A 276,587-nucleotide genomic window follows, 5' to 3' on the forward strand; every position below is an offset into this window, starting at 1 on the left:
ATCAAAAACAAGCTACTCAGAGACAAGCAATATGGTTTTTGTCCTGTGAGATCTACAACTAATACACTGATGGTAATTTCACACAGGATTAGTGAATTTATCGATGGAGGTTTCCACTCAAGAGCAATAGTTCTTGACATATGAGGCAATTGAACGGGTTTGGCAAAAAGGTCTACTTCACAAGATTTCAAGCTATGGAATATCTGGAAATGTCATTTCAACTATCAATTCTTTTCTCTCCGATAGTATTTGTCAATGTGTAGAAGTCTGAAACTCAAAGTATCAATGCTGATATGCCTCAAGGATCCATCGTAGGCCCAACTCCCTTCTTTATCTTCATTAATGATCTTCCAAATCACATTTGAAGTTCATTCATCGACATATATAGCCACACTTCAAAGGTTAACAATGACCAAGATTTCTCCCCTTAGACCTTGAGCAAATAGTGCAATGGAGCAAAAGGTGGCTGGTTAATTTTAACACATCAAAAACTAAGCTTCTATCTTTTCACTATAAACGCTCTGATCCTCACTTTGCGTCAATTGATATGAATGGCTCTCACCTCAAGAAGCTCCTTCAAATCTGTTGTCACGGTCCCTGGAAAATTGGTTGTATTATTTTACAATTCCAGAAGGTTTCTCACTCCTGATACAATCCTCAATCTGTATAAGAGCCAGATACGTCCTAAAATGGAGTACTGTTGCCACCAAACACCCTATCCTGCCTGGACAAAGTTCAAAACCGCCTTTTCCCCTGCAACCTCTTTCTCGCAGAAGAGACGTTGTAACCGTGTCTCTGCTCTATTGTTATCATAGCAAGTGCTTGTTTGAACTTTAATCTCACCCAACTTTCACAAAAAAAACACTCATCTAGCTACAACCACTAACAACAATTTCCCCCACTTTCTATCTGTGCCGAAATTAAAATGCAAATTCCATGAAAAAGGCTTCTTTCTTAGAACTGCCTGCCTGTGGAACTCTGTCCCACTGACCTGCTTTCCAGCTGACTACAATATGGTCATCTTCAAGTCCAATGTAAACAAGTTCTTGTTGAGACGTACCCTTAAATAATCAAATTATGCCTGATTTTCCCCACTAACGATTACTACAGATTAATGTTATCATAACTAGCGTGCTGTTTTGCCTGGAAATTTATAATGGTCAGAAAATGGGTGATCATTTTATGTTATATGTAGGAAAGTGATCCCACACTACAAAATATAAAATATTGGCTAAGATTATACTAAAAAAGGAATTCCTGAGAAACATGCACAGTTAATGGTTACACAGAAGAAGAAAAAATTGGTCAAATTGGTGATAGTTAGAAAACATGATCAATTTATGTCAAATTTATATAGGTAAGCGATACTCCACTATGAAATCTTAAATATGTGATAAACAGTAAAAACAACAGAACTCTAACGACTTAATCAGTAATTTGTACACAGTAAAACAAAAACAATCGTAGAAAATGCTACAAAAATACACTAATTAACAACCTCATCTAACCTTACCATAAAACAATTACGATTGAAAAACTCGGAAAGAAAAACGCAAACTAACAACAACAAAAATATTTTAGAATTTGACTGAGGAATCAATTTCGCATAGAAATTTAATGACAAATAATCCCCCATTTTTCGAGGTATTCTAAAGTTTTAAGGCATTTTTTTTCTTTTCTTTTATATTGAAGGTAAATCATGCGCGTTTTTTTCGGGGGGGGGGGCTTACCAGTAGGACTTAGGGTTAATAGTACAGACATTTCCCAGCTCAACTCCTAGACACGATCAGGAATAGTAGGCCCTTACGTTCTAGGCGGCAATATACCGTGTTTGGGATGAAAATGAGTGAAAAAAAACAAAAGAAAAAAAAAAAAAGAAAAGAAAATAGAAAAAATTTTGAAGTTTAAAAAAATTAGTGAACTATCCTGAAAAGTTAAAATGGCTCAAAAATGCGTGATGATTTTGTTTAATTTATATACAAAACTGACTCCACCTTAAATTCTATAGTAATTGTATTTTTTCTTCTTTTCTTTTTCTCTAAGTTTTTTTTTTTTAAAAGTAGAATCTCATGGATGGGGAAAATTAATCTACAAATTTATTGAATCTACTTTTCACCGGATTGTAGCTACTGCTGAGAGAGAGAGAGAGAGAGAGAGAGAGAGAGAGAGAGAGTCTGGTCTTTCTGACTCGCGTTCCATTTTGTGAATATCACGATTAAAATTTGTCCAAATTAAAAAATAAAAAAAAATGGAGTGAGCAGAAAGATATAGGGTTTTCCCCCACCCCCCTCATTTGACAACAAAAATCAATTCCACCCCGGAATTTTTCATTGCACGATTTAGAGAGGTGTAAACTAAAATAAAAATTTTCACCTAATAGGTCAACGACGCCCACATTTTTCTTCTTTTCTCTCTAAAAAAAAAAAAAAAAATTATCCAAGCAGTTTTCATGTTTAATAATATAATTGAATCCATCTGTTGAATTGTTATTCTTTTCAAGTCCGTGGCTGCAAATACTGATTCGCTCGATGCAATCCGGAAACAAACAACAAAAAGGGGCGATACAAAATGAAAAGCAGATTCCCGAAACGGAAAACGAAAAAGCAAAATGGAAAGAAAGGTTTTGGTTTATTTAGTGTTTTATTGAATTTTTATTGTGTAAATCGTTTTCTATTTTTTGTTTTATTTTATTTATAATTACCGCAGTTTTTGCTTTTTCTTTTTATTTTCAGTCACGTGAACATTTTATTTTTTTTGTAAATTGTTGCATTTTATTTATTTTTGTAATTACTAGTTATTAAATTTGCAATTATTTTCGAATGTTACTTTTTAGTTGTTTGTTTTGACGTTATTTTTATCATTATTATTATTATTATTATTATTATTATTGTGGCCTTCGTGTCTTGTTCTACGAAATTCGAACTATTTTGACGAGATCAATTTCGTTTCGTTTATTCTCCGTTTTTCTTAACAATGTTCAGTCAATTTTATTTGGTGATTTAGTCACAGTTGCTTGACTCTTTGAATTTTTGTAGCGACACAATCATAAAGACAGCATTTTCGATCAAATTTGAAGTGATATAGTTTATATTTCATCTTTATAATTTATTTTACCAAACATTCGTTAACATCTATGCAGAAAATTTGCTGCTATTTTCAACGACTGTTATCCCGCAGGTCATAGTTACCAAGGTAAGGTACTAAAAAAATACAACAATAAAAACAAGAAAGAAGCAAGAAACGACCGTCTAGAAGATAAAATAATTTATTGAGGAAAAAAAGGGTAAAAAAAAAATGATTTAAATAATAAGAAAATGTAAAATGTTCACTTGCGTCTGCAACTGCTAAATTTGTCGCTTTAGCAAGGTCCAACACACCTTAAGTAACTATGTAAAAAAAAAAAAAAAGGCAGTAGAGAGAGTGAGGAAAAAAAGAGAGAGAGAGATAAATAGAAAGAAGTCACTTTTACAATGGAAGATTATAGTATCTTTTTACGTGTGGACGAAAATAAGTCAACATAAATTACTTCCCCTTAATCGTCACAATATCTCTTTTCAACTTTGGGTAAATCAATCCACGTTGTTCTTTGTAGATGACGAAAATAAAACCACGACTGTTCAAAGTTTATTTGGTAATTCACGTAATTTTGCCCCTTCGGTAGCTGAGTTTCCACCACCTCGCTCGGCGGAATTTCCTTTCTTATCATGCACATCAAAGTCGACTTTCCATTTGTAATCCGCCTAAACTTAGCCTCGCAGCATTTCAATCTCGTGTATGCCATTAAACAACTTCTTCATTCGTAGAAGAAGTGTTCTGTCTTTTACCCTCCAATTCACGAAGGTTACTGATTTTTATGTCTTTACTGACATATCTTCTTCGACTTTTTATAGTCTAGTGTCGGAATTTTATTTTTTATTGACGTCGCCAGCAGCAGTGCAAAGGGAAGGGGGGGATCAGCATTTTTGGTTAGCCTGTAGCATTCATGTTACCCTCTTCCCAGCAGTCATACATACAGAGAGGCCTTTTCAGCTGGCGAATATGTGTACGTGCGTGCGTCACTCTCTCTCTCTTTGTCCATTTAAGTCCTCGCGGACATTTCTTTCACTCTTTGATTAGTGTCTTACCTTTTTCTTAGTATCATCATCATTGCTTGATGATGATTGGCTGCTATGAAAACAATCCCAGAAATCTCTTTTTCTTGTGCCTTTTTCAAATCAGTTCTGGATAAGACTTTGTGAGAGCAAGTCTCGTTTCTGGGATTCCGTCGAGTGGAAACATAAATTCACTCAGTTACTTCACTAAGGGTGAGATCCTTTATTGAGTGGTTGAAAAATACACCATTTATTGAAAAAATAAAGTGTGGCAGAGGCTGTCACTATTTTATTTATTCTTGCCCAAAGTGTTGAACGAGAGACTTGTCACCAGTGATTTATTTTCTTTGTCCCCTTTCGAACGGATGAAGAAATAGCAAGACAACCCTTTTCAGAGAAAAGGAATATTATTTCAGAAGAAAAAGAAAAAGACAATCTTTTTCAGAGAAAAGGATTTCCATTCGGACACTCCATACCATGAAGAGAGAGAGAGAGAGCCAAACTTTTAAAAGAATCCTTTTGAAGGTTTCATTTATTTTGAAAAAATAAAAAGACGGGGGGAAAACTTAGAAAGAACCTTGCAACTCAGCCTTGCATGTTTTCTTTCCTGGAAAGACTGAATTTAAAGACTTGAAAGAACTATTTTCTATTTTGTGCATGTGCTTTTCATTTCAGCCTTTCTTTACAGTAAGAATTGTTTTCTTGTTTTGTTTTTTTTTTATTTCATGTTACCTTAAAGGTTTTTTTAAAAATGTTAACTTTGGAAAATAAAAGCAATCATAACATTTTATTTTCTTTTAAATAAATTCGGATCATTTTAATCTCATTTCAGGTCTGTATTTCATTTGATCATTTCTCTAGTTTCCCATTCCCAGAAAATTTGCTTTACTTGATTTTTCCTTTTTTTTCTCTCTCTCTCTTTTAATTTGTTACCCTAAAAAACGAATTTTGGTGACGACCCCAAAATTCCGTCACTAGTCACAACATCTGGATAAACATAACCTTCACTTGGTTAGCTTATTTCCAAACTTTCTTGATTTCCAACTGTTTTAAAGTTCAGTTAAGACTATTTGTAATTTTTATGTCTTTTTTGACAGAGAAAAAGTTCACTAGTGAACGCCAAATCCTCAACTGGCAAAATAATGCAAATCTTCAAAAAACAAGTGAGAACTTTCGAACCAATCAGTGAGTACAATTAAGTCACATGATACAACAATCATCATCATCACATCAGAAATAGATAAAAGAATAAGAAAGAAGAAAAGGAAAAAGAGAAAAAAGATTAAACAGGAATAAAATTCCAACACTAACCTAACTCTAATCCAACTGGCAGCCATTCAGACTTAGGATTTGTGACAAAAAATGCTGGAAACTGCCTAAAAATGTTAGAATGGCCCAGAAAAGATGGAGGATTATTTTTTACATTGGATTTATATACGAGACTGATCCCCTACTCTAAATTCTAAAATAGATGGCTTTATTGTAAGTTTTCTTCTTTCATTTTTTTTCATTATTGTATAAAAGAAGAGAACATTTTATTTTGTGCATGTGTGTGATACAGAATGGCAACGACCAATAGACTGACAAAAACCAAATTACTGTTTTTTATTTTATTTAACTATTTAAAATATTTTAAAATCTATTATTTCTGAACAACATTTGTTTTTTTTTCCAGAAAGATAAAACCCTGAATTTTATTATTAAAAGGGGAATAATATACTTTTTCTATCATTTTTAATAGGATTTGAAATTTTTCCAAAAAAATCGATACCAATCCAATTTTTGTAATTTTCACTGAAGACAAAAATAAAATTTAAATATTTTTTAAAAAACCTTTTGAATCAATTAAATTAATGTTTTTTCACGTCTAAATAAGATTTAGGATAATTTGCTATAAGAACATGCAAAAATATTAGAATATAAGTGCCTGAATGTCAAATAATTCCATTTTTTTTTTTTTGTGAGTAGGAAATTTTGTAAATCCATGGACGACAGCATCATGACAGATTTAAAATATCTATTTTAAAGTATGGAAGCATAAACGTGTCTAAATGTTTATTTAAGCATTTTCATGAATTTAAAAATTTTAATGCAACCAAACAAGCAAATATTTTTTTTTAAATAATTGAATAAAATTATAATTCCAAACGCCATTTATGGAAAAATACCTTTAATATTATGTTATTTTCAGCTTAAAATATTTTTGTTTGTAACCATTGTTGGCCACCATACATGATAACCTAAGTAATAGATAAAATGCAGAAATAATTATTGTAATTTTTAAACGTCCACAGTGGTATGTATCTATTCTTCAAAGTATTCTCTATTTAATAGTATATTGGCAAAACTGGGTTTCTAAAAGAAAATTTGAAATTTATCTTTAAAGATTTAAAAGTAGTGTTTTTCATAAAAATAATGAAAAAAAATTTTTTATGCTAATCTGAACAATAATAATTATTAATAACATAGTCAAAAAATTTCACACTTCAAAATGTAAAAGATGAAAAATTAAACACATTCAAAATTCGGATTTTCAATCTCAGAATTTGAAGAGCAGCTATTTTTTTTTTTTTTTTTGCAGTTAAATGGGCTGGTAAACAGAAAAAAAAAAAATAAATAAAATAAACAAAAGTTCAGCTAGAATTCGTCAATGTTAACTTTCTCTCTCACTTTTCAGCACGCGTTCTCCCCTCACTTTTGTCAACAGGTATTTTATTAAAAAAACTGACTCCATTCCATTTGTATATGAGTGGAGTGGGCGATGAGAGCTCATGCGATTCCACAAGACTACGCCTTATAAATCCACGGCCGCCATCTTTAATCCCTCTCTCTCTCAGATCTTACCTGAAGGTAAGTCATATAGCCACATAATGCACACACACGTGGGTGCTTAGCTTATTACATTCAACTCTATACTCCCCCATGGTCTCCAGATCACATATGTGGCATTGTAGACATGGTCGTTTGTTGTGGGCACTCCTATGAAGGGGAATTGGCTGGACTACTCCATCTTCATCGGAGATTTCAGAAGAGGCATCAGCGTTAGGGTTTGCAGTCGTACCATCAGGTGGGACTTTATTTTCATCAGAGTTCTCAGAAGGGTTACTGGAACTATCGGCATCAGTGTTGAGGTTCGCAGTCATACCATCACGGGAAATAGATTGGATCCACAGGTCATCGTTGGCTGATTCACCACTACCGCTACTCGCTAACTGGTTCATATTTAGGGCAGGTCGGATATCCTTCACATGATGTGGGGTACTGTTGACTAGCACGGCCTGCTCACTGATGATGCCAGTGATTCGTCCTCTTTGAAAGCTGGTGGTACATTGGTTATTAGAAGGCTTCACCCACACAGTGTTCCCTAACTCATACGGTCCTCAGGTTCCCTATCGATCAGACAGACGGGCATCAATGTCCTTGATGCACATTCGATAGCAATGGATCACATTGGTGGGTGCGCTTGCAACAGTCACAGCATCCTTTGGTGTTGCATTATATCTATAGACCGCCTCTGCGATCCTGCATTGTTTTCTTGCCGTGATCCTCTTCATGTTTGCCACTTGGCACATACACACATCAGTGTCTGAGCTGGGTTCACCACTCATCTACGAAACGCCTGAACTCTCCACTGCAGAAGGCCGTGTCGTTGTCTGTGAGGATCTCTTCAGGTGGCCCTCTATCATGAAATATGGATTCACGGATGACACTGGAGGAATCTTGTCTTATTAATGGGCGCCAGATCACAAACATTGTTAGTCCACAATTGATCAGAGTGAGGAAGTGCTGGCTACCGTAGTGGGTTATGTCCATACCTAGTCGGCTCCAAGTTGTGTTTACTCCCAGCCGACCTTTCTGCCATCTGGCCGGGACGGGGTCAATTGACTGGCATGTTTGGCATTCCTTGACTACTGCTTTCACTGAACTTTTGGACACCGACGAATTGGACAACTGCACAAAATAATATGTCTGTTCCACTCCAGGGTACCCACTGAGGTTATGTATCTTCCTGATTTCGGTCCGCCACTTCAATAGAGGCGGCACATATACCAGCCATCCTTGATCCAATCACAGAGTTTCCTTCATTTGATCGGGCACATGGTACTCTGTTACCTCATTCCACAGTTTGGCTGGTTCCTATTTTTCTGATCACTTCCATGAGGCTGTCCAAGCCTACTGCTGCTGGTCAGATTCGACAATAAAATCTGGCAGGTCAATCTTCAGTGCAGCGCACACTGGAACCTTCTCCTAAAATTGTACTGCCCCCATCTGCGATATGTGAGCACCACCTATGGCTCTGATGGCATCATAGCAGTGTTTTCATGTTAATCAAATTTCCAGTTCATGTGCGAATGTTCACAGCGCCCACCCCACAGCATGTCCACGTCTCTCCACTGAGGGTGGTCACCCTGATATTCTTCTTCTTCCAAGTGCGGCAGTAGTCCGCGCTCACTATGGCGAAGCATGCTGGATACATGTAGATCAAAGCCTGTGTTATGACAAGCTGATTGCGATATATATAAACTAGCGTTTTTTGCTAGTGAGAGAGTTTTTGATCGGCATGCTGTCGGGAAGGAGTCATAATCAGTGTGCCGCTGAGGCAGTCCTTGGCGATATGGCACATTGGGAGAATATTTTTTTGTAAAGGAAAAGCATCCAACTAAGCCGAGTTGTAACGTCACGGTGGAGCAAAGTTTACTGATGTAACAAGTAAAAGAAAGAGTCTTGATCGGCGTGTCGGTTAGGGCTACCTCAATAGGACGGCACATCGGAAAATATCTATATATATAAAAGCAAAAATGTATGTATGTATGTATGTATGCTTTTCCTTGATGTCCACAAAAGGCTTCTTTCAGAGAAGCGCTCGCTCGGTTCACAACTTCTTAAAACTTTTTATATCATCTATAAATTGTAATATCTCACACTTAACCACGGAGCTCACCTGTCTATTTAATTTTATTGACTTTCAAACGTTAATTATTCCACATTTCCCGCATCGGCGCGCGTTACATTCGGTTTTCGGTATAAACACAAAGCGAAACTCGACTCTAATAACAGGCCCAGAGCTAGTGAACGTTTGGTCAATGTCGACTTCGTCATATCAGACGGGGGGAGCGGGTTTTTAAAAACAAACAAACTGATTTATTGACCTCATTAAAAACTGTCCCGCATAAAATGCTGACTGCTGAATACCTATCGCCGTCTCGTCAATCAAAAACGCGCACCTGTTTTTTTTTTTTTTCACACTTTACTATTTTCCAACTGCGCATCGTCAAGGCTTTGTTTTTTTTTTCACAGGCACCTGTTTTTTTTCACACACACCTGCAAACACCCAGGCAACGCCGGGTACCCCTCGCTAGTATCTTTATAAAGGAGAAGTGTCCAACAAAGCCAAGTTGTAAAGTTGCAGTAGAGAAAGGCGACTGATGTAACCAAAGAAAGAACGAAAGATAATTTCTTTGTGAAGTCACGATGGTGAAAGGCAACTAATGTAACCAGTGAAGGAAAGAGTAGATTCTTTCAGAGAGCGAGTAAAGACTGGTCGACTACCAATCGGATAGGCAGTGCACAACTCCTGCCCCACCATGACCACGGACCTAGAAATCCAGACGCCCGCAGTGTTCATCACTCATGGTTCCACATCGATGTAACAAGTAATTGGTGTTTTATTTTTTGTTGTAATATACTCAGACTTATTATTTATAACAAGTCGTCTGTTTTTTTTCTTTGTCTTTCTCTCTCATCTTGTGACGTCATAAGAAAACATCATAGAAAGGCTCTAATGCAAGCAGAGCATCGGTGATAAAGAACAGCATTCTTTTTAACCTAACCCTTATGATGCTTCTTTTCAGCCAAAGATGGCAAGCTAAGCCTTAATTATATTAATGCTAGCACTATCTCCCTCCTTCACTGCCCGATCTAATCTAGACTCTAGTGTTGCTTTAACGACCCTAGATTCTAGATTGAGTTGCCTGCTAAAACTAGCAGAAAAGGACCTAATGGCTTCCTTAATTTTGACCCACCACTTATTCCCAATTACAGCCCCCATCAATTCCCGCTGTAGGGTTACTAATAACCCATCACGATAACCCTCCACGTTGAACTTCCGATAACCGGCTAATCTAGACTTAGGTCTATCTAAGTTTACAAGTCAATAATCCGAGTAAATTATGTTGTAAAAACTTGGACAATTCAATACTCCTAGGTCGACTTGCCTTACTAAGAACCGGTCGATATAACTCGAAAGTTGTACCGCACAGGAGCCGTGCCTACTTATCCAAGTTCACACTAAGTCACGGGGCTGTTCATTTTGTAATTTGTCGATAAGATCAAACTTATCTACAAACTCATGAAATAAAATAGCATCCTGATCTCTGTTAGTATTCCTAGAAGGTAGCCCAAATCAATCTAAATAGGGATCCAGGACCGCGTTCTAGTCTTCTGCTAAGATAACTGTTTAAAAAGTACTCATGAACTGCTTGATTCGCTGGAAAAAAAAAAAAAAAAAAAAAAGCAACATGCTCAATGTGACTATTAGGCGCATAAATTTCAATGAAACAAAACGCCCTACTTTTTATGGTAACATCCAAAATGCACAGTCTCCCCTTATGATCCATGTAGCACGGGTCACACAACGCATCTAAAGATCTTTTAACTAGCCAAGAAACACCATTCAAATGAGAATTAAAGTATGCTGAGAAAGTGCAATATATCTTAGGCAGAGCATCCAAATGGTCACCTGAAATAAGATGGGTTTCTTTCAAAAAACAAATAACCACTCAGAGGTGCTGTAGGTTCAGGTTCAAGTGAAATTTTCACAAGTCAACCCTTAGCCCCCAGAGCTTCAAAGTAGCCAGCTTGAGATCCATGATAGTGCCTTAGGGTTGGGAACCAGAAACAAACATTGTGGTCATTAGCATGCCAATGGCTCTTGTGATAGAATAGGTACCAATTGTCAATGAGCCCATCACGAGAAATACTGCCAACATGCAAGGGATATGTTAATTTAGCTATCCTATACAGGATAGGGTGCATTTTTACCGAGACCCACCCAACAGAACATTTTCATAAATTACAGATATCTTTAAATATGGCTAGAGGTATAACAAGATCGAAGGCTTTGTTAGCCTCTTCCAACATAAACCATGTCCTTGCTTCTTTTTTTCGAATCAGTATTCTTTTAGTGTTTGAGAAATTGTTGGGATCGTTGACTAGTTTTCTAGCCACCTCTCTGAATTCTATTAGTTTTGTTAGGTCAACCCCTTTGAAATAGACAGAATTGTTCATTTAGGTATTGCTAATGCAACAGATTTCCTTGCCGAAGAGGTAGAGTTTTTTCTTCTTATCCAGGGAGAGGCTTCCCTTTTAAGGGTTGCTGAGTTTTCAGCGTCCATAGGGGTGTGTGGTGAAGGTAGGACTTTTGCAGGGGATGCAGGAGGAGTATTATGGGGGGGGGCAGAAGTAGAAAGAACAGGGAAAGCGTGAGATTTAAACTTTTTGACTAGACTGAGGAGAATCAATTTAGGTTGTTTCTGGGGGACAGGGGATGTGAATGGAGGAGGCATAACTTTAGCTGGTGAACGTGGTTTTGTCTTTGATCAGGTTCAGTGCTTTATGTAGTTTGGGGCTTTGTTTAGGAGAAGGGGGTCGAGGTTTGCTGGGTGATCTGGGAGTGGTTGTTTTTTGAGCGTCTAATTTATTTTTGAGATTCACTGTCTACATATTTGGTTTTGCCAGGGTCATTCTTTAATTGTGGCCTCCTCCCTTATTTCACCAAGACTCAAGCGGCCAGAGGTTTTTTTTTTCCAATAGCAATTGAAGTTTTCTTCTGGATTGTCGTCCTTAGCCATCTCTTGGGGGAGGGGGAGGGGATCCCTTACTGACAGCTGAATCTCCAGATGTTGCCCTACTTTTGATTTTGGATTTGTTGGGGGGGGGGGGGCGGTTCTAGAAGCAATCTGATGTGAAGTGGCCAATTTCGACACAATTCCAGCAGGTTGGCTGCTAAAATGATTTGGAGCTTTTCATCCCCCACTTCTAGCAAGAATGGGATATTTGTAAAGTTTTCCTTGTTAAGTAAGATGTCAAAAGACCAAATTTTATGGAATTCATTAAATTGAATTGAGACGATTTCTTTAAATTTTAGGAAGAAAGCACCAATATGCTGTCACTCAATGTGGTGCAGAATGTGAAACACCAAGACAGTGGATCTTCTTCTATCCATGTATCCAGTTCTTAAGATGTAGCCAGGCAGTCTTCTATAGTGCTGAACAACACACGCTCCAAGTGCTGTACGCCTTGCACTTTATGACACATTCAGGTCTAAATCCTGCTGTTGTCAGTAAATTGATTATTATATCTGTAATTGCTCTTATCACTTATCGCTTTTATATTTACGATGAATAGTACTAAGCATGTCTTGAATTTCTTCGAATTTAGGAATGTTCACAATTAATCCTGTTTCAGTAACAAAATTAAGGTATTGTTTCGCCCTCTCTACGAATTTCGTAACATTGATTTCCACTTTTGAAGGTTTGATCCAGTTGTTGCTTGGCACAGAAGATGTAGCGTCTTCTGACCCCTTTTCCATTGTGCATATCTTGATAGGCGTTTGGCCAGTGGAAGCAGCCATAGTCAAACCGTTAAAAAACGGTCGTTATATATAAAAAAAAAAGTTCAGCAAAACTGTTATACAAAATAACAGTAAGAAAAAAAAAAAAAAAAAGACAGTAAAAAAAAACAAAAAAGGCACAGTAAAAAAAAAAAAATCTGGCATAAAAAAAATGGCAATAAAAATAACAATAACGATAATAACAACAAAGAGCGCAATAGTAATCAAGAATAACCAACTGGGAAATAATGACGGTATGCTCTCTCAAAGTTGGGAGGTTCTATTTATAAACGATGTTGATAAGAACTGACAAATCAAATTAATTCATGTTCTGTTATCAACCAAGCAGAAATCAGAATTGCTCCATAAAAATTAAATCTTTTTAGCATTCCAGTACATAATTTTTTCATGTCAACACGAGAAGGATCTTTTGCTCTTTTGCTGCAAAATTATAAAGTCCAGAACCTGTACAGAACAGCTGCCCACTAAGAATTCTTCATCTCCAGGACTTCTATAGAATAGCTACCCATCGGAAATTTCTCAGAAATTAAACATAGCTTCCAATTCAAGAGTGTACACTTTTGAATTGGAAGCTATGTTTAATTTCTGAGAAATTTCCGATGGGTAGCTATTCTATAGAAGTCCTGGAGATGAAGAATTCTTAGTGGGCAGCTGTTCTGTACAGGTTTTGGACTTTATAATTTTCAACTGTCTTTCTAGTATATGTCCCGAGGATTTGCTACTGCATTTGATATTCGACTTTTTACAGATTTAGTGAAGATATTTACACACTCCATTGTGTCGGGTCATATAGTAACAATTCCCAGCAGAACCTTACAATTGGACGTCAGGTTGGTCACATTCTACTTCTGTATTGCAGAACCTACACTATCTGTCATTGCTGAGATCACTCATTTTCTCCTGATCATAGTGGAGCAATCCTATTTTCAGCCAGTATATGGAGTCTTCTTTATCTATATAGTCCTGAGTGAATTCATCCAGAAAATACTTGGCATGCTGTTGGTTGGCACATTCTTTCAATTTTTTGTAATGGAAGTTCTTTGTGTATTTTTGGCAAAAACAAATTTAGTTAAAAATTATATATTTATATCATTAATTGCTAAATAATAAATGTACATTTTGCAGCACTTTAAAAAAATTAAATTTCATTTTTTTAAGTGCTATAAAATCTACATAACATAAAATAAATTCATGGTAATTTTTAGATACAATTTAAATTAAATTTGTATGCCTTACTTTGTAACATTTATAAAAGTACATTTTGAAAATTGATAAATTTCAAATTACATCTTGTATCTTAATTTTTAAAGATTATCAAAAAACATTTTGTTTAACCATATTCAGAACCACTGGTGTGAAATTCATATACTCCAATTTTGGTAGCTTATTTACCTTTTGTTGCTTTCTGTCTCTGAATTCAGACCATATATATATATATATATATATATGGTGGAACGATAAATTTGTCCCCCCTAAAGAAAAAAATACTTCAGCTTTATTTAAAAAATTTTATAAAAAAAAATCAATTCAGGTAATGTAGTAGAGCTGACATCTATTCAATGTAGCCACCTTCAGTCTCAGTCACTGTGTGGAACTGGGAGCATGTCTTTTCCACAGGCGCTGGCGGGAGCTCGGCAAATGGTGGAAATCAGGCTGGCTTTGGTGTTGTGTGAGGTCATGTTGGTGTTCTTGACATATGACCAAACGATATAGTCCAGCGGGTTCAGGTCAGGGGAGGAGGGGCCGGTGAGAGAAGGGTATAAAGTCGTAGCACTCCTCCTGAATCTAAGCCTGAGTCTTTTTAAACTTGTGGGCCAGCAATGAGTTCTGCTGCCACACCCAGAATCTACCAGAAGACACCTGATTGTACCAGGGCATCACCACACTCTTCAGCACATCCAGGTACACTTTGGTGTTGACTTTTAAGTCAACTTTGGTGGCATGGTGGCCCTCACTTGAAACCACCCCAAAGGCCATAACTGTGGCGGGAAACTTTGTTTTCATCACCCTGCGCAGGTCTCTGTTATCCGGATTTGTATTTTGAGAGTTCTGGCAATGGTCCTGTTGTCATCACTTGGATCGGTAGAGAGAGCGAGTGTATAATAACGCATCTCCGATCTTGCTCATTGAACATTGTGTCACTTTCAGACATGATAAAAGGCTCTTATCGCTCTTGGGATTTGTACATAACTGGCCAACTAGTGAACAGTCTGTAACAAAAAAAGAAAACTTGTTTTCATCAAATGGAAATGGAATCATGTCGTCTTTTCTAGGGCAACAAATTTATCATTCCACCCTGTAGTAATAAGTAGTAACACTATACATCTATACATTCTTATTCAATATGGTGTCTTGTTCATTTGATCAACACATCGCTACATGCATTTGGACAACTTCCATTTTGTTCATTTGATCAACATTGTTATTTGTTGCGCAAGGGAAAAAACAAAAGAAGATTTTTGATACTGGGTTTCTCAAAATTATTACACATGCAATATTCTTAGCTTGATTTTAGGATCGTGTAGTTTTCAAATTCTTTTTACAACAAACAAAAAACTTGAGTTTCTAAATGCAGCAGAGACATCTTTTTACTGATAAATTAGCCACAAAATAAAAATAGAGACAAATATTTATGTGTGCCATTAGTATAATATAGTTGGCCCCTTATTTGTAATTGACTTAACATACAGAAAACATTTAAAAAACTATGCTAACAAAATAACCTCAGGTAATTTGACAGTAAACTAGGGTTCTTAACTCACATTTTACCCAACTCTAGCATTTTGTTAAATAATAATTTTTTGTCTAACGTCAAACTAGGTGTCAAAGTCAAAGTAATAACAAATAAGAAAGTAGTTTAGGAGATGAGGAGGAAGAGAAAGAAGATAAGGGAGTAAAATGAAGGGGAAGAAGAGAAAGAAAAGGAGGGTGTAAATGAAGATGAGGGAGTAAAATGAAGAGGAAGAAGAGAAAGAAGAGGAGGAAGTAAAATGAAGGGGGGAGTAAAAAGAGTAAGAAAGAATGCAGTGAAGAGGAGAGACAGATGATCAAGAGGACTTTCCATGGCTGAATCGTTGATCGTCAATTAGTATAACACGGAGACATTTATACCAAAAATATATTGTATTTATTATATCCAATGATAAATCGTCATCTCTGTGCTGGGAAGAGAGAAGTAGACAAATCAGTTTTCTGTTTATTGTCACCAAACTTTATGTAAAGTTTTGTGAACCAATTCTGAGAAAAATCAGGAAGCTAACAGAATAACTGCCAGTGACACACCATAAGTTCTTTTCAATTAACAGCTGAGATAAAAAAATAGACATATCCAAAGAAAATGAGAAAAGCAAAGTTCCTTTTTAATTCAATCACATATTGCAACTTTGCAAACACAGACATAAATAAATAAAAACAAAATTCTAGAAAAATAAAAATCTTTAATTATTTTTTATACTTTTTGTTTTTCATTTGAAAAGTCCTTTTTGATTTCTTCATAAAATCTGTGTGAAATGCAAATAAAAAAAATCAGTCGCCTCCCTCCAGTCCTTTTGACCAAATTCAAATCTTAAAAAACGAGCCGCTTTGCAAGAGAACCTTCTGAAAAAAAAAAAAAAAGTTTGTTATTGTAAAAGAAATGAAAAAATAAAAAGGCACAATTTCCAAAAGAAATTCTGTGCATATATAATTAGAGGATGCATAAAAATATGAAACATTGATTTTATTGATTTTTGACATTTATAAAACATAACTGGAAATAGAGATAAAAAATTTGAGAAAGGATTACAACTAAACAAAATGACAAATCTAAATAAAACAGACTATATCAAATCGTAATCTTTTTATTCAATATTTTAGGCCATATTTGGTCAAATTCCTACTACTAAGATCTTTCTAAATAAGCAAAACATACAAGTAGAATTCACAAAAAGCAAACTACCTAAAAGATTAACATTTATGCTGATTATAGCCCAACTCTCTATTTTAATGTTTTTTGCCCATCTCCCTGATGTCAGTTACAATATGTAGCTGATCTAAAAGGTGATCTGGGTTCAGTTTTGGATTTTATTTAATCCAATTAAAACTCAGCTTGTATCTTTTAATCTAAGATGTGTCCCTTTTCTTCCTGAGATTCTCATGGCTGGCTCTGCTCTTCAGGAGAAATCACCTCTGAAACTTCTTGGTCTTTATTTCTCAACTTGTTGGAGCTTATACATTAGATTCTTTCTGTTTCTTGTAAAGTTGAGTCTATTGTATATCATATTTCAAAGCTCACGTAAATTGATGAAATAGTTTTATTTTTAAATAAAAAAATCAAATTTTATGAGTATCCAAGAATTGACCCATCATTTTGATTATTCAACAGTAATTCATACTTACTACATTTATGTTGTAATGCCTAGAAATGCACATTTATCGCTTAAAAATTTTCTCTATAAGAATAGAAATACTGGATCAATTTACATAACTTTTGGAATATGATATTTTCGTTTTATCATGGGTACATACATTGTATAGATATTCTCGATGACATATAGAATAAAGACCTCAGAAACCAAGAGACTTAAATGGGACACATTCCAATTGACATTGGTTGACTTCCAACATATGTATCATTTGCAAAAAACATACACAACCTGAGTTGTTTGTTCTATTTGTTGATTTTTAATATAAAGGAAAGATTTATTTAAACAAAAATGGAGAGAATATATTTTTTTTAATGTTGGATGATATTTTTTTCTTGTGGGGGTGGGGGTTCTTTTTTTTTAGACAAAACATTTTAATAAACGAACATGAAGATCATGATTTTTTTTAAATGGAAATTTTCAATGCTCACCTTTCCTGTCTTTGGTGAATGAAGGAGAAATCCTTCTAGACCTAGGCAATTTTTATGCATCAAATATTAAAGTTTAATTTACTAAACTTTTAAAAACAAACCAAACATTGCAGAGCACAGTTTAGAAACTTTTGCATTTTTTTTTTATAAGCAACAAGTATAAACAAACAAAATAAGATTTAACAAACACACAAATCTATTTATGAATCATTTTATGACATTTATTTAAAAAATATTCTATTTACTTGTCTAAAAAGTATTTTCTGAGTGTCTTTTATGCCACAAAAATTCTTTTAGATAGGAATTTAAGTGAGATCTCCTACGACCGAGCATTCACTTAATAAACCGTTTATGATGATTCCAATAACTTTCTAATGTCTGCATATGGACTTGATTTATACGATTCACAAACTAACATGAATAGTTTACAGTACAGTGGGAAAATCACAAATCATTCGCTATGATTTTCCACTCATCACATATATCATGAGATTAAATCAAAATTTAATATTTTAAAAAATTATTAAAACTATTTTTTGTCGTTAAAATTAATGTTTTTAAAAATACTTAAATACAGATTGATGTAATTTAAATTTTTGCATCAATCTAGAGAGCCTCTTTGCTGGGAGGCCAAAGGTTTTATATATTTTTTAAAATTTAAATGTATTATTTTATAAATTTAAATTAAATATAAATTACATTACTCATACAGAATGAAGTCATTAAAAAAACAATAATTTATTTTTTTTATTCAAAATATTCAAATTTACACCCCAAACAAGGCATGCTGCCACTTTGAAGTAGGGGGCTACTATCAGGAACATAAGTTGCAGGGGTATTATGAAGGGAGATGAGTAGCAAGATGTCTGTTCACATTACACTTGAACTTCAGCATGTCAGTAGAGTTGGGAAAGCAGAATCCCGGAAGCGAATTCCAAAGTCTAGCAGTTCTGGGGAAACATACAATATCTGTGTTTGTTTATTAATAAGTTTTGTAAAACAAAAAATAAAAATGCAGCCGACATTAAAAAATAAATATTTAATATTTTTTCTGAAATGCCTAATGCTACAAGAAAAAGGGAACCTTATCTTGTAAGTAAGAAAAACATTAGACCGAGATTCGAACTTTGTAAGCAAGGTTTAGAAATAGATTCAGAAATGGAATGTGGAATTTCACATTATTCAGTTTCACATAAAATAGTTTAGAGATGTTGTTGCAAAAGGAATTTTGATGGTTCAATTCTTTTTATGAAAACTGAATTAAAATAAGGTCAGCTAGAAAATAAATAACAATGCAAATTAAATATGTTGAAAAATAGGTTAGGAAAAAAATAGGAGTGAGAATTCTTTGTCTGCAGAAATGGTTTGGAAACGTGTACAAACCATGCATGTTCAGGCCACGTGGGTTGATCATGTTTTTGGACACACGTGTGACGTCATGGCAGAAATGAATTCTCAATATAGGAGCTAGAGTCGAAGATGAGTTAGACAGAGTTGGAGACGAAGATAGGAGACAGAGCTGACATGGTCAGAGGAGGGTCTCTTTGGAAGCGAGAGAGAGTTTTAAACATGTAGAAACAACTTTGAATTCCTGGATGTGATCATCATTTCGACCGGTCAAATGGAATAATATTTTTGTAACTGCCGTCTTCGTGTCGTCTTTCTACAACAAAGGTGATGTGAAATCATCTTTAATCAACTTTATACAACCTATCTTCTCTCCATCATAAGTAATGATTGTCCTCCCCTCTTGTGGTAAAAGAACTGATCACCCCCTCCCTCCTCTCTAATATATGTGTTAAGAAGAAACATCACAGAACTGTATAAATGTCTCCATCTTCTCCCCCTCATCAATATGAATGTCTCCATCTTCTCCCCCTCAACAATATGTCTCCATCTTCTCCCCCTCATCAATATGTCTCCATCTTCTCCCCCTCATCAATATGAATGTTTCCATCTTCTCCCCCTCATCAATATGAATGTCTCCATCTTCTCCCCCTCATCAATATGAATGTTTCCATCTTCTCCCCCTCATCAATATGAATGTTTCCATCTTCTCCCCCTCATCAATATGAATGTCTCCATCTTCTCCCCCTCATCAATATGAATGTTTCCATCTTCTCCCCCTCATCAATATGAATGTCTCCATCTTCTCCCCCTCATCAATATGAATGCCTCCATCTTCTCCCCCTCATCAATATGAATGTCTCCATCTTCTCCCCCTCATCAATATGAATGTCTCCATCTTCTCCCCCTCATCAATATGAATGTCTCCATCTTCTCCCCCTCATCAATATGAATGTCTCCATCTTCTCCCCCTCATCAATATGAATGTCTCCATCTTCTCCCCCTCATCAATATGAATGTCTCCATCTTCTCCCCCTCATCAATATGAATGTCTCCATCTTCTCCCCCTCATCAATATGAATGTCTCCATCTTCTCCCCCTCATCAATATGAATGTCTCCATCTTCTCCCCTTCATCAATATGAATGTCTCCCTCTTCTCCCCCTCATCAATATGAATGTCTCCATCTTCTCCCCCTCATCAATATGAATGTCTCCATCTTCTCCCCCTCATCAATATGAATGTCTCCATCTTCTCCCCCTCATCAATATGAATGTCTCCATCTTCTCCCCCTCATCAATATAAATTTCTCCATCTTCTCCCCTCATCAATATGAATGTTTCCATCTTCTCCCCCTCATCAATATGAATGTTTCCATCTTCTCCCCCTCATCAATATGAATGTCTCCATCTTCTCCCCCTCATCAATATGAATGTTTCCATCTTCTCCCCCTCATCAATATGAATGTCTCCATCTTCTCCCCCTCATCAATATGAATGTCTCCATCTTCTCCCCCTCATCAATATGAATGTTTCCATCTTCTCCCCCTCATCAATATGAATGTCTCCATCTTCTCCCCCTCATCAATATGAATGTCTCCATCTTCTCCCCCTCATCAATATGAATGTCTCCATCTTCTCCCCCTCATCAATATGAATGTCTCCATCTTCTCCCCCTCATCAATATGAATGTCTCCATCTTCTCCCCCTCATCAATATGAATGTCTCCATCTTCTCCCCCTCATCAATATGAATGTCTCCATCTTCTCCCCCTCATCAATATGAATGTCTCCATCTTCTCCCCCTCATCAATATGAATGTCTCCATCTTCTCCCCCTCATCAATATGAATGTCTCCATCTTCTCCCCCTCATCAATATGAATGTTTCCATCTCCTCCCCCTCATCAATATGAATGTCTCCATCTTCTCCCCCTCATCAATATGAATGTCTCCATCTTCTCCCCCTATTAACATGAATGTTTCCATCTTCTCCCCCTCATCAATATGAATGTCTCCATCTTCTCCCCCTCATCAATATGAATGTCTCCATCTTCTCCCCCTCATCAATATGAATGTCTCCATCTTCTCCCCCTCATCAATATGAATGTCTCCATCTTCTCCCCCTCATCAATATGAATGTCTCCATCTTCTCCCCCTCATCAATATGAATGTCTCCATCTTCTCCCCCTCATCAATATGAATGTCTCCATCTTCTCCCCCTCATCAATATGAATGTCTCCATCTTCTCCCCCTCATCAATATGAATGTTTCCATCTCCTCCCCCTCATCAATATGAATGTCTCCATCTTCTCCCCCTCATCAATATGAATGTTTCCATCTTCTCCCCCTCATCAATATGAATGTCTCCATCTTCTCCCCCTCATCAATATGAATGTCTCCATCTTCTCCCCCTCATCAATATGAATGTTTCCATCTTCTCCCCCTCATCAATATGAATGTCTCCATCTTCTCCCCCTCATCAATATGAATGTCTCCATCTTCTCCCCCTCATCAATATGAATGTCTCCATCTTCTCCCCCTCATCAATATGAATGTCTCCATCTTCTCCCCCTCATCAATATGAATGTCTCCATCTTCTCCCCCTCATCAATATGAATGTCTCCATCTTCTCCCCCTCATCAATATGAATGTCTCCATCTTCTCCCCCTCATCAATATGAATGTCTCCATCTTCTCCCCCTCATCAATATGAATGTCTCCATCTTCTCCCCCTCATCAATATGAATGTCTCCATCTTCTCCCCCTCATCAATATGAATGTCTCCATCTTCTCCCCCTCATCAATATGAATGTCTCCATCTTCTCCCCCTCATCAATATGAATGTCTCCATCTTCTCCCCCTCATCAATATGAATGTCTCCATCTTCTCCCCCTCATCAATATGAATGTTTCCATCTCCTCCCCCTCATCAATATGAATGTCTCCATCTTCTCCCCCTCATCAATATGAATGTCTCCATCTTCTCCCCCTATTAACATGAATGTTTCCATCTTCTCCCCCTCATCAATATGAATGTCTCCATCTTCTCCCCCTCATCAATATGAATGTCTCCATCTTCTCCCCCTCATCAATATGAATGTCTCCATCTTCTCCCCCTCATCAATATGAATGTCTCCATCTTCTCCCCCTCATCAATATGAATGTCTCCATCTTCTCCCCCTCATCAATATGAATGTTTCCATCTTCTCCCCCTCATCAATATGAATGTCTCCATCTTCTCCCCCTCATCAATATGAATGTCTCCATCTTCTCCCCCTCATCAATATGAATGTCTCCATCTTCTCCCCCTCATCAATATGAATGTCTCCATCTTCTCCCCCTCATCAATATGAATGTCTCCATCTTCTCCCCCTCATCAATATGAATGTCTCCATCTTCTCCCCCTCATCAATATGAATGTCTCCATCTTCTCCCCCTCATCAATATGAATGTTTCCATCTCCTCCCCCTCATCAATATGAATGTCTCCATCTTCTCCCCCTCATCAATATGAATGTCTTCATCTTCTCCCCCTATTAACATGAATGTTTCCATCTTCTCCCCCTCATCAATATGAATGTCTCCATCTTCTCCCCCTCATCAATATGAATGTCTCCATCTTCTCCCCCTCATCAATATGAATGTCTCCATCTTCTCCCCCTCATCAATATGAATGTCTCCATCTTCTCCCCCTCATCAATATAAATTTCTCCATCTTCTCCCCTCATCAATATGAATGTCTCCATCTTCTCCCCCTCATCAATATAAATTTCTCCATCTTCTCCCCTCATCAATATGAATGTCTCCATCTTCTCCCCCTCATCAATATGAATGTCTCCATCTTCTCCCCCTCATCAATATGAATGTCTCCATCTTCTCCCCCTCATCAATATGAATGTTTCCATCTTCTCCCCCTCATCAATATGAATGTTTCCATCTTCTCCCCCTCATCCATATGAACGTTTCCATCTTCTCCCCCTCATCAATATGAATGTCTCCATCTTCTCCCCCTCATCAATATGAATGTTTCCATCTTCTCCCCCTCATCAATATGAATGTTTCCATCTTCTCCCCCTCATCAATATAAATTTCTCCATCTTCTCCCCTCATCAATATGAATGTCTCCATCTTCTCCCCCTCATCAATATGAATGTCTCCATCTTCTCCCCCTCATCAATATGAATGTTTCCATCTTCTCCCCCTCATCAATATGAATGTTTCCATCTTCTCCCCCTCATCAATATAAATTTCTCCATCTTCTCCCCTCATCAATATGAATGTCTCCATCTTCTCCCCCTCATCAATATGAATGTCTCCATCTTCTCCCCCTCATCAATATGAATGTTTCCATCTTCTCCCCCTCATCAATATGAATGTTTCCATCTTCTCCCCCTCATCCATATGAACGTTTCCATCTTCTCCCCTCATCAATATGAATGTCTCCATCTTCTCCCCCTCATCAATATGAATGTTTCCATCTTCTCCCCCTCATCCATATGAATGTTTCCATCTTCTCCCCCTCATCAATATGAATGTTTCCATCTTCTCCCCCTCATCAATATGAATGTCTCCATCTTCTCCCCCTCATCCATATGAACGTTTCCATCTTCTCCCCTCATCAATATGAATGTCTCCATCTTCTCCCCCTCATCAATATGAATGTTTCCATCTTCTCCCCCTCATCAATATGAATGTTTCCATCTTCTCCCCTCATCAATATGAATGTCTCCATCTTCTCCCCCTCATCAATATGAATGTCTCCATCTTCTCCCCCTCATCAATATGAATGTTTCCATCTTCTCCCCCTCATCAATATGAATGTTTCCATCTTCTCCCCTCATCAATATGAATGTTTCCATCTTCTCCCCTCATCAATATGAATGTTTCCATCTTCTCCCCCTCATCAATATGAATGTCTCCATCTTCTCCCCCTCATCAATATGAATGTCTCCATCTTCTCCCCCTCATCAATATGAATGTCTCCATCTTCTCCCCCTCATCAATATGAATGTTTCCATCTTCTCCCCCTCATCAATATGAATGTTTCCATCTTCTCCCCCTCATCAATATGAATGTTTCCATCTTCTCCCCTCATCAATATGAATGTTTCCATCTTCTCCCCCTCATCAATATGAATGTTTCCATCTTCTCCCCCTCATCAATATGAATGTTTCCATCTTCTCCCCTCATCAATATGAATGTTTCCATCTTCTCCCCCTCATCAATATGAATGTCTCCATCTTCTCCCCCTCATCAATATGAATGTTTCCATCTTCTCCCCTCATCAATATGAATGTTTCCATCTTCTCCCCTCATCAATATGAATGTCTCCATCTTCTCCCCCTCATCAATATGAATGTCTCCATCTTCTCCCCCTCATCAATATGAATGTCTCCATCTTCTCCCCCTCATCAATATGAATGTTTCCATCTTCTCCCCCTCATCAATATGAATGTTTCCATCTTCTCCCCTCATCAATATGAATGTTTCCATCTTCTCCCCCTCATCAATATGAATGTTTCCATCTTCTCCCCCTCATCAATATGAATGTCTCCATCTTCTCCCCCTCATCCATATGAACGTTTCCATCTTCTCCCCCTCATCAATATGAATGTCTCCATCTTCTCCCCCTCATCAATATGAATGTCTCCATCTTCTCCCCCTCATCAATATGAATGTCTCCATCTTCTCCCCCTCATCCATATGAACGTTTCCATCTTCTCCCCCTCATCAATATGAATGTCTCCATCTTCTCCCCCTCATCAATATGAATGTTTCCATCTTCTCCCCCTCATCAATATGAATGTTTCCATCTTCTCCCCCTCATCCATATGAACGTTTCCATCTTCTCCCCTCATCAATATGAATGTCTCCATCTTCTCCCCCTCATCAATATGAATGTTTCCATCTTCTCCCCCTCATCCATATGAATGTTTCCATCTTCTCCCCCTCATCAATATGAATGTTTCCATCTTCTCCCCCTCATCAATATGAATGTCTCCATCTTCTCCCCCTCATCCATATGAACGTTTCCATCTTCTCCCCTCATCAATATGAATGTCTCCATCTTCTCCCCCTCATCAATATGAATGTTTCCATCTTCTCCCCCTCATCCATATGAATGTTTCCATCTTCTCCCCTCATCAATATGAATGTCTCCATCTTCTCCCCCTCATCAATATGAATGTCTCCATCTTCTCCCCCTCATCAATATGAATGTTTCCATCTTCTCCCCCTCATCAATATGAATGTCTCCATCTTCTCCCCTCATCAATATGAATGTTTCCATCTTCTCCCCTCATCAATATGAATGTTTCCATCTTCTCCCCCTCATCAATATGAATGTTTCCATCTTCTCCCCTCATCAATATGAATGTTTCCATCTTCTCCCCCTCATCAATATGAATGTCTCCATCTTCTCCCCCTCATCAATATGAATGTTTCCATCTTCTCCCCTCATCAATATGAATGTTTCCATCTTCTCCCCCTCATCAATATGAATGTTTCCATCTTCTCCCCCTCATCAATATGAATGTTTCCATCTTCTCCCCCTCATCAATATGAATGTCTCCATCTTCTCCCCTCATCAATATGAATGTTTCCATCTTCTCCCCCTCATCAATATGAATGTTTTCATCTTCTCCCCTCATCAATATGAATGTTTCCATCTTCTCCCCTCATCAATATGAATGTTTCCATCTTCTCCCCCTCATCAATATGAATGTCTCCATCTTCTCCCCCTCATCAATATGAATGTTTCCATCTTCTCCCCTCATCAATATGAATGTTTCCATCTTCTCCCCTCATCAATATGAATGTCTCCATCTTCTCCCCCTCATCAATATGAATGTCTCCATCTTCTCCCCCTCATCAATATGAATGTCTCCATCTTCTCCCCCTCATCAATATGAATGTTTCCATCTTCTCCCCCTCATCAATATGAATGTTTCCATCTTCTCCCCTCATCAATATGAATGTTTCCATCTTCTCCCCCTCATCAATATGAATGTTTCCATCTTCTCCCCCTCATCAATATGAATGTCTCCATCTTCTCCCCCTCATCCATATGAACGTTTCCATCTTCTCCCCCTCATCAATATGAATGTTTCCATCTTCTCCCCCTCATCAATATGAATGTCTCCATCTTCTCCCCCTCATCAATATGAATGTTTCCATCTTCTCCCCCTCATCAATATGAATGTTTCCATCTTCTCCCCCTCATCAATATGAATGTCTCCATCTTCTCCCCCTCATCCATATGAACGTTTCCATCTTCTCCCCCTCATCAATATGAATGTCTCCATCTTCTCCCCCTCATCAATATGAATGTCTCCATCTTCTCCCCCTCATCAATATGAATGTTTCCATCATCTCCTCCTCATCAATATGAATGTTTCCATCTTCTCCCCCTCATCAATATGAATGTCTCCATCTTCTCCCCCTCATCCATATGAACGTTTCCATCTTCTCCCCCTCATCAATATGAATGTCTCCATCTTCTCCCCCTCATCAATATGAATGTTTCCATCTTCTCCCCCTCATCAATATGAATGTCTCCATCTTCTCCCCCTCATCAATATGAATGTTTCCATCTTCTCCCCCTCATCAATATGAATGTTTCCATCTTCTCCCCCTCATCAATATGAATGTCTCCATCTTCTCCCCCTCATCAATATGAATGTTTCCATCTTCTCCCCCTCATCAATATGAATGTCTCCATCTTCTCCCCCTCATCAATATGAATGTCTCCATCTTCTCCCCCTCATCAATATGAATGTCTCCATCTTCTCCCCCTCATCAATATGAATGTCTCCATCTTCTCCCCCTCATCAATATGAATGTCTCCATCTTCTCCCCCTCATCAATATGAATGTTTCCATCTTCTCCCCCTCATCCATATGAATGTTTCCATCTTCTCCCCCTCATCAATATGAATGTCTCCATCTTCTCCCCCTCATCAATATGAATGTTTCCATCTTCTCCCCCTCATCAATATGAATGTTTCCATCTTCTCCCCCTCATCCATATGAACGTTTCCATCTTCTCCCCTCATCAATATGAATGTCTCCATCTTCTCCCCCTCATCAATATGAATGTTTCCATCTTCTCCCCCTCATCCATATGAATGTTTCCATCTTCTCCCCCTCATCAATATGAATGTTTCCATCTTCTCCCCCTCATCAATATGAATGTCTCCATCTTCTCCCCCTCATCCATATGAACGTTTCCATCTTCTCCCCTCATCAATATGAATGTCTCCATCTTCTCCCCCTCATCAATATGAATGTTTCCATCTTCTCCCCCTCATCAATATGAATGTCTCCATCTTCTCCCCCTCATCAATATGAATGTCTCCATCTTCTCCCCCTCATCCATATGAACGTTTCCATCTTCTCCCCTCATCAATATGAATGTCTCCATCTTCTCCCCCTCATCAATATGAATGTTTCCATCTTCTCCCCCTCATCCATATGAATGTTTCCATCTTCTCCCCTCATCAATATGAATGTCTCCATCTTCTCCCCCTCATCAATATGAATGTCTCCATCTTCTCCCCCTCATCAATATGAATGTTTCCATCTTCTCCCCCTCATCAATATGAATGTCTCCATCTTCTCCCCTCATCAATATGAATGTTTCCATCTTCTCCCCTCATCAATATGAATGTTTCCATCTTCTCCCCCTCATCAATATGAATGTTTCCATCTTCTCCCCTCATCAATATGAATGTTTCCATCTTCTCCCCCTCATCAATATGAATGTCTCCATCTTCTCCCCCTCATCAATATGAATGTTTCCATCTTCTCCCCTCATCAATATGAATGTTTCCATCTTCTCCCCCTCATCAATATGAATGTTTCCATCTTCTCCCCCTCATCAATATGAATGTTTCCATCTTCTCCCCCTCATCAATATGAATGTCTCCATCTTCTCCCCTCATCAATATGAATGTTTCCATCTTCTCCCCCTCATCAATATGAATGTTTTCATCTTCTCCCCCTCATCAATATGAATGTTTCCATCTTCTCCCCTCATCAATATGAATGTTTCCATCTTCTCCCCCTCATCAATATGAATGTCTCCATCTTCTCCCCCTCATCAATATGAATGTTTCCATCTTCTCCCCTCATCAATATGAATGTTTCCATCTTCTCCCCTCATCAATATGAATGTCTCCATCTTCTCCCCCTCATCAATATGAATGTCTCCATCTTCTCCCCCTCATCAATATGAATGTCTCCATCTTCTCCCCCTCATCAATATGAATGTTTCCATCTTCTCCCCCTCATCAATATGAATGTTTCCATCTTCTCCCCTCATCAATATGAATGTCTCCATCTTCTCCCCCTCATCAATATGAATGTTTCCATCTTCTCCCCCTCATCAATATGAATGTTTCCATCTTCTCCCCCTCATCAATATGAATGTTTCCATCTTCTCCCCCTCATCAATATGAATGTTTCCATCTTCTCCCCCTCATCAATATGAATGTTTCCATCTTCTCCCCCTCATCAATATGAATGTTTCCATCTTCTCCCCTCATCAATATGAATGTTTCCATCTTCTCCCCCTCATCAATATGAATGTCTCCATCTTCTCCCCCTCATCAATATGAATGTTTCCATCTTCTCCCCTCATCAATATGAATGTTTCCATCTTCTCCCCTCATCAATATGAATGTCTCCATCTTCTCCCCCTCATCAATATGAATGTCTCCATCTTCTCCCCCTCATCAATATGAATGTCTCCATCTTCTCCCCCTCATCAATATGAATGTTTCCATCTTCTCCCCCTCATCAATATGAATGTTTCCATCTTCTCCCCTCATCAATATGAATGTTTCCATCTTCTCCCCCTCATCAATATGAATGTTTCCATCTTCTCCCCCTCATCAATATGAATGTCTCCATCTTCTCCCCCTCATCCATATGAACGTTTCCATCTTCTCCCCCTCATCAATATGAATGTCTCCATCTTCTCCCCCTCATCAATATGAATGTCTCCATCTTCTCCCCCTCATCAATATGAATGTTTCCATCTTCTCCCCCTCATCCATATGAACGTTTCCATCTTCTCCCCCTCATCAATATGAATGTCTCCATCTTCTCCCCCTCATCAATATGAATGTTTCCATCTTCTCCCCCTCATCAATATGAATGTTTCCATCTTCTCCCCCTCATCCATATGAACGTTTCCATCTTCTCCCCTCATCCATATGAACGTTTCCATCTTCTCCCCTCATCAATATGAATGTCTCCATCTTCTCCCCCTCATCAATATGAATGTTTCCATCTTCTCCCCCTCATCCATATGAATGTTTCCATCTTCTCCCCCTCATCAATATGAATGTTTCCATCTTCTCCCCCTCATCAATATGAATGTCTCCATCTTCTCCCCCTCATCCATATGAACGTTTCCATCTTCTCCCCTCATCAATATGAATGTCTCCATCTTCTCCCCCTCATCAATATGAATGTTTCCATCTTCTCCCCCTCATCCATATGAATGTTTCCATCTTCTCCCCTCATCAATATGAATGTCTCCATCTTCTCCCCCTCATCAATATGAATGTCTCCATCTTCTCCCCCTCATCAATATGAATGTTTCCATCTTCTCCCCCTCATCAATATGAATGTCTCCATCTTCTCCCCTCATCAATATGAATGTTTCCATCTTCTCCCCTCATCAATATGAATGTTTCCATCTTCTCCCCCTCATCAATATGAATGTTTCCATCTTCTCCCCTCATCAATATGAATGTTTCCATCTTCTCCCCCTCATCAATATGAATGTCTCCATCTTCTCCCCCTCATCAATATGAATGTTTCCATCTTCTCCCCTCATCAATATGAATGTTTCCATCTTCTCCCCCTCATCAATATGAATGTTTCCATCTTCTCCCCCTCATCAATATGAATGTTTCCATCTTCTCCCCCTCATCAATATGAATGTCTCCATCTTCTCCCCTCATCAATATGAATGTTTCCATCTTCTCCCCCTCATCAATATGAATGTTTCCATCTTCTCCCCCTCATCAATATGAATGTCTCCATCTTCTCCCCCTCATCCATATGAACGTTTCCATCTTCTCCCCCTCATCAATATGAATGTTTCCATCTTCTCCCCCTCATCAATATGAATGTCTCCATCTTCTCCCCCTCATCAATATGAATGTTTCCATCTTCTCCCCCTCATCAATATGAATGTTTCCATCTTCTCCCCCTCATCAATATGAATGTCTCCATCTTCTCCCCCTCATCCATATGAACGTTTCCATCTTCTCCCCCTCATCAATATGAATGTCTCCATCTTCTCCCCCTCATCAATATGAATGTCTCCATCTTCTCCCCCTCATCAATATGAATGTTTCCATCTTCTCCTCCTCATCAATATGAATGTTTCCATCTTCTCCCCCTCATCAATATGAATGTCTCCATCTTCTCCCCCTCATCCATATGAACGTTTCCATCTTCTCCCCCTCATCAATATGAATCTCTCCATCTTCTCCCCCTCATCAATATGAATGTTTCCATCTTCTCCCCCTCATCAATATGAATGTCTCCATCTTCTCCCCCTCATCAATATGAATGTTTCCATCTTCTCCCCCTCATCAATATGAATGTTTCCATCTTCTCCCCCTCATCAATATGAATGTCTCCATCTTCTCCCCCTCATCAATATGAATGTTTCCATCTTCTCCCCCTCATCAATATGAATGTCTCCATCTTCTCCCCCTCATCAATATGAATGTCTCCATCTTCTCCCCCTCATCAATATGAATGTCTCCATCTTCTCCCCCTCATCAATATGAATGTCTCCATCTTCTCCCCCTCATCAATATGAATGTCTCCATCTTCTCCCCCTCATCAATATGAATGTTTCCATCTTCTCCCCCTCATCAATATGAATGTCTCCATCTTCTCCCCCTCATCAATATGAATGTCTCCATCTTCTCCCCCTCATCAATATGAATGTTTCCATCTTCTCCCCCTCATCAATATGAATGTCTCCATCTTCTCCCCCTCATCCATATGAACGTTTCCATCTTCTCCCCTTCATCAATATGAATGTCTCCATCTTCTCCCCCTCATCAATATGAATGTCTCCATCTTCTCCCCCTCATCAATATGAATGTCTCCATCTTCTCCCCCTCATCAATATGAATGTCTCCATCTTCTCCCCCTCATCAATATGAATGTCTCCATCTTCTCCCCCTCATCAATATAAATTTCTCCATCTTCTCCCCTCATCAATATGAATGTCTCCATCTTCTCCCGCTCATCAATATGAATGTTTCCATCTTCTCCCCCTCATCAATATGAATGTCTCCATCTTCTCCCCCTCATCCATATGAACGTTTCCATCTTCTCCCCCTCATCAATATGAATCTCTCCATCTTCTCCCCCTCATCAATATGAATGTTTCCATCTTCTCCTCCTCATCAATATGAATGTCTCCATCTTCTCCCCCTCATCAATATGAATGTTTCCATCTTCTCCCCCTCATCAATATGAATGTTTCCATCTTCTCCCCCTCATCAATATGAATGTCTCCATCTTCTCCCCCTCATCAATATGAATGTTTCCATCTTCTCCCCCTCATCAATATGAATGTCTCCATCTTCTCCCCCTCATCAATATGAATGTCTCCATCTTCTCCCCCTCATCAATATGAATGTCTCCATCTTCTCCCCCTCATCAATATGAATGTCTCCATCTTCTCCCCCTCATCAATATGAATGTCTCCATCTTCTCCCCCTCATCAATATGAATGTTTCCATCTTCTCCCCCTCATCAATATGAATGTCTCCATCTTCTCCCCCTCATCAATATGAATGTCTCCATCTTCTCCCCCTCATCAATATGAATGTTTCCATCTTCTCCCCCTCATCAATATGAATGTCTCCATCTTCTCCCCCTCATCCATATGAACGTTTCCATCTTCTCCCCTTCATCAATATGAATGTCTCCATCTTCTCCCCCTCATCAATATGAATGTCTCCATCTTCTCCCCCTCATCAATATGAATGTCTCCATCTTCTCCCCCTCATCAATATGAATGTCTCCATCTTCTCCCCCTCATCAATATGAATGTCTCCATCTTCTCCCCCTCATCAATATAAATTTCTCCATCTTCTCCCCTCATCAATATGAATGTCTCCATCTTCTCCCGCTCATCAATATGAATGTTTCCATCTTCTCCCCCTCATCAATATGTCTCCATCTTCTCCTCCTCATCAATATGTCTCCATCTTCTCCCCGTCATCAATATGAATGTCTCCATCTTCTCCCCCTCAACAATATGTCTCCATCTTCTCCCCCTCATCAATATGTCTCCATCTTCTCCCCCTCATCAATATGTCTCCATCTTCTCCCCCTCATCAATATGTCTCCATCTTCTCCCCCTCATCAATATGTCTCCATCTTCTCCCCCTCATCAATATGTCTCCATCTTCTCCCCCTCATCAATATGTCTCCATCTTCTCCCCCTCATCAATATGTCTCCATCTTCTCCCCCTCATCAATATGAATGTCTCCATCTTCTCCCCCTCATCAATATGAATGTCTCCATCTTCTCCCCCTCATCAATATGAATGTCTCCATCTTCTCCCTCTCATCAATATGTCTCCATCTTCTCCCCCTCATCAATATGAATGTCTCCATCTTCTCCCCCTCATCAATATAAATGTCTCCATCTTCTCCACCTTATCAATATGAATGTCTCCATCTTCTCCCCCTCATCAATATGTCACCATCTTCTCCCCCTCATCAATATGAATGTCTCCATCTTCTCCCCCTCATCAATATGTCTCCATCTTCTCCCCCTCATCAATATAAATGTCTCCATCTTCTCCCCCTCATCAATATGTCACCATCTTCTCCCCCTCATCAATATGAATGTCTCCATCTTCTCCCCCTCATCAATATGTCACCATCTTCTCCCCCTCATCAATATAAATGTCTCCATCTTCTCCCCCTCATCAATATGTCTCCATCTTCTCCCCCTCATCAATATAAATGTCTCCATCTTCTCCCCCTCATCAATATGTCTCCATCTTCTCCCCCTCATCAATATGAATGTCTCCATCTTCTCCCCCTCATCAATATGTCTCCATCTTCTCCCCCTCATCAATATGTCTCCATCTTCTCCCCCTCATCAATATAAATGTCTCCATCTTCTCCCCCTCATCAATATGAATGTCTCAATCTTCTCCCCCTCATCAATATAAATGTCTCCATCTTCTCCCCCTCATCAATATGAATGTCTCCATCTTCTCCCCCTCATCAATATAAATGTCTCCATCTTCTCCCCCTCATCAATATGAATGTCTCCATCTTCTCCCCCTCATCAATATGAATGTCTCCATCTTCTCCCCCTCATCAATATGAATGTCTCCATCTTCTCCCCTTCATCAATATAAATGTCTCCATCTTCTCCCCCTCATCAATATGTCTCCATCTTCTCCCCCTCATCAATATGAATGTCTCCATCTTCTCCCCCTTATCGATATAAATGTCTCCATCTTCTCCCCCTCATCAATATGAATGTCTCCATCTTCTCCCCCTCATCAATATGAATGTCTCCATCTTCTCCCCTTCATCAATATAAATGTCTCCATCTTCTCCCCCTCATCAATATGTCTCCATCTTCTCCCCCTCATCAATATGAATGTCTCCATCTTCTCCCCCTCATCAATATGAATGTCTCCATCTTCTCCCCCTCATCAATATAAATGTCTCCATCTTCTCCCCCTCATCAATATGTCTCCATCTTCTCCCCCTAATCAATATGAATATCTCCATCTTCTCCCCCTCATCAATATAAATGTCTCCATCTTCTTCCCCTCATCAATATGTCTCAATCTTCTCCCCCTCATCAATATAAATGTCTCCATCTTCTCCCCCTCATTAATATAAATGTCTCCATCTTCTCCCCCTCATCAATATGTCTCCATCTTCTCCCCCTCATCAATATGAATGTCTCCATCTTCTCCCCCTCATCAATATAAATGTCTCCATCTTCTCCCCCTCATCAATATGTCTCCATCTTCTCCCCCTCATCAATATGAATGTCTCCATTTTCTCCCCCTCATCAATATGAATGTCTCCATCTTCTCCCCCTCATCAATATAAATGTCTCCATCTTCTCCCCCTCATCAATATGTCTCCATCTTCTCCCCCTCATCAATATGTCTCCATCTTCTCCCCCTCATCAATATGAATGTCTCCATCTTCTCCCCCTCATCAATATAAATGTCTCCATCTTCTCCCCCTCATCAATATGTCTCCATCTTCTCCCCCTCATCAATATGAATGTCTCCATCTTCTCCCCCTTATCGATATAAATGTCTCCATCTTCTCCCCCTCATCAATATGTCTCCATCTTCTCCCCCTCATCAATATGAATGTCTCCATCTTCTCCCCCTCATCAATATGAATGTCTCCATCTTCTCCCTCTCATCAATATGTCTCCATCTTCTCCCCCTCATCAATATAAATGTCTCCATCTTCTCCACCTTATCAATATAAATGTCTCCATCTTCTCCCCCTCATCAATATGAATGTGTCCATCTTCTCCCCCTCATCAATATGAATGTCTCCATCTTCTCCCCCTCATCAATATGAATGTCTCCATCTTCTCCCCCTCATCAATATAAATGTCTCCATCTTCTCCCCCTCATCAATATGTCTCCATCTTCTCCCCCTCATCAATATGAATGTCTCCATCTTCTCCCCTTCATCAATATAAATGTCTCCATCTTTTCCCCCTCATCAATATGTCTCCATCTTCTCCCCCTCATCAATATGAATGTCTCCATCTTCTCCCCCTCATCAATATGAATGTCTCCATCTTCTCCCCTTCATCAATATAAATGTCTCCATCTTCTCCCCCTCATCAATATGTCTCCATCTTCTCCCCCTCATCAATATGAATGTCTCCATCTTCTCCCCCTCATCAATATGAATGTCTCCATCTTCTCCCTCTCATCAATATGTCTCCATCTTCTCCCCCTCATCAATATGAATGTCTCCATCTTCTCCCCTTCATCAATATAAATGTCTCCATCTTCTCCCCCTCATCAATATGTCTCCATCTTCTCCCCCTCATCAATATGAATGTCTCCATCTTCTCCCCCTCATCAATATGAATGTCTCCATCTTCTCCCCTTCATCAATATAAATGTCTCCATCTTCTCCCCCTCATCAATATGTCTCCATCTTCTCCCCCTCATCAATATGAATGTCTCCATCTTCTCCCCCTCATCAATATGAATGTCTCCATCTTCTCCCTCTCATCAATATGTCTCCATCTTCTCCCCCTCATCAATATAAATGTCTCCATCTTCTCCACCTTATCAATATAAATATCTCCATCTTCTCCCCCTCATCAATATGAATGTCTCCATCTTCTCCCCCTCATCAATATGAATGTCTCCATCTTCTCCCCCTCATCAATATGAATGTCTCCATCTTCTCCCCCTCATCAATATAAATGTCTCCATCTTCTCCCCCTCATCAATATGTCTCCATCTTCTCCCCCTCATCAATATGAATGTCTCCATCTTCTCCCCTTCATCAATATAAATGTCTCCATCTTCTCCCCCTCATCAATATGTCTCCATCTTCTCCCCCTCATCAATATGAATGTCTCCATCTTCTCCCCCTCATCAATATGAATGTCTCCATCTTCTCCCCTTCATCAATATAAATGTCTCCATCTTCTCCCCCTCATCAATATGTCTCCATCTTCTCCCCCTCATCAATATGAATGTCTCCATCTTCTCCCCCTCATCAATATGAATGTCTCCATCTTCTCCCCCTCATCAATATAAATGTCTCCATCTTCTCCCCCTCATCAATATGTCTCCATCTTCTCCCCCTAATCAATATGAATATCTCCATCTTCTCCCCCTCATCAATATAAATGTCTCCATCTTCTTCCCCTCATCAATATGTCTCCATCTTCTCCCCCTCATCAATATAAATGTCTCCATCTTCTCCCCCTCATTAATATAAATGTCTCCATCTTCTCCCCCTCATCAATATGTCTCCATCTTCTCCCCCTCATCAATATGAATGTCTCCATCTTCTCCCCCTCATCAATATAAATGTCTCCATCTTCTCCCCCTCATCAATATGTCTCCATCTTCTCCCCCTCATCAATATGAATGTCTCCATTTTCTCCCCCTCATCAATATGAATGTCTCCATCTTCTCCCCCTCATCAATATAAATGTCTCCATCTTCTCCCCCTCATCAATATGTCTCCATCTTCTCCCCCTCATCAATATGTCTCCATCTTCTCCCCCTCATCAATATGAATGTCTCCATCTTCTCCCCCTCATCAATATAAATGTCTCCATCTTCTCCCCCTCATCAATATGTCTCCATCTTCTCCCCCTCATCAATATGAATGTCTCCATCTTCTCCCCCTTATCGATATAAATGTCTCCATCTTCTCCCCCTCATCAATATGTCTCCATCTTCTCCCCCTCATCAATATGAATGTCTCCATCTTCTCCCCCTCATCAATATGAATGTCTCCATCTTCTCCCTCTCATCAATATGTCTCCATCTTCTCCCCCTCATCAATATAAATGTCTCCATCTTCTCCACCTTATCAATATAAATGTCTCCATCTTCTCCCCCTCATCAATATGAATGTCTCCATCTTCTCCCCCTCATCAATATGAATGTCTCCATCTTCTCCCCCTCATCAATATGAATGTCTCCATCTTCTCCCCCTCATCAATATAAATGTCTCCATCTTCTCCCCCTCATCAATATGTCTCCATCTTCTCCCCCTCATCAATATGAATGTCTCCATCTTCTCCCCCTCATCAATATAAATGTCTCCATCTTCTCCCCCTCATCAATATGTCTCCATCTTCTCCCCCTCATCAATATGAATGTCTCCATCTTTTCCCCCTCATCAATATGAATGTCTCCATCTTCTCCCTCTCATCAATATGAATGTCACCATCTTCTCCCCCTCATTAATATAAATGTTTCCTATGCAACACTAAAAGAAAAAAATAAATTGAAGAATAATCTCATTTTAAAATCAGAAATTACTCGATAGACACCATCCCTGTGTTTTTTTATTAAAAAGTTTTATTTTAAACGGAATAACTCCCCCGTCCTAGGAAAAACACACGCTACATAAAAATATATTCCCTCCATTTTTCTTCCTGCTCCTGCCCAGATGTGGCAACAGTACTCCCTTTTAGGGCATACTTGGCTCTTATACAGATAGAGGATTGCATCATTAGTGAGATACCTACTGGAACGGTAGAATAATTCAATCATTTTTCCAGTGATCTAGCCAACAGATTTGATGTATGTGTTTACATCAGATCAGAAGTGATGGTCAGTTTCAGAAGCTTGTCAAGACACGGTTCTTCCCCATGACACGAGACATTCATTTCAATTGAGACTTGATGAGTCTTTCTTCTGATGGGTATCTTCCTTTATATTAAAAATCAACAAATATTAAACAACTCAGGTTGTGTATGTTTAAAAATGACACATGCATTGATGTCGATGTAAAATTGTCCCGTTTGAGTCTCTCGGCTTCCAGGGTCCATATTACATACGTCATCCATTTTTCTTTATTTTTGTTTTTTAATATAGGGGAAATTTTAGACAAGACCTCAAATCTGTATAACATGCAACTCAAATCTCATTTACATGTTTTAGCAGCAATGACCAGTTCAAGAAAAACTATCTATTAAAAAGAAATTAAAAAAAAAAACACTTTATTTTTAATCTGTAGAAAAAAAAAATTTCATTTAAAAGCAAAAAGAAACCAGAGAAACTTACTTGCGCTGTCACTAAGTTTTCTTTTCATTGACATTTTCATAACAGGATCATCCTTATCCAATTTGTTACTTGGCACGGGCAACTGTGAACCTAAACTGGGGGCAGGTTTGTTACTGAAATATGGCATTTTAAGGGCCTACAATAAAACAAGAAAAAAAAAAAAAAGATACTCAGTAAGAATAAATGATTTGAATTATTCAAACTATTATTCTCAGCTTGATTCTTATATTCACAATGTTTTGAACTGAACCATTTATTGGTCTCATTCTGTTGGCTATGACCAAGTGTGAATTTATGTTATTCTTAGTTATTTTCACCTGTAATAATGGTTTGAACCTCCAACCTCTAAAAGACAGTCACTTAGAAATGATTGCTAATTAATGTTTTTAGCCACTTCATCATGGGAATCTTAAACCTAATTCATATTATTAGATTGGTGCAAAAATAATGTTTTTTGACGTTCAACTCCATGTCAAAAACGATATCATTTTTGAACCAACCTGATATTACAATTATTATGACTACTATTCTCATCTAGAGTGTTATTTTCACAATGTTTCTGTCAGTGTAACCTCTGACCGTCTTCAAGTGTATCTTGTTAAACTCAGGGTTCTTTCTGTTGAACTTGGGAATCTGCATGGAATTTCAAATAGATCCCTTTATTTAATCCATAAGAGTAGCATGCTCTTGTTTCGTCAGCCATGACTAGGTAGAAGTCCTGAATAATTTGCAATTGTATTTTGAGTGCCGCAGTGGCTAAAGTACTTGGTAAAATTCAGTTGTAAGTTGCACTCTTCTTGAGTTGATGGTTCAATCCTCAGTGTGGGCAACACGCAAAATACAATTGTGAATTACTTAAGACTTTTACTCTGTCATAGCTGACAGAATGAGAGAATGCTATCCCTATGGATTAAATAAAATGTTCCATTCAAAATTCTGTGCAAATTCCGAGTTTGACAGATAAATCTGAAGAAGGTTGGTGGGTACATTAATTGAAATGTGAAAATAACACTTAAGAACAATAGTTCGAAGAATGTAAATAATATGAACTCATGCTTCACGTGTTCAATTCATAAAATGTGCTTACGTCTTCAGTTGTGCATCTTTTTAAAGGATCCATACAAAGAAGGGAAGCCATTACATCCAATAAATCATCTGCTGCAGCAGTAAAAATGCAACTCAAAGGATTTGGTGGGAAGACTTTAAATTGAATATAGTCTGGAAGGTCTTGCATTCCCTGAAAAAAAAAAAAAAATCATCTTTTTTTCTCATATTTTCTGAAGATCTGAATTTTAAGAAAATATAAATTGGACAATTTCAGTTTTTAATATAGAAATTAAATTTTATTTATAGTCATTAGCAGATCTGATATCCAGCATTGCTGAGCATTAAATCTGTTGAACACAGCTAATAATATTTGAAAAAATACAATCCTCCCACACCATTTATGATTCATTTATTTATGTACTTGGCATTGCCTGGATGGAGACATTGCTAGGTGGAGGGCTTAAAAAAATTATTCAAAATACTGTCATGTTCAGTTTTTTTAAAATAAGATTTTTTTTATTTGTCTTAATTTTATTATATTTTTGATTTGAATAAATACTCAGTTAATAGTAAATTAAAACAAGAATTCAATATGTAAATATATCAAAGTTACATATAGACGAGAAACACACACAGATATACAATCGTGTCTGATAGTTTTACAGCGGTTATGTTTCCTTTGGCATTTCTTATTTTAGTCAATAATATAATGTCAACTTAAAAAAAGATATCTCACATAATATATATGAATAAATAGGGTACGTGTTCAGAATTCCTCCTCATTCATGAAAAAATAAAGATAAAGAAAAATCTTTTTGATGTACATACCTATGATGGGAAAAATTTTTTTTCTGCATAACAAAATAAGTGTAACCATTTTTGCCTCTTGTAGAATAGTTCATTTTTGCCATGAAATGCTTCATGGAAATATTCTAGCTTGCATTTGTATTGTAGAAGACAGACCACTGTATATTCATTTTCTATGCATATTTGTGGGAGAAGTATTAAGATTCTTTATTTTTTGCTTTACAGCACATCATCCTTATAAGTCATTTTGTATATTCTATAGAGTGTATTTATAGAGTAGTCATTTAATAAATTCTTTGCGCTTAGTAATCCTGATTTGGATTGATATTATAAAAATAAAGTGGGATCTTGAAAAAACTTTTACTTGATGGTAGTGGGTGCTATATAACTGTATCTTTGGTTTTTCCAATGGGAGTTGGAAATAATTTAGTTTAGAGGAGAGAGAGTGCATGGCTTAATTATTAACAGTTAAATAAGAAAGAGAGAATCAATTATGGTTTCAGTGTATGACAATTATTCTCATGTTACCAGACCGTTTTGAGTATGTCTTGCTGATTCAAGCTCCCACACCAAGACTATCTAGCTATGCCTACAATCTTTCAGTCATCATGTCTGACTTATCTGGCCAAATATTATCTTCCTTTCTAAAGATTTTAGGCTATTTCAGGAAAGGAACCTCATGACCATTTTGTGATACTATTGTCATTTTTAAAAAAGTTTCTCCTACCTCCACTCTTGCTTTCCAGCTAATTCTAGTTAGACTAAATTGAAAAAAAAAAAAAAATGAAAGAAAGAACAAAACAACTTGCAGGCCATGTATCTTCTGTTGGTGTGCCTAATGCTTGAAATATACGGGTTAGCTGATCAAGGTCAGATTCACCAGGAAAAAATGGCACCTGAAAATAAAGTAAAAATAAAATAAAATTGAATGAATGAAAATAAAATGAGTGGTGAAAAAAAACAAAAAAAAAAAACAAACATGAGTAAGTTGCTAGAATCTGTGATAAATATAAGTGCTCAACCAATTCATCGAAAATAACCTATTCAATGACATGCAATATGGTTTCCGTTATGCTAGATCTCGTACTAGAGCTGGTATGTTAACTGTAATATCATACAGGATGTGAATTTCTCCATGAAGGCTTCGCTTCAGAAGCAATAACTCTTGACATATCAAAGGTATGGCATAAAGGTTTACTTCACAAAATAGCCAGCTACAGAATAGCTGGAAATATCCTTTCAATTATTAAATCCTTTCTCCCCAATAGGCTCATAAGAGTAGTCGTTGCTGGATCGAAATCAGAAGCTCATAGTATCAATACTGGCATCCCTTAGGATTCTATCCTGGGCCCAACTCTCTTCCTGATCTTCATCGATGATCTCTCAAAATCACATTCTTAGATCATTTGTAGACATTTATGCAGATGACACCACAATCTATGGCAACATTTCAAAGGCCAGCAATAATCAAGATCTTTTTGATTCTCTCTCTTCTGATCTTGAGCACATGGTGCAATGAAGAAAAAGGTAACTGGTTAATTTGAATGTATCTAAAACCAAGCTTCTCTCTTTTCATCATAATCACTCTGACCTCCATCAGGCCTCAATTGAAATGAATGCCTCTTGTCTTGGGGAAGCACTATGTCTTGACAAGTTTCTGGGACTGACTGTCACTCGTGATCTGAAATGGGGCACATACATCAAATCGGTTGCCAAGATCGCTGAAAAAATGGTTGGATTATTCTACCGCTTTAGTAGGTATCCTACTACCAATACAATCCTCTACCTGTATAAAAGCCAAGTACGTCCTAAAATGGAGTAGAGTTGCCACATCTGGGCATCTCTATCCTACCTTAATAGAATTCAAAATTGGATTTGAAACCTAGTAGGTAATGCCCTTTTCTCTTCCTTACAACCTGTTTCCCCACAGAAGAGATGTTGTCAGCCTATCTCTGCTCTATTACTATTTTTATGGCAAGCACTTATCTGAGCTCCAATCTACAGTCTCTCCTAGCTGGACTTTCACAAAAGAAAACTTGACTATCAACAATTTCCCACACTCTCTTTAGGCCTTGATAAGTGGTGATTCTCTTGTTACAGAAAAAGAAAAAAAGAAACAAGAATGAATTCATATTTGTTTTTATAAAACTAATCCTCAGAGCACAGTAATTTATAATTGTTATGAGTTAGCAGATTGAGTTACAAATAGCAAAACCAATGCATATTATTATATTAGAAATGATTTCACTATAAGATATATTGATTTATCTCTCTTAGCTCAACACAACAAAATAACTATTTCTACATATATATATTGAAACAAACATAATGTGTATTATTTTATTAGAGATATTTTTAAAATAGAATTTAGTACAAATCAACCCATAAAAAGAAAAAATATGTATCTGGCACAATCACACCTTGGTTTTTGTTAAATTACCAAAGTTAAGTGAGATTGAGCCTGAACAATACCAGATGAGTGACCATTTGGGAATATCAGGTATTCTATGTGAAAGGTGACACCTCTCTTGGAAAAATGACAAAAACTAATGTCAAAACATCTTGCCCAAACAGGATGCACATACGGCTGAGGACTACAAGAAATGTTATCCTTTGGAGTAAGCTGGCCGAACTTGCCTAGAGTGTGTGTGTCACACCATGATAGGACAGGATTAAACAGATATGAAAAATGACATATTCTCAATTACTTACTCTGAGCAATAATTCTGCAAGAATACAACCTACAGCCCATGTATCAACACCCGTGCTATAATTTTTGGCACCAAATAACAACTCCGGACAACGGTACCATCTAAAAGAAAAACAATGAAAATTTAAAGAGTTCTACTATTAACCGACTATTTATTGAAATAAAAAATGTAATGGTATAAAATTTAAAAAATAAAAATTGGTTCTTAACCAGAATTCCTCCCATAAAAAATATAAAAATTAATGAAACATCTGTATAATGTACATACTTATGATGAAACAAACATTATATTCCAAAAATAATGTAAATCAAGTAGTTTTATTTTTATATAAGGAAATCCAATTTTATGAGCATACGAGAAGTGTCTGTCTTGGCTATCATATTAAAAAATAACTCAACAAACAAAGGTAGATAACAATAGTCCATACTTACTAGATTTATGTTGTAATGCCTATGAATTCCCATTACTCTCTAGAAAATGATTTTCATTATAAAAAATAAAACTACTTAATCAATTTATGTAACTTTTGGAATGAGATACTTTTGTTTTGTCACAGGTACATCATACAGATTTTTTTTTTGATTTTTGTGCTATAATATAGGGGGAATTACAAATAAGAAACAAACTTTTAAATCTTATTTAATGAAAAAATAATTAAATCAAGTCTATCAGAAATGCAGTTTGGTTTATTTGTAAACAAGTCAGTCATTTTAGTCTTTTGTTAATAATTGAAAAATAAAATAAAATTATTTTGAAATTTGACAGGAATTTAAAAGCGTTTTAACTATACAATGGAAAGTCATTTAAACTGGTTTTAAAATTGTGTATTAAAAGACTGAAAGTTTGGAAGCTATTTACATCCGTTAATTTTATTAATAGAAATTAAATTAATGAATAAATGATATTGTCTATTTATATATCTATAAAAGTGAAAATGTGTGTGGGTGAGGACACTTCTCAACCTATATACTCAATGAATTTTTAATCTACAGACTTGAAATTTGGTATATAGGGTATTCAAACATGTGAAAAACTTCGTAATCAGTTTTCATAAGGAAAAAAGGACTGCTAAGGAGTCAAAATGGAAAAATTGGTACCTGGGGGTCATCAGATTTTTATCTGTCAACTCATGACTGCACATGTGCAAATCATTCACATGACAGCTTCCTAATGTTAAGAATAAATAAGTTTGAAACACTTTTTAAAGATTGTGGTAAGCTGGCCTAATGGTTATCGTACTTAACTCACTGTCTTTAGGTTTTGGTTTCGATTTCAGCTTGAGTATTTTTTTTTAATTACGAGAAGTGAACTATTTAGAAATACTTGCATGCATATGTCTCAGTTTCTTTCTGTTTTTTTTTTTTCAAGAAATTTAAACTTACATTTAATACCGGGCAATGCCAGGTACATCTGCTAGTAATTAATAAATTTAACTTTCCAAATCCTATTTTTAAAAAATTGTAATAAAAACATAATAGTTAAAAACAAAAAGAGTGTAAATTAATCTAAGATGGCATAAATTGAAATGAGGATTTGTCTAGAGATGAAGAGTCAAAATCTGAGTAAAAAATTAATGGTGATGTGTCAGGTTTGCTTAAGAGAAGTTCACTTTGACTTACCGCGTAACAACCTGATGAGTATAAATTCTGTTCGGAGAGCCATAAAATTTAGCCAAACCAAAATCTCCCAACTTGAGTATACCTTTCTCATTGATTAACAAATTATTAGGTTTCAAATCCTAGAAGGAAAACAAGAAAATGATTTCAATATTTAAGTAAAATACAAGTTTTAAAGAAAAGAAAAGATTTCGTCAAAGAGTAATGAAAAGAAATTTAAATTTCTATATAAAAAGTAGGTATGTGTTTATATATTTGTATGTACTGGATTCACTTCTAAACTAATTAATCATTATGAATTTTAGAACACAATTGCTAGCCATAAGGTGCCATAATGTGGACTATATTTTGTTTAATTTACTTTTATGCAAAAGGAGATAGAAGCCCTACGTGAAAATACCCCTGAATTTTGTGAAATTTTTAACAATAGATATTAAACATCAATTCATAAACAGTTCTCAAATTTCAGTTTCTTTGGAGTATTTTAAAGGAGGTATAATATGGGAAAGCCTCCCATTTGAAATTCAAATGTATCAAATTTGATCCATAGTTTAAATTTTAATTTTTTAAAAATAGCTTAAATTTTAGATATTTTCTAGAATCCAAATCTTGTAATGGATTTTCATCAAAACTGGAATAAGAATATTCGACATAAGATTTAACATCTCTTTTTTATTTTAATCTCTATAAGGTGACATAATAGTGGTACAAAACTGTTCTGTTCATGGAAAATAATTTTACCTGTCCTGAGATTTGTATTCTAGTTTTTTTGTTTTTACTAATTGCTCATCAAGGCCCAAAAACCACACAAGAATAATGGTTAAAGAGATTGTCTGTTGATGAGCAACATCTTGCGAGGATTGGAAACAATAACTGAAATGGTCACGATTTGATTATTTTAGGCAGATGACCTGACAAGAGTATGTTAATATTGGACTTGAAAGTTACCATGTTGTAGTCAGCAGGGAAGTAGCCCCCATGGTATTGTATTCCACAGATATGGAGTTCTTAGAAAGAAACTTTGTTTATGGAAATTCTGTTTAGTTTTAGGGACCAGCGGGAATTTCAGTTGCTTTTCACATTAAAATTGGATTTTTTTAAAAAGTCCAAATGCAACGTGTTGCCTACAGATGAAAATAAAATTTTGGAATCATATAGAACAAAGTATGGAAAAAGCCATTTCACTTGTACCACTAACCCTGTGAAGTATCCAGTGTTTGTGCAGGTAGTGCAGTCCCTGCAATGTCTGTAAAATATATGATTTTATATGAGGTGGTGTCAGCACAATGCTGCTATCTTTAATGATGATCTGTAAAGAAAAAAAAGAAAAGAATTACATATGAAAAAAGAAAAGGAGAAAAATTGAGAGGAAGAAAGTGTGTGAATGTGTGCACAAGGGAGAGCAGGAGTTCTCGTTCAGTATAAAAGAAAGAAAGACAAAGAAAGTTGACTAGTTGTTTGAAAAATCTACCAACAAAAAAGAAAGGAATTTCTTTAATGCACTAATTTGGTCCATTGTGACTCAATGGAAATGAATATTACAGTAGTTTATCATAAAACAATCAGAATTACACAAAATCTGATGATGTAAGGTTTGTATGTGTATCTCAGGTAGTGTCTGACTTTTTACTATAAGCGAACACACACAAATTTACAACTTTCCTTTATATAATAAATGAATAAAATAATGAGAAAAGATTGATCATAAAAAGATGGTGAAATATTTTGTGCAACTACATGCCAATACCTTAAAAATGTCAGAAATTTTTTTAATTAAAATATTTTAGACTTAAGAGCATTCTCTGGGTGCCTCACGCAGTAAACAATGAACTTACTTCAACCGAAAGAGGAGAGGCAACACGCTTTGCATAAATCCATCAAGAAAACCATTCTCCATATAAAGATATTGAATAAATGAATTGGACATTAAATGTTAGCCCTTTAGTTTGAAAAACTCAAGTATTTCCGACTGGATGTGTGAAAATGCTTTAGTATCAGGTTTAGAAAGAGCTTAGGGTGATGTGACTTGAGAAGTGGAGAATAGAAAAGGTGATGACTAAAGTCCTAGAGCGAGAAGACGGAATTGGCTAAGGGTTCTCCTGGGGCAACCAGCATGAATTAAGAAATTAGCAAAGCTGGATATAAGCATAAGACAACAAAATCTATAGAGGGGATCATATTTTATACATTAGATTACAATTTATGATGATAAAGAAAATATAACAAACATGTTTTATTTTTTCTTTATCACCATAAAATGATCATGGGTCCATAAAGAAAGGGAGACTAAACTTACCTCAAGATCTGTTTCCATAAAGTCAAATACAAGACTTACATTTGATTTGTGTCCAAAAACATTTAAAAGCTGGGGAAAAAAAGGAAAAGATAAAAAGAAAATAAATCACTCAGGATTTCACAGACATGGCTAATTTAGGGAAACGTAAAATAAAAAAAACAGAATTCTATCTTTTTTTAAGTTGATATAAGATTATTGATTAAAATAGCAATACACACAGATGATAAAAAGCTTTGGATAATCACAGAAAACCAAAGCATTTTAAGTCTTCAAAATACAACTGTTTTGTTCGGAAATGAATATTCTTACAAATGAATTAATAAATAATAATGTGCATTATATATTTTAAGAGTTTTAAGCAAATAAAATGATAAAAATGTTAACATCATAAAACAGCATTATCGGTAAAGTTTTTTAAAGACCCTCCACGCCACCCCGGATTTGTAAATGCTCATACTGCGTTTGTATTAAGTATTTTGTCATGAAATTTAAACATTAACCAGAAGTGATGTCATTTTTAATAGTTTAGGGTGTCTGAAATACCTTTGACCACTCGTTTTGTGTTTAAAAAAAAAAAAAGACTTCAACATGAAAAATTTTCCTCAGACACCCACTGTTAAATAAAGCAATCTTTTTACTGTTTTTGTCCATTAAAAGTATAATTTTATGTTGTTTTCTCTTGTGGTAGCTAGCAATTTAAAATCACGATATCTGGAAAAAAATCGTTTTAATTTGAGCTTGAGTGTAAGACTGTCTTGTAGTATTAACAGCAGCAGCGATAGTATGGCTGTAAACAACAGATGTTTTTTTGTTGTTGATATTCCAGAATGAATTTTTTTTTAAATTGAAAATATGAATATAAAAAAAATGTTCTGACATGTTTAGTTAGAGCTATTTTATTATCAACCATATAAATATTTAAAAAATTTAATCAATGCTCAAATTTTAAAAATATTTATATGATTAAAAAGACAAGAAAATAAGCTTTCAAATTTATAACTTATGTGCATTAGTAGCAGTGTCAGAAATTTCGTGAAAATAGTGAATAATTCCACCCCATCTTTCCAAGCTTATAACTCCTCGAAAAATGTAATTCAAGCCCTAATTTTTTTTTTCAATTAAAGGAGCAAGGACCAAGGTTTTATTAAAAAAAAAAACAAAAAAAAACAATGTGTTTTTTTTTTTTTTAAAAAGGTTTTAAACTTCGGACTTTACGGGTAAATTTCTAAAAAAGCGATTTTTTTTTTTTTTGTTTTAAATTTGAATATATTATTTATTGACCTTTTCTCTTCAATTTGTGATATATAAAACTCCCCGACATAAATTAATTATTTACTTTTTAATAGACATTTCAAAATGAGAGGCGTGAATTATTCGACCCCCTGTCTTTCCAAGCTTATAACTCCTCGAAAAATGTAATTCAAGCCCTAATTTTTTTTTCAATTAAAGGAGCAAGGACCGAGGTTTCATTAAAAAAAAAAAAAAAGACAAAAAAAAACAATGTGTTCTTATAAAATAAGGTTTTAAACTTCGGACTTTACAGGTAAATTTCTAAAAAAGGGATTTTTTTTTTTGTTTTAAATTTGAATATATTATTTATTGATCTGTTCTCTTCAATTTGTGATATATAAAACTCCACGACATAAATTAATTATTTACTTTTTAAGAGAAAGTTGAAAATGGGTGACACTTGGGGCGGGGCGTGAATTTAAAAAAACGTTTGTCTAAAATATTATATTCGGTTTATTGGAAAGAACATAAAATTTCACATTGACCCTGAAAATATCATAAAAATAGAATCAATAGAAAAATTTTGATAGATTTTTAAAGTTTAAAAATTGAAAAATATTGAGTTCGGAAAATTCATTAGTTTAAAAAAAAAAAAAAAAAAATATTTCTATTACTTTTAAAACAACTGTAATAGTTTATTTTGGAAGTATAATCCATAAAGAAAATAAATAACCCACTTTTAACAGAGAAATTACGAGATTTTTATATTGTATTCGCAGTTTCGTGTTAGGGGTGTCAAAAATTCCTACAAAAATTCTGATACTGCTAGTGCATTAGTTTTTAACAGCAAATTAAACAGTGTTTTGCTTTGAACAACAAAGAATGTGAAATATGACTTTTTTGGTTCACGTGGATGAGCAGTACACCCCTCTATGTTATTTTTATTTTGGTCTTTTGTACAATGTTTTCAGTGAATTATTATCGAATGAAAACTAATACACCCAATTATAAAAAAAAAAAAAATGCAAAATCGATATTTAAATATTTTTAGGAAGTGCTCAGTTTCTAGTGAACAGGAAAGTTTATAAACGAAATAATGTGTTACACAGTAGAAAAAAAGACATGAAATGTAATTGAAAATAAAAATCAAAATAATTCAAAATTTGTGAACAATTTTCAGCTTTAGCAAAAAGTTTTTTTTATATTTAAATAGGTGGGCAAAAAATACTTGATACTTTTCTAAATGTCACGTTTTCTGTTATTGATGTCACTTGTTTTATATAAAATTTATTTTTGTCTGTCATAATTCTTGTAAAGTTTCACACTTCTCATTTATGTAAGTTTGCATATTTAAAAGTAATTTGATGTTCAAAATCTGAGCCATAACATTTTCAAAAAGCCAATATTTATGAACCACTAACTGTAAATATGAGTGTCAAACATCCTCATAACAAAAAAAATAAAAAATAAACTCCCTTAATCCTACCTTTAACCCTAGGTATGAGCGCCAAGCCTTCTCCTAAAAACTTCTTTAGCCCTAAAAATAATGCTGTCTGAGTGGCAAGCTCCCCACTAAACAAGCAGTAGTTGAACAAAATTGCTGTTTGATAGCCAAACAAATAGCAAACATTCTCAAGATTTCCATGGAAAATGAAAAAACAAACTTTTTAACAAATTCAATATGGGATAACTTCTTTTGTTTATTTCTTACCTATAAGTGATTTATAGATTTAAAAAAAAATTGTGTACTATTAAGCAATTTATTAAAATCGAAAATGCAATTGCATAAAATAAATCAATTTTTTTTTTTAAATCATAAAAAATTTTAGCAGGAAATTAAATCTGCCATAATATTTATTGTGTAAATAAGTCAGCCATTTTAATCTTTTGATAATAGTTAAAAACAAAAATGAATAGGTTACTTTGTTACGCTTTGAAACTTGAAAAGGATTTGGAAACAAACTATCAAATAGAAAGTTATTTCTGGCTTTAAAATTCTGAGAAAATCCTTCTGTTGATTGAAAATTTTGCATACTATTTACATCCAATAATTTTATAGAGATTAAAATAACATTACCTTAATAAAATTAGTTATATTTTTGCAACAATTTAGTTCCATTAATAATTGAATGGCCAAAATTTATTGTAATAATTGAATTAAACTTTTAAAATATTATAAATAAATTGGACTGGCAAAAAAAAAAAAAAAAAAGACAACCAAAAATAAAACAATATAGTTTAAAAAAATTTATAAACAAGTAAAAAAAGAAAACAAAAAGTAAAAAATCTCCTGGGCAACACCAGATAGGTATAATTAGCAAATAAATAAGGTAAATCAGTATATAAGTAAACTTACCCCAATGATATTAGGATGACTAATTTCTTGTAATAATTTTATTTCTCGCAAGGCAGTTCGGTTAATTCCATCAGCCGCTTCAGCTCGTGTACCAATTTTGATCTGTTGGAATATCAAAATTATATTACAACAAATGATCAAATTAAATGAATTCAGAAATAATGGTATAAAAAAGGGGAAAAGAAAGAGGTCATTTAAATACTTGACAGAATTTGATCCCTATACAGATATTGCATTAATTACTTTTGATTTTCATGCCTCTACAAAGTGGTGTGGTCATTTTTTTATATATAACTAGCAGGACCCGTTAACCGGTGTTGCCCGGTAGAAGTGGTAGCAGTCCTGGTTATTTCCATTTATTGTTCAAGTCTTCCTCTTCTTTTCAACTCTTCCACCAATAGTATTAAATTAAATTCCAGTTTGATGCCATCTTATATTAATGTGTAAAAACAATTACAGTTTTTTTCACTTTACTTCTTTGAGTATTGTCATGTTAAGAACAGCTTTCAGAATAGACATCCCAAATTCTCCATAGTAAAAACAGTTTTCGGAATAGATACCTTCAACATCCCCATGTTTAGAACAGTTGTAAGAGTAGACAACCACCTTTTCTTTAGGGGGGGGTGCAGTGTTGGTAATAGAGAAGTAGAATTGTTTATTGCGTGTGCGCACAAACCTGGCAGCAAGAATTCTCTAAAAGTACTTGTCTCCACAAAATTACAATGGGATTTTCTTAATTAGCATAGTTGAAAACCTACAAAAGTTGTCATTCTCCAGAAAACTGTGGAAGTAGACCTAATGTAAAAATTACCCCCCTCCCCACTTATAAAAAAAAGAAAAAAGTTTTTTCTCAATGCAGTGTGCTAAAATGGACCTTGTGTCTATGTCTGTCCTCTGCTATAAAGTAACTATTCTTTTTATTATTATTATTATTGATTTTTGGTAATATTTAACTATTTGAATTATACAAAATCATGTTTCATTTTGGCAAAACCTCCAAAATAGATTCTCAAGTTTTTTTAAACTTGAAGGAAAAATAATTACACACACACACACACACAAAACACTGTCGAATAAAGAAAAAAAATATCCTAATTTAAAAAAGAAAGTAAAATGAGTGCATCAAAAATAACTAAAAGTAGCAAATAACCGTTTTAGCAAGTGTCAAAGGCTAGATACTTTACTCTTCTACCTACTTGGATTTGTTGTTCATTGCAATTTATTTAAATGCTTTTATTAGTTTCAAAAAAGAAATCTTGTCTCATTTACTAAGAGAATAGTTAACATTAGTTTTAAAAAAAAAAAAATGCATGGCGATAATTGTGTGTCTAGCTAAATGTTAGGGTATAACTACATGAATTTATGATCATGAGCATGGTAGAATGTTGTATTTGGTTTAACATGCATATAAGTATTGATTTCTGTAGAGTAAGCGGCCATATTATTTAAGAATATAGAATTTTATATTCTCAGCCAATGAGAATAGCCGGAATGTTATGAGGAGAAATCATTATTTTCAAGAGAAGTGTAATATTAGTTGTATGTGTATGAGTGTTTGTCAGGGCAATATAGTTATAATGTTTATATATTTATCCGGTGTCGACTGGGAGCGGTGGCAGGACTTGATTTAGAGGAGAAAATATGAACTACTTCGTATAAATAAGTTTGTGATCATGATGATGAAACTCGTAGGAAGTGATGTAGGATTTTGACATACCAAATTAATGTGTATGTAACATGGTCAAAAGTTACATAAGATGGTGATTAATAGTTTAGATATAATAAATTTGTATGTGATTTGGTTTAGAGAGGAATTTCTGCAACCAAGATATTCTATACAGGATAATGAAAAAAGAATGCCCAACGCAAGGGTTATGTTGTAGCTCTGGACATTAGAAAGTGATTTTTAAGCTGTTAAATTAGAAAATAGAAATAAGTCAAGTATCATGATTCATGTGTGTTCTTAATCCAAAGAAAAACAATAGTTCCTGAAAGAAAAATAGTATTTTAGAAAAGAACCCCCCCAAAAAAGTGAAAGAAACAAAGATATATATATAAGGTGGTTTCGTGGCCAAGTTAAAATCTCCCGACAGCAGGAATTGTTACCCTACGCTGATCATTGTGTAAGCATGAAACACTAGTGTCTCTAGGTATAAAAGAATAATTGTTATTTAATTATAATTGGGTGTGTGTGTGTGTGTGTGTGTGTATATATATATATATATATATATATATATATATATATATAAATATATACACATACATACATAGATACAATAGTGTCCAAAACTAAGGGACAAAAATTTTAAAACCTAATATTTGTTAGAAATAACAACTGTGAAAAGCTAAAATTTTGACAACTGGTAGTCATTATCATCCATAATAACATACTAAAATTTGAATTATTTGTAAAGGATAGAAAAAGAATTATAATTATTTATTTTCAAAATAAGATATTTTTTGGACGCTACTGTATATATATATATATATGAGAGAGAAAGAGAGAGAGAGAGCTTATTTTCCTTGATTTTTGAAGATAACTAATTTTTCTCCAATTTTATTATGATGCAAATGTTTTTCGGAATGTTTTTTAATGGATAAAATTAGAAGATAGTTTTTAAAAAAAAACAACACAAAACAAACAATAATAATATAGTGTTTGATAGAATGTTTATACAAATAATAGATTTAAACTTGAGAGTAATTTTTTTCAAATCTGTTCATTATTAATTTTGGAATGGCCAATTTCTCAAGTAGACTGTCTGAACTAATGTTTGGTTTTACATTGCATATCCACCTAATCATTATCTTGTCATTTCTCTGAAGTCGGGCAAGTGAAACCAAGGTCAGGGCCCAACACTCACTGCCATACAACATTGTGCTACTTATGTAGCTATCATAGACATTACCCTTGGTATTAATTAGGATGGCTCAGGATGTTAGGATTGGGAGAAGTTCTCTAAACTTTCCCCAAGCTATCTTGATTGGTGGTCAAACTTGATTTGCAACTACCTCCAGCACTCAGCATGTCTTGTAAATAGCAATAAGAGTTTACTACCCCTAGAGTATTGTTGTCTATTTCAACTTGAGCGTGCTAGTCCTTCACATCTCCTACATCTAAAGTATGAATCTGGTGTAAGCCTTCCATGCATTTTACTGCACTTTTTGTGAACCTGTTGCTGCACTGTATGGCATTGCTTCTACCCTCCTGTCTATACATACTGCCAGAATCCTTCAAAGACTGCAGGTCTGAGTCACTATCAACTTTATCTTTATAATATTGATCCTCAGACCTTTTGCTTCCATACTTTCGATCCTTATTTTATCTTGTGCATAACTTCTGCTATTATGACCAGGTCATCAGTATACAGTAGTTTCCATGTGCACCTTGTTCTGAACTCATTAGAGAGAACAACAAGGAACTGAAGACTGATACTTATTTATACTGAACTTATCAAACAAAATATTAATATTTTGATTAAATTCTATCTCACTAAGACTACACTATAAAAAAAAACAAAATAAAACAGACTAAAAAGGGTAACATCTTTATATTAAAACTTCTATCTCTCTACCTCTCTTTATCTTTCTCTCTCTTCCCTGTTTTTCCACACACCCCTACCTCATACTTTTCACCTCTGCAAAGCCCATTGTTCTCCATTAAAAATATAATAATGTAAGTCATTCACCTCTCCTTTATATAATAACATTGATAATGCTCCCCCACTACCTAACAAAACCTGGCCCAGTTGACTTCTATAGATTATTCATCTAGGGTAACACTGATCAAGAATATACAAACTTAGTGGGTGTTTGTTTTATAGTTTTGACTTCTAGCTGGACACACACACACACAAGTGCATTTTATATAATAGATAACATATTCAAATGCTGATGCGTATATCATCACTATATTCAGTTCAAAGTCTGTTTTACATCCTGGCATGTGTCGAATAGCTTTTAGAAACTGACTTCTAAACTAACTTTACTCAGTTCAGGTTTTTATTTATCCTTCTTTCAAATCCATTTTTATCATTTTTTCTCACATTTTCCTTGACCTGCCTCTGTGAACTGTTCTACATCTACTAACCCAAGAACTCTCATTCTTTCAATGTGGCCATACCATCAAAGTCTCCTCTTCTGTACACATCTTCCTATACTGTTGAGATTTAATCTTCCTTTGAGGTGATCACATTACACAACCATCATATCATTTTATTATTTCTCTCCATACGACACATGTCCTCAACCATCACTGGTTAGGTTTCACCTCCATAAATTATCATACTATGTATGCATGCTTGATAAACAAATGACAACAAATTATATGCACATGGGGAGAGGCATCTGATAAGGAAGCAGGAGCATCTTATGAAAAGAAAATATAATAGTTCATTTACTTATACAGTGATACTCTAACCTTTTGAAATATAGAACTTCTTTTTTTTTTAGATTCTTTTAAAAAAATTACTTTATAGTTTACAGAGAGGGAGGGGGTTATTTTTCAGTTCATACTTTGTTTCTGAATCGTCTTAAAAACGTACCTTTTTAACAGCAACAATTTTATCATATTTCAAATCTCTGGCTTTATAAACAGTAGCAAACTGTGAAAAAGAAAAAAAAATGTAATATCAAAAATATTTTCAATATTACAAGAAAATAAAAGATTTTCTTTCAAAACAATATCAACACTTTTGGGAAAAATAATTCAATGAAGGAATATATGTATTATTTCGATTATTCCAATTATTGTTCTAGAATGTTTTTCTCATAATGTTCCGGTTGATGTAACTTTTAACCTTCTTCAAGTGCATCTTGTTGAACTCAGAAATCTTTCTTTTGAACTCTGAAATCTGCATGGAATTTCAAATTGAACCCTTTATTCAATCAGCCAGTAGAAGTTTTAAGTAATTTGTAATTGTACTCTTAGTATTGCCCACATTGAGAATTGAACTTTTAGTCTCCAGAAGACTGTGACTTAGAACTGATTATTACTCAATGCATATATCCATTACGCTACAGGTCTGCAATCCTCATCTAAAAAATTTAAAAGCATAATGTTATTTAAATAAATTACTTTAGCAATAAAATTGGTCGCACATCTTCCATTAATACATTTTTTTTTATTTTTAACTATTTCTTTTTTTACTAAAAACATTTTTTTTAAATATTAATAGAATTTGGAAAATTAAATTTAATTATTATACCATTGTTCATTAATTTGTTAATTGAACCAAATGAATATAAAAGTATAACTAAATTTGAGAAAAGATGAGCTTTCTTGCCTTTAACAGTCTGGAATGTTTACAATATCAGATAGCAGGCCTTAAAAAGGGAGTTAAGAGTTATATGACAACTGCAGAAAGAAGAAAACCGGCAAGATTTTTGGCATATTGAGAGGGTATGACCATATAGGTTTGGACAATTACATTTATAGACATGGGTGATAATAACAGACCAATTAGATGCTAGAATCACTTCATAAAATATACTGGATCTTCTTGAATTCTTCAATTATAGCTTTCCATCTTGACATGAGAAGACTAATATGCTCTGCTGATCATGACTGGATTAATTCTTTACCTGGAAAAGCTTCTGACAGAATTGATGATAGCATTTTTTTGGACAACTACATTTTCTATTACAAGAATGGCTCTACACTCAAGCATTCAGTCTGGTGTGTATGAGCATTTTTTTTGTTTTAATCAAATAAATAAAATGCCAAAATGGATTCTGAAGGGTTTAACTTTGTAATTAAGTCAATTTTTTAATAGGATTTAAAAAGTTTCATTTTATTTTATGTGATTGCATTTTTTATTTAAATAAAAGTAATAATTCAGTGTGTAATTATCAAAGTTACTTTAACACAAGAAATGCACACGCGTTTTAAAGTGTCTCAGAAATATAGAGATGAAGCATACAATGTCTCTTTTGAAAAGTTTCTTAAAAGAAATCATGAGGTTTTAAGTTTACAATTAAAAGGTACAAGCTAAAATTTATATGATTTGCAAATGCTCACTCTGGTTACATTTTTTTGCTAAGCTTATATAATTGTTTTTTTTTTTTTTGCTAGGATTATATAATTTTTTTGCTAGTATTATATAATTTTTTTGCTAGGATTATATAATTTTTTTGCTAGGATTATATAATTGTGAAAGAACCACATACAATATGTAGCTAAAACAGAATAGAGTAACTTGCCCAGCTTGCAACCAGCCCTCAGTGCAACCACTTTGTGTAACTCTGTCACCAGTGAAGTTTGAAAAGAATAAGTTCGTTGGTGGCTTCCCTTGATTTAACTCTAACATCATTTTTCACTTCCGGTTCACCATTGGTGCATATGCTTGGCACAAGTTGATCTGAAGTTCTGGTTGCACAAAAAACATCACTCAGCGAAATTTCGGTGAGTTTTTGACAGTATCATTTTTGCACATGCTTATATTGCTTTCTGCCTGTACATCAACTCATCCTGTTAATGGAATGTTAGGAGTGTTATTTATTCATGTGAATTATATTCATGGTAGTAAATAGCCACAGAGAGGAAGTGGTTGCACTTAGGGCATGACTGGAATCAATATTGCCCACTGGCAACCAATGTGGTTGCAGGAAGTGCAGAAGAAAATATTGCATGTCCTTTGTGCAACCAAAAGCCAGTTCGTAGTCGTTTCGTAAACTCTAGTAAGTTGTTCCTGTCCCAAGAGCTCAGAAACATTATAATCTAGATCTAGATCTACCTGTATGGCAGAATTCAAATCTGCACAAGACCGGCCACCTCTGACTCATTGAGGAAGAGAGAGCGTGGTGTGTGTGCATATATGGTGAGTGTGTGGGTGGATGTGTGTGTGTGGGTCCCTGTGTGTGTCTGTTTGTCTCTGTGTGTATGTAGATCTATCTCTGTGTGTGTGTCTGTGTGTGTTTGTTTCTGTGTTTGTGTGTGTGTGTACAAAAAAGATTTGACAAGGTCTTTTTATTTTTTTCTCTCCTCTGTTTGTTTAGGTCTACAATGAAGACCAAGTGGACCCAAGAAAACTTGCAGAATGCCCTTCAAGCAGTGAGCAATGGCATGTCAAAGAGGGAGGCAGCGTCCACTTTCAACATTCCATGGGGAATATTTGCCTGTAAAATAACTGGCAGAAGAAAGATGGACACCACAGCACCCCAGACTTATCTCACACCCCAAGAAGAGGGAGAAATCATCAAGTTCATCAAAGACTCATCACATAGAAACTTTGGGCAAACAAAACAGGAGCTAATGTTGACAGTCCAAAGCATGCTGAACGCAAGGGGGCGAACAACAAAATGGCCAGCCAACATGCCATCTGAAAAGTGGTACTGTTTGTTCAAGAAAAAGCATCCGGAAGTAGTTCTGCGTACTCCTCAAAAACTTGGAAAGCAAAGAGCTCTTGTCAGAAAATCATCCATAATGAAGTGGTTTGCTGATTTCCAAGCCACCGTCACTGACATTGATGCTAGTATTTTGCTAGATCCATCAAGGATCTACAACTGTGATGAGTCTGGCTTCAGTTTAGACGCTTCCTCTGGGAAAGTTCTGTCTTTTGTGGGGACAAAATTTGTTTATCAAGTTGGCAGTGAACAAAAGACAATGATTACCGTTCTTGTATGCTGCAGTGCGAGTGGACACTTTGTGCACCCAATAATGATCTATCCTGGCACACAGTTAAGGGGATTCAGACCATAGGAAGTGTTTGACAATTCATTCATCACAAAGTCCAAAAATGGATGGACAAATCATCTTCCTGGAATTGTTGCAACAGGTCTTCCACCCCCAAATAGCCCATGTGAAGCGGCCCATCCTCCTTCTGGTCGATGGACATATCAGTCACCAGTCTATTGAAGCGACTTTTTGCAAGGACAATGGCATCATCCTGTATGCCCTACCTCCACATGCATCCCACCTTATGCAGCCATTGGATGTTGGGGTTTTCAAGACAATGAAAGCGGAATGGCAGAAATCTGTCAAAAAACAAAATGAACTGGAAATTGTCATCAAGCGCACATTTGCACTTGTTTTCAAAGAGGCATATGAAACTACCATCAAGCGAGATCTGGCCCCACAAGCTTTCAGGAACAGTGGCATATATCCACTGGATCCAAACAACATTGAGTGGCAGAAGATATTGCCAGACATCACAGCAGAGGATCAAACCAGTGCTTCAGTTCCACAATTTCCTGCTGTCATCTTCATCATCATTGCCAGCGCCAGCATCGTCTTCACCATCTTCCCTACCAATGCCAACACCTGCACCAGTAGCAGCATCTTCATCATCAGCGCCTGCATCGTCTTCATCATCAATGGCAGCACCTGTATTGCCAGCTCCTGCATCATCTTCATCATCTTCCTTGCCGATGCCAACAAGAACATCATCTTCATTGTCAGTTCCAGCACCCAACCCCACAGCAAGCACAAGTGCATGTTCTGATGAAAGATCAAATTTGTCTTCAATTGTGAGGAAATACTCAATGATCTGTGCCCAGATTGGCGAAACAACATTGAACTTGTATTTCAAAAGACTTGAAGAAGGCTATGATTGCCCAGACAGCCTCTTTTCCTTGTGGAAGCAATACCATTCGGTCATTGTGAGCCACTCTGTTCATGTGACCCACATGGAATCTTCAGAGTAAACAAGCCTACTGAAGACCCGCTTACTGTGTCAACCATCAAAAAAGGCACTGTGAAGTGGAAAGTACAACAGCTGCCTTCATCGATGAGTGGAAACAAGTTCATTGAACACTTGAAGACCAAAGACAGGATGGAAAAAGAGGAAAGGGAAAGAAAGGGAAAAAGAAAACTGGATATGGAGGGGAAGAGACAGGAAAAAGCAAAAGAAAATGAAGAAAAGAAAAAGAAAAGAGAAGAACTTGCTAAACTGAGACTTGAGCGAAAGAAAGAGAAAGAAGTGGAAAGACGAAAGGAAAGCAGGAAGAGACAGATGGAGGCAAAAAGAGCTCAAGAACGAAATGTGAATCGAACCAAGAAAAGAAAAGTCATGAGAAAGAAGGTCATTAAAGAGAATGAGACTAGTGCAGATGAATCTGAAATGGCTTTCGATGACAATTCAGACTTCGACTTTGTTGATGAAGGTTTTGACAACCTTTTGGAAGATGACACTTTCGAAATAGAGAAAGCAATCACAGAGGCAGAATTCACGGACATTGTCGTTGACGAATCAACAACCACTGCAAACAAGAAAATAACTTGTGACAGATCACTTTGGGAAGCATTCTCTCTACAAACTGGAACTGGAAGCGAACATGTCTAGACCCTAAATTTGATGCATACAATACAATCCTGTTCCTTTTTGTCTTCAGCCCGGTTACATTCTGAACGATAGGTCTAGCCTCAGCAGCTGGCTAATTTGTATTTGGGGATTTAAATTCAAAATATACAATTTTGTTGAACACAACAGCTATATTTCAATATATTTCAAGCTTGTATCCAGATGTCTTGTATATTTTTGGGGTCATTGGCCCACGTGGTTGCACTGTAGGCACACACGTGGCTGCAGGGAGGGTTGCTAAGTGGTTGCTGTCAGGACCAGTGGTTGCAAAGGGGGCATCTTTATGACAAGTCATTTTGCTTCTTAAATCCTTACTAATGTTGTGTGGGTCTCTGCTGGCCTCAGCATGCCCTCAGTGAAACCATTTTGCCCAGGTGCAACCACTTGGAAATATTTTATTGGACAACACGGAGATACAATTTAGACTTTTTTGCTCCTGGTTGCCAGTGGGCGTGTTACTCTAAATTGTTTTTAACAATTAAAATAATTTCCAATCTTATTGATAACATTTACTCATTTATTTATTTTTTATTACAACTTATAACATAAATCATAAATCTATGACGCGATGCCAAAGATATAATTATTTGGTTATGGTAATGTTTTAAGCTCTATTTATTAGAAAGTCCAAATAAGTCAGTTAGTAGAACCTTAAACTGAAGAGCTTAAGATTTTGGTTTCTAATCATGGCATCTGCTTTATTTGTTGGGAATTTATTAATTACAATTAATGCAATAATAATAATGAAACACCTTCCACAATTTATTTAGGTTTAAAAAAAAATGTGATCAATGGATAGACAAAATCAAGATATAAGATATTTAGGCGCTTATACAGAATATATGAAAATTGCATTCCAAGTAAAAATTCCTCAGTATGATGCAAAAATAAGTATCCCCACCAAAAATTAGGAAAAATTATTGTTGAGTAAAATTTTAATTAAAAATAAAAATCAGTTTTTGCATTTTGCCATTTATTATTACTTGGTTAAATGACAGACTGACTTATCTCCCCTTATTTTAGTGGTATTTCTGCTCTTATCAATGGTAGATTGACCAAATACGAAAATTGATTTTTATTATTAATTGAAATTCTCAATAATTTTTTCTTAATTTTTGGTAAGGATACTTAATTTTGCCTGATACATAAGTATATTGAAGGACACACAACCAACACTGACAAAATTGGTATAGTTTGAAAGCTTAGTCTCTTAGCCGAGAAATATCTAAAAATTAGCAAAAAACATTAATTCTTTAACCGTCAACTTGGTCGTCTCCTACAAGGAGGGGGGGTCACTTTTTTCGTCAACATTTTTGCAAAGTCATTCACGCCCTGCGATATTGATGTACGCATAAAACATTATTTCGAACGCCCGTGAAGTCACAAGTCGCGTGGGTGAGACGACTAAATGGTTTCCTTTTTTTTCACCTCCTTTTCCTCTTAGCATTAAAGGTTTGAGCCTGGCTACTGCGGCTAATTTTAATTTTTTTTGTATTTGCATTTGCCCGAGTACTCACTATTTTCATTTCTTTTTTTTTAGGAGGTTGGTTAATTTTTTTTTTTTTTTATGTTGCTATTTTTTTTTAGGGCTGGGTTGCTCAATATTCTTACTAGAAAACTTCTCCACACCCCGGCTAATTTTTTTTTTTTTTGCACTCGCACAGGTACTCACGGGTATTTATTTTTTATAAGGACTTTGGTTGCTCAATACACATGCTATTTTTTTTTTTTTGCTTACAAAATTTTGCTTTCAGTTTCCCTTCTGGTTGATGGCACCGAAATGACGCCCCCTCCTCACCCCTGTTGTCACATTTTTTTTTTTATCAAAAGCAGATTTTACGATCAGGCAACCTACTCCCCTTCCTTCAGTAGTCTATATATATAAAAGGCAAAATGTGTGTTAGTGTGTGCACATTTTGTGTATGTCCGGCAAAGGCTGGGGTGATCGGGGAGGGGGCACTATTTCTTAGAACTTTTTATATGCTACTTAGATTATAATATCTACGATTCATGAAACGAGGTGTATATCTTTAGTTTGGGCGAATTTTACACGCTATTTTCGCAATTTTTAAAAATCTCTGCGTGTTTGTTTCGCTTTTCCGCATATAAGCGAAACTGAATCCAGAGCAAATGAAGCTCCCTGGCACTCATGCCGGGAGGTCCAGAAAAGCAATCAGCCTTGATCAATGCGGGGGAAACCCCTTATATCAGACAATTGCTATTCATTTGGACACTCCCCTTTTTATGGGGAGCCGGTTTTCCCCAACATCTTGAGAAAACTGGCTTGCAGCCAAAGTTAAATCGCGTGAAGTTTGACCTCATTAAATTCACGCACCTGTTACTTAACTTTTTAATCATTAAATTAAAACGCTTTTCAGTTCCTGTCCTGTCGTGGCCGAGCAGTAAAGAGTCGGGTTTTTTCCCCTTTCTTCTCCGCCTTCACGTCGAGGCTTCAAGTTCAAGCCTACCTCCCTACTAAAACATTTTTTTTCTTTTACACCGACAAACACCCAGGCAACACCGGGAACCCATGCTAGTCTATTATATAAATCTCAACTGTCTGTCTGTGTGCGTGTGCTTGTGCGTATTTTTGCCAAAAACTTTTGACACACGTGTCGGACTGGGTTGAGACCAGTACCATCTGAAAGAGCGATGTCTCAGTCAAATAATATGTGAAAATTAGAAAACACAGTCAATTATTTTGTATAGAAATAAACGTTTAAACCAAGGAAAGGTCTGAAAAATTATACCTTTCTAAATGACTTCGAAAACTGCGCATGTGCAGTCAAGCATTATTTTTTGAATTCGTTTAAACAGAAGTTCCAACATTGTTTAATTCTTAGCATCATGGGCCAGTGGATTAGGAGTTTGCATTGTGTTTTCATATTCGAGTACATGTAACGGTGGTCTTATGTTTTTTAAAAACAGGGTTGTTTTTTAATTTTAAATAACAATTTCCTTATTTTGATTTTTTTATCACAAGTTTTAACATTTTATCAGGGTTAAAGATTTTTCTTATTTCGAGGGTTACATAATGTGATATTTTTTTACTTTTAACTAATCATTTTTATAAGGGTTATTTTGATTAAAACAAATTCTTTTTTTTTTAAACAGGGTTGTTTTGTAATTTTAAAAACAATTTCCTTATGTCAATTTTTTTAATCAGAAAAGGAAGTTTTAACATTTGGGTTACACAATATGATTTAAAAAATTTTATTTTTCATTTTTTTAACGGTTATTTCGCTTAAACATTTTTTTAAAACTAAATTATTTTCACTTTGTTTTAGACTGCTTCTTTTTCTGCCTGATTACATTTTCCTATTTTTATCTGTTCTTTTATTTTTGAGTCAGCAGCTGTGTCCAAACAAAACTTCATCACCACCCGCTGAACAAATTTTTTAATTGAAAAATAGTTACAAATAATTTTATCTTCTAGATTTCTAGAATACTTCTTCATTCACATGTAAATTGTTCACGAACCCACCCATGTGCCCGACAATGATGGCCAGTATGTAAGTCTCCTAGACCTTTTTCTCACAACTTGCCCTGAACTATGTTCAGTTTCTGTTCTGTCTCCTCTTGGATATTCCGACCACTCAGTTGTATCAATTAAGATAAAAATGAAATGTAATAAGTCCTCAGAATACCTCTCCATCGATACATTATGGCTGACTGGGATAGTTTCCGCACATTTATATCGGATCTACCTCTGCGTTCCATGTTTAAAAAGGATGTGTCCTCTATAGTATCAGACCTGACACAATGGTTAATTGTAGGTATAGACCGTTTCATACCCTCAAAAAAGTTCCAGCAAAAACCTAACAGCCAGCCATGGTTCTCTCCAGAACGTGCTGCTGCCATTGTGCACAGAAATCACTTTTTCCACTGCTTCCAACATAATAGATGTATGGAAACAAAAGCCGCTTTCAGGACTGCCAGCAACAATTGTAAGAAAGTAATAAAGAATGCAAGAGATTTGTATGCTCAGTCCGTCAAGTCCAAAGTAGCTGAGCAGTGGCTTGATTATCACCAGTTTTGGCAAATAGCAAACAGAATCCTCAACAGAAGCGTGTGCTCTATCCCAACTATCATCAATGGACCTGAGGTAATCTTGTCAGTATCAGACAAAGCCAAACTCTTTGCCAAGAACTTTGCAGCTAATTCTACCCTTTGCGACCAAGGCTGCCAACCTCCAATATTTCCTCCTGTATCAGAAAACACGCTATGTGATATACAAATATCTGTTTGTGATGTTGCCAAGCTAATCAAAAACCTTGATTCCAGTAAAGCAACCGGCTCTGACGGTATTCCAATTATAGTACTAAAAAAACTTCAACCAGAACTAGTGCCCATACTTACGAAACTGTTTAAATGTTGTCTTAAGGGGAATTGCTTCCCATCACCCTGGAAAATCTCATCAGTATGCCCTGTATTTAAGAATTCAGGTGATCGTTCATCCCCCTCTCAGTACAGGCCAATGTCTCCTGTGCGTCATGAGTAAGTTGCTGGAATCTGTGTTAAATAGAGAAGTAATCAACCATCTTAGCAAAAATCTTCTTAGTGACACACAATATGGTTTCCATTCTGCTAGATCTACAGCAGATGTGCTTACAGTTATATCTCATAGGATTTGCAAATCTCTCGACAGAAGCAACCTTTGACATATCAAAGGCCTTTGATCGAGTATGACATAAAGGTTTACTTCACAAGATCTCCAACTATGGTATACCTGGAAATGTCTTCTCAATTATTAAATCATTTCTCTCTGATAGGTTCATAAGAGTAGTAGTTAATAGGCAAAAATCAGAAGCTCACAGTATTAATGCTGGAGTCTCTCAGGGGTCCATCGTCTTGGCGAATCCTCAGGTTTTGACAAGCTTCTGGGCTTGACTTTATTCCTGACCTTAAATGGAATACATACATCAAATCTGTTGCCAAGGCCGCTGGAAAAATGGTCGGATCCTTCTATCGATCCAGTAGATATCTCACAGTTGATGCAATTTTCTATCTATATAAGAGCCAGGTACGTCCAAGGATGGAATACTGTTGCCACATCTGGGCAGGAGCTGCTAGAAAGGACCTGTCCTGCCTTGATAGCATTCAAAATAGACTTCGTAGCCTCGTGGGAGATGTCCTTTTCTCTTCGCTGCAACCTCTATCTCAAAGAGGTGTTGCAAGTTTGTCTCTGCTTTATCGTTATTTTTATGGAAAGTGTTCGACTGAGCTTCAATCTATAGTCCCCCCTCGCCAAACTTTCACAAGAAACACTCATCTAGCTGAAAACACTATCAATAATTTCCCTCACTCTTTATCTGTGCCTTTGTCTTCCGTTTTCCCGTTTTCCAGCTGTCTATATGGTTGTCTTCAAGTCCAACGTAAACAAGTTTCTGATGAGCCGTTCCACTTAAGTTAACAAATTTACCGAACTTCCATTACTATCAATTACTATATTACCCTTTTGACTACTGTCCACTCTTTAACCCTTATCCTTGAGTGGCCTCTCGGCCTTGATAAGTCGTGACGACTATGTAAAAAAAATAAATAAAACACACTATTTTATTCAAATAGCAATTACATCAGATTTATTTGATATAGCTTTTCAAGCTTCTCTCTTTTCACTATCAACTATAATACTATAAAATGCACTTGAAAAATGTCGGAGATCACATCGGCCGAAATGTTGTGAATATAAGACTTAAATTAAAAAAGTACTCTGAATAATCCAAATGATCAATCATTATCAAGATTTTTCAAGATATCATATTCAGTTTAACTTGTCCCTAGCAAGGTCTTTAATTATCCCTCTTTCTCTCAAGTCCAACCTTATCACTTCTGCCCATATTTTCATTGATTTTCCCCTGTGAACTGATCTTGTTGACTTAACTGTTCTACATCTACTAACTCCAGAACTCTCGTCTATTCTTTCAACATGGTCATACCACTGAATTCTCATTATACTGTCCAGATTTAATCTTCCCCTGAGGTCATCATATCTAACATTACACATGCATTGTATCATTCTTATACGATTTTCCTCTCCAACCCTCATTCGTCAAAATTCACACTGCTTGCACATAAGAATAAATATCATATGAAAAGGACTGGCTTACAGATGTGTTCTGTTTTGAAATCAAATGAGCAATCTTAACCAAATAGGGTTATCATTTTCACTTTAAAATGGGGGTGATGGTGAATGCTACATGAGGCGAGGTATTTTCATCCAACAATTTTATCGCATCCACAATTTAATTGGGATGTATCACTAAGCATGTGGATATTAAAATAAATAATTTCTCTTGTAGATAGATTTATTTTTACTGCAGTTGCAGTGGAGAGTTCTGTAGTTATTGACCCTCATTTAATAGCCTTACATGATTGTGAAACACAACAAAGGCCAAGTTTTGTTTTGTTAAAAGTAAGGAAAATAATTTCTCGTCAGAATAAAGTTGCTTCCCTTGGTATAAAATAAGAGGTTTTTGTTTGATAATAAAATGTATGCTTTTTTATTTCTTAGTTAAATTAATTTACAAATTAAGTTGTGGCTGCATTACATCAACTAAGTCAATCTGTCTATCAAACTCTTTTCTCTTTTGGTACAAACAGTGAATTTTTTAAATAATCTTTGTTTATATCCAATGTCAGCTTGGAAATCTTTTCCAAAACTTAATCTATATATATATAAAAGGAAAAATGTGTGTGATCATTTTATGTATGTCTCGCAAAGGCTTTTTTCGACACGATTCTCGGGGGGGGGGGGGGGTTACTATCACTTAGAAGTGTTTATATACCCCCTAGATAATAAATATCTAGGATTTGGGAACGTGTGTCGGGTCTAGATTTATTTACATCGACTTTTATAAAAATCGCGCTATTTCGCTGTGTCGTCTGTTTGTCCTGCATTTTAGTATAAATAAAGTGAAACTAAATTCAAACGGTGTGTTCTCAGCTTTCACATCGGAATGTCAAGAAAGCAATCAGCTTTTGATCAATGCGGTGGAAACCTTATATCAGACAATTGCTTTCATATGGACACCCCTATTTTTTATGAGGACCAACATGTTGGGGAACTAAACCAAAACAAATTTGACTGCGGGATTGATATTTGACCTAATTCACTTTTTAATTAATTCATACCGTTTTTTTTGTTTTTTTCGCCTCAAGTATTTGAATTCGAACCTCCCCTCTCTCAAACTTTTTTTGGTTTTTCAAACACCCGGGCACCGCTGTTTTTTTGTTTTTTTTAATTTTTTTTTTAGAAGTTTTAACATTGTTTTTATAATATTTGGTAAATTTTTAGATTAGGTCCACCTCCACAATTTTTTTGTAAATTATGACTATGAAAATGTGTGTATGTATGTTCGCTTTTTGTGTATGACCAAGAAAGCTTTTTTCCGAGAAGCGGTCGGTCAGCTCACAACTTAAAACTTTTTATATCATATATAAATCATAATATATCCGAGTTAACAACGGAGGTCGCCTGTCTATTAATTTGCTCGACTTGGAAAGGATAAATATTCAACATTTTTCGCTCGCTGCATGTGGATTAGGCTTTTTAGTATAATAAAAGCGGCACTAATTCTGGCGGTATTTTTCCGGTCGCAATCGCCGGAAATGTCCGAAAGCAATCAGATTTGATCAATGTGGAAATATTTTCCTTATATCAGACAATTGCTATTCAATTTGGACAATCCCCTTTTTATGGGGAGCTGCCCCCCCCCCAAACATCTTGGGAAAATAAAAATAAAAAAAGCGTTCCAGCAGTAAATGAAATACTACCCCACAGTCAAAGTCGACCTCATTAAGTCATTAAAACGTGCACCTGCCAATTCTAAATAGTTAAATAAATTCAAATATGTTTCCATTAGTATTTCGCGGTGGCCCAATGGTTAACGTTGCACGTTTTTTTTTCACACTTTAATTTCCAACTTTGCCTCAAGGGTTTGGGTTCGATCCTCATACTCACCTACAAAACTTTTTTTTTTATTTTACCCCCCCCCCCGGTTTAGATTTACCCAAAACCACACACACCTCCAAACACCCAGGTAACGCCGGGTACGCCCCGCTAATACTTTCATAAATCAGAGTCCATTTTCTGTAGGCTGTTTTTGAACCCAGTCAACGACGGGTACTTCTGCTAGTCTTACATAGAAACTTAAATTGAAATATAATTTTTCTATACAATAACGATTCTGCATAAAGTTCAAATAGCATTCTTGATGCCCCTTCTGCTATTTTAAAACATGTTTTACTTCTGCCTACTTAGTATCAAGTGCACTTATGCTGCTTATTTTATGATCAAGAAAATGGCTTATATTTTCTCTACAGCAAAAGACATGCATGACATTTTTTCCACAAAATCATTTTTTAATAAATTTGCATGATAAAATAACACTACAAGCTAACATACTATTAACATTAAATTGTATTAAATTTGAATTAAGAATCAATTATTAGTGTTGATATCTAGTGAGACTAATGCTGTCAAATGCCCCAAAAGTTTTCTGCCAGGGTTTCAGATTTCTGTCATGTCCGACTGTAATCCGCTTTCTATTCAGTTATTGATAAATTCAAACAATTACGCCGTGTAACTCATGCTGATTGAAATACATTCTGGATGAAAGTGGTGGAAGACATAAAATGTGTTTCAATTATTGAAGACTCTTGTGAAATTTACAGCCTTCACTGTTAGAGCACAAAGACAGGCTGGGATGGTAACCAAACTATCTTGAACCAGAATTGTGAGCCAATCACCAATTTCAATGAACACCTTATCCACTCGAGAGATCACTTTGATAATCTGTTAAATCATAACCAACAGCTCATATCGACTGCTCCCATAAATAAGGTTGATCCAACTTCTTATGACTCCTTGAAGAGGTTGAGAGTTTCATATATATTCGAACCATCATCATAGTCACGAGTCTGTAGTGCTGACATCAAAGCCAGAACTGAACTTTGCATGTCATGTCTTCTATCAACTTAATTCTGGGTCATGCTCAAGATGTGAAATAAGACACACTATCAAAGTAAGGATCTACCAATTGCTTATGTAGTTGACCCTCCTTTATGGCAACAAATCTTGGCAAATGAAAATGGAAGACATAAGGTGATTGAAAACCTTCAATCAGCACAACCTGTGTCACATCACTCATGTCAAATAGTAGCACTTGCTCTCAAACAACACAGAATGTTTTCATTACAAAATTAACTCTCTTCGACAAGTCATTTTGATAAGACACCTATGCTGACTAGGTTATGCCCTTTGCCATCAACCAAGAGAATTCATGTACAAACTTCTCTTGCTGGAAAAAGTGATGCGGCAGACAAAGAAAACCTGGCTGATGACAGTTAAAGCTGACCTGGAGCCAAACATGGGTCCCTGAATCTACAGAGTTCACTGTTAGAACTGCAAATCACTAGAAATCACCCAATTGTTGATTTCAAATTGTCTGACAGTTTTTGTGAGCGATGTAATGGCAAGGATGTATTGAGTTGGCTTAACCCACTATGGGGTGAATGTCGTTTCAACTATAAAGTGGTATTATATTCGTAAAGTTGAACAGCAGTCTACATAATGTGATAAACCTGGCCATTTACAGCAAGATGAATACAAACTACTTAATGTGTATAAACTGCTGTTTTCAATATTACTGGCATTTTAGCTTTTCTAGGATATTTCACTGTGATGTTTTCCTATTGCTCCAACCTCTGAGGACATCTTCCTGACAAGTTCTGCCCAGCTGCTGATTCAACCTCTCTGAAGTCTTCTTTATCAGAACTGCTGATTCAAACTGCTTCTTCCTGATTTTCCGGTCCTTCTGAGAAGACCTGTCTGGCTGCAATTGCAGACTTTGGTGACATACTCTTTAGCTAACCTGAAAAGCCGCTAATCCAACCACTGGTGATGCCTACATCAATCAAGCCTACCTGAGGTACTAATTTAACTTGAGGTACATCCATGTTGTTCAGCCAAACATAAAACATCTCTTCAATCACAGAGACAACCATCCATAGTAACAAGACCTACCTGAAGTCTTGCCAGCCTTTGAGACGTCCATGTTCCCCAGAATCGTCTCTCTACTAACAGACACCCCCCACTTCAACCAAGCCTACTAAGCAGACCTTTCTCATCAGAGACATGGCTTCATGAAATTTGGGAGTATTTTTTTTTTTTTTTTGTAATTTATTTTGGGTCGTTAACGAATATTTTGTAGATTTTAGGGGCGGAGGCTTGCAACCCAGTCTTTGGATTATTAAAAACCCACAAAATCACCCCAAAAATACCCAATTGAAGACAGGAGTGATTTTATAAAATTACCTATTATGGTGGAACACAACGCATTTCTCGGGTTTGTATTACTGTACACATAGATTGGAAAAAGTTGTGAAAAAACAAATATATAACAAATAAATGTTATCAAAGGCAAGATAAGTTACTTTTCTACCTAACTGGATATATTTTTTGTGTTTTTATTCAATGTAACATGTTTATTCAGCTCGAAAACAATACAGTGTTTACCGATGTATTCGAAAATTCAAGATGGCGTCTGACTCTCTCTTTAACACGGTAAGTTTGGGAAAAGGTGTTATAAATAAAAAAACTGGATAAAATACTGTTAAATCTCGCTCAATATACGTTACTGTGACATAGGTTGACATATATTCGGCGGGTTTTTAATAGTATTTTGTATAGTTTATTATTTATAACACGTTTTCCCAAACTTACCGTGTTAAATAGGGAGTGAAACGCCATCTTGAATTTTCGAATACATCGGTAAACACTGTATGTTTTTCGAGTTGAATAAACATGTTACATTGAATAAAAACACGAAAAATATATCCAGTTAGGTAGAAAAGTAACTTATCTTTCCTTTGATAACATTTATTTGTTATATATTTGTTTTTTCACAACTTTTTCGAATCTATGTGTACAGTAATACAAACCCCATTTCTCTTGCATAGTTATCGTGTTTGCCACTGCTTTATTTTGTCTTGTGTCCAAACAAATAAATCCAGCATCAGACTCTCCAACAATATTTGGAAGTGTAGTTAAAAAATGTTAACCATTTTCGGAATCTTTTTAAAAAAATAAGAATTTGAAAATCTTAAATAAAATCAGAATCGTATTTACTAGTATGGTTTTACTTAAAATGCTTATTTTGAAATTTTGTGGAGAGCATATTCCTATTAACTTGCATTCCCATGAGAGCAGAATTCAACACAAGGTAATTTTTTAATGTGGTGAAAATCCAGTTAAATTGCCTCAGTTTAGAAGAATTCTTCTCCATTCTAAGTGTAGATGAAATGTAGCATTGCACCATTGCACATGTTGTTTAGTTGATATAAAAACAAAAGATTAATTATCTTTGAAATGCGATTGCTCTTTTGCTTCATAAAATAACAAGTAATGAAAAAAAAATCTCCAGATTTTGTTAAATGTCCTGCCGCAATAATAAACAAATTTTTACCTGGCCTTCACCCAAGAATTCAATTTTTTCATAACGACGTTGTCGATCGTCCATATTGGATTGAAAGTAAAACAACACTCATAACCGGAAATGACAGTCTCACAGTAAATAAAATCACCGGCTATCCCGCATTGTACTTACTTTAGTTAGATAGATAATTTTTAAATTAATACATGCAAAAATATTAATATAATATATTATCAAAAAAGAAAAAAAAGAAAAAGAAAACAAAACAAAAGACACATAAAAAAAAATCAACTAAAATGTTGACAAAAGAAATCACTTCATTGCGACTTTCTCTTTTTAAATCTCCATGTGCTTTCAATTTCTTTGATTTAATTTTTTTTTAATGTTTTATAGAAATAACTTTCCCATGCTTTTTAAGAATTACAATGATTTATAGATTTTGTACAAGAAAAATCATTTCAAGAATAAAAACGAATCTTATCTCTTGCCATTCATCTTTGTATCGATATAAGAACGGCGACGCCGCGAAAACATTTCTACCAGAAAAGATGAGTGGTAATTCATACAACGAAAGGATAATTTGGGTCGATTTAGAGGTAATTTTTTTTCTATTTAAAAGATCGGGTTTGTATTACTGTACACATAGATTCGAAAAAGTTGTGAAAAAACAAATATATAACAAATAAATGTTATCAAAGGCAAGATAAGTTACTTTTCTACCTAACTGGATATATTTTTTGTGTTTTTATTCAATGTAATATGTTTATTCAGCTCGAAAAACATACAGTGTCTACCGATGTATTCGAAAATTAAAAATGGCGGCCGACTCTCTCTCGGAGAGGGTAAGTTTGGGAAAAGGTATTATAAATAATAAACTAGACAAGATACTGTTAGAAATTCGCTCAATGTATGTTACCGTGACAGAAGTTGACATATATTCGGCGGGTTTTTAATAGTATTTTGTATAGTTTTTTTATTTATAACACCTTTTCCATACTTACCGTGTTAAAGAGGGTGTGAGACGCCATCTTGAAGTTTCCAATACATCGGTAAACACTATGTTTTTCGAGCTGAATAAATATGTTACATTGAATAAAAACACAAAAAATATATCCAGTTAGGTAGAAAAGTAACTTATCTTTCCTTTGATAACATTTATTTGTTATATATTTGTTTTTTTGACAACTTTTTCGAATCTATGTGTACAGTAATACAACCCCTCTTTTGTTGTTTTAAAAAATCTTCAGATTAGATTATCTTTTAACAAACTGCGAACAAGATAACTGCTAAAGACTAAAGGGGGGTAATTCTTCCTGCCTTTATTATTTTGATAAAAATATAAAATCTAACAATACAATAAATAAATATACAATACAAACAAAACTGGCGATATTGAATTTTCTTTCTTACACGCACTTATTCTAAATTTGCAGCCGTGCATCGTCATGAATAAACTGCTTCTCACGCACCAAATTAAAACAATATCACAAAATATGCTAAATATGTACAAAAAGTGATAAATACAGGGGAGATAACTGACTAACTACAATAGGTACCTACAACGCGCGCCACAGTTTTAACCCCCCCCCTATATGTAACACGATGTAATTGTAATTTAATTTAATATTATCATCCTAACTTTTTTACCATTTAATAGAAAAAGCTTAAAATAAATTGCTAATATTAAAAAAATTTTTTACAGCGATCAAAAATAATGAAAATGCGAGACAAAAATCGTGTTTACATTATCGACGCTTTAAAACAACGTTCCTATGGAGTGACGTTTTTTAAGCCGTTCACACACCCATGTTTTAAAAATCTAGTAAAAATCAATTAATAATCATATTTTCCTGAAATTTTCGATATTCAATCATTACTAAATAAACTTACATATTAAAAGTAAGTTTCGTTAAATATATTAGCAGAAATATATATTTTTTAGGTGTTACTGTTACACCCATATATTTCATGATCCGAAAACTAAGCAAAATAAATGTGGGTTGATAAAAGTTTCAGCATTTTTTAAAGCTGAAAAGATCAAATAATTAAAAAATAGTAATATATATATATATATATATATATATATATATATATATATATATATATATATATATATATATATATAGTAATTTATAAAATATATATGGCGATTAAGCTACACTGAATATTCTGCGTTTCATCCAACTATAGGATTCGTCAGGCTTATGCGCAAATTCTGTCGTTGCTTCTTGTTCGACAGAATTCGCGCATAAGCCTGACGAATCCTATAGTTGGATGAAACGCAGAATATTCAGTGTAGCTTAATCGCCATATATATTTTATAAATTACTAACTAGCTCTACCTACGTATTGAGCACTTTTGAAGTAAATACTTAAAGTTTACGCATAAATCTATACTTTCGTATAGTAAATTTATGTGAATAAATGAAATAGTTATATATATATATATATGAAATCCTATTATTTATTTCACTTACCTCAAAGTTGTAAATAAAATTGGACATAAATTCAATATTATGTTAAAAAAAAACACTTTCTGGATAATTTTTTTTCTCAGTAATATAATTATTCGAATTACAACAACAACAAAAAACAATTCTAAAAAATAATTATTTTTAAAAAGCTTTAAATGATATTAAATTCAAATAGTACGCGATATGAAGTTTAAATGGATTTTTTAAATAACAGGTTTCCAATGATAAAAAAATATATTCATATAAAAGAATATAAGACTATTGAGATAATAAAAATTGTAAATCCAAAATCAACCTTAAAAAAATTAGTTTGGATTTTATTATTTAAATTGATAGAGAGCGGTCCTTATGTTTAGCGCTTTTTTTCAAAAATGTACGGAGGCTTGTAAAGAACATTATTTTGAAATACATGTGTCAACAGAATACGTTAAAATTAATTTTATTTGATTAACTCTAGTCTGTGTAGTTCGTTAATAAAAATGTATTTGTTTTATAAAAGGTAAGTTTTATATTATTTTTATCCATAGCAAAAACAACAAAAAAAAACTTACTCCATTAATAATTATAACGCGAACGCTAATCCATAGAAATTAACACAAACACACGAAATGATGACGTCATTATTAAAATGTGTACTACTGACGTTTTACACATTGCCGTGGAGGTACCTAAAATACAAACATTTTTTTTTTAATTTAATTATTTTTAGTGTGAAGTCATTTATATCAGTTTCAAACTGTATGAGTCTAAATTAAACTTAAAACGTTGTTTATCCCTCTCAGCTTTGTTTAGGCTGCATCATTAGGAACACTGATTTCAGATAGTGTTACTACTCTCTCATGTTTAGCTGCATTATCGCCAAATTTTTACACAAAATCGACGACGTTATCATTTTGTGTGGAAGTTAAATTCGCGCGCACGAGAAAACAAACATGGCGACCATTGAAACCAATACGGAAGACAGACCCGAATATCTCTAAAAATCAACTTTTTAAATATAAGTCTTTAGATGGTCCTCTAGCGCACATTGCCATCAATTATTGCCCTTAGATTGAAAAATGAAAAAGCCTTTATGGAAAAGTGGTGTGCATGTTTTGGTCAAGTGGTTCCAATATGGGGATCGATTTATTGTATTAAAAACTGTGCACACCGTAAGTATACCAAAAAGTTTTCCTGTTCATTTAAAAAGGTATTGTGCAGAATTTGAACCAGATATAACTGGTAAATGTCAGGTGACCAAGTTTGAAGATTGTGTATTAGCGGTGGCCTAGCAGTGTCAGAAACCGACATTAAAAATGCGTGATAAAAAATTGAATAATTCGACCTCCTATCTTTCCTAGCTTATAACTACTTGAAAAATGTAATTCAAACCCTAATTTTTTTTTCAATTAAAGGAGCAAAGACTAACTTTAAAAAAAAAATAACAGGCTTAATAGCAAATTATGCAATATTTGTTTTTTTAAATCGGTTTTCTTTAAAAAAGATTTCAAGAAAATCAACGAAATTTTGCTTACTTCGATTATAAAAAATATATATAAATTCCAAAAAATCACTTCCCTATAAAAAATACTATTCATTGGGTACTTCCATTTTTAATTGGTAAGAATTTATCCATATTTATATCTTAAATTCCATGTATTTTTTAAATAAAAGAATTTTTTTAAACAACTATTTGAAAAGGCCGCCATTACGTGAACATTTTTACGGTGTTAGTGAAACACTGAACCAGTGTTTCTTCTGTTTTGAACTACGGATGGACAGAAGGACGTAAAAACCACACTTCACGTTAGCCGTCTAGTCTTATGCGTGAAGAAATATGTGTCCCCATAGATAGAAAATAGTCACATTTTACTTATAAGTTTTTGCCTAAAAAAAAATCAGTTGATGAATGTTTTTTTTCTCAAAGAAATACATGAATTTTTGATTTAATATATTTTAATTCTTCTTTATCGAGTGAATTTTTTTTAATATTTAAGAAATGAAAACATTGAATGAAATAGAAAAAGTTGTCGTCAGCATCCAATATTTACTTGATAATCTAAGCATAACATAAGGTTCCACTTAAAAAAAAAATCAACGTGGTTTTTGGACTTTACAGGTAAATTTCCAAAAAACACGTTTTAAATTAGAATATTTTATTTATTGATCTTTTATCTCCAATTTGTGATATATAAAACTTTGGTGAGGGGTGAATTTAGAAAAAACATTTGTCTAGAATATTATATTTAGTTTATTGGAAAGAGCATAAAATTTCACATTAACCCTGAAAATATCGTAAAAAACCATTAGAAAAATTTGATAGATTTTTAAAGTTTAAAAATTGAAAAATATTTAACTCGTAAAATTCAATTGATTTCATTACGTAAAAGAAAATGGCTACATGAAAGTGCGTCTGCACTTTATAAACACTGTTTTTAAAAATAAAAAATAATATTTCTATTATTTTTTAAACAACTTTAATAGTTTATTTTGGAAGTATATTCCATAAAGAAAATAAATATAACCCACCTTAAAAAGAGAAATTACGAGTTTTTTATATTTTATTTGCAGTTTTGTGTTAGGGGTGTCAAAAATTCCCCCAAAATTCTGATACACCTAACTGGTGGCCTCGGTATTAGGCACCTCCAAAATTCACCACAGAATTACCTCCCACCTCGTATGTAACATGATGTAACTTTATTATAAACCAATTTTATCAATATAACTTTTGTACCATTTAAAAGAAGAAGGGCAAAATAAACTAGTAATAATTTTTTTTTTAATTTTTAATCGTACAAAAATAATGAAATTGTGAGACGAAAATTGTGTTTACATAATTGATGCTTTAAAATAACCTTCCCATGTAGTAGGCATTCTGTGTTTAATAATATAGCAAAAATGAACTAATGATCAGATTTTCGTGAAATATTCGATACTTATCCATTTTAGAATGAAATTACATATAAAATGCAGTTTCCGTAAAATATATGAATGGAAATATTTTTTTAGTGCGTGTCCCCCTCATATTTATTTTTTTCGAAATTTGAACACAATATATTTAAATCTATCGAACCTTCTATTTATTATGAAACATAAGAGTTCAAATAAGTAAAAAATATTTATTTTTTTAAAATTTAAATACACGTATTGAACAAAAACTTACCTTGCAGTTGCAATTAAAAAATTGATATATATTTAATATTATTATTTTTTTTTTAAATAGTGTTTTTTCTAATTAATAATTAATCTAATTAGTACTGTAATTAGTTGAATTGCCAAGAAAAAGAAACTTCCTAAAAATTAATTAAGTTTTAAAAGATTAAAACGATTAAAATTTAATTATTTCAAAATGTCCCGTTACAACATAGAATTTCAATTAATTGTTTAAATTTATTTTTATATATTAAGTTTTAATATAAACATGGCTCTTGTCAGCTATTTTATCACCAGATAAAAACCGATTCAAAAATATTATTGCACAAATATTAAATATTTTGTAAACCACCCTCATATTTTGTTTGTCTCTTTTTACCAAACAAAAGTATGGAAGCCGGTAATTAACCAAAGGAACAGTCATGCATATGAAGTAAAACCGTATTTCATATTTGATATACAAATGTTTATATTATTATTTATCGTTAAACTGTAAATCTTGAAACCTAACAAAATTATAACAAAGATTAATTATTAATTGCAGTTTGAAGAAGATAAACAGGTTTTAAAAAAATCATTAAGTCACTTCAGATTTTCCTTAGTTCACAAGTCTGACGTCACGGGAACATGTGCTCCATTTTTCACAATCGTTTGGAAGACCCCATAAAAATAAATAATAATAAATCTATATATATATATATATATATATATATATATATATATATATATATATATATATGAAAGTGAAAGTGTCTGTGTGTGTCTGTGTACAATAACTCTGTCAGTTTTAAGCCTACAGATTCGAAATTTGATATACAGGGTACTGAGATTTGGGAAAATTGATGTGATTGGTTTTCGGACAGAAATTTGGCGATTAAGAGGTCAAAGTTCAACGATTTGACCTTTGAGAACTCTACCAAACTCCTCCTACAATTTTGGGTCTAAACACGTGAAACTTTAGATATAGGTTCCTTGGACATGGATCTAACTTAATAACTTCATTTGAGCCCTAAACAATAAATTTTAAGGGGTCATAATAGGGGTCAAAGTTAAAAAAATTGACCTTTTTTTTTTTTTTTTTTTTTGCTCAGCAGAGACCTCAAACCACCCGGGCAACGCCAGACACCCATGCTAGTATATATATATATATATATATATATATATATATATATATATATATATATGAATTATTCCGGGTTTATATTGTTCAATGAGTTTAACAAAGTTTATACAAAAGTGCTATATACTAATGTAGTGCAAGATATAATTTTTAAGCATTAATATGTTGCTATAGTGTGAACAGGTATGGTATAATAAATTATGGGGTTTATCTACTTTATTTTTACTTTCATCATATTTTGCTTTGGTTTTGATGCCCCCAAATTCGAAGCTATCTCTTTACAACCCTTCCTTTTCATAACCTATCATACTTTCATAAATCAGAGTCCATTTTCTGTAGGCTGTTTTTGAACCCAGTCAACGACGGGTACTTTTGCTAGTATATCTATAAAAGTGAACGTATCTGTGTGTACATTTCCCTACGCAATAACCCTGTTAATTTTAAGTCTACAGACTCGAAATTTGATATACAGAGTACTGAGATTTGCGAAAATCTTTGTAATCCATTTTCAGACAGAAATTTGGCTAGCAAGGGGTCAAAGTTCAATGGTTTGACCTTTGAGAACTCTAGGAAACTCCTCCGCCAATTTTGGGTATAAACAATTGAAATTTTAGATATAGATTCCTTGGACATGGATCTAACTTAATAACTTGATTTGAGCCCCAAACAATAGATGTTAAGGAGTCATAATAGAGGTCAAAGTTTAAAAAAATTGTCGTTTTTTTTTTTTTTTTTTTTTTTTTTTTTGTTGCTCAACATACACCTCCAAACACCCAGGCAACGCTGGGCTGAAATGCTAGTAAATAAATAAAATAAATAAATTAAATTTTTTTAAAATTCGTCCAGGCAAACCCTTTGTAAATGTTGGGTGACGAAATTTGAAGATAACCACAAATATGTATATAAAATAATCGTTAATGGAAAAATTTCAAGGAAAATTTGAAATAAGGTCAAATTGCTTAAAAAAAAAGGTTAAATTCGGAGAAAACTGTTGAGTGATTTTAAAATGGGTGATCGATTTTACAGGAATCTGAGCATTAGAAATTGAGCATACTCTACAAATATTTAAATATTGACATTTTTCATTTTCTTTTCTTTTTTTTTGTTTTCATAGTTTGGTAGATTATTATCCATTGGATAATAATCTGCTGAAAAAATCGAAAAAATGTTGTAAATAAAAAAATATGGGGGTGTATTGCTTGTGCATGTGAACCATATTTATTTCTCATACAATAAATATGTGTATTCAAACGGCTATTGTATTAATAAGTTTTATGTTATAGCTAACATAAATAACTTTACAGTTATAGGCTTCCATATTTTAGGGGTTAAAAGCCATTAAAAATCAAAAGTACTAGTCTAGGTTAAAACATTTTTACAATGAGATATTTTTAAATTGGTGCTGATGTAATGGTTGGGGTGTGTGTATAAATGTCTCCAGTGGGATAACAAGAAATGACCGATCCTCATCAATGCCAACATCACATCAGGGAAATGAACACAGATCGCTCACGGATCAACATAAACAAAAAAAATAAAAGTATCAGAATCATCATAATGGTGACACGAACTTTAACATTTATAATAAGGTTTTATTTAACAATAAAGATAAATCATTTTTTTCGTTGTATTTTATATGCGTGTGCTGTGTTGACACGCAAGAGAAAAATAAGTTTATTAAATGATTTACAAGATATTCGTAGTTCTTGGAAATAATAAATAATTTAAATATTAAATGATAAATATTCATGCCTGTAGAGATTTTAGTGTTCACAATGTGGAATGGTTAACTTACTTAAACAAGACCGATGATAAGGGGAGGTTCTGTCATGATTTCTCCATTGCTTATGACCTCACTCCGATTGTTCACGAACCCACCCGTGTGCCCAATACTGACGGCCAGTATGCAAGTCTCCTGGACCTCTTTCTCACAATCTGCCCTGAACTGTGTTCAGTTTCCATTCTGTCTCCACTTGGATCTTCCGACCACTCTGTTGTATCAATTAAGATAAAAATGAAATGTAATAAGTCCTCAGATGTACCTCTCCATCGTACAGTATCCTGATACTCTATGGCTGACTGGGATGGCTTCTGTACATTTATATCAGATCTACCTCTGCATTCCATGTTTAAAAAGGATGTGTCCTCTATAGTATCAGACCTGACAGAATGGTTAATTGTAAGTATAGACCGTTTCATACCCTCGAAAAATTCCAGCAAAAATCTAACAGCCAGCCATGGTTCTTTCCAGAATGTGCTGCTGCCATTATGCACAGAAATCACTTTTTCCATTGCTTCAAACGTAATAGATGTACTAAGACTAAATCCCTTTCAGGACTGCCAGCAACCACTGTAAAAAAGTAATAAAGAATGCAAGAGAGTTGTATGCTCAGTCCGTCAAGTCCAAAGTAGCTGAGCAGCAGCTTGATTATCACCAGTTTTGGCAAATAGCAAACAGAATCCTGAACAGAAGCGTGTGTTCTATCCCAACTATCATAAATGGACCTGAGGTAATCTTGTCAGTATCAGACAAAGCCAAACTCTTTGCCAAGAACTTTGCAGCTAATTCAACCCTTTGCGACCAAGGCCGCCAACCTCCAATATTTCCTCCTGTATCAGAAAACACACTATGTGATATACAAATATCTGTACGTGATGTTGCCAAGCTAATCAAAAACCTTGATTTCAGTAAAGCAACCGGCCCTAACAGTATTCCAATTATAGTACTCAAAAAACTTTAATCAGAACTTACAAAACTGTTTAAACACTATCTTAAGGAGAATTGCTTCCCATCACCCTGGAAAATCTTATCAATATGCCCTGTATTTAAGAATTCAGGTGATCGCTCATCACCCTCTCAGTACAGGCCAATAAGTCTTCTGTGCGTCATGAGTAAGTTGCTGTTAAATAGAGAAGTAATCAACCATCTCAGCAAAAATAACCTTCTTAGTGACACGCAATATGGTTTCCATTCTGCTAGATCTACAGCAAATGTGCTTACAGTTGTATCTCATAGGATTAGCGAATCTCTCGATGGAGGCTACCTTTCTAGGGCATTTGCTCTTGACATATCAAAGACCTTTGATAGAGTATTGCATAAAGGTTTACTTCACAAGATCTCCAGCTTCGGTATAGCTGGAAATGTCTTCTCAATTATTAAATCATTTCTCTTTAATAGGTTCATAAGAGTAGTAGTTGATGGGCAAAAATCAGAAGCTCACTGTATTAATGCTGGAGATCCTGGGCCCAACTCTTTTCCTGATTTACATCAATAATCTTCCAAATCACATCCTTACATCATTCATAGACATTTATGCTGATGACACTACTATCTATGGTAGCACATCTAAGACCATAAACGACCAAGTTCTCTCTAATTCTCTCTCCTTTGATCTTGAGCAAGTGGTACAATGGGGAAAGAGGTGTCTTGTTACTTTTAATGCATCTAAAACTAAGCTTTTATCTTTACATCATCAATGCTCTGATCCCCATCTGGCATCATTTGAAATAAATGGCTCTTGTCTTGGGGAGGCCTCATGTTTTGACAAGCTTCTAGGCTTGACCTTTACTCCTGATATGAAATGGAACACATACATTAAATCTGTTGTCAAGGGCGCTGGAAAAATGGTCGGATCCTTCTATCGATCCAATAGTTATCTCACTACTGATGCAATTCTCTATCTATATAAGAGCCAGGTACATTCAAGGATGGAGTACTGTTGCCACATTTGGGCAGGAGCTGCTAGAAAGGACTTGTCCTGCCTTGATAGAGTTCAAAATAGACTTTGTAGCCTCGTAGGGATGCCCTTTTCACTTCCCTGCAACCTTTTTCTCACAGAAGAAATGTTGCAAGTTTGTCTCTGCCTTATCATTATTTTCATGGCAAGTGCTCGGCTGAGCTCCAATCTATGGTCCCCCCTCGCCAAACTTTCACAAGAAACACCCGTCTAGCAGAAAACACTATCACTGATTTCCCCCTCTCTTTATCTGTGCCTAAACCTAAACGTAGATTCCATGAGCAAAGCTTCTTTCTTAGAACTGCATGCCTATGGAATTGTCTTCCGTTTTCCTGCTTTCAAGCTGACTACAATATGGTTGTCTTCAAGTCTAACGTAAACAAATTTCTGATGAGCCGTTCCATATAACTTAACAAATTTACCGAATTTCCATTACTAACGATTTCTATATTGTCCAATTTCTACTGTACACTCTTTAACCCTTATCCTCGAGTGGTCTCTTGGCCTTGATAAGTGGTGATGCCTATGTAAAAATTAAAAAAAAGTTCTTTGAAATAAGTGTTAGATTTTTAGAATCATGTATAGCCATGAGGACATTATATATTTCTTAAATAGAGTCATAGAACTGGAGTAAAGAAAATGTACCAAAAAAGGAAATCCACCTCCAACTGAGGCAATCATGTTTTTTTTAGAAAAAAAAAAATTCTTTTTTATTTTAGAAAAGGAATTAAACATTTGTTAAATTCGTTAGTTCCAGTAGTGTGGTAATTTTGCTCCATAAATGTGTCCGAGATGACAAAAGGTTATTTTTTAGGAATTAATCCAGTGAGATTGGAATGTTAATATTAGTGGTAATGCATTTCTGTTTTTCATGAGGCATCACCTGTGTTTGAAAAGGAGAAAAAGAGGGAACAAGAGGCGACGAGAGACAAAAAAGGCCAAAGAGACTAAAAAAAGAGGGAGTTGATCTTCGCGCTGTGTTTTTTTATATGCTTTTGGGTGGCACCAGCAAAGCTGTCAGAAAAAGATTTGAGAAATGTGTTTTTCTTTGAGTGTTGATTGGACGGAAAGTGGATACTATAGAGATGAGGAACAATAAAATGGAGTTGCATGTTCATATCATGTTAGGTTCATCAAAATGGAGTTTCATTCTATATTAATAAACAAGCTTTATTTGTCATCTTCGTTAGTAGCATTAGAGGAAGAGTAAAAGAGAGAAACGGGTTAGTAGGTTGAAGTGTTCTTGTGTAGAGATAGAATTAATATATTGCCGGCTTGTTGAGGAGAGAACAGTTCAGTCCACATGTTTATAGCTAGTATTCGTTGGAACAAAGGAAACTGATTACAGGAGAAAGAGATGGCAAAGGTATTGAGTGTGTTGACGTGTTGTCAAGAGTGTGTGTGTGTGTGTGTGTGGGTGTCGACAAGAGTAGTTCTGTAGAATGATAAACTCTGTGTGGGTACAGCACGTGGAAACAAATGGTAGTTTGAAGAGAGCCATAACTAGCTCGTAGTACTCCCGTTCAGCCTGGGGTCCCAGGTGAAGTCTACTCCAGGCAGGGTCAGGTTGAAAGAGAGTTAAAGGTTCGTGATTTTGCCTTTTATATACTCGGTCACATGATTGAGACCTGGCTTGTGATTGGACAAGCCAGGGAGAAAATGGATTTTAAATCTTGAAGTTGTGAGAAGTAGTCTCTACCTGTGATGTAGCGGGTGTCAGTTGCTACAATACCCTGTCACATGGTATGCTCTGTCTTACGTCCACATGAAATGACAAAGTTTTACTTTTTATTTTCACAGAATTTGCGTGGGTGGATACGACAAATGTACGCATAACTGAAATGTTATTTATTTATTTTAATGTCTCTGGTGTATTGCTACACTGATTTCGATATTTTATAGATGGCAGTACTCATTTTCATATTATATTTTATATAAATCATTTTTTTTTTAATTGTAAAACCTTACTTTAAATTCCATGTTTAAAACATGGAATTTAAAGTAAGGTTTGATTGTTCAGAATTATCGATTTTAAATCATTTAACTCTTAGAAATAATTCTTTTTGAGAAGTTTTTTTCTTTGCCATTCTAGTGATTATATTTTATTATTATATATTATTGAGAAGTAACATTTGTTTTTTTACAAAACATAATAATATTGAATTCATTTTCATTTTGTTATGAATGCAGGGTAAAAAACGAACATGTTAATACATAAAAAATAAGCATAAAAAATAACTCTTCCTGTTATATTTGTGACTTTTGATACCAGTTGTTTGCTGTAAACTACTGGCATAAATTCTTATATTTGGTGTTATAAGGTATATAGCATATAATAGCAAGAAAGACAGACAGAATATTAAATTAAACACTTATTGAAGAAACGCAATGGATGAAATATTCTCTTGTTAATAAGAAGTCCTGGTCATCAAGGTTAGTTAGAATGAAACTAATAAGAGTTGTCTTTTGTTAAGAAGAAATTTGTGAGAAGAAATCTCAAAGTCTGTTTTGTTGCCAACATTGAGCTAGATTTTGCTGGCCAAATATGAGGCGCGATACCATTGCCTAGACACGTTCCTGTGTATCTTGTCAAAGGTGCACATGTCCGTGCACCTCTTGGAACATTCATCAGCCCAGATGCTCGGCTCAGCCATGTTCATATGGATCTGGTTGAACCACTGACGATTAGTCAGGGATTTACTTATCTCTCGACCTGCATAAACCATTTCACATGGTAGCCTGAAGCGATTCCTCTAAATGACATTGCGAGCCCTTATATCAGGCTGGTTATCACATTACAGAATTCCCACTACTATTACTATTGATCACTGTGCATACTTTTAATTCCACCTATTCCAGGAACTTTCCTGGATTTAGACTATGGGCCAAAAGCTTAAAAAGGGCTTAGTTTTTGAGTTGGTAGACATTTTATTCATATGAGAAAATTTCAAGTGTTTCTAGGAGTATTTTTCATGCTGATTTCAAATCTGAAGAGATCTCCAGGCTAAATGTGCGCACTGCTTCAGAAAAAGGTAGATAATACAGGGTGTGTCATTTACAGAAAAAGTCCATTTTCATGGTTCACTTTATGTAAAGTGAAATTTAAATAAGTAGTTAAACAAGAAGTTAATATGTCTATTCTCTTATATGATGTGTTTATTCATTAAATTAGGAATTTTCAGCAAATAAGATAACTTGTGTAAAGCCATATCAATGAAAACGTTACTTTGTATTGTCGTATCAGTTTCTCAGATTGCAAATATCCTCATAAAACACTGCAGTTTACATTCGTTTGACAAAAGACATGAAAAGCATTTATATATGTTTCCAAATCGTGTGCCTTTCAAAAATCATAGATGGAAAAACTGTTTTCAAATACTTTTGGTGATTGAATGACTTTTCTTCATTTTGGACGGTCATTTATTTTTGATGTAATTTTGTCACACATGCACATTGACTGATATACAAACCTTAATGCTTAGAAGAATGTTGATAATATATCTATATATATATAAAAATGTAAATTTGGTTCGTTAAAAGTGAATAAAACCATATTTCTACGTTACCAATTTATTTGAAATTTTCAGACAACCCATCTTTAGAGTCGAGGGATGTTTTTATGTTATTAAAATAAATTTACCTCGCGAATTATAAAAATATATTAAATAAAATAAAAATATTTTTCGTAAATGCAGAACTATGTTCCATTTTATTTCCGGTTTGCAGGTAATTCACGCCGATTTCCAATTTCGAATTAGAAATGTAATTCTGGGGTCGTTCGTTATCAATAAAACCATATTTGTACATTACCAATTTATTTGAAAGCTTAGTTATTTGAAGTCTATAAATTGAGATCCCAAATTATAAAAATATATAAAATAAAATAAAAATATTTTTCTTAAATGCGAACCTGTGGTCAAATTTTATTTCCGGTAGAATGCACGTGGGAATAATTTCACTACGATTTGACGATTTGGCATGACAACATTTTCAGTGTTACATAAAAATGTAATGTTTGGTTCGTTAAAAGCGAATAAAACCATATTTCTACGTTACCAATTTAGTCAAGGAATGTTTGCATGTTATTAAAATAATTTAACATTGCGAATTATAAAAATATTAAATCAAATACAAAATATTTTTCGTAACTGCGAGATTATCGCCGGTTTATTTCCGGTATAAATTAGCCTTTCACTTTTTGAGATAAGTATTATTTGTATTAATTTTTATGATACTCATGCAGAGAGTGATCCGTGCTGAGATAATGTTATTATTTAACAAGTCATTCTTAACATGGGGAGGGGAGGATGTTTTGTACCTATTCTGTCAATTACAATTGAATAATAAAAAAAGCATATCGTAAAACTTTAATTAAACGTGGAAATATGATTTAAAAAATAGCATGCATCACTCTCTGCATTAGCACCATTTTTATTTATTGCGGACTATTATTCTCATCTTTATTAGTTGTTGTTTCACGACTTTTCGGCCAACTATTCTTCTGGCCTTCATAAAAAGAAGTAAGTCCTTTTATAAATGTTCAGTAACTTTTTCCTTTTATTATTCTTAAAGAGTAAAACTTTTCTTATTCATGAAAAGAGTTAAGCCTACGTAAATAAATAAATGTTTGTACATGTGACGAATTATCAATAAATGGTTTAGTTACTTTTTTTAAAAAATTATTTATGAAAAGAGTTAACGTAAATAATGTTTGTAAAAGTGCGAAAGGCGACGTTGTACAACCATCACTCCCATGTTTAATTTCTATACTTTTTTTTCACTGGATTGATTGGACACTAATTAAACAGATTATTAAAAAAAAAAAAATTAAAACGAAATCATTATTTCGACATTTGAAAGTGGTGCTCACTTTTTAGTTACAACGTTCTGATAAATCAGTCACCCATTTTATAACCAACAAAAACGCGGTATATCAAAACCATAGAAAGTAAACATAATATGAGCCTCTACCGCATTTGTAAGTCAGAAATATATTTGTTTCTCAAAGAAAAAAAAAATAGATTGAACATGACTTTTTTTGTTTTTATGAAAATAAAGTTTCGAGTTTAAAAATTTTTTTTTTTTTTTTTACTTATTCGGTTAAAAGTCAGTCTGTGTGTGTTTTTTTTTTTTAAATTGTTTTTATAAAAGGTGAGTTTTTTTTTTTTTTTTTTTTAATTTTTTTTTAAAGTATTATAAATTTCACTAACATGCTGGAGAAATGTTTAATAATTTGATATTTTTTTAGATTAGGTCCACCTCCACAATTTTCCTTACAATGACGACATTTATAGGTTTCCGAGTATGCTGAACACGCAAATCGCATTGAAATTTTGCGGAAATAAATAGTTGTATTATGCATTGTATTCTTTGGCGGCCATCTTTTTACGTGCACACGCGCCATAAACAAATACACGCACATAAAAAAGATGGCCGCCAAAGATTACAATGCATAATACAACTTATTATATCTTGATAACTACTTATTTCTGCAAAATTTCGATGCGATTTTCGTATTCAGCATAGTCGAAAACCATTTCAAGTCGTCATTTAAAAGAAAATTGAGGAGGTGGACCTAATCTAAAAATTTACCAATAATTTTTCATCCCGTACGCCTCCCGATACATTGCTTCGTCAACATGCGACCATTTTATATCTCCCGAAGACACTTCCGTATTTAGAAAAAAAAAAAAAAAAAAAGCGAGTGACCGATTTACCAGAACATGGTAACTAAAAAGTGAGTACCCCTTTCAAATGTTGAAATGATTTTTTTTTTTTCAATTTTTTTTCATAATCTGGTTAGTGTTCAATCAATAATAATCCAGTGAAAAAATTTCAAAAAACCTATCAGTATAGAAACTCCACCATATAAGTAAATGAATAAAAAATGTTACGTGCGCATGCGTTAGCCTTGACTAGGGGGAGGTACTAAGGGAACGACCATTAAATAATTCTGCGGGTCGCCATGGAACTCAACGCCCAAGGAGTACCAAAATAGTTTTCATGATCTGAAGAAATTTTTTTTTCGAAAAGTGGGTGATCACTTTTCCATGTAAATTTAACTTAAAATGAGCACCCACTTTCTGGCCACCTGAGGAAGGGGCATTTATTTTCGTGTTTATTGGCTTAAAGGTTTTTTGACAAGGCAGTTTGGTACGCGAATGCATATTTAACAGTTTTCGTTTATGCTCACGCATAGCATAAACAAAGGCTACGTCTGTGAAATGGAAAATAGTCCCAGAGTTCAGGGGTTAATACCATGCAAAAGAAATCAAACAAAAAACTTTTTAGCCAAGAAACACACAGAAAGAAAAAAAAAATAGCATCCATTTTTTTTCTATCGAATTCATTTGCTGTTTATATTGAAAACTATTTTCCCCCGGATTTTTGATATAATTTTCCATTAAGGGCCGTGCATCTCACGTTCGTAAATAACAAAATTTTTTTTGTAGATTTTGGTGTGCTAAAAACGAATCTGCAAACCGTTTCCGTCGCAAAAAAATAGTTTTTATGATATGAAGAAATTACTTTTTCGAAAAAGCGGCGATCACTTTTCCATGTAAATTTAACTTAAAATGAGCACCCACTTTCTAGCCAACTGAGAGAGGGGGGATTTTTTCCCATGTTTATTGGCTAAACAGCTTTCGTTTATGCTCACGCATAGCGTAAACGAAGGCTACAGCTGTGAAATGGAAAATAGTCCCAGAGTTCAGGGGTTATTACCAAACAAAAGAAATCAAACAAAAAACTTTTTAGCCAAGAAACACAGAAAAATGCCCCTCTCTCTATGGTGGCCAGAAAGTGGGTACTCATTCTAAGTTAAATTTACATTGAAAAGTGATCACCCACTTTTCGAAAAAGTAATTTCATGACTATCATGAAAACTTTCTTTTTGCTACGGAAACGGTTTGCAGATTCGTTTTTAGCACACCGAAATCTACAATAAAATATTTCGTTATATATGAACGTGAAACGGGCCTTAAAGTAAAATAATACCGGATTTTTTGGAGCAGATTTGCCGTTTAGTTGTACAAATATCCTCAAACCAGGTAATCACTAAAAGGGACTTGTAAAAGTCGTCACCTGTATCGAGCAAAAGTTTAAAACCACCGATTATATGCCAGCCTACGTCATGGTAACATATATTGAGTGAGTTCCTAACAGTATTTTGTATAGTTTTTTAGTTTAAACTCATTTTCCCAAAATATCCCCAAACTTAACGTGCTCGATACAGTCTGCCGCCATTTGTATTTTTCAGATATACCGATAAACATTGAATGTTTTTGAACCGATTATACATTACATAGAAACACTAAAATCTTATCCAGTTAGGTAGAACATTTACTTTTCTTGCCTTTGATAACATTTATTTGTTATATATTTATTTTTTGACAACTTCTTTGTATCTGTGTTTAGTAATACAAACCCTTTTCATTTAATGTAACGTTTAGTCGGCTCGAAAAACAGTGTTTATCGGGGTATTTGAAAGCTACAAATGGTGGTGGACACTGTTGATTACTTTAAGTTAGAGAAAGTGAGTTAAAACTAAAAAAACTATACAAAATACTGTCAGAAACCCACCGATTATGCCAGCCTATGTCATGGTAACATACATTCGGTGAGTTTCAGACACTGTTTTGTATAGTTTTTAGTTTTCAACTTACTTTCCCAAACTTAACGTATTCAACAGATTCCGCGACCATTTCTGTTTTTTGAGCCGATTAAACATTTTACATTACATAAAAACACTAAACAATTATCCAATTTACTTACCTTACCTTTGCTTTCATTTATTTGTTTTTGGAAAACTTTTTCGAATCTGTGTATCCCCCCACCATCAACCAAATATTAATTACTAACTCACATTTTTGTAAAACAACAACAAAAAAAAAACATTTAGCGTTTCAACATTTTTGCTACGTTCGGCTTCATCCACTGATTGTTGGTCAAGTCCAAACCATGAATGATTGACAGAAACTCCCGAGGATCTAGATCAAATTCTGCAAGAGTACCATTTTTTTTCATTTTCGCCTTCTTTTTCATTTTTTGCAGTGGATTGCTGTAACAATATAAGAAACATGCATTTTCTCTTTTTATTAAATTTTTCCATTACACCAAATTGAGCCACTGCAACGCGTGGCAGGGTACAGCTAGTATATATATATATATATATCTAGGTTCGATCCTCGGCTTGGGAGAGGTGTTAGTCTAGCGGCACTGATGAGTTGTGAAACAACGAAACAGGTCTGTATGTCGATGACTAAAATATATTTTATAAAGCTCCCCTCTTTGGTAGAGCACTCTCGTAAATTATCTTACTCGCTACTTAATTTAGCTGAAATAATGCGAAGCTCGCAATTTGTTTACAAACAAAACGTTTGAGCCCTCTACGAGTAGCGGACGGATGTTTATTTAAATACGCATTCGGATAGTTTAATTTCGGCCACCGATTCCGTAGTCAGGGAGTAGGACTGCCGACTGTCATTACGACGGTTCTAGGTTCGATTCTCGGCTTGGGAGAGGTGTTAGTCTAGCGGCACTGATGAGTTGTGAAACAACGAAACAGGTCTGTATGTCGATGACTAAAATATATTTTATAAAGCTCCCCTCTTTGGTAGAGCACTCTCGTAAATTATCTTACTCGCTACTTAATTTAGCTGAAATAATGCGAAGCTCGCAATTTGTTTACAAACAAAACGTTTGAGCCCTCTACGAGTAGCGGATGGATGTTTATTTAAATACGCATTCGGATAGTTTAATTTCGGCCACCGATTCCGTAGTCAGAGGGTAGGACTGCCGACTGTCATCATGACGGTTCTAGGTTCGATCCTCGGCTTGGGAGAGGTGTTAGTCTAGCGGCACTGATGAGTTGTGAAACAACGAAACAGGTCTGTATGTCGATGACTAAAATATATTTTATATATATATATATATATATATATATATATATATAGAGAGAGAGAGAGAATATGATAAGAGTTTTTTAGTTATTTTGAAAAAATTGTTATGAAATAATACATTTAGAAAAGGAATTGAAAAATAGTTGATTGTTCTCTAATCCTAAAAGCTTATGTTATCATTCACCATTTGAGGAGTCAGAATCTTCTATTTCACTGAACTGCTGCATTTCATTATTTTTTTTGTTTGATGAACACAAGAACAATGCCTGGAGTCACAGCTGTTCTTCTTACAGTTACACTTTACTAAATTGATTAATGTTGGAGTTTTTGGAAGGCTGCTCCAATGAACAACTAGTGTTTTATCTTCACATTTCCAGCCATGGTTTGTTGGAGAAGAAGCATTAATATTAATGCAAAGACATTGCCGCCAAATAGCAGCCTGATAATTTGCTATTTCCGTATGTAATCATAAACTATTTTGGGAAGGTGGTAAACTATTATCAAATTTTCCGGTCATGTGAAAAATATTGAAACGGGCAATATTTACAGAAGAAACATTTCTCTATCCAAACAGAGAGTACACAAATGTTTCTACTTGCTGGAACAAATTGTCAGTCAAATGCCGGTTGCAGCCTAACAGTGTGAAAGTTTGAAGAAATTCCTCTGTTTCTTTCATCAATTTAAATGGCTTTATTTTCCCCTTTCCCTTAAAACTACTAGCAGTGTCACAGCCAGTGAATACATGCAAAGAAAGTAAGGCACTTGAAATAACAGGTCCGCATTTCTCTGCTACTGATTTAATAGACATCAAACAAGATGATCGGCTGATATTAGTTGCCACATATAAATCAGAGTTTAAATCATTTTGTTGAGCAAGGCAAAGAAGAAAAACATCCGTATCTGGAGTCTTAATTATGATGGAAGAGAAATCAGTTGATGCATGCTTTGCATAAAGCAAAAGAAGGGCATCTGCTTCTTCTGGTCAGTTGTTAATTCTGTTAATTAGTTTTTGTGATTACTTCATTTGTATCACTGTTAACATCCTTGGCTAAATGACGCAATCACAGTTTTTCCATGAAATTCTTCTGTTGGCAATTTCTTCCAATGCATCAACATGAATAAAAATAGAGACATGAGGAATTTTCGAAATTGTACCGGTGTTTTTTGTTTTTCATTCAGAGCATGTAACAAAAGGTTGGGTGTAATCAAACAGCGTCTTCTTTCATAGTCTTTAATACTCCATGGGTTGTACTTATCACAGACAAAGTCGACTCTTGATGACATATAAAAAGAAGCAAGCTTAATTACATATCTAAAAATATAAACGCTTAGCTCACCAAACCTTGATGGAACATGGTCTGCAAGCTGTTGTATCAGTGCTAGTCCATCTAAAAATCAGTGCTGCATTTTTTGGAATATTAATTTTCATGTCAGGAAACTTTACAAGAAAATAATGAAATAAAGCAGCTTTGTTGGTACGCTGCAAAGAACCATCAATGTTACTTAGGCTGGTTGGGAACTGAAAGACAATGTGAAAAAATTTCTCCCAGGTCAACTTTTTGGGTTCTTACTACTATAAGAAACCTAGCGAGAAGGTCTTTATCTGCTTTCAGGCAATCTGTTTCCTTCTTGCTCTTTTGTTGTGAATGCTTTTTCTCAAGATAGCTAACAGTTTTTATCTTCATTGATTTTATTGGTGCATTCAACTCAATATTTTTCAAAATTAGTCATTGTTGAACAAAATCATTAGAAATGTTAAAGCCTTGTTCATGTGCTGTCAAAATGTCATCTTTAATTTCAGATGCTGCTACTTGGCCTGATGAAAGGTTAATTAATTCTTTTTCATATTATGAAAACGGATTTTGCATAAACTCAACTGTCTACATGACACTCTGATTATCTGCTTCATCTTTTTGATATTGAGAGCTATTCAGGTCATTTTTATTGTGGCAGCCCTCTTCTTTTCCAGCCATTTCAGTACAGTTTTTAAAGATTCAAGCACGTTGATTGAAAGATAAAATCCAACGATTCAAGCACATTGATTGAAAGATAAAATCCAGCATTGGGATTATTTGAAAATCCAATTTGCCCACCTCTGGTCTTGCTATCTCTATTCATGGTTTGTTCAATTGTTTGGCCCATTGCTGTCTGACTGAATGGGTACTGGGTTTGTTGCTGAACTACAAAATTCCCAGCAGCAAGATGCTTTGCTATTGAAGGATGTGTATCAGGAATAGCAAGAATCTCATAGATATAAACAGGAAGATATCTAGCGTAGTTCAAATGGTCATATTGCAAAATACCAGGAAATCATTCCTGCTGCTGATTTAAGGTGAAGGGCCCAATCTCCTGTTCCTGTAGCACGAATAAAATTTAAAAAATCTGCCATATTCAAGTAACTTATCCAAAATGCAAAAGTTGGAAAATGGCTGCACCTCTCTTGAATAAATATTGACAGTCTACTTTCAAACTCTTTAAAATCACTTGATGTGCAGAAATCTTGGAATCGTGTTTTGGGAAAAGCATCATGTAAATTTTTAGACAATTCAATGAATTTAGATTTTTCTTCTTCACTTTGAGTTTCAATAAAAGTAAATATAAGTTTCCTTCTTAAGGCTTCAGACATAATTTTTACAACTCTGACACTTCAATTATAGTGTCTGCCTTTCATAACTCCAGGTAGTGATCCTTGTGCCACTGTTCCAGCTTCAAGTAGAATGTCAGCTAGCCCCAAATCTTCAAATCGTGTTCCAACGACACTGAGAAACGACATGCAGGTGTGGAATTCACCCAGTCTGACAATAGTTCTTTGCATATACATGGCATCATTCCAACGTATTTGCTGGGCTTTAACATAAAATGCAAGATCAAATGTCAATACAATGCATTCAGTTTCAAGTTCATCAGCAATTGCAAGACTTTTAAAAAATATTGCATTCACAGGACTTAGTTGAGTTAGGTTACCATTGACCACAGACAAATATCCAATATTGCTTTTTGGTGGTATTTTGTCCCGCAATAAAAGAATATTAAAACATGTCCAGCCTGGAATTGGGATAATGTTTTGGTTGTCACTTTCATAGTAAATATTGATCATGGTCATGACCAAATCTGTAATGCTTGTTTGGTCTCACAAAATGATTTAAATAAAACTTTTTGAATGCTGTCAATTGAAACTGATGGTAGAAAAGGGCCATCTCTTTTTGCCACATAATATTCTGGTATGGACATTTCATTTAGCATCACACTGCAATTCTTACTCCTGATCATTTGGGGTTGGTCTTTTTTCTATTGTGACATCTTCAATATGTGATAAGTGATCAGAAGTTAGCTGCTGCACTATGATCCCATTTGTATTATGAGTTGTTCCCTTACCACTCAGTCTCTTCTCCAAAGTCATTATCATCCCGGGCTAAATGTGTAAAAGTTCTTTTTAAAACCCTCTGGAATGTTACTTTTCAATAGTTGTTGTTCGACCAAAGCTGTATCCAGTCCTAGAGTTGTGCTTTGGCTTATAGAGTGCCCAAACCCATTTAGAATGCTTATAAGTTTTGACTGACCAGTCCAATGTCGAACAGCCATTCCCAATGCATAATGCTTTGGTAAAAATAAATTTCCTCTGTGAGAAAAGGTTCAGAATATCTTGTGCTATGGCAAGTAGCTTTTTCTTATCTTTCACAGACACAGTAATAAATCTTTTTTTCATTTCAACTTCACTAGAAAGACCACACATCAATGCCAATGCATTGAACAGTTCTACAGGAATTATCTTCATAGCACATTCTGTAGTTACACTATTGCTCCCAGGAAGCCAAGGTGTTGGTGATTTCACAGAAATAATCTGATTTCTTAAATACATACTAGCATAATACAAATTGTACATATTTTCATCGCCATCTGAAACACAATGTAAAAGAAACAAAATATTTTTTTTTTTTAAATATTTAGAAATAAAAATACTTCATCATTATTAAATATTTTTGTGTTCTAATATTTATATACAAGTCTGATATATTTTCTACTGGTAAAATTTTGTAGTAAAGTCTGTTCAGATAACATCACACCATTAAATAATTTATTATCAGATATGAATTAATCAATGATTAGAATTAAAACTAATGTTAAAGAGTTTATATTATTATTTTAGATCTTATTATATTTACCTTTTGCTTCATGTTCTTGTGTTTCTTCTTCATCATCATCATCATCATCATCTGATGAATCATCAGTTTCACATGTTTCTATTAGATTAGGAACAGTTTTTTCACATAAAACCACATCACTCTGATTCCTCTGTCTTGGTTTTAAGAAAGTGAGCTGTGGAAAATCATGTAAAATTTTCTGCTTTAGATGTTGAGTTTTGTCTCCTGTAGATGTCCCTTCTACTGATTTGATAATGTTTCTGTACAATTCAGTCAGTTTCGACATTCGTAAGACCTGATTTCCTTGAATGATTTTTTTCATTATAATATCTTTCTTGAAAATATTATACACACCACTGTGTTTTGTTTCCATGTTCATGTCTACACGGTTTGGTGACAGAAAAAAGATATTTGCATATGCCATATATTTATTTATTAAAAAAAAAAAACTTACCTTGCGATGTCTGTGAATCGATTATAGCATTTTTTATGCATTCCAATATTTTGTCTGTTAGCTTCGGCATGTTTTTAAAAGTTGAACAACAATTAAATATACGAGCAACATTACCTTGCTGACGGACAAAATTGTCCCATTTATTTGCATAATCACAAATTTGGCAGACGTTGGGAATCTGAGCCTTACCTTATAAATTCCACAATTTTCACTTTTTAAAAACTTTTTTCTTGTTAATATCATCCAATAGAGACTTATGTATCAGATAATTAAAAAAAAAAAAACCTTTTTAAAATCATTTTTTATGACTTTTCACGGCTTGTTCAGTTTTCTATTATAACGTAGTAAATTAACCACGAACTTAACGTCCATTTTTTTTTACTCTAAAATAACCGGACGTAACTCAGCATTCACTTGGAACGCGTTTCTTTTATTAAATTGTTAGTGAACGCTGAGTTACGTCCGGTTATTTTAGAGTAAAAAAAAAAATAAAAAGATTTTAAAAAGTATTTTTTTAATTATCTGATACATACGTCTCTATTGGATGATATTAACAAGAAAAAAGTTTTTTAAAAAAAAGTGAAAATTGTGGAATTTATAAGGTAAGGCTTAAGGCTCAGATTCCCAACGTCCGCCACAAATTTTTTGAAATGTTATTTCAGTAAAAGAAATAATTTTTCAGTCGTATTTGAATCAAAATGTATCGCACAAACATTCGGAGAGTTCATTTTTTGGCCGAATTTTAAAACAAAGGGAGGTAACTATTGACCGAAAAGACATCATATTTACTAAATGATGACCTCCCTTACATGATTTTTACGCTCAACTTTTGCAATAAAAAAAATCAAATTAAATTGCAAAATATTAAAAAAAATACGCATCATCTACCTGGAGATCTTTTTAGATTTAGACTCTACGACATCGAATCTCTCCGAATCAAGTGAAATTTTTTCATATAGTTTTTGCGTCGATGGAATGACACGAAAATTGAGGCTGGTCCATCGTCTAATTCTAGTGATCCAACGTATTTGTACAACGAGCTATCACCCTGCTTTAACGGTATGATAGAACATTTCCATCACCAATTAAAAACAGCATTACGTGCTTATTCTGATGAACAGCGATGGAGCAAATATATACCTATTGTTCTTCTTGGCTGTCGTGCTGCTATCAAAGAGGACCTGGGATACTCTCTAGCCGAACAGAGTACCTCTATCTTTGCCAGATCAGATGCTGACTACAATAGATTCTACACAAACTGATTCAGCCCTGTATGTAAACAGACTGTGAGCTTATTTCAGTAAGCTCTCACTCATGCACACTAAGGAACAGACCATAAGATCATCGGTTCCAGAGAACATTTCATCTTGGACTCACGTTTTTCTTAGAAAGGACTCCGTGAAAGCCCCTTTAACTCTACCTTATATTGACCTTTATCACATGCTTTCACATACTGTAGAGGTGGTGCAAAATAGGGAAAATGAATTGTTTTGAGGAAGAAACGAACAACGCGCTTATTTGAATTAAAACGAACTAGAATTTATTTTGTAAAGAAACAGATGAAAAAAAAAGGGTACAGCACATGTTTAGTTTGGCGTACGTCTCTTGCTGTTAACTGGTGAGAAGGAAAGTCTATTGTGGTAGAGAGAGTGAAAAAGTCAATTCAGTTTAGCGTGTGTCTCTCGCTGTTAGCTGGTGAGACGGAGAGTCCATTGTTGTAGAGAGAGAGAGAGAGAGAGAGAAAATTAATCCAGTTTATGGAGAGAGAAAGCGTGAAAGGTGTACGTACTGTCTGTTGACTCTTGCCCCCACACATAGTAGCAGGTGGTGTGAGGCGTGCGCGGCCCGCAAGGGAGCCGTTTGGTCCACCAACCACTCAGCTCGGAAGGCGAGTCAAAAAAGGAAGGAAACAGCTTGTCTCTTGCTTTTATAGTTGTTTCTGGTGGCCTTTTGCGCATGTGGGGATTTCCTTCAAAGGGGAATTGACGTTGCCCATGTGTGCGTATATGTGAGTACATGTGTGTACATTAGCGTGTGTGTATATGCACGTGAATGTGAGTGTATGTACGCAAACGTGAATATATGTACGTGTGTGTACGTGCGCGCGTATGTTTGTGTGCCCGTATGTGTATGACAAGAAAAATGGCTTGAGATGTGAACGCATGTTTTTGTGCGAGACTAGAAAGTGCTCGCACAATACTGACAAACTTTTCACCCTAAATATTTGTGGTAAAAGCAAAACTGTCTCTATTAACAAGGTAAAAAGAGCTTTTCTGAACACAAAAATGCAAGAGCCACACATTCCTCCTACATACACTCAGTATCAACATACATGTGGTGGTCATTGGCCAAAGAAATTATGTATATATATAAAAAAAAGAAGCCTTTGTACAATTTCTGCTGGTAATTAAAAAAAAAATAACAGAACTTTTTACACAAAAGACATTTTTCTTCCCTGAAAAATAAAATTTTCTTTTTTTTCTTCCTCAGCAGGAAAACCAGCTTTTCATAGAAAAGCAAGAACAGTTTTTTCTTATACACAAAAAAAAAAAATAAATAAAATTTGTATAAACTAATTATACTAATTTTACTATTTCTGTTCTTTACAACTGCTATTTTTCTTTCTCTGTTGGCTTTCCGCCTAAGCAGGAGGTGATGTACCAGTACTAACAAAGAACTATTTTCTCTACTGAATCAATGCCCCCCTCTGAGTTCTTCAGCCACAGGCTGACCTATCAGCTAACAGGGCGCATTGATTCATCTGCTTTCTAAAGACTTTAGAGAACGTCGGGCAGTTAAGACTGGATATCCGACCAAGAAACACCTTTCTCTTCTCTCGTGTTCCCTGTCCACCAGACTCTACATAGCATTGACGGTCTCCACCTGCTGTCTGTCAGGACTTCGACGAGAAAGGCTGATTGACTCAGCAGACTCTTAAGAGAACTTTCATCTTCCTTCTTTATCTATCACAGTCCTGTTTTCAACTTCCTGCTGCAAATAAATTCTATTTATTTGTTATTGTTAAAAGAAGTTTGTCATTTTTTTGTGTGTTCTTAAATATATTTTATTAGTGGGTACAAACCAGTATCTTACTAAACCTCCATCATCAACTGCTGGTGACACCTGATGATGCAAACCTTTATATAGCGTGCGCATGTAGACACAGTTGAGAGCAGCAGTTTGTTGTGCAATCAGAGGAAAAATTTTGTTGCTGTGTTGCAATGTCACGATTATCCTTGTTGTGAGGGAATGTTTGCTTCCTGGAGACTGTGTTTGTTTGTTTTCATTTAAACTTGGTGTGACTGTGAATGAAATTTAGATTAAGTTTGCCACTTGTAATCTTTTTATAGATATTTTATCACATAATTTCCGTATCTGACATGCTCTCTCTTAGTGTAGCTATTTCCTTGGGCAATGTGTTTTGCCTGATAATTCTTTGCTATAATGAATTGTACATCATAGTGGAAGGATAGGTAAAAAGGTTAGTTTCTGACAACTTAATGCATCATTAGCAGTTGATTGAATATCATACAGACCAGTGCCATTGCCGCTTATGTATTGACATTGTCATATCAGTGGCTGCTCCTAGTGGTTGGGTGTCCGCTCCTGCTGATGCGATCTGTGTTTTTGTTTGCATATTGTTATAAGCTCGATGGAAATCCTGTATTTCACAATATAACATGCCACTTTATTACATGTTGAAATTTTGCTCAATTCAAATATATTCTGTTAAGATTTAGTGAAATGAAATATGGGTGGGTGTTGAACACATAACAAAAACAGGCACTTGTGCATTACTGTCATGGAACTACTTTTTTTGGTTTCATTTTGAACAATGATTGTTCAAACAACAAATTTTTCAAACAATAAATTTTAATGATTTTTCAAAGAAACAATTTTAATGATTTTTCAAACAATCAATTTTAATGATTTTTCAAACAATCAATTTTAATGATTTTTCAAACAATCAATTTTAATGATTTTTCAAACAACAAATTTTAATGATTTTTCAAACAACAAATTTTAATGATTTTTCAAACAACAAATTTTAATGATTTTTCAAATAATAAATTTTAATGATTTTTCAAACAAATTTTAATGATTGTTCAACAAATTTTAATGATCTTTCAATCAATTTTAATGATTGTTCAAACAATAAATTTTTAATGATTATATATATTTATCTGTCACAAAAAATTCAGAATTTTGACTTTGTTATGAAAATCGTAAATTTTGAAAACAAACAAATGTTTTCTTAAAACAAAAATAACTCACTCATTATGACCATTCAAAACTATTTATAAATTTTAAGTCATACATTTTAACTTTCATTCATTTCAGAATTTTTGTGTAAAAAAAATTAAAAGAAACTTTTATTTTGTGTTATTAGAATTCTCTAAAAAACAATATTTCTTATCTATTTTGCATAAACTGCATTCCAAATAAACATTAATTCAAAAGTGAATAAACATAGAAAATTTCATGAAAATTTGACCATTAGTTGAGTTTTGCTAGCTTTATTAAACACACATATATTTACATGTTAGAATTTGCTACTATATAGGAATGTTGTAAGGTGTTGCTAATGTAAACATGAGTACCTAATTTTCTAAGCAGCTGTAGGGATTGCATAGTCATATTAGTTTGTAGGCATGCCACCACCTAATTTATGAGCACAATTTAGGATCTCTACCCTGATCTTGACATTTTTAATTCCTATTCTGGATTTGAGGTTAATGTTGGAGTTAAGGAAGAGCAATCTTTTGTTCTCATCATCAAGTCGATTCTTGTGTTACTTAATTCAACAATTTTTATATAAAAATAATGCTTATTGTCTCTATTAACGACATTAATGTGAACAAGTATGACACTATCGTTTCCCAATTATATATGACACTATCGTTTCCCGAGGAGAGTTACTTGGTTGAGGAACGTCCTGGGAATGTTCCTGCAGATCTACTATATAGTTGCCACATCTTCTGGCTTCACACTGCAAATCTGTCTAACCATTGCTCTGTCATTGTGTTGCAATTGTTACTTATATAAATCGATTCCTGGTTATAATCTTGTTATATTAATGTCGGCACTGATTATATTTTGCATAAAACTGGCTTAGACGAAAGTAGAACAAAGAATATTATTATTGCTTAATGTATCATGAGAACATACCAGTATGTTTTTATTTAACTATATACTGATCATTCCGTGAGTGAGAGCAAAAGAAAATAGGTCATAATTATGTAATTGTTACACTTCTCCAGGTAAAGTTTTTTCAAACTTGGAAACCCTTTTTATGGCAAATTTCAGAAACTATTGAATTTTGAACTGAATTTTTTATTTAATTCATGGGAGTAGATTGTTTTCATTCTGTCAGCCATGACCTGATAGGATTTATTTTGATACAATAACAATGAGAAGGATCTTCGTTATTTTCGTCAAAATTGGAAATATTTTCAAATTTTTACCATTACGGAATTGCGTTTCTTTCATATGTGTCTTTTTAAGTTGAACCACTAAAGCATAACTAAGCAAAACAAATAAAAAAGAAATGAAAACAAAAACAATACTATATTTTCTAAATGGATCGATTAGAGGAACACATTGTTTTTTTCAGTTGAAAAATTTCAGAAGGGATGGAAAATTATAAAAATGTAAGAGAGAAAAATGGAGAAAATATAATTGGACATTTATTTCTGGTTTAAGTCTCAAGGGTTCCTTACTAACTTTATCCCATGTTATAATTTAAGGTGAGTAGAATGTGAATTTTAGATTTACTTTCGGCAGCTGCGTTATAACTCTTGCTTCCCTTATTTTGTCCTTTAGTCCTCACATTCCATGAACAATGTTTTTTTCTAATGAAGAGGGAATAATTCTGTTTTCTGGGTCAGAATCTATTCCATTTAACACTTATCACTGGCAAGTTTTTAACTTTTAAATTATATGTTCTTTAGCTTCTTACATTAAGTGGTTTCGTGCCTTGTCTCAAGCGATTCACATAAAAAAGTGTTAGTTAATATTATTTTTAGTTATTAAAGCCTTTAGTAAGGATTGAACCTTCAATCTTCAGAAGACTGTCATTTAGAGCTGGTTGTTAATCAAAACCTATAACCATGAAACCTCAGATTTGAGAACGTCTTTTCAAAGTTGAAAAAATGCACATAAATAAGGTCAGAGGTTACATTGGTTGAAACGACAATCAATATGAGAATGATAGTCTGAATATTCTAATTAATCAATCATCACTTCAAAAGTTTTGAAAAATATTGTTGAGTATACATGCAACAAATTTGACATTTAATAAAAATGTCCTAATGAGGTGATTTGGTCATATGATGACCAACTAGATTGCTGGGCATATTAATTTCAACTGAAACATTTAAGGACTTCTTATGGGATTTGCAGGGCAGGCAGTCAATTTGACACCAATCAAAACTATCTCCATTTGAAGATATACTGCCCCCAAAAAGACTTTTGGCAACCAATCTTTATTATTACTATTCCTTTTTTCAACTTTTCAATGTTCAGCAACCTACACCCAATAGTGTAGGCCACTTAAATATATAAAATTTGTTGTTTATAGAAGGGCCATGTTTTCTTTTCTTTGGCAACCTTTTGTTAGGGATTATTATAGGGGATAATCTGACAGTTTATATGAAGATTATTTCCTATAGTCATGCCACTACACATGATGGTAAGTCTGCCTTTTCATATTTCTATATATTAGGAAACTTTGAAATGTGTTGCATATTCTATGTGTATTACATATGAGCATAAATAAATCCTGTTATATTTTTGTAAGTACAGTTTTTAGTTCCTCTTTTGTTTATGCATAAGAAGAATGAAAAAAATAGATCATTTTCATATGAACTTGGAAAGATCAAACTCCACTACACTATTTAATTTGCTTAAAATCAAACAAACAAATGTAATGCCATAATCGTTATAAAAGAGAAAGTAAATTTGGGAAGAAATTGGATCCAATAAACAAAAATAGAGAGTAATGGTGTAAAAGAATGAAGTAAATATATTTCATGTAAAATATATCAATTCATCAGAAAGATGAATTGATATATTTTACATGAAATATATTTAAAAAAAAATGAAAAAAACAAAAGATATCAATTCATCAGAAAGATGAATTGATATATTTTACATGAAATATATTTAAAAAAAAATGAAAATAACAAAAGATATCAATTCATCAGAAAGATGAATTGATATCTTTTACATGAAATATATTTAAAAAAAAATGAAAAAAACAAAAGATATCAATTCATCAGAAAGATGAATTGATATCTTTTACATGAAATATATTTAAAAAAAAATGAAAAAAACAAAAGATATCAATTCATCAGAAAGATGAATTGATATCTTTTACATGAAATATATTTAAAAAAAAATGAAAAAAACAAAAGATATCAATTCATCAGAAAGATGAATTGATATCTTTTACATGAAATATATTTAAAAAAAAATGAAAAAAACAAAAGATATTAATTCATCAGAAAGATAAATTGATATCTTTTACATGAAATATATTTAAAAAAAAATGAAAAAAACAAAAGATATTAATTCATCAGAAAGATGAAGCAGAAGGTTATGATGGAGAACAAACCGGATGATTCTACTTTGTATTATGTACGTTCAGAGAATTTCTGCCATTACTAACTAACAGAGCTTTATTTTTGTAATCAAATTAAAAAAATAATTATTTATGCTCATTTATTTAAAGAAACTCGGTTATTTCCCCTGCATTTGTTACCCTTTTGGCACAAGTGTTAAGATTTAATACATTTTTATGTGATGTGTTTTTAAATATAATATGACCGTTTGATACAGGAGAGGAAATCTGATGATGATGGACCATGGCCATGAATTTGGAATAGGGGCGTATAAGCAAAACAATTCAATATCGCCGGTTTTATTTGTATTGTAAGGTTTTATATCTTTATCAAAATAAAGGTAGGAAAACTTACCTCCCATCTTTTAGCCTTTAGTCATATGTATTTTAATGGCCTATAACTTTCAATGGTTTCTAGACCTATGGTGTGGCATGATGAGAAATTGCCAAGTGCAATTGTAATTGATCAATTTAGTTAAATTAATTATGGAGTAATTAACTAAAAGAAATTTTGAGTTAATGCATAGAATATGCCGAATATTATTTAACAACTGATTATATTAGAGTGCAGATTCTGCCACACAAAATTGGAAAGTGTGAGTCATCTGGTATCAAGTTGCAAGGTTCTTTTAGGGGACGGCTACTAAATAGCAAGACATGATGGAGTATGTAAGTACCTCCATTGGACCATCTGTAAAAAATCAAACATCTAGTGTAGCAGCAAGTCCTGGGAACATCAACCTGAAAGAACAGTTGGAAATAACTCATATACCATACATTATAACCATCTAATCCCTACAGCCACCTACCTAGAAAATGCTGCTGTGAAACCTGACATAGTTATATGGAATAAGTCAGAGAGAGTGGCAACCTTGGTTGAAGTGAGTGTTCCTAATGATGGAGGTCTGAACAGAACTGAAAGGGAGAAACAGACCAAATATCAAGGTCTCTTGTATCATATGAAAAGAAACTGGAATCTTAGAGAGATATCAATCATATCAGTTATTATAGGTTATTATAGATGCCACAGGGCTTTTGAAGAAGAACCTGAATTCCTACCTAACTAATATTCCTGGTGAACCAAATGAAAAAGAGATCCAGGCAATTACACTTAAGGGAACAATAAGGATGCTAAAAAGAGCTCTCGGTTGGTGTCAATAAAAAGCAGGGGAATGTCGGCAGCTGGTTTGGCTGCCCCATACCCAGCATTATAGTCTTCAAAGAAAGAAAATTAAAAAAAAAAGAAAAAATGGTGGCAGAGAGTCTCTGTTTTGATTGCAAGCTACTGGTGGAAAATGTCACAATGTTAAGATATAGTTCCTCGATTAAAATGACAGCCTAGAAAATGCTCAACTTGAATTGTTATGGCTGAAATCAGTAATGAGATAAAATCCTGTGATTTTAACAGAATAATCAAGATATGATTTTCATAATAAACAATAGTTATAGTTTGAAAAATGGAATTTTGAGGAATGATTTTCTGTCTTGTTGACAGACATACTAAGGCGTTCTAATTCTTAAAGAAAACCCAACATATATTAGGGGCTTATAATTAAGGCCAGCCTTTTTTTGGTAAATAATTAAAAAGTCGAAAAAACAACATGAATTCCAATTGGGTAGTGAATCATGAATCAAGTAAAAGTCCCAATAAAAAAAGTGACACTTGGAAGAATTTGCTAGAAGACTGTCAGTCAGCTCAATGAGACAAACAGACAGGTGACTGATCAATTTGCCAGGAGACTGTCAGTCAGCTCAATGAGACAGACAGGTGACTGATCAAAGACAGAAATTCAAAAGATTAAGAATAATTCTTTCTCAAATTCAACTTGTATGAGAAAAATACACAAAGCAAATTTCAAAGTACCCTAAAACAGCACCAGTTTAATTTCTCATCTTGTATTTTCTCCCTAACAAGAGCATCATGATTTTTTATTTCTATTATTTTCACATGTGTGTGTTCCTATAAAGTGAGTTTTTCTTGTTTTCTGTTGCCAACAAAACTAACCACTTATCTAAGTTCCCAACTAAGTTGTGTCAACAACAAAATTCTGCAAATCTTTAAGCATAGCATGATCATAGAATGATTCAAGGAGTCACTAGTTGGAATGTGTGTGATCCTTGTTAAATGCTGAATAACCCAAACTATGATGGTGGGTGACTCTGGGTCACAATTGTATCGCAAGGAGAACTTTTTTATTATTTGATATAAAACACAATCTCAAAGGTATACCAACGATTTTCTAAATACTTGGTACAAGAATAATAAAGAATGATATAACTATATAATAACTACTACTACTACTACTGCTACTACTGCTGCTACTGCTACTGCTACTACTACTACTATTATAATAATAATAATAGAGCAAAGAAACTTATTATTTTTAGGTATGCAAGAAAAGTTTCTTAAAAAGATATGTCACAGTTTATTAATTTTTTAATCTAATCAAAGTAATGGAAATAGTGATATATATATATATATATATATATATATATATATATATATATATATATATATATATATATATGATATTTTTGCAAAAATCAAGACAACAAAATATAAAATGTATTTTCTTATGCGTTACAATTGTTTTATAACTGTTTGGACAATTTTAAATATATCATTTAAAAATATTCCAAAATAGCTTGTCTTCAGATGGCAAAATACACTATTTATGCATATATAAACACATTCATAATAATTTTCTTTTCTTTTTTTTTTTTTTTTTTGCTAAAATATTATATGATTATGAAAACTGATAATCATGGAGGTTTAATAATTGAGTCAATTAATTTTGATTTTAATTTTATTGGTATATGGACATTACTGGAATTTTAATATATTAAAATTTTGACTAAAAATACTAATAAGGTTTTTTTTTGTGCGTGCGTGCGTGGAGAGAGAGAAGATTGGCAAATGAGATTTTAAGAAACTAGCCAAAAAAGAAAAAAATGGAGTCAAAAGTTAAATAATTTATTGCAGCAAGAAATGAATCAAGTTGTGTTAATCAGGTTAGACACAGAACCCCCCCCCCCAAATCTATTTTGTTTCAGGATACTAATGGAGCAATAATTTCAAACAAAGAAGATGTCCTCCATCACTGGGTATCTGGAAAGATTGTATGAGGATAGCACTAAAAACTGATTGTGTGATAAATAACTATGTATCCAAAGTGAAATAAATGGTGATTGACAATATTGACATTTGAGAATGAGTATTCAACTTCTAATGAAGGCAATATGTCTTATTTGCAATGCAATTTTACAATGTGAACAGATTCATCATAAGTTTAAAAAAGCAATGCACCATATTTAAAAATCACAGAATTTTGAAGATATGTGTGCATTTTGTCTTGTCTAGAAGAAATGGTGGAAGGGTGTAGAAAAAGATGGAAACTACCGAGAAGATATCATAATATAATTTTAGAGAGCTAATACATGATAGATTGTATTCTGCAGTATGTAGATGAAAATATTTGATGATGCATCAAAGGTGGACAACACGTGCATTTCTTAATTTGGTACTTGTGCATTTAACAAACCAGACGTAACTCAGCATTTGCTCGGCTTTGTCCGGCGCATGACGTCAACAGCCGGATAAAACCGAGCATTGGCGATAAAATAAAAACAACGCTACAACAAAATAACTGTACAATGAAATTGTAAAATGTAGAAACATAAAAAAAATTAAATAAGTAAAAATCAAAAACCTACCGTTCATTTGTTTTTTTTTTATTATTATTTTTGAAATTGTTTTCTGTTTTCAAAATAAATACATATAAAACAAGTTTTTTTGTTAAATAATAGGAAACTTTTTTTTTTGTCTGAACTGTTTTTTTTTTTGTTTTTTTTCAATTTTTAACGTAAAAAAACATATTGTCTATGTCTTAAACACGTAAAAGTTAATATATTTTTTTTTTGTTTTTGCAACTCTTTATGTCAAATAAATGGAAAAAGCCTAAAAAAGGGCAATAAAAAGCATTGGGGGGGCAGGAACAAGGATTATTTGTACATTTTTTTTCGCCAGAAACAAGGATTTTTTTTTATCTATTAGTGGAAGGAGGGTTTCGGCGTTCCTATTTGGTACAGTGACCAAGAAACCCTCCTTTTCCGCGGGGTCGTATCCACCGAAGACCCAGACCAGTGTCAGAAGTCTGCCGATGTTGTGTTTTCTGCGGTTAAAAACAGACTCGTCTATTTCTACCGTATGGCCTCCTGGGCCTCCAATCTGCCGGCGATTCCTAAGAAAATAGTCCCTGCATATATCACGCAGGAAAATTTTCCAATCCACAATTGTGTGGCGAGAACGTAACCCACATTCGCGATGGAGATTTTTTGTAGATGCCATCTCGTACGCCCATAAGTATATTATTTTTATTATACATGCAATGGTTAGTCGGGATTTTGAGAAGAAGGTTCCTATCCTAATGGAGGTCTATCGACGACATGTTACACGTCTACAACTCCAACCGTAACCGTCGGAAAGGCTTGTTCTCTTTGCAAGTACACAATCCTGGCCAAAATGTAAACATATTTTCTCTTCTGCCAACAATTTCCGTTGCTGGCAAAAGTTTAGTGCAGCCTCTGAGGTCTGGAGCTGGTCCGCAATGTTTGTAATGTTCATTATTATTTCGTCAGTTATCTTTTTAAAACAAAATTTTTTCAACTCTCTTCAAATAAGCGTTTCTTGAGTTGTGACACTCTTCCAATTGATAGCAAAATTCTCATCTGCTTAATCGGCAACGCTCAGTTATATCCGGCTGTTGATGTCATGTGTCGGACAAAGCCGAGCAAATGTTGAGTTACGTCTGGTTCGTTAAATGCACAAGTACCCTTAATTTAAATTAATACTGAATAGATTTTATATAACAAATAAAAATAGTTAGCTAGTTTTTCTAAGAAACTGTGTCCAAGCACAGTCAAGGTTCAGAGAAATGATTGTTTAAGTGGAGATTGAAGGATAAATGCTATTTACAAAGGATAGGGACAGTATTATCATGAGTATATTCTAAGCAGGTTACATAAATTACTGGAAGGTGCCGAAACACTTAGCTAATGAAATCTCAGTAGCCAACAATTGGCAAGTGTATCTTTTGTTTATCAATTTTTTATGGTATCTTTTGTTTAAATTGTTAGGTACAGAATAGTTTAAAAACCTCCTTCTCATGTTAAAAATGGCTTTCTAAATAATAACACAATTTCAGCATGATCTGTAAACTGCACAAGTACCTCTTTTTCATTGAAATTACCATTCAATGATAGGTTTGGATTTTTTAATTTTTTTTTTTTCCTTATTTTTAACTCTTTGCTAGTGTTTTAAACATTGGCTATCATTTTCAGTAAAAAGAACACACACACACAAAGCTATTTTCCGGCAATTTATGTAACCTGTTTGCAATATGCCGACAATAATGTGGTCCTATACTGCGTAAGTATAAACAAATAGTGTTTATCTTTAAAATGGAAGATTTTGCCATTGCTAAAATAAAAAAGTAGGATAGACAGATTGTGTTGATATATACATTGATGAATGAACCATTGCTACGAAGAAATACAATTATTAAAGCAATAATTATTTGTTAAATTCTATATTTGCTATTTCTTTTGATGTAAAACAAATTAGAATTTAACTTTTTAGCAGTTTCTTTATGAAATGCTATAAAAATGAAAAAATTATAATTCAGGAAAGTTAGAATGGAATTAAATTTGACCCTCTAAATTTCTGATTTATACATAAAAATATTAACATGTATTTTTTTCTTTTTTTCTTTTTTGAAGATGACTGGTTTGGATTTGGAAAAGGATCGCATCATTGAAATGGCCTGTATTGTCACAGACAAGAATCTAAATATCATTGCAAAGGTTTATTTTTGTTTACCATTTATACAGAATAGACTTCTTTTGTTTTAACTTTATAAAAAATTTACAGAGAATTTCAAAATCTTGGCTAGTTGATCTGAAATAAAAATGAGATTCTATTTTTTTTTTATTATTGATTGCACATAAATAGTATTCAAGAATTTTATTGAAAGAACTGACCTGCTCAATTATCATCCCATCAGTTTCCTTCTATCTGCTAAAATATTTGAGACATTAATCAATCAAGCATTAGTTCACTATCTTGTACATGCTAAATTTCTTTCTGACTGACAGTGTCAATTTAGAGAAGCCTGTTCTATCGTGGATATCCTAATGATCATCTTGGAAAGTAAAACATGCATTCAACAAAGCAGAGAAAACTAGGATGTTAGTTCTTGATATATTCAAAACCTTTGACAAGGTCTGGAATGAAGATCTTGTGAAAATTAAATCCTATGTATTACTCAATACAACCTGCGCATTCAAATGTAAGCATAACAAACCAATCGACATCTCAGATCTGGAGCAAGTCGTGCAATGGGGAGTATAAAGGAGCTTGTTATTTTAAACACCTCCAAAAGTAATCTTCTCTACTTTTATCAACAATGTGCAAATCCTCATTTTACTCCAGTTGAAACATTACTTATCTTTCTTAACTTTATCGATATTTCCATGGTGGTTGCTTTGCGTCTCTTCATAAAAACGTTTTCAACAAGAATTTGTCTTATTACCAACATTGCAAAGAACTTTGCTTTCTCCATCTGTCTATATAAAATCAAATGAAACTTTTCTAGGAAAAAGGAGCATTGACCGGCCTCTGAATTAATGACAATGATGGGAACGTAGGTGGAAACTTCTTTCCCTAACAAGAAAAACAACAAAAAGCATCAGTAAATAGCATCAACTCGGGAACAAATTCTAAAATTTAAGATAATAAATTTTATTTAACCAGAAATAGTTTATTTTTGTATATGGGAGATGTGCAAGTTGTAGTTATTCTTGAATGTTCAAGATCTCCCCACGAGCACAAAATTAATAGGAAATAATTATTAATTTCATTAATAACACCAAGAAATATGCATTTTTATGAGACGAAAGTTCAGAATCATTATCCAAGTGAAAAAAGAATGTTTTCATAATTGTAAGATTATGGCTGGAAATCTTTCGTGACTAGGAAAATCCTTCTCAACTAAGGAAATCATTATGGTCAAAATATTTTATGAAGAAAACCTCACAAGTGAAGTATACCAGGAGAGTAAAAGTTTTCTGAGCAAAAAATATTCATTCATTGTTGTTTGCATGAACTTCATTAGGAAAGGATTGAGTTATTTGTTTGTTTGCAGTTTGAACTTGACATTATTAGCAGTGCAGTTTTTACATTCTGTAACAGACCCCAATATGTGTGATAATTTCAAGCAGCAGCAAAGATGCCTGCAAACAGCTGTCTGGAAATCGTGGCAATGTTGTCTGGACTGGTTTGTTTTTGGTGTGTTGGCCTTTTTATATTGGCTTTCTAGAATATTCCAACCCATTCACTGTCTACATATGCAAATAGACAAAAATATAGTCCATGGATTTGTGTGTAAACAGATTGCATTACAATCACAATTCAACAAGCCAACAGAACTGCATAAGTGAACGGTAACAAAATCAATCTGTTCCTGAAATGAATAAATTCCGTCTGAATAGATTCTGCTGATTACATTACAAGCGACTTGATTTAGTTGGTCACTACACTTTTATAAACAAAATTTCTTTTCAAGAACTTCCCACCTATGAAACACATTACCATGGAAATGTTACCTTACAGACTAAAACATGGTCGTTTTCAAATCAAATATCATCAAATATCTGTCATGTTGTCTTGTGAATTAATCAAAGTTCTCAATCGTTTCATGCTACTGTTGCATCATTCAATTAAAAATTTCACTAACTTTTATTTTTGAGTGGCTTTTAACTTCATATTAAGTGCAAAATGTTACATGTTTGCAATTTAATTACAAAATTGTATTCTCTTTTGAATCGTTATAATTATTAATCAGTCAATTTGTGCAAGTCAGCTTCTTTGTTATTTCTTAATTTCTCTGTTGCAGGGTCCAAATTTGATAATCAACCAACCCGATTCCCTTTTGGATTCCATGAATGATTGGTGCAAAAAACATCATGGACAGGTAAGTAAATTCCCCACGTGAACTCAGTGCCATGAACTTTTTTTTTCATTTTTGATTTTCATGAAATGTTTGCCAAAGAATTATTCAGATTAAAAGACAAAATTTCAGTTGAAAAACATGAGTGAAAAATGGAAGGTTTGAACTATAATCAAGCTTTCCTGTTCAGAAAGTTTTCCCCTCAGTGCTACCGCACTAAACTGTCTCAGACACTCTTGGGAAAGGTGTTCATTCTGCATCTGCCACTCCAAAATTCTTTTTGTTTTCCGCCTACCCAACTTCCCAAAATCTATCTCCCTCAACCTGTCTGGAATATGACTGCAAACTACATCTGGTGCCAAAGCTCCAATTTGGGAGGTTTAGGGAGTATGGAATCAACACTTAGCTACCATTATTCCCAGGTCCACTTTGACCCAGAGTGGGAGTATCTATAAGGTATGGGTTAAATAGAATTAATTCTAAGTATGTCTAAAAAAATATTATTTCAAGTTTTAGTGAAAACAAACCCCCAAAATGTGCATAACATGAAATAAGAAGCATAATTAATGCAGTTGAAATAGCAGCCATTTTGTAAGTTTTTTTTTCCAAAGATTGAGCAGTTAAAATCTTAACTGCAAAAAACAAATTGTTTGTCTCCAATAAAATTTGAAATATTACTTTTCAACACAATAACTGTATAGTAGTATGTCAATAACATTATATGGAAGGACATCCTTCAACCCAATACTGGTAATGTCTTAACACTATTTGACTAATCTGTAGCACTTTGTAAGTCAGTATTAACTAAAAATTTAAGGTTTCAGAATTTTTTAGATGAGAATTCATAATTTGTATTATTTGGATCATCTTCGATTTATTCTTGCAAGATTTTGGCTAATATAACCTTCGACTTTCAGATTTATCTTATTGAACTTGGAAATCTTTCTTTCAAACTCGGGATTCTGTATAGAATTTCGAACAAACCCTTTATTTACTCCACAGGAATACCTTTGACCTCCAGAAGACTGTCACTTAGAACTGATTATACTTAACACTTTATCTATTACACCATGGATCTTTGCAGGTGATACTAAGATTACCATTTACAGGTGAGTAAATTAACTAGCAAACATACCCATTAATATTTAACATTTGTTCTGTTTTTAGTCTGGATTGACGGATGCTGTGAAGAAAAGTGACATAACTCAGTTGGAGGCTGAAAAGATGATGTTGGCATTTGTCGAACAACATACACTAAAATCCACTTGTCCTTTGGCTGGTAATTCCATTCACACAGACAAAATGTTTCTGGAAAAATACATGCCAGATTTTATTAAGCATCTTCATTATCGAATCATCGATGTTAGTTCAATCAAAGAATTGTGCAGGTAAGACAGGCATGGTGAATTTTTCATTTTCAAAAAAAAAATTCAAATATTTAAAAATTAATACAGAATAATATTTGTCATCTAATTAAAATGAAATTAAAATTGAAGTTATTAAAAATCATTGAATTCTATTAAAAAAAAAAGCAGCAACTGTTTTATTTCTGTTGTATTAAAAAAACGTTTTTGTTTTGTTTTACTTTTTTACCCCCAAACATGGCATATTGCCACTGAGGTATAATGGGCTATTGTGATAGAAGCCAGATTAATAATTGCAACCTGGTTGGGAAGCTTTGTAGCAAGATGTTCACATTATATTTAAATTGGTACAGCTGTGGAAATACAGAGCAGGAAGGGGATTCCAAACACAAACGGTTTTAAAGAAGCAGCTGTAGAGTAAAAAATCTTCTGGCATCTAGCAGTGAATTAATGGGATTTTACTGCAAGTCAAATCCACTTATAGTTACGCTAAAGTGGTACAAGTGCATGAAGTTCATTAAAGCACATTCTGTTAAAGAAGGAGGTCACCTTTGCCGAAGACTTACAGCATCATTTATGTATTTCATGTTGGCTAAGAATGTCAGGCCAAGGAGTTTTAATGTTGGACTCTTGGGGAAAAGTTGCTTTTGGCCATGATCATCAGTGGTTGTCTTTTATTGGTAGATAGTGTTACATATTACTTAGCAGCATTATGCGGGTTCAGGATTATGGTTGACATCTTTTTTGACTGTGTCTCATACATAAAGGTCCATGTGGGAGTAGGCAAATGTTATGACTGGTGGTGGAAGAGAGTCACTTCTGGGTTTCCCCAGAGATACAAGATGTAGTTGAATCTTGCTACTACACGCATGACCTTGCAGCAGCCATCTTTTCCATCCGGCACTTGACAACAGCAGACAGCAACTCAATATAGCCACTTGAATTGAGTCTGAGTCTGTTTTCAAAAATGTGGGGCAGCAGGACATGGTCTCTGCTGAAAATATACCCAAACACCATTATAGTTAAAGAGAACTTGGTCTTCAAGATATGCCAGCCTTTGTGTAGACTGGAGGCCAGTCATCTGTTGTTCTGCATGTTGTGCAATTAGTCCTGAGAAGAACCAGAACATCCCCTGTTTAACAAAGTGTTGAGAAGTTTCTTGACTTTCGTAAGGCACTTTGACAATAAGTAGTTGGTCTTTGTGACTCATATGAGAAGTAGCTAAGAACATCGTTTAGTACTTTCTTTTTAGTTTTAACTCTAAGGCCCATTTCTCTTATCAAGGTCAACATTGCTTTGCTTGGATCTTTTTGCACCTTTTTTTTTTGTAGCTTCTCAACTTCCTGCTGGCCACTTCTACATCTCTGCCACAATTCTCCAGCTCTCATCTCATGGCCTTCAAAATATTCAAGGAACACCAAACTGCAGTCTGAATTCTTTAATTCAGTATGAATCGTTGGAATGCAAATTACTTTCTTGCAATATATACATGCTTTCCAGTTGTCCATGGTATCCAGCTCTTAAATCCATTAATAGTGCACAGAAACAGATAGTAAATACTTAAAATGGTTATGAAATGAAAGAATATCAAAAAATTCAGTTTGATTAGATTTTTTTTCATTTGTTCTATTTTTCTGATGAGTTTTCATCTTTCTTATTAAATTTATCATCACAAATTATGAAATATATATTTATATCCCACATTTTATCATGAGTTGAGAGTTCTGATAGAGAATATTGCCTGCTGCTGTTAGCAATAATGCATAGCTCTTCATAAAAGGATAGAACATTATAGACAACTAATAATGCATATTTAAAACATATATAGGCCTTAAAATTTTCCTTCTTTTTGTAACCAGTGCTCATGGTTTAGTTTATAGAGACTCCAAAATAGTCGAGCTTTAATCTCATCTTGAACCACTGACTAGTCTAGCCACACTAAATAGCTGTGTTATAATGAAACTGTTTGAGGATCACATACACATATGCATATAAAGATTTACATGAATCATATATAGATAGATACACTAGGAAAATATGACTTGTTGGGTTACCCATTGAGATTAGATTTTTTTTGAAACAGGAAAAACAGAGTTTATAAAGTCAATTAAAGTTTTTAAACACAAAATTGATCTTTCTCCTCCCTCTCTTTATTTATATATATATATATATATATATATATATATATATATATATATATATATATATATATATATATATATATATATATATATATATATATATAATCTTTTCAGCTAGGAGTTAAATAATATTAACACTTGTAGTGTTTAAGTTTGATCTAAAGGTTGGTATCCCTCAAAGTTTGGTATTGGGTTCTCTGCTATTCATCTTTATGTTTAAAACATTATCCAGTGAATTCTGTACAGGATTATCTGGAAATTATTGCTAAATCAGAAGAAGAACAGCATGTAAAATGTTCAACTTGAGGGAAAATCAGCATGGAGCTGAAAGACTTTTGGGTGAACATGAGGAAGATGAAAGTTATGATCAATGACCCCAATTTGCATTCTCTGAAGGATTCTGGCAAGTTTTCTTGTAGAGTTTGCAGATCTGCCATTGGCAGCAACTTTGTATTCTGTACAAGTGGTTGTTATTGGGTTGACAGAAGGTTCAGTGGGATATGAATGGCATGAAGAACATGTAAACATGTAGAACTATGCAGAACATGTTTACCCAGTTCAAGGCCTACAGTCAGAAAGAGGGTGAACCTTGTTTTTGAATGTGTGGATCTTTTTTGTACTTCTAAATTTTCACATTTTGCTCTGTAATGATTAGGGGAGATAACTTGAAGGAAGCAATCTCTGCATAAGATGTCTTTCAAATTAAATTAACTGTTAACTTCTCTGTAGATGGCCTGCAGAAATTGGAAGTTGTGGACTCCTTTTGCTATCTTGGCAATATGATTTGTGCTTGTGAGCAATGTGAATTAATTCAGATCATACATGTATGGGCTGTGCAGAGTTTTGTGAGTTTCTTCTCATTTTAAATATGTTCTTCATTCTCACTTATTAGTCACGTTCGAATTTACAACATCTATGTCTTCATTGACATGTTATATGAAAGCGAATGCTAGGCTTCCACTAACTCAGTCTTTCTGAGGATGTAGAAGAATGACATGGCTATGGTTCGGTGGATTTGTGGTGTGTGCCTTGACAGCAGTTAGTTCTGACTTCCTGCTATTGCAACTGAAAGTGCTCAGATTGGAATCAACTCTATATTGCAACTGTCTATGATGGTATGGGCATGTTGAACAAAGCTCTGGTTCAATAAACATATGTACACTCATTTCAATTGAGGAGAAAAGGAAGGCCAAGAAAGACTTGAAATGACTTAGTCAAAAATGTCTTCAATCAATAGCACATCAAAAGCTATAGAAATGATAGTATTATGCTGAATTGAATGAATTGCATCTCTTTAATTTAGTGCATACTTGGCAGCATTACAGTTTAATTTTCTTTATCTAACATATAAAATTATTTTATTAGACTTTCAAAGTCAAGCCAAAATAGCATTTAAGCTGATAAATCAAAATTTGCTTCTGACTAAGTAAATTTTCATCTGTTTTTGTTATGCCATTTTATTGGCAATATAAAAAATGACTTGCTACAATTTATTTTAAAAATTACTAAGTCTGGCCTAAACAACTGATGATATAAAACATTTATGAATAATCACCTAAAAAATAAAAATCAACAAAGGGGCTAACATATATTTTTAATTGAAGAATATAATAGTCATCTCCCTTACAACTAAAATTTTATTTCCTTTTCTGTATAAGTTTTAAAAAATGTACAAACAAATAAAAATTCGAAACTAAAATGTTTTCACATGTAAGTACAGTTAATTTCATGATAAAAATAATGAATCTTGCTGAATTTATTTTAATTTTGCTGGATGCACAAAAGGAAACATACAAACGATCACATCATATCCATACATTAATTTCTGTTTTTCTTTTTCAATAATTGCATTATGATTGATATGTATTACACCATGAACAAAAAATAGCTTCTACAAAAAAATGATCTCAACACAAAATGACAAAGCGTAAAATTCTCATACAAATTATTTGTTTTTGGTTGAAATTTTCATCAACAAAAAATATTCTGTTTTCTTTGTTATTTTGCTTTAATAGAATTTTATGTCAAAAAATATTTTTAACTGCAAAAATTTTAATTTCTCCCAACAATTTTTCAAATTTCAGGCGTTGGTATCCACATGTTTTTAGTAAGGCTCCTACCAAAGCACTTTCTCATCGGTATGTGTTTTCATCTAAAGTTAATCTTTTGATTTTCAATAAATTTTTTAGATATTTTTTATGTTTGCCATTAAAAAAAATTTCTGCTTAAATTGCACAAATCCTAAATTCTTTGGATGTATATCAATTAACAGATGAAAATTTCATATTTATCTGAACTGAATAAAATACACTGCAGTCTATATCTGATGTGCCCACCAAGTTTCAATTTTGCATTTCGTATATCTAGTTGTTGTTATCCTTGAATGGTGATAAAACAAAAATTGTTATACTTTCTTGATTTAAACTTGGTGGGGAAGGCAGGCATAGACTTGAATCGTTGCTTACTGACACCCAAATATTTATTGGCTTATCCAAGAATTGTAATCTTTAAAATTGAAGAGTTTTTTTTAAAATTTTATTTATGCTTTATTTTGTTTTATATTTTTATACTTTATATATTTTAAAATTTTATTTATGTATTAATATTTATTTTCTGTTTCATTTTATTATTTTTTCATTTCAATTAACTTACAGAAATTTGATATTTGTCTGAATTAAATAAGATAAACCTGAGTCTATGTTTGACTTTTCCACCAAGTTTCAATCACAAATGTCCAACAGTCTTTGTTTTATTGCCATTCATGTATATGAACAAAAAAACACCTTCAGCGACTTCATCATCTCATCAGTAAAATGGCTTCACATTCACCAGATTTTAATCCTACAGACTTTAATTTGTGAGGTTATCACAAAGATAATGTGTATAAAAACAATCTTTAGAATATTCTTGAACTGCTGAGAGCTATTGCAGCCAAATGACAGCAATGCAATGAGATGATTGTTAACAATTTTGTACACTGTTGTTATCATCGAATAGCAATAAAACGAAAATTGACTGAAACTTTCTTGACTGAAACTTTATAGAATAGTCAGTTATAGACTCATGTTTATGTGCAAAAAATATGGTTGAGTTGAAGAAAGAATTGTAAACTTTGCTAATAATTCCAGGGTGTTATTTCTTTGGTGGTAGGTGTGTGTGGGGGGGGCTGTTACCCTGTATATAAATAAACATAGTATTGGGATCTTGAGTTGAATCAAAGAGAAGATTTAATCGATTTATAAGTTTCCAAAAATTTTTGATTAAAAAAAAAAAGAAAAAAATTACTCTGACTTGTTATGGTGAAGTCCTGAGTTTAATTTTGAACAATGGCAGCAGAACGATTTAGCAAATGAATTGAATCTCACAAGGCCTAAAGAATGGAATGTGAACCATGTCACCAACTTCTATATTAGCCACATGTGTGGAATTAAATAGTTTTAATTTCCAATAACAAAGCATTTTTTATTTAGTATTAGTCAGGGGAGATAACTAAATCTGAGGCGCTTATCTAAAATGTCCACCTTATGAAAAACCAAAAATAAAGAAAAATCTCTATGATGTGCATACCCGTGATGGAAAGAAAATATTATACACCAAAATCATATGAATTGATCAAGTAATTTTATTTTTATAAAGAAATCATTTTTAAACTAATTAGAATTTTTCCAATACTCTCTCTCATTCCCATGTTAAAAATGACTTTCTAAAATCTTGCAAAAGTTTGAATTATTTAAAGTTATCTCCCTTGTTCTTTCAGTTTGTGTTCAATGGGTTGTAACTCATATTTTCACCATAAAATTTGATTATCTTATTTAAAAATAAAATTATTGAATTAATTGACATGATTTTTGGCGTACAATATTTTCTTTCTGTTTAGATAGATTTAAAAATTTTTTTGTTTTTTGTAAGGGATGAATCCTAGACAAACTTCTAATTTAATGTTTGTTTAATAGTGTAAATGTTATGCAAATTTTTTTTTTTCAGAATTGGATTGAGAAGATTTAATAGAAGTCCTCATATTCATACTTATTAGGTAGGAGTCTGGATGTAAAGAGTTCATAAAAAAAAAGTCTGAATATGAGGAGTTATGTCAAAAATTAGAATAAATAACATCAAAATGAAAGTTAACATTTAATTTTTGTTTTTGAAGTAAACAAAAACCAATTTGTAATGCTTATGACAATAACAAAAGAATATAATTTTTATTACAATCCTATGTTACAAATGAAATATTTATTTATGATGCAGTGATATTTCAATTTAATTCTGCAATTCATGCAAATTCCATAAATGTTTTCAATTACTGTTATAAAATGATTCTTCTTACTCTTGGCCCTGTCGGTGGGGCATTAGAATACACCGACTGCCTCCCTGCAGAGGGTAAAAGTCCCTCAATGGGGGTCCTGGATATGACCTTAAACTATATCCAGTGGTGAGGCCCCAGCTTGCGGGCTTTGGGGAGTGTGGAGCCACCCTTTAATTACCATTGCTCCCAAGTCCACTCTGACCTGGAGTGGTAGTACCTGTTAGGGTTCCAACTATGGGTTAAATAGAAACCGACTTGAAAACAACAAATATATTCTATTAAAAATTTTTTCTTCAAAATCTTTGGATTCGGCATTAAATAACCCAAAAAGGGTTGATATGCCGTAAAACAAAAACAACCAACCAAATCTTCTTATTCTTTTAATGTCATTCGTAATTTCTTCCTTATTTCGTTTCTGAATACAAAATGGTAAGATACAAACAACCAGTTTAACAGAGTTTTCTCACTGGTATTTTTGAAGTGATGGATTTTAAAATAAGTTTAGTTATGTGTGATTATTTATAAACAGATAATCAAGAATTTTTACACAAATGGCACGACAATGGTAGATAACAAATTGAGTATTGGATGAATTTTGTAGTTGAATTCATTTATGCTTGAATGGGTTTTGAAATTTCTAAAAATTTTGATTTCAAATGATGTATTTTTCTTTTTTTAGCTTTCTCTATAATACCTTTACTTTATATATCGTTTTAAATTTATCGTTTTTCGCTTTATCTAATCATTTAAATTACAATTGTTTTACAACAATTATGTCTTCTTTTTAGCACATTGAATGCAAAATGACAAAAAAAGCAAATTCCCACAATTTTCTTATTTCAAGTCAAGCTAGGCCAAAAAACTGCTAAAACAGCTAACAATATCAATGGAGCATTTGGCCCAGAAACCACTGCTGAACACACAGCACAATGATGGTTTAAGAAATGTTGTGATGGTGACGAGAGTCTTGAAGATGATGAGTGCAGTGGTTGGCCATCAGATGTTAGCAACGATCAATTAAGAGCCTTAGTTGAAGCCAATTTACGCACAACTATTTGGGAACTTGCTTTTGAATTAGACGTAATATATATGACAATTTCCAACCACTTGACAGAGATTTGAAAGACAAAAAGCTTGATAAATGGGTGCCTCATGAATTGAATGGAACCAAAAGAAACGCCATTATGAATCTTTTCTTCTTTTACACAACAAGAACAACCCGTTTCTCAACTGGGTTGTAACTTGCGATAAAAAGTGAGTTCTTTGCGACAATTGGTGATGCTCAGCTCAGTGATTAGATGCCGATGAAGCTCCACGACACTTCTCGAAACCAGAGTTGCACCAAAAGAAAATAATGCTGACTGTTTGGTGGTCTATGACTGGTCTCATCCATTTCAGTTTTTTTTTTTACTGCATGTGGTGAAGTACTGTCACCAAATGGATGAAATGCATCCAAAACTTTGGCAATAATGCCCAGCATTAGTGAACAGAAAATCCCCAATTCTCAACCACGATAATACCTGACTTCTTGTTGCTAAACCGACCCTGTAGAAATTGAATGAATTGGGCTACAAAGCTCTGCCTCATCTGCCATACGCTCCAAACTTCTCACCTACTGACTACCACTTTTTCAAGCATCTTGATAACTTTCTGCTTCAGAAATGCTTCAAAAACCTAAGCGATATCAAAAACACCTTCAGCAACTTCATCACCACTAGAACGCAAGATTTTTACGTTAATGACATAAATACAAAAGTGTGTTAATTCTGATGCTGCTTATTTCGATCAATAAATTTTTGTTTGAGCCGGGATATATTCTGAATTTAAAAGTTAAAAATTGCAAACTCTTTCTTGTCAACCTGATAAATACGACTTCAATATTTCTGGCATCTATTCTGAGAATTAATCCTGCAACCAGTATAAAAGTGTCATACTGGGATGACTAGCTATTTTGAAATTTTTTACAATTATTACCAGAAAAGATCTGAGGAAATGAGGTCAGTGGCATGAAAACCATGTAAAAATGTAGAGCTAGGAAAAACACATTCACCTAACTCAAAGCCTAAAGACAGAAAGAGGACAAGGTTCGTTGTTGAATCTTGCATATGTGTGTCGTGAGTCTTTTTTGTAGTTCTGAATTAAAAAGTACAATTACTTGTTACTCAGTAATGATGATCAGGGGAGATAACTTGAATATGATTCAAGGGAAATAATTCATGAATATTATGCGCCAACAAAGCTGTCATTTTAGATTGGACTTATTTTATTGAGTGGATTGCTACCAGAAATCACAGATTACTTATCACCATTATGATAATCTTTTTTGTGAGTTCCGATTCATAATGACACATTTCACTTACTGGAAACTTCACCTAACCTCATTATGGAAAAGCATTTCTAAGGGTCTCTACTTACTTGCCTCTCCATGAGGGCAGAGTTAGACACAAGGTCAGTTTTACTGTGAGGAAAATCCAGATGAAAATGGCCACTTTGGACTCAGATAAAAATAAAAAATATCCTCAGTCTAAAAGGATATTCTTCTCTAACCAAAGACAGAAAAGATAAAGCACACCACGAGAACAGACACTACACTTTACTCCAACCCAAAAGGGATTGTTTCTCTCAAAACAACTAAATTCAAAGAAAGATCATTTTTATGTATGAACTGGATTGGAAAAATTTCTGCATAATAAAAAAAAAATAACACCTGTTAATCCAATTAAATCAAATAGATTTGAGGCACCTCAGAATAAACAACTAACAGAACACATTTTGTCTTAACTTTTTTTTTTCTTTTACTTTTTCCATTTTTATCACTTATGATAAATTAAAGATACTTACAATGTAAAATCCAATATTGTTATACCAGCCTTCCTTGAACAGAGGAATTTACACCAATTAGCACTATAAATAGCGCTAGTAATTCCAACACCGGTGAGAGAGATGCGACTGCACTTCAACTGCTAGCCGAGTGCCCAGCAGATATATGCGCTTTCCTATCTTTGTACATTATTGTTAATACACTTGTTCCTTAACCGAACCTCGATTTGATTGTTCTTATTTTCACTGTTGTTCCACGACACAACCGATTGGCAACAAGGAATTGAAACGACCATCACTGCAGAGAATCACCAAAAGTGATTGAAATAAAGATTCGTAAAATCTTTATGGCAGAACACCTTCGTCATTTTAACAGATATTTGGATACGCAAGGATTAACAGCGAATTAATTACTACAATAGTAATTTGTCGACAGGAAAAAACTTGCTACCAAAATCTACAGCAAAAAACGCGAATATTGTTAATTATTTAATAATTGAACACACTTACCAAGTGGTTTAGAAAGGGAAAAAGGGTTCATTTTGTCTTCACCAGAAGCCAATTTTCTACAGTAAGAATTTTCTTCTACAAAGTTAAATGTCCAAAACCAACTATCAAATACTGTGTAAGCTTATCGTTATTTCGATAACATCTAGAATAAAAACAAAAAAACACGCTTGACTTTATCAAGAGAAAAAGAGACAGACCGTGAAAAATAATTATTCGCGTACATCATTTGTGCTTAGCAAACACGTAAAGAATCAAGACATTGTTTTGCAGAAGGCAAAGAGGGTAAAAAAAAAACCCTAAAAGTTTCCCATACGAATTCGTCGGATATTTAAACCGACGGATTATATTTTTGCTACGTAAAAACTCATGCAAATAAAACAAAATGTCAAACAAATGTTATTTTGCTGGATTGTTTCTAGTAAGACTAGAAATATAGTGTTCAACAAATTAAGTTACAAAAGGACTGCTAAACTGTTGTTCTTCAAACAAAAGAATTGAGAAAGAAAACTTGGTTGATTATTTTTTTTTTTTTACTAAGGAATATTTCTTTAATACAAGCGTAAATTGTAAACTGAATTCATATTATGGATGTGAAATTCAAAGATTCACTCTTGGAATTGTTCCAATTCCAGGCAGAGCAAAATCTTGCATTGAAAAAGCAGCAAATTCAACAACAAGTAGAAAGAGAAGAGAGATTTAAACAAGCATTTGAAGAAAAAATGCTTCAACAACAGAAACGCTTTGAGGAAATATTGATGAAAACACAGGAGGAACAAAGAAAAATTCTGGAGGCGTCACAGTTATATAAAGCGGACGATAATCATAACGCATTTTCTCAAACAGCTATTAGGTGGGCCGCTATTAAAAAGTTCAATTATAATCCAGAAGACGATGTCACTTTCATCCAGTACTATAGACGATATGAGGATATTTTTATGTCAGATGGTGGTACCTGGTCAGACGCGAAAAAAGTTAGGCTTTTGCTGAGGAAATTGGGAACAGCCGAGCATACAAAGTTTGTGAATTTTATTCTCCCAAAAAAGACCAGTGAGTTTAGCTTCCAAGAAACAGTTACGCTACTTACAGAACTGTTTTCTGCAAAAATGTCTCTTTTCCATAGGCGATATAAATGTATGAATGTTACTAGAAGAGAGGAAGACGACTACACTACTTATGCAAGTATAGTGAACAAATATTGCGACGGTTTTAAACTGGAGGAATTATCAGCAGATAATTTTAAATGTTTAATATTTGTGCAAGGGCTGGTCTTAAATAAAGATGCTGAAATCAGGCTTTGTGTTTTAAATAAACTCTAAAACAAACCGAATTTAAAACTACAGAACTTAGCGGAAGACTGTGAAAGGTTTATTGTGTTGAAACAAGACAGTCGTGATATAGAAGAAAGCGGAGTGTCACATATTAAAAAGATCCAGCAAAAGACAAATTCGACTTCAAAAAATAACCAGAGAAAGAAACAGGGAAAAGATCCACCTGGACCATGTTGGAGGTGTGGAAATAAACATTGGTACAATGAGTGTCCCTACAAATTCAAACAATGTGACAACTGCTACAAGAAAGAGCATAAAGCATCGCATTGTAGAAAAAAATCTGGTAGAAAGACATCCATTAAACTTATGAAAATTGAACCTGAGGAACAAAATATCTGGAAATATGTAGTGGTCAAAATGTTTAAAAAGAAAGTAAGGCTACAGCTTGATAGTGGGTCTGACATTTCCATTATTAATGTACAGACATGGAAGAGGCTTGGGAGACCCACTATGATTAAATCACATAAAACGGTGAGAAGCGTCAGTAGCAAAAAAACTACCTTCGAAGGAGAATTATTGACAAATATTTTTTTCCAGAACAGGGCCGAAAAAGTAAGAATTTTTGTCATGCAAAAATCAAACCACCTCTTTGGAACTGATCTGTTCGAAAAATTTGGACTATGGAATCTACCTTTAAGCTCATTTTGCCAAAAGGTTGAGAATTTGAATGTGGAGACAGAAAAACTTAAAAGAGAATTATTTTTTTTTTACATGGGGGTCACCATTTATCAAGGCCCGTACAGTAATCAATAAGATAGTATTGTAGTAATCATTAGTATTGGAGATTTGATAGAGTGTCTTACTTAAGGGGGCGGTTTGTCAGGAATTTGTTTATGTTGGATTTGAAGACATCCAGGTTGTAGTCAGGTGGGAAACAGGCAAACGAAAGAGAGTTCCACAGTTGTGCACTTCTGAGAAAGAAGCTTTGCTCATGGAATCTACGTTTGGATTTAGGCACAGTGGGGAAAATTATTGACAGTAGTTTCAACCAGACGGGTGTTTCTCGTGAAAGATTGGCGAGGGGGGACGAGAGATTGCCATGGAAATAACGATAAAACAAAGACAGGCTCGCAACATCTCTTCTGTGGGAGAGAGGCTGCAGGGAAGAGAAAAGGGCATCCCCCACTAAGCCACAAAGTCTATTTTGTACTCTGTCAAGGAAGGATAGGCTGTTTTTAGCAGCTCCTGCCCAGATGTGGCAGCAGTACTCCATCCTTGGACGTACTTGGCTTTTATACAAATAGAGAATTGCATCAGTAGTGAGATATCTTCTGGAGCGGTAGAAGGATCCCACCATTTTCCCAGCGTCCTTGGCAACAGACCTGATGTACGTGTTCCATTGCAGATCAGGAGTAAAGGTCAATCCCAGAAGCTTGTCAAAACATGGAGCCTCCCCAAGACGAGAGCCATCCATTTCAATTGATGCCAGATGGGGATCAGAGCGTTGATGATGTAAAGATAAAAGCTTGGTTTTGGATACATTAAAAGTGACCAGCCACCTTTTTCCCACTGTACCACGTGCTCAAGATCAGAGGAGATCAAATTGGTATGTTTTCAAAATATATTCTTTGATACAATTACTAAAAGAATGCTGTTCTGAGATAGTGTTAGGAGATTAAATCCAATGTCTTACATATAACATTTAATATGTTTTAAAAAATTATTAATAAATATTAATTTGTCACTAAATTTAATGTTTTACAAAAAATATTTTTTAACTATCAAAAAACTATTGGTTCTCCCCTGAATGTGCTGCTGCCATCGCACACAGAAATCACTTTTTCCATAGCTACCAACATAATAGATGTACTGAGATTAAAGCTGCTTTCAGGACTGCCAGCAACCATTATAAAAGAGTAATAAAAAATGCAAGAGCGCTATATGCTCAGTCCGTTAAATCCAAAGTAGCTGAGCAGCGGCTTGGTTCCCACCAGTTCTGGCAAATAGCAAACATTATCTTGAACAGAAGCGTGCGTTCTATCCCAACTATCATCAATGGACCTGAGGTCATCTCGTCAGCATCAGACAAGGCCAGACTATTTGCCAAGAACTTTGCAGCTAATTCTACCCTATGCGACAAAGGCCATCAACTCCCTGTATTTCCTCCTATAACAGACAACATGCTATGCAACATACAAATATCTGTGCATGAAGTCGCCAAGCTAATCAAGAACCTTGATTCCAGTAAAGCAACTGGCCCTGACGGCATTCCAGTTATAGTGCTGAAAAAGATTCAACGAGAACTTGCCCCCATACTTACGAAACTGTTTAAGCGTTGCCTTAAGAAGAAGTGCTTTCCAACACCCTGGAAAACCTCATCAGTATGCCCTGTATTTAAGAATTCAGGTGAAAAGTCATCTCCCTCTCAGCATAGACCAATAAGTCTCCTGTGTGTCATGAGTAAGTTGTTGGAATCCATATTAAATAGAGAAGTAGTCAACCACCTCAACAGAAACAACCTTCTTAGTGACATACAATATAGTTTCTGCTCTGCAAGATCTACAGCCGATGTGCTAACGGTTATATCTCATAAGATTAGTGAATCTCTTGACAAAGGCTTCCTTTCAAGGGCAATTGCTCTTAACATATCGAAGGCCTTCGATAAGGTATGGCATAAGGGCCTACTTCACAAGATTTCCAATTAGAATTACTAATGGAAGATTGGCAAAAATATTTAATTCTAATGAAATAAATCGATAATTGTTTTTGTAGATTAAAAAAATTATATTTTTTATTATCTTTTCAGAGCTGAAGATGATATTCAAGAAAGTATTGAAGAATTGAAATATTACCGGAAAACAATTTTTATGCAAGAGTAAAGGCTTAAAAAATTGTTTCTGTTAAAATCTACTTCATTAAAATTAGTAAAAAATTAATTAAAATCTAAAAAAGATTTTTAATTAGTGTCAAATTGAAATGTAAAACACATTTGAAATTAAAACAAGTTTTATAATAAAATGAATTAAATTAATTTGTTTTTGTTGTCATCTGATCAAATCCATATTTTCCAAACATTTCTTTTCTTGGCAAGGGTGCAAGAATTATTTTCCTTTAAATACAAAAATCTATATATCTATAAAAGTGAGAAAGTGTGTGTGTGTGTGTGTGTGTGTGTGTGTGCATGTGTTTGAAGACAATTCTCAACCTATATACTAAACGAATGTTTGATCTACAGTCTTGAAATTTAGTATATAGAGTATAGAGTATTCAGGCACGTGGAAAACTTTTTAATCGGTTTTGATCCAGAAAAAAAGGGCTGCTAAGGGGTCAAAATTGAAAATTGATGTGTGGGGAGTCATCTGATTTTTATCTGTTTGCTATTTCACGAATGTGCATGCATGAATCGTTCCCGACAGATTCATTATGTTAAAAATAAGTAGATTTGAAATCACTTTTTAAAGATCATGTCAAACTGGCCTAATAGTTATCGTACTTGACTCACTGTCTTTAGGTTTTGGTTTTGATCTCGGTTCAAATTTTTTTTTACTTACAAGAAATGAACTGTTTAAAAAACATAATTCATGCACACATCTCAATTTCTGTATAAATTAAAATATAATATTTATACATATTTTACGACCAGGCAATACTGGGTGGCCAGCTAGTATTCAATATTTTAAAGTATTAATTGGTGGAATGTATCCACCTAGCAAATTAACTTTTTTCATTTTAAAAAAATTTATGATTCTTTAGGTTTTAATATAACCCATAGTTTCTGTTTATGAATATTAATTTATTTTGTAGAAAAATGCTTAGAATTTGAGATCAAAATTTACTTTCTACACCTTTGCTTGTAGGAGAACAGACTTGAATCTCAACGTCTTAATTTAAGTTATAAACAAACCTCCCCTCCTCCACTGTCACACACTATTTTACAGGTAAACAAATTAGATACTTCAATCTAATAATTGCAAAAACAAATAAAAGAATGAATTACTCTATGACCTATCGAAATTTTACAAAAAATTGGAAGGATTTAAACTAGCTTTAACATTCTTATTAATTAAAAAATTAAGTATTCACAGTTATTTAACATTCCTCATCATCCTTGCCTTTCATTCTTCTCCACCCTTCAGTGAGCAGCAATTATTTTTTAAAATATTATTTAAACTATTTAGCTTAAATATTTTTAAAAATCCTATTTTAAAAATATTCTTAGAAAATTTTCATGTATTAAAATATCAAAAAGAACACCAGTTGTTCTACTTTTTTCTTGTGAGATCTGGCCTTTGTCTAAATGTCATGTATGCACATTTCATGTTTGCAAATTTCACGTTGCACATTTCTGCATGTATTATAAACTAGTTAGCCTTTGTTAACTTGCTATTGCTTCACAAAGTGTAGCTTATTGAAGACTTTAAATAATGAACATTTCATTTATAAGTTTCCTGTAAACATGAGACAAAATTGATAAACTTTAACATTTTGGTAATTTTTATACAAATTTATTTATCTTTTAAATAAGACCAAAGAAATCAATTTGCTGGACAATAAAATTGCAAATGAATAACACCAAACATTAATTTATTATAGACTGCTTACAAAATAGTTATGTATCTATGGGTCTTTCCTCTCTGCTATATGTACAGTATTTCTAAATATTAGAATAAAATTTTCATTACTAATGATTACTATATTGTCCAATTTCTACTGTACACTCTTTAACCCTTATCCTTGAGTGGCCTCTTGGCCTTGATAATGTGGTGATGCCTATGTAAAAAAAAAAAAAAATATTATGTTGCATTATTTATTTAAATAACATTAATTCATTTTGATGGTGATATAAAAGTGATAAATGAAAAAAATCTTTAGCATTTATTCATTTAGATTATTGTTGGATAGCCGGGGTCTATATATATATATGTATATATACAGTACAATCATGTTGACACACTGGTTCTCACCAGATCATCAAAGTTAAGCAATGATGAACCTGACCAGTACCAGATGGTAGATTGGAAGGCTAGGCGCTGTATGTACCATGCCGAATCATAGAAATTTCTAAGTTGGTATCTGGGAGTGTATTTAACTCATCGGGCACAAGAAGGTACTCAACGTAATGGTGTATAGGCAACCTGCAGCAAGATGTCTTCCTGAACCTGCATGTCAATTCACAAATAGATGTAGTTAACAACCGTGATACATAAACTTTTATAGATAGCTTTTCTTACAATCAAATAGATAACATCTATGTCTGCTTGTCTCAAACCAAAAAGGGGCACATACCTTCTTATTTGTCCAAACCCTGAAAGAATAAAGATGAATTATATTTTACACAGCCTTTATTCATCTTATGGATTCCCTTTTCGGAGTTTGGCACACTGAGTCTCTTTCTACATTTGCACTGGTTCTTCCTCTTCTGCTTCCAACAGGGTCATTTACATGTCTTCCTGCTAACGTGTTTCTTGCCAACTGATCTTTGCTGACTAACTACCTATTGCATCAGCAAAACCATAATCCAAGGACACAAACAAGTGAGCTCTCACATAAGCCAAAATATGTTTACTTCTAACTAAATTCCACAACTACTCTGAAAATTCCAAAATCGACTTTGTTTATTTTATTTCTGAGTTAAATTCCTGACTAAACATTCTAAATTGTAAATCTACATTTTCCAAAATCTAATTGTTTTATTTTTCTCATAATAATAATCAACAGGTTACTTGGCATTGCCCTAGCATCCTAATATAATACTACCAACGGGGGGTACCCAGCATTGCACAGGGTTTTAGAGGCGTGTAAGCAAAGTAATAACCCTGTTTGAATATAAAAACAAACAATGTTAAAACTATTAAAAAAAAATCGTGAAAAAACAAAAACAATTATAAAAATGAACGTGATGCAATACGAACGGCCCGGCGGTGCCTGGGTGTTTGAAAAATCCCCAAAAAGTTCGAGGGGGGGGGGGCGAACTCTAATCATTGAGGCGGAAGCGCCAAAAATCAAACAAAAAAAATGTGAATTAAGTCAAATGTCAATTCCGCAGTGAAGTTTGTTTTAGTTTAGTTTCAGTAGTCACGCATCACATTCAAATTCTAAATGAATTTATTTGTTTTAATTTTGATTTAAGTGTAAGGCAAGTGAATAAATATTAAAGAATGAATTCTTTGTGTATAAGTAAATGTTAAGTTGAAAGCACTAATAAATAAACGGCATAGTTAGATTTCACGGTTAGAGTCGGTAAAACCGGAAGTAAGAAGCGGTTAGTTCTGCAGGTTGCATCTTACACTAACTAAAAAAGAACAAAAACAAAAATAATATTAATAATCGCGTTTTCTTTTTATTTTTTTTTAAATTTTTATTTTATTATGGGAAAAACAGAAAGCATAAATCAGGGGAAAAAAGATATATAAAACCAAAAAACGGCATAAATAACCTTGTACCATTCCAAACCGGTGTTTCCTCGTACTGTTCCTTATGAACACATCCGCTGTGGTGTAAATGGGAAGCGGGGAAAGGAGGAATCTAATAGAGTGAAAAGATGTTGCAACTTCCATTGAATCTGATCGATTTTGGCAGTGGACTCTCACCGGAAAAAATATAGGAATGTACCATTTCAAGGAACTGTAGAGGTAATAGGTCTAAAGCACATCTCAGATAATGTGCTACAGTTTGTATGCATTACATTTGCATGTAATGCATGATTTTTAATCCTATTAAGGTCAAAGTCGGAGGGGAAAAATGAGTTCATTTTATTTATAGAGAGAAGAAGAGATATTATGTCGGCTTTTCATTTCAGTCAAATTGTGGCAAAGTTCACATTTTACTGCATTCTTAGTATTATTTGATATCTTTTTTTTTTTTTTTTTTTTTACAAAGGCATCACCACATTATCAAGGCCCAGAGGCCACTCAAGGATAAGGGTTAACTCGTTTTCACTCTAAACAAGGTATATTGCTACTTGGACATAAGGGGCTACTATTTGGGATTGTGTCTAGCAAGGGTCTGTGAGGGGAGTTGAGCAGTGAGATGTCTATTCACATAACATTTAAACTTATGCATGTCTATACAGTCAGGGAAGCAGGAAACAGGGAGGGAATTTTAAAATCTAAGAGTCTGAGAGAAAGAAAACTATTAGAGTAGAAACTTTCCAACCTCAAGGAATCTCAACAGTGAAGCAGTGTGATCTTACTGATTGGTCAGGAGTATGTACGTTAAGGGAGCTCAAGTGCTATGAATTCATCAGGGCACATTCGATTAAAATGATTGTAAAAACAGATTGATTACGCAAATTACATAATTTTCCACCAATGATCATCCTATTTTTATCTTGTCACATTTATTGACTAATGCATGCATTAGAAGTAACAATAGTCCTTTTTCCTAGCCTGAAAGGTCCTTAGATTCAGTCACAATCATAGATGACCTGAATCATCCAACAGGGTATTGAGATAACCGCTAGTTGGAACAACAGATGCAAAGAACAAAAATATCAGTTTCAATCTATGGCACACTCACTTTAAAACATTCACAACAAACACTCGCTTAGTTACAACCATTGTCAACAATTTCCTTTACTCTCTATTTGTACCACCTAAAACTAAACAAAAATTCCATGAGCAAAGCTTATTTCCTTGAACTGCCTATCTGTTGAACACAATACCACGAGTCTGCTTTTCAGTTGAATGCAACATAGTCTTTTTCAAGTCTAATGTAAACAAGTACTTGTTGGGCCATCCTCTGAATCAAGTTTTACCCAGTTTCCACCACTACCAATCATTATACTGTTGTATTACCGACCCCCTTACACTGATTAACTCTTATTCTTGATAAGTGGTGACGCCTATGTTAAAAAACAAAAAAAAGAGAAAGAAAAAAAAAGGAAAAACAGACAAAGAACAAAGATAACAAGATCGCCAAAAATTAACAAAAATTATGAGAAATAATCGGCAATCCAATGATATCCATAGAAGACAACTTTGGTGAACAAGCAAATTCTGTCATCTATTTATATCATGCTTAATTACACGAATGCAATGATTGGCTGGTGAAATGACTCGTCTTCATTTGTAGTTGACATGGATTAGAGTCAACTATCCTGACTGTTTAAATTTAAACATTCGGCGATTCATGCCAACTGCTCTCTTCCAACCATAGACACGACACACAAGACAGCAGTGAGGATTGTTATCATAACCAGAGATAATGTGCAATTCATTTACAACAAATGTCAAGCCAAGTCTTGCTTCTCTGATAGCTGAAAAACTGCTCCTGTGGTACCAGTATTCAAGAATTCTAGCAAAGGAATTGGCTTGCTCAATTATCGCCTCATTAGTCTCCCCCCCCCTTTGAGTAATTAATCAATCAAGTACTAGTCCACCATTTTGTAAATGCTAAGCTTCTATAGAATAAGAGACAAAGAAAAGAGAGTCTCATTTTAACATTTAAAAGCAACTTTATTTGTCACCTTCGTTAGTAGCGTGTACAAGAGAGAAACAGGTTTGTAGCTAGAAGTGTTCTTGTGTATAAAGATAGATTTAATATGATGCCAACTTGTTGAAGGAGAAAATAGTTCAGGTTACACATGGTTGTAGCCAGTAGTTGTCAGGATGAAGGAGGCCGGTTAAAGGAGAAAGAAAGAGCAAAGTCTAAAGTGTGATTACGTGTTATAGTGGGTACTAAGAGTGTGTGTCAGTGTATCGCCGAGACCAGTTCTGCAGCATGATAAAGAAAGTTTGTGTGAGTACCTCATGTGGAAATAAGTGGGAGTTTGAAGGTCGCCATGTTGGCTTGTACTCACATTAGCCTGGGGCCAAAGGCCCAAGCAACTGTCTACTGTCAGCGAAAGCCAGGGAGAAAAAGAGGAGGAAGAGTTACCGATTTCACGATTTATGCACTCAGGATGTTTACGGGTTGTAGTGTGCATCTAGTCTAGTATCGACATGAGTGGTCCTTTAGCTTGTAAGGAAAGTTTTTGCATGCACCACATCTTGTGGACAAAGGATTAAAGAGTCCTGCAACATAGATTAGATATCTGACAAGCCTATAGAAAGAGAGAGAAAAGTGTTCAGTGTGTACATGTTGTAGGAACGTGCGTCTGATAGTAGAGACATGGTAGGAAAGAGTACATGTGTGAATCACACATGGAAGCAAGTTTTGAAGAGAGCCATGTTGACTTGTGGTACGCATATCAGCCTGGGACCAAAACCTCCAGGCAGTGTTTGCTGCCAGCCAGCAGGGAGAAGAAGAGGAGGAAGAGTTGCTAATTTCGCTTTTTATGTACTCGGTCACGTGATTGAGAGCCGTGAGAATTAGCTCCTGCCTGTGATTGTAGCAATTTCGACTGCTACACTTCTTTCTGACCTTATGTTCCCTCAATGTACATACTCTTAACTAACCCAAAAAGCAGCAAAATCCCATCTCTTCACTGTTGAGGTCTCTAGATGCCAGAAAGCCTTCTACTCTAATAGTTTCTTTCCTTGGACTGCTAGATTTTGGAATTTCCCATTTCCTGTTTCCCTGACTACTAACCTGCAGAATTTTAAATGTAATATAAACAGACATCTTGCTGCTCAACTCCTCACAGTTCCCTGTTAGACATGATTCCAAATAATAGCCTCCTCTATTTCAAGTGGCAATATGCCTTGTTTGAGGTGAAAAAGACTAAATAAAAAGGTATCTGCATCACTATACCAGCTGTGCTCCCTTAAAAAACAAACCCACTTGGACAATAGCACTATTTTGAATTAAAAATTTTTTTTTTAAATATCATAGAAACCAACTGAGCTGCCCCAAAGTTGTTTTCGAATTCAACATGTAAAAATTATGCTACATCACTTAGAAAACACTTGATCTTTGAAAAGAAGTTTTGAGATGATGCTCAGTGCTATTGCAGAGCGCATATTCCACTTGCAGACGTTCATGAAGGGGGGGGCAGTCTCTCAGTTAGTCTAGTGCAGACAGTGAGATTACCATACCTCGTAAATCAACTGTAACAATGTCTGCAAGTCTAGAATTAGAACAGTAAAGTCACAGTTAGAACTGCAACGGAAAATTTAAATCAGGGACGGATTGAACTCTATGATCACGTGTTAAAAGAATGTTCAAAAGAAAAAAAAACAACTAGTAGGGCAGCATTTCTTTCTTGTTCTGTTCAACCATTATTTTTATATTCAAATTTTTTTTTCGTTCAACCACGCTTTACTTGTTCTGTTTGAATATTTTCCCGTTCAGCCTTATCTGAATTGTTTTGTTAAGCCATTTCTTTTTCATTTGGTTTAAGCATTTATTTGTTCATCTGTTTAAACATGTCTCATTTATTCCGTTCAACAATTTTGATTGTCTTACGTTCAAGACATGTTTGCATCTTTCAATTATTACTTTTTTTCTGTTACACATTTTTTTTATTGCTGCCTTCAATAATGTTTTTCTTGTTCAGTTAAGCCATTTCTTTATTGTTTCGTCCAACAGTATTCCGTTCAACTATCTGTCTCTTGTTTCATTCAAGCATTTCTATATTGTCTCATTCAACACTTCCTTTTTGTATAGTTCATCTATTTATTTTTCCTTTTAAATACTGCTTTCTTTGTCTCGCTCAAAATTTTCTCTCCTGTCCCGTTTTATTATTTTGTTCTTGTTTCGTTCAACTATTTATTTTTATTAAATTTAACCATATTTTCTTGTTTCGTTCAAACATTTATTTTTGGTTGCATTCACCCCCCCTCCCTCAAACATTTATTTTTGGTTACATTCGACCATTTTTTGTTTTGTTTCGTTCAAACATTTCTTTTCCATTCAACAATGTCTTTCTTCTTCTGTTCAAACAATTTTTCTTATTTTGTTTAAGCATCTGTTTCCTTCTTCGTTCAACCACCTGTTTCTTATTCTGTTCAAGCATTTCTATCATGTCTCGTTTCATTCAGGCATTTATTCTCGTTTCCTTCATTTATTTCTTTTTAATATTGTTCAGTCATTTCTTTCTGGTTTCATTCAACTATTTCGTTTTGATTTTCTTCAATCATTTCCTTTTAATTTTTGTTCAACAATTCCTTTCTTGTTTTCGTTCAACTATTTCTTTTTAATATTATTTAGCCATTTTTTTTATTGTTTCGTTCAATCATTTCTTTTTAATATTGTTCAATCATTTCTTTATTGTTTCATTTAACTATTTCTTTTAATTTTGTTCAGCCATTTTTTATTGTTTTGACAATCATTTCTTTTTAATTTTGTTCAATCATTTCTTTCTTGTCTTATTCAGCATTTCTTTTTAATTTTGTTCAACCATTTCTTTCTTATTTTATTCAACTATTTCTTTTTAATTTTGTTCAGCTATTTATTCCTTATTTCATTCAATCTTTTTAAAAAAATTTGTTCAACCATTTCTTTCTTGTTGCGTTCTACAATTTATTTTTTTTTATTTCGTTCAGTCATTTCTCTGTTGTTTTGTTCAGCCATTTCTTTTTAATTTTGTTCAACCATTTTTATCTTGTCTCGTTTAGTCATTTCTTTAGGTTTTTTGTTTTGTACAACCATTTCTTTCCTTTTTGTTCAAAAATTTCTTACTTATTCGATCCAATTTCTTTTATTTGTTCCATTAAAGTGTTTTTTTTTCTGTTCAAGCATTATTTACCAGTTCAATTCATGCACTTCTTTTTCATCTCGTTAAACCATTCATTCTTATTACCTTCAACTATTTCTCATTCCTCTAGTTAAACCATTTCTTTCTATTTCAATCAAGCATTTCTTAATTATTTTGTTCTTTCCTGTTCTATTCAATAATTCATCACTACTTTTTTCAAATATTTTTTTATTTTATTCAATAATTCATCACTACTTTTTTCAAATATTTTTTTAATTTTATTCAACTATTTCTTTCATGTTCAAATATTTTGTTCTGTTAAATTCTTTTCAGTTTAGAAATTTCTTTAGTATTTCATTCAACGATCCCATTTTCGTTCTATTAAACTAGTTCTTATTTGCTCCATTCAATTATTTCTTCTTTGTTCCGTTTAAATGTATATTTTTGTCTAACAATTTCTTTCTTGTTCCGTTCAACATTTTCTTTCGTACATCTTACATCTATTTCTTTCTAGTTTCATTCAATTATATCTTTTTTATTCCGTTCAACTATTTCTTTTCTTTTTCTGTTCAACTATTTTTTGAGCCCTGCCAACCTTTTTATTCTGGTTCCGTTCAACTATTTCTATATTGTTCAGTTCAATACTTTTTCTTCCGTCTTTTTCTAATATCTTCTTGCATCCAGTGCCGTGCTTCTTAGCCTTACGGTCTCTCTACCCACAAAATACAACTTGCGCCGCCCCCCATACTGAACTCACAATAAATGGTACTTCAACAAAATAACATACTTTCGAAATGCAGATATTCTGTGATCACGAAAAAGTTGAAGAAATCGCAAAATTGATGTTTTAAAGCTATACATTACGAATGTTCGCCCAACTTTTAGCTACTTTTGGTATTTCCTAACTATTTTTTAAAGCTATTTCAGTGAGTTTTGATTCTCAATCCTCTACAAGCTTTTTAAAGTAATTTTCAAAAAGTTTAAACCCACATTTCAAAAGTATTTTGCTACAGAAAATTTAATGTACTATCAAAAATTAGACTTCAGGAGTTTATTTGAAAAATGAAGAGGAAATGCCAGAAAGTGTTGGCTTAGAGGGAGAAAGAAAAAACGAATTAAATCAAAACAGCAATAGTAACGAAATATTGCTAAAAAAGTAACCACGTTATTTTAAAATGGCACTATGTAGGAGAACGTCATTAAGTGCTAAAATATCCCTACACTTCACTTAGATGTGATACATAAAAGTTTATAAGTTCTAGTTTTTTTTTTTTTCTGATGCAACTTTTGGTGCTAGCTTGAATTTACCCCAAAACAACAAAATTTATCTCAGAATTATCTCCCTGATTAAAATATTTTACGTCAAAGATAATTTATGCACTGCAACCTTATGTAACTCACTTGGATGGTAAATAATAAAAAGTCAAATATGTCTTTTAGGTGTGTGTTAATTTGTATTCTCTTGGATGGTAAATAAAAAAAAAAAGCAGCTAAATATATTTTTATATTTTATCTTTTTATGTTATTTGTATATGTGTTGTGTACTGAAATGAGTGTGAGTACTTAAATTAACAGTTCATGAAATATAAAAAAGGTTGTATAAATATTTACAAGAATGTGCATATGTAAAATAAGCATACTTTCGATGAAAATTCCTTGAAAAGGGTATTAAAACAGATTTTCAATCACGCAAAATGTTTGTGCATGCTGAAGTAACAAATGAAGGAAGCTTCAGTAAGAGTCGAAATAAATAAGATTTTGCCAGAAATGAAAATAGAATTGAAAAAAAAAAAATGTGTGTTTCTGCCAACCTTATAATTAAAATTTCACTTTTCTGGCTTTCTATGGCAAACTGCTGTACTAAATTCTCCATATCAATTTCTTGGCTTTGTTCATATTCAATGCTGATGATAAGTTCTGAAGAAATATTTTAATTAGTTTCAATTTACATAAACTGCGCTGACAGGATGCCACTGTAACTGGTAATATGATTACAGGTCTGAGTACAACAGGTATGTTTGGATATAAAGCGACAATTGAATGTTTCGTTATATAATTTACACATTCAATAGTGGAAAATATAAAACACTTCTTTCTGTCCATGAAGTTAACAAAATTAATAATCTCTTTTTCAAGTTTCTCACAATCAATATCGCCCTCTCCAACACCTTTTACCAAAGTAGCGCAGCATGGCAGCAATATGTTCGAGGTTATTGCAGTGTTCATGTTACTTACACCACATAAAAAACCCATACTTTGATTTAAAATCATTCATGTTTTCAAACCGTTCCTGAAGACTTTGTGAAATTGTATTCATGAGTGGATAGAAAAATTCTCGGCAAAATGCTTCTCCACAATTCTGACTCATCTGCCGATTTGTATTTGAAGAGACATTTTTTTTCTTTTTCTTGGTTCTAGATAGGTACAATCCACTGCAAGCTCATCAGCTAATTCTCTTGCTTTGACTTCGACTACTTGTGAAACAAATGACATGTAAGCCTCGAGTTGAGAAATCTGATCATCAATGCATACTAAAAGACTCTGTAGAACTTTACTTATTTACTGTTTATTTGAAGCAGCAAGTCATGCCAGGTAATCAAACAAACAAGGAAACATCAGTTCCTGATTTTAGTGGCTAAAATTCGACATTCTGTGCTGATAAATTCATCTCGACTATCCAAAGACGTTTCTGTTGTCTGAAAATACAATAACAGCTTCCAATATTACTTCCCATCTTGTGTCCGGAAGGCTTTTAACTGTAAGGTGGGTCACGTGATTCTTCAGAATAGCCCATTGTACATACATTGCAGATAGTGAAAGGAAGAAATGGAAGTAACTAACGACCTTGTCACATAAGCAATTACCAGATGAAGTCAATGACTGGCATGTATACAGCTTTTTTATTACTTCCAAAAAACGTGCCTGCACGCCATGATTTCATCCTCGCATGTTGGATCTGCTATTGTACTCCTGGCCACGACAGTCTTCTATAGCAATGCCATACTTGGACAGGAAGTTGATTATGCTGTTGTTACGATACGCCTCTCGATGATTCCAACTTTGGAATTTATTTCCGAATACATATCGTGTTAAGAAAAGAAAAATGTAATATGCTGGCCGTGGAATGTTACGCCCCAAATGACAAGGTAATCCAAGGTTCTTTAATCAGTAGCGCCCAGAGCACAATTCAGTAAAACAAGAAAAAAATGACCGGACGTAACAACAAGATTATATACATATTTATATATACATCAACTAGTTTATTGTAAATAAAATGTCATAAACACAAAACAAAACAGAATGTAATGTCCCAACAGGTCAAAACAAAACGGGGCAAATGAAGAAAGTCAGCAAGTTTACCAATATCTTTCTTTTTCTTTTCTTTATATTATATCTCCAAATTGAGTTTATTCGGGCGCGTGGTGAAATTGATGATTTCTCTGCATGTTACGGCGTTTGAATTCAGAATGCTTTTTTAAATATTTTCTGCCCCATGTTGTTTCATTTGCACGCCAACTCTATTTCAAATTTCTTGCTTTCTCTCTGTCTCTGTTTCTGTCTGTCTGTATCTCTGTCTGTCTCTCTGTCTCTCTTGTCTCTCTCTCTCTCTCTATCTTTAGGAAAGAAGAACGAATATGGGGGATGGTAAGGGGATAAAGAAATATGTGACGTGACAAAGGGGATGGAGGGGTTATTTGTCTGTGTCATTTCCACTAACGTTTAAAGCGTGGGCGTCTGAATGACTCGCTTTTCGTTAATCGAATAAAATCTAATCCAAATTTCATCATTTTTCCTTCAGCAAGACTAAGGGGTGTGTGGGGGGGGTGATGGGTGATGGGTGATGGGTGTGTGGGGTCGATTTATGTCTGAGTTGTTTTTCCGGTCGAGTTTAAATTGTCGTTTTAAATTAACGGTCACCTGTCCATTCACTCAGCCATTAAAAAGTAAAAGGATTGAATCTACTTTAACGCATTATAGCTGATGCGGGCTCGTGCGTCACTATCCTAATAATTATTTGAATGTTTTTTTTTCATTACAATAGATCTGCCCCAAAACTGGGAGCCTTGCGAGTTCCCAGGACCTTGTAGTCCCTAAGTTCTACCCCCTCCACCTGTAGTTGCGAGGTTTGCGGTGGACTTTAAGCACGACCCTACTTGCACCGTTCAGCTATTTCTTTCTTGTTCGTTTGTTTCAACGAAATAAGAATTAAACATAATTTTTATTTCGTTGAAACATTTTTCTTGTTCCACTTAGCATTTTCTTTCTTGCATCCAACTATTTCTTTCTTGTTTGATTAAATCATTTCTTACATTTTCCGTTGAACTACTGCTTTCTTATTCCGTTCAAACATTTATCTTTTTTGCGTTCAACTATTTCTTTCTTGTTTGATTAAATCATTTCTTACATTTTCCGTTGAACTACTGCTTTCTTATTCCGTTTAAACATTTATCTTTTTTGCGTTCAACTATTTCTTTCTTGTTTGATTAAATCATTTCTTACATTTTCCGTTGAACTACTGCTTTCTTATTCCGTTTAAACATTTATCTTTTTTGCGTTCAACTATTTCTTTCTTGTTTGATTAAATCATTTCTTACATTTTCCGTTGAACTACTGCTTTCTTATTCCGTTTAAACATTTATCTTTTTTGTGTTCAACTATTTCTTTCTTGTTTGATTAAATCATTTCTTACATTTTCCGTTGAACTACTGCTTTCTTATTTCGTTTAAACATTTATCTTTTTTGCGTTCAACTATTTCTTTCTTGTTTGATTAAATCATTTCTTACATTTTCCGTTGAACTACTGCTTTCTTATTCCGTTTAAACATTTATCTTTTTTGCGTTCAACTATTTATTTCTTGCTCTATTCCACAATTTCCTTTTTATTCCATTCAAGCCTTTCTTCTTTCGTTTACCTATTTCTTTCTCATGCCATTAAACTATTTCTTCATCCTTGCATTTAAAGCGTTTTTCTTGGTTCGTTAAAATATCTATGTCCTTCTTATGTTGCGTTCAACTATTTATTTCTTGTTTTCTCCAAGCATTTCTTTCTGTAACTTGTAAAACATTTTTTGCATTAAACGATTCCTTTCGTTTTGTTTTTCTTTTACAAAGCAGTTGCCACTTATCAAGGCCTGAAGTTCAACAGAGAATAAGAGTTAATGAGTGTAAGGTCGTTGGTGAGACAACAGAGTAATGATCAGTAATGGTGGAAATTGGATAGGAATTGATTATTCAAGAAGACGGCTCAACAAGAACTTGTTTACATTGAACTTGAGTAAGGGAAATTGTTGACAGTGGTTGTAGCTAGGCGAGTGTTTGCTGTGAATGTTTTAAAGTGAGTGTACCATTGATTGAAACTGATATTTTTGTTCTTTGCGGTTGTTGTTCGCACTAGCAGTTATCTCAATACCCTGTTGGATGGTTCAGGTCATCTATTCCACTTAATGGTTGTGGATAAGCACTGAATCTAAGGACCTTTCAGCCTAGAAAAAGGGACTATTGTTACTACTAATGCATTAGTCAATAAATGTGACAGAATAAGAATAGGATGACCATTGGTGAAAAGCAACTCTATGGTATATGTGACGAGCATGCACGGAAGCATTCAAGAATTGGATGCTAATGTTTAAGTTGGGCTTACCTATGGCGAAAATGAATTCGTCCAAAGGCTATAAAAAAAGCCAATAACAATCGTTCAGCAAGGTTGTGCTGGTAACGTGTCGTGTTGAGTCATTGCGTTCAGGATCATGTCGAATCGTTGGAGGTGTTCAGACTCAAATCAATGGAGTTGTTCAGAATTGTGTCATGTCGTGTTGAATCATCGGCAGTGTTTGGATTTGAATTGACGGAGTTGTTCGGAATCGTGTACTGTTGAATCATCGGAGGCGTTCAGGTTCGAATTGATGGAGTTGTTCAGGATGGTGTTGGGCAAAAATTTTCAGAATCGTGCTGTGAGATTTTTTTTGTTCTCTTTTCCCTCGTGAAGCAACAGTATAGAGTTCCACAGGTGAGCAGTTCTAGAAAGGAAACTCCACCTCAGCAGAAATAACTTTCTTAGTGACACACAATATGGTTTCCGTTCTGCAAGATCTACTGCAGATGTGCTAACGGTTATATCTTACAGGATTAGTGAATCTCTTGACAAAGGCTTCCTTTCTAGGGCAATTGCTCTTGACATATCAAAGGCCTTCGACAAGGTATGGCATAAGGGCCTACTTCACAAGATTTCCAGCTATGGTAGAACTGGAAATGTTTTCTCAATCATTAAATCATTTCTCTCCGATAGGCTCATAAGAGTAGTGGTCGATGGACAAAAATCAGAGGCCTGAAGTATTAATGCTGGAGTCCCTCAAGGGTCAATCCTGGGCCCAACTCTCTTCCTGATCTACATCAATGATCTCCCTAAATACATACTTAAATCATTCGTTGACATCTATGCTGATGACACGACCATCTACGGCAACACATCAAAGGCTGTAAATAACAAAGTTCGCTCAAGCGCGTGGTTCAATGGGGGAAGAAGTGGCTGGTTACCTTTAATGCATCTAAAATCAAACTCCTATCTTTACATCATCAACTCTCTGATCCCCATCTGGCATCAATTGAAATGGATGGCTCTCATCTAGGAGAAACCCCATGTTTTGACAAGCTTCTGGGTTTGTCCTTTACTCCTGATCTGAAATGGAACACGTACATCAAGTCTGTTGCCAAGGTCGCTGGAAAGATGGTAGGATCCTTCTACCGCTCCAGAAGATATCTCACTACTGATGCAATTCTCTATCTATATAAAAGCCAAGTACGTCCAAGGATGGAATACTGCTGCCATATCTGGGCAGGAGCTGCTAAAAACAGCCTATCCTGCCTTGACAGAGTACAAAATAGACTTCGTGGCTTAGTGGGGGATACCCTTTTCTCTTCCCTGCAACCTCTCTCCCACAGAAGAGACGTTGCAAGCCTATCCTTGTTTTATCGTTATTTCCATGGCAGGTGCTCGACTGAACTCCAATCTCTGGTCCTCCCTCGCCAATCTTTCACGAAAAACACTCGTCTAGCTGAATCCACTGTCAAAAATTTTCCCCACTCTTTATCTGTGCCTAAATCAAAACGTAGATTCCATGAATAAAGCTTCTTTCTTAGAACTGCACGCCTGTGGAACTTTGTTCCGTCTGCCTGCTTCCCACCTGATTACAACCTGGATGTCTTCAAGTCCAATGTAAACAAATTCCTAATGAACCGCCCCCTTAAGTAAACACTTCTTTAAATCTCCACACTAACATACTGTACTTGCAATAACCCTTATCCCTGAGTGGCTTCCGGGCCTTGATGAGTGGTGACCACCGTGTAAAAAAAAAAAAAAAAATGGAATTTGCATTTAGTTTTAGGCATAAAAAGTAGAGGAAATTATTGACAGTAGTTGAAACTAGATAGGTATTTGTTGTGAATATTTTGCAGAGCGAGAGGACTATAGATTGAAGCTCACTTGAGCACCTAGCCTATTATGGCCGACTGTAATATAGTATGAATGTACATATGTAAAGACATGCAAGATGATGTCACCGGTAAAGAAAAATAGACTATCAAAAACGAGAAAGAGAATGATCACGAGAGAGATGTGGATTACGTTCGCGATCACGTGCAAGGCCTGAAGGATTCTCAAGAAGACGATCATGTGAGAGACGCAACAGGAGTAAAGAGAGAATGGGGAAATAAATGTTATTGCTACAAAGAATAAGTAAGTTAGAGTTATTTCCTATTCTTTGTCTTGTCTCATTTGTGGCTGAAACTGGACATAATGTATGTTGGTTCCCAGACAACGTTACACGACTCTTATAGTATGCTTTATGTTCCTGATTTTTTTCATCTTGAATGTTATTCTCACGTTTCAGCCGATGTAACCACCATCTGCAAGAACCCATGGTGAAACATAAAATACTAAATAAAATTCAGTTCTAAGTGATCGTCTTCTGAAGATTAAAGGCTCAATCCTCAGTGCCGGCAATACAAAGAATACAATTTCAAATGTCTTAAGATTTCTATCCGGTCATGGCTGACAGAACAAAAGCTTGCTACCTTCTTTGATTAAATAAAGAGTTCCATTCGAAATTCCATACAAATATCCAAATTCAACAGAAATATGTATAAGAAAGAAGAAGGTCGGAGCTTATATCGGTCGACACGTTGTTAGAATAATACTCAAGTTAAGGACGGCCGTTTGAATAATCCAAATACTACAATTAAAATGGTCTTCACACGAAAAGGGAAACTAAATCTTTTTATAAAAAGCAACAAAAGGTATTTATGTATATTATCTGCACTGTAGGTTGATAAAACTTAAGACAGTGTCAAAGTGAATAAAGGAATTAAGTAAGAAATTTCGTTGCTTGCCGGTTTTTTTTTTTTTTTTCTTTTTCAAGTTCTATTTCGTCCCATGGAGAATGGCCTTGCTTAGTTGTTCGGTGAATGAAGGCAGGAGGGGAGAGGTTTTATTTTGTGGCTTCCAGAATCTCGGCGGCGGGTGTGTGTGTATGTGTGTGAAGTAGTCCTTCAAGAGACAGCTGAAATTAATATACCTTGGAAACTGATTAATCACTGTGTGACCAAATTATCTAACAGGAACTGTTCCTCTAGGTGTGTCAGACATTTCGTGAAAAATAGTGAATAATTCCACCCCGTCTTTCTAAGCTTATAAATCCTCGAAAAATGTAATTCAAGCCTTAATTTTTTTTTCAATTAAAAGGAGCAAGGACCAAGATTTCATTAAAAAAAAAAAAAAAAAAAAAAAAAACTACGCGTTTTGTTTTTTTTAAAGGTTTTAAACTTCGGACTTTACAGGTAAATTTCTATAAAAACACTACTTTTTTTGTTTTAAATTTGAATATATTATTTATTGACCTTTTCTCTTCAATTTGTGATATATAACACTTTGGTGAGTAAATTAATTATTTATTTTTTAATAGACATTTCAAAATGGGAGGCGTGAATTATCCGACCCCCTGTCTTTCCAAGGTTATAACTACTCGAAAAATGTAATTCAAGCCCTATTTTTCTTCAATTAAAGGAGCAAGGACCAAGATTTCATTAAAAAAAAAAAAAAAGAAGAAACAAACAACGTGGTTTAAAAAAAAAAGGTTTTAAACTTCGAACTTTACAGGTAAATTTCCAAAAAACACTACTTTTTTTTTGTTTTAAATTTGAATATATTATTTATTGACCTTTTCTCTTCAATTTGTGATATATAAAACTTTGGTGAGTAAATTAATTATTTACTTTTTAATAGACACTTGAAAATGGGGGGGGCGTGAATTTAAAAAAAAACGTTTGTCTAAAATATTTTATTCGGTTTATTGGAAAGAGCATAAAATTTCACATTGACCCTGAAAATATCGTAAAAATAGAATCGATAGAAAAATTTTGATAGATTTTTAAAGTTTAAAAATTGAAAAATATTGAGTTCGTAAAATTCATTACTGTTTAAAAAAAAAAAAAATATTTCTATTACTTTTAAAACAACTTTAATAGTTTATTTTGGAAGTATAATCCATAAAGAAAATAACCCACTTTTAAAAGAGAAATTACAAGTTTTTTATATTTTATTCGCAGTTTCGTGTTAGGGGTGTCAAAAATTCCTACAAAAATTCTGATACACATACTGTTCCGCATAAAGAAAAATAAATGTTTTATTTAGAAGTGTTTAATGTTGTTTTCTTCTGTTTAAGCACGTTTACTTATCTTGTTCATGCATTTTTTTTACCATTTTGTTCGATCACAAAAAGTGATTGAACAAAAGCAGTAAGAATTTTTTCATGGAACAAACAATTCTTACTGCTTTTCTTCAGTCACTTCTTTTTCATTTTATTCAAGCAGTTTCATTCATTTCTTGTTTCGTTCTAGCATGTCTGTCCTGTTCAGTTCAATCTTTTCTTTCTTGATGAATTCAGCACTTTATTTCTTGTATATTCAACCAGTTCCTGAAACATTATGTAAAAGAATACCAAAACATGAGATTCATTTATGAGAAGCGGAATACGGTCTCCATTTTTTTTTTATTGAACTCCAGTCAAACGGAAGTGAATGTATATCCGAGACTTCTTTACTGAAGAGTTCTTTAAGGGGAGGTAATGGTTCATACTATCACATCCCTCTTCTTTCAATAATTGAAATGGAAAGAGAAAAAAAGGAATTTATTTACAATGATAAGATAAAAAAGAAAATAAAAAGTTAGTTAGTAACTGTCTCATCTCTGAATCTTTTGGGGGGTCTGACGACACGTCCAGATCTGGTGGTTTGAACTGTCGTATGGTTGCTATAGGTGCCCGTGTCTGGCACTCCATGGGGTGTACGTTTGAAAGGTGCCTGTTGACATTGTGTACTGTCCGTCTCTATACTCGATGAACCGTCCCTGGTAGGTTCCTGAGGAATTTCAGTGGAGTGCATCTCTGGATGTGCTATGCTTATGGAGGGGATTACTCTAAGATGCTGTCGATTTCGACGAAGAGTTTTTCCGGAGGGGGTCTGTACTATGTACGACCTTGGTTCTCGGTCCAATTGTGGGACAACTGCAGGAGACCACTCACCTGCTTCTTTATTTAACACACGTACAGGTTGTCCAATGGGTAGTCTGGGCAGCTCTTTTGTATGTTGATCATGGTACATCTTCTGTTTTTCTTGCTTCTGATACAGTCGTTCCATTATTTTCTCCTTGTTAGCGTTTTGGTTGGTGCATTTGACTGGGATGTTCCCTGCTAACTTCCTTTGGTATATAAGCTCACCTGGTGAGGGAAGGGTATGATCTAAAGGAGTCGAATGCAAGCATAATAGTACCATATCTAAGTCATGACCGCTTGAGGCAGCTTTTTTGAATGCAGATTTCACTCCCTGGATACAGCGTTCAGCAAAGCCATTTGACTGCGGAAACTTAGGTGAGGATATGTGGTGTTCAAAACCCCATTCTTTTGCGAATTGCTTGAACTGTATCGAGCTGAAGTGTGGGCCATTGTCACTTATCACTCTCTCTGGAATTCCTTGTTCTCCAAATATTTGCTTTGTCAGTTTAATAACTTCTTGACTGGAGAACTCCTTCAACACTCGCACAAATGGGAACTTGGAATAATAGTCCGCAATGAGCATAAAGTTGAGACCTTCAATGTGAAATAAGTCGGTAGCCACTATCTGCCATGGCCTCACTGGTATCTCATGGGACATCAGGGGTTCAGCACTCTGCATTTTTTGGTGCTGCTGGCAAATGGTACATTGTTGTACTATGTTGTCGATGTCTTTGTTAATGTTGTGCTAAAAAACGCAACTTTTGGCTCAGAGTTTACATTTCTCCATCCCTTGGTGCCCATAATGTATTTTCTGTAATACCTCTTGTTGCATCGATTTAGGTATTATTATTCTATTTGCTTTCAATAATATGCCATTTTCAATGGACAGTTCGTCTCGATAGGGCCAATAAGGTTTCATATTCTTGCACATTTCTCTGAAAGTGTCGGGCCAACCTCTCAGAATAATGTCCCTCAATTCACATAGTGTGGCATCTTCACTTGTTGCTTGGTTTAGCTGAGCTAGCTTTTGGGTTGAAAATTGAACAAAATCCACCCTCAGATCCAAAATAGCTTCTTTAGCTTTTTTATTTGGTAACCTTGAGAATCCATCTACTAGTGCCATATCTTTTCCAGGGAGATATACAATTTTCATATCATACCCCTGCAAACGTAGTAGCATGCATTGGAGGCGAGGTGGAGCTGCAACCAAATTTTTTAAGTTGATCATTTCCAAGGGTTTATGATCACTTTCCACCTGGAACGCACTTCCATAGATATAAGTCCGAAATCGTTCGCAACCGAAAACAACTGCAAGGAGCTCTCGCTCTATGTTGGCATAGCGTTGTTCAGTTTCTGTTAAGGACTTGGATACAAAAGCTATGGGTTTACCTCCTTGTAGGAGTGCGGCGCCGAGTCCTTTACTTGATGCATCGACTTGGATAACAGTTTGCTTGGAAGGGTTGAAGGGTTGAAGTATGATAGCAACATGTCTTTGCAAATTAGATCCTTGATTTGCTGGAGGAATCTCTGGTGACTTTCTGTCTACTGGTATTCCACTTCTTTCTTTAGGAGATCTCTGAAAGGTGCTGTGAGATCGGACAGGTGTGGAATGAAAGGTGCCATATATTTGATGATTCCCAACACCCTCTGCCGGTCGGTAGTGTTTGCTGGACTAGGTAACATTTTTATTTTTGTTACCTTGCTGGGATCAGGGTGCATACCATTCTGATCATAGATTGCGCCAAAAAAACAAATTTGTTTCTTATTGATGGCACACTTTTCGCGGTTGAAGCACATTTCTTCCTTTTGAGCAATTCTCATTAGATTGTGGAGGTTCCTATCATGCTCCTCTTCGGTTTTTCCAAAGACAATGACATCATCAACTAGCCCTAAGGTGCCAGAGCACTTCTCCAGAATCATGTCCATCCTCTGGGCAAACACATCCTGAGACATCACCAGACCAAAAGGCATCCGCTGGAAACAGAATCTTCCAAAAGGGGAGTTGAAGGTAGTCAACAGTTGTGAGGCTGCATCTAGTTTGATGGACCAATATCCATTCTTGGCATCCAACTTGGAGAAATATTTGGCACCAGAGAGTCTATGTGCAAGTTCTTCCATTGTTGGGGTTTTATAATGGCATCTCATGATGGCCTTGTTTGAATCTTTTGGATCTAAACACAGACGGAGCTTTCCATTGCCTTTCTGCACATAAACCAAGCTGTTGACCCATGGTGTAGGCTCGGTTACTTTCCGTATGATGCCTTGTTTTTTCATATTTTCCAATTCGGTCTGGATTTCCTCCCTCATGTGTATAGGACATTTTCTTTGTGCATGTATGACAGGGGTGTTGTCTGGTTTCAGGACAATGTGATATTCACCCTCAAAATTGCCGATATTGTCAAAACGGTTTTGGTACATATTTACCAGATCCTGTGTTGAACGTACTGAGACTGGTGTTTCCTGGATTGCACAGTCTAACGTTACCAGTCTCAGGTCTCTGATTGAAGGTAGTCCTATGATGGTAGGCCCTTCTATTTTCACTACAAAGAATTTGATGGTCTTTCATATTCCTTTGTGTGAACAAGCTATTTTAACGGATCCATGTTGGGTAATATGAGAACCATTATAGGCTGTTAGAACAGTTGGTTCATCCTTTGTTGCACCGGGGAGTAGCTGTCCTGCTGCACTTATTAGGTGTGGGAACATCTTTCGGAAGGTACGTAATGGAAGTATGTTGCCTTCGGCTCCTGTGTCAACCTTAGCTTTCAGAAAATGGGTGCCTGGGAAGTTGGGAAGCTTGATTACAAGGTCTGTGAAAACCTCTGTCTGACTGTCACCTTGTTCTTGAATAGAGTCGAAAAATATCGAAATGCTTCGGTTAGATCTGTGGACGACCAATTCATCGACGGTTCGTTTGTAGCTATTGTATTTATTTATTTCGTTTAGTTCCAGACGATATAAATTCAGTCTTCCATTTATTTATTTATTTTTAATTTTGTAATTTTTTTTTTTATTTATTTTTATTTTTTAATAAACTGACAGAACAAATGTACATGTATATGTGTTTTCCGTGGAAAACTTAAACGTCTGAGAACTTATACATATACTTCCTAATATATGTATATTTTTTTTTAATGACAGTAATGTATATATATATATGTATTTATTTATTTTTGTTGCATTTGAAACACGAAACACGAAAAACAATGCTTACTCACAGTTTGAAGCTTGGCGCCAAGTATTAGTTTTTCCCATGCGGTCTGAACGTGGCCAATTTTATTCATTTATTTATCTATTTTTTTATATTTCTTTTACTGTCGTGTGTATATAATAGGGACGACCTGTTCGTAAGGTTTCCCAAATAGGAAACACCACCGCTTGCCACCATGAAACATTATGTAAAAGAATACCAAAACATGAGATTCATTTATGAGAAGCGGAATACGGTCTCCATTTTTTTATGAATTATTTGGATTATTCGAACTATTGTTTTCATCTTGAGTATTATTCTCACAACGTTTTAGCTGATGTAACCTCTGACCTTTTTCAGGTCTATTTTGGCAGACACACGAATCCTGTATGGATTTCAAACAGAACCCTTTATTTAACCCACGAGGATAGCATGCGCTCGTTTCATCAGTCAGAAGTTCAGGTTAGGGTTAACGAAACAGCTAGTAAATTCCTCCTGACTTTGATGTCCAAAATAAAAAAAACCTTTCCACCACTCTGCTGTCTAATTTTTTCCAACTGCAAAAACTCAACCTTCTGCTCATAAGACTCGCTCCTTCTGTTACAAAATCCCAAATCGCCGAGTCTCTATAAAAGTCAGGCTTTTGATATGATCAGCAGCATCTCATTTGCATAAAGCGATCGGTTGGATGAGCATAAAACTGGAAAGGCAGCCATTTTTTTCTTTTCTTTTTGTTTGCATGGAACTGCACAAGAAACAGGTGTGTACTGATTTTTAATGCCTTTTAATTACATGATCTTTAAGATCAATAATCGGTCTCATAGTCCAACATCCATGTTGGACGTCTTCATTCATGGTGCAACCATCACACTGGTTCTTCTTGCAAGACTTTTTCAACCTCCTCCTCTGCTGGCAAAGAAACTCTTCATACATCTAAGATATGACATGGCATTCTGTCTACTGCCACCATATTCTTGGAGAGTTCATCAGTTATAGTACCTCTTCCCTATCATGTTATATAATGAGGATTGGGTGGCTTCATCCACACTTCTTCACCAACTACGATTTCTGCTTTTGCTTGTTCCACTTTTTCTGTTACAACCAATGGATATCGCCATTCGTACGTAAAAATGGATCGATGTGACACTGACATTTAATCTTGGCCAGACTTTGGTGTCATATTATACCAAAATACCGTCTCTTGGCACAAAATTTGACTTCTTGTTGCTACAGCTTTTATAGTATGATGGTGCTTCTCTATAATCCTATTGCCACTCGGCCAGTACTCAGCTCGAAAATATTGGTTAACGTTCCACTTTGCACATAGCTCTTTAAAAACTGTTGAGCAAAAGGACATACCATTATCAACTAGCACTTCTACTACCAGTCCCCTTTCCATAAGCAACTCCTCAACAATTTTCTTAACTTTTGCCATTTCTGTTCTCATTCTTCACCATATTGCTGACCACCCAGGCTCACAGTCAACCATAGTCAAATATGGTTCATGTCAATAATGAGTGATGTCAATAGCCAGTCACCTTCAGTTTTCTGCCACATGTAATTCCCCTTTTTTGTATTTAGCCGGCGCAATGTCAATGGATTAACTTCCTCTACATTGCTCCACTACCTGCCGGACATCTTCCATCATAAGTCCGTACATTTTTACATGATTTCTCAACCTTTCCACAGACACCACGGTCTCATCTACCCACATATTATCAATGTAGGAGCAGGTGGTTCTCATCATCTAAAACTAGCACAGTCTTAAGAATTGTTATCATGATCTTTGGTGCAGAATTCAATCAAAATTCTAATCTGGTTAAACAATAAATTCAACCTTTATACTCGATCATTTGATACCACCATAGTTTTTCGTCCACATGGATTTGTAGATAGGCTGACTTTAGGTCCATGATTTTAGTTGATTGTCCCATTCTTCTCCACTCTCTCATAACTTCTTCACACATGTCAATTCCATCTTTTGTGTGACTAGCTACACATTTGTTTAATTCTGGGAAATCCAACACTGGCCTGATTTTTTTCTTGGTACACAGCCATGAGTGGCAGAATTTCTTCAACCTTCCTCGACCATGGTATCAGAATTTTTTTGTCAATCCACCTCTCTACTTCCCTTTCAAACTGCGATTCTGTCTCTCTTTTCAATGTTCTTTTGTAGTAGTTAACCTGATTTGTTAACACAGGTGGGTCTGCGGATCATTGCCACTCTACAGTACACTTGTCTCTATCAGAATGGGCTCAAAAATCCTCATCCTCAATCTGGCATGGCCTAGGTTTTGTCAATTGGACAGTATTACTATTGGTTGAACTTCTTGGTATTCTTGGTACACACTGATTGCCAAACATTACCCGGCCTTTACCTATTGTAACTCCTCTCAGTTGATCTATCACATCTACACCAAGTACTACATCGATCCCGCAATAAGCCTGTTCAGCAGAATCACTCTGAGTTGCAGTGGTATGTTCCTCACCACGAGCTTGGCATCTGCCTCTCCACAGCACCTCACCTCCCTGCCATCTACTGCATGAATATTACTTTCTCCATTCCATGAGTCGGCAACACTTGTAGTGACAAGTGTAGTCGTGCAGCCGGTATCGACATGGGCTCTAGCCCTCTTCCCGTTGATAGTGATCACCATCTGGGGCAACAAGCCCTCACACGCCATCTCAGTATCAAAGTGACTACTGGCATAACAGCACACCTTTACTCGTTTCCCTAAAGCACAGAACACTCCCTGCTAATGTGCCCAACCTGGTCACACCACAAATAGATAATGCCTGGCCACGGCTCTTTACAGTCTATTAGCAGGTGGGGTCCTTGACATCTGAAGCATTTACTTATTCTCTCACCAACTGTTCTTCTCAGCTGCGATTGTTTGCCATAGAGGCTACAACTTCCCCCAGTTCACCAGGATGTTTCACCAGCACCCTGGCATGCCTCAAAATCTCCTCCATGGTTTCATTCTCACTCATTCACTGCATATCCATGGAGATGCACTCACGACAGCCAGCTTAACATTTTTTTCAAGGCTGTGCCCCATATATCCAGCTAATCCTGCTAAACGCTATATTTCCACTGCATACATATCCACTGATTCCCCAGTCCACGCAACTTTCTTGAGTTTATTGTATGCTTCAGAAGCACTCTCTGAAAACGCAGTCTTTAATTTACTCTTGATATTCTCAGTGATGGCCTGGTCTATTTCTCCCATTTCCAGGTAGACCATGAGCGCATTCCCTTCCAAATACATTGGAATCAACATTATTATGTCTTCGATCTTTTGAAGTTTTACAACTAGCTTCAACTTTTAAGCCAAACAACCACATCTCCTTCTCCACTAAATGGCCTGATGATGTTCCTGCTTAGCTTTATTCGATTGATTTAATAGCTTGTAAATTTCTCCTGGCTTTGATGTCCAAAATAATTTAAAAAAAACAAACCTTTCTACCACTCTGCTGTCTAATTTTTTCCAACTGCAAAACCACAACTCTCTGCTCACAAGACTCGCTCCTTCTGTCACCAAATCCTAAATCGCTGAGTCTCTATAAAAGTCAGGCTTTTATACTACAATCAGCAGTATCCCATTTTCATAAAGTGATTAGTTGGATGAGCATAAAACCGGAAAGGCAGCCATTTTTTCTTTTCTTTTCTTTTTGTCTGCATAGGACTGCACAAGAAACAGGTGTGTACTGATTTTTTTAATGCCTTTTAATTACACAAACAGATAAAGAACTAAATAAAATTCAGTTCTAAATGACACCCGTTTGAAGGTTGAATGTTCAATCCTCAGTGCATATAATACTAAAAATACAATCACAAACTGTTTCAGACTTCCATTCAATCATGGTTGACAGAACGAGAGCATGCTATTCCCATAGATTAAATAAAGAGTTCAGTTTATAATTCCATACAGATTTCCGAGTTTAACAGAAAGATTCCCGAGTTTGACAAGATATACCAGAATATTTTGGATGTATGTAACCTTCGACCTTCTTCAGGTGTGCCTTGTTGAACTCTGAAATCTTTATGTTGAACTAATGAATTCATACAGAATTCCGAACTGGACTGGTGGTAGATTGTTTTCGTTCAGTCAGATATGTAATCATTATCTTATTCCTAGTTAGTATCACTTGTAGTGAGGATTGAACCTTTAACCTGCAGATGACAGTCAATTCGAACAATAAGTTATCTGTGTACTATATTTCCATGTAGAGTTATCTGATACTTTTATCAATATAGAGATTCCTATGAGATGCTAAAATGTTATTGCTATCTCTGAAAACCATCCAATACAAGGTGTATGTACCTTGCATTGTTTGAATGCTTGTACCTTCATTTAGCTTTTTTCTTTTTTAAACAATGGCATTTTTTTTTATTATTGAATTAGTTATAAGAAATATGCAGACAAACATGTGGAATTGTCTCATAATTTTATCAATATAGAAATTTCTCATTAACACTGCCAATGTACTCACATTATCACCTGGCGTCCGCAGCTTGTAATAAGCCACAATATAAAACCACGATCCATCATTTCCAGCACTGTCTAAGGTTACATGCATGGCATTTTTCTCCAACAAGGCAGGTAATCGCTTGTTCACAGTACAATAATAAATAGTTTTTTTTACATTAACTGCTCAAACAGTGTGTTTGCTTTGGTTTATTTTAGTTTTCTTTTAAAACTGCATTAGAGGGAGCACATACATATTTAACACAGAAATTAGAAGCCACTTCCATCGTCTTCCCTGAAAAACTTTTCATATAAATATATTTAGTTAAGCCTGACGAATCCTATAGTTGGATGAAACGCAGAATATTCAGTGTAGCTTAATCGCCATATATATTTTATAAATTACTATTTAGTTTTTATATAGATTCCCTAACCTTCTATAGCAATGCACACACACAGATGCATATCTATATATATTATAAAAGTAACCGTGTCTATCTGTCTGAGGAACGGTCTTATTGCCAAACTAATCTGTCAATTTTTGGTTTGCAGAACTTGAAACTTGGTATACAGGGGATTCAGACTTGTGGAACAAATTCAATTTGGTTTTTGCCTGGTCAAAATAACTGTTAAGGAGTCAATATTTAAACTTGGCAAGCATAAGTTGACTTAATGTGTATAATCTACATATGAGCAAATATACATTTATATATTTTACTGCATCAACTTTTTTAAGTTTTGATATTCATGTACCTTTATGTTATATGGTAGCTGGAGAGCTAAATGTTTGGTTTTGATTCTAATTGGCAGCACCGAAGTCATATTTATATTTTTAACTTTTGAAATCACTACTATATATATGGCATAATATAATAATCAGCATAGAATTGGTTCTTCTATAGTAATAAATACGAAATCTACATGAATTAAAATATCATATTTAAGTATATTTTACAACCGGGCAATGCCGGAAGATTTATTTCAAATCCTGATTTCTAATGTGTATCCTACTTAAGAGTCTAAAGAAGAAAGAAACTTAAGACTGTGGCTTTGATTGTTTGTGTTTGTTATGTCTGATCTTCTCTAAGATCTGTGTGGTAATAAGCCCCCCTCCCAAGATTCCAGTTTTCTTTGCACTCTTTCAGTGGAAGCCTGATTAATGCTTTCTCTTTTTGGTCTTTCCACCCTCCTTGACCTGTCACAATTATTTTGGCAGTATCAGCCAAGGTTGATGCTTGTAGAGGGCTGTAGTTTATAACATTTCTAACAGTTTCAGTTTCCTTGGTTTCATGTGGTATTCTTTCCAGTTTTTTTTTTTTGTGTTACTTCTTTTTGCAATTTCCATGTAACTGGTTAGTGTCCGTAATTTTGTGGGTTGGTTTTCACATTCAAGTATTTTCATTAAGATTTCAGCTGTTTTCATTATTGATGTCTGTTGGACAGTCTTATTCTTTCCTTTGATTCTAATTTTCATGTTTCGGGGACTGTCCCTAGTGCTCCTAAGATTATTGGTATTATATTGACTTTCTGCATGCTCCATATTCTTTTCAATTCTCTAGCAAGTTTCGTGTATTTGCTTTGTTTTTCTGTCTCTTTGATCTTTACCTTTTAACAGTGATCTGTTGGAATGGCAAAATCTATTAATTATAAATAATAGATAATATATACAAGTAATAAATAAAAACAATAATATATATAGATATACAGTAATATATAGTAATAATTAGTAATAAATAGCGATATTTAAAATTAGAAATAAAAATAGGTTTAAGGCTCCTAAAATTTGTACTAGAAATTGTGGCGCAGTGGTTAGAGTACTTGGAAAAATAAGTTGTAAAAAGTAGTATTCTCCTGAAGGTTGAAGGTTCAATCCTCAGTGTGGGCGACCGAAATATACAATTGTGAATTAATTACATGATCTCTATCCAGTCATGGCTGACAGAACAAGAACATGCTACCCTTGTGAAGTTTATAAAGGGTTCCGCTCGAAATTCAGTCCAAATTCCTGAGTTCAACAGAAACGTTTCTGAGTTGGACTGAAACACTGTAAAAATCACACTCAAGATGAAAACATGAATCCAAATGATATGTAGATCAACACTGTTGTGGATTCAGACCAGGTGAATTTTACTTTATTTAATGTTGATTCATGTTATTGATAAATGATTTTTATTCTAATGTAAAAATGTCCATTCTTGTGAAATAGATATTGGCTATAGCAGTCTTTGACACTGCTTGCTCACAAACTGTTGCTGGAGAAATTTGGTTTAATGTATTCTTTGATAAATTAAATGACTCAGATAAGCGGTTGGTAGAAATTGTTACAGAATATTTTGGGGGGGAAATGGAGTGAAGGTAAGAGCTATTAAAATAGTTAAATTTCCTTTAACAATGGGAGGTATAAAAGGTGTCAGAATTTTTATTGAGGCTGACATCATCAAAATGATTTACCCTTGTTATTAAGTCATAAATCAACAGAAACTGTAGGGATACTACTAAATTTTAAAAACGACAGCTGTCACATTTTTGGCAGACATATTAAATTGCAACTTCCGGACATTATAGTCTGCGACTCACTAATATACTTTTGGAGGTTAAAAATGCACCAAGGATAGTATTATATTGTGAGACTTTAAAAAGATGTTTTTGAGTGAAAAAAAAGGAGGAAGGCTGAGAAATTGTATAGGCAGTTTGATCATGCATCTAAAGAAAAATTTAATTCATAATAGCTTTGGTTAAAGGCAGTAAGGTATTTCATGGTAAGAAATTTATGAATTAGATAAAAGATGTTTGTGATTCTTGTTCAGTTTGCTGGAGGTTTCGACTAGTTGTAGGATTGACTCTTGATAACACTGTATGTTTGGATTTAAAGGAATATCAACATAATCAATGTTGATTTCTGTATTTAATTGATACATTCACTAGATACTCTCCTCTCAGATTAATTAAGACCAAAAAAAAAAAAAGTAAAGTATGTGGCGTATATGGTTAGAAAAAAAAAAAAAAAAAAAAAAAAAAAACGTACCGGGGGCGTATCTGCATCGCTCTTTGGGAAAGAAGAAGTGACGAAATTTTGGTTTGTCACCAAAATCCGTTTTTCATAGTAACAAAAAGGAAAGAGAAAAAAAGGGGGAAAAAAAACATTTATGGCAAATTTCTCGAAAAAGAGTAACTAGTGGAAATGAGCAAAAGAAATACAAAAAACCCGAATAAGTTTAAAATGATCCAAGTTTATTAAAACAAAAAGTTATCGATTACCTTTATTTCCCAAGGCTGGGGTTAAAAAAAAACCCCTTAAGCAAACATTTAAAAATACATTTAAAAAAATACAAAAAAAAAAGACATCAATCCTTACTTGCAAGAAAGGCTGAAAGAAAGAACATATAAAAAACGGAAAACAGTCCTTGTTTAGAATTCAGTCCTTTTAACAAAATGTTCAGTCTTTCTTTGACAAAATGTTCTTTTTTTTTCTTTTCCGAAAGGACAAACAAAAAGTTTCTTTGACCTAAAATGGGAGAAAGAAGTAATTTCCTTTGTGAAGGCTCAGGTGCCTTTTAATTCAAAGGGGAGAGAAGACCATAAAGCCGCTTTGGTAGGCTTTATGTGTGCAAATACGGGGTAAATTCTTGAATTATGGAAGATTTCCTTTCTGAAGGAAACTTCGGTTGAAAAATCTTTCAAAGGGGATTTTCTTTCTAGGGGCGATATTCTGCTCGTCTCGTCGGCGAAATTAATTTTTGTTCTTCTTAGAAAAGAACTTCACAACACACGGCTGTTTCCTTCATTAGTCCTTTGAGAATAAAATTTACCAAATTAAATTGTCTTTTAATGACCGGTATTAATTTTCCAGTCGTAAGACTTTGTTGTCTTATAATGACTGAGAATAAAATAACGTTAATAGTTTAGTTCTAACCAATGAAGTTCTAAACAAACGTCTTTCTCCAAAGAAGGAGAGAAAAAACCATAGAATTTAATGTCAAGAATCCTTTTTGACGGAGCCGAATAGCGTCCTGCTTCTTGGCTGGCTAGATTCGAACTGACGAAAAAGGGCAAAAGCCCTTTCCTCCTCCTCCTCCTCCTCCTCCCCTCCAGAGGGTAAGAGAGGAGCTGGCTGCTAGAAAGCGAACTATACCGATGTTGATGATGATGGAAGTGACCTGCTGATCAAGGAATGCGTTCCTTGACCCAAATGCGGAGATTTTGAATGGGTATAAATAAAAAAAATAAATAAAAATTATTTCTCTATTAAAAATTTCAACACTCTCCCGACAAGAAAAGAAAAAAAAAATTCTTGTAACAAAAGTTAAAAACCTAGATCAGGTTAAAATTTAAAGGGGCTTAATTTTTTACTTTTATCTATGTTTTTAGATGAAAATCTGAGTAAGAAAATGAAAAATGGCTGTCTTTTATCATGGAATTTAAATTACGAGGACAGGCAAGTCTGAATTATTTCTCTAATCCATAATAACCCAGTCACATTCACTCCGAAAATTGGAGCGGGGGCGAACGTAGCTTTTCCTTTGATTAAAGAAGCTACCACAGGCTCTTAATCTACTTAAAACCAAGGTATATTTCCTGCATAAACTGCACAGGGAAAATGTAACATTAAATGTCTGTCGAGCTTCACACACCAAGCTCAACAAACTAGGACTGACAAGTCTCTTACAAGCACCCAAGTCCTTGGTGCTAAGAGATTCTTCAGGTTCCAGCATCAGGAACTTCACCGCACACTTAAAACATCTTCCTAAAAATAAAGACAAGGTTTGCTGCATCGAGGACGAGGATTTCCTGGTGAGGTTCGATGGTGGGAGGTGGACGTTGGAATGGAAATTGATCTCCGGGCCTCCAGAATTACAAAACAAAGTAAGCTACTACAAGAAAACACTGCGAGTAGAAATAAGAAAAGGATTCGAGGAAGAAGTGGAGAGGTGGATAGAGGAGGGAATTCTGAAACCGTGGACAGGGGAAGAAAAAGGAGTGCTACCATTACTAGTGGTTGTTCAACCCACAAAGAACAAAGTTAGACCAGTACTGGATTTCAGAGAATTAAACAGATACGTAGCATGCAACACTGGAAAGGAGATTGACGTTATGAGGAAATGGAGGAGGATGGAGCAGGCCACTAAGATTGTCGACCTGAAGTCAGCTTATCTCTAGATCCATGTTGATGAAAAACTCTGGCAACATCAATTGGTCCGGTACAAGAGGAAGATGTATTGCCTGACGAGGTTAGGCTTTGAGCTGAGCTCAGCTCCCCAAATTATGACAGCCATGCTGAAGACGGTGCTGAGTAAAGACTGTACAGTGGACAGGGCCACTAGTTTGTACATTGATGACATTCTCGTGGAGGAAGCTGAGATGACAGCGGAGAAAGTGAGAGGCCATGTTGCGAGGTATGGGTTGACTGCAAAACCGGCAGAATCCCTGGATGGAGGAGCGGCATTGGGGTTGAAACTATGCCGAGATGGCAAAGGAAGCCTTGTCTTTATACGAGGGAAGCAATACCTGAAATCAGAATCGACTTGACGAAGCAAGAACTCTTCTAAAAAAAAAAAATAACGTACTGGGCGTATCTGCAGCGCTCTTTGGGAAAGAAGAAGGAAAGGATGGCTAGCTCATTTATATACACTGTGTCTTCCTTTTTTTTCTAGATAGGAGGATATAAAAGCTGGGAAAAATTCCCTGGAGAAGCAGAAAGAAAAGAGTCGTGAACATCTTCTCTTGAAAAGAATTTCGTATTGCTGACGTTCAGATTGTGCGGTGTGACATTGGTGGTGAGAGGCCAGGTGTAGTCGATTGGAAAAGAAGAGGGCAGAAACATGCTGTTGGGAGAGCGATTTTGCAACATATTTTTAATGTCAATATTTTATTTTGGAGCTCTCAACCGGCTTTTAAATGACAATTAAAGAGTTTAATAATGAGAGCTACTAACAGATGAACGAAAAATTGAATATTGAAACATGGCATGAATCCATTTGACAATCTTCTGTGGAACGTCACAATCTAATAATTAAGTCAGAAATAGGTTTGGTTTGAGAATTTTATTTTTTTTATCTTAGCAGCCATCAGGCGGTGCCGGGAAGCAGGGTAGGATTTGTCCCTTTTTGCCTTTGTTAAGTAGAATGCCTACACTTCTTGACCTGGCATCATCAACATTATTTTCCCCACAGTCACTTCTGCTTGTTCTGTCAGGAGTGGGGGGTGAGGGAGGAAGTTTTTTTTGCCTGTTTTCTTCAGTTTTTTAGTTTTGCCAGTTTTTGATGTTAAATATTGTTCTGGATTTTCCTCCTTCAGGGAAAAACGTTTACAATTTTACTCTCAGTCAGTTAAAAAGCAACAAGCATCTATCAACTGGAAAATTATTAGTCTCAAAGGACTAATAAAGGAACCATTTGGCTTTTGAGATATTTTTCTGTAAGAAACAGAAATTAAATTTGCTGGCTTGTAAGACAAGAAGACATCAACACATATAAAAAGAACTAAGCAAATGGACCATTTGGAAGACTATTCTACCGAAATTCCTTTCTCTTCAGGACATTTTTATTTTAAAAGAAAAAAACAAAAACATTAGAATCAGAAGGTTCTAAAAGATTGTGAGAGCGCTTCTCAAGAAAAGAACTGAAAGAAAGTAAAAACATTTTTAAAGACCCCTTTTTGCACGTTTCTTTCCTTTCAGGTTTTACATATCAAGTAAGACTGTTTTTTTTTCTGTATCATTATTTCAAAAGGGACAAAGTGTATTTTCCTGTGTTTAATTTGTTACTATCGTTTGGACAATAAATTTAACTTGGTCGTTCCATTCGATAGAATTAATTCTAGATAGAATACTCTCTCAACTAGAGATCCCCTTTTTTGTATGTTCTATTTTTTTATCTTTATAATTGGTACTTGAGGTTGAGTGTTAACCCTACCTTTGGGAAATAAAAGCAATTCAGTATTTATTTCAATAAAACTTGACTAAATGAGTATACTTTTCAGATTATCATTTGCTCCTCTTTTATATTTTGTCTCTTTTTTGTTCAGTGCCACTTTGTCTTTATTTATGAGATTTTGTTTAAATTCTCCAGCATTTTTTTTTTCTTTCTCCATTTTTTAAAAATATTTGTTACACTAAAAAAATTTTTTTGGTAAAGACAACTACAAAATACTGGCTTGGGCTGTTAGTGTAAAAAAATGCACTTTAGAATCATTCTGGATATAGTTTTATAAGTATTTTAATGGAATGTGCTCTGATGAACTCATAGCACGTGCTCCCCTGCCGTGCATACTTCAACTATACTGATGAACTCATAGCACGTGCTCCCCTGATGTATATACTTCAACTATACTGATGAACTCATAGCACGTGCTCCCCTGCCGTACATACTTCAACTATACTGATGAACTCCTAGCACGTGCTCCCCTGCCGTACATACTTCAACTATACTGACAAGCAGCAAAATCTCATCTCTTTAATGTGGAGGCCCGGAGATGCTGGAAAGTCTTTTACTCTAATAGTTTCTTCCTTCAGACTGCTAGACTTTGAAATTTCTTCCCTGTTTCCCCCTTCTTTGACTGTGCTAACATTTAGACGTTTAAATGTAATGTGAGCAGATATCTCATTGTTCAACTCCCCACAGTCGCCAATAGACATTGTAGTCTCTTATACCCAAGTACTAATAGGCCTTGTTTGGGATGAAAAAGAGTAAATAAAAATCCAAAATTGGCTTAAATATTAACATTCCATCAGCTTTGAATGATCAGTTACCGGCATTGGAAACTACAACAACCAATGATATGGTTAAGATAAATTTAAATGCCCTATGTGCAACGAGGAAAAGCCAAATCAAGATAGTGAATTTGGAGAGACTTGAAATCTAATATAAGGACTTATGCAGATGAAGGATTTTTACAAGTGACCGTGTCTACTATAGAAGACAAAACTACAATGGATGGCACGGTCCTGTTTCGGGGAAGAAGGTTAATGTGTATTGATCAGACATGTAGGAACATTTTTCAGAATGCATCCATGTCATTTGAAGAAGGTAGACAAGGAATGAAAAAAATACCAATTCTCCAAATAAGATGAATGAAGGGTGTAAAGAGGAAGATGATTCTATAAGCAATTAGATAGAAAGTGAAAGATAACAGTATAAAACCAAATAGAAACAAAGTTTTAGAATATAAATTAAGAGGGAGCAATGAATGGAAGAAAGAAATGGTTACGAGCACACAAAGTTAACAGGAAAATGTAGCCATTGGTTAATTATATTTATAAAAAAGTAGAAGCAGAGGATGAAGATCCTTATTTTGTCAATTGAGATCATGTTGATCAATGGAGAAAACTTTCTCAAGAGTAAGTAATCAGGAATGTACAGTTTTGCTTACTTCTGAATAAGAATAAAGAGAAGATGTGGTTGATTAATGGAGAGAACTTCTTTAAGTAACACAGAGAATAAGTTATCAGAAACTTGAAGTTTGTTTACTTTTGAACAAGAACAAAAAGAAGGTGTGATTAATACAAAGAAAAAGGAAAATATGAAAGTTCATCAAGTATTTGAATGTGTCAGGCATACATAAAAAATGTATATCAACAAGATAACAAAAATTTATGAATATCAAAAAGATAATGAAGGCTTGTCTTATTGCATGTAGTAATAAAGAAGATTCTCATAACTTAAAAACAGATTCTAAAATGTGTAGCCATGGGGTCATGCATCTTATATTGTTAATGGCTTCAGTTATGATGTGACAGGTAGAGACTTGATTTTACCTCAGCATTTCTGCAAGATAACATATTGGAAAGAAAGATATTCCTTAGACAACCATTTGATGTGTGTCTAGAATCACAGGTGTGGAAGCTGAAAAGATGCATTTATTGTTTAAATGATGTATCTTGTTCAGAATACAATTGAATTAATCATGAGTTAGCTCGTTTGAAGTGAGTGCATACAACAAAGCAATGTTTCTTTAATACAATGCTACTGATGACTTGATAGGTGTTCTAGCAATTTACATCATTTCATATTCTGTGGAAATGATTTCAGAAAAATGTGATTGCAAAATTGAAAAATATTTCAAATTAGAAGGCACAAAAAGGGAATGTTTAATTTTTTTGGATTGAATGTAAAGCAAACAAAAAAATGGGATCATCATGGATCAAAATCTATATGCTTCAGTTACATCCCCAATAAAGATTAAGAAAGGAAGATCATTCAGATATCATGATGTTAAGAAGAAAAGACAGTTCCAGTCTTCATGTTTCCATTGCTTTTTTAATTGATTGGTCAAATGATGTGGGTATCCACTCAGATTCGACCAGATCTATCATTTGATATGTGTAGAATGAATAATATTGGAAAATTCTCCAAAAGTGAAGTTGCTCTTTGAGGCAAACAAGTCACTAATAAAGTTAAAATCAAAGACAGGTTCCATAGCTTTCCCCCCAGATCTGAATATTATGATCTCACTTATGCTAGTTTAAATGACTTTGGATTCTGGTTGTGTTTATCAGCTTTTCCAATTCCTTTTTGCAAATAACTTCAGGTTGTCCATAAACATGAGGTGGTTTATGCCTTTTTTGTGTCTGTAAACTTATGTCGGCATCATATTTTTGAAGTATGTAGTTGGCAATGATAAACAGTAGTGATGATAAAGAGTCTCCTTGGAGGATGTCTCTGTATTCTTATCTCAGTCAGGTGTAGTTCTCTAGTTGCCAGTTCCAGTCTCCATGTTTCCATTGCTTTCTTAATAATATTAATAATCTTGTACTTTTTAATCATTCAATTATCATTGTGGGTCAATTCATGGCAGAGTTATGTTCTTTTTCTTGCGTTTTTTTTAAATCTCCTTCAGGATATTTTGATCTATATATAACATGTGCATCCTTCTTTTTTTCAGCATCCTTTTTGTTTCTCAGGAAATAGTCTATGATTATGAAGAGAGTAGTAAATCTGTTCTCTCAATTGTGTCATTAGGATTTTCCACATGATTGGTAAACAGGTTATTGGTCTATAGTTGCTTGGGATCATTCTTTGTTCAGCATCTTTTTGTATTAACATAGTTCTTCCTATAATCATCTATTCTGGTAAATCTATTTTACAGATACATCCTCTCAGTTTTTGCATTAATCTTTCATGTAGGTTCGTTAATTTTTTAAAACCTTTCTTCTTCTTCTTCTTCTTCTTCTTCTTCTTCTTCTTCTTATTTTCCAATTTTTTGAAGTTCTTCTGTAAAGCTTTTCAACCATTTGCCACTTTTATTCTGGTTTTAAGGCTGTCCCTGTATTTTGCAACAAAAGTGTTTTGTTTGTCAAGTTCGGTTGTTCTGTCCATGTTCATTATTTTGATAAAATTGCCTCTCGTGGTTTTCAAACGTCCTGTTTTGTATCCATATCATATGTCTTTCTTTTTTTGTTGTTATCTTTTGTATTACTTCTTGTGAATCAGATTTCCTCACTTCTATCATTATTTTTCATTTTAGCTTCTTTTCAAGTTGGTGATTTGAATTTCCAATCTGATTTTTCATCCTGGCTTTGTCAGTCCATTATTTTGTCCAGTTTCCATTTATATTTTTAATTTCATGCTTACTGATTTTGCCTTTACATGTATTAACTTGTTTAAGTTTGTGATAGTATCCCTTGAGATGCATTGGAATAATCTGTTTACTTTTTCTCTGTTTAATTTTAATTTCTTCAAATCTTCATTCCTTAGAGATAGCAATTTTGTTTTGTCCTCATTCACAAATCATTTTATGTTTTCAACTTATCTTGCTTTCTTCTCAGTGACTTCTGTAATGTCATTGTCTCCCCAGTTTCAGTGTTAATATTTTATTAGTATTGAATCTGTGGGTTTTCACTAAGTAGTGTTTCATGATCTATACATTATCTTTTGTTTGATTTCAATTAGTTCCAGCCCTCTTGAGGATTTTTTCTGTAATTCTTTGTTCATTTGCAGAGTAGTCAGCAGACCTGTTTAATAGATTTTTCATCCACTTCCAAATGTTTTTTTGCTTAATGCACGATATACTACACTTGAAAGATAATACTGACTGAAGGGAGGATAGGGGAAGAGTATTGATTTACTCTTTACATAATTAATTCTTTTTACAGATACTCAATCATTAATAAAACCTCAATTTTTGTTATTCTGCAATAGCCTTCCATTATGAGTTTATTATCTTTTATGGTCCATTTCTTTCTATGGGTTTTTGGTTTATTGTTCTATTCATTCTTGCATCCTTGTGTTTGGTTTGTGTTGTATTTGTACCTGAAATTAGATAGGTTCAATATCAATATCAATAAGGGTTTTATCAATCAATGAGGAACCCCTCCCTGGACTTTAGCCATCTATCTCTGCCTCGAGATATCCGCTGCCACGTAGGACCTATGTGTTTTATCAGGTCGTCCCTCCATCTCGTTCTTGGTCTTCCCTTTGGCCTTTTATGTTCACGAGGTGTCCATTCTGTTGTCATGTTGTCTGGCTACATGCCCTGCCCATCTGTGTTTGGATGTTTTTATGGCAATAACTCTTATTTGTTGGTGGATCCAGATTTTTGTATTTCTGTCTTGTAGAGTGATGCCTAACATTATCCTCTTCATCTTCCTTTGTGCCACTGCCAAGATTTCACTTTGGTGAGTTGTCAGGGCCTATCTTTCGTAATTTTCTTTCCCAAGTAGATGCAGCTTTCAACTTCCTCAATCGTCTTTTCATCAACAATGGCGACTTGGCAGCGTGCTGGTTCAACATCACCTTGGTCTTCCCAAAATGCATGTTGAAGCCAACTGGTTTGCTCTTAGAGTGAATGTTGTTTAGAATGTCATTTAGTTCCTGAGGAGAGTGGTCCATCAGTACTATATCATCAGCGAAGATGAGATGTGACAAGTGTTCGTCATCGATGTTGACTCCCCTACCCTCCCACTTAATCCGACTGATTATCACATCCTTGAAACAGGTTGTGAAAAGTTTTGGCGAGATGTTGTCATCTTGTCTTGCTCCCCTCTCCAGCTTGATCTTGTTGCTGTCATGATGGAGCTTTAAAGTAGAGGTACCCCAACTGTACAGGTCTTTCAGCAAGGTGAACGACAATGGCGGCGGTGGTGACGGAAGAGGAAAACAGAAAGGAAAACAGAAAGGAAAACAAAGTTTGTTTTTGATTTTGTTCATTTCGATATTGGAGTCTTAAGCTTTTTCTTAACTTTACTGTTTGCCGTCAGGTCATTCATGAGAATACTTTTAGTAACATGTAAACCAGTATCAACTATCCATGGTCGAGTTGTTGGTGACTAAACTGGCACCTCCATCAAGCTTGCTTGATGAGGAGGGTGACTAGACACTCAGCAGGACTAAAAACAAAACCTATTTAAGGGCGGATGAGCATCAAGTGCCAACGGCCATCAAGCAAACTCCTCCAGGTATGGGTGAAATACCATTGCCAAACTGCAGGCCAAGTGTTGCAAGTATGGCAAAACCCCAGGATTATGATGTACAAGAATAAGAAACTGCTCTCAGTCCCCAGCAGTTCTCGAGCCACCGTTTCTGGCAGCAAGCAGCACAGCAACAGAACAGAGGGTGCTAAAAATCGCTGGATTCAGACAGGCTGCCATTGTAAATTGAACATTGAAAATGATCACAGTCTACTGATATTAGAGTCACCGAATTAGAGGATGAACTACAGAAGATCAAAGTTGATGTTATAGGAGTGTCTGAAACCAGACGCAAGGATTAACAACAGCGGACACTAATTATATTATAAGGGTGGGAACACCTCCTATAATGGAGTCGGCTTTGTGATCAACAAGAATATTGCACGAAACATCACAAACTTCAATGGTGTTTCAGACAGAGTGGCACAGCTCACCATCAGGCTCAACAAGGGATACCCCATTAACGTCATCCAGGTTTACCTTCCAACAACAGGCCATACTGATGAAGAGGTGGAGATGGTCTATGGAGATATCAATAAACTTCTTTTTACCAGCAAAGTCAGTCTTACAATCCAGTGGAAAAGTTCCAGATAAATGGAAGAATGCATCAATGGGCATCATTTATGAGAAAGGAGACACTGCAGATATTAAAAACCATTGGCCAATAAGCTTTCTGCCAGTGACATGCAAGGTATTCACTCAAGTCTTGCTAAGACGTATGCTAGGGATACTAGACAGTCATCAACCGTGAGAACAAGCAGGTTTCAGAGCAGGTTACTCCACCATCAATCATATCCAGGCTGTGTATCAACTGCATGAGAAAGCCAATGAATACAAGATTCCACTGTGCTTTGCGTTTGTGGGTTATGAAAAGGCTTTCGACTCTGTAAAGTTTGATCCACTGTTCACTGCCCTTAAGAACCAAGGATTTGACTCTAGATAGGTTACTGAGCTGTTTTTATCTGTAATTTTTTCCATGAAATTAAAGGAACCAACATTCACATGATGCCAACTGGATTCCCATATTGGCCAATAAGGGAATACCTGCTGATTATGTCACTCAGATCTTTCTTCTGTCCCACAGCTTATATTGTTATTATATAGCATTAGACATATTTTGGTGTATGTGGCAACACTATGCCCTGGTGTAGTTTACCTATGATCTTGTCACAGGGATAATGTTTATCTCTCATTTTAATGAGAAACCAAGTGTACTATCGTCCATATATAAAATAGCAATTATAATAGACAAGATAATTACAAAAAAAATTATATATATATTTATATATGTGTGCGTGTGTGTGTGTTCAGTATCTACTTAATATAAGTTTTCAAATCTCCTAAAACGATGATAGATTCTCCTTTACATGATCAATTAAAGCATGAGGTCAGTACCAAGGTTTTGTTTTATATTTAACAAAATGCCCTTCTAAAGTTTGCACTTTATTTACAGAGTTTAAAGGACCTTTTGAGAAATTTAAACATGAGTGTCTAGTTTAATATTTTAGCATATATTTACTAATCTCGTCTTTTAAAACTTTGTTGGGTACTGCTTAACTAGGAAACAATAGCACTTAACATTTTTTGTAACCTTAACTTTTTGTTAAATGTAAATTTCTTCCAGAAAATTGAAGAATAACAACAAAATACAATAATAAAAATACAATAACAGATCATAAAATCGCTTTATCTTTCTTGTAATTTGAATGAATACTTAAAGATCTTTGAGAAAGAAGTTAAACACGAATTTCTAGTTTAACATTTTAGCATATATTTACCTATCTCATCCTTTTAAATTCTATTGGATACTTTCTTCGATGGCACCTATGCTTAACAATGATAAAACATCAGATCACACTTGTAAGCAAATAATAACAGTTAAAAATTAGTACAAACATCTGATATTGTGCAGCATATGGGGCCCGGTCATGGTTAAAAATAATAAAAAAAACAAAATAATGGCTTCTAATTATATCATGATGGGTCTCTTAAAAGTAACAAGATTTCTCATTAGCTTAAGATACTGTCGACTTGAATAAAAAGTCTGTTTTTCAGAGACTGGCAAATTTGGAGTTGTGAGATTGGATAGGTGTGTGATGACTTTAACCACAAAAATTGTTAGATGAAAGTACAGAATAGTTAATCTATTTTTGAACGTGCAGAATATTTAACAATTTATTATTTAACTTTTCTTTTTTTTTTTTTTACACAGTGGTCACCACTTATCAAGGCCCGGAAGCCACTCAGGGATAAGGGTTATTGCAAGTACAGTACATTAGTGTGGAGATTTGATGAAGTGTTTACTTAAGGGGGCGGTTCATTAGGAACTACACCTAAGACACAAAAAATCAGAAATACGCGTTGTCTCAATAAGTTTCCAGACTTTTTACATATGGGCACTTTTATTGATATTTATTGAAATTCTAGTCCCGTTCAAAGTAATCTTATTTTTGGAACGCCCCTTGTATATACATACATATATTTAAAAAGAAATGTTTTCATTTCTACTGAGATGAGTTGAGCAGCAAGATGTCTGTTCACATTACATTTAAACTTCTTTATGTTAGTAATGGGCACGTCACATAGCCAGACAACATGACAACAGATGGTTCATCAGGACAATGGAATGGACACCTCGTGAACATAAGAGGCCAAAATGAAGACCAAGTGTTGTATCAGGGGTTCCTTATTGAGTGATCAAACTCTTATTGATATTAATTGATTGATGTTAGTAGTCAGAGAAGCAGGAAACAGAAAAGGAATTACAAAGTCTAGCTATCTGAGGGAAGAAACTATATTAGAGTAGAAAGCTTTCTGGCATCTAGGGACCTCCACAGTTAAGGGATGGGGTTTTGCTGTTTGTCAGGTTAGTCAGGAGTATATATATCGAGGGGGCACAAGTGCTATGAGTTCATTAGAGCACATTCACTTAGAGTACTTATAAAAAAGACACAGGGATGCAACATTTTAGTGATGAGACTGAAACTGGAACTTGACCAAAAATGCAAGACCTATTAGATTTGAAACTCTTTTTGGACACTGTTTAAGAGTGAAAGACTGACGGCAGATGCACCAATGCAGATGTGACAACAATACTCTATGCATGGGCGAATTGTAGCTTTATAAAGATATAGGATACTCTCTGGTGTGAGTAATAATTTTCTCACATGGTAAATGGAGCCCACCTTCTTTGCAGCAGTTTTAGCATCGTCCTCAATGTATTTGTTTTAATTCATGTTGTCTGTGTATGTTAGGCTGTGTAGTTTAATAGACATGCTCTCAAGTAGGGTGTTATTTGTCAATTGGTGGTTGAGAAGGTTTTTTATAGTTGTTGCTTAGTCTTAGCAGAATTAAATATCAACTTCCACGTACAACCTCATTCCACTACCAAATGAAGGTCATTTTATAAAGTTTGTCATATGTGTACATTCGTTTTATCCCCATGCCTATTAAAGAGTGTGGTGTCATCAGCAAATATACCCATCTAAAACACAATTTTATCATGAAGGTCATTTATGAATATCAGCAATAAAAGATCATCCTGTCGCGTACAACAAGAAAAAAAAAGGATAGAAATCAAAAAGGTTTTCTTTTTCTTTTTTTTTTTTTTTACATAGGCATCACCACATTATCAAGGCCCAGAGGCCACTCAAGGATAAGGGTTAAAGAGTGTACAGTAGAAATTGGACAATATAGTAATCATTAGTAATGAAAATTTGTTAAATTTGATAACTTATATGGAACGGCTCATCAAGAACTTATTTACTTTAGACTTGAAGACAACCATATTGTAGTCAGCCGGAAAGCAGGAAAACGGAACACAATTCCACAGGCGTGCAGTTCTAAGAAAGAAGCTTTGTTTATGGAATCTACGTTTAGGTTTAGGCACAGATAAAGAGTGGGGGAAATTATTGATAGTGTTTACAGCTAGACGAGTGTTTCTTGTGAAAGTTTGGCGAGGGGGAACCATAGATTGAAGCTCAGTTGAACACTTTCCATGAAAATAACGATACATCAGAGACAAACTCGCAACATCTCTTCTGTGAGATAGAGGTTGCAAGGAGGAGAAAAGGACAACTCCTACAAGGCTACGAAGTCTATTTTGAACTCTATCAAGGCAGGACAAGTCCTTTCTAGCAGCTCCTGCCCAGATGTGGCAACAGTATACCATCCTTGGACGTACCTGGCTCTTTTGTCTTTGTCTTCTTCATCCTTTTCATCATCATCATCGATATGATTATACCAAAAGAAAAGAAAATAATTTTGTACGATCGATGTCAATTAGCATCTTTGGATTTGGAGTTAAATAGAAGCCCCAATAAATGTTTGGATGCAATGATGTCTTTTCTTCTGTATAAATTGTTGAAATAATAGAGAAATAAAGAAAGGAGAGCAGAGGGGGGAGGGAGTAGAAGAATTGAAACATGTACGCACATATGTAGCCAATAATGTTTGTATAAATAAATAAAAATTATGTGTGTGACTATATTTGATAAAAATACACCGGCTCTCTATTTACAGGTAGAGCATGCTAGTAATAATAATATATATCTACATATCTATAAAAGTGAGAATGAGTGTGTAAGGACAATTCTTAACCTATATACTCAATAAATTTTCGATCTACAGACATGAAATTTGGTATATAGGGTATTCAGACATGTGGAAAACTTTTTAATCGTTTTCATCCAGAAAAAAACGGCTGCTGAGGAGTCAAAATGAATAAAAAACTAAACTACATCCTTGTATTTTAATAATTCATTAATATTTTATTTTTATTTGTTATTTTTCAAATCGTTTTTTCTAATCCAAATTAATACAAAATAATGAGTCTGTTCCCCATGCTGATTCATAATTACAATATCGTATTTATTGCAAGGGGAATTTTTATTTTTAAAACTTTAGGATCTAAAAAAACTTTATTTAAGTATTAGCACGACCTGTTAACTGGCGTTGCCTAGTGGAAGCAGGCCCCTCGGCTCTCATAGAAAATTAATGTACAATTGTTGTTGTTGTTATTGTTGGCCAACACCCAACTTCCTCATGTTAAAACTGCTTTAGAAATAGACACCTCCAACCTCTGCATGCTAAGAACGGTTTTTGAAATGGTCCCCGGCAACATCCCCATAATAAAAACGGCCTTCAGAATAAACACCTCATTTTGGTAGCGGGGGTGATTGTCCAAATATTTGCCACAAATTTAACCTTGATAATTGCTGTCAGGATCTCTATGCACAAATACTATGAACCAACAAAGAAATTTTGGGGTGGCAGTGTCGGTAGGATATAATTAGATTTGTTCAAAACTACTTGTATCCGCCAAATATAAATGGAAAATGTCATTTTAAAAGAAAATGTGTAGGTGGATCTAAAGTAAAGATTTGGTTTATAATCAAATAGTATGGTTGTTGTTGTTGTTGCCCAACTCCCAACCTCCCCATGTTTAGGACAGCTTCCAGAACGGACCCTCCAACCTCCTCTGTCACCCGCAACATTCCCATATTAAGAACGGCTCTTGGAATAGACACGCTATCCCGTGAGTGGGGAATGGGAAGGGGGTCATAATGTTTGCTCCATATTTAACCTTGATAATCGCTGTCAGGATTCCGAGGCGCAAATACTAAGCAACAAAAAGAAAAAAAGTCGTAATTGTTGTGTCGTGGAACAACAGTGGAAATAAGAACAATGAAGTTGAGGTTCGGTTAAGGAACAAGTGTATTAACAATAATGTACAAAGATAGGAAAGCGTGTATATCTGCTGGGCACTCGGCTAGCAGTTGAAGTGCAGTCGCATTTCTCTCACCGGTGTTGGAATTACTAACGCTATTTATAGTGCTAATCGGTGTAAATTCCTCTGTTCAAGGAAGGCCGGTATAACAGTAATCTTAAAGGCAAGTGTGTTTCTAATTTGTTTATAATAAAACACATGCATATGATATTGGATCGTCAACTGAATTCTAAACTGCTAATGCAGGAAACGCAAAGTAAACAATACTAACCATAAATAAAAATGTTATGTTTCAGGGTTGTTTTGTTTGTTTTGTTTTGGGGGACGAGGTATATGTGCAATGTTAATGTGTGCAAAAATGTAAATAAAGAAAAACGTATGAAGAAGGAAACAGTCATACAGGCACCAACACCAGATTCTTCTGTCATTTCCACGTTGCCACCACTCAAACAAGCCAGGATAGTGCCTTTACCAGTCATTTGGTGTAGCAGCATGTATTCCTAAATAGCTCTGTTTGTTTTCTAATGAAGGAATCTAATGTCTGGAGGTCTGAGCACAGCACCGTCTTCACAATAGACACCTCACTTGACAGAACAAAAATGGGGTAAAAACAAACAACAACAAGTAACTCTTTTACTGACTTGAATAAATTTTTTGTATTTTAACTTACTTTAAAGTGCTATTAAAAAGTCGTGCCAAGATATTACATTAGAATGGAAAAAAAAAAGATGGCAACAGGCGGCAGGTGACCTTGAAAATTGTCGCCAAATCAGAAATTCAACAAAAATACGACTATTTTTTATTACAGATTCCAGATGTTGCTTGGTCAATACTGGAGCTGCTTTGAAACTCTTCACTGAGAAGCTGCTAGTGTCATCCATTTCACTTCAAGCAATAATAACTCCTATTCCCATGTATAGTCAAATTTTTCGTTTCTTGAACTTGGAATTGCATAGGGACACTACATGGATTTTTGCTGTCACTTTTTCTGACCTGTTATTATGCAACAAGAAAAAGAAAAATGAGCAGATTTCACTGAATGATAAGGAACTGAAGGCTTTTCATGTAGTGAAGAAAAAATTTGCAAACACATTCTTACTGCGCATCTTGTGTCTTGTGCTCAGTTTTCACTAGTCATTGATGCATCAAGCACTGGTGTAGATATCCAAAAATTACAAAAATCAATAAGGTAGAAAATTATTTATTAAAGAAAAAAATAGAATTTGAAGAAAACGATCAGAAGACACAGGAGAGTTCAAAAGAGAGGTAATTTTCTGTTTCAATTTAAACAAGATGGCCGCAATTTTTCACCTGCTAACACGATTAAAGTTGTTTTTTTTAATAATTCAGTAATATTCAGGTAATTTCGACTGCATAATTTGAAAGTTATCATTGTAATTTATTAGAATTAGCAAAAAAAAAAAAAATCAGTAGAATCCATTACATTTTTTTTTAATCTGAAAACTCCATTTATCAACTACAAAATTTCGTCCTAATAGTGTAGAAGCGCTAAATTCTCTATTCTCTCCCAAGACACAAGAACACAAATTCATCTTAAAAATTCATTAACTACTCAGTAAACTAAAAATAAAGAGTACATTAAATTTTAGTTAACATATTTTCTTGTGTTTTATCTTATAAATAAATGTTGTTGTTATTATTTTGGTACTTGTGCAGTATACACATCGTGCTGAAATAATAATGTTATTATTTAGAAAGCCATTCTTAACAGGGGGGACACTACAGATTACTGCCAGTAAGCGATCACTGATGATGGCTTGTGTGACAAATCTTAGTGAGTGAAATAATAATAAGAGTAATAATAATAATAATGTCCCCTCCCAGATTCACCACCACCCTGATTTAATATCGTAGATGTTTACTATATTTTCTTAGTTTTTAACCAATGTTTACATTATAGTATGATTGTCTTTTAGTACTTATGTGAACTTTATTTCCATATTCATGTATTCTGCACTGATATGAAAATGAAGACTATAGTGGAGCATAGGATTCTTAACCATGAAAATACTCTACACATTTTGATGGAAAACATGGGGGGAAAATGGACATAGAACAGAAAACCTAAACTTTTAATATAGTTTCTGCATTAAAAGTAATAGTTATTTGAATATTTCAACATGTAATTTTTATATTCTAAACTTCAATTTTAGTATTAATCGAATTGTGTTCCTTACTTTTCTTTTTTAATGTCCTAATGCTCTTTTTCAAAAAGCTCTCATTCATTATCGTCAATTTAACAGTTTGACAGATTTGCCTACTGTGCATGATGTCATTCTTCAGTTAACTGGCCTTGTCTCTTGGTAGTCGTGGTGAAAATCAGTTCCAGAAGCTTATCAAAACATGTTGCTTCCCCAAAACGGGACCCATTCATTTCAAGTAGGGCTAGATGAGGGTCACAGCATTGATGGAAAGAAAGAAGCTTGGTTTTAGATGCATTAAAATGAACCAACCACCTTTTTTCCCATTGCAGCACATGCTTAAGATTAGAAGAGAAAGAGTCAGAGAGATCTTGGTCATTAGTAACCTTTGAGGTGTTGCCACAGACAGTAATGTTGTCTACATAAATGTCTACAAATGACCAAAGAATGTGATTTAGTAGATCAGGAAGAGAGTTGGGCCCAGGATTGAACTCTGAGAGACGTCAGCATTGATATGAGCTTCTGATTTCTGCTCATTGATGACTACTTTTATAAACCTATCAGAGAGAAAATATTTAATAACTGAGATGACATTTCCAGCTATTCCATAGATGAAAATCTTGTGAAATAAGCCTTTATGCCATACTCTATCAAAAGCCTTTGATATGTCAAGAGCAATTGCTCTACAAACAAAACCCTTGTCTAGAGATTCACTAATTCTATGTGATATTACAGTTAGCACATCAGCTGTAGATCTAGCAGAACGGAAACCATATTGCATGTCACTAATTACTCTAGGTTATTTTTGCTGAGGTAGTTAACCACTTCTCTATTTATCACAGATTCTAGCGACTTTCTAGCACCGAAGACTGATTGGTCTGTACTGATCGGCAGATGATCGATCTCCAGAATTTTTAAATATGAGGCAGACTGAGGTTTTCCAAGGTGCCCCTGATCACAAAGGGTAGAATTTGCTGCAAAGTTCTTAGCAAAGAGTTTGGTTTAGTCAGATGCTAAAGAAATTACCTCAGGTCCATTAGTAATAATTGGAATAGAGAACATGCCTCTGCTTAGGACCCTGATGGTTATTCACCAAACTCATGGGAACCAAGCTGCTGCTCAGCTACTTAAGATGGACTGAGCATACGACCACAACTCTCTTGCTTTCTTTATTACTCTTTTGCAGTGATTGCTGGTCGTCCTAAAGGCGGCTTGTGTTTTAGTACATCAATTTCATTGAAAGCAGTGAAAATAGTAGTTTCTGCAGGCAATGCAAGCGGCACATTCTGAAGTGAACCATGGTTGGCTGTTAGGTTTTTGCTGGTATTTCTTGGAGGGTATGAAGCGGTCTATACCGACAGTTAACCAGCCTGTCAAGTCTGATACTACAGAGGACATGTTCTTTTTAAACATCGAATGCAGAGATACATCTGATATAAATGTTCAGAAGCTATCCCCGTCAGCTATAGAGTATTGGTATACTGTGCGATGGAGAGGTACATCTGAGGACATTACATTTTGCTTTTATCTTAACTGAGACCTCCGAGTGATCAGAAGATCTCAGTGAAGACAATGGAGAATGAGCACAGTTCTAGGCAAGTTGTAAAAAACAGGTCTAAAAGACTTGCACATTATCCGTCACTGTCGGGCACATGGGTGGGTTCATGAACAATCTGTGTTAGGTCATAAGCAATGAAGAAATCATGACAAAACCTCTTCTCTTCAACATTGTGAACACTGAAGTTTTCACAGATGTGAATGTTAGCCAAGAAATAAGCAGGCAAGATGTGGCCAATTTTCTCAGAGATACTCTCAATGATAGTAACTTTGCTATTGTGGGGGCAATAGAGCGCAAATATAAATACAGTGCTATGAGTAAGTGCTCAGAAGCACATATAAGGCAATTTTGGATCTTTGGAAGTGTCCCTACCACAAAGAAAGCCATCTCTAATGTAGATGTATATTTCATGCCCATGGCGATCTTGGGGGTCAGATTTGGATGTCAAGTTTGAGTCTCTTTTAATCGCAAACTTATTTAGGGAAACAATCGATCCAATGCCATTTTTGTACAGGAACAATAGGTCAGATTTGGTCTCCTGTAATTGGATTTCAACCTCTGGAAGGTTGCTGTATTGCCATTTGGTGAATGGATTCTGGATTATGCAGTAGCTTCTGGTGGGGCCTCTCAATGCCATATTAGTGGAAAATGTTATAGCTTTTCCTCTTCATAGTCTGCAGAAATCATTTCTCGATTCTTTCCCCTGTTTCTTATACTCTCTGTCCTGCTCTAACAACTCTGCTGATCTTTTCCACATATTTCCATATTCCAACATGATATATTTTCATTTCATCACAGGTATGTATATCATACAGATTTTTCTTTCTTTTTTTTTTTAATATAGAGTAAATTCTGGACAAGAACCAAGAATTTTTGTATACTGAGTTCACATTTTTTGTTTTTCCTTTCTGTTATTTCCAACTAATATCAAATAACCAAAAGACTTTTTTTTCTTTGTTGGCTTTCTGCCTAAGTAGGGAGTAATGTAGCAGTCATAAACGTTAACATTTCTTTTCTTCTTGTGAAGAGCAGCTGCTGTGAAGTGGTTTGGTTGTATAATGACCAATCAGCCTCCAGAGCATATTAATTTCAACTTTTGAAAGACTACTTCCAGACCCTTAGGGATTTACACAGCATTTGAAGCAAACTTCCAGGAAGAAAGACATTTTCTCTCTCACCTCAACTTGACATCGAACAAGATTATCCTCCACGAGAAGATATACTGCTCAAAGACTTTTGACAGCTGATCTTTATTACTACTTCCTTTATTGTGACTCTGTTTTAACTTTCAGCAATCTACACTCAATGGTGTAGGTCACTCAAATAAATATATTATTTGTTATTTATAGAAGGGATTTGCTCTCTTTTCATTTGGTGATCATTTTATAACAAACATGTTTTAAATAGTTAGTTTAAAATCAGCCTCCATACAAGAAGAGTAGAGATGAAATGTAGTATTAGGACAAATACTAAACCTTGTTCCTAGTCAGAAGGCAAAGGAGTTAAGCAAATTGTTATAAAACTATTGCTAACTTTATGTTACGATAATGTTATTTTCAAATCTGTTCTTCAGATGCTGCACTTCCATTTCTTGTTCTCTTTCGGTGGAGGAGAAATCCTTCACGACTGAGACAATTTTTTATTTTTGTACCTTTTCTCCATGTCAAAAAACGACCCTGGTGTCTAACTCTGTCCCGTGGGGAGGCATAGTAAATAGGTATAATAATTAAAAAAGCTTCCAAGTTTTAATATTTTAATACATGAGGATTTGTTCAGAGTTTTAAAGCTGAAAATGATTTTCTATTCGCCAGTTCAAATGCTTCCAAATCATTTTCAAATTTATCAAATAACCACAAAGTATATTTCTGAATTTTTAGATGAGTATTGATTAGTCGTATTATTTGGATTCCTTAGATTACTGTTCTCATTTTTAGCGTTATTTTCATTACATTTCAGTCAATGTAAGGTCTGAACTCGTGTATCTTGTCAAACTCAGGAATGTTTCTGTTGAACTCAAGAATCTGCCGGAATTTCAAACAGATCCACGAGAGTAACATGCTCTTGTTCAGTCAGCCATGACTAGATAGAAGTTTAAAGTAATTCACAATTGCATTTTGTGTGTCACCCGCACTGAGGATGTAATCTTCAATATCCAGAAGAGTGTAACTTACAACTGAATTTTACTAGGTACTTTATCCACTACGCTACAGGTCCTTGCAAAAAAGGTCAGAGGTTACATGGATGAAAACATTGTGGAAATAACAAGACGAGAACAATAGTCCAAAAAATCCAAATAATACGAATGGTCATATTACTTTTTTTTTTTTTTTTAATTATTAACACATAATTAAACTAGATGATTTGTTTGCAAAGGAATGGAAATGCACACAGATTTAGTCGGGAGCAGGTTGGGGGGGGTCAATTTTACAGTGTCGTTATATACTAATTTGGAAGTAAAATGCCGATTAATTCCACAAGGAATATATTATATAAAGGAGAGTTGCATGTGTGTGTATATGTCCATCTAAAGAGGAATAGGCTGGATGGAACAGCAAGAGGGGTATGGGGAGAGGGAAAGAGAGAAAGATAGATAGAGGTAGAGAGCTAGAAGCTATAATAGGAATATATTACCATTTTGTCCTTGGCAACGCCGGGTAGACTTGCTAGTATAAAGATAATTGTAAGTTAATTTTTTTTTTATTATATATGTGTTTAACACACAAGGTGATGGTCGAATTCAACATTGTAACTAATTTCACATTCAAATTTAAATATAAAATTATGGTTGAATGGTTTTTTTTTTTGCACATTGTAAAATTTACTCCTCCTCTTTTCTTAATGGCAATTGCAAAACTTCATTTTTTTTCAAAATATTAAATAAGGGAATTTTCTCTTATTACATCCAATGGTATTTTTTTGTTTGAATCACTCTGCTTCCATACCACTCAGACTTAGGGTTAATGGCAAGTTAAATTAAAAAAAGACTGTTTAACAAATATGCTATATAAATACAGGGTGACATGATTAAATTATCACCCTAGAAAAGACAACATGATTCCATTTCTGGTTGATGAAAACTGTTTTTTTTTTATTGTAGACCATCTACTAGTTGGCTAATTGTGTACAAATCCCAAGAGCGATAGGAGTCTTCTATCATGTCTGAAAGTGACACAATGTTCAACGAGTGAGATCGGAGATGCACCGCTGTACAACTCGTGCTCTCTACTGATCTAAGTTATGACAACAGGACCATTGCCAGCACCCTCAAAATGCAAATCCGCTTGAGGGAACAGCTCAACAAAGTTTCCGGCCACAGTTATGGTGTTTGATGTGGTTCCAAGTGATGGCCACATCATGCCACCTCACATCTTCGAAGTTGGCTTGAAAGTCAACACCAAATTGTACCTGGATGTGCTGAAGAGTGTGGTGATTCCCTGGTGCAATCAGGTGGTCGTTAGCAGACCCTGAGCTTGGTAGCAGGACTCAGCGCCGGCCCACAAGTCCAAAGCTTGGCTCCAGAAGGAGTGTTATGACTTTGTACCCTTCTCTCACTGGCCCCTCTTACCCTGAGCTGAACATGCTGGATTGCTGGACTACTTCGTTTGGTCATATGTCAGGAATATTACCAACATGACCTCTCACAACACCAAAACCAACCTGATCACCGCCATCTGCCAAGCTCCTGCCAGCGCTTGTGGAAAAACCATACTCACAGTTCCGGACTTGTCTCGAGGCAGTGATTGAGGCTGAAGGTGGCTACATTGAATAGATGTCAGCTCTACTTAAATCAAGTTGCCTGAATTGATTTTTTCAATACGTTTTAAAATAAAACTGTAGTGTTGTTTTCTTGAGGCCGACAAATTTTTCGTTCCATCCTGTATTCTCACTGTAGTTAGCTCCATTTTTTAAATTAAAATCAAATCTTAAATTTAAAATTAGAAAAGGAAAAACAATCATACAAAAAAAAAAATTGTAAGCGTTTTTTGTTTCAGTAAAAAGTTAGGTACTTATGAAAATGTATAGCGTTATTATTTAGAAACCCATTCTTAGCATGGAGAGGAGAGAGCGTTTGTAACTAATCTGTACTTTCACCCATTTAATAAACAAACAAAAATATCGTAAAAATTGAATTTATCATGAAAACCCTATCAAAAAAAAAAAAAAAATAAAAAAATAAATAATAAAAAAAAATAGCACGATCCGTAAGTACAAAAATTTAAATCATATTCTTGTCATTAATTAATGCGAGAAGAATCGTATTATTTGCACTGATATTTGATGTAATCTCCGACATTTGTGCATCTTCTTTTTTCTTTCTTTCACTTATTCGGACTCTCTCTCTATCTCTTTCTACTTTCCTATATCGCTTTATACTCCCCCCCCCACCTATCTTTTCAATTCCTCTTTTCTTCCATGGAAACTTTCTAATCGAAATTCTTGAACTCAAGAACCTATATGGAATTTGGAGTAGATTGTTCTCATTCCGTCAACCATGACTGAAAGAATTATTCATTTAAAATATTCTTTATTATTATCGCTAGTAGAGATAAAACTTTCAACACCCAGAAGAGTAACACTATCATTTAACATGTTAAACAAGCGCCTTTATCCATTACACCATGGGTCCCTGTGAACAATTCTAATATGAATTTGAGGAGCCTTAAACTTAATTTTGTCTACATTAAGACAATTTTTGTCAATTGGTCAAGATCAAAGTGTAGTATCTGTTCTTTGCTGCAGTGCAGTGCTGCACTGCACTGCACTGCTGCCTGCACTTCCATTTCTTGTTCTCTTTCCCGTGGAGGATCAGTCCTTCACGACTGAGACAATTTTTTATTTTTGTACCTTTTCTCCACATTAAAAAACGACCCTGGTGTCTAACTCTGACCCGTGGGGAAGCATAGTAAATAGGTACATTATAGTATTATTAGTTATTGTTATTTTTTACTGTTATATTGCGATTTTCTTATTGGTAGTGTTTGTTCTAATCTACAATTTATAATTATCGGTTCGGGTTCGCATATTGTACTCATACGAGTTCAGTTCTATTTAATCACCAAATGTTTTTTTGTAAGCGAAAAAGAAAAACCAGTCTGGTTTCTACTTAGCAGTTCCCTTAATGTTGTCATTTGCGTGGTTGTCAAGAGAGAGAGAGAGAGAGAGAGAGAGAGAGAGAGAGAGAGAGAGAGAGAGAGAGAGAGAGAGAGAGAGAGAGAGAGAGAGAGAGAGAGAGAGAGAAGGATATGTGGCATCTCTCTCTAACACACACACACACACACACATTTATACATATTGAATCTCTCTCTCTCTCTCTCTCTCTCTCTCTCTCTCTCTCTCTCTATATATATATATATATATATATATATATATATAGAGAGAGAGAGAGAGAGAGAGAGAGAGAGGAACAGAGAGATATGGAAGAGAAAATAAAGAGAGAGAGAGAAGAAAAAAATCAGAAGATATAGAGGAATAAAGAGAAACGAATTGGAGAGAAGGGAATAGATAAGGATAGACGAAGAAAGAAAGAAAGAAAGAAAAAGGCGATATATATAAAGAGAGAAAGAGAGAGAAGGAAGAAACAGATAGACAGGACAGTGGACATTGGACATTGACATATAGAGACAGAAATATGGAAGGGAGAAGAGAGAGAGAGAGGGAGAGAGAGCGAGAGAGGGGGGAATGGGAAAGAGAAGTGAGAGAGATAGAGGAATAAAAATGAATTGAAGATAAGGGAATAGATAAGGATAGAGAAAGAAAGAAAAACGAAAAAGGCGATATATATATATATATATATATATATATATATATATATATATATATATATAGAGAGAGAGAGAGAGAGAGAGAGAGAGAGAGAGAGAGAGAGAGGGGGGGGAAAGAATGAGAAAGAGAAAGGGGGAGATAGAGGAATAAAGAGAAACGAAGTGAAGAGAAGGAAATAGATAAGGATAGAAGAAGAAAGAAAGAAAGAAAGAAAAAAGAAAAAGGCTAATGAGAGAGAGAGAGAGAGAGAGAGTGAGTGAGTGAGTGTGTGTGTGTGTGTGTGTGTGTGTGTGTGTGTGTGTGTGTGTGTGTAATATGCCCATATAGCGCGGTTCATAGAATGTGTACGCGTGAAATTGTTCCTGCTGCTAGCAACCAACCAGGAAGTAGAAGTACGTTTGAACAACCTGTTTTTTCGATCACGTTTGAAAAGACATTTACTGACTGCAAAATCTAAGAGGACCGCTTAGCAGGTGCGCTCAACACGAGAATGCATGCGACAAAACAACAAATCGGTTACGTTTAACGAATCTACATTGACTTACTTTTTGTCAACCGCCAGTTTTTTTTTGTTTTTTTTTTTCGGTCACATGAAACCTGTTAGCAAACAAAAGTAGGGCCTCCATAAACACACACACACACACACGACCCCAAAGTAACCCGAAGGAACTTGGAATAAAAACATTTAACAACGAACATGCCTCGTGGGAGGAATACCAATCGTAGATGAGAGGAGCAGAAGTACATATTTTCAGTAAGCATTTGTTATTTCATTCATTGAACAAATCGACAGTTTTTAAAAAGGAATGACTTTTTTTTTTTTTTACTTTGGTCAATGCAAATTTTTCGACTTGTGTACGTTTTCAACGCCCATAAAACGCATGTACCAGATGATTTGATTCGTGGTTTTTAAATTACATTGCAATTAAACATGTGACAAAGTTATATATATATGATGTTTTTAAAAGATAAACTAGTTTTTTTGTTTGTTTTGATAACTTTAACGGGGGGAAAAACCGACTTAAGACACAGGAAAGGACACAGGATATGTCCAAATTTTAAACTTGGTATAAATTAAATAAACAAATAAATAAACTAAACATACTCTATATTAAATTTTTAACAATAGTTTTACTTTATTACTAAATCTTAAATTGTAATATAACGCTAAAACTACAAACCGTATAAAATGACATTTTGAAAACAGAATTTGGGACGCCGAAAACGTACACACCCTTCTAACTCTTCTTTTTGTTTATAATAAGTAGAAAATGACATGTTCACGTTGCCAGGATTTTGAAACTGATAATATATAAACCGCTTTTTTTCTTTCTTTCTCTTAAAACAAATTTTAGAGGTGTGACTTTTTTTTTTTTTTTTTTTTAAATTAGAGAGCAAAATTCAGTTTTCCCAAAAGGGGCAGTTTAGATCGTGGCAAACATAAAATTTATCTTGGTCTAGTTACCACTCCTTCACCGACCGAGCACAGAAACGATGACGTGTTTTATCAAAACAGACACTACACTTTACTCCTAACTAAAAAAACATTCTTATGAATTTTTCGAGAGCAATTTTTGTTGCTTTATTTATGACGTAACAGACCAAACAAAATATTGTCACGCGGTAACTCATGGTTATTCCACGGTTGCTTATTTACCGTTTCGCTTTTTTAACAGTAAAACTAAGGTTCTTACCCAGAATTCAACCTAATTTAAAAAAAAAATACAGAAAAATCTTTGACGTACGTACCCGTTACGGAACGAAAATATTGTTTAAAAAATCACGTAAATTGATTTTTAGCGATTTTAATTATAAAGCTGATTTTGAGCTCGGTAGTTCGAATTGAGTTGTCTCCCCCTTATTAAACATGGCGGATCAAAACACTGACCTGCTTTCTCGTAATATTTCATTTTCTTGGTTAAAAATCTCAAACTACTTGATCGATTTACGTCATTTATGTCCTGTAACTGGTAGTGGTGGTATGGTACGTACATCAGAGATTTAAAAAAAAAATTTTTTATGTTGAATTCTGAACTTGCACGAAATAGTTGTCCGCTCAATTTATTATAACAATAGAAGTCCGAAAAATTTAGGAAGTCCTCCTTAGGGGTAAGCTTTGTTAACGCCGCCCCCACCTTGCCACGGACGGAACTCTTAAAATGAAAACAATTAATATTAAAATCTACACCTGTCAATAATATTTGGCAATTTTTTTTTTCTTTCGTTAAATAAGTTAATAAACTTATTAACGAAAGAAAAAAAAAATTGCCAAATATTATTTAAATGCCAGTTCTAAAGCGACTACAGCCACAAAGTTCTATTTATGGTGTTTTCAATTTTGGAATCATTTATTTTGAAATGGAACTCTACTCGAAATCTAAATTTTGACAGGAAGCGACAACAGTTAATATTAAATTAATATAATATAAATTTGGTGTGCGTGGGGGAATGTGATTACTTGCGTAACGAATTAATATGCCTCTTACCCTTATCGGATTTAGTTTTTGTAAATAAAGTCATTTACGTGTCTGTCTTGCTCGTTGGCTTTCATGTTATCACCCTTTTCTAAAAAAAAAAAAAAAAAAGATTCTTTGATCTTAGATTCACAATTTATTTGGGATTATTTGCTATTCAATTCAATAATATGCTTTTTTTCATGTTAAATTGAAACTTTCTTATTTAAAAGAAAAAAGCAGATTTTATCTGCTGGGGACCCATATCGACCCGAATGTTTTTGATTGCGATTAACGAGCACAAACTAGTAACGGATCAAATAATTTATTTACGATTTGAAAGTTACTAAAAGAAATGTAGAAAAATCAGAACACTAGTGCAAAACCGGGTTAGGGTTATAGTTTTAAAATATACACTCTCCATTAGCACCAAAAATTTAAAACTAAAATAAAGTTGATTCAGTTAATGATTTAAATAACATTAAACTCCTTCTTAACCTTAAGTCTGGGACAAACGAAGAAGGATCATTTCATTTCTGGCAATTGACTGTTCGGCAAATGCCCAGCTATTTCCGGTCTGTTCCGTAAATTACAACATGAAATTCGGGTCGATATGGGTTCCCTGCTATAGAAGTAATTATTTGTTGCTTTTCTTTTTTTACTTTTGAATTAAAAAAAAAAAAAAAAAGTGTATTTTCTTATTTCTTCCTCAGGATCTTCCCCCAAAAAATCAAGATGAACAAGTGAATGGTATAATTTCACCAATCGTTCATTTTGTCCAGTTTAACCGATTAACGGACTGTCATTCTTCACAATCAATGGAGACTGACCTTCAAATACAAGCGAAATTATGGATTTATTATAAAATGAAAGTTCAAATCGACTGATTGATTTGTTTTGATCACCTGTTAACTCGTCTTAAAAGATCCAGAAATCATGAGCAACACATTCCTTCATATTGGTGACATTGTGTCCCTTTATGCTGAAGGCAATGTTTGTGGCTTTATATCAACGTTGGGGTAAGTCGATAAATTTTTTTTTTTTTTTTTTTTTTTTTTACAATTTTATTTTAGTTAAATCCTATTTTAGTCACCTAAATTATTGATAGTATAAATGGATTCTGGCGCAATCACCAAACTTATTGTTACTTAAAACCATGTTTTTTTTCATAAAAAAAATGAGATTATATTTACGATTACTGTTTTCACTTTACTTCCGGTTGCTCCTTCGTTTTTAATTTATTTTTCACTTTTTCAGTACTTATACAGTTTAATCAAGATTTTCAAAAATGAAAATATTAAAAAAAGATTATTGTACGTATCCGTTTTGGACTGAAGATCTCCGAAAAAATTTTTTTCATTTAATTTGATTGAGTAGTTTTTATTTTACAGCAGAAAAACACGTTTTTATGAGAGCGCGTTGAAGTCAGCCATTATGAAATTTGAACATGCCACGGGGAGATAACTCCATGTAAAGCGTCGATACTCCCTCCCCATCTTTATTACTAGCTTTTCTTCCTAAAAATCGAACCTTTTGCTCGGTATCATAACAAATTGTTTTTTCGCTGTAAAATAAAAACTACTTGATGAAATTAAGTGAAATTTTCTTTTTCGGAGAACTTCGTTCCATAACGAATACGTACAATATGACCTCTCTTTTTTTCTTGATATTTTCATTTTTTTTTTTTTTTTTTTAAATTTTTTTTTTAGTGTCTTGTACAAGTACCTTTTTCTAAATAATGTTATTATATAAAAAAAAATAAATAAAACTGGGGAAGGGACAACCGGAAGTGAAATGGAAACCGTTTTCGTAAAGCTAACGAAAATATCCATTTTATTTTAATAAATATAAACTAATAACGGTAATTTATAGCAAATTGAACCATATCCGGGACTTTTTAGCAAACATGGCGCTAACGAAAATTTGAAGTAACCGTAAATGGAAATTAGAGTTATCTCGCTTTGCGACCATAAATGTAAATTATTTTTGTACTAGTGCACTTATTGATCCGTGCTGAAATATTATTTAAAAAGCCATTCTTAACATGGGGAGGGTGTTTTGTACCGGTTCTATACTTTAACCTTACACTTGAATAAGAAAAACATAAAACTTTAATTAAACTTGGAAATACGATTTAAAAAATAGCGCGGTTCAGTAAGTGCACTAGCACCTTATTTTTTGAGAGGGTGGGTGGAGATATTCACAATCAATTCCACACTTGTCTTTTTTTTCCCTTTTTTTTTTTTAATATAAAGATAGGGTACTTGTACAGTTTAATCAAGGCATTAAAAAATGAAAATATCGAAAAAAGTTTAAATTGTACCTATCCGTTATGGAATAAAGTCCCCCCCCCCCCAAAAAAAAAGAAATTTCACTGAATTTCATCAAGTAGTTTGTTTTACAGCGGAAAAACAATTTGTTATGATACCGAGCAAAAGGTTCGATTTTTAGGAAGAAAAGCTAGTATTAAACATGGGGAGGGACTGTCGGCTCTTTAACTGGAGTTATTTTCCCGTGGCGTTTCTAAAATTCGAACAAAATTATTTTTAAGATCTAAGATGTCTGCCTTCAACGTGCTGTCATAAAAACGTTTTTCCGCTGTAAAAAAAAATCAAATTAAGTGAAATTTTTTTTTTTCGGAGATCTTTATTTCAAAATGGGTCAGCTCATCTTGATCTAACGCTCTCGATCTGATCTAAGTCACGACCTGTGTTTGACAGTCCAACTCAACTTTTCCACTGTAACTTTTTGTCAACCATCACAAACCCAAGAGTGTCCATACCATTTCCAAGTGCCACCAACTGCTGAAAAACTCCTCACCACTCTTCAAACTGCTCGTAAAATAACTGTAAATATATACTCAGCCCTTTTGTTCCCATTCACTGCCACACCTTGATTAACAATCCTATTTAGTTCCCTTTGTGTGCACTGGTGAACAACTTCCCCGTTATTGTTCTGCCGACAAACTTATTTCTTTTCTTTCTTCCTTCCTCACATTTGCAGGGAGGGTCGTCAATATCGATCATATGCAGTATCGATCTTTGATTCATAGCAGATTGTGTTAGCAGCTTCCCCTATTGTGGAAACATCATCCTTTGGTGTCCTATATATATATATATATATATATATATATATTTAGAACTGTTCACTGCTTTCTAGCAGCAATCGCTTTTATACTTTGATGGCGCTTTTCCAATATGCGGTTGTCACTTTGTATGCATTATAATCAAATCTGAATTCCCGTTTGTTGAAGAAATGCTCAAATTGTTTACTGCAGAAGGAAATGTCCTCATCATCGTCCAGAAAGCAATCAGCTTTGATCAATCTGGGAGGAACCCCCTCATATCAGACAATTGCTATTCATTTGGACATTCCCTTTTTGTGGGGAAACATAAATGAAACGGCGGAAAGCTTAACTAGCCTTCAGCCAACGTTCGTTTCTGCAAGTCAACTTTTTGATTGACATCGATAAATTTCAACACTTTTCACTTCCCATGACCTCGTAGCATCACAGTTGGATTTCACGTTTTCTTTCACTTTCTTTTCTGCCTACAGATTCAAGCTTCCTACTTTTTTTTTTTTCTTTTACATCTACAAACACCCGAGCAACATCGGGTACTCCTGTTAGTTACTACTAAACTAGCTAATAAGTGTAAGATGTATGGATTCTGAGTCAGAAAACAGCAATTCTTCCCCTTTGCCAGAAGCATTGCTCTGAATGCAAATACTGAACAACAAAATAAGGGAAGTAAAAGTTGCAAGGCTGTCGAAAATATACCCAAGATCCACTTTCTACCCTTCTTGTTTATAAAAATATTAATTCCAATTAAATGCTGACACTTGGAAAAATTCTGCAACGGTCATAATTTTCTACCTGTTGTGAGTCCTTGCAGACTAAGCTGAATTAATCCTGTTTAGCTCTTAGGTCGTGCTGTGATAACCCATCTGTTTACATAATCTGGTCATGTTAATTTCCTTTTTATAATCTCTGGATGATTCAACACATTCTTCATTATTTATGGTGCCATGTTTAGTAAGGTAGTACCTTCTGCTACCAAATATCACTCTTTTAAATGGTCACAATAATTTACCAACTCGGACTTGGAAATAAATCTTGAAATTCAGCAAAGGCACATTAGATGCATGTTTCGTCATTTCAGCATATAACTAATACAAGCATTGGTGTCAGTCATGAATCAGCTCAGCTCTAATATATCTCTTAACTTTTTCTCCTGCTCAATAGCCATCAACATACTCGAGCCTTTAAGAAGAGTTTTATGAGAATACAGAATCAACCGACCATCTTTAGTATTTTGTATACGGTTCTTACTTTGCCAGACATGTGGTACTTGGCTACTCTGTTTTGTAGTTTGGCTGGTTTTCTGTCTCCATTCCTTTCTATGAAGCAGTTCAGATCTTCTATTGCTTGTTGAATTGGACATTGAAAGTTGATTAGCCAGTTCTGCATACATGGGAACATTTTTTTCAAAACTACTGCCTTGGTACTTTACTGATGCATGCAAGCAAACTCTGTCCAAGCATAACATGTGGTCATGGTTTAATGGCTTCAAGATAGGTGGAATTCCCAGTGACCATGTTAATTTTCACCATATCTATCCTGTAACACCAATCATTTCATGCTTTTCTTTTAAGTGTGACTGTACCAAGCTCACTATAGTTGGAGACTGGCTAGAAGCTGATGTTTAGCATGGCATCTCAATAACAGATTTGATGACTTGTCGCACCTCGTGTACATGTGCTGACATTTTATCTCTAGCACTATTTCTCATACTATCTTGAACCATGTCTTTCCTCTTCACATCTGTAACAGTAACATATTTTCTTCCTGTCCAAATTTTATAATGTGGGCCGATCATTGAACCTGTAACGGACAATTCCAGTATGTGAGCCTGACCTGGATGAAACCCTTTTGCAATGACCATGGTTGGTTTCATATCTTTTTAAATGCTAGAATTTGATTGTAAGAATTGTTTCACTGTAGTTAAAGGCTCAGATAAGAATGCATATACTAAAAACTTATGCAAATAAGGTTGCCATCCTTATGGTGGCCGAATAAACGTCTCTTGGTAATAAAATCTATGCCTATGAACAATTTTCAACAATGTAAGAGTTGTTTGTAGTGAATACCTGGTAGATTACCACCTTGATTTTAACTGGATATTTTTTCTCCTTATCATTTAACATGCACTGCCATCAATAATAAAATAATTATCTGCTTGGCATATTTCACCCTGCACAGATAAATATTTGATTTTTTCTTTTTAATGTATTCCAACACAAGAAATAAAGCCATTAAAATTTGAAATTGAATCTATTCCAACCTTAATACATTCTACTAATAACCGTCTACTCAGACTGCTAGACTTTGGTATTCTCTCCCTATTACCTGCTTCCATGACTACTAACATACAAAAGTTGAAATGTAATGTGAACAGACATCTCTCATCTTCTCACATATTCCCCAGTGGAGATGGTTCCAAAGTTATGTCAAAGTGGCAATACGTCTACCTTTGGGTAAACAAGAGTTTAAAAAAAAAAGATCCCACACTGTCTGTTAAGCTCTTGTTGCATTGCTTTTGTGTTGCAACTTTATGCTTGCTTTAAAAGTATTTCCATGGAATGTGCTCCAGTGAACTTAGTGCACTTGCACTCCCTCAATGTAAATATCTTTTATCTATTAGACTAGCAGCAAAATCCCATCTCTTCACTGTAGAGGTTCTTAGATATTGGAAACTTTTCTGCTCTAATTAGTTCTTTCCTCCGACTGCTTTCCTTTCAAATTCCTTTCCTGTTCCTTATCCCAACCATACCAACATACAGAAATTTAAATATGCAAACAAACGTTTGGCTGCACAGCACCCAACCTAGATTGCCGCCATGTAAATTTGAATCCTATCACAGTAGTCTCTTATGCTTCAGTAGCAATATAACTTGTTTGAGTTGAACGAAAGTTTTAAAAAAATCACTGAAATAATTTGAACAAAGCAAACATGGGATTTATGCATTTCTTTGATCAAACAAATACACAAAAACAAACTCTCGTAAACAAATCATTTTCACACCCTCTGCTGCCAGACTCCAGTTCAAGTTCACCATTTGTTTAATTGATTTTCTTTTTGGCACTGTCAACAAATTGATGTAGATCCTAGAAGTTCTTTTGGAAGAAATTCCAGCATCTTCTACAGTAATATTTATTTAATTTTAGTAAAAATTACCATTAATATTAGGTTGGTGAAAAAATTATATACTAGTTAAATATCAAAACATTTTTGCTCCAACCTAATAATTCAGCCTTATTCAGAGACATTCCCTCTTTATAACACCGGCAAACTTTACAAGGCTATTGCTAAACAGAAAGTGAAAGTTGACAAACTATTTTAGTAAAAAAATAACCCACATTTTTGCTAGTTTATCGCTTAACAGTATGTTGAACGTTAACATAGGTAAAACTCTACACAAATGAATTCATACGTACCCCCCCCCCCCCCGCATTACACTAACCAAAACCATGCATGCTACTCATTTGTCTGAATAAACATGTTTTCACATTGTTATTGCATTGACTGTTATTTTATGATTGCCATTTGTTACTGAACTGAAGTCTGTAAGATATGCAAGAATTTGTTTTTATATTTAACCATTTTATGATCATTTATTTGCATAAAAAACACAATTTTCCGATTGAAACGAAGCAAATATATAAAAAGGGGCACAAGTTTCAGTTTTATCTTGGGTTTACAGATCAGGTCTCCTGGGCAGAAAATATTGACTCTGTAAAATTTAGTAACTAGTTACAAACCTCTGAAAGATGACCACACAGAATGGAATCGGGGTTTCTGAAAAAGAAAATGGATAGAAAAAACACTGATTTAGTGACATTTTATTTTTCGCAATTTATGAAAACAAATTTTCTGCTTGATTGAATAAATTTTTTTTTTTTTTTTTTTTTTTTTTTCTTTACCATGCAACTCTTGAAAACCAAAACAATTTTCAACAATTACAATGAAAGAGGAAAAAACATGTCTTGCACGATAGGATAAATCGCTTTATTCATCTTTCTAGGGATCGGTTGAATGAGATGTCTGTTCACATTACATTTAAACTTTTGCAGGTCAGTGACAGTACAGTCGAGGTGGGGGCGTTTATATTAAAGTAAAAGGCTTTCTGACATGTAGGGTTCTTAAGTGAGGGTCGGATTTTGATGCTTGTCGGGTTAGTCAGGAGTATGTATGCTAAGGAAGCACAAGTGTTAAGAGTTTGTCAGTATATTCCGTTAAAGTACTTGTGAAGCAGGCACAGAGATGCAACATTGCAGCAGTGAGACAAAGGTTGGAGTTTGATTGCTAGTTGCATATTATTTTGGTTTGAAAAGAGAAACGCTGTCAGGTTGTTTGTCTTTTGAAGACAACTGGTTTGATGATTGATGGGAAGCTAGCGATGTTTAGGACCTGTCAGGCGATATCATTGAGAGCAAGTTTTTTTTATTTATATAGATTTATAACAGTTTAGTTGAATTCATAGTTTATGGCCAAATGATATTGTAAAAATTACATTTAACTTTAAAAGTTTTATTAAAAAATATGAAAGCAAAGACTTCATGTCAATGTATTTTATTTTTTTTTACCAAATATATATTTTTACCAAAACTACCAAATATATATTTTTACCAAAACTACCAAATATATATTTTTACCAAAACTACCAAATATATATTTTTACCAAAACTACCAAATATATATTTTTTTTCTTTTATTACTTTTCCTTGGAAAACGTTTTTTCAGTGGATATCAAGAAAAGTACAAACAGAAATTTACACAGTAAATTATAAAATTATGATATATAAATGTCTTTTTGTCTTTAAGAAAGGAAAAAAAAATCTTCAAGATATCTTGAGTATATGATGCCAATAGGATCAATAAAAAGAACAGCAAATTTGGAATCTATTTCTTTTTTATTTTTATGTATGAAATATTATGACTGAATGCAATGATCTAACAATGGAATAACCTTATTGTTTGCTTCTCAAATGCAACAGACTTTCCAGAGAGTTTAGTTTTTTTTGTTGTTTTTTTAAATTTTTTTTATAACCACTTATGTAAAATTTTAATAGAAAATTATTTTAAATACATATTTTTTCTTATAACAAATTTATGTGAAATAAAGTGTTTAAGTGGGGGGGGGGCAATTGAAATATGCTTAGATATGGCAATAATGATTTTAAACAAGCGATCATTTTCTCAATGTCATAACTATCTGGGAGTAATAATATCTAGCAATCTCGGGTTTGATGACCACTTATATAGCCAATAGCTTTACATGTTGGGAATCCTTCTACCAAATTTCTTGTGAATGGCATTTGCTGATTAGACTTTACAAGGTAATGATTCATCCCCACTTGGAATATACATCTCTAGTGTTCGCTGGAGTTAGCAAAGTGTTCTTTGAGTTTGAGTCTCTTGAGCATCTAAAATTATGTTTTGCTGACCTTTGCACTCAATATAAACAGTTGTATTTTGCTTAGTCAGTTCAATGACTATTCATTGGAAAATCACTCCCCCATTGTGATAACCGGTGATTGTTGAAGGTGGTGTTCATTGAAGACTTGTAACCCTTATTTTGTTTATCTGTCAAAGTTTAAATCTGTTAAAGACTGGTTGATCTTTGAATTTCTATAAGTATCATTCATTGTTCCTAGAATCAGTAGTATTATATTTTTAAATAAGAAAATCAAATTTTATAAGTATTGTAAGAGTGACTGTCTTGCCTGCCATTTTGCAAAAAAACAAAAACAAAAACAGATAACTCCAATAATTAAAAACTTATGAGATTTATGTTGTAATGCAACTTGAAACTCTGTGGATTCCTATTAATCGCTTAAAAATTATCTGTATGAAAATAAATTTACTTGATCAATTTACATGATTTTTTGAAATATGGTAGTTTCGTTTTGTCACAGGTACATATATCCTACATATTTTTCTTCATTTTTGCTTAATATAGATGGAATTCTGCATAAAAACAGATTTATTATATAAAAAAAACAAAAAAACGAAACGTTTAAAATTTCTTTTGTCAGTTCTTATATGCTTTTGTATTTAAAAATAATATTGAGTGTTATTTTATTTATCTCCTTCTCAGGAGATTAGATGTAAGGTGGGATGTAACTTTGAAAGTGTTTCTGTAGAATGAACTGGTTTTGAACTTTGCATACCTAGGTTTTCAAACCATGCCATTAACTACTTCCCGACTGTACCCCCCCTTCCTCAATATTGACTTATGTAGTTTACATTTGCAAAATTGACTGTGTATAATCTTAAGTGTGTGCATGCGCGCACTTACTAGCAGGAAATTCTACCATTGCCCAGGATTGAATGATGAACCTTTTATTTATTTTATGTATATATATATATATATATATATATATATATATATATATATATATATATATATATATATATCATAATTTAGTAATTGAAATTTTATGATGTGAAACGGTTAAATTTCAAATGTAGAATTTTTATTATATGTGAGACAAAGAATACATTTCAATAAGTATATCTCCTTAACCTATAGGTTTTTGATGTTTACCTATCTCCTGAGAGGAAAAAATATTAGCAAACATAATGGTTTATACCTGCTTTACTAAATGTAATAAACTTAGAAAATCATAATTAAAAGTTTTAAAAGTTTTTAAATCCTAGAGTAAGGGAAATTCTATATTGGTTCAGAATGAAAAGGATATTGGACTTCATATCCAAATGGAATGGTATATATATATATTTGCCAAGCCCATAATACATTTGTTAATATTTCATAATCATTAATTGGGAGGTGAAGAAGGATGTATTCAACATTGGAATGAGGTGTTAATAAAATGGCATTAATTGAAATGAATTTAGGTAAATTTATAACTTTTAACACCTTTCTAGACTGCCCACCTTTTTCGGTAGTCTGAACTCCTTAGTAATATTCCTATTTATTCATTTCTATAATTATGTCAAGTGCGAATGTGAAGCTAACAATGTTATACTTTATTTGATCAGAATGAAATAAACTTATACTTATTCTTGTACTTGTATCCTTGGTAACAGTTTCAGAATATGTATAATCATGAGGATCATCTCCAATCCAAAATTCTAGAAGGGGTTTATAAACATACAGGAACCACAACTTATATATATTTAAGATTTCAAATAGTTTATCTTCCTCTACTGCTTATAAACTGGATCTTTCTACAAATTTGGATTCCGCACATTTTGGATTTTTAATTTCGATCTATTTGTCAATATTGTCAATCCAACATTTTCTTATGAGAACATTGACTCTTATGAGCATTTCGCCTTAGAAATACCTAACCACTCCATATCCTTTCATCTGGATTTTTAATTTTTAATTTTTTTTCATTTGTCATTTCTTTTCCCCATTTCATGAACTCTTTGCACTAAAAATTTTTTTTGTGCATATGAGTTTTCATATAAGGCTGTTTCAATTTATGCCAGTACTAGCAAATTCATAGCTTCACTGTAATATTCACTTGCTAATATCTTTTCTCTGAGAAGAACACAGTTCTTTGAAACTCTGTGGATTAAGGAAATCTTAATATTTTTTATTTGAGTATCCTGTTGAATGTAAAGTATAATTTACACTACTGGTCACATAACATGAAAATTAACAGAAAATAAAAGTCCTACACCAAAGATGGCTTATAACGAGTAAAATTGTTTAGATGGATGAATAACGCATACAGAAATGTCAGCAAGTTGAAATGCAAAATTTTCATTTCAACTTGCCAACATATTTTTATTCATCTTGCACATTTGCAAATTCATTCATAGCTTGAAGTGGTTTAATTTTAAATCTTATCAATCTGTCGATAGCTCAAATGGTAGGAAATGCAGCTAGAGCACAGAATGTCATTTTTTTATTTTTTTAACTTTTATAATTAGTGTTTATATATATAATATTCAGTAGAGAATTGGCACTGTAATAATAAATCTGAAAACTGCATGAATTAAAATATATTTAAGTGTTTTACGATTAGGCAAGCTTCCCCCCCCCTAGTTTGTTCATAAATGTAAGTTTGTATGTGTGATTTAAAAAAATAAAAAAAGTAAATGATATTTTCAAACTCGTATGTGACTAAAACTCATTTGGTCCAAAATTGCCTAAGTGTAGAATGATTTCTTGCTAAGTGTATGATGAGGTGAAAGAATTTTTTTTTTTTTCTTCTAATTTCCTTATTTTGTTCAAGCTGGGGATGGGGTATCCTACCAGATGCCAGACATTTATCACTATCTCATGCATTCCAACCAAGAGATCTTTTAAGATTCAAACTGTTCCTTTAAATGCAATTGTTTGTATCTCTGTTGCATTTGGTTCACCGGGTATATTTGTCAAGTAGTTCTTTAAATTCTTTTTCATGAGTCCGGTTGCTCCTATAATTACTGGAATGCTGGTGATCTTCCAAAGATTCCAGTTTCTTTTTATGTTATACATACGACTTTGGATTTTGTTAGCTTTTTCCCTCTCAGCTTTGTTTCACCCAGCATCATTGGGGACACTAACTTCAGAGGTCTTCTTTCTCCTTATCTCTTATGTCTGTTTTCTAGGTACATAGCTATAAGAATTGCATAGTCATAGTTGATGTATGACTTAGTTCCAACTGTTCTTTCTGATATGTTCCCAGGACTTGCAACTTTTTCAGATGGTTTAGTGAGGTTATTCGCACACTCCATTGTGCTACATTGTATAATAGCTGTCCCCCAGCAGAACCTTACAAGTGGATGTCAGGTGACTCACTCTACTTTTGTGTGGCAGAACCTACACATGTTATCATTGCTGAGACTACTCCTCTTCTTAAAAGCATTGGTCATCAAGTCTTGAGCTTGGGCAGCCATTATAATCATATCAGAGTGGAGCAGTCCTATTTTTAGTCTCTCTATAGAATCTTATCTATATAGTCCTGGGTGAATTAATTCAGAAAATGCCGTTGGTTGGCTCATTCTTCCCATTTTTTTTTTTTTTTTTTTTTTTTTGAAGATCTTGGTTTATTTTTGGTGACTCATTTGGGCTATTTCTGTAGTAGGCAAGTTTTGTGATGGAGGTTGTTGTATTGGCTCTTGTTTCTTGATGTTTATGTACCAGCATGAGGTTTGGATCCTGGGAGCTCATCAAATATTATCCAGTACTCACAGTAGTGGCATGATGTTGATAATCAACCTAGACCTATACCTGTTGTTCCTCTGGGTATATACAGCTTGGCAGTTACTGGTTTCTGTATGTTACTCTATACAGTGTCAACATTTTCTTGGTTTTAGTGTCTAGTCTATTTGTTCCTTTTTTTTACCTGTCAACAATGCCAAAACTGTCTGTAGCATAATGGGAACTGTAATAAAAAAAAAATAAGCAGACAGCACATGGTAAAGAAATTTAAGGTATGTTTGCACTGTAACTTTCAACATAAAACATTTTTATTAATGCTCCTTGGAGCTCAATGCACTTTGCTAATTTTTAAGGAGCTGATGGGCATATTTTGGTGCACAGCTCCAACAGCACTTGAGCAATGATAGCTCAGATTTGTTCTTGAGGTTCAACAATGCTACAAGGCTTTGCTGATTAGACTTTGTCATTGGGAACGCCCCACAGAAAATTCTTGTTCTTATTTATAATGTCTCCCCATGGGACAGTTGGACACCAAGGTCGTTTTTTACCATGGAGAAGTTCTTGTTGCATGGATGCCATACCCTCTGCTTTCCAGAACCACTTTGAAACGATTGTTTTTGTTCTTTCTATAATCGTGTGAACATAATTTTAGATGAAAAATATATAATTTATGCTTTTGAGTGACACACAGAATAGAAGAATCGCTAAAGTATCAACAAGAAACAAAAGTAAATATGATTACTGAGTAAAATCTGGTTGATTAGTCACATCATTTGAAAGCATTATTTCATAAGGTTTTTGAAGTTAATGCTGTAAATTTTTGTTTATTAAAATGAAAATCTTTTTCTGAGATTTTCGGTGGAATTCACGTCTTTTGAAAGCATTAATGATTTTCATTTTAAAATACACAAAAAAAATTACAGCATTTTACTGTTTTCAAAAGTTTTAATCTTACAAAATAATGCTTTCGAAGGATATGCCTAACTTCTATTCATAATTACTCATGGCGAACCTTGCTTGTATTTTGGGTTTCTACTGCAGAAATATGATTATTCTACAAGGAGAGAAATTTGAACGTTGCTCACTTCTGGCTGTTAGTGGATGTTTCATGGTTGAAATCGTATACTTTTTTATCAAGTTGCCAGAAGGCCTTCTGATGTTTCTGCTGCAAATTATTTTATTTCGGGAGGGAGGTGCGAGAAAAAGCTATACATATGTACAGGTTTCATGCTGTCTGGCAATTGCCAGGTGCTTTGATTTTATACCCATTGTTAGAGCTGGCTTAAATGATCTCAAACCCAAAACGGTTCCAAGCTTAGCTAGCGCGAAATTATTAAACGACTAATAATTGCTCCTTATTTAAAACGAACTTGCATATATGAATTTGTCAGCAACTTTTGGACTTAGATTTGTGTCAAAATGAGTTTTTAATCATATTTCATTAAGATTTTTTTTCATGTTTTATGGTCTTTATGAAAGCTTTGAATATTGAGGAAATTTAATTAGCAACATTCTCCCATGTGCGGATATATTACTAGTCAGAAATAAGTTCAAATATAGTCATGTTTTACAATTTTGTCTAAAAAAAAAAAAAAAAATAATAATAAATAAAATTGGTACTTGTACAGTTTAATGAAGGCATTAAAAAATGAAAATTTTGAAAAAAAAAAAACAAAAAAAAACGTTATATTTTACGTACTTGTTATGGAGTAAAGCTTTCATACAAAAATATCACTTAATTTGATCAAGTAGTTTTTTTTTTTTTATATACAGAGGAAAATCAAATTTTAATGAGATCGATTCTGTTGCGGCCATCTTTTTCTGCAGATGATGAGGTGTGTGTGGGGGGGGGATAACTCCAATCACTGCTTAATATTTGTTTTGAAACATACCTAGATAAATATTTTAGTTTTTTTCACTTATTTTACAGAGTTTCTATAATCAGGTGATATGATCGATCTCATTAAAATGAACAGGTGTTTGTGGTCAGAGCTAGTATATCTTTTAACATGAGGCATACCTTTTGATATTTCTCTTGGGTGACTCAACCAGTTTGTATTTGTGTTTTAACCAGCCAATCATCTTCTAAGGAGGAACCCGTATCTACTCATTCATTAGATTTCTATTAAAAAAAAAAAAAAAAAAAAAAGGCTGAAATTCCTTTTTTCATGTTAAGTTATTTTATGGATGTAATCGATAAATTGCCACTAGTGACCTCTGATAGAATCCAAGGAAAATTTCAGTGATGTCTTTAGGTTCTGTGAAAATTTAACCCTTGTTAAAAAGGAAACTTATTTGAATGTTTTAACACCTCGATTTTTATAACGCACAAACATTAACTTATGTCTTTTCACTTTTTAAAAGTTAAATTTCTGATATGTTAATATCAATATATTATATACAAGAATGTGCAAAAGTGTAGACAAAAAAACGGTGTTCTGCTGACAAGAGTCTCCCCCCCCCTTTTTTTTCTTTCTTTTAATATTTCCAAACTCTAATATGGAAATTAGATCATGCCTAGTTTAGAATTGACCCCCCTCCAAGGATTAGCACCTGCTGATCTGATAACAATATGCTATTAGATTCTGTATATAATAAAATTGTCAAACCAGATATTGTCTGTCTGTGGCAGTTCACGTTCAGTCACTTTTTAAATTAATTGCAAGTAATTTAAACTTCACACAAATCTGATTTATAAAGGGAGAGGGAAGGACTGACATGTAACAGCTGTTCATAAAGAAATTTCGATGTCTATTTTGTGTTAAAAGTTAATATAAATAAATATAATTTTTTTAATTGAAAGTATTTGTGATTTAAATTTCAATGTTTTGTGATATATATACTATTTTATTACGAAAATGATATGTATAAATAACATATTCAGTCATTGAATTATTTTTCTCAAAATGTACATATTTTCTTACAAGAAATTATCTTTACAAAGCCACCATTTGTCCATATAAAGTATTGTTGCCACATCTGGACAGGTACCACTAGTCTCTCACTCTTAGACAGGATCCAAAAAAAGAATCTCAAATCTACATACTAGGTCCTGCACTATCAGCTAAGTTCCTACCTCTACCCTATCTCTGCAATGTTGCATCCCTGTACTTGTTTTACAAGTACGTTAATGGAATATGCTATGAACTCTTATCACTCGAGCCCCTTGACATACATATTCGCGACTAGCCCAACAAGCAGCAAGATCCCACTCCTTTACTGTAAAGCCTTCTACTCTCATGATTTCTTTCCTCAAACTGCTAGACTTTAGAATTTCCTTTTTCTGCTTCTCTGACTGTATTAACCTGAAGAAATTTAAATGTACTGTGAACAGACATCTTGCTATTCAATTCCACACAGTCCCCTGTTAGACACAATCCCAAATAGTAACTACTTACGTCCAAATGGCAATATGCTTTGTTTGAGATTAGTTTTGTTAGCTGACATTTTTTGCATACTAACAGAAATTTGATAAAAATTTTTTTTTCGTATAATGGTGGGGTTGAACCTTAAAATTTTTGTTAAAGCAAATGTCCAAAGAGTCGTATGGAGGACCACTACATGTTGTTTATTTTTGATTGGCTTGATATGCCAGTATTGTTGACAAACTAAAATATGCATTACACCCTTCCCTTCCTTTTTTACATCATGGCTATATATATATATATATATATTAGCAAAAACTATATATATATATATGAGCAAAAACTATATATATATGAGCAAAAACTATATATATATATTAGCAAAAACTTGTTGGGAACTTAATCAGATGGTCAGTTTTAGAACCGGTTTTCATTGTATAGCCCCCTCATGTTTTGTGTGGGTGGGTGGGGTGCTAGATGGAGTTGCTTAATTCTCGGTGAAAGTGTCTACAGCTATTTTTCTAAATGATTTTTAACTCAGAATTTGAGACATTTGTCACTGAAAATGTCTTCCTGATAGAAATTCATTTTTTAAACTTCATTTCTACACTGACACTGAATACTTACTAGACACTATCCTCGAATGTCTAAGGTCTCTCTGTACAGGGGTTTGTCAGAATAACCTGGCATGAGGATACTTTTCCCTAGAAGTAAACCCTGATTAAATATTCAAAATCACATAGTATACGCTGCCCAAATAAGATCTCCTTACTATGGCTAACTCACATTAGCTTTTACAAGGAATGGTGTATCTTCAAGTGATGTTACCTCAAGTAATAGCATAAAGCTGGATACTCCACCAGACTAGATAAATTCTTGTCCTGGAATCCAGTAAGACCAAGTGATCAAAATATAAGATATATTACAACATATGAAAATGGTTGATTGGGGAGAGGAAAACTGTTTTTAATTTCTTTACTAACTCAGTGTTTGGGGGATAAAGAACATTCGAATATCTATGTATCTCATATAGAGATCAATTGTTAGCCCCAGGTAATGGGGCCCCTTGATTTCTGAGAACTTCGTCTGAAGTAAAATGAAAAAAAAAAAAAAAAAATGAAAGACTTTTTGATTAGAATGTGGAATCATTACATCATCCAAAAGCCTGCAATACCTTTTGAAAATATAACCTCAATCCATTAACTTTTGTTTTAAAATGAATTTATTCCTATTATATTGTCTAAGAATACAATTGAAAATTAAACTATATAATCAAAATCTCAAGCAAAGCTTGAACTTTTATTGTGGGGATTCCTATTTATATTCCAAACGACGCATGTCAGTTGATTAGAATTATAATTTGTTATAATAAAACTTATTGAACAGCAATAAACAGGCTGTTGGGTATTCATGATGGAAAAGTCAAGCATAAACTGAAGTTGATTTGTATCAAATATGGATGGTTTCATATTCAGTTTAATGTCTTGTGATTTAAAAATCTAAAAGCATTAATTTTCATATGAGAGGAGTGGCTGCATTAAGAAGGATGAATTGTGAACAACAAAAACTCAAATGTTTGCTAGTGAGGAGAACGCATCAAATTTAATTCGTGCTAATAACATGAACGTCGTTGGAGTGCCGTCAATTTTTATTTAAATTGCAAGCTTTTGGTGAGAAAGTAAGGTTTATATAATTTGAGATTCGGACATTTGATTTGATTTTCTTATGATTGAAAGTCAACAAGAGTATGGAGGGCTAATGATGTGACCATGTGCGAAGGGTTAGAGATGTAAGTGCTGATCTGAGCACAGGTTTATGGAATGTGAAATAATCTTTAAAAATCATGAGAATGTGCAGTTTAAAAATACGAAGTTATTAATTTGCATATGAGCGGAATAGCTGCATTAAAGACAAATTGGGGAGAACGGAGAATCGAGTAGTTAGCAACGAAGAGAACCTGTCAAAGTTACGAAATCGTGCTAAGTAATAACATGAATGTCATGGAAGTGTTTTACATGCTGGCTCGTGTTGAATAACTTTTAAAAATTCACATCTAAATCAATGCTTAAGATTTTAATTTTTAAAATCTTTTCTCACACAAAAATATTAAAATGTTTGATTTCATTTAAAAAAACAAAAAAAACACAAACTGTACATTTTAATCAATAAATTTTAGAATAAAGTTAAAACAAACCTTCTAGAGTATATGTGAAATAAGCTTTATTCCCTCTTTAATTTAAAGACCCATGACATAATGGATAAAGTACTTGGTAAAATTTAGTTGTAAGTTACACTCTTGTGGAAGTTGGAGGTTCAATCCTCAGTGCGCACAATACTCTAAATACAATTACAAATAATTTAGGACTTACTCGGTCGTGGCTGATGGAATAGTAGCAAGCTATCTCTGTTGATTAAATAATGGTTTTTATTTGAAATTCCATGCAGATTCCTGAGTTCAACAGAAAGATTCCCGAATTTGACAAGAAACACCTGAAGGTTGTAGGTTACATCGACTGAAACGTTGTGAAAATAGCGCTCAAGATGAGAAGTTATCTGAAAAATCCAAATGTACAAAATGTTCTTTTCAATTTAATTATATCATTTCTCACTCTAACAATGGGATTAAGATTTCAAGTTCACACAATAGAACACTATCATTATAATGTACTACTGATCATGTGTATACGATCAAAATTATTTGGTTAACTAATTTGCATATTGTTTTGCAAACTGACATCTCATTTACTAATTATTTTTACCCCCCTCCCCTCAAGCAAGGCATATTGTCACTTGAATGTATGAGTTGATAGGCGGGAATTATGATTGGCCCAAGCTTTATAATGATGTAAATAGTCATACAGATAGATGCATGATATGTCAATTACAAAGTTGGAGAAGGGAAGGGGTTCCCTATTAATGGAAACTAATGTACTGAATTATGCATTTCAATAGGTGAGCATGCACATTCTGGCGGGGGGGGGGCGTATGGAGAGATTGTTAATCTTTACATTGACAAACTGTCTGCGATTCATGTTTAAAAGAGGACTCTGGGAAGTTGAGCAGCGGGATGTTTGTTTATTTCTATTTTCAATTTAAATGAATTTTTTTTCTATTTTAACATGGCATGTAGTTCTATTCCTTATAGAAACGAAAATAAATTTTAAAAAATAACACAGGTTCAAAGGTGGGAGGAAGCGTTTCTTGGTTTTCTCAATTTCTTCAGGCAGGTCTCTCTTGGTTTATACATTCGCCAAGAATTCTTTTGTTGAAAAATTGTTTGCAAAGCGACTTAGATTCCAACCGTGTGAGCTATTTTGCTTTGTGTATATTAACAAGTCTGCAAACTGCTGACACTTGTTTAGGCCATTATTTACTCGATGTATGCTAGGTATATAAGGTCACATCTATCAAAGATCATAATCTCTTGTCTGACATTGTGTTCTTTATAGAGTTTCTACTTAACCTACTTTAAAATGAGATCTATTATGAACATGTTAATATATCTTGTACAGATACTTAGACAATAAAAATGAATTTCATTAGTTTATTATAATTATAAAAATGAAATTAATATTTATCCTTCTTTCCACAAAAGATTGTCTGTGACACGAGGTCGTAATTTTAATGATGGAAATCCAGCTTTCCATCTCCTTTCGGATGGAAGAGGACACTCTAAAAAGTTATAAAAATAGACTGGATCTGACAAAGCTGCGTCATTCGCTACAGTAAAACACTTCTTGCAATAGTCGCCACTTATCAAGGCTTGAAAACCACTCGAGGATAATGGTTAATAAGTGTCACATAGTGATCCGTAGTGGTGGAAATTGAGTAGAAATTGATTTAAGGGAATGGCTCAACAAGAACTTGTTTACATTGAATTTGGACATTACCATGCTGTAGGCATCTGGAAAACGGTCCTTCAGTACAGTTCCACATACAAACAGTTCTAAAAATGATACTTTGTTCATCAATATATCATTTTTTCCCCCTGCAGACAACAGTATATCTTTTTAATTTATGTATTCAACATTAACAATCGAAAAAACAAAAATTAATCATTATCTGTTGCTTATTTCATCTTTGACATGGGATTTGTTCCCTTGGCACTAAAATAAAGTCAAGCCCGTTTCTGAAGTGGCCTTTTCCCTGTCGCTTGCACTATAATGGTGATCTTGTGCAGTTCTAGGAGGTTCACCTTCCTACGCTTTGCCTTCTCTTTTTTATTGCTAATTGCCTGAGGCGCTTCTACTGGGAATGTTGGTGCTTCCCAAATAATTTTTGCAGACTAGTGTTCCTGCCCAGGGACGCTAGTTCCTTTATCCCACTTTCTGACTTTGGTGTCGCATTTCTTGCTATGGGAGAGAAAGAGAAATACCCATGTGTTACTTATTTTAAACTAGCCCATTGCGAAGGTTGTGTTAAAAAGAAGTTTCCATCACAAAGCAAAACTCTATTATTTTATAAATTAAATTTTTTTGTCTGAATAACACAATGCACACCTACTTTTCAAATTGTACCTGAAAGCAAAGTATCAGATCAAAACTTAACAAAATTCTCCAAACAAACCTCTTTAAGTTTTACGGGAAGTGCAAGTGGGGGTCAACTTCTTATATTAATTTAAAATAAAAATACCATCTTTGTGACCATTTTGGAATTCTGTAAGTTAACTTTTATTTTCCAGTTTGTTTCTAATGGCACATCTGTTGAAGTTCCTTCTCTAACTTGTTGAATATGTTAATGTGGATAACGCAAATAAAAAAAGACCATGATAAAGAATGGGTAATAATGAAGAGAAAGTTGATGAAACATTTATTTCTTACTGAGAGGATTTCATAAATACAAATGTAAGATAGACATAATAAAATGATGCATAAATGTGGATGAAAATCACAAATGTAATTACTAACAAAAAATTCATGTCCAAAGCTAATCGAAATAAGCATGAATTGCTAAGGCAAACAAATGATAGAGAATACATGGATTATATAAAGTAAATACGATTTCCTTTGATATTTTTTGGGATCTAATCTGTGTAGAAAATCTTCAACTAGTAGAAAAAGGCTCTAAGAAGACTGAGTATATAGACAAATGAAAAAGATGTCCGAAAGACAAATATATAACAAATAAATATTACCAAATGTAAGATAAGTTATTCTTATGTGTTTTAACTTATTTTAAAGCATTTATTTAGTTTGAAACTCGAGTAGTGCCAAGTCTTAAATTAAAACAAGAAAAAAAATAACTAATATGAAATAGTTATGAGGAGCCTCTATGATTCGAAAATTAAACAAGATACTTGTAGAAATCCACCCAATAAAACTGCAGGATCTGATGAAACCGCGTCGATGGTATAAAAACTATGTAAGCGTATATAGCTCAATGGAACCTGTCCAGTCATTCAAACCCGCAGCCAAAAACACCACTCTCATTTAAAATCTTATATATGTGTAGAGCAATTTTTTCTTCATATTTGAAGTTTCTCTTGTTGCCTAGTATTATTCAGTGGAGATAACTTGAATATAATTAAAGAGGGGTGGTTCTGAATATACTGAGCTGACAGATACTTAATTGATATATTTTAATTTTGTAATTATATTTTGAAACATTTTTTAATTTATTTTATATTTATTACATTTTATTTCAGTATTCGATTTTTGGTTTTGCACCATGGCAGTCATTTTACTGACCTATCTGCGAGGAACCACAGGCAACAATATCTTAGGTTTTCCCTATCATTTTTTTTTTTCTGTAGACATTAAGCCATAAAATATTTAAGCAACAATTTCAATATGACTAAAATACAATTAACTTGACCTGCAGAGACTGTCAAACATTTGAGCTACTGACACCACGGTCATAACTGTCATAAAGAGAATGCTGCTGCACTTAAGTTTCAGAATTAATTATATATTATTTAATTGAAATTCATTATTGAGATGAGTACTATTTATTAATTTATTTATTGCGGACTATTATCCTCATCTGTTTATGTTATGGGGTTAAATGGTAATAAATGAAAGGAAGCACAGGATTTTTAGGAATGAAACATGTATTTCAAGCAAAGACAGGTTGAGAGTACCATTCCTCAACTGTGGGCGTTTGCACATGACCTGCTTTGTCGCGTTTCAATTTCAGACTGCCGGGCACTGGTCTCGATACCAGAAGTGACGTAACCAGAGGAAGTGACGTCATGAGATAGTCCATTAATCCCATGGAACGTCTCCAACACCCCCTCCCAAGCTTTTTGTTCGTAAAAGCTGTCAGTACCTTTTCTTCTTAGGGTTCATCATCAATGGCTCGATAACCTTTCTCTTACGGAATGACCGCTGTAGGTCAGATGTTGGTTGAGGAGGTTTAAGATCAAAATATTTGAAGACAGTGTCTATTGGCTCATCTTCCAATGGTGGACTGTCGCTGGTTTCAACTCATCGACATCTTAGTTGGTTCTGGTGACGTTTGTGGGTATATGTTGGTCTTTGGATGATATATACCATGTCACTGACTCTTAGTTATTGTACCAACCTCCCAGACTGTGTTGTTTTTATAACTTTTGAAAAACACTTTTTCACCTGATATAAAACGTTTACTGGGTACATAAGTGGTCACTAGTGGCCTAGACTGTTTGGATAAGAGCTTGTCAAAAACGGATCTCACTTTTCGCGCAAACATTGTTTCTGCAGGTGAGGCTGCTGTTGGTGTGTTCGGGTTGGGTGTAATCCTATACACATGTAGAAATTGCTGAAGTGCTTCATCTGTTGGGGTCCCTTGAGCCTTCTTCAGTGCTCTTTTAAGAGTATCCACGAAGCATTCCGCTTGCCCATCCGATCTATGATGGCATTGGGGAGTGGTGATATGATTAATTTGCAACATATCACAAAAACTTTTGAACTCAACAGACGTAAACTGGGTTCCATTATCACATGATGCAATCGACTACATCGAAACGTGCAAACAGTTCATGTAAGAAATTTATGGTCGTTCCAGTTGTCAGTCTTCTGCACCTCAATACCTCAGGCCACTTGGTGAAACTATCAACTACGATTAAATAATAATTGTCCTCGAGCAGACCCGCAAAGTCGATGTGCACCCTAGACCATGGCTGGTCAGCCTTCGGCCAAGGTTTAAATGTAGTCTGTGGTGATTTAGGCACAGCCTGTGCACGAGTCTATCCTCTCATTGATGTCTTTGTCCATATTAGGCCAGTAGACATAGCTCCTCCTTAAATTCTACATACGATTTTTTTCCAGGATGTCCTGTGTGAAAATCCTGTAGAATTTGTTTTTGGAGACCTTTGGGAATTCCCACTCTTTCGCCATATAGTAAAACTTCATTGCAAAGCGAAAATACTTCTGGAACATCGCCCTTTGTGGCGATCTTATTTTTTGTCACAGATGAAGTCATCCTTGTCTGCTTCCTTTTTAATCTCCGGTAGAGACACCGGGAGTTCTCTGATTGTGTTGCCCATCATCGTTTTTATTTCTCTGTCCGTCCGAAGAGTGGCAATGATGGAATCTTCAAACGGATCCCTTTTCAATGGTATCAGCCAAGATAGGCTATCTGCATGGCAAATTTGTTTCAAAGACAAGTACTCCAGGGTGAAATCATAATTTAGTAATGTACCACATCTCAACAGTCTATTAGCCTTTTTTTTTTTTTTTTTTTTTTTTTTTTTTGAACCATAAATCGTGAGTAATGGCTTATGATCCGTCTTCAATGTAAATTTTCTGCCATGTAAGTGCCTATGAAACTTTGTCACAGCAAATGTAATACTCAAGGCTTCTTTTTCAATTTGAGAGTACTGTCTTTCTGCCTTTAGTAGCGTTCTAGATGCATGTGCGATCGGTTTCCTGGTACCGTCAGGCATTATACGAAGTATGCAAGCTCTCACACCAAATGAGCTTGTGTCACACGCTACTATTATTCTCAACCTTGGATCATAGTGTGTCCAAAAAAAGATCTGACGTTAACGTCTCTTTGATCTTCTCAAATGCCTTCTGGTGTCCAGTCCCAGGCTTTCTCTTTCTTCAGCAGTTCGTTTAGTGGAGCGCGCAAATCATGCATATTCTTGATGAAGACTTGGTAGAAATTAGTCAGGCCCAGAAAGCTTTGTAGTGCTTGCACATTATTGGGAGCAGGCATGTTCTTTATGGCTTTCACCCTCTCAGGATCTACTATTTTCATCAATAATGTGAAATAAGTAACGTATTTCCTTCATCAGGAAGTCACATTTTGCTTCTTTTACTTTCAAACCGAAACTTTGAATTCTTTCAAAAACTTCATGTAGCGAAATCGAGGCCACCCAGCATGGTGCGACCTTAACTCCAAAAGCTAACCTTTCAAACTTGTAGAGTCCCCTGTATGTATTTATATAGAGGAGTTTTGAACATTCCACCTCCACGTGGATCTGCAAATGTGCGTTGCTCAAATCCACCTTAGAAAATACTTTACCACCATTTAATTTGTTGAATATTTCCTCTAGTGTGGGGAGTGGATAGTGGTAATCTTTGAGGGCTGCGTTCAGACTCATGGAGAAATCTGCACATACACAAATCTGGCTTGTTTGTTGGTCACATATATAGTAGGAGCTGCCCAATCACTGCTGCTTACTTTCGATAGTATTCTGGCCTCTTCTAGCCGATCCAATTCCTTATCGATCTTCTCTATTGCTGCGAATGGGACGTTTTGTTTCTTCTTGAAAACAGGCAGTGTTTTCTCTTAGTTCTAATTTTGCTATAGCCTTTATGCATTTTCCTAGTCCTGGTGAGAATACTTCTGGAAATTCCTCTTTTAACTTGTCCTTCAGTTGTTGTGCTTTCGTAGACGAGGCTTCTACCCTATGACAGAATTTATTCATAGGTTGGTCCCACAGTTCGAATCGCTCTATCGAATCGGTACCGAACAGGTTTTCGGATGTCCTATGTACATACTTTCACTTTTTTAGAAACGCCATTTAAGGTCACCGGGAGTGTGAGCTCTCCCTCAACTTCCACTTTATCGCCTGTCACAGTTCTTATCTGAATCCAAGTCGAATCTAGTCTGTCGGACGCTGTTCTTGACTTTGTTCTTCCTGCATTGGATCGCTTTGTGGCCATTTATTGCAGTACTTATGTTTGTAAAAACATTGACTCTACCAATAGTTCCTGCCGCAGCGATAGCACGGACTCCGGATCTTGTGACTGAATGGTACTTATTAGGTGTAGCCTGAGTTTTCTTACTTCTAGCTTTGTTTTTTCGAAGTGAGTATTTTTTCGGTCTGAAGGTCGTCCTTCTAATGAAGGTTGCGCCTGACACCTCGACATGTCTTGAGTTGTTCCTTATGCAGACTACCTTTTGACAATCCTTGGCCAACTTCTGTTCGCTCTCAAGTCTCATGTCGTCTAATCTCAGCGTTTTGGATGAGACTAGACCCTGCACAAAAATTAACCACTTGAAGTCATCTGCCGATAAGTCAGATAGACAGAAATCATCGCAGTGTTTATTTACCATGGACGCGAAGGTTAATTAATCATCGTCACTTTTTTGCAGGTTGAAGCACTTCCATCTTCTATGAAAAAGCATAGAATTCAGGCTGAATAGTTCGGATAAAAGTTTGACTGCTTCAGAAAATTCCAATTTACTCGTCTTCCTGGGGAGAATATAATCAAACTTGCTATGTTATGTGGTTCCTAATTTCCTCAAAAAGAGGCAAACTTTCTTAGCGTTGCTCCACTCTTGAAAATCCACAGTGAATAGGTCCTCATATCTGATAGAAAGCATCAAACATCCCATCCAACTCCGGTTGGTAGTTGAAAGTTTCTATAGTGTTCCATATTGTACTTTGGGAAAAAGCAAAACTGTCGTCCCTGTGTTCCGTTCTATCGAATATTTTTTAACAATAGCTCTTCTTGTTGTTGAAATAACATTCTCTCCTCCAATGCTTGTTGTCTTTCTTGAAATTGTAACTGGAGCTATTTATCACATTCTTTTAAATCTTCCTCAGCCTTCTGCTGCTGGTCCATCTGAGCTTTTATTAGCTGTATTAATACTGCTTTAACGTCCTTCATCTTCTAATGGCTTTTTTTCCAAACGCACAAAAAAAAAATTATTTCCATTTTTGACTGGAGAAGAGATAAAATAAAAATAAAATGTCCTTTCTTTGAGTGTATGCATATAAAGGATGGAGCAATGTATATCCCTTGCTTCTTGGTAAAACCCTTAGAGATAACCCAATATGAGGGTGGACCAAAAAAAATATTTTACTTGCGAAACAAAACCAAAAAAAAAAAAATATATATACTGTGATACCATACAGTTGCAAAAAAACAAAATAATTGTGGAATTGTCTAAAAATTAACCAAAATGGCTTTCTTTTTTTGTGCGTGTGTGTGTGTGGGGGGGGGGGCGGAGATTTGTCCCCCACGCAGCAAGAAAAAAGTTTTTCGCTTAGAACTGACAATTAAAAATAGAATATTTCAGAAACTTCCACTCAATGAAAAAAAAGTATTCCAAGTAAAACGAAAAGGGAAAAAAGAAAAACATTTCTCTCTTGTTAAAATATGCATAAATTATCAGCAAAAACAAAGGCAAAAAAACTTTACTTCATTTGAAAAATATTCAAATTTGCATATGCCTAAACAGTCGACATTTTACGATAGAATTGTTCTTGTGATGAAATTTGGGTCAGCATTTTTCTTTTTTTTTTTTTTTTCTTTCAATAGGTAACCAACTTAATTTTTAAACATTATAAAAAAAATACGTTTTGCCAAGTTCTTTTCAATTTAAATATAGACCAAAAAAAAGTAACTTATAATTTCTGCGATAACTTTGCCATGTGTTCGCTTTTTTTTTTTTGTTTTTAGGACATAATTGCCAGTTAACTTCTTCGCTTGTAAATTTGTCGTTCTTCTGAAGTCAATTAGATTTTCATTCTTTTTCCTTTTTTGTGGAATTAACCCGTGTGAAAGCCGAATCCTTGCCGCCAGTTGTTATGGGGTTATATGGTAATAAACGAAAGGAAAAACAGGATTTTTAGGAATGAAACATGTATTCATCAATATTACTGGTAGATTTCTCAACTGTAGGCGTTTGCACACGACCTGCTTTGTCGCGTTCCAATCTCAAACTGCCGGACACCGGTCTCGATACCGGAAATGACGTCACCATAGGAAGTGACGTCATGAGATAGTCCATTAATCCCATGGAGGGCGTCTCCAACAGTTTAGTTGTTGCTTCACGACATTTCGGCCAACTATTCGTCTGGCCTTTGTCAGGTGGTAACCGCAATGGGATAGAAACTCCAAATCTCCTAACTGTATCCTCTCTGTGTGTGTGTGTGTGTGTGTGTATGTATATATATATATATATATATATATATATATATATATATATATATATATATCTCATTCGATACAGACCCGACCAGGGCAGATCAAATAATAAATGTGGATTTATAAGACCAAAAAATCCAACCCTGACCATCCTTCAGGGCCCGTGGCGCCGTGGATAGAAATGTTGAATCTCTACGGTTCCAGGTAAGCATTGTTTGAAGATAGCGGTTTCACTCCTACCCAAAGCTGGTCAGGAGCTTACTTGACCAAAACGTAGTGAGACCACAACTATGGAAGACAGTAATTGCTAAGGATACAGTTAGGAGATAAGGAGTTCCTATCCCGTCACAGCAGTTACCACCTGATGAAGATCAGTGGAATAGTTGGCCAAAACGTCGTGAAGCAATAACTAAACAGATGAGGATAATAGTCTGCAATAAAATAAAGTTGAATTGTGTTCCTTTTTTTTTTTTTTTTTAGTTTTTGGATATTTTACAAAGCTCTATTTCATTTTTACTGTTCAGCAGATCTTGCTTGCTAATAGCATGTGCATGACATCCACAGTGAACAGGCCTTAGTTATTTTATAACGGGCATGCCACAGTTCTGTTGTTAACGCTGTTAGATTCTTAAGAAATTCGTTTTTACACAAAAAGATAAACATTGTGAAGCGCTTATATTTATCTTGGAATAAATTTTACAGATTATTGTCTATGCCTGTTTTTTTTTTTTTTTTTTTTTTCTTTTTTAAACAACACCATGATATATCAACAAAACATTGTTGTTCTAATTTAAACAATATGAACAGCCAATGGTTTGTTAAAATGTTGCATCTTGTTGAGTTGGTTGATTGTTTAGGAAATAACTGAAAACCGCAGCTTGTATTCCCGATTGCATTAACGTTTGTACCAACGATACAATTAAGATTCTTCTCAGCTTCTGATGGGGATGTGGGCACCGTGTACATTGGCTTAAGGGCAAACAAAACAAAAAATCTGCTGCTGCTAAGTTTCCAGGAGTGCCAACTTCGCTTTTTAATCAATTCTTAAAAGGTTCATTGTTCTTTTTTAATAGCAAAATAGAAGTGAAGAATTAGTTCCACATTTATAATTAGACATGAGTAGATAAAATATATTTTTATCATTAGAAAATGAGAAGTTTGTAATTGGAAGATAGAGATCTGAAATATGGTTATTTCACGTCATAAAGTTTCATTTTCTTTCTCTAGCTGAAGAGATGAATACTGTCTATTATGACTATAAATTTGCCGAGAAAAACAAAGACAGGGTAGACATGCAGAATGTTACATTAGACAGGGTTTTCTTTATCACACCAGCGCCTCCTTTGTTTATTACTAGCAAGCCGCCCGGCATTGCCCGGTCGTAAAATACGCTTAAATTTATTTTGATTGATGCAGATTTTGTATTTATTATATTGGACCCAATATATAGTAATGATTTAAAAAAAAAAAAAAAATGACTTGTGCCCCATCGCCGAGAATTGAAACCAAAATGTTTAGCTTATGATTTACTTCTTCCTTTGACGTTAATTCCCGAGCTATGAAGATGTGTTTGCTGCAAGGCTAAAAATTAAAACCCAAACCAATAGGTATTACTTTATGCATGCATATTCATAATGCCATCTTTCACTTGGCAAATTTCATTTTTTTTTTTTAATTTTCACACTTTTTGCACCGATTTTTCCCCAGCTAAAACCCAAATATAAAGTTTTGTATGGGTTTAAATACCCTATATATTATGTTTCATGTATGTTGACCAAAAACTGGCAGGAGTTTGGCAGGCAAAATTTTTTAAACAAATATATATACACACACATACATATATATATATGAGATTTGTGTTTACTATAACCTTTTTACACAAATATTATGCAAGTATAAATCATGTAGAATATCTGCATGAATATAATTACATGTAAGTTAAGTAAAGATGATCATCCCATTTAAATAGAAAAAAGGTTTTAATATGAATATCAATAAACCCAAATTTATAGGAGTATAGATTTACCGTTTATCTTTAAAAACAACAAAAAAATCAGTAAACACTTTGCTTTTTTTATGTGCTTGACAAACTAATAATAAAAAAAAAAAGCAATCATGGAATTCCATTGCAAAAAGACGAAACAAAAAGAACACAATGGGTTACAAAAAATGAATAACTACCTGCCTTTGGAATTTCCCCTTGCTTCCTATTTTGCCGTATGTAAATGTAGGCATTTAAATGTAATATTAACAAAATTAGGATGTGTCTATAAATATAAGAATTTAAGAAATTTAAATTTCAAGAAATTTAAATTTTTCAAAAATTTACAATGAAATTCTAATAAAAAAATTATTTAAATATAAATAAAGCAGGACAAATTTAAGTATGGAAGAAGTAGAATAGTAAAAAAAATGAAAATCAACTAGATGTTTTTAGCAGGGAAATCCGATGCTGCCTGGGATAGAATGATAAACAATGAATGTTTCACACTTCCATATTTTTATTGTCATCGAAATTGGTGAAATCGCCCATTTTTCAATCAAATTGATTGATTGCCTGCTCTAGTTGGGAACCCATTGCAGTGCACCAGGAAGAAACTTCACATGCCTCCCTGCAGTTACTTAGTCCACAATACATTATAGTCTATATTGCACTGCAGAGAACATGCTGTTAATTTTATAAAACTAGGTTTATGTATAACGGCTTGAATTAAACTTTCAAATGCAAAACATAAGTATCATGTTTCAATTGTGCTTTAAACAAACGTTTATTTTGAACACGCCCTGCCATAAGAAACTATTGTTGATTTTTTTTTTTTAATTATTTATATATATATATATATATATATATATATGCCTAGCGGTACTGCTTGTGCAGTGATAATGGCTTGAATTTAAGTTTAATATGAAAGTCAAGTATCATGGTGCAATTGTGCTTTAAACAGATATTCATTTTGAATGCGCCGCTGTCATATCAAAGAACCTACTATTGATTTTATATGTTGAGCCTTTTGGCTTGTGTGGTAATAACATTTTTCAAATGCACTTGTGATGTAAGATTATGTAAGGTGTTTACTTTGGTCAAAATCGCCTGTTCCTTCTTTCATCAAATTATTTCACTTATCGATTATCAATACTTTTTTTTTTTTTTTTTTTTTTACAAAGGCATCACCACATTATCAAGGCCCAGAGGCCACTCAAGGATAAGGGTTAAAGAGTGTACAGTAGAAGTTGGTCAATATAGTAATCATTAGTAATGAAAATTTGGTAAATTTAATAACTTATATGGAACGGCTCATCAAGAACTTATTTACTTTAGACTTGAACACAACCATATTGTAGTCAGCCGGAAAACGGAAGACAATTCCACAGGCGTGCAGTTCTAAGAAAGAAGCTTTGTTCATGGAATCTATGTTTAGGTTTAGGCACAGATAAAGAGTGGGGGAAATTATTGATAGTGTTTACAGCTAGACGAGTGTTTCTTGTGAAAGTTTGGCGAGGGGGGACCATAGATTGAAGCTCAGTTGAACACTTTCCATGAAAATAACGATACATCAGAGACAAACTCGCAACATCTCTTCTGTGAGATAGAGGTTGTAAGGAGGAGAAAAGGACATCTCCTACGAGGCTACGAAGTCTATTTTGAACTCTATCAAGGCAGGACAAGTCTTTTCTAGCAGCTCCTGCCCAGATGTGGCAACAGTATTCCATCCTTGGACGTACCTGGCTCTTATATAGATAGAGAATAGCATCAGCAGTGAGATATCTACTGGATCGATAGAAAGATCCCACCATTTTTCCAGCGGCCTTGGCAACAGATTTGATATACGTGTTCCATTTAAGATCAGGAGTAATGGTCAAGCCCAGAAGCTTGTCAAAACTTGAGGCCTCCTGAAGACGAGAGCCATTCATTTCAATTGATGACAAATGTGGATTAGAATGTTGATGATGTAAAGAGAGAAGCTTGGTTTTAGATGCATTAAAAGTAACCAGCACTCCTTTCCCCATTGTACTACATGCTCAAGATCAGAGGAGAGAGAATTGGAGAGTACTTGCTCGTTTACTGTCTTAGATGTGGTACCATAAATGGTAGTGTCGTCAGCATAAATGTCTACAAATGATGTAAGGATATGATTTGGAAGATCATTAATGTAGATCAGGAAAAGAGTTGGGCCCAGGATGAAACCTAAACCTATCTAAGAATATTTTCAAGTGCATAAAATATTTTTGTCTGATTTCATAAAAATCAGACCAGCTGTTGCAGAGTCCATAGGGAATGAACTCGCATGTACACAAAGTTCCTTTTATATAATAGTGTGTATATATATATATATATATATATACATACATACACACACACACACACACGGCTGGATTTACATGGCATCCCCGATCATAAATGTAATGTTATCGATTGACCTTTATAATGTCTTGCATCTCTCGAAAAGTGAACCAAAAGAATTAACAGTATTTATGCACATAACTTTGCATTTTACAACTCCTTGACTTTTGTGGTTAGGAGTGGAGTGTAGTATCTGTTCTAATACTACACTTTTTTTTTTTTTTTTTTTTCAGTATATTGTCAGTGACGGAGAAATTTTTATTTTTCAATCCAGACTGCTCCCCTTTTGGGGAGTTAGATATTCCCTATATTAAAAAAATTACCCTTATCTCTAACTCTGCTCTCGGGAGGCAAGCAAATAGATTTTGTATTTCAGGCGCTTTAAAATATTGAAATTCAAATAATGGCTTTTAAAAAAATATTTAACATGGGAGAAAGTTATACAGATGAAAATTGAGGGATTTATAAAGACCTGGCTAGAGATACTTCAATTTGGAATTTAATTTCTAAAGGCCATCCAACATATAGCAACGTAAAATGGACATTAAACAGATGATAGCATGCACTTAGACTTTAAGCATGCCTTCTAAAATATATCTTAATAAAAAAGCAAATTTATAATCTAACTTGCAGATATAATTAAATGTTTAATGGAAATTGTCTACTATATAATTAAGTAGTCATCATGTCTTGTTCTAAATTCTAGTAGCAAGACTAAGCAATTCACATTGAGCCAAATTGCTGTGATGTCTTTCCATTATTCTTTAATTAACCATCTGTTAAAGATTCTGCTTTCATTAGATCGAATAATTGCTTTGTTCATTTTATTTTAAAACAATGCTTTGAATAAAAGCAAAGACTTATCAATTAAAAAAGATCTTATGTAAGTTTAAGTTTTATTTTTGTGTGTAAATTGTAATTTATGTTCATTCAAATCCCGCCAACTTTTTGCTACTTTATGTTTTGTTTTGAAATTGTTCAAAATTCAATTGTTAAACTAGCGAACTATGCAACTGGAGCAGTATGTCTGTTCCTCTGGTTGCTTATGTTTTGCTAATGAATTTAATGTTTGGTTTAAATTAAAATGAATGAATTGAGTACATTTTAACTTTAGGGGAACGCTAAAGAATGGAGCTCGGCACTATTTCAAAACACCTTGTTCTTGAATAAAATATTAAATTAAATTTTTATTTGACAAACCCCATTTAATAATAATGTATCATGGCTGTTATTCATCCCAGCTAGAAACGATTCAACATAGCTTTTCATCATTTGAACTTGTTTTTTATATGCTTTTCAACGCTTGTTTTTATGTTGAGTAATACACCATGAATCGTGAACGAATTCTTTTTTTAACAAACAAATTGGTCAAGCGAAAAATATGTAAAATAAGAACCATACTTTCATAAAATTGGTTATTTTATGTTCCTGGAAATTTATTCTTCTGCAAAGCAAAAAAGAAAAAATAATCCATCATGCCCCATGTCTCGCTCATAGAGGGAGAGAAAATTAACAAGAAGAAAGCCACTTTGCCCAAAGATCTTCTGTATTAATAAAATTATGAGACAATTTTATGTGTATTTTTCGCTTTAATTTAAAATGAAGTACTGTTGTCACATCTGGGGAGGAGCTGCTCAGCGCATCCTTTCCTGCTTAACACGGTTCAAAACCGGCTTTGAAACCTAGTGTGTGATGCCCCTTTCTTCTCGTTATCTCTTTCCCGCAGAAAAAAACGCTGCAAGTCTCTCTGCTCTATCATTATTTTCATGGCAAGTGCTCAATTGAGCTCCAATCTATATCCCCCCTCCCCTACAAAACATTCACAATAAACACTAGTCTAGCTGCAACCACTCTGTGCCTCAATTTAAACAGTTTCTTTGCTAGAACTGCCTGCCTGTATAACTCTGTATTATGAGTGTGCTTTCCAGCTAACTACAGCATGGTCGTTTGTAAGTCTAATGTAGACAAGTTCTTGTTGAGCCATCCTCTTAAATAATCAAATTCTATTCAAGTTTCTACGACTACTTTTGTCTCACTGACCACCTTACTCCCATTAACCCTTAACCTCGAGTGGTCTTTGAAGCCTTGATAAGTGTTGACACGCATGAAAAAATTTTTTTTATTTACTATTAATCGAATATCTATTGAAAAAAAAATTACATAGCATAAAATAAACTGATTTTTAAAATAAATTATATGTAGAAAAAATAACTTCTTTCTATTTTTATTTTATTTTTATTTTTATTTTATTTTTTTTAATTGATCATCATTTGTACATTTTTGGCTTTTATAAAGTTTTGTTACAAGTCTGTATTTTTCACGTTTAAATCCGGATTTTTTTATAAGTTCCTAACACTGACTCAATAATGTAGGACTTATATTCAATCGATTGCCAAGATTCCTGGAAAAATAATGGGATCATTTTACGATTCAAGATCAGCCCTCCCTCCCTAATGCAGTCCTCTACTTTCCTAAGTCAGATTCATCCTAAAATCAAGTATTACTGCCACATCAGGGGAGGTGCCACTCAAAGCAGTCTTTTTGTCTTAAAGTATAAAATTGACTTTGCTGTCTAGTGGGGATAATTTGATCTGTACACCTTTCTCTCAGAAGACATTGCTATCATTATTTCTATAGGTGTACGACTGAACTCCAATCTCTGGCATCTCTTGACAGCAAGCACTTTCTACCACAACTGCAAAGAAATTTCCTTTCTTCTCTCCTGTGTGCTAAACATCAAATGGAATTACCATCTGCTTAAGGATATCTCATCTGTGAAATATTAAAACTGGATTGGTTTCTTGCAGAATATTTTTATTCCATTCATGATTTTCAATTCTTTTATATTATTTGTCATTCAACTGACACTCTATTCATCTTGTGAACCCATGCCCTCAAATGGCGTTTGACCTTGATAAGTGGTAGGTACAGGCAATAATGATGGAAAAAAGATAGGGGAACATAGTTTTGAAAGCCGGTTTATCATAATTGGTTTGTAGGTTTTTGACTACTTTTTTATTGTATTTAAAAGATTAAAGCCTAAAGTTAATTTCCAAAAGGTGACGTTTGGAAACTTAACTTTAAAATTTAGTTGAACTTAAGTAAATTCATTGTAAAAATCCCTTAAAAGATATGTTAGTTTTCTGGGTCTATTTCAAAGATAATTAGTAAAGTCCCAAGATATTGAATTAAAAAAAAACACATTGTTTCTACAAAAACAATAGCTTAATTAGCCCCTGAAAGCGAGAGATTCTGGCTTTGCACAAGCAAAAACAGTCATCTATGAATGCATTCTGCAGAAGCCCAAAATGTCAGAAAGTCAAGACTGTCTGAAAATGACCTCAAGTAGTTGGAGGGAGTAAAGGAGTGCTGTGTTTTTTTTTTTTTTTTTTTTTTTTTTTTTTTTTTTCCAGCTGTACATTCGTATATTCCTATTGTGAACGTTTTATATAATTTTTACCATTTTTTTAATTTAATTATTTTTCTGTGTTCCTGCTTTTAAATTAAATTTTTATTTTATTTTTCAAGATTTTATAAAAATTATGTTAGACTGAAAGTTACACGTTCATTCAAGCAAGGAAAATATTACAATCTTACAGATAAAAATTACATGAAACATGTAATCTAAAAAAGGAAACATTTTTTGTAATTATAATTTTTTGTGTGAAAATATTAAATAAACAATGCTTAATTCAATGATTATATCGTTTGCTTGAGAAATTAATTTTTATTTGAGTTATACGAATTCATTAATATTGACTTTTTCATAATGTTCCTGAAAAAATTAATTTTCTTTTTTATTGTTACAATTCATGTTTTATTTTCATAAAAATTCATTCGTTTTTTACTACTGAAAACCATAACTTTGGTAAAGGTCTTTTTTCTTTTTTTTTTTTCTTTTTTTTTTTTTTTTTTGCTTTTTCCACTAAGATTCAAATAAAAATGAGTCCATTATATTCTGTGATTATTATTTGATAAACACTGAAAATTTTATTAGAATTGGTTAATTTCCTGATTTTTGATGAATTTTTAAGTAAAGGGAGAGGTCAAAATGTTTATACAGTTGGAGCATCAGCTATTCATTTTGCACGTACCTGATAAGCTTGGCGAAAAAAAATAAATAAAAAGTAATAGCTTCTGCTGCTTCTAATCAAATATCCTCAAGAACTTTCTAACTCAAACAATTTTTTTTTAGTTTATTCTTGGATCGTAAACATTTGAAGAATTGTTAATTGCAACTTTGTCATAATTCTTTATATTGTGCTTTATTTCTTTCACTAGTTTAATCATGATGCATTCGTCCTTTTTTTATATCGGTCAGTTTGTAGTTATCATATTTTGACTCAACAAATGTGCTCCATTTTTTTTTTTTGTTTTGATAAACTTAGATGAATTTTAAAATTACCTTGCTTCTGTTAACTTGTTTTTTTTTTCTCTGTAACTGGATTTATCATGAAGATCAATTTTTAGATTAAATTCCTTTGGTCCATAATTTCAATAAAATTTAGTGATCATCATGTTCAGTTTAATGTCTGTCTAACATGTTGCCATATGTAGATGACTATTATAAATTGACTTCTAAGCTAACCTATCTCTGACTAGGTCTTTATTTATCCCCCTTTTGTTCAAACCCATCCTTACTTTTTTTCCATGTTTTCCTTGACATGTGAACTGATCCTGCTATCTCCATTCTTCTAGAATTCTCATCCGCCCATTCAATGTGGCTACATGAACACCTTTTATTCTGCACATACCTTAATAATTTGTATTATTTGTAAGGATGTCAGAAGTTACATTGTGGGGAAATGTTGTGGAAATGACTAAGATGAATAGTATTTCGACTAATCCAAATGCATACAATTATTGTATATAACTATGGTTATCTTGTGGCTATGCTTCAGGATTCTATTTCCTTGGTGAGCATTTTCAGATGATGTATCTCACAACTGGCAATGAAAGAAAACTTCTCCAGTTGCGGTGAATTTTGATAAGTTGTAATGATTCCTCAGTTAATTTTAATGCAGGTGAATGGTTATAAGTTGTCCTTTTTATTTTATTTTTTTGTTGTCATAACACAATCGAAGACTAGAGGTGGGGGATGTTGACAACATCAGTTTGGTTTTATTATTCTATTTTTAGCCTCCATTTCGTGCATTGTGATCTATTCTATCCCCTCACTCCCAGTCGATTTCTCTTTTACAAAATCTGACCTCATTCCTTACGTCATTCACACTGTTCTCACATCTGTTTTATCTGTTCATACATCTAAAAGCTGACAACTTACCATGGTTATCCATTTTCCATGAAATTTGAATTAATGTGGTGGGTATTTTAGTTTGTGTAATAGATTAATTTCTATGTGAATGATTTTTCTTTTAGCCATTAAGAATGCTGAAAATAAAACCCTGATTGATTGATGAATTCAAAAGGTTAGATCCATCAAAATTGTAAGAGATTTTCTAGGTGAGAAATTGGCTAAGAAACGAGCAGAGTAGATGTGTGCAAATGCCACCCTCCTCCTCGTTATATCAACTTAGAGATCCAAATAAAGGAACATACTGTTCAGTTAAAGATCACCCCGTTTTTGTTTTTTATTTAATTAACTGAATGAAACTCAATCATTGTTAAGTCTTCAAGGTTTTGATATATCTAGAAACTAATTCCAAACTTTCATAATTCTCTTCCATTCTGAAACTTTCCTCTACAACCCACTAGATAATCGAGTGACTAGATTTCATCATGAAACACTCTATACCCAATTAGTCTGCGTGTGAGACTTGACAGAGCCATAAACTGAGAAGTTCCACAAGAAAATATCGACATGTAATAGTTTGCTTGCAACCCTGAATAACAGCTCTTAGGGAGCCAAAGCACAGACACTATGCCTCTCAGCTTTAGCACTGTGCTAAACGACTGCAAAATACTGAACAGCAGCATGGGCTAATTCCACTCCTGCTACAAAGTTGTCGTTGAGCTCAACAGGCCATGCAGGACGATTACTGGCAACCTGAAATCGACCAACCTGCCATTTTTCTACAAGCTGTTCAGAATCTCTCACAAACTTGTCACGAGGTGTTAGTGAAGCCAGAGTATGACAAGCAGAGCAATAACGATCGCCATCCCTTATCACGAGGTGCCACGTTGATTAGTATCCTGCAAGAGCCTTGCCACCATCACAGGCGTCAGACTAGCAAAACTAGTATCCTTTCGCCTGCATCAGTGGAATGAGTCTGTTGGAAATGAAAACAAGACTCCTGGCACTGAGAGTTCTCTTGGCAGGCACTGAACTCACCTGGGAAAAGTGGGTAATACTTAACCAGGCTCGAGTGAAGGCTGCCGGAACACAAGACAATCTGCACAGTACACTCTGTGGCACCAATGTGCAGACCATCACACACTGTCCTGAGTGAGGTGTGCTCTGACACTGCTCGACAATGACACTCGAGATGGAGTGAAATACTATGATGATCATATGATGGCAAAAATATACAATTTTTGGCTTTTTTAAATTTAAATGTGGAGTTTTTATTTTCCTCTTTTTTTCCATCTGTTCCATAAGGTTTTCATCAATTTGTCTGATTTTGTAAGGTATTCTTAGACATCTTTTCAATTACTTTTTTTTTTTTTTTTTTTTTTTTTTTAAATTTTATTTCTAAACCCTTTGCATTATTTTGTGATTTTTTTTTTTTTGGGGGGGGGGGGGGTTACTGGAATCTTTCAAGCAAAGTCTTTGTAAATGAAATGAAATTTTCAAATCTTCTAGTGATTTTGCTGACCACTTTTATTAAGACAACTAATGCAGTATTGGCAGAGTGTCACAATCATTTAGTCTGTGATTTTTAATTTCACATCTTTTTCCACATAAGTGAGAAGAGAGGATGAGGTCATTCTATTAAAGTATTTTCCATCAGTATAATTTCAAAATGGTTTTGTTGGCTTGACTTACGATTGAACTTGGAACTTCAAGATGATCATGAGCAAAGCAGCAATACTATTTAACAAATTAACTGAAAGAATCACAAGACCTCAAATTGAAATGTGAACAGGGCGCTCCAAGGTGCCAATAAAGAATTGGATTCAAAATTTCATGATTATTTAAAAATTCTATACCAGGCACCTGAAGAAGGGGCAAGATAACTGAAATGTTGTGATAATGAAGATAATAATGAACTATTCTTGTGAAATGTTTATCACTCCCCTGTTTTTATTACAGTTCTAAGAGTCTATTATTCTACAAATTTTGCTTAAAAAAATATTTCATTTTAAATCCTTTAAAATATCGCTAATATTGAGAAATGAATGAACAGATAGTGTGTGTGAGTTTCTTAACAGTTGAGCACTGTCTGTTGAAAAGTCGGTCATTTGGCCTGCGTGCGAGATGGTTGACGGTGGCCCTGTGGTTTATTCCTTGCTAATGGAGACGGAGATGGCTTCATTGTGGAGATTGAATCCCATGACCAGTGGCAATCATAACTTCCTGCACTGATGATTCCTGAAGGATGAAACACTAGTGTCTGTTGGTATTAGAAATAATTATAAATACAAAAATTAACAAATAAAAAAAAAAAAACTGCTGAACGAATGTGTTTAGGGAAATTCAGAAAGCAAATACAAGGGCATTTCAAAAGTAATGCCTCCTATTTTTTATTCCACCCGACTGAATCAGAGGGGATTGCAAATTGCATTGTTTTGGTGATTGAACTTATGCATTCATGACTTGAAAATTTCATCTCTCTGTTGTAGATATTGATGTGAGACTCTAAGAAAGCTACTCCTATCATGGATGTGTGTCAGAAGCAGAGATGCATCATTGAATTCCTCGATGCAGAAAAAATTGGATCTATCAATATTCACTGACGTTTGTTGAATGTTTACGAAGCTGATTCAGTTGATGTCTGCACAGATGGCTTCGTCGATTTCATAGTGGCAACAGAAATGTGAGTGACAAAGTGCACTTCAGACGCTTATGCACTACCACCACCCTAGAAAACACTGTGCTTCAACCAACTCCTCCACATTGATCAGTTGATAACTGTGAATGAAATGTGTGTAGGGTTGAATGTGGGTGTTGGTGCACTGGCAACTATGTTGTCATCTTTAGGATACAAGAGTGTGTGATGGAGATTTCATAACTGCTCACAAGACCAAAAGGACCACCGAGATGCTGGAATGGCACTACTCATGCTTCCCAGCAAAGAATAAATTGCAGAGCAAACATCTGCAGGCAAAATGTGTACCATCTTCTGGGAGAAGAAGGGTGTCTATCTTGCACGATCAACTCTGACCATTACGTTGTCAAAGCTGAACGCCTGAATTGCCCATGTAAGGCCAGGTGGGGAAAAGAAACCTTCCATTTGTAACATGACAATAGCTGGCCACACACAAATTTGAAGACTGAATGTGTGACAAGGTTTGGTTGGCTGGTGTTGTCTCATCATATAGTCTCACCAGATTGACCCAGTAGTTTCTGAGAAAAAGTAGAACGGACAGACAAAGAAAAAGATAAAATAGATATGAGTTTTATTAAAGGATATTTAGCAGACAATTATTTTTATAGAAAAAGTAATTTTTGTTTCTGAAGACATTATTTCAAAAGAAATATCATTTGTTCTCACACAGACCATCATCAGATTACTTATTGGTAACAACCGGTGATGTTTCCTGAACTCTAGGTGATAAGTCTTTTCAGATTTTTAGTACTTGCCACTTCTTTCGATAAACTTTTCATTAACTTTGTTATCGCAATAGCCACTTACTATAGATTTCTTACTGGCAACGATCATTGCCTTCACTGGAATTTGAGTGGCAATAAGCCTTCCCTAAATTTCAGTAACCTCCCCAATGTTTGAGTTATTAGCAATAAATGATACATAGAGATGTAGAAAGCACCAAGGGGTCTTGCTAGACTTGTATGAATGTTAGTGCCAACACTGAAAGAGAATCCCCATTCCCATTATTTTTGACTTAAGGTGTACATAGAATATATCTTTACTTTAATGTTTTCACTTTATATTTTGCGATTCACAAAACTCCAATCTTCTCATTTGATCTGATTCAGCTAAAACAAAAATCATTCTTCGTTCATCGAAATATTTTTTAGTCTTTAAAACTCCATGTTTATCTTTCAGTTATGTCTTCATTTAATTTTATCATCTGTATTCTGTTGAGATAACAGGTTCTTTTGGCTTGTACTTTGCAAAGTAAATATGTAAATATAACAATCCTTTTTTGTTCAGATCTTTTGTAATATTGCAAACTGGTTCTGGAAGTTCAGTTAGCTTTAGTTATTTGAAATACAAAGTTATGCCATTCATTGACCTATATAAGGAAATTATTTTTATCATTAACTGGTGCTGATAATTTATAGATTTCATTCAAATTATCTCTCTTGAAAATTAAACATAATATATTAAAAACATTTTTGAACTTTGTCCTTTTTAATCACTATTTTAATACAATTAAATATCCAAATGAATGAACTCCATTTTTTTCTCATTTGTTACACCTATATTACCCTCAAAACGTCTAACTGTATATAAATCAATAATACAACATTTTTGAAATATTGTGTTTATAGTAGAAACCTAAAACTCGGACACTGCTATTTGTATATTTAAATTTGCATAACTTTTTTAAAAAATTTATAATTTTGTGTTATTCGTTTGTAATTTTGTTTCATTTTCTTATGTATATGTGATAGTTTTGTCGATATTAGCAGCAATTATTTAAAGTGATTAAAAAGGACAAAGTACAAAAATGTTTTTAATATATTATGTTTAATTTTCAAGAGAGATAATTTGAATGAAATCTATTAATTTGTAAAATTACAATAAATTAATAAATTTATGTAAGTTTATGCATTTAAAAATAATACTTAAAGCAAAATTAATAGCCGCCAAGTAGTAAGTTTTTCTTTTATACAAATAAAAAAAAAATAGACAAAAAGTTACTAGTACCTTGTCCTATAGTGGATAAGACAGTTAAGACATGTATTTGTATTTCTTACCTCTTTGTGACTAAACAGCATTAGAATTTATTAACTACTAATTATTTATTGAAATTCAAACATTCAATAATATAAAGTATTTTAACAGACTTTTGCAAAATAATTTAATAACAAAATTAAATTTACTACACCTTTTACACCTCAAATTAAAAAAGCACAACTTCAAATTAAAAAACACAACTTCAAATTAAAAAACACAACTTCAAATTAAAAAAACTAAACTTCAAATTAAAAAACATAACTTCAAATTAAAAAAAGACAACATCAAATTAAATAAACCCAAGTTCAATTTAAAAGCACGTGACATTATGTTAGAATTATTCATACTCAAACTTTGTAAGGTAATTTGCATAACATCACTTATGCAAATTACCCACTATTACTTGTAGTTGCTCGCAACAATAAAAAAAGAAAAGTTTCTAACAATTAACATTACAATAATTTAAAATATGGAAAATAACAATGGATCTCCGGTAGTTGTACGATCAAGTAGAGGAGTCAAGAGAGGCACAGTACGTGGTCAGTACAAACGCAATCGAAATTCTCCTAAGCGTCGGATTCTGGAAGCCGCTCGAAATAGCAGGGACTGGACAACTGTCGCAGAGAACTGTGGGATAAATAGGAACACCGCGTACGCCTGGGTGAATAAACAGGCCAAGGGGCAAGACGTGGAGGATAAGCCGCGGGGTGGAAGGCGACATGGGAAAGTGAATCCGGACATGGTCAACAACATGCTTGATATAATCGGAGAAGATCCTACCATCACTCTCAAGGAGTTGGCCTTGAAGATTTCGGAGATGCATGGAATCAACCCCCCAATCAGCGTTACTACCATAAATAACCATCTCGATGGTAGACTCTTCACTGTAAAACGGGTTCACAAGCAAGCCGAGAATGTCAACACTCCGGAGAATAAGGTAAAACGTCGTATCTATGTAGAAAGGGTTATGGCCGCATTGGGAGCTGGTAAACATGTGGTGTATTTGGATGAGTCAAACGTGAACTTATTTTGTACTCGGACCGTTGGACGATCCGCGAGGGGCCAGAGAGTGGTGCTACATGTTCCAGGCTCGAAAGGTCCAAATATTCACATGGTTGCTGGTATTAGTCAACAGCGACTCATCAACTTCACCCGCAGGCGCACCCGGATGTCAACCAATGGGTTGCAGAACTACTCAATTCTGTCTTCGCAATGGGATATGATGCCGGACAGGTAGCCTTGGTAATTGACAACGCCCCGTGCCATTCCCGAGTGGAACAACTACACGACCAGGCAGCTTTTGCAGAAGTGGAGTTTATTCGCTTGCCTCCATACAGCCCGGCTCTCAACCCCATCGAAATGGCCTGGTCAGCCATCAAAGCCGTCATCAAGAGGGATCTACCGAGCGTTATACATGTGCCACAACCGGAAGATATCACAAAAGTGGAGCACCGTCTTCGTCTTGTGGAGACCGCCATCGACCGAGCCTACCAAGTGGTAACTCCTGCCATGTCTCAGGCATTCTGTAATCGGGTTCAACGCCATCACGCTAGATGTCTCAGGGAAGAGGACCTCCCTGTTGGAGAATAAATGGTTTATCTATCATGTAATAAAATTTTAATTTAATTTGAACTTGGATTTTTTAAATTTGAAGTTTAGTTTTTTTAATTTGAAGTTTAGTTTTTTTAATTTGAAGTTTAGTTTTTTTAATTTGAAGTTTAGTTTTTTTAATTTGAAGTTTAGTTTTTTTAATTTGAAGTTTAGTTTTTTTAATTTGAAGTTTAGTTTTTTTAATTTGAAGTTTAGTTTTTTTAATTTGAAGTTTAGTTTTTTTAATTTGAAGTTTAGTTTTTTTAATTTGAAGTTTAGTTTTTTTAATTTGAAGTTTAGTTTTTTTAATTTGAAGTTTAGTTTTTTTAATTTGAGGTGTAAAAGATGTAGAATGTTTTCCAATTTCTTAAACAAATCAGCCATTTTGAACGTTCATTAGAATCTGAAAATAAACTGTCATTCATCAATATTTAAAAGAAATTTGAAAACTTTTACATTCTTAGCAAGTCCTTTTCTATTAAAAGGTTGAAAGTTTTGGAAGCGATTTATATCCCAAAATTGTATGAATGAGATTAAAACCTTTCATTCATAGAGATTTGGTTTATCTTTTAATCCTCAATTCAGGAAGGTGAGGAGACTATCTTCCTAGGCATTATCCCTTATCAACATAGTATATATTTGTTTATATATAGTAGTAGTAGTAGTAAAAATATGCGACCATATAAAACATTTTTGTTAGTAAAATTGTTTTATAACAATTAGGTTCAATAAATAATAACCTGCGATGATACTGTAATAATTAAATTTCAAAATCCTATTCTATTTTCAATTTAACAGAAAAAAAAATACAGCATAGTTAGAAAAAATAACTTTACTGTGATTTTTATTTTTTCTGGGCAATGCCGGATAGCTGCAACTAATTGCAAATAAACTTTAAAAAATCTTGCATTTTATTTTCTACAAAATTTCTTTACCAAAAAGAGGAAAAATCTCTACTATTATATAAAAAGGAATTTTATCTCGGTTCGCTCCCTATGGACTCTAAAACGGCTGGGCCGATTTTTTGAAATTTCACACAAATGTACTTTGTGTCTGGGAGCCTTCATAGATAGGTTTTGTATTGGAATGCCTCCAATAATTATCAAAAATTGATAATTGAAAAAAAAAAACATTAAAGGTGGAACAGTCCGATTTTTGACCAAAGTTACCGCTTTTACACAGTCTAACATTACAAGTGCATTTGAAGTTTTATCACCGCAAAAACAAATGTGTTAGGCATGTAAAATCATTCGAAATGAAGGTTTCTGTCTAGAGCAAAATTGAAGCATGATACTTGACTTTTGCATTTTTAACTTTAATTAAAGTTATTATGTATAAAAATAATTGTATAAAATCAGCAGTAGATTCTCTACAGTGCAATGTATTATGGTGCAGGGAGGAATTTGAAGCTTCCTTTTGGCATACCGCGATGGGTCCCCAGATAGATAGCAATCAATTGATTTGATTAAAAAATAGATTTCACTGATTTTGATGACAATAAAATATGGGAGGGTAAAACATTCGTTGATCCTTATTAAATCCCGGACAACGCCGGATCTCTCTGCTAGTCATTAAGTGAAACTGATTAGAATGGTTTATTTTTTTGTTTTTCTTCGCTCTTATTTTGTCATTAAAAATTTAAAAAAAAAAGAAAAAAAAAGTTCTAAGTAATTTGAAGAAATCAGAAGTTTAAAGAATTGCAGCAAGAATTTTTTTTCTAGTATGAAAAAAAAACAAAAAAAAACGAACTTTCCTTTCTCCTTCAATGTACCTAACATCAGCTGAAATTTCTATAAACAGAGCTTCTCTTCAAAGGCTTCTTGTTTGTGAAACACAATACCAAAGGACTGCTTCCCTGCTGATTACCACTTAATCTCCAAATTCAGTATTAACAAATTCCTTGTCATAAACTAAATCATAAGTAATCAAAGTTTATATTATTGATCCCATAATGTTTCTCATCTTTCGGCTATCAATCCTTTTAGTCTCATTAACCCTTATCCTCGAGTGCCTTTTGGCCCCAATAAGCGATGACCTAACTGTAAAAAAAAAAAAATAATAATGAATGATTAAATAGATAAGCTTTGCCACTGTTGTTTGGAACATATCCATTAATTTGGAGAAGGGCAGTTAAGGGGTCAAATATATAAATGTTGTTACTTTAAGTTGTTTGCATAGTCTGCAAATGCACTTTTTAATGGTTTTTTAAATGAGTGATGAATCTCAATTCTGCTACATACTTCTATAAAATGTTAAATTTATGTAAAATTGTAAAATTACTTGATTAATGCTGCAAGTTTTTATTTGTTTTATAGTGTGATTAATCTTATAGTTACCATTTATTGCTGTAAATATGGATTAATAAATGCTGCAGTTTTTAAATCGTTTCTGAAAATAGTAGGTGCATAATAGTTGAGTGTTATGGCAGTTTTAGTATCGACTTCATTTTTTTCCCCTTTTGGTAATCTTGCAAGCATAGTTAACAGCAAAAAAAAAAAAAAAAAAAGAAAGAAAAAAACTAATCTTTGTTATATCTGAATTTATCGTTGAGTTATTTTAACAAAAAAAAAAATATAATATATATAATAATGGTGTCAATTAACTAATAGAGCCAAACATAAATTTTGATTCAGAAACAAAAACTTAGTGTCAGAATATTAAAATTATACAAATTTGTAGAAAATAAAATTTTAATGAGTTTGGGGGAAAAATATTTGCTGTATAGGTATTTTTCTGTTTTTGATATCTCTGCTGTTTACTATACTGCAAAATTACCATCCTTCTGCATACATTGGTTTCTGGTTTGATTTCAGTGTTTTGTTTTTACTTAATTTTTAAATAAAAATTTTCAAAAGTAATCCACTGCTTTATTTTTTGAACATGGTTTCCTTTAATTTATTTGGAGAAGCTACAATAGTGTTTTTTAATAATAGCAAGTCTGCTATTCCTTTCTTTTAATGGTCTTCAGCGCAGTGTATTTCATCTAAGGATAAACTTGATCTATTTGCTCCTTTAATTTTTTTTTTTTTTTTTTCTTTTTTTTTCTATGATTCTGGTGCTGTTCTTCCTGATTTTTTGTATTTAAAAGCCAATTACTCTCTTGACTGTTATTACTCTGAAAATGGTTGCTAGGGTTCTTTATTGACTTAAGATCGGAAGCCTGGTCAAGAGACCAGGCTTCCGATCTTAATTCAATTCCCATTGTTTTTTCTTGAAATTATTCAATTTATATTGGGTTCAATCCTGCTTTCTTTCATGTTGAAAATAGTCCTCTGTTGTTCCTATTTAAAAAAAAAAAAAAAAAAATACTGGTGATCAGTTTAACCCAACTAAGTATTCTCCTGTTAATTTCCTCTGTTATTAACAAGATTTTTAAATAGTTGGTTAATAGCATCATGTTCATTGGAATTTTTTAGTTATGTTCAGTATGGCTTTTGTGGTTTTCATTCCACTGCTGATCTTTTAACTGTTAAAGCTGAGCAACTCTGATTATGGATGATTCAATGGTAGGACCATTGTGCTTGACATTTCAAAGACTATCAGCAGAGTATGGCATTCTGGTTTTCTATACAAAGTTCAGGATTATGATATTAGTAGTAACATTCTTGATATTAGGTCTTTACTTTTTGGTCAAAGTTTTCCAGTAACTCTGGATGCTGTCTCCTCCTCCTCTTTCCTCATCAATGCTGGTGTTCCTTAATGTTCTATTTTAGGCCCAACATTTTTTTTTTTTTTTTTTCTTCTCTATATCAAATGATCTTAGAGGGAATATTATTCGGAAGATTGTCTGCTAATGATACCAATTTATATTGTGTTATTTCTCGTACCTCTCCTTGGGATCAATTTGAATACACAGCTGATCTAGAATTTGATTTGGGTTCAGTTGTGAATTTGGATACAAAATTTTGTTTAATTTGTTCAGTTCATATTTTTCGATCTTGATAGTGTTCTTTTATTTTTCCTGAGATTCTCGAGGATTGTTCTGTTCTTGAGAATAAATTGGTTTGTTGGTCTTTCTTTCTCATCAAATTTATCTTGAAGTTCATACATTAGATCCATTGTTTCTGCTTCTCATAAAATAGGTTTTCTCTATTACAAACACGTTCTCACACCTGAAGCTAGCTATTCTCTATTTCTATAAATCTACTATCACACGAATGCACTGTTGTCATATTTGGGCTGGTGAATCTCTCATTTAAAGGTTTTTGATAAGGTTCAGAAGCATATCTATTATTTGATTTACCTCCTCTTTTGTTCTCTATATTCTTTCTCTATCAGAGACATGATGTTGCTAGTCTCAGTCTTTTCTATAAATACTATAATGGCATGTATTCTTCAGATTTGTTTGCTCTATTCCTTATTTCCATTATTTCCGCTCGTTTGACTCCTTGAACTAGTGGTCTTCACTAATTTAGTATTTTGATACTTTATTATAATACAGCTTTCTATTCCAGTAGCTACAAGCTTGTAAAACTCTTTTCCTGTTTTCTTCCTACCTATATTTTTGGTCTTTTCAAGTCTAAAGCATCTTCTGTCTTTGCAATAATCATCTTTCGCTCCTTTAAGCTCCTTTTAAAGTGGCTTCATGCCGTGTCTGAGGCAATTTTCATAAAATAAAAATTCCATTCTCAGATGCTCAGAATTGTTATTAAAAATTAATGTTTTTTTATAATGTCTGTGTTCCATAGCAAAACACGGATATTATATATCAAAAGAAACAATTGAAAAATTTTTTTTTCTATTTTCAATATCAGTTGTGATCATCTCTAAGGATGGGATTTTATTCTGAAAGATCTAAGATTAAAATGGAAAAAATTGAATTTCAATTGATTTAATGAATAGTTTATCGATTTGCATTTATCATTATCTTCTTTACATAAATTAATTTTTAAGACTTATTTCGTTTGTTTTATTCATATAAACTTTAGTCTAACATTTTTCTAAAGTATAAATCAATTAATCGTATAGAAATGTTTTAATGTTGAAAACAAAAAGAAAAAAAATGAGAAAATTAATAAATCATTTTACTAAAGTTACAATTTCTACCTTTTTAACAGTTAAGTAGCTTTTATTTTCCATAGTTAAATACTTTATTTATGCGTGAGGGGCAACTAATCGAAATAGTGAAAACGTATGGTATTGGTGAAAAAAGAATGCTATTGATGGCTAATAGTGTCCCCAATTTTTTCTATTCTATTAGTTTTTTCATATAAAAACTCTGCATTATAAGAGTAAATAGGGTAATCCTGTATAGTAGCCACTGGAAAAGGAACCTTTGGATCGCCCTTGACTACAGTTGACTACTTTTATATGAAAAACATAAACATAGAATAAGTGCAACCATCTTTTTTCTGTAAATATCAGAACAAGAATGTTATCTTGATGTTTATAAAATTGTTAATTCCATAAATGGATTCACACTTCATAAATTAAAGCCAGGACAACATTTTTGATTTGAAGTTTTTTTTTTTTTTTGTCCCCCCCCCCCAAAAAAAAGGAGGGTGGACCTGTAAATTCACCTTGTTCATTTTTGCACAGTAAAAAAAAGTAATGGTATGGATTTTTCCAGGAAACTCTGGGGTGCCTTTTAGGTTAAAATGACTAAAATTGACACTTTTGTGCCTATTAAAAAATTGATGCCTTGGATTTTTATAAAACTTTCTGAAGTTGTAACTGATTTCTATATCATTTTGTTTTTCTATACTTTGTGGTAATTCTTGGGTTTACCCCAGGGACTCTTTTAGGGCAAATAAAAACACTCCATTTTTGGGATTATTTTACCAAACTTTTCTGTGTATGTCTATTTAGCAGTTTTACATGGTGCTGAACTCAAATTTAAATATGTTAAGGCCTTGGGGACTTTTGGGGCTAAATAGGGGTGGGCAAATGATGGACTTAGTCATTTCTTTTTTTTTGCATAGTGCAAAATTCAAATTTACATATTTTAAAACTAAAACTGTACCGTTTGTTCATGTTCACCAGGATTTGGGGACTTTTGGGGCTAAATGGGCGAATAAATGTTGAATTTTTTTTTTTATGCCTCGTTCACTGTGCACTCACAGGGGACCATGCTTGTTAATGATTTAGAAAAAAAATGTTTGAAAAGAAAATAAATGCTGTGAATTATCACTTGTTTTGCAAATTTTCTTCTGAAAGATTGAACAATATGTTGAAAGCAAGTCATTAAAAGTTGTCTAACCTGAGAAAACAAGTTTAATAAATAGCCTTTTTTCTCTCACTTCTACAGGCAAAGCATTATTAACTTGAAGTACGTGTGCCATTTTTTTTTTTTTTTTTTTTTTTTTTTTAATAGTATTGTCTTTGTTTATTGTATTGACCGTATTTGAAAGCAATAACCTTACTTCATAGAGAAAAACTTCTAGTGCAATTAAACCTGGATTTATTTATTGAGTTTTATCTAAATAACAATCTTTACTTCAATTGAATAAAAAATCCCATTAATCTTATTGATTTTTTTTTTTTTTTTTTTTTTTTTTGTATAAATTGTAACGATGGAACTGAGTGAGTGACGGTAACAAATTGCAGAAACATCGATGACATGGTTCATGGGTGACTGGACCAGATTGAGCTGATAGCTTGTGAAAAATGTTGAATTTCTGGTGGGGAAAGGAGATTAGTAAAACAAATAAGAGGCAAGTTGTTTTGCCCCCCCTCCTCCCCCCAACTTTCAGGGTAGTTTACTTAGGTGCTCCACGTAGTTTGTAATGGTGCATTGTGATGTGGACCAGAGTTCTTTGAGTGTTCCGGTATTTGCTAAAGAGTTTCTTATCTGATTCTCAAACTTCTTTCATAATTTTAGTTAATGATTCTGTATTTTTTTTTTTTTTTTTTTTTTTTATGTCTATTTCTCTTTGTTCTATTTTGGATTCTTCGGATTTAAGTGTTATTTTCACAAGGTATCAGTCGATGTAAACTCCAACTCAGGTGTATATTGTCAAACTCTGGAATCTGTGCAGAATTTAGAACAAAACTTTTTATTTAATCCATAGGGGTAGCATGCTCATTCCATCAGTCATGACCGGAAGTTGTAAGTAATTCACTATTGTATTTTTGGTATCCCTTGTACTGAGGATTGGGCCTTTAACTTCCGGAAGAGGACCCATAACTTGGTGAATAAACTAAAATTCACTTATTATATTCTTCTGGAGGTTGAAAATATAATTGCGAATTACTAAGGGCTTCTACCCAGTCATGGCTGTCAGAATGAGAACATGCCGCCTATGTGTAGATTTCTGAGTTTGACAAGATACGCCTGAAGAAGTTCGGAGTTTACATCAGCTAAAACCTGAAATTAGCACTCAAGATGAGAACAGTTGTCTGAAGAATCCAAATACTATGAATAATCAATCCTCATTTCAAAAATTCAAAAACGGTCTATTTTCTGCTTTTTATTTCTTTATAAAATTTAAATAATGAAGCATTTCTTAGAATTGGATATTACTAGAAAATAAAAAGTAAAGTGGTCGACCATAGTCAAGGGCGACCCGAATTCTTCCTTTTCATTAGTTACTACATCAGGGTATATGAAAGGGTGTCACGCCTTTCCCAGGATTACTCCACTTACCTTGGATCTTCACCTTATGCTCGGTGTTTAAACAAGGTTGCATCAAATACCATTCTTTCTGAGTCTTTGACCTGACTAATGAGAATTGAACCAGTCTTCCAGCCCATTAGCAAGCACTCTAATCCTTATACGAGATATGCCGATAAAGTGGAATATTCCTACTTGTTCAAAAAGTTGCTGGAATACCCATCCCAAGAAAGGTTCTCCTGATACTGACAGATACTTGGACCCTTTTAATAAATGAAAGAAAGTTGGATCTACAAAGAAATAAAAAAAATTAAAAAAATATACTGTAGTGAGATCTGTAAACTAAAGCATACACAACTGAAATTATGGGCTTAAAATTAAGTTAAAATCATGGAGTTATTCCTGAAATAGTGAAAAATCCCTATTCCAGATATTCACTTGAACACATGCATTATTTATTTTTTAAGAAAGATTAAAAAGTGGAGAAGGTATTGATGGGACTAAATCTGTTATAATGTAAGGAATGTTGGCTTATCTCTAGGATGAGTGTTTTTGCAGTTGCAACTAATGTTGTTTTTATCTTGCATATAAACTCTGTCATCGCTTCCTCGTCTATAGTGGAAGATTGGTTAGTTATGTTCCCTTTTAGTAGTTTGCTGTCAGTGTCAATATTGCTGAACCTCTCAGAGGTAGAAAGTTTGGTATGCGAGATTGAGTTATCATTTGTATTTGTCATCTAGTTATCTGGGATTATTCCTGAAGTTGTCCATGGCATTTTTGGATCTTTGTGCATTCCCCTACATGAATTTTGTATATATTGGCTCTTGGATGGCAATCAACAAACTTCTAAATGTAGATGAAATGGTCCTGTTTCGATGGAAGTAAATACCTATCACATGATCTCCATGAAAGTACACAATGCCACCGACCTCCACTTCTATACATGCATGAGTAACAAAAAGGGTTTTACATCAGTTACATACTAAACCTCATTTGCTCTTGTTGGTTTATCAAATCCATAACAGTATTTGGATAGAAGATGGTGCATTACTCTAAATGTCTACCAGCAGTGTCTCTGGCTTTAAATTTTGCAATAGTTGGGTACATTTTGAGTAGCTATTGATTTTTTTTTTTTTTTTTTTTTTTTAAATTACTATATCTCAATTTAGATATGACTAGTCTGGGTGCCCGGCATTACACGGGGGTTTGAAGGTGTGTTGAGCAAAAAAAAAAAAAAAGTGGTAGTGGGCAGGCAAGCTCAAACCCATACCGTGAAAGAGGAAAAAGAACATGAAAAAAAAAAAGTGATATCTTTGCTGTTGCGTCCATCGCCAAACTGAAAGTGGCGAAGGTTTAAATTAAGGCTAGTCAATCGAAAAGAGGGGATGACTTTCGAAAATATTGGAGAAAAAAGCGACCCCCCCCTTCCTGTAGAAAAGTGCCCAGTTGAGGGCGAAGGAATTAATGTTAGCCAATTTTTTGATATTTATCATTCGAAGAGTCGAAAACGCTACTGATCTTGTGAAAATCCGTCACCTCTGTCAAAAGTTTTAGGCGGACATACATACATTTAAACAGACAGGTGAGATTTATATTATAGATGATGGTGCAGAAACTGAGAGCAGAATCTCTTCTATGATTGCTTGTGAATTTTTGATGGGCAAATAAGTTTTCGGAATTGCTTGTTGCAGTGTTTCCTTTTGCTTATTTGGTACAAGGAGAGTAGCAGTGTCAGAACGAATGCATTCTTGTAGGATAAAAATTTTTGGTTTCTTTTCATGATGCCAGTGGCAAATCTGATTCCAAAAGCTTTCACAAAGTAGAGAAATCTTCAGATATATATTCACTAATAACATTGTCTATTGCTCTAATCTGATACATATGTCGCCATTTGGGGTTTGCTCGAGTACCCTAACTTTATATGTAGTCTTGTGTGATGGCCCAAAGAAATCTTTTGATTTCTCTGATAAGTCATTTAGACGGATCCACATTCATCTGGAAAATGTGAGCACTATCTCTGGACGTCTTACTATGAGGGATTACTGATATAGGAGTGTTAAAGATTACAACTCTTAGATAATGGTCAAAGAAAAAAGTATTTTCTTATTGCCGTGAAACGATTAGAATTCTTATTTAAGATTCATTTCTTCTAGTTAATTTCTTTGTACATTGATTTCTTAAATGTTTGTTCCTGAAAAACTGTAAATAAACCTAAATGTTACATTAATCAACTATTTCATCTATATCTCGTTTTTCTCTCGCTAAAGTTACAGCATGCTAAGAGAATGATATATTGCCAACACCTTGCAACCAAAATGATGAATATCAAATATTCAAACTCTGTGCTAATGCACTTACTGATTCACGCTATTTTTTAAATCTTATTTCCAAGTTTAATTAAAGTTCTATGTTTTTTTTTTTTTTTTTTTTTTTTTTTTTATTATTCAATTGTAAGGTTAAAGTACAGAATAGGTACGAAACACCCTCCCCATGCTAAGAATGACTTTTTAAATAATGACATTATTTCAGCACGGGTCAATAAGTGCATGAGTACCTCAAACTCTATATCCGATGATGCCTTGTTGAATGTGCAAAATAAATTTGGTACCAATCAAATTTATTACATTTTTTGAACCAGATTTAAACTTTGTTGATAATTTAAATAATTTTGTCGTTTTATTTTAATATTTGTAAAAAAAAATAAAATTATTCCATAATTTTAAGATAATTTATTATAATAACGTTTTCTTCTACCGAGTTTCCAAATTTTAAAAACTATTTTTTGTGTATTTTATATTTCAAAGGCGAATATATTTGAATCATGTAAATTCAATAAAGTTCAAAATCGCTGGAGAATAGAATTTTTAAAGAGAAATAGATTAGTCCATACGTCCGTGTTACTTGTGTGGGTTGTGTGCAGAAAACCATGTGATTTTATATTTAAACTTTGAGTTTAAAGATAATCTTGTTCTACAAAGTCAAAAAAACAAAAGCAATTTTTCTTTACAAAACAACCAAAGTAAATACCATGAATAAATAAAAATAAAACGATTGCCCAAATGAATGAACCCAAAAAAGGATTGGTAAGCGACCAAACATGCATAAATATGTGAAGATATAAACCACTTGAAGCATAAACTTTTCCCCAAATTACTAAATCTGGCATTGAATAATCCAAAAAGGGTTGACATACCATAAAACAAAACAACCAACTTGTGTGCTAAAAAAGCTTTTCTTCTTTTGAAAGAAAACCTATTCCCATCACTAACCTATGTGACAACCATTCTTTGTTTAGATGAAATGGATTTGAAAGATTTATTACTGTTGCAATCTTTGTGGGTTAGTTCGTAAATTGAACTGTATTTTACAATCTCCTTACAATGGTTTGCCAGAGGTGGATAGGGAGGGGAGGATACTAGCCACCAAAATAGTCTTGAGAAATGTTTGTCATGCTTCACATAGAAAAACATATGTCAGACTGGAGTGAGAAGTTTAAAATGAACACTAAATTACTGTTATTTCAACCCAAATAAGGCATAATGCCACTTGGACATAAGGGGTTACTATTTGGGACTAATTTGAGCAGCGAGATGTCTGTTTACACTACACTTGAACTTCTGCATTTCAGTGCAGTCAGGGAAGCAGACGCTTGGAAAAGAATTCCAGTCTAGCAGTTTTGAGGAAGAAACCATTAGAGTCAAAGGCTTTCCGGCATCTAGGGATCTCTACAATGTAGGGGTGGGATTTTGCAGCTTGTTACATGGGGGGTACAAGTGTGTTGAATTGTTGGTTATCTCGACAAGATAAAAACAAAATGTAATAAACCCTCACATCTACCTCTCCATTATACTGTATATTAATACTCTATGGCTGATTGGGATAACTTCTGAACATTTATATCAGATATACCTCTACACTCCATGTTCAAAAACAATGTGTCCTCTATAGTATCTGATTTGACTGAATAGTTAATTGTTGGTATAAACTGCTTCATACCCTCCAAGAAATTCCAGCAAAAGTCCAACAGCCACCCCTGGTTCACTTCAGAATGTGCTGCTGCCATTGTGCAGAGAAATCACTATTTCCATTGCTTTCAACGTAATAGATTTTGTGAAACTAAAGCCACCTTTAGGACTGCCAGCAACCATTGTAAGAGAGTAATTAAGAATACAAGAGATTTGTATGCTCAGTACATCAAGTTTAAAGTAGCTGAGCAGCAGCTTGGTTCCCACAAGTTTTGGTGAATAACAAATGGGGGTCCCTGAACAGAAGCGTGTTCTCTATCCCTACCACCATTAATGGGCCAGAGATAATTTTGTCAGCATCTGATAAAGCAAAGCTCTTTTTCAAGAACTTTACAACAAATTTTACAAGTTAAATTGATTATTGTGATTAAAAGAAACACTTTTTTTCTGCTACAGCCCGAACCAATTTAGGCCAAAAATAAGTCTTTTGTTTCTGAATTTTTGAGATGAGGATTGATAATTTATATTTGGATTATTCAAACTGCTGTTCTTATCTTTAGTGCTATTTTCACAATGTTTCAGCCAATGTAACCTTTGGCCTTTTTCAGATTTCTATCCAGTCAAGACTAAGAGCATGCTACCCTGTGGATTAAATAAAGGGTTTCATTTGAAATTTTGTGTAAATTGAAGTTTAACAGAAAGATTCCGGAATTCAACAATATGCATCTGAATAAGGTCAAAGGTTACATCAGCTGAAACATGAAATTAACTAGATGAACAGTAGTTCGAATAATCCAAATACAAAACTTAAATTTTATGTAGCTTTTACCGGTCAATGAAATAGGAGAAAATCTCACTTTATATATATATATATATATATATATATATATATAAACTAGAATACCCGTCCCATGACAGCTTAGCATAAGTTTTGCACCACTTTCAAGATATAACACCACTAAACCTTATGCCTAAAATTTTTATTCGAATTTTGATCAGTCAGTTAAAATAGTTAGGCTAATCGGATTGTGAAACAGATTAGCATGTGAAGGTTTTAGTTAATTTCCTATTATGCCCTAATGCAGATGGGGAAAAACGACTTTACTTTATTATAAAGATTGGAAAATTATCCAAATAAAAAATTAAAGATAAATATAGTTGTATTGAGTTCACACTGAGAAAAGGAATACTTATTTATTCCCAGGCAATGTCCCAGGGTAGGGATAGTAATGTTTTTACTTGATGGAATCATAAAATGGAGAATGTTAATAAATTGGATAATAAATAAAACCTTTTGAGTAGATTTTTTTTTATTATTTCTGAGAGAGAAGACAATGTCAATTGATAATGTTTTGTAAAATTATCTTGATTGGATGTAAAATATGTTTCATCATCCAAGACTTTTCTCTACAATTCTTATCACCATCATATTGAGTTTAATTTATGTTTTACGTTTTACATGATGGCATGTGTTGGACGACTTTTACAAATTGACTTCCATCAAACTTATCTCTGGTCAAGTCTTGTCTTTCTCTCCAAGCTATCCATAAGAAAACATAAGTAATAATACTTATGTTTTCTTTGTCCTTTCCCTGGCAACTGACCCTACTACTTCCACTGTTTCATATCTACTAACCCAATTACTCTCAACCATTCTTTCAATGTGACCAAACCAACAATGTCTGCTGTTCTGCACACATTTCTCTATACTTTCATATATATATATATATATATATATATATATATATAAAAACAACTTTAAACGTGATTGCCTATAAAATTTAATTTTTCTTTTAGCTTCTTGAATAAGCATGAATCATATTTTTCCCTGTTGATCTGCCACAAGTTTTTGGAGGCCATCCTTCCAGGCTTTACTTCTACCGTTTGTGAAGTGGGTAATTTCCTGTCGCTTGTGACGTCACTACTGATCAGGTTATTTTTTCACCCAATCCAGAATGGGGTGAAGGTAGATTCTCCACTTTGTTTCTAATTTTGCTCTCGTAGGACAACAAACTTATTCTTTCAGTCTTTTTAAAATAGGAACACTAATATAAAGGAGAGTTCATAAATATATTAGTCGCTGTAGTGTTAATAAAGTGATCAACTCAGAAGGCATGAATAATGGCTAGGGCTATTATAACAGCATATTTTTATTTTACTCTTGAGTATATATCCGACACGCACAGTTAATCAACTGAGAACCACATCACTCCACATGGAAACATAAGATATCAATGGATATATATCTGAGAATCAAAATTCGGGAAAAGAATGTTTTCATAGCCCTAATAATGACATATAATAAGATGTGATACCTTTTGTCATGCATACATCTTGACAGCTGGAAGTTTGAGTAGATTTTTTTTTTTTTTTTCAATTTGATTCTGTTAGCTTTTTTTTTTTTGTTACCCCCTAAACTGAAGCATTACGGGCTACTGTAATAGGGTCCAGGTTTATATGAGAAGTAAGATTTTTGTTCATGTTAGATTTGGTGCGGTCAGGAGAGCAAGGGGGCAAGCAGTCTGAGGAAAAAAGCTATCGAAATAGAAAATCTTCTGACATCTCGGGGCATATACAGTGAAGGAGTAGGATTTTGATGCTAGTTGAATGAGTTAGGGATACTTACATTGAAAAGATAAAAGTGTAATAAGTTTAGAGCACATTCTGTGAAAATACTTGTAAAACAATCATAGGGATAGAACACTGCTACAGGGGCTGGAGTTTGGCACATAGTATGGGAACTTAAGGTTAGAAATTATTTTTTTTTACTTTTGTTCAAAAGGAAGAGATGAGTGATTGATACACAAGCCCAGATGTGGCAATAAGTAGTTCAATAACTTGTATCCCTCTGCCAATGATTTTGATTGGCTCATACTTCAGCCAATTTACGCCTGTAACATAGTGTTTCTGCCAAAGAAAAATACATTTAATAACAAAGCAAATAAAGTAAATCACTTCTACAAGTTTTGTTTTAGGATTTAAAGAAAGAGTATTAGTAAAAGGGAGTGAACAACATAATTAAAATTTGACATTTTATTAAGTCGTTATAGATCCATATTGTATGTGTGTTCTATTGCTGTTTTTCTGCAAGTTCTAACGTGTGTGTGTGTGTGTGTGTGTGTGTGTGTGTGTGTGTGTGTGTGTGTGTGTGTGTGTGTGTGTGTGTGTGTGTAACCATTGCAATTGGGATCGTTTTGATCTGTGTTATTGGTTATTTTACATTTGATTTCGTTTTTTTATTTTATTTATTTATTTTTTTTTTTTTAATTGTAAAGAGTCGGAAGATATCAAATCTTCCAATATTAAGACTGTTGATTCTTCAATATTTAAAAAATCTGCCTCTGGCTCATAACATTCTTATGAGTCCATATCTAGGTGTATCAGAATTTTTGTAGGAATCTTTGACACCCCTAACACGAAACTGCGAATAAAATATAAAAAACTCGTAATTTCTCTTTTAAAAGTGGGTTGTTTATTTTCTTTATGGATTATACTTCCAAAATAAACTATTAAAGTTGTTTTAAAAGTAATAGAAATATTTTTAAAAACAGTAATGAAGTTTACGAACTCAATATTTTTCAATTTTTAAACTTTAAAAATCTATCAAAACTTTTCTATTGATTCTATTTTTACGATATTTTCATGGTCAATGTGAATTTTTATGCTCTTTCCAATAAACCGAATATAATATTTTAGACAAACATATTTTTTAAAATTCACGCCCCTCCCCCATTTTCTAGTGTCTATTAAAAAGTAAATAATTAATTTACTCACCAAAGTGCTTTATATCACAAATTGAAGAAAAAAGGTCAATAAATAATATATTCAAATTTTTTTAAAAAAAGTAGTGTTTTTTAGAAATTTACCTGTAAAGTTCGAAGTTTAAAACCTTTTTTTTTTTTTTTTTTTTTTTTTTTTTTTTAATGAAACCTTGGTCCTTGCTCCTTTTAATTGAAAAAAAAAAATTAGGGCTTGAATTACATTTTTCGAGTAGTTATAAGCTTGGAAAGACGGGGTCGAATAATTCACGCCTCCCATTTTGAAATGTCTATTAAAAAGTAAATAATTAATTTACTCACCAAAGTGTTATATATTACAAAGTGAAGAGAAAAGGTCAATAAATAATATATTCAAATTTAAAAAAAAAAAAAAGTAGTGTTTTTTAGAAATTTACCTATAGTCCGAAGTTTAAAACTTCTTTTAAAAAAAAACACTTTTTTTTTATATGAAACCTTGGTCCTTTTAATTGAAAAAAAAAATTAGGGCTTGAATTAGATTTTTCGAGGAGTTATAAGCTTGGAAAGATGGGGTGGAATTATTCACTATTTTTCACGAAATTTCTGACACACCTAGTCTATATCCGATTCCTTCTAAAACCTCTGGCTTCTCTAGATTTTGACTTCACAACCTTGATTGCAACCATAGGACTCGACTCTGATTTACGAGTTTGTTGGTATTTATGTAAACCGATTGACTTCAGCATTGTTTTGTGAAATCGCACATAAACAATATTAATTGTAATCTGGTCATATGGCCTTCTTGTTGAAATAATTGAAGACCATTGTTTTCTGTAGTTTCCATTTCTGCTTTTAAGCATTTACAAAGGGTGGAAGAAACTGAAGAAAAAAACAATGCGAAAGAAAAGCAATGGCTTAGCATGTCAGTAACTTGTTTTCGCTTGCTCTAGTCTTCATTACAAAAACCTAGTTTAATATTTTATGTTATTCCTATTTACTCCACCCTCAAGTTTTTCATGTAGGGGTGAGGGTGGGGGAATCCATCTCTCTCAAAAGAAGCTCTCTAGATTGGAACAAAAATAAAAGTTGCTTCAATTTAAAAGGATTCCTCCTTCATTGAAGGAGGATAGAAAAGATGAAGTGTAGTATCAGAACAGATACCGCGCTTTGCTCCTAGCCAAAAGGCTAATTTCAATTTGGTGAAATATGTATGGGGGTTGAAAACTACTAGATTAAAATAGATTTATTTCAAAGTCAACTTTTTATCTAATGCTAGCAGAAAGACTTGGCATTGCCCAGGATTAAATAAGGAATCCTTAACTCTCTACCACCACCAGCCTATATCACCATATTAGCTTTCTTATTAATTTTTAAATTTTATAATGTTCAATTTTCTGGTAGGATTTAATGATGTACTCAATATTGATGCAGTGAGAGCCAGTGTTAACAGTTACAGTTCTTGAAAATTTTATGTAATTTATAGTTTTTCATCTCTTCAAGGTGCACCTTGTGGTTTCTCCGGGAATGGTTGAGGACTCCCATGCATTTCTATTCCAAGACCGTATCACCATTTTTATATTTAAATTCCTATAAGTTTAAATTATGATTAAAATAAAGTTGTATTCCCTTACAATATTATTGTATCTCGCTTTGATCTAAATGAAACATGCTTATCTAAATATCACATGTAATATAGTTTTAAAATATATATTATGGGAGGGTCTACTTCACAACATTTGGAATTTGTGAACAAACTGACAACTACAAGTTTTATATATGAATAAGCTGTATCTAAATTGTATTGATCAGGATATAGTGAAATTGGTTTGGATTTGTATTTGCATATTTTTAAAAAACACATACAAAAACGAAATTGTAATTTAGACATATTTTTTATATTCTTCAATTAAAAATGTGTTATGCCCCTTGCTAATTTTGATTTTTCGAAAATTATTTAAGTGTTTTATATTAGCAATTGTCTGGTCGGAACTAAATAATAAAAAAAATTAAATTGTAACAAAACATCTATGTTGCCAGTAACATTATACAAAAATAATAAATAAAAGTTGGCTAGTCGGAAGCAAAGTTTCATTTGTCAGCTTAAATGCTGTTTCAGTGTCAGTTGGAAAATCCAGCATAAGTATGTATATATTTATATATTTGTGTGTAAAAGATTCATTCATAAACTAATTAACCGATCATTATGAATTTTGGAACATGGCTGCTAGGCATTGAGGGTTGTGATGTGGCTTACGTTTCATTTAGTTTTTTGTAAAAGGAGTAAATAGAAAGTACAAGCCTTTAAAAATTCAGGCACCGCAAATTTTTAAAGACCAATTGGTTGTTAGATTTGGGGAGCCGTTTCAAATCTATTTCTGAGGCTGTAGATCTTGATAGGATTGTCTTCCCTGTAAGAAGTAACTCTAGGACAACCAGATTTAGGGGCATCGCAAACATCGCCGGTGTTTTGATGCTTTTGCACAGTCATTCTTACCGTTTTCTCATCACATTTCAATCTGCAACTAATTTCTCGATTGGATAAAGCAGAAAGGTGGAGATTAAAAAAAGTCAAGGCATATGGACTAAATGTATGTTGTATAACCTGGAACAATAACTATTATGATTAGAGATGCTTTTTTGCTTAAAAGGTGGATATTTTAAGCTAGTTTTAAGCTCATTTGTTGCTATAGGTATTGGACATCAATTAATATTCCATAAATATCAGTTTATTTTAAAGAAGTTTTATGGCGATATGAATTGTTCTCATTTTAGATGTCATTCTTCTGTTATTCAGATGAAAGTACTTTTGTTAAAATCATTATCTTTCTTCACAAACCTCATCATACATACCATGCGTGAGAAATATATTAGAATGCAACCAAATAAACAAACTTTGCATAGTTTGTACCAGTCGGGGATAAGTTTATAAAAATCAATTCGATTCTGGCTTTCTTGCTAGCTGAAGTATGCTTCTGTTCAGTTCTAGGAGGTCCACCCTTTATCTTCTCTTTAAAAAAGATGTTAGTTTATTGCTAATTGTTTGAAGTGTCCCTAAGGGAGAATGCCAATGAGACTGTTCCTACATTTTTTGTTGGCTAATTTTAGTGTCCTGCCTTTTAAAAACCACATCAGACCTTGTCTAACTTTCTAGGGAGGAGGTAAATAAAATACAACGGAGTAAGCATATTATTGTTAATTTTTTTTAATTTTTTTTTTTATTCAATACTAAAAGAATACCCTTGCCAGGATAGGTATAATTACCCCCCCCCAAAAAAAACAAAGCCGTTTTGCAACACTTTTTTCTCGCCATAATCGGACGAGAATAACATTTTAGATGAGAACAATAGTCTGAATAATCCAAACAATAAGAATTATCAATCCTCATCTCAAAAATTTCGTAAAGTTAATATTTCAAATTTTTGTTGGATTTTATCCATAATCATCGACAGCAATTAAGCGAGATTCACTAAATTTCAGTTTCTTCCTAAGCCCCTTTAGCTTAAGTTTTAAATTTTAGGCATTTTCTAAAATCAAAATTATGTAATAGATTTTGATTAAAATTGTAATGAGAATTCTAGATATAAAGCTTAGAATCCTATCATGATTTTTATCCATAAGAGGACATAAGTGTTCAAAACCCATTTGTTTGGGGGAATTGGTTTTCTCTATCCTGGGATGGGTATTCTTCTAGTATTAAAACCTTATAAATATAAAACTCAGTGGAACTTGCTTACATCTTGTCTTTTAAGATCAGGCGATTCCATCTTTTAAAATTGGGTAACAGTTGAATTATATCTGCATATGGGCATAGCTCAGAGACTAAGGAATAAGGGTGGAGAGTTGTATATTTTGGTTTCTATTCTAGCTGATGGCACCCAAGTTTTATATATATATATATAAGTCCAATATAATAATTAAAGAATTGTCTCTATAATAAATATGTAATCTGCATGAATTATACTATCATATATAAGCGTATCTTACGACCGGCAACGTAGGCCAGCCTGCTAGTATCTAGATAAAAACAATCTCATTGCTTACAATACTATTTGTTTACTCTGCTGTATTCTAATATCTTTCTTATTCACGGTATGCATGAAGAGGTCTTTGTTCAAAATCATCATCTTTTTTCAAAGTAGATGTTACAGATTATTTTTATTTTTTTTTGTACAAATCAGATAGTAGAAACTTTAGTTATATTTTCGTTTTCTGCTTTCTGTGAATTTCGTTTTCAACCTTGACCCAAATGAAAATTGAGCATTTTTAAGAATAATTGATCTTTTGTTAGAGGATATATTTAGCTTGACTTTACCATCACTGTTTTCTGAAATCCAGCATTCTATTACACTGGCTGACAAAACAATGGTGGTGTTATGTCGATTGATATATTCATCCTTATCAGATTGTATGGAAGTAGACTTTTATGTACAGGAAATTTAGTTTCGGGTTCCCCGGTCACCTTTACAACACTCGCATTCAAGTGGGGAGGTGAGCACTTTTCCCTTTATCACAGGAAAAACACTACTAGTCTCTACTCTATTTTTTACTTTGATGGAAGATATTCTACTGAGCTCCAATCTTTGGTTCCGCCTTTTAAAACATTCACAGCAAGAACTTGTCTTACTACCACAAAAAAAAAAAAAAAAAAAAAAAAAAATTTCTCCCTCCATGTATCTAACCTCTGGCAAAATTTCTATAGACAGAGCAAGAGCTTCCATTTAACATCTTACTGCAGGAATTCTTCCCTGCTGACTTCAAATGCAATATCAAGAAATTTAATTCACTATTTAAAAAAAGACGAGTTGATTTAGTATTTTTTCAGATCTACTTCATGCTGAAAATATGCAAGTAATTCTCTAACCCTACAGATGCAACAACTGTCTAGAGTTGCACTTTGAAGAGCATTGGTGATGAAAAATATTGCTGATTCTATTCTGCATGTTAATCAACATGAAAAAAAGTGTCTTGTAACATTTAAAATCTCTAAAACTTTTTAAATAATAACGTTATTTCAGCACGGATCAATAAGTGCATGAGTACCCATATATCTAATCTCAATTGCAATAAAGTTTCATGAACCTATCATCTATCAAACATATTGACAAAAGATTGTTTCCCTAGGGCCTTAAATGTTATGTAAACACAAATCTTGCTGGCCTCTATCACGGTGTAACCTCTTATGCTTCAGTGGCTATATGCCTTGTTTGGGGGTAAATAAGTTTTTAAAAAAAAAGTTGTTTTTTGAATGTTACAAATTATGAAATATTTATGGCAAATAAAAGTACATTTTCGCATTTCAATCTAATGCAAACAAACGCTTATCATAAACTCTTCCTCATAAATATTATTCCTTGCATTCATTATTTTCAATCTCATAATATTCGGCATTCAACTGACAATCCATTTTGTTAATCCTTATCCTCGATTAACATTTGGCTTTGATAAGAGATGACTCATCAACAAAGCAAATCTCACAATGATACTCAGTTATATAGTAATTTATAAAATATATATGGCGATTAAGCTACACTGAATATTCTGCGTTTCATTCACTATAGGATTCGTCAGGCTTATGCGCGCGAATTCTGTGATTGCTTCTTGTTTTTATATATGTTGAGGATTTTTAGTTAGCCAATCAGCTTTCTAGTATCCACAGCGCCCCTTCCTATCAGCCAAAAGTGTTAAAAGTAAAACTGATTATTTAAAACAAAAATGTCCTTTAAATTCCTTGTTAAATTTCACATTGTACATTGTTTCTGCTTTAAGAATCTTTTTCCTGTTAATTTTATTTCACTTGTGATAAATGCAGCATAACATTTGAATTGTGGCCCTCTGATCCGGGAGTTGATTTACACAAAATTAAGAATGGACCTTTTTATATCTTCAGAAACAGATAAGAACAAGACGCATGAAAAGTATAGAACAGTATAACTGGAAGCATGAACAAGTCAGTACATTAATGCAACATAGGCAGAAGAGTGGTGATCAACCAATTTTGTTTGCACATAATTGGTTGGCAAAACAGTGGCATGGATTAGCTAACTGTCCTGACTATTCCTCTACAACCAAGCATTTTTTGTTCTTTCTAGCCTTGCTTGTTTTCTAAAGCTACTTCTATTGCAGATATTGCACACAAAATGGTGAGGACGGCTGTCACCATCGGAAGCGGAGGGCAATTCATAATCTCTATCATAAATTTTGAAAATGTTTGACCATTATTTTTTCTTTTTAGCATGTTAATTCAGTAAACGGTTCCAAATGAAGTTGTGCTTTTAACTTCTGATCTTAATCAAATGAAAATGTCTAAAGTCCAAATTTATGGGTGATCCCCCCCCCCCCACAAATCATGATAATAAATACATTTTTTTTCTACAGATCAATTTACTTAAAACTGGCTGTACCTGACCGGCGTTACCTAAGAATCTATACTTTCATTTTGGTTTCCTTTTTAAATCATACGAATACTTCTGAGTTCTTTTTTAAACTTTTAATTTTATAGATAAAAATCTAATAGCTATTGTCTCAAATCAGTAAGAGGGATAATGGAGAGAATGCTGATTATGTGGCTAATGTGGGGAAGGAGGAAACTAGCTACGTAGTGCTGGCTTCAAGTACAAGCTAGCAAAAAAGAGTGAATATTAATGAAGCTCAAAATATTAGCTACTTTACGTTTCTGATTTGAGTAAATATTCTAATAATAGTAAATAAATTTAATTATCAAACATATGCGATAACACACAGTGAAGATGTTTCATAATTGTATTATTAACGAACCCAAATTCTAATATATATTAAATTGCTTTTAATCTATATATATAAAAGCAAAAATGTATGTATGTATGTGTGTATGTTTGTGTGTCTGCTAAAAACTTTCGACAGACGCAACAAAAATTCAAACTCTGTGTCATATAGAAGCTCCATCCTTCGCTCAAAAAATATCGAAAAATTGGCCAAAAACGTACATTTTTTTCACTCTGAAATCGACAATTTTCGAGGTGGGGGTCAACAAAAACGGCCCTCTCGACTGGGCCTACGCATGCGTCAGATGACGTCATGGCCTGATTTACTTTAAATAGTTGAAAAACTGAACAAATTTTGTGTACGTCGCGTTAGGTCAGTTGATTAGCGCGTTGGTTCATTATCTAAAAGTTTTGGGTTCGAATTGTGGTGTGATATGTCTTCGATTTTTTTTAAATTTAAATATTGAACCAGTGTTATTTAAGCCATTTTTCATGCAACGTTGTTTTTTTTTTTTTTTTTTTTTTTTTTTACTTCGCTTATCCACCCCCCGACCATACATCCAAAAACACTCGGGTACTCACCGATTTTTTAAATTTTAATATCGAAACAGGCTTATTTAAGCCATTTTTCACATGTTCGTTTTTCTGTTTTCATCGTTCGTTTGCCTTACGTTAGTTTTTTTTTGTGTTTTTTTTTCCCGCGTAAGTGTTAACGTTGTTCTCTTATTTTTTTTTACAAACCTACGTCGTTGTCGTCGTAACGCTTGACGACTTCCGGCCGCGCACCTGTCAATTTGGTTCTTGAATAAATTCAAACATCTTTCACTAACTCATTCTGGCTGGTCCATTTTATTTTCAAACTTCGCCTCAAGGCTCCCGGTTCGATCATACCCCCCCCCTGGTTTCTTTTTTATTTAACACCACACACACCTACAAACACTTGGGGAACGCCGAGTAGCCCCACTAGTAAATAATAAAAGCAAAATTGTTTTTGATTATGAAAATAATTTCCAATGTTATTGTTAATGTTTATCTATTTATTATCACTTAATGTTGTGCAATGCGATGCAAGTCATAAATCTATATCACACCATATCTATGTTTATTTTTAAATAGAATGTCAGACTGAAAATCTCAAGGTTTCGGTCATAGGATCAACTTTATGTTGGAAATTATTTACTATCAATTCATTTCTAAAATAGTTAAGGTATATTTCGAGATGAGAAAAAAATTTCACAATGTTATTTATTATATTTAAAAAATTTGTGACTTGCTTACAAAATCTCGATTTGTTTAAGACTAATGGGGATACCGGCATTGCTATAGGTTAAAAGTGTTTATATTAAAACTCCTCCACCTCTCTCAATCCATTTCTCTGTTCCTAACTTTACCTTTCCTCGTTTTTCCATATTTCTTAGTCCTATCCCTCTTTCACTTCTTCCCTGCTCATTTCTATCTTGTTTTAGTTTATCGAAAATAATGTTAGTCAGTCACCTAATCTTTCAATTTTAAAGTTATTGCTCTCAAATAACATCACCCCCCCCCCTTTCCTAAAAATATATTTGTTTTGATCTATTCCTGAGCAGCGCTGGGTATCTACTTTCTTAATAAAAGAATGAAACCTATATTTAGTATATTCCTGGGCAACACTGAGTTTCTTGTCTTATCCCTCTCTATCCAGTAACACCACACACCTCTAAAATGAGTACTGGCTCCTGAGTAACAAATTGTATCTTTTCTGTTATACAATAATACAGTGGAAATCTTTCTCCCGGGCAACAGCATTTAAAAACACCTGCTTTATCTAGGATATTGATGAACGGGCAGTGCTAAGTAAACATGTTTGCTATATTTAGGATATTGGGCAATTTAGATTAACTTATACCTTATGGTTCCTGGGCTACACCAAGTTAACAAAAACATTTCTCCTGAGCAACACTGCATTTAAACACACTTGCTCTATGACGTTGAGCACTTTTGGATTACTATAAACCATTTACCAAATGTAATACTATAATTTTACTCTCTCTCATTTAGCGCATTAATGAAACCACCCAAATAAAACTAAGTTCAAAGAGAAGCATAGAAACTGTTAAATAATTTTTTAAAAATGCCAAGTTATTTCCAGAAGAAATACATTGAAATTGCAGTATTTTCTTTCTAAATCATCATTGAAAACTCTGTCCACTTAATAAAATCTGCTCCATGCACCTCTAAAGGACGGATTTAGAGATCTGGGAACACTTCCATTATCTTCCCGGATTAATTTTACATAAGAATAAACTATTAGATTTTATGTAGATTCTCTAACCTTTCTTTCTATAGAACACAATGTAGATATTGAATTTTATAGATATTGATACGAAGAAATATTTTCATTTATTGTAGATTTTACTGAAATATACACTGATGGGTTCGTATAAGGCACTTGGTTTCTTTGTATTATTTACCTAATGCTTGCGCATCGGCAATCTGTTAGTCATGAAAAAACTATTTTGATTTTCTCAAATTCCTTGCTCCTTTTTTTTACACAGAATTTTCTTCAACTGGTTTGTTTGGTATGCAAAAAAAAAAAAAAAAAAAAAAAAAACACAAACAAAAAAATCGTTTGGTAAAGAATTTTTTTCTTTTTACTTTTGAAATGATGTACAGCTGTTTATATATCAGAAGACCACTTATTTCTGCTTACCCCGACCCTCACTTTATCACCTTTACGTAAATTTAATCTTTTTACCTGTTCTTTTATCGTTCTTCAGCACTCTCTTCCTCCCTCCCTTTTTACATTTGGATCATTTACTTGGCAATCTCAAGCAGGAGAAAATTATTAAGATTAATAAAATAAAGTTCTAAAATATACAAATTCTTTAAATAGATTTTCAGAGTTCCATTATGTTCTATAATTTTACATTTTTTTTCAATAAAGATTGTCAAGTAAACATGGCATACTAATTATGATGACGTTCCACCCCCACCCAAAAGCAAAACTTATTTGTACTTGAATATGTTGTTCATTCTCTCACTAGAAGGACTAGTATAAGCATGATAAAAACTAGAAATCGAAGATGAGTGTAAAAAGTTGAATCAAATCGACAGCTTTTGAAGAAAAAGAACACTGTATTTAGTTTTAGGCCAATGCGGCTTGAGGACCTGCATTTGCATGTGAGAATGAAACGGATGTGTAAAGAGTCATAAAAACATGTTTGAATCTGATCTCAGATGAAGATTAAATCTGGACAGTATAAGATGAAGATGTGTGTGCAGAACAGGACTTTATTAGTATGATCATATTGAAAGAATGGATGAGAGTTCTTGGGTTAGTAGAAAAATTGAAGCAGCAATAGATGAAAAAGTAAAACATTAGGAAATGATCAGGATGGATTTGAAAGGCATAAAGATCTGGCCAGAGATAACTTAATTCAGAAGTCAGTATCTAAAAGCCACTAATATATGCCAGCATGTAAAATGGACGTTAAACCAAATATGTTAGCAATAAGGCAAGTAATGTAATAATCTGTACTACTGTATAAAAGGAACTCTGTGTGTGTTCCCTATGGACTCTAAAACAACTGGGCCGATTTTTATGACATTTCACACATAGGTATTTTATGTTTTTTAGATAGGTTTTGTACCAGAATGTCTTTGAGAAGTATCGATAATCAAAATAATCCCATAAAAGGAACAAGCAATTTTGACCAAAGTTAACACCTTACACAGCTTAACGTCACAAGTGCATTTGAGAAGTTTTATTGCCACACGAGCAGAAAGGTCCAATATATAAAATCAGCAGTAGGTTCTTTCATATACCAAGGGGCGTATTCAAATTTAATATTTCTGTTAAAGCACAATTGCACCATGATACTTTACTTCTACATTTTAAACTTTAATTCAAGCCATTATATATAAAAATAATTTTATAAAATCAACAGTAGGTTTTCTATTGTATTGTGGGCTATGTCACTGTGGGAGGCATGTGAAGTTGCCTCCCAGTGCACCGTAATGGGTCCCCAACTAGGCAATCAATCGACTTGATTGAAAAATGGGCGATTTTACTAATTTCAATGACAATAAAAAAATATGGGAGTTCAGTGATCATCATTCAATCCCGGACAACGTCGGGTCTCCCCGTTCATTATATAAACAGTAAAACTTTAATTTAGAAAGGTATTAACAATTTAAATGCTTTCAAATTCCGAAGTGCCATAAGTAATTTTTTTTTTTTTTTTTTCAATTAATAAAATTAAAATGGTTGACTTGCTCACAAAAAAAAAAAAAAAAAAATTATTATGGACTTTGTTTTAATTATATTTAAAAGAAAAGTAATTAAATTTGTTATTTTACTTTCGATTTCAATAAATATTCGATTAATAGTAAATAAAAAAAAAAAAAAAAAAAAAAAAAATTAAAATGTAATTATCAAAGTTGCACTGATGTTGCAATTTTTTAATATAAATTGTAGCGGTTAAATTGAAAAATGTGTAACTCAAGCTGTTGGATCCCTGCATATGATAGTTTTGTTGTATTGCCCATTTCTTTTTTTATTTTTATATAGATGTTGTACTTTACTACAGTATATAAAGAAATGAAGCGATGCTGTTTTCTATTGTTTTAATCTTTTTTAGTATAAAATGATCCAACCGTTAAAACCAACTATTTTGATCTGATCTGTTTTGGTTTCATTAATTTTTTTTTTTTTTTTTTTTTTTTTTTTCTTCTAGGCTTGTTGATGACAGATGTGTGGTTCAACCAGATGCAGGGGATCTTACAAACCCACCTAAAAAATTTAGGGGTAAGTTAAAAAAAAATTATATAAATGTTATAAACAAAACTGAGCGTATGGAAAGCAAGAAATTAACAAACAAAAGGGTTTAAGTTCAAACGCTTATTTAAAGTTTAAAACGATCGTGAAACGAAACTACTGGCGTCTCAGGATAGTTTTGGCAACAGTGGCAGTGGCTACTGGTTGTTGGCAGAGCTCACAAGTTCACATCGCGGCTCACATTGGTCTTGGCGACAGCAGTGGCTACTGGTTGTTGATGGAGTCCTTTCTAGCAGCTCCTGCCCAGATGTGGCAACAGTATTCCATCCTTGGACTACATTTAATCAATGTTTTGCTCTTATCATTTATTATTCTATACTGGCTTGAGAGATTGTGGTAATATTTCTAACATAATACAATGCATATCTCTTATCTTTATTTTTTTTAATTTTCTTATTTTGTTTAACTTGGAATAAGAGAATCCTACCAGATGTCAAATATTCACCTGCTATCTCGTATATTCCAACCGAGAGATCTTTTTAAGTCTCTGACCATCCCTTTAAGTGCAAATGCTTGAATCTCTCTTGCACTTGATTTGCCGGATATATTTGGCAGATAGTTTTTGAAATTCTTTTTCATGAGTTCAGTTGCTCCTATAATTACTTGAATGGAGATTTTAAGCTTCTGATTTCTTTTCATGTCATGCATAAAACCTTTGTGTTTTATCTTTTCCTTTCAGCTCTGTTTAACCCAACATCATTGGAGACACTAACTTTTACTAAGGTTGTTTCTTTTCTTGTCCCATATCACTATATCGGGTTTTATGGCTCTGTTTTCTAGGTATGTAAGTGTAGGGATTGCATAGTTATAGTGGATGATGTATGAATTATGCCAACTGTTCTTCCTGGTAAACATGTTCCCAGGACTTGCTGCTGCATTCGATATTCAACTTTTTACAAATCGTCCATTGGAGATATTTACACACTCCATTGAGTTGCATCATATAGTAGTTGTTTCCCAGCAGAACCTTACAACTGGATATCATGTGGTTCACATTCTTTGCTTCTGTGTAGCAGAACCGGCACTTGTTGTCATTGCTGAGACCACTTATTTTCTTTACATATATACTTAGGTGTGCTTATGTAAGCATATTTCTGGGATACATTTTCAAACTAATTAACTGATCATTGTTAGTTTTGGAACAAGCGTGCTAGGTGTAACAGTAATGCAGGCTATATTTAGTTTCATTTTTTTATTTTTTTTTATTTTTACCAAGGCAGTAAAGAAGGAACTGGAAACTTCTTATAAATATGAATTTATAATTTTAACCATCAATTAACATTTGCCAAATTTCAGTTTCTTGGGGGTGTTTTAAAGAGTTGAAGAGGGAACATATGCTCACAACTTCCCAATTAAGAATTTGCATATTTTTGATTTTGTATAAATTTGATCCATAGTTATTGGACACCTATTAAACAGTTTTAATTAAGACCCCTTAAGCTTAAGCTCTAAATTTTAAGCACCAAATTCTAGAATCAAAATCATAGATTGTGATCAAAATTTATTTATTTTTTTTCATGAAGGTCACCACTTATCAAGGCCCAGAAGCCACTCGGGGATAAGGGTTATTTTGTGTACAGTAATCAATGGGGATAGTGTTGCAGTATTCATTAGTATTGGAGATTTGATAAAGTGTCATTACTTAAGGGGGCGGTTCATCAGGAATTTGTTTATGTTGGACTTCAAAACATCCATGTTGAAACCAGGAGGGAAACAGGCAAGCAGTAGAGTTTCACGTGCAGTTCTAAGAAAGCTTTGTTCATGGAATCTACGTTTTGATTTAGGCACGGATAAATAGTGGGGAAAATTATTGACAGTGGTTTCAGATAGACTGGTGCTTATCGTGAAAGATTGGCAAGGGGGGACCAGAGATTGGAGCTCAGACGAGCACCTGCCATGGAAATAATAAAACAAAGATAGGCTCACAATGTCTCTTCTGTGATAGAGGTTGCAGGGAAGAGAAAAGGGCATCCCCCACTAAACCACGAAGTCTATTTTGTACTCTGTTAAGGCAGGATAGGCTGTTTTTAGCAGCAGATGTGACAGCAGTATTCCATCCTTGGACGTACTTGGCTTTTATATAGATAGAGAATTGCATCAGTAGTGAGATATCTTCTGGGGCGGTAGAAGGATCCCACCATTTTTCCAGCAACCTTGACAACTGACTTAATGTAAGTGTTCCATTTCAGATCAGGAGTAAAGGTCAAACCCAGAAGCTTGTCAAAACATGGGGGCCTCCTCTAGATGAGAGCCATCCATTTCAATTGATGCCAGATGGGGATCAGAGCGTTGATGTAAAGATAGGAGCTTGGTTTTAGATGCATTAAAGGTAACCAGACACCTCTTCCCCCACTGTACCATGCGCCAGAGATCAGAGGAGAGAGAATCAGAGAGAACTTTGTCATTTACAGCCTTTGATGTGTTGCCGTAGATGGTTGTGTCATCAGCATAGATGTCAACGAATGATTTAAGTATGTGTTTAGGGAGGTCATTGATGTAGATCAGGAAGAGAGTTGGGCCCAGGATTGACCCCTGAAGGACTCCAGCATTAATTCTGCAGGCCTCTGAGTTTTGTCCATCAACCACTACTCTTATGAGCCTATCGGAGAGAAATGATTTAATAATTGAGAAAACATTTCCAGTTATACTGTAGCTGGAAATCTTGTGAAGTAGGCCCTTATGCCATACCTTATCGAATGCCTTTGATATGTCCAGAGCAATTGTCCTAGAAAGGAAGCCTTTGTCGAGAGATTCACTAATCCTATAACATCTGCTGTAGATCTTGCAGAATGGAAACCATATTGCGTGTTACTAAGGTTATTTCTGCTGAGGTGGTTGACTACTTCTCTATTTAGGAGACTTATTGATCTGTACTGAGAGGGAGATGACTTATCACCTGAATTTTTAAATACAGGGCATGCTGATGAGGTTTTCCAGGGTGTTGGAAAGCACTTCTTAAGGCAACGCTTAAACAGTTTTGTAAGTATGGGGGCAAGTTCTGGCTGAATCTTTGTTAACACTATAATTGGGATGTCATCAGAGCCAGTTGCTTTACTGGAATCGAGGTTCTTGATTAGTTTGGCGACCTCACGCACAGATATTTATGTTACCTAGCGTGTTGTGTGTTATAGGAGGAAATATGGGGAGTTGATGGCCTTCGTCACATAAGGTAGAATTAGCTGCAAAGTTTTTGGTAAATAGTTTGGCCTTGACTGATGCTGACGAAATGACCTCTGGTCCATTGATAATGGTTGGGATACAATGAACGCTTCTGTTCAGGATCCTATTTGTTATTTGCCAAAACTGGTGGGAACCAAACCGCTGATCAGCTACTTTGGATTTAACAGACTGAGCATATAGCTCTCTTGCATTTTTTATTACTCTTTTACAGTGGTTGCTGGCGTTCCTGAAAACAGCTTTAGTCTCAGTGCATCTTAAATCATTCGTTGACATCTATGCTGATGACACGACCATCTACGGCAACACATCAAAGGCTGTAAATGACAAAGCTCTCTCTGATTCTCTCTCCTCTGATCTCGAGCGCGTGGTTCAGTGGCTGGTTACCTTTTAATGCATCCAAAACCAAACTCCTATCCTTACATCATCAACGCTCTGATCCTCAGCTGGCATCAATTGTGATGGATGGCTCTCGTCTGGGTGAGGCCCCGTGTTTTGACAAGCTTCTGGGTTTGACCTTTACTCCTGATCTGAAATGGAACACGTACATCAAGTCTGTTGCCAAGGTCGCTGGAAAGATGGTGGGATCCTTCTACCGCTCCAGAAGATATCTCACTACTGATGCAATTCTCTATCTATATAAAAGCCAAGTACGTCCAAGGATGGAATACTGTTGCCATATCTGGGCAGGAGCTACTAAAAACAGCCTATCCTGCCTTGACAGAGTACAAAATAGACTTCGTGGCTTAGTGGGGGATGCCCTTTTCTCTACCCTGCAACCTCTCTCCCACAGAAGAGACGTTGCGAGCCTGTCCTTGTTTTATCGTTATTTCCATGGCAGATGCTCGTCTGAACTCCAATCTCTGGTCCCCCCCTCGCCAATCTTTCACGAAAAACACTCGTCTAGCTGAATCCACTGTGAAAAATTTCCCCCACTCTATATCTGTGCCTAAATCAAAACGCGGATTCCATGAACAAAGCTTCTTTCTTAGAACTGCACGCCTGTGGAACTCTGTTCCATCTGCCTGCTTCCCTCCGGACTACAACTTGGTTGTCTTCAAGTTCAATGTTAACAAATTCCTAATGAACCGCCCCCTTAAGTAAACATTTCAGCAAATCTCCTCACTAACGTAATTTACTTGCAATAACCCTTATCCCTGAGTGGCTTCCGGGCCTTGATAAGTGGTGATCACTGTGTAAAAAAAAAAAAAAAAAAAAAAAAATCTATTATGTTGGTAGCTATGGAAAAAGTGATTTCTGTGCGCCATGGCAGCAGCACATTCTTGGGAGAATCGTGGCTGGCTGGTAGGTTTTTGTTGGAATTTTTTGGATGGTATGAATCGGTCTATGCCTACAATTAACCATTCGATCAGGTCTGATACTATAGAGGACACATCCTTTTTAAACAGAATGCAGAGATAGATCAGATATGAATGTACGGAAGCTATCCTAGTCAGCCATAGAGTATCAGTATACAGTACGGTGGAGAGGTACATCTTGAGACTTATTTCATTTTTATCTGAACTGATACAACAGTGGTTGGAGGATCCTCGAGGAGATAGAATGGAACATGAACATAGCTCAGGGGAAGTTGAGAGAAAAAGGTCTAGGAGGCTTGCATACTGACCGGTAGTATTGGCCACATGGGTGGGTTCATGAACAATTTGAGTGAGGTCATAGGTAATGGCGAAATCATGACAGAACCTCCCTTCATTATCTGTCTTATTTGAGTGGGTCAGCCATTCCACATTATGGACATTGAAGTCACCACAAATGCCGAGGGATCTGCAGACAGGATGTGGTCAATTTTCTCTGATATACTCTTTAAGATAGTAACTCCGCTGTTGTGGGGGCGATAGAGGGCAAATATAAATTCAGTGCTGTAAGCAAGTGCAACCCGGAAGCACATATAAGGTAAATTAGGGTCTTTTCTTGAGATATCCCTACCACACGGGAAGCCGTCTTTAATGTAGGCACATATGCCATGGCGATCTTGGGGGTCAGATTTACATGTTAAGTTAGAGTATCCTTTAATTATGACCTCATCTAGGAAAGTGATCGGCCCTATTCCAGTTTCGCTTAGAAAGAATACGTCCGGTTTCGTCTCCTGTAATTGGGTTTCAACTTCTGGAGACATGGTAGTAGGGTGGGATCTACGTTGGAGGATGGGGTTCTAGGTTTATTGAAATACAAAAATCTACACGTAAGGTTTAGTATATAGGAAGGAAGAAATGGCAGAGAGGACACTTTATTTGATTCAAAATTAAGAAAATGATTCCATTTATGGAGTGCAAAAAAACAATTTTGGTGATTGAAATAGGCTCTAATCATGAAAATATTTAAGAAAAAGATATGAGGAAGAAGAAAACTATCATGAGAGAAAGAAATCAAATTAAAATTTCATCAAAAATCAACATGAGGTCACCATGAAATTCAGTTTTGACTTGGTCTCACTCGTAATTATGGAAGAATTAAATGTGCCAAGTCATGCTGTAAACATTTAAAAAAATTAAACGGTTGCACATGGGTAAAATATGACTACCTATAAAATTATGCTTTTATCATCATGCTAAGATAAGTACTTAAAGGAACAGGACTCCCATGTAAACTTTCACATTTTTTTTTCTCTTAGAAAATATTAAAAGAAAAAAATGAAGGCAGAAAGAAAAAATCCTATCTACAAGCCCACGTCCACAAGAACACTCAAACGATTTTCTAGATTGTCCTCCAATTTTTTATTCTTGTTTCATATAGATTCTCACTCTATGCTGATTTGCTAATTAGATTTCATGAAAGCATATTGTCTTTCTCAACACTTATTCCTAAAATCCTCCAAAGAACTTTTCTGTTGTACATAATACATATGTTGGTTTACTTTTTTCCTTAGTGCTAATAAATGTTAATTTACTGTCTGGCCACATTTATTTCATATGAATTAGATTCCATTGTTGGCATTGATTTTTTTTTTTTTTTTCTAGTATCTTTCTAGTTAGAATTATTTTTAAAAAGATATTGGGTATTTACAGATGAAACCATGTGAAGATCACTAACATCCTTAGTGAAATTTTTTTTTTTTTTTTTTTTTTTTCTAGAATGAACCAGATTTGAACTTGGCCCACACAGGTTGTCAGCCTGTGTTGTTAACCATTTAGCCATCATCTCCTGGTCACTATTATGTCATCTTTATTGCATTTGAGTTTTCTGACTGGTTTTGAAAAGAGACCTCTTTTTTTTTTTTTTGCATTTGCTAAAAAGGCTTCATTATTCTTTTCCCATAACCTTAGGGAGGTTATGTTTTGCCGGGAATTAATAGACCTGTCTTGATTTTAATCTTTAAAAAATGATGTAAGAGTAGTGCAAAACTTCTGTTTGAACGAGTTTTATTAACCAATAGAATTCTTTCTAGTATTATGTTTGCTGGACATTTGTCAGTTGAGTGGTATAATGGATACCAACTCTGACTATGCAATAAAGCATCTCCAAAAATGTAAGATCTATCATGCTGTCTTAACACGTCAATCAATTACCCTACTCTGAGATGTTGCTACTAATTTAAAAAAAAAATCCATACGACTTTTAAAAAGTCTAACCTTCAAATGCTGGCAAAATCTGAGCCCAATCCAATTATTACTTCACATATTTTAGTTATTTAACTGAAGCTATTGTTGCAAATTTTCAAATCTGAAATTCATGTGCATTGCTTACTGATGAATAAAAATACTGTTCATGCAAACAGTGGCTTCATTGTTCTTATTCGGCCTCTGCACTGTTGGAAAATAGTTAAGAGATATGTTGACATTTTAAACATGGTTGTACAGACAGTAATGATGCTGAATATTCAGATTGCTCAAATTTAACAATTTTCCCCATAAACAAATGTTCACAAACTCATTTATTTTTATTTTTTTATTTATTTATTTTTTTTTTTAGTTAAATGAGTGTTGCATTTGCTCACATTCTAAAAACAATTCAGAGTTTTGTTTGCAACTGTTTCAATGCCATCCAAAGACATAAACTTCAGCAGCCAAGGTTTTGACGTCCATATTTTGTAATGCACAAAGTATATTGTTCATCAGTTACTCTGTAAACACAAACCATCAAGAGCGAATAATATATAGCATTATTCGTGCATTTGAAGGAAGGGATCACCAAAAAATGGCGACAAATAAAAAAGCGATCTTTCACAAAGGTGATTGTGTTACAAGTTGATGACAAAACTATATGAAGTGCAATTTGAATTGCCTCTATTCCATTCTATTCTCCAGGTGTAGCTCCCAGCAACAACTGGTTGTTTGTAGACCTCCAAAGAATGCTTCGGTGAAAGAGATTTAGTTATAATGAAAACGTGATATTGAAACTGAGGCATATTCTGAGTCCAAAAACAAATTCTATAAAAAGGTATTGAATTGCTTCTATTCCATGTATCGGCCTAAAGTTGATGTCTATGAATAAAGTTGGGTTTTACCTGAAAGTTGTTTTATTAGTTAAGCCCATAACTTATTGAGCGATGTGTTACTCCATAAATCTGTTGGGAAATATATGGATTATCCTCACCAGTCTCTTATTGAATATTCCTGGAGAAGTAATATTTATATGAACACTTTCCTCCTGTCTCAACTTTGCTAAAAAGAGAAGGTTTCCGCTTGCTAGTCACTCTTAGAAAAGCAAGTTAGAACCTGTGAGTAACACCCTGGTATAAGATCAATTATGCAACAAAAGATCTGTTGGCAAACCTTATCTCATCTGCATCAATCAACTTGTAGAAGACTCTGCATACCATCATAGGATCTTCTGACACCAATGTCCGATGGAAATGGTTGGTGAAAACGAGTCAGAATTGAGAATAAAATTCTCAACCTAATTAGATTGAGTTCTGGATAAAATAGCATAATATAATTCAGTTTAACTCTCCAAATCCTTTTTTCTTAAAGTAAGAAACAAAACAAAAATAAAAGTAAAGACTTCTAGGCAAGGCTATATTGGTACAGCTTGTACACCATTTAAGCTGGTTTGTTTAATTAGGTAATGTCATGTTGTGTGAAAGAAGTTGTGCCTATGTTTAAAACAAGTGACAGATGAAATTTTTTATTTCTTGGTTCATAGAAAACTTGGCTAAAAATAAAAAAAATGTTAATTCTGAAATATCTATTTATAGAATCTATTTGAGGCAATAGCTATTGAAGGACCTAAAAAACGGTTGTCCTATAATGCATAGACATTCTGAGAGTGGACATACAAATACAAGTTAAATCCTGTGTCCGTTACACATAAAACGTTCACAAAAAAACTTGTCTAATTTCAGCTATTGCAAAGAATTTTCCTCTTTGTTCATAAAAATTGCGTTTGGTTTTAGGAGCACAAAGTTTCTTTCCAAAAACTTCCCATTTATGGAATACAATACTATAGGGTTATTTCCCAGCCAACTACAACTTTTAAGTCAAATATAAACAAATTCTTGTTGAGCCATTTATTTGAATAATCGATATCTGCCATAATTTCTAATACTATCAAGGTGTTGTTCATTACCAACTAACAATTTCATTAAACCTTTTCCTTGAGTAGCCTTTTAGGCCTTGATAAGTAGTGAGTCAGTAGTAAAAAAAATATTTAGAATGGAAATATTAAAACAAAAAATAGCATAAAAAAACCCCAAGTTATAGAAAGTTTCAGCTTGCATGTGATATGCTGAAATAAAAGCTCTCCTGGAAAAATATAGCTGCCATCTTTCTAGTCGAGAAATAGGCTAAAAATGATAACTCGAATTCATAAAGTTATAATTAAGACAAAAAAAAACATTCTTTTTGAAAAATAAAAACAAGTACAATATTGTTCTTTGCTCTTCTATCCTTTACTAGAAAATTATGAACTTTTAGTTATCGAGCTTATATTCTTCTGGAATGTTTCTGAAGATGGCGACTGTATTTTTCCAGTCAATTTTTTTATTTTAGCGTTTTACAGTAGATGAAACTTGCTATAATTTAGTGTTTTTACTCCTTATTTATTCATGTTTTTTTTTTTTTTTTTTAAATTACTAAAACCTGATTTATGTAAAAATTCATAGTTTAGCTTTAACTAATTTAGGTTGTTGAAACCGGATTTAACCAAAATGTGTGATCTTCCAGCAGTTGACATTTTACTAATTTATTTTAAGTAAACATGAAAGGATCTTCATAGGAGATAAATACAGGCAAAGGGAGTGTTTGAGCAAGAGGAAATGACTAGAGGAAGTGTTTAGTTTCATTCATATGTGCCCCATCCCAACCTCTGAGCATCTTATCTGATAGAATTACACACACAATCATCTGTTTATTAAGTATTGGTAGAGGTGAGAGCAGTGTTTTTTTCAACTGTTTTTACTTTGGGGTGTACTTTATATTTCAATGTATGTGTTCTTCAGAATTGTCTGATTTATTCCCTGCTTTTGTTTCAGCTCGTTTGACTTTTTTGTCTAGTGGTCTTCAGGATTCACTTGTTATGGAATATTTTCATATTCCAGTAGCTTTATTTCAATAATTGCAGATTTTTGGAAATCTTTTTTTGCTGACTGTTTTCCTCCTACATATAATCCTGGTCTTTTCAAGGCTAAGATAAATAGCCATCTCTTGTCTTTGTTTTACTTAGCTCATTTTATCAAGTGGCTTTGTTATATACATGATGCTGATGATCGTGTCTTGCCATAATTGTTTGATGCTGATTGCAGATGGCGCTAGCAAAACAACATATAACAGTAATTTCTCCAGATCAGATCTGCCATCGACTTGAAAAGCGCAAACTGAGTATTTTATTAGCTACTATGATTTATCTATTAGTTTATCTTGGCTTTTTATAGAAGTACATGTAGAAGACTTTATACTTCATTTTGTGTTCTGTTGTCGAGCTGATTTCAAATTGCAGTCGGTGTTCGCAAAACTATAACTAAAATCAAGAAAATACAGTAGAACTCCGGGATATGGTATTAAAAATTGGCAACAAAATACAGTATTACATGTATATAATCAAATAACATAAATAACACCGTAAGGCGGAGCAAATACTGTAACCAGGTTCTGCAAAAACATTGTATTCCACATAACCTTTTAAAAACCGTATCCCGGGGTTCTATTGTATAGTTTTGTCTAGGATAAACAACTGAACCAAATGAAAATACATGGGGAGGAGAGGGGGCTCTATTACTGCTCAGTCAACTTGATTAATGCATTTTTTCCTTTTTTTTTTTTTTTTTTTTTTTTTCATAACCGTAACCAGGTTATGGTGGTGTTCAGAAAATAAAGAGGATTTAATCATGTCTTCAGCAACTTCCTGTTTGTACGTATTATCCTGATACATAAGACTAACTTCACTTATGGAAACTTAGAAGCCAATTTAATTTGAGAGACGTTTCCTAGTCTCTTCCGTGTATAACAGCAAGACAAGTTCATCTGCATAAATTTCAATTTATGCATAAGAAACAAAAAAAAAAAAATCCTTAGAAGCCCCAAATGATCATATGTTGTGATAACCGGTGTTTGTTGAAGGCAGTGTTCACTGAAGGTTCTATTTGTTCTAGTCCTTAGTCCATTCATTTGTCAAAATTTAAGTCTGTTCGAGGCTGGTTGATGGGTTTTCTGTAGATTATATTTTGTAAGGGTTTTAGGTTGGTTGTTCGTCCAAAAGTCAGTTATCATTTTACAAACAGAAAAATACATCATTCATGTCCAACACACAGTGTGAAAATTTGCTCCAATCTTTTTAATAATTCTATTCATTTAAGCAGATGACAAAAATTAATATTAAAGATTTAAGCAATGGATGTTTACTAAAAATCTTGCTTTTACTCTTTTTAAATGTAAATGATTATTGACTAGTTGAAATTATCGTTTTTGATACCTAGATAAGGTTATAATAAGGTTATTAAAAAAATATTTTTAAAATAATTTTTTTTCTCTAGCTGTACTGTTAATAATAGTAATATTTTTCTGTCAAACTTGGGAGTGGACCCACAGGGAACTTTGAACTGGTCCCTTTTATCCACGTGAATCTGTGGTACAATGGTTGAAGATATTGATTAAAAATCAGTTCCAAGTAAAGGTTTTCTGAGGGTTGAAGGTTCAATCCTTACTACAGATAAGATTAACAATCGTTAACACTTCTATCCAGTTATGAAGGAATGAGAATAATCTAGCTAAGGGTTCAGTTCAAAATTTTTTCTTGGTTCCTGAGTTTTACAAAAAGTTTCCCAAGTTGGAAAAAATGCACCTGAAGAAGATTGGCCAAAACGTTGTGAAAATAACAAGAATAGTAGTCTAAATAATACAAAAGATGTAATGTTGTTTTGTTTTGTCTTGAATTCAAACAATTTATTTGTACAAATTGATAAAAAAATGTTTGACTCTACCCACTGATTTGTCGTGTTCTTGCTACACATATTTTGATTACCAATTTTGTGAATTCCATTAACAATTAACCCAATTATTCAGTCTGAGAAAAATTCTTATGCAAAGCTTAAAAAAGAAAAACGTTTGGTGCTGCTTCAACAGCAAATCTTAGAATTGATTCAATATTTCTCTAAGTAAAACAAGTTTAACATTTTTAGTTTTTCATTGCAAATCATTTTGCGACATTAAAATTCAGAATACAAAATTAGTTATAGCATCTGTCATGAACAATGAAACAGCTGTGTTGTGTTCAAATCCAATCTCATAATGATCATTTACATTCTAATGTTACCTATGGGGACCAACTCTTTGATTCCTGATAGCAGTTTCTCACGCAAGCATTTTGGGTCTTGTGTGGACAACATGAGGGAGCAATTATATTTTCTCTCCTATTTCTTGTCGTCCTTATTTGTAGTCGTCAGTTATTAAAAACACAAAATAACAAGATTAGCAGAAGATTTATTTTATTTAAAAAAATTTTTTTTCAAGTATAAGGGGATGGGGATCCATCATGAAACTGACCATTCCTTTCTGTGGTCTAGAAAGGATTATCTAATCTGCTTATTCACCACATATCACAAACTTCTTTGGTGTCATATCTTGTCAGACAGTCTTAATAGTAAGGTTAAAATCGTAAAATTCTGTAAAAATTTTACTTGATTTTAACTCTATTTTTATGCATCTGCATCTAAATATTGCTAAACTAATACTGTTAGCAAAAATAATTTTAATTTTTAAATTGTTTATAAGTATTATGCTTTGCTGTTATATTAACGTATTAATTTGCCATAAAATTGACAAACTATAGATCAAAAAACCTTCAATAAAAACAAGAATATCAGTCAGTTGTGAGACTGCATACCTCCACCTCACACTCTAAGGACATTTCAAAGTCTTCCTTTTTCATATTGTACAAAGAATTTCTAAAGTTATGCAATGGAAATGTTGATGACTGAAAAATTATTTGATCAGGCTAAAATTTCGCATGGTGACTACTGTTATTAGAGAGCCTCATATCCATACATCAAATTTGATAAAATCAGAACTAGAAATTCTGTCAAAATTTCGACTATGAACTTGTGAATGTCATATGAGATGAGGGACTTCATTGCTTACAATATAGACTAAGTAGTGAGTCTCTAAAATAAAAAAACTGAACTTATCATCAAAAGTGTGGCTTTCATCTCGACCTTTAGCTTAGAATTAATTTAATTTAGGAATGTTTAAGTTAAAACATAACTGATATTTTGCCTAAGTTTGATGATTGGTCAAGTGACATGGATATTAGGCTGTACACGACAAATAAACAAAGTCTGTGAAAAACGTGACATCTTTGTTGTAGGTAAACAAGGATATTTTCAAATCGATCAATAATTTTGTCATTTTTTCTTAAAAGTAAATTCAGTACATGATTGTTTTAATGGATGTTGTTGCTGACTACAGAATCTGCCAAGTTCAAATCTCGATCTAATATGTTCTATCATGTACTAATGTTGGGAAATTTCCTCCCAACTTTAGTAAAATAGTAATTTGGATTCAACTAAGTACATGCAATTAATAGTTGATGATAATTATTTTGGTATTTGACATCACACAAAAAAGATTGATATGCCATAAAACAAACTGAATGAAGAGAGAAAAATTTTGGTTGTTTTATGGAAATGAGGAATTATTTCTTTGTTTGTTCCATCTGACACAATGTAATGTGGCAAATGCTGTTGTACATCCACTTAGTTTTGGTCATGTTGATCTTAAGCCTGTCAAGTTTGAACAGGTGCCACTTCATGGCCAACCTGCATGACATATATATAAAGTTTATTTAAAACCATATCTTAACTAAAACTACTAAGCTGTGTGCATTGATACATCCATTTGTTTTCCTCCTTGCATTAAAGCCTTTCTGTACAATTGTTGCTGCAGTATTTGTCTAAAACAAAGTACTTATAGTAAAAAAAAATGCAATTTAACCTGTAATGGTAATGTAAAGTGGGAAACTATATCCTTCTAGCTTGTTGCTGAGCTCAACACAAAATGCAGATGTCTGCACCCACGTCTGTGAGATATATATCTATATATATAAAAATGTAAATGTTGGTTCGTTCGGAATTGTCTAAAAAAACCACTGGACGGATGGCTTCCACGTTTTGGTATAATATGTTTACTATATCCATGTGTGTTTTTATATATTTCTTTTTAATTATAACATAATTTTTCTATGATAAATAGGTAGATTTCTTTGTACCGAGAGGCCATTTTTTTTATTTCGGGACAATTATTTATTACCGCTTCCTGTCACGTGACCAGTGTTACAATTTAGCGGTTTTCCTGCTATATCTGGAGATTTCGTTTACAATCTAGCGGGAAATTCTAGAAAATTTGGAGGTATTTGGCACCCACACACCCACATTAGATTATTAAAAAATAAAGAAAAGCGCTTGAAAATATTCAATGTAAGTAAAAAAAAAAAAAAAAGTAGCATTTATTGCCTTTGGTAACAATTATTTATTGATTATTTGTTTTGTTTTTCACCTTTTTTTCGACTAACCATTCTTAAATCTCACTATAAAATCGATTTTTCCAAGTACATTTTAGGTGGGTTGGGGGGGGGGGATTCCAACCTCCGAAGTTTGGGTTTGTATTACTGTACACATAGATTCGAAAAAGTTGTCAAAAAACAAATATATAACAAATAAATGTTATCAAAGGCAAAATAAGTTACTTTTCTGCCAAACTGGATATATTTTTCGTGTTTTTATTCAATGTAACATATTTATTCAGCTCGAAAAACATAGTGTTTACTGATGTATTGGAAAATTCAAGATGGCGTCTCACACCCTCTTTAACACCGTAAGTTTGTAAAAAGGTGTTATAAATAAAAAACTATACAAAATACTATTAAAAACCCGCCGAATATATGTCAATACATGTCACAGTAACATGTATTGAGCGAGTTTTTAACAGTATTTTATCTGGTTTTTTATTTATAGCATCTTTTTTCAAATTTACCGTGTTAAAGAGAGAATCAGACTCCATCTTGAATGTTCCAATACATCGGTAAACACTGTATGGTTTTCGAGCTGAATAAACATATTACATTGAATAAAAACACGAAAAATATATCCAGTTAGGTAGAAAAGTTACTTATCTTGCCTTTGATAACATTTATTTGTTATATATTTGTTTTTTGACAACTTTTTCGAATCTGTGTACAGTAAAAGCGATTTTCTGGACATTTCTTTCTCCTGATCTAGCGGGTTTTTTTTTTAAATCTCAGTTGACAACATTGCATCACTAAAAAAACACCACAGGCTTAATGTAAACAGAATGTGTTTACAATATCGGTAAATTTTCAATGGGTTTAATTACATGATTATTGATAATGTAACCATGTGATTGAACTTTAATTTAAATTAACCACACGTGGTCGCAAAATGAATGCCGACGCTCAAAGTGTATACACATTTTGACTCCTCCCTTTACTTAAAAATTCACCAAAAATCAGGAAATTAACGAATTTTAATGAAAATTGCAGTATTTTTCAAATAATGATCACAATATAATGAACTAATTATTTTTACTTAACTCTTAGTGAAAATGTTTTATTTTGTTTAAACAAAAAATACCTTTACTAAAGTTATGGTTTTCAGTAGTAAATAAAAAACGCAAGAATTTATTTTTGCTTTTTTTTAAAGCATCGTAATTTGTAACAATAAAAAATAATTTTTACAGTAACATTACGAAAAAAGCCTCTAAAGTCCGTATTAATGTATTCGATATAACTCGAAGAAAAATGAATTATCGTATACTATTCAGGAAATTAAAGATTCAATTAGATTCCTATTTCAGTCACCCAAATTATTTAGGGTGAGATGAGTTTAGGAATTTATAGCCAAACCTAAATATTTTTTTTTTTTTTTTTTTTGGTAAATATCCAGATACGCTACTACAGAACACCGACCACTCTAATTTGTTGGGGGAGGGGATGTAATGTTGGGGCGCCCCCCCCTAACATCACCCCCCCCCCCCCCAATGTACAAAGTAAAATCTTCGGAAAATGTTAAATTGGTAAATGTCGGTGCGTTACTTACGGAAAATTTGAAAATTCGATGTTCCAGGTAAAAAAAAAACAGATAAATTACCCCCCCCCACTCCAACTTGGTGTGCTTTCCTCTTCTTATTTTATTTCTTTCAGCTAATTTTAAATTTTCCACCCAAAAAGCGCTATAATGTATTTTTGAAAATTAGAAAAAAAAAATCCCCTCCCCCCAACATAGTTTGCTTGGTGAAGCCGTCGTTTATGCTACGCGCATGCACGCTGTAGCATAAACGGAAGCTGCAAAATGGTGGAAAGAAGTTTGTGGGTTCAGGGGTAAATACCATGCAAACGGTAAATTTGCCCCAAGTTTGACTATCAGATCCATTGTGAGCGACCTCAATTACCTATACAACAAACAAATTAGAGTGGTCGGTGTTCTGTAGTAGCGTATCTGGATATTTACCCTTTTTTTTTTCTTGCTTAAAAAAAATAGCATTAATACAGTAAGTTAGGTAAACTGACTTTTTCGTTTAAAAATGGAATTATTTCCCTTTCGTTATTAACTTTTTTTTTTTTTTTTAAATTATTTTTTTAATAAATATTTTGTGTTTTGTATACATAAAGTACAATTGTTGAATGTTACTGTTTTGATTATATTCGTTTGGGGGGGCACAATTAAAAAATTAAGAAAGATTAAAATGAAGCGAAATTTAAGTTTCCATTCCATTTTTACAACAACCGTAAAACAGTGCATACTCTGCAAGTTTTATCGTAATTTATAAGCATATTGAAACACTAAATCAACATTTTATTTATTTTTTTGCATAATTAATGATGGGAAGTATTTTTCTGTTTATTTTCTTAACATCTGTTAAAAAAAAAAAAATAATTTGTACATTCTCTTGAAAAAAAAGAATCAAACTTTTCTCTACTTTCACATGTGTTCCATTTTAACAAACTGAGCCACAGCAACGTGTGGCCGGGTACAGCTAATATATATATATATATATATTAGACGCATCAGGTGAGATCGCCACTGGTTACTTTTTATTCAAGGAGATTATCCTTTGTTGCCTCGTGTTAAGGACAGACAACTCATACCTGTACATGCCCCCACCCCTGACCATGGAATGAATTATCATGGTCACCTTTATATGTTATAGAAAATTTTTTTTCAAGCATTTGTGGCGATAGATTTGTTAGTACTCTATTTTTCTGACATGAAGGTTTCCTTAACAGAAGAGGACTGACCGGATGTGTACATTTTCCTGTGGTATCATCAACTTCCATTTCTTCATGCTAGCTGGGTGATTCAACATTGATGTACCATTCAACCTCCATTGCTTCTTCAGGGAGTTGTCCCTGTGAGGGGTCGAGTTTGTAAACTGGTTTGAAGTTCCTGGTATGGCATAATGTGGACTATCCACAACTGGGTATATCTTACAGAGAAAATGATGATTGCGCAATATTACTCTTTTGCTTCCATCTACTTGCACTTGATACTGTTGCTTCCCATGTGTCTCTACAATCCTCTCTATTTTCATCCATCAATGTGGGTGATTACCATCCGGGTTCTGGATCTGGACAAAATCTCTGACTTGGAGTTTCTGGAGTGGACGACAATGCTGCTAATAGAACTGTTCATTCCACATGTGCCTCTTGACCATTGCCATTTCTCTTAATTCACTTATTTCTCTCCACTATTTCCTTGTTGGGTATTTATCCCATAAGACAGGAAGGTGGTCTGTAATGACTTTACTATATAGTACTATGGCTGGGGGGTATGTCAATATCTTGGACAGGAGTGTTTCGATGGGTTAGTAATGCCAGAGTAGCTCGATCGTGGCATAAGTGTCCATAACTGTCCATGTCAGTTAGTATACGTTTTGTGGTTTTAACAGCTAATTCTGTACGATCGTTGCTTTGAGCATAAGCCGATGAGGTACCTTTCCGTATTCCCCAGTTCCTCAAAAAGGATTTGTACTTCAGGGACTCAAATAGTGTTCCACCATCCAAAGAAATTTCTTCAGGTGCAACCTAAGTACAGAACCAAGTTCTCAAGGTATCGCTTACCATTTTGGCCCTTCCCGGCATCATTAGGAGCACTTTGACCCATCCGGTATATTGATCCATGTACACCATGAAGTTCCTACTCTGTATCTACAGTCAACCACCATTTGTTGGAATGAAAATTCTGGGTTTGCTGAGAACATTAAGGGTTCCCTAGGCTGAGATGGTGCAATTGTGTTGTAAGTGCGGCACTAGGATCTGGTTATGTTATCTGGTTAGATGTTAGCATCTAAACCCTGCCAGAACAATAATTGCCTTGCATTCGCCAGCATACCATTTACACCTTAATGTGCAGAATGAAAGGATTCTAATACCTCTGTGCACAGTTGTCAAGGTATCAGGATTTTGTTGCCTTTGATGATAACGCCTACCAGGCAGTATAATTCTTCATGCATAGGCTAGAAAACTCGAGCTATGGATGGGATATCATTGTGTAACTGAGGGAAGCCATTTTGGATTGGATTTCTCCGGGTTCTGCATTCTTCATCTGTGGTTGCCACGGTCATAATCCTTTCCCATGTAATAGCTTTCAATTTAGGATCATTTTAATACATCAATGTGAAAGCGTCAATCGTTTGATCATGGTATTTTGTTGGGTACCTGCTGGGTATCAGAATGCACAATGAGTTTTTCAATGAGGCAGAGTTGAGCCTTTCTGGCACTACACATTCAGAAAGTAACCCATTTGTTTCCAGCGTACAGGTCTCCCGTAGTTTGTTCTGGATTACAACTGGGTCTTCCAATCCACATACCTCTTTGTATCATGCCCAGGTGTCCAAAAATAACGCTCATTCCCGTCAGTCTTATCAAAGGTTGTTCCAGTTTTTTTGATCGCAAGATATGGGGATGACCATGAAGCATCTCTTTTCATAGTTTGACGTTCTCTTTCTGAAGCTCAACAAGTTGCTTCAATTAAAGCACGCTTCATGGTATTTGCTAAGGAAATTGGGAACAGCCGAGCATACAAAGTTCGTGATTTTTATTCTCCCAAAAAAGACCAGTGAGTTGAGCTTCTAAGAAACAGTTACGCTACTTACAGAACTGTTTTCTGCAAAAATGTCTCTTTTCCATAGGTGATATAAATGTATGAATGTTACTAGAAGTGAGGAAGATGACTACACTACTTATGCAAGTATAATGAACAAGCATTGCGACGATTTTAAACTGGAGGAATTATCATCAGATAATTTTAAATGTTTAATATTTGTGCAAGGGCTTGTCTTAAATAAAGACGCTGAAATCAAGCGTTGTTTTAAATAAACTTGAAAACAAACCGAATTTAAAACTACAAAACTTAGCGGAAGACTGAACGGTTTATTGCGTTGAAACAAGACAGTCGTGACATAGAGGAAAGCGGAGTGTCGCATATTAAAAAGATCCATCATAAGAAAAATTTGACTTAAAAAAAAATAGCCAGAGAAAGAAACAGGGAAAAGATCCACCTTGACCATGTTGGAGGTGTAGAAATAAACATTGGTACAATGAGTGTCCCTACAAATTCAAACAATGTGACAACTGCCACCAGAAAGGATATAAACCATCGCATTGTAGAAAAAAAATCTGGTAGAAAGACATCCATTAAACTTATGAAAATTGAACCTGAGGAAACAAAATATCCGGAAATATGTACAGGTCAAAATGTTTAAAAAGAAAGTAAGGCTACAGCTTGATAGTGGGCCTGACATTTCCATTATTAATGTACAGACATGGAAGAGGCTTGGGAGACCCACTATGATTAAATCACATAAAATGGCGAGAAGCGTCAGTGGCAAAAAACTACCTTCAAAGGAGAATTATTGACAAATATTTTTTTCCAGAACAGGGCCGAAAAAGTAAGAATTTTTGTCATGCAAAAATCAAGCAACCTCTTTGGAACTGATCTGTTTGAAAAGTTTAGACTATGGGATCTGCCTTTAAGCTCATTTTGCCAAAAGGTTGAGGATTTGAATGTTGAGGCATAAAAACTTAAGAGGTAGTTAAAAGAGAATTTCCCAGATGTATTTTCAGGCGGTTTGGGAAGGTGTACAAAAGCGGTAGCAAAATTTAACATAAAAGTAAATGAAGAAAGAAAAGAAATGTTCCATACGCCGCTATAGAACAGATAGACAGTGAGTTAGAAAGACTCGAAAACATGGGTGTCATTGGAAAAATTGATCAGTGAGTGGGCTGCACCAACGGTTTACATCAAAAAAGAAGAGTAAAGAGATTCAGGTTTGCGCCGACTTCGCAACAGGCTTAAACAGGGCATTACAAGATCACCATTATCCTCTTCCGAGCCCTGAAGAGATATTTGCGAAACTGAGTGGAGGGAAATATTTTTCTAAAATTGACCTCAGTGACGCATACTTACAAGTTCCAGTCGATGAGGAGTGTTCAACCCTGCGATTTTTCAGTAAATTATGTAGAGTACCTGGACGATGTGTTCATGAAAAGCGCTAGCAAAGAACAGCACAAAGCTCATATAAACCAAGTATTCAAAAGGATCCAGGATTATGGATTTAAAGTAAAACAGGAAACCTGTACAATTTTCATGGAGTAAATAAAATACTTTGGGTAAATCATCGATAAACATGGAAGAAGGCCGGATCCTGATAGATCGAGTGCAATAAAGAATATGCCTGCTCCAGAAAATATTGCATCTTTACAAAGTTTCTTAGGTTTGGCAAATTACTACAATGTATTTGTGCCAAATATGCATAAATTAAGGTCACCTTTAAATGACTGTTAAGGAAAGTCCAAAAATGGGTCTGGATGCAAGAGTGCGAAGAAGCATTTCGGGGAAATTAAAGACTTTAACATCTGACTTGTTTCTGGCACATAATCCCAAGTGTGAAATTATAGTTGCAAGCGATGCCAGCTCCTATGGCATAGGAGCATGGATTTTACACAAAATGGATGATGGAAAAGTAAAACCCATAGCACATACATCCCAATCACTTTTGCCAGCCGAAATTGATATCGCGTAGATTTTTGAAGCATTTCTCATGCAGATAGATGAGATGCTTGAAAAAGTGATAATTAGTAGGTGAGAGGTCTGGAGAGTATGATGGATGAGGCGGTTTTGTAGCCCAAGTCAACTTCTGCAGGGTTGGTTTAGCAACATGCAGTCAGGCATTGTCATGGGGGAGAATTAGACCTTTTCTGTTGTGGAGCTTTGTCAGCATCTAACCACTGAACTGAGCATCACTGGTTGTCTAAAGAAACCCACTTTTCATTGCATGTCACAACCTGGTTGAGAAATGGGTTGTTCTTGTGTAAAAGAGTTTCTTTTGGTTGTTGTTCAATTTGTGAGGCATCCATTTATCAGATTTTTTTCCTTTATAATCCTTCAAGTGGTTGTAAATCGTTGTATATGTTACATTTAATTTGGAAGCAGGTTCTCTAGCAGTTGTGCATTGATTGACTTCGATTAAGGTTCTTAATTGATCATTGTCAACATTTGATAGCTGACCACTATGTTCATCTTCAAGACTTTCATCGCTGCCACAAAATTTCTTAAATGACCATTGTGCTGTGCATTCAGTAGTGCTTCCTGGGCCAAATGCTTTGTTGATATCGTGATTTGTTTCAGCAGCTTTTTAGCCTAGCTTGAATTGAAATAAGGAAATTGTTCGAATTTGCTTTTTTTTTCCATCCTGTATTCAACGTTCTGAAAAGACATCATTGTTTGAAAACGATTGTAATTTAAACAATTAGAGCAAAAAATGCTCCTTAAAATGATATATAAAGTAAAGGTATTATAATCAAAAGTTATTTGAAAATGCATAATTGGAAATCAAAATTAAAAATTCCGCTAGAACTTCTCAACCAAATATAAGGGGGCTGGAAGTTTCTCAGACATGGAGTGTGCATCTCATGAAATCAGTCGTGTGTATTTTTGAGATGGCTAATCAATTAGGTGGTAGAAAGTTGATTCATGAACATAATGACAAGTTATACTCAAGAATGCAGATCAAAAGCAATAAAAATATCATCCCTTGCGCCAAGCGTCGTTTTTATCAGCTGTAAATTCAGCTGATTCTAGTAACAAAAATGTCAGAGCAGTAAAACCTGATGGATGCAGGAGATGGTATATAAAATGAGATGTTACGTTTTTATTGGCTGTAAATTCAGTTAATGATTTTATCTCTAATAAAGAAGTCAGACAATGAGACCTGCACTCTACAGAAATTATATATGACAGATGTATTGTCTTTCACAAAAAAAATAGATCTCACACTTTTCTCATCTGTAAATTCAGCTACTCATCTTAAGGTCGCTCTCTTAAACATAAACCACATGAAAGATTTTTTTTGCTGGTATAAATTCCCCGTCATACCCTTCTTTTTAAAACAAAACAAATTTTTATTCATTATTACAATTTCCGTCAGCTTATTTTAGTTTCAAAATCGTTTGTTCCAAATTTCGCCCTGTCAATTTAATTCCAGCTTATTTTGCCAAAATTGGTATAGACTATATAATTGTATTTTTATATAAAAAAAATTGATTGTTATTTGTCGATTCAGCTTGCCTCATCATTTCCTATTGAGGTTCAAATTGCATAAACGGATCAGTTGTTAATATAAATCCCTATTAATGTGCTTCCCAATAAGGGTTAGACAAGTCTTGGTAATGTAAAGTGTTTAAATTGATTAAAACAACTCTGTAGTAGTAGTAATTAGTTATGTTTCCTCTTTAATTCAAAGTATTTTATGGAATAAAGTAACTTGAATTGAATGTTATTTTTCAGTAGCAACCTGCTGCAATAATCTACAAAAAACAATTGATAAACCAGAATGAAATATTAATTTTTGTAGGATAAAAGCTATTGATAAAAAACAGGTTGACTTTACTTTATATATTAGATTATGTGTGTTATATAAAAGTGACCTTGTCTGAGGGACAGTCTCTTCTAAACTCCTTTCAATTTTTGGTCTAAACTTGAAATTTGATGTATAGGAGATTTGGACTTGTATAACAAATTTGATTTTTTGGTAAAAATAGCTTCTAAGGGTCAAAATTAAAAAAAAAAAAAAAAAATGGAACTTGCCAGGCATAAATAGACTTAAAGTGCTCTTGTATGCATGCACAAATATACATTTGTTACAGTTGCTTAAATTTTAACATTTTCTTATCGATCTCATAATAGCTAAATGGTAACAAATAAGGCTAGATTGCTAAATGTTTTGGTTTCAATTCTAGCTGATGACACCCAAGTCTTTTTAACTTTTTAAAATCATTACTATATATAATCTCCATATATAATATTTTGATTGCAGAAATTCCCCTCTGGACCAAAATACTGTAGGTTTGCAACAACAGATGCCGCATACAAATTTCATACATCTACCCTGACAGCTAGTATCTTATCTAGCTTACGACCACCATTTCTGTCACATTCACTCATGATAATAAACTGCTACATTACATCCGATGAGCAACACCATCACAATTACCACATTTACAGAGGAAGTTGTTCCTATTTTTCCCTCTCAATGTTTAGTGTTCCCACCACTACCAGTTGAGACCAGGTCAAATTTTATATTTTTTCATAATATTGTGCTTGCACCGCCATTAACTGGTTATTGCATACATACACATAACAATCTTTCCGTTTCCTGATTAAAAAATAATAAATTCTCCTTTCTCAAATTCCACCCATTTTGATTGGCTGATACCTGACTATTCGCATATTCTGGAATCCACTTCTACAATAAATAAATGAATACTCTAGAAATGATACAATATGGCGTTGCTCTCTACAAAAGAAAATCGTGTTAAAAAAAACTAACTAAATTTAACACATTGACTGATTGTCGTCGCACTTTACTGATTAAAATTGTGCTGACCCCCCCCCCCCAAATATTAAGCATATTTTTTCCTTGTAACCTGAGGTAGTTTTGTACATAACTGACAAAAAGAAGTGTGCTTACCCTCCCATCAAAAGGAAAACAATAAATAAAAAATGTTTAAGAATGAAATTCTTGTTGTGGAATGATCTTAAATCCAAATTCATAGAGCAGAGTTTCTAGTCCGTCTAACAAAAGAATAATAGTAGTAGTTGTAGTAACAACAACAGTAGTAATGAGTCCCCTCTCTCCCCAAAAAAGTAAATTGTGCCCCACCAATGAAAAGGAAAGCAATGAATAAAAAAGTTCACCAATTAAATAATAGCAGTAGTAGTAGCAATTAATAAAAACACAAACAAGGAGGTAAAGGCAAAGAAGTTCTCTCTCTCTCTCTCTCACTCTCTCCCCCCCCCATGTAAACAAAATTTATTTATAGAATAAAAGCACATGTCAAAAAATAAATCAACAATTATAGTTTTATTTGTTGGAATATGTGGTTGTAGTGGATTAATTGTGATAATGACCTCATTATTTTAAAAGAATAGAATGGAAGTGCATACCATGTTGAATTTCACAGAAAGTATTCTGTTCTATTTTGCTAAATTCAAACTGTAGAATCAGGGTTTGTCTGAGTAGCCAATGAAATTGTCATTAAAAGTGAAACTCATGGGAGCAGTTATTTTCGTAGAGAAATGAGCTTTAGGTGAAAGACAAAATCATATAATCTTAAAGTGAAATAATTATGGTTGAACGTGATAAACGAAGACTCTGAAGTATTTAATCTGCTGAATTATGGGAGATTGAGAGGAGAAAATAATTCCGTAGGTATCCTGCTATTACTTGGAAATATTTGTTGTGGAAAGCAACTCGCCTTGGAAATATTATAGAAATTTGATAATGAATAAAAGAAACTGATAATATCTGCAAAACCTACAACAGTTCTTGGCAGGTAGTGTGACCATATCAAACGTCTGTGTTTGTATTCCAATGTTGTTGTGTGTTTTTTTTTTTTTTTTGTTTTTTTTTTTTTAGACGAAAAAATCGTTTTAATTATAGAGGCAATAATCGTAACCATCAGATGTGTTCCTGTCTTTCTGACTGAACACTGCTGACGATAA

General features: G+C 34.1%; 3 protein-coding genes across 19 annotated transcripts in view; 2 read left to right on the top strand and 1 right to left on the bottom strand.

Moving 5' to 3' along the window:
• Positions 1-1,949: 1,949 nt before the first annotated feature.
• Positions 1,950-125,545, top strand: LOC145249623 (putative oligoribonuclease). Of its 4 annotated transcripts, none has more exons than XR_013863557.1 (7): positions 2,240-2,620; positions 107,878-107,961; positions 110,052-110,129; positions 111,273-111,493; positions 115,695-115,748; positions 123,920-124,120; positions 125,321-125,545. XR_013863557.1 is itself a non-coding variant. In XM_080111354.1 (6 exons), exons 1-6 carry the CDS (start codon positions 70,945-70,947, stop codon positions 125,391-125,393), a joined length of 681 nt encoding a protein of 226 aa, XP_079967480.1. In that variant the 5' UTR covers positions 70,818-70,944; the 3' UTR covers positions 125,394-125,545. The 4 variants fall into 4 exon arrangements, 2 of the variants coding, with proteins under 2 accessions (XP_079967479.1, XP_079967480.1); XR_013863556.1 differs by lacking the exon at positions 2,240-2,620 and adding an exon at positions 70,814-71,115; XM_080111354.1 differs by lacking the exons at positions 2,240-2,620; positions 123,920-124,120 and adding an exon at positions 70,818-71,115.
• Positions 16,141-70,688, bottom strand: LOC145249622 (cyclin-dependent kinase 7-like). The gene is made up of 11 exons (XM_080111352.1): positions 70,553-70,688; positions 54,330-54,389; positions 49,786-49,887; positions 46,200-46,268; positions 45,102-45,212; positions 43,907-44,025; positions 42,289-42,388; positions 40,386-40,472; positions 38,810-38,959; positions 37,723-37,858; positions 16,141-16,320 (listed from the first exon to the last, which is right to left on the bottom strand). Exons 1-11 carry the CDS (start codon positions 70,604-70,606, stop codon positions 16,289-16,291), a joined length of 1,020 nt encoding a protein of 339 aa, XP_079967478.1. The 5' UTR covers positions 70,607-70,688; the 3' UTR covers positions 16,141-16,288.
• Positions 125,546-180,050: 54,505 nt separating the features above from the next.
• The window catches only part of LOC145249624 (inositol 1,4,5-trisphosphate-gated calcium channel ITPR1-like), a 385,709-nt gene continuing 289,172 nt past the window's right edge, over positions 180,051-276,587 (top strand). For all 14 annotated transcript variants that reach the window (XM_080111355.1, XM_080111359.1, XM_080111358.1 and 11 more), the window contains exons 1-3: positions 180,051-180,663; positions 183,076-183,381; positions 251,844-251,914. In XM_080111355.1, coding sequence (XP_079967481.1) covers positions 183,299-183,381; positions 251,844-251,914 — 154 coding nt within the window. In that variant the 5' untranslated portion in view covers positions 180,051-180,663; positions 183,076-183,298. The remainder of the gene's footprint in view (positions 180,664-183,075; positions 183,382-251,843; positions 251,915-276,587) is intronic.

The sequence above is a fragment of the Euprymna scolopes genome, chromosome 28 (genome assembly GCF_053919585.1).
Source record: "Euprymna scolopes isolate OS-2025 chromosome 28, ASM5391958v1, whole genome shotgun sequence".
Classification (NCBI taxonomy): Eukaryota; Metazoa; Mollusca; class Cephalopoda; order Sepiida; family Sepiolidae; genus Euprymna; species Euprymna scolopes.

Excerpts from the sequence above, each read along its gene's own strand:
- LOC145249623 (XM_080111353.1), top strand. The coding sequence starts at position 2,529 with ATGCAATCCGGAAACAAACAACAAAAAGGGGCGATACAAAATGAAAAG. Across the intron at positions 2,621-56,781 it reads AAAGCAAAATGGAAAGAAAG|GTCTACAATGAAGACCAAGT; the intron begins GTTTTGGTTTAT and ends CTGTTTGTTTAG.
- LOC145249622 (XM_080111352.1), bottom strand. The coding sequence starts at position 70,606 with ATGGACGATCGACAACGTCGTTATGAAAAAATTGAATTCTTGGGTGAA. Across the intron at positions 54,390-70,552 it reads AATTCTTGGGTGAAGGCCAG|TTTGCTACTGTTTATAAAGC; the intron begins GTAAAAATTTGT and ends TCTTTTTCACAG. Across the intron at positions 45,213-46,199 it reads TTATGGAAACAGATCTTGAG|ATCATCATTAAAGATAGCAG; the intron begins GTAAGTTTAGTC and ends TTTTCTTTACAG.